This window comes from Acanthochromis polyacanthus, chromosome 6 (genome assembly GCF_021347895.1).
Source record: "Acanthochromis polyacanthus isolate Apoly-LR-REF ecotype Palm Island chromosome 6, KAUST_Apoly_ChrSc, whole genome shotgun sequence".
In the NCBI taxonomy this organism is placed as follows: domain Eukaryota; kingdom Metazoa; phylum Chordata; class Actinopteri; family Pomacentridae; genus Acanthochromis; species Acanthochromis polyacanthus.
Window position 1 is genome coordinate 23,713,278 of NC_067118.1, and position 265,805 is coordinate 23,979,082.

Here is a 265,805-nt window from a genome sequence, read left to right on the forward strand (position 1 = left end):
TCTTTACGAGAGAACAGCAGCAGTACAGCAATGTGTACCTATACCCACAGTAACTGCGTATCGGATTCACAACTGAATACAAAACGTCTCCTTTTAGAAGAGAAGATCTCGAATCACATGGTGACGCACGGGTTTTCAAACCTAAACACACATCCCAAACACAGAAAATCAGTATCAGTTGCGGATGTGGGCAGAAAAAGAGGGTAAGTGCAGTGGGGAGGAAGTCATTTGAGACAGACAGGGTGAGGAAAAGAGTGGTGAAGGAGAGAAAAACCCTGAATGGATGCTTCAGTGGCCAATCAGAGCATCCGCCTCCTCTCCTCCTGCATCCGGGCTCTGTGATTGGCCGGCAGAAGCAGAGATGCAGGAGAGAGAGAGAAAGAGAGAGAGAGAGAGAGAGAGAGAGAGAGAGAGAGAGAGAGAGAGACAAACAGGGAGGCTAAAGAAAGAAGAAGAAACTGCCAGATGAGGACGGCTCTGCTCCTCACACCTTCATCTCTCTCTCTCTCGTTTTCTCTCAGTGGCTGGCCTGCCTCGCTCGCCCCTCTCTGTGCCGCTGCTGCTGTAATTCACTCGTCTGTGTTGTTTTCTGATTTCGAAGAGAGAGGGGTTTAATGCGATGGACCTGCAGCCAGCAACTACTGCTGCTGCTGTTTACACCTGAGCATCATGGGAGCTGTAGTTTCCTCGGCAGTGCAGGATGACAGCTGATTAACTGGGTTATCAGAGTTTGGAGATGTGAGCTGGTGGACAGATGAGCCTCAACAAACTCTATTCTCTCACTCTCTTTTTCTCCTTCTTTTAAATCCTTGTTTTCCTTCCTCTCCTCTGCAGTTTTCTTTCGTTTAATCTCTCCACCCTGCTTTCTCACCTATTTTCCTTCTTCCCACCTTCACTCTTCTCCATCTTTCTCTCCTGACTTGTCAAAGGAAAAGGCAGAATGGGTTGTCGTCTCACTCGAACCAAGGTGAGTAAGCCTCTGGTGGTGCAGTGTGTTTGTGGGGTGAGGGAAACAAGGAGGTAGGATGGAACTATGAGATGTGATAGTGGCTGTGATGATGCGGCTCTCTGCTAGATCGCTGTAGACATGCCGACACACACACCATACACACTCATCTGTAACCCATATAGTACCAGTGAGCCCAGACAATGGCAGAGGCAAAGGCTCTGATGACTGAAGGCTGAAGGCTATTATCTGTGTGTGTGTGTGTGTGTGTGTGGTGTGTGTTGTGTGTGTGTGTTGTTGTGGTGTGTGTGTGTGTGTGTGTGTGTGCAAAGAGTCAAAGAAAGCAGAAAAAAAGGCAGCAAAAAAGCATAAAAGCTGCATGCAGAAGGTCAGAACTCCTCACTTTATTGTGCTGCAGATTCACTTTTTCCAGCCAGCTAACACTAGATAATTCAAAATCAGTGAAGTGAAAACCTATTTCAAAAGTCAAAAACTGAAAAAATGAAGTATTCAGACCTATAATGGAGGGAGTTGTAGAAGCTACTTTGGCAGCAGCTTCCAGTCTCTAATTTAATCTCTACAGGTGGCACACACAGGCTCAGGCTTCGTAAAAGTCGGCCTCGAACTGTAGAACTTTAGCCATATATATATTCCTGTTTCTTCCTCCCGACAATATGATGAGAAATCAGGCCTGAGATTTTTGTCTGAACTGATGTTCTGCTGGGTTGACTAAGCCTTCCTAACCACTTTCCTACCAGACTCATTTGCCTCCTGCTTTAAGTTTTTTTCACATTGCAAAGTTTATAGCGTTACAGCAAGTTGTTGAAACACCGTCTCCATTTAGGGATACTAGTTTGTTCAGTAGCATTTTCGCGGTCTAAAAAACTAGCATCACAAGGCTAGTCTGTAACATCTCTAAGGCCAGCAACAAGACCGCTAGGGTCTTCTATAGATTCAAAAGTCTCGTTACAAGGATACTTTAATCATCGTGAACATCCAAAGGTTAGCGCCTATCATCCTAGGTTAGTTTGAAGCAGCCATTTTTTGACTAGTCATTAGTATCCCTTGGCTACCAACAAGTCTGGCAACCATTGTGCCTAGGCTAGTCTGTAGCACACATAATATAGTCACTATTATTCTTTTACTAGTCATAAGCATCCCTTGGCTGGCACCTACTATCTCTAGACTAGTCTGTTGCATCCAAAGGGTCGCAACTAGCAATACTTGACCAGTCACTAGCATTCCTAGGCTAGCAACGATTATTCCTATCCTTCTGAGGCTAAGGCAAGGTCTGTTGCATCCTTAGGCTGGTCACTAGCATTCCACAACTAGGCCATAGCATCAATAGTCTTTGCACAGCATCCCCAGGTTCACCAGAAGCATTTCAAGTAATGCTAAAGAACATTAAGAACATTTAAATATACACTATTTATAATGTGCAAGTAAGGGGCTAGTCCATTGCATCACTAGGCGAATCACTAAACAATGAGTTTTGAGCGCAGTTCTACAACTTGGGCTGTTGGAGAACACAGTGATGAGCTGTTCTTCCATTTTAGTGGTTGAAGTGGGAAGAACCAAAAGACATGGATGAGGTTTTCTTGTGTTTGTGAATTCAGTGACAGTGTAATATATTCCTTCATTCTCCTTGGTAGTTGCCTCAGTTTTGTCGACATGAATTTAGCTCAGCACCTGCCCACTTCACATTGCCAAACGTTTTGCTTATCAGTGCTATATGTTGCTAAATTTCATATGTTTCATGTGTTTTTTTTATGTGACAACAAGAGGACTTGAACTTGTGGAAAAAATGTCAAGGATTGGACTGAAAACCCTTTGAGCTCCAAGCAGTTTTCTGGGTGATTTTTCTCCCATGACATTTTACTCACTGCGGGCTCATTTTTCATTGCAATATTAAGTCCTGCCTCTCTACGGAAAATGAAGAACCATGGCTAGAAGAAATGCAAAATGTCTTTGGTGCAGAATGACACGGTTGTAATACCATAAAAATGAAGGAAAAAAAAGTATATTTCTTTGAAAAAGTGGAATCAGCATATAAAAGATTGTTTTTATTGCCCACAGGTGCTACTAATAATGGAAAATATAATAGGGTCTCCATATACTAGTTATTTTACAGATATTTTACAGTGTACATTTTTAAAACCTCTCCAAACTCTGTTTTCCAAACGACTCTGGACATCAACTCTAGAAAGATATTTTACCATGCTGAATGTGTCTACCGACAACTTGCTGACTCATTCAGTTGTATACTCTTTGCTGTTCTGCTTTATTGTTTTGTTCTAGTGTTTTATGTTCCTTTCGGTCTACAAAGTCATGTCCTCTCTTCACCGAGTAGTGCAGAAGTTTTTTACAATTTTTTTTAACCAACTCCAGTACAAATGGCCTATTATTGTTTTTTGTTTTCTTAAAATTAGACATGTAGGAAAAGTGACTTTGGTGACATCACAATTGTAAGAACAGGTTAAATATTTTTTCAACATGTCACTGAGAAGTAGTTTATTGACCAGAAGAAAGTTAAGAATTGGATAATTTCCCCCCCAGATTTGTCTGTTTGTGTCATTTTGGTAATTTTTAAAATCATGTCTTTCAACCTCACCAACAGATTTTAGGATTCAGACGTAATAATATATAATCAGAGGCTTTGATGAGTCATGCAATAAATTTTCACCTCTGACTTTTGCAAAAACATTTTCAAAACACACTGCATATTACAGATACATAATATATAGGCACGCACGCACGCTCACACACACACACACACACACACACACACACACACACACACACACACACACACACACACACACACACACACACACACACACACACACACACACACACACACACACGTATATTCTTATATTTGACAGTTTAGTTTGCTGTTCATCTAGAGCAGACACTTATTATCTTATAATTAACCTAATTATACTCCCCTTTATTGGGGAGTTTGTTGCCAACAATGTTTTGTAAGTGTCTTGGTTAAAAATATAGGTCGATGTATTCGCCCCTATGTGGCTTGTCTACAGATCTGATTCTGCAATGAAAACCTGCAAACAAGACGTGTGTGTGTGTCACAGAGAGAAAGAGAGAGAGAGAGAGAAAAGAAAGAAGGCCGTTGTTTTAAAACTCCATTATTGTATCTGTACAAAGCCGAACAAGAATGTGCACCAGCTTCACTTCTACAGATGCATCCATCATTGGAAGTTTTTCTTGGAAAGTGTTTGTTTGTGTCGCTGACTGAGTGCTCCTCCGTGCTTCTCTCTGCTTGTTGCAGTGCAAAGCCACATCTCAGTAATTGCTGTCAGTGCCGAGCTTTTAGCTTAGCCACGTTTTCATTCAGCGTCTCCTGGCTAAACGCCTCGACGATCAAAAGGCTCAACTTGGACGTGCTTTTCAGTGGTGCAGAGCCGAACAATCTGTGACAGGGTGAATGTTTTCTGGCACGTGTTCATCTCCAGAACATACGATTATCTCCCACGTCTGAGGTGGTTTCATCTCTGATGCACTGTAAACACACACACCTTAATAGATGACTGCATGAAGTGCACGTACACACACACACACACACACACACACACACACACACACACACACACACACACACACACACACACACACACACACACACACACACACACACACACACACACACACACACACACACACACACAAAAAAAACAGTGGACTCTGAGTGGAAACAGGCAGCGACAGAGATGGGAGGTCATAACTGGATGTGATGGCTGCTGAGGTGACCCGATCTCTGCATAAACACACGAGACATGAATTGCAGCATGGTCACAGGCAGTCAGTACATATTTCAATCTACACACAACATAGAGGAGAGAGCGGAAAACAAATAGGCACTGGCTGAGAGAAACTGATGATGATGGGCTATAACTGGACACACAAGTAAGACTGAATGTACTAATGCAAAAAATAAAACAACAAAACCAGACTGCAGCAATAAATATCTACAAACAGTCTCATAAATAGAGACTTGTTGTAGCGGCAAAGCCAAACCATAATATTTTGCTCACGTATGCAGAATTTACTGAGTGGAGAGGATTCATAAAGAGAGTAACACAATTTCCTTTCATTTTTACTGTTTTAATACCTCAAGGTTCTGTGCTAATAATAATTACGTCACTGCACAACGTCACCTCTTCATTGTTATGCTGATGACACTGTTTCATGCAGAGCATTTTCCAGATATATTCAATAAACTACCCTCAGCTCAGGGTGGGTGATCTGACCAAAAGATCATATGAACATCTTTTAAGGTGGAATCTGAATACAAAGCCTGTCATCTCAACTCAAGGCTTTTCTCACAATTCACAAACTTCTGACAAGAGATGGTGATTTGCATCTCTGCATACTTCATTATGGGGTTTCAAGGGAACATTAACATGATTCCAGATGGTTGTTTGCTAGGCAGATAGACAATAGTGGTAGTTTTGACATTAAAACCCTCAGAAAAATGAGATTTGTCTCCTGTTATGTTACGACATTTATGGATAGGCACAATAACTGACTCGAAGCAATACTGAGTCGGTCCCGGCCATGAAGTGGTGGACCAGCTTGTCTGCTTTTTGCAGATGATACAGTTCTGTTGCTTCGTCAGATCATGACCTTCAGTATTTGGTTTGCAGCCATGTGTGAAACAGCTGGGACAAGCGCCTCAAAAATTGGTGAATTGCTCCCTGTGGGTTGAGGGTAAGTTGCTGCCCAGGGCAAAGGAGTTTAATGTATCTTGGAATCTTGCTCAGGAGTGATGTTCAAATGAAGTGTGAGATGGACAGATTGAATGGTGCAACATCAGAGTTAATGCAGATGTCATACTGGACCGCTATGGGAAAGAGGGAGCTGAGTCGGACGGCAAAACTCTCTTCTGACCCTCATGAACTCTAGCAGTGATAGGGAGGAATGGGATACAAAGGGGGGAAAATGAGATTCTGGATTCAGCCTTAGAGATCAGTAGCTTGGACATATGGAGTTTGGAGTGTAGTCGTTGCCTCTGCTGTGTTCTAAGGAGCCAGCTGAGGTTATTTGGACATTTCATTAGGTGCCTCGCTTGGAGGTACCCCCTGAAGAGCTGGAGGAAGTGGAGGCTAAGATGGAGGCCTTGGCAGCTCTGCTTAAGATTATGCCCCTGCAACTCAGACCCACATAAGTGGTTAGAAAATTGATGCATGGATGAACTTTTATTCATTTTACCATTTTTTTTGGTTAATTTGTGTGACTGATATTGTGCTGTCCTTTCTGAAACTTTAACGCCGCTATCCTGCAGGTGTCCCTTCAAAACGAGGTTGCTAATCTGAGTGTGACATGCCTGGTTTCATAAATATTTATAAAAATTTAAATAAAAATTCATTCCGTAGCTGTAACTTTAGATGCAAGTCTACAACAAACTAATCCGTGAGTGAGCTATCAATCAGATCATACTAGCTGGAGCTGACTACCAAGAAGTGATCATTTGGTATTTTTCATTATTTGTACTTAATTTCCACTTTAAAAAACACCTGTTTGAATCCAGCATCAGCTTGTACGTGATTTCCAACTGGATCAGTATATCTGTGGTTTCTTCCACTAATTTCATGCATTACTTCTTCTCTAGCGTGATTGCAGCTTATTCCCACCTGATTCATCAGTTTAAAGCTCAATAATTCAACCTGGTAACCACAGCAAATGCTTCAACTAAAGAACACACTTGTAGATGTTCAAACATAAAGTACTTAAACTGGCGAACGCTGAAGTTTGGTCTCAGAGAGGATCAACAGGGATCTTCTTTCATGGTGGCTAAAGCTTCATGTAAATGTTTGTGCTGACAGCGCTGCAACGAGAAAGAGAGCGGACAACCACACTTGTACGATTAGTGTCTGATGTGAGGACGGCAGAATGTGAGGCAGCAGAGCAGGACGCTTCATGTGACTGTATGGAGATTGACAGTTTGACATAAATGGGTGGTGGTGCACGCAGGGCGAATGGCTCTGCTGCCTGTGGTTGTTGTACAGTACATTTTATATGTTCAGGACTGGAAAATCTCAATTGGTGAACGCAGCTAAGACCAGTCTGCACAACAAAAAAGAAAAAAAAATTCATTCATTCAAATCACTGACCAAATATGGATTAATAATTATAGCCAGCAGAAATCGGAGGATAAAGCAGCCATTTCCACAGCAGAATATCTCAGTTTGTTCCAATCATTTCATAAAAAAACTGACACTCTTTGTGTTATACAAAAGAAAATGTGACTCACTTTCCACTTTGCACAAATCACACAGCTCACAGTCTATTTTCTTCCTGAATATTTCTGAATCTGTCAGTACGAATAGTCTATAAAAAAAACACCACTTCAAGTAAAGATCTCTGACTTAAAGAAGATGCATTAATGAAAGAACCTAGTCAATATGGCCTTCATTTTAGGGTCGACAAGATATTCTCTAACCCTTTCAAACCAACCTGAAGATGATTTTTTCATGATGTGAACATTACATCATGTTATTTATGCAGCACAACGGCCCATCAAACCAGCCTTCTTAAAATCTGAGTAGAGCTTGATAATATTATAATGCTACAGAAACAATTCTGATTTGGTCAGATGGCGACTGTCTATAAAACTGGGGCATTTACAAACTTGTAGAGACACTATTAAAAATAGTTACTGATGCTTGAAGATGTTGTTCATAATGTGAAGTGAGCTCAGATTAAAATGCATATATCAGCCAACAGCTTGTGGTAAAACAGAATATAAACAATCACTGCTCCAAAGAGAAGTTCTATATGTGTGAAAGAAAACAGAATCAGCTTTCTGAACAGAGGATCCAGCCGGTTAACCTGAACCAGAGCCACCACCACCACAACTGTTGGTACAATATTCAACCCTCTGTAACCTAAAACCCGTGGGCGAGTTAAAATTTATAAAATAAAAAAAAGAAAGAACTGTCAGATTTTCAACTTTGTGACATTCCTTGAGCTAAAATGTCAAAAAAATGTAACTAAATCTAAGCTTACAATTGTGACATTTCAGCAAAACTGCTTTATTCTACATGCCACGTTTTTCAAAATAGGCCAAAAATAAAACTTTTGTCCCAGATTGTATACATTTTTTTTTTTTTTTAAATCTGAGTTTTCTCCTGAACTGCAGATTGCAGCATGGTAGAAAACATGGAATAGAAAGGAACAAGTTGTTAGAAGATACATTCTGAATGGTGAAACCCCTTTCAAAAGTTGACATTAAGAGTCGTGTGAAAAAAGCAGGGTTTGTTGAGGTTGTAAAAAAAAGTCAAAAAGATTGTGAATAGTTTAACAAGTTGTTAAACTATTACTTTTTCCATATACTATATACTGTTTCCATAGGGGGCAGGACTTTACATGCAGTGAAAAATGAGCAGTGAGTAAAAATGTGACACGAGAAAAGAAAATGTCCAGAAACTGAGTACAGAGGGCTTTCTGTGTCTCTTCCATTCATCATGCACACTTCATTGAATGCAGATCCAGGGTCAGGAGTCTTTATTTTTAAAGTGGAATCTGATATTTTGAATTGCAGCAACTGAAATCCAGTATTCTGCTGCAGGTTTTTTTTTAAATTTCCTTTTTGCCCGTTAAATGATTTTGTGCTGAGACTGAGAAGTGTCGCATTCTGCAGAGTTTTGCACTTTGAGACTTGCTGAAAATTGAGTCAAAGCATCACAAACAAGCGCGAGAGAGCGACGGCTGGATGAAGAGGGGGAGAGAGAGAGATCAGTCCGTGTTACTGTCAGAGTGCAGTGGAGCGCAACACACTTCTCCAGGGTACAGCACATCACTCTCTGACTGCTCTGTGTGTCACTGTGTGCATGTTGCTGCATGTGTGAAGCCAGTTTCCACATGTATGAACCTGCGTGTATCTGTGCTTGTGTGCCCCTTTTGCATTGTTGTGTGTGTCAGACTGCATGTGTGGTGGCCCCGGGACTCGCACTGAGAGACTCCAGTGCTGGTCCGGGGGCTTCCAGAGGCCTGGATCCTGACCTACATCGTGCTGCGTCTCTTTAACTTGGCTGCATCTCAACTTTCACATGTGATGTTATAACACAAGCCTCCACCATTACACTGTAGTTCTGTCATCACTTGACTCAGCAGCCCTAAATGACTGACTGTCCTTCAGGGCGCGAGCTGTCCTTTCTTATTCCCGATGACAGAATGGTGACATGCTCACATTTTGAACTTGCGTCCCTAGTTTGTCTCAGCTCTTCTGGCTTAATGGAGACGATGATCCACTGTTGCCAATGTGCTGCTCAGTGAGAATTTTGGCTTTGCTGGGTTTTTGTTGGATTTTCCAAGCATTATATCACAGGGTATTAGCCATAATTTTTAAATTAGTCAGATACATTTATATAATGAATACCATATGTTCTTAACCTTTAAATTAAATTTGCAATGTAAACTTGGAACATTATTCTTCCTTCTCTGTTAGACCGCACTTTGGCTCAATGTCGTTTGCTCTAAATGTACTATATATACCGATCAGGCGTGACATTATGACCACCTGCCTAATATTGAGTTGGTCTCCTTTATGCTGCTAAAACTCCTCTGACCCAGTGGGGCATGGAGACAGGACCTCTGGGGAAATCCTGTGGCACTAGGATGGTGGCAGTGAATTCTGTGGGTCCTGTGGGGTCATATATAATTGCAGGACTTTTTGTAACATAGTTGACAGGTGTTATAGTTGATGTTTTTGCTGCTTCGATCGGTGATCAGCATATGTAGTATATAAATTACAGTGACTTGACTTGATCAGTTAAAATGTGATTTTTTTGGTGGAACTTCATTGCCAACAACTGCAAAATCACAGGCAATTAACATAAGTGTTGAGATGGGGCTCAGATAAAAAAATAAAAAATAAAAAATAAATAAATAATTTTTTTTTAAAAAAAGGTGCAGAAAGTTACAAAGAGTCACCTACATACAGAGGGAGGAACACAAATTGACTTTAAGACTACGAACTGAAAAATGTGGAGATATGTGAGCGTCTTCTTAAAAGAAATCCATTTTGAGTTGTAGTTGGGCTGTTAAACACTCCATCAGGTAGACATGTTGCAGTTTTTGTTTCTATTGGGCAACAGTGGGTGGGTAGGGCTTAAGCCAGTTCATGGTGATCGTTTTTTTTTTCGCCACCATCAACAGAATATGTATAAAATGTGATTTTAATTTAGTAAAAACACAAATAATACTGGCAACCACAAAACAAAAAAGGCTGATAACACGGGACTATTCTACCTACAACATGAAGCAGGTAATTATTAATTATGCATACCTGGTTGCTTTGCTTTGTTTTGTGCACATTAGGACACATACACTCAAAAATAGCTGTACTTTCAACAGTTTGTGACAGTATTTTTTGGACAGTTTTTTTTCCTATTTTACAGATTTCCCTGTTTAGTTGAATTACACATACGAACTAGTAAAAATCACACAAAAAATCTATTAATTTAATTTAAAAAATTATAAAAATCATGCCAAACCTACACCTAATGGACACAGCAAATGTATTTCCCGAATTGTAATTTGTTCTTCTATGTCTGATACTATAATTACACTGTTTTACTGTAACTAAATCTGCTAAAAAAATAACATTAGTTGACAGACATTCGCCATCATTTTCACCACTTCTACAGTTTTTGAATGATATAGTATTTCAAAATTTTTTATGTATTATTTGTTTGTTTGTTTTTTGCTGCCAGGTTTTACAGCGTTTTTAGAGATTTTTTTTTTTTTTTTTTTTTTTACAGTGCCCATTCTCATCAGCAGGTTGTGGTCATGGGATGCAGAGGTCTGAGAGCACATCAAATTCTCAGTTTTCATGTAAACCTGGAAATAATCAGTCATTGTAAAACACAAGTTCCAACATGTACACTGAAGAAGAAACATTTCAGAGTCTGCTCTGTTGTTTTTTTTTTAACTTTATTTTTCCATTTTTTCTCTGTTTTTTGATCATCAGTCAGACTTATCGGATTTGTGGCAATGTCCACTCCTTTGTGGGAAACTCAGACTTCAGCAGCATTCAGATGACTCTCAGCTGAAACTGATCGAGTCACCAGAGGCTTGCTGAAATAAGGAGCATTAGGTGGCTTTCGCATTTATGGGAATGTTTTTTTTTTTGGAAGAAAATAAATGTGGTGAATTTTACATTGTTGATAGCATTGTGAGAGAGCAGAAGACAGCTGCTGGACAAGGATATGAAGGGCTAGAGAATATGGTGCTCATTGTCCTTTTTCAAGTTTGAGAAATCGCCAGTGAGACTTGCACAGCAGTTTTTGAGGCCACTCAGAAGCACCTACCCTTGATTAGGAACTGTTTTGTTCCCCAGCACAGCCCTGAATAGCAGTTCTTGCAGTGAAAATGGCTTAACTGTGCCTCACAGCTTGTTTGTTTTTGGGATCTGAAAGAGTGTTTGGATCCAGAAATGGCAACTACTGTACATCAGATTTAACAAGCAGATAAAGGAGGCTCTCACTGCCTTTCACTCTATGACGTGTTTGTTTTTTTCTAATTTTAGGTGATTCATTTAGTGATTTAATTGATTCTGTAGACTTTTTATGTTTTATACTGTGTAATGATATACATTGCAAATATGCACTGTCGTTTTTTTGCTTCTTCTCACAGCTACAATGTTGTCATAACTAGCATTACATTTAAAATTTTGAAATAAATGTAAAAATTACGACTAAAGGACAAATAGATCTGATTAAAAACTATGTTTTATTCTCTGAATCAAAATGTTTCGTATATGAAATTAAAATATTGAGATTAAAAGTCAAAATTTTGAGATTAAAAAGTCATTCATGTGTTCATAGAAAACACATCCGCACTCTTACACTCTTGTCACAGATTCCAGTTCAACACTACAGCAGCTGTTCCCACTAATTAACACACCTTCAGCCAGAGGAAATAATGATGCGAGGAAATAATCACTGAAATCAGCTGGAAGAGAAACCTACATGCTCTTCTCTCCTGGTATTATGCAAAGAGGCTCAATTTTTATCTTTTTATATAAAGACAGAGTGAATCATATGCCACATTATGTAACACAATTGTAGTCAGGCACGCCAAAAAAGTTAGATCAAAAGAACAGACTGACCTTGTGTTGGAGGCCAAACTCCCACTTTTCCACTGTGCACTCATCCTGCTTCTATCCTTTATCAATACTGCAGAAAATACTGCAAAGTTTTACAGCAGAGGCACGATCATATTGAACACCTCAGATCTTCAAATCATCCTGCACTGACCTTTTCTTAAAAGCTAAATCTTTGAGGATACATGAAATAAAGTCTCACAGGTGGAGCCAAATGGCTTCAGTGAAAATACACCTACAAACTACTTCAGTGTGACATGTGCTTTTGAAACTGCAGAAAAGCATTACCTCAGCTTTTCTTGTACCCTTTCCACAGGCTAAGACTCATGAACCTTCCCATCACCGACACAGGGAGGAGCTGCACTTTGTGGATGAGTATGGCCAACCAATCACTATGCAGGTGGAGGGGAAAAGGGGGCGGGGTCACAGGAGGCGACGGTCCCACTGTGCGATCGAGTGCAGCGTCCCGACAGAAAGACACTGGGAGGCCCTGAGAGCCATGGGACTGATGGAGGGCGAGGAAGGTCAGGGAGACGGCTACGGAGCAGGGTAGGTACCGCTGGGGCAAAGAGTTGTGTTGAGAGTGTCAGCTGATGACACGCAACTCTGGTGCACCAAGGCAGGCCCAGTCTGAATCCCACTTCAGACATGCGATATGTCACGTTGCTGTTTCATTAATTTGATCATTTTGTCATTCAGACTTAAATGTGTTCCTTGTGGCTTCATTCAGACATACTCAAGGCAGTGGCGGAATGAGCCAAGGTACCGTATTTGTTCTACAGATTGGACAGAACATCCAGTGATATAGAGCACACAATAGTGTACTAATAAACAAAAGACTTAATCAGAACTAACAGCAACTTATGAAATTGTCCAAATAACTAAGAACCTTGTGAATTTATGATTCATAACACTGAAAAGTTTGTCCACGTGTGATAATTTATCGATAACAACCTATGATACAATAAAAAGCACTGTCATTATTAAAATTATATGTTGCTATGAGAAGCATCCACACGTACAATAATGCCACTGGTGCAAATATTGCAGGAAAATTTTCATAATAAAAAAAAATAACTCGATGTGAACCTATGATGGAGTAAGATGGCTGCTACGCAACAAGTGAATTGAGTACAGTTGTGACTTTGCCTGAAGAAAAGTACACTGTGATTTACTATTACGTCCTGGCCAATCTTGTCTCCATATCGGGAAATATTCATTGGATAAATAATTAATGAAATTACTTCTGATGTTCCACATGTGCAGGGTTAGGGTTACAGCTGCAACTTTTTGCTTCGGAGATTCTCATATTGATCCTGCTGCTGTCTGATCATGTAGCTATTTAATAAACTCAGAGCAAAGACTCCTACAAACAGCTAGAAACTACATTCAGCTCAGCTTAATCAAAACCTGGATTACATCCATCACTTGGCCTGTGGGATATTAATGGACCGATATTGGTTGTTGAAATGTGGATAAAACCTTTTCCCAAGTTCTGATCTAAAGAGTAAAATTGCCTCACCAAGGTGCTCATTCAGACAAGAAACAATGGATTCATTTGATGCTGACAGACTGATGAAAAGGAGAGGATGTCTAAAGGGGCTTTAGATTAAGACGAAGCTTTGAAAAGGCTGGAGACTGAAGAATGGGGTTTAGCACTGGAATGAACTGCTGGCTTCAAATAAAGTTGTGCACTTCATAAAGGCTTGTAAATTGTTTACACAGCTAACAGATGTATAAAAGAGTGGAATTAGATTCTACTTCCACAAAATGGTTTGTTCACAGCAAGGTAGTATCAGGGTAGAAATACAGAAAAGGGAAAAAAGGCTGAGATTAAAAAAATAATGTTTGGAGTAGCTTACAGGTCCAGGGCAAAGTCTTCTGACCTGGTAAATCATTGGATAACAGATAAAAGGCTTGTAAGTGGAAAAAGAAAACTTCAGCAAAAGATGCAGACTACCTGTGGTAAGACATAAGGTATAGGATATAGGATAGGAATGAAATCAGCAAATTAAATTTTGGTAAAATTGTGAACTGAATAAGTTCAAACAGGAGTAAACATTTGATGATGGTGCAAAATGTGGATTTAATGGTATAAATATGAGAATTTGGGAAATAAAGGGAAAATTTTTCAAATGATATCAAATGTTGGAAGACTGACTGGAAGTTAAGACAGAGGTTAACAAACTGGGTAAAGACTTGTATTTTTGTAAACTGGACAGGACTATAGTCAGAGTTTATGCTCAGCTGACTGAAGTCCTTATTATGGCTTAGGAGAGGCAAAAAGTTGGGACAAGGGTAATATCTTAGACTGCAATGCAAAAGAATAAAAGTTTGATAAAAAATTGTGTCAGGTTCAAATATGGTAGAAGTCCAGGATCAGGGTAAGACTTTTGGAATGGGAGAAGATGGAGCTAAACAACTAATCGATTTAATCGATTAAAATCAATTATTAAAATAGTTGTCAACTATTTTGTTCATCGATTAGTTGGTTAATAAGTCTATTTTTACCGTAAGCGGCATGATTCGCGCATATTTAAGCCAGCCTGTAATCGCGGTGACCAGGTGTGGCAGTAATGAGCTAGTGTGGGTTTTACGCAAACAGAACTGCAGGAGAAGAAGCAACAACCAATAGGTTCCCTTGCTTTAGGTCGCGTGATGTTCACTCAGCGTCATAGACTTACGCTCAGCGGCTGTGTACTCACTGGAAAAGTCCGACAGGAGGTCCTCACATACTTTGGTATGTGAAACCAAAGGAGAAAATCCGTTACAGTGGTGAATATGGTTGCCACCCGTCCCTTAAAATACGGACTCGTCCTTAATTTGACAATTAATTGTAGCGTCCCGTATTAATTCAATATGGGACGCAAATTGTTCCGTATTTTCATAAATGTCCCATACACGTCTGTCACACACGCATCAAAACTGCATAATAAACAAAATAAAACACAGGAAATATTAAGGGCAGCCAGTTTCATCTTCCTTAGACCTATGTAGCGAGGACCCGACACTTCTCTGTTTGCCGGTCCTGTTTCTTCAAACAGACTGAGCAGGTTCTTTGGTTCAAAGCTGGGTCGGGGCAAAACATCCTCGGTTCCGACCCGTTTGCGACCAGATCGCTGTGAGGACCTGGTGACTGAAGAATTTAAGCTCTGCAAGGAAGCTGTGTTGTTTCCTGGTTACAGACGCTGCCTGCTCCCGCGTGTTTAAAAATGTCTACACCCAAAACTCCACCACATCCAAAGAAGCAAAAACGTTTTCAAAAGCACAGGCTGGAAGACTGGAACCCCTGGCAATAGGTACAGGACAAACTGTGTTTTCTGTTGCTCATAGACTAGCAGAAGTAAGGCAGCATCAGGAGATCAACATGTAAGAAACATGAGAACAGAGAGAACCCAACCAGCAGGTCACAGTTTATCATCATCTAATCATCTCCTGAAGTCCCTTTGGTAAGGGTAAAGGTACATGGTTGTGAATTTACCAGAGGATGATTATAGTCAGACTAATGTGGCCGTAGACTCTACAGTATTTTAGTGACTCAATAAATGCATAAGTGGTTTAATAGTATTTTAAATGCTTTTATTTTTTAAATATCATTTATTTAATAGCCTATATGTGATCAATAAATGACCTTTGCCTATCTAAAGAAAAACTCACTCAGATATGTTAACGGTACTAAATAAATAAGTCAGTAAATACATTCATATACACACATAAATAAGTTAATACATTCGTGTTAAGAAAAGATTTAGATGGGAAAAATATCTGTAGAGAATTTCTTTGTACAGTATTCTGCATTCAGTTGTTTATGTTTTTGCAGAATCCAGTATTACACACTGGTTGGCCATTACATTTTATTAGTATGGTTTCACTGTTTAAAATGATGCCACATCTTTTCAGACAGAACCTGTGATCATAAAACAATACAAAATTCTTAGTTTTGTGTTAATAAAGCAATTAAAGCTTTAAGTATGGCTAAATGCTCTTTTCAAAATTAAATATACCACTCCTTGGGTGGTTGTGGCCCCAAGTTTGATAAAGTTGGAAAGATATTCACAGATTCAGACTTCCAGCAACAAATAACTCATTAGATATAGGTTGTCAAAACATAAAAGATGTAGACCTGCCAACCTTGGCGAAATATTTTGAGTACCACTTGTGTCGCGCGGCTTTTTTTGCAGATAATCTCACACATGCACGCGCAAACACGCACGCACACGCAATGACAATATGGAAGTTTTTTTCTTAAGGGTTTGGACTGAAGTTCAGTTTGCAAGGTCAGCCTCATGTTGTAGTGAGTCTCATAAATATTTGTGAGCTGAAGCTTTTTTTTTGTCTGCTGAGTCAGTGGTCAGTGCACTCCATGGTACGATTATGCACATGACAAAGACTACAAATATTCATAACAGAATTTACATTTGTACAGTCATGGGTTAATCATACCATTTTCCATTTCCGCACAATAAACAACTCAACATGATTTTTGACATCACCTTCATACAAAACATGATCTCTTCCACTACACAGGCCTTACTATGGTCACATGACTGTGTCGCCTGACCTATACCCTGCCAATAGCCACATGATGATGTCCCCTGATGTCTATCCACCCAATGGCTACCTGCCCAGACCATCAGATGAGCAGCACCCAGGTAACAACTACCTGCCCAGCGTCTCCTACAGCCTAGACCACCTGGACAGGCTGGACTACCAGGTGAGATATTCTATTCTTGATGATACTCCTCTACTATTATTATTCTGTGGGTTAGTGGATGACTTGCAGCAAGTGAAGGAATTTAAGTACCTTGGGGTCTAATTCACGAATGGAAAGAACATGGAGTGTGAGCCGGACAGGCAGATGTTGGACTGTACCTTAGGGGTGTCAAAGGGAACCTGATCCAGAAACAAAAGTTCTCGATTTACCACTTAGTATTTGTTCTACTCCTCACCTATGGTCACGAGCTCCGGGTAGTGACTGACAGAATGGGACTGTGGATACATGCAGCTGAAATAAGTTTCTTCCCTAGAGTTGCTAGATTCAGCCTCGAGATAGGCTAGGAGCTCGGACCTCCGGATGGAGCTCAAAGTGGAGCCGCAACACCTTTGTGTGGAAAGAAGCCAGCTAAGTTGGTTTGGGCATCTGATTTGGATGGTTCCCGGATGTTTTACTTTGGAGGTTTTCTGGGAAACTGGGAAGAGACCTCAAGGTAGAACACATACCCCATCGGGGCTTGGAATGCCTCAAGGAGGAACTGGAAATTGTTGCCTCAGAGAGAGTTGTCTAGTTTAATCTGCTGCCCCTAAAATCGACTGGATACGCTAAAGATGAGGATGGATGAATGGATGGTGGATGAACAGATGGATGGACATCTATACAGTGCAAAAGTAACTGATTTACACTCTTTCTCTTCTGATCTTTGTTTCTATTGTAGGGTCCAGAAATGTTGCCATACCAGCCAAACTCAGAGAGCTGTCTTATTGGCTGCTACAGCGCAGAAGAGGTGACGCCTAAGAATTTCCCAAGACAGGTAGTTGGTTTAAGTAATATATTTTCCACTGCAGAAACTTGTGGTCCATTTAAGGGCTCCTCAAACCGTTTTTCATGTTCCAAGAATTGCCTCTGTAAACCTTCTTTTATATAAGGCTGTTTTAAGGGGAGAAATATGCCTACTTTATGGTAGGAACTTCTAACCATCCCTGAAAAACTGCTCTGTGGGGCTTGACACCGACTGGTGAAACTTAGAGAGAAGAACAGGCAGCATTTGGTTCTGCAGTATCGATATCTGCATCCAGTAGCAGGACAACATAAAATGAGTCATTCAAGCTAACATACTGTAAGAAAGCATCATTATTGTAATTCCTACATGCTTACCTAACTGGAGTTATATCCTTAATAAGCTGTCAGATTTTACAATGGAAATAGGAAGACTGATGTGGCCAATTATTAAGCTGTTCCTGTAAACATTTACATCACCTTACACCTGCACCAAGTTCCTACAGCGGAAAACTGCCTAGTGTTTTCTATCCCTTATGTGCCCTCTTTCTACCCTTCAAAATCTCCCTATTTTTATCTTTCCTTTCTCTTTAGTCTGACTATCGTCCTTCCTGGAGGTCTGATCGTCATCTTGGCTATCTTCCCCTCAGCGAGCTCGACAGTGGTTTAGGCTGTGGTCCTGACAGCCCACACCACAGGGTGGCGTTCTCCGAAGCCGAGACAGATGCCATGTCATCACTCCCAGGCCACACCGCTTCTTCCCAAGGCTCCTCCTCTTCCTCTGAGTCCCTGATCTCCTCTGAACCCAGTGACTCGGGTTTCCACAGTGTCAGCACTGGGGAACACCGGAGGTTGCACAAGATTCATGGCAACCACGCTCACCGACAGGCTCACCACCTCCGCTCAGGCCACTCCCCTCGAGAGCAGAGAGGGCGCTGGGATTTGGAGTCCATCCCTGAGACTACTCCAATGACCCACCCAGGAAGGCCGCAGGCATCCCGCTGCACTGTGGGCAACAGCACGACCACAACGGTTCACTTCCACAGAGCTGAGAGGAGTCCAACTTTACCTCGTCACTGTTCACCTCCCTCACCTTCCATCGGTGAGAAAAAACTCTATAAAAGAATAAACCATCTATTCAAGGCCACTGACTCTAGATTCTCGACAAAGTCAGCGAGAATAGACTTTTACTCGATATAGTCCAGTTATCAGTCTTTACACTTGAAGTAGATACTGAGGGATAGACTTTTAGGTATTATCTTGGTATACACTTCCTACAGTTTTACAATACACTTTTGTGTATCTGTAAATTCCCCCTGTCCAAAAATAAAATACCACATGATGAAGCAAACTACAGAAATTCAGCAAAGAACAAATAGTATACAAGTGCAGTTCCTGTGCCACTGGCTGCCATCTGAAAGGCATTATTTATTGCAAGTAGATTACAACAGCTTCAGTTAGAGTTATTGCTTAAGTACAGAACAATGATTTTATGTGCATGAAGTCTATGGACTTATATGGAAACATGGTGCTTTACCATTTCTGGTTTAGTTAAAAAAAACAATGAAATGCTGCGTTACTGCCGCCAACAGGTTCAGCACCTATAGCATTTTGCAAAGTTCATTTTTCCGCCAACACACTTTAACACAAAACTGCAATTTTCAGATATACAACCTCCAGAACCCCTTAAAAACTTTTAAAGCCTGATAATGTCTCTCTGTCTGTAGGTTGTCGCACTGAGCCTTGCCAGCGGAGGGCGCTGTGGTTGGAACAGCAGCAGCAGGGAGGAAGTGGGACAACAGAGGCTCCAGGAAGGAGTCGGACCATAACAGATCTGAGTGAAGGACAGCGGCGTCGCAGGGCCAGTCACCCCAACATGACGGATCCAAACACTCTGAGAAACCCTCTCCAGAACAGCCAAACAGGTAACAGCAGTAACACACTGGGGCCAAGGAGCAGGGCCAGCTACCCCAGTAACTGTCACCCCACTGCTCAACTCAGCATAGACAGAACCAGTCTGACCAATCATCAAAACACACTGAGAAGCAACCAGAGATCAAGCCGAAGCCGGGAGGAGGACTCCCTCTCTAAGAGTCCTGGATCTGGCTCCAGTGGAGCATCAGACTGGCGTGGCTTTCAGACTCTTGGGAATCACACCAGCAAATCTAAAGGTTCCTGTGGTCCTCTCTACAGTACGCTTGGAGCCCCGCAGCATAGCTCTCGTTCACCACCATCACCACGCTCCAGACTGTCGAATCAGAAGTCGGTTAGGAATCAGCTACTCAGAGCCCGAGCTTACCGACTGGCCAGGGAACGCAGTGAAGTCACAACAGATGAGGAGGTGCGAAGAGATGGGGGGAGAGAAGGAGAGGAGGAAGGGGAGGATGGTCGATGGGCTGGACGATACTGGAGCCGGACGGAGAGGAGGCGTCACCTGGCGTTGTCACGGCAACACCGAGAGAGGCGAGGAGGAGGAGGGGAGGACCCAGTTGGGGGAATTCAAGGGTCACTGTCATCTCAGACAGTGCTGGAGTTGAGCCACATGAAGCAGAACCGACTGAGGAACAGCAAGCTGCTTGATGATTGGACGACGGTGGAGGAGCTGCTGACTCACGGGACACGAGTGGAGAGTGACAGTCAGCTCTGTCCCAGCCCTCTGCTATCAGTTACTACTGTCTGATGGAAATACAGGTGACTGAAACCTCCAATCTATATGCCGCTTTGCACTGCAGGAACTTTTAGGGTGGCTTTAACCTTTACATGTTCCAACCTCATTGTTTTGGTGTTAACTTGTGGTCAAAGTTGCAAAATCCTACATCGCAATGGCAACAGAAAGGCCTTGAAAGGTCAGTTACAGGGTTGTTTCCATTACTGTAACCATTTGCCCCAAGTTCCTGCAGGGGAAAGCTAACTTATCACTCAGGTCCAGATTCATTAAATGTTTGTGTGGTGAAAACAGTGGACTGCAATACTAAAACGACCAACTAAGAAAGATGAGACCAATTAAGGCACCAATTATGACCATGCATCTCTCAGTCATACAGTGGAAATTGCATTATCATGGAACCAATCTGCAACACTTAGCAAGACAACTGCTGGTGAATATTGTAGTAGATCAGAGATCTCTTAAAGACAACAGATGCTATAGTTCCAGCTTTAAGTGGTTGCATGGCTGAAGTTATCTAATCTCATGACAGCATTCTAGACTTCTGACAGCAATGTACATCAAACCTCCCAACTGCACTTTACAGATGTCATGAAACAAACATAATATGAAAAGCATTCAAGCAGGGGTCATGTCATGTGGGAAGGAAGGTGGTGATTCAAAAGGATGCCTTTGGACAATTCAAGATGGCCACTGTCAGTCCTCTTGAGCTGCTGCTTCTCATTCACTACAGCAGATTCCAGCTGTGTCAATCAATACACACCAACTAAACAAATCAAAGACAGAATGATTGCTGCATTCCTCCAAAGAGCCTTGTACTAACTAGAAGGCAAATGGTTTCCTAAGAACACTATTAACAGTGACAGTACAGGTGCAATATTTTAGTGTTTGTTTAATCTAGCATTATATCTATTTCAGTGTTAAATCACTTATTGCAAAAGGTTGGCAGGCACTCACCAAAAATTGTTTTTTGATAGTTGGACATGCTATTTACAAAAAGGAAACTGATAATGGCAGCAGCCAACAAGATGTACATGCAGCATGAGCTCCCAAGCTAATTATCTTATTTTCTTGCAGGACTTCTGTTTTCTGACTAATTTGCAAACCACGATAGTTATGTAACCTAATTAATTTAATCAGGTAGTCTCATTGTAGGTCAATTATGTTCAGGCTGGCTGGTTGATTGGTTGGTCAACATACTCTCAACCGACCAGATCCTTATTGGTCAGACAGTCGCTGGTGTTACTTTAGAAATAATGGAGACGAGTCTTCCAGGATTCATTCTTCTTTTCTATTTTTTAGCAGCAGGATAATATAGACTACCTATGCTATGGCTTCTGGGACTCTGAGTGAGGCGCATTTTCAAGAACTTTGATCTTGCTTCACACGGTGTTCATCATCGGAGTCTGACAGTATTGGCATAGCATTAGCATGGATATACACATTTTCTGCTTGTTTTTTTCTGTTTACTAACACAGGCAAAGTGAAGCGTCATGTCAGGGTTGGTAGGTCTGCGTGATACAGTGGGGGTGCGAGGTTGTCAAGATCCAAGTATTCGGATGTCAAAATTAATATCTGGATACCATCACAACGACCAAATATTCAGATATTGGGGTCCAGCCCTAATGCTAACACACCTGAAAATAGATGTCACTTAGTCATTCTTGTAAACTGAGAATACACATATCATTGCAAACAAGAGGCAGAGGGTTGTTTGCTTAGTTGTAGAAAATACATCAGAGGAACAACAGTAGCGGGAGATTTCCTTAAGTGATTGGATCAATGACAAGATTAAACTGTTCTCTTCAGGGAAACAGCCATGGGATAGAAGCGTGACAAATTAGGAAGAGACAAATAGTGACTGATTAAACCCAATCAGAAAGTGAAGATGGGTCTCTGCATCAAAGTTTCCAAAAGTCTAGAGTTCTGCCCGTCCAGACAAAAACAGACTTCTAGATATTTTCAACTAAAATGGAGCAGCAGCATTTCCGAAAGTCATCCTTTCTGCTACATTTAGCAGATGTAACACATTCGTTTGAATGTAGCCTAAGAAAGTCAAACTTAGTCTCCATACAAAGCGAAAATAAAAATGGATGAAGACTCTCAGCGGGTTTAGCAATACTAGCGATCCTCCACGTTGCTCTGTATGCAGTCCAAGATGAATAAATTTCCATCACACAGACCAACCAGGTAATCAGAAAGAAAGATCTGAGCTGAACATGAACTGCAAAAATACAATAAATTGGACTCGTACCCCAATCTTAGTGAATCTGGATCTCAGCTGTGAATTTTACTGTCTGAGAGGAAGGTCTAATTTTCTTTTGTTGAAGAGTCAGAGCTCCTAAAATGAATCTGGGGCTCAGAAGGGAAGAAGCTATCTGCAGGAAAGCGTAACAATCTTACCAACCCTAGAGGAACGGATTCAACCTGAGCCCAGTGTAAACCAACACTGCTGTCTCAAAAAAGCCTCTAATCCAACGACATCCTGCTTTCGAGGTGACTTCCTGTGGGTTTGTATGAGTAAAAGGACTTAAAGTGCTGCATGAGCTCCAGACTGTAACAGATTCTATAACTGGATGGAGCGGTCACATTCTTCACACACCAGACCGCCTGTGAGTGGCATCAAATATCACACCAGTGGTTGTGTTGCCTTTGTGGAAAGTGTCTCCATCTCCTTTTCTGGTCAACTGCCTTTGTCTCTGTGCCATCAAATGTCCAGTCTATGACATTATAAAGCTCTGCTCGCTGTTGCTTATTCGGGGTTTTCTGCACTTTTATGATCAAGCAGTCTCTAAATCCAACACATTCGCTGGTTTCTCCTCAGTGGTTTTCAGTTTTAATCTCTGTACACTCACACAGACTTGGAGTGTAAACAAACCAGGCTCTATGGAGAGGTCTGACACGTCTCCATTCAGTACTGTCTGCAGCTGAGTTTCTGTATTGCAATATTTTCATTTGGTTCTAGGGCTGCAAGGATTAATCTACTGATCGATCACTCGATTGAACAAAACTTTATCTTTTACTATTTAAAAATGAACAATCATTTTAAGGATTTTTAAAGTATAAACAAACTTTCCCTGATCAGATGTGAAGATTTACCGTTTTTTCTTCTGAATATTTTGGGTTCAGGACCGTTGGTTGGTTCAAACATGCATTTTAAAAAGATGGCATCCTGGATACTGGAAAATTGTGGGCAATTTGTTTTTGCAGTTTCTTTTACATTTTAGAGCAATTGATCATGAAAAAAAATAAACTGGGGCTCTCAGACACAATGCAACAACAGGACCGCTGAATGAATGTTAATATCCAGGTCATAATCAGCAGGTTATTTTCTTAAGAAAATGATAATACAGTAAAAATATATATATATATATAATATTGCAGAAAAGTCAGAATGTCATCTTCAAAGTGCATGCTTTGACCGGCAACAGTTGCTAAAATATTCACATCATAATCTTTAAATGAGACACAGAAGATCAACAAATTCTGATGATTGAGTAGCTGGAAATTGCAAATTGTTCCTTGAAAAATATTAAATTATTATTTGTTTATCAAAATTTTCATTCAATTAAATAGTCAATTAATTGGCTAAACATTGAAGCTCTATTAGCAAATAAAGACTGGCCTTTGATGCCAGACAAAATAAATTAGAGATATCTTTATTGTACAATATGTACATTGTTCATATTATACTTTAAAGAAATGGTTTGGGAAATATTCACCTATTCTCTTTCTTGTTGAGAGGTATTTAGGCTTAGCTTAGCATAAAGAATGTAAACGAGGAAACTCCTTGCCTGCTGTTGTCCAAATGTAAAGGCATTACGACAAAGGGCCACTAATGAACATCTTGAACAAAAACTGAATTATCAAAAAACTATATCTTACGTGCTGGATAAACTAATCCAGCTGTTTTCCAGTTTCCAGTCTTCGCTAAGCTAACCATCTCATTTAATATACAGACATAACAGTAGTTGTTACTTTTTTTATATAACTCTCGACAAGGATGCAAACAATTTTTTTTTCGTTTGTGAAAATACAACATGGAAATCTGACGAAGTGTGCCCACTGAACAGAAAGACACTTGGTGCATATCATTACACAATGTTAGTTATAAAATGAGATGTCAGCAGCAAGTTTAACCAAACAATGGCAATTTTTAATCTATTAATGACATTTTTATCCAGACTGTCAGATCTTCAGTGGTGGCATTCAGGTCATTTTTCAAATCAGAGAGCATCAGTATCAATATCATGGATCGCATTGATGACAAATACTCATGTTTCTTTTATCTTGTTATCACAAGGGCTGCTGTGAGCCACTATGATTACAGGCAACTTTGAGAGAAGCGGGTGGTCGGTGTAATCAGAGAAACATTAATCAGGGTTTAATGTCATGATGAAATAACTGTTCAATGCAATTTTGTTAAATAGGAGAAAATGTCTGTTTATTTTCATATTTTGCCAGAAGAGTTTGGAGGAATTGAAATCCTGAGGATGGTTTTCATAGTTGGGGTCAAATGAGGATTTCTTTTTCTAAAACATGTGTGTGTGTGTGTGTGTGTGTGTGTGTGTGTGTGTGTGTGTGTGTGTGTGTGTGTGTGTGTGTGTGTGTGTGTGTGTGTGTGTGTGTGTGTGTGTGTGTGTGTCTCTGTGGTCATTGCAAGAAAGAGAAAGTTTGATACTAACATGTCAGTAGTGATTAGCCAAAGATATCGTGTAACTTTGGTTTGTGGACAATCTATAGTATATTTTATAATCATAGTAGTTTTGATATACTTTATCCTTTATTTTTTGCCTTGAGTAGATTATTTCTGCTTTTCACCAACATCCTGCTATGCCTGTGTGTGTGCATAGATGTTATTGTACAATCAACTGTTAGCATACACTACTACTGCAGTCTAAACCTAGCATGCTAACTCCTGATTAGCACAGAACAAGCATTTCCAGGATTGCTTTAAGTGTCATAAGTGCAAACGTTGCCGTCCTGTATCTTTTCACAGTGCAAGCTTTTCTTTTTTACAAACACATCTCAGAGGAAGAGATGCCCTTCAGGTACAGTGTTAAACAGAAGTGAGTACAATCGTGGGCAGAACCACTGAAATGTCAAATGATTAAAATTATATTACCTCCTAATAACTGCATTATTTCTGCTGAACAGTGCGATATTTGCTCTGATGTACAAAAAACTAACTGTATTAAAAATAATGGCTACAAAGCTACAACTCAGTGCAACAAAAATCAGTATACCTTTCAATACTGTGATTAATATTTTTCATGTAGATGTCCACCTTTATTTTAGATGCAAACTCATTCATATCACCCTCCCACCTCTGTGCTTCACTGTCAGGGCTATGCATTCACTGTGGTAGTCCCCACCAGGCTTGTGCCAAAAATACTGGGTCCCGTCTGAGCCGAGCCAATTTATCATGGTCACATCAAAGTTATACAGGAATATTGCAAGGAATATTCACCAGACTTGTCTTTAAACAAATTTTAATCTTGCAGTTTTGTGCCAAAGAGCAAGTAAGCTTTTTTTCCCCAAAATCTTGGATGCCATCCATAGAAGCTGACATTATGAATTGTCCTTCACACAGTGTCTGCCTGATTGCTGCTGCAAATGAGTTTCCACAGATTTTTAGTTTGTCAATGATCATCCTACACCCTTTTCCATTTGTGTTAAGTCTCACAATCAGATTAATCAGTTACATTGTAGTCTTTCTAAAGTATTTAATTTTGATTTTTCATTAACGTAAACACTCTACTGTTGTACTTAGAAATAATACAGTTATTGAGTGGTGTCGCAGTTTGGAAATATTCAACATTTAAGTGGTGTGCTCACTTCTGTTGTATACTGTACAAATATCTGATTTTGCCAAGCTAAACCAGAGTCAGATAACTGGCCGTGTTTGTTCTGGTTACAGGTCATAATAAATAAATAAAAACATAAAAATAATCTGTGAAGCATGCAGCTAGCTAACAATGCATCTTAGCTAGTTTCATCTGTCCATGCTGGTTTGCCAGAACCTCTGAGGCCAGACCTTCCACACCAAAGAGAATTCTGAAAAGGGAAATAAGATTATTAACATATAATCAAACTTTCTTGAGATGTTGCCAACTTTTACTTTATGTTATTTTTTATTAATTTATTTTCCCTTAACACTTGTTCAGCATTGAGGGAAATGCGCTCATTCTCCTATCTTATAAGATTCTTTAAATGTAGATAGTTTCGCTTAACAACAGCAGGTAGACTGTCTCTGTCCAAAAATACATCTTGTAACTCCTCCTACACTGCTGATATCCTATGAACTAGGACGCTTCATGGCTGTCTCTGTGTGCCCTGCAATTTTTAGAGAATAGCATGTGCACAAGCTACCAAATTAATCCTACACATCCACAAGTTGCCATTCAGCATACAACCAGAGCAGAAAGAAGCAGTTGTGGGTTGTCTGGCTCACAACCCATTGACCTGTTGCTGCCATGGACTGTACTTTAAAGATGCACGTGGCCTTCAGGTCTGAAAGTGCCTTAAGACTGCATTCTTAATAACAGCCAAAAGGGGGCGACGCCTCTAATCACAAATAGAATTATATAAAAGTCTATGAGGAAATGACCCTAATTCTCATTTGATTTATTACCTCAGTGAACATTTTCCTAATGAGTTTATGGTCTTAGTTGCTAGTTTCAAGTCTCCTACTATACAGCATGGGGTTTATTTTGCAGGGTATGGTCCCATTTAGTGTAAAGTAGATGAAAAAGTATAGAATTCTTTAGTGTGTGGCTACCTTGTACATACCATACCACATAGGTGTGTATAGTACCACACCTTGCCCATCTTGTCAAGTTGCAGAAACAGACATGGTGATGGGCAAAATCCAAAAAGTGTCTACAAACTAATGGGTGACATCACTGGTAGCTACGACCATCTTTTATGTCCAGTCTATCGTAGATGGTACAGGTTTTACTGTAACTTCCTGGAGTGTTTACATTGCACAAAATCAAAAGTTTACAAGGAAGATATTTTGTTTCTGGTTAGAAATGATCAGGCCCTAATCTGCCCCCTAGTGGTTTTACTTTTCAATCGTCCAGATGCGCAGTCACTAAACAAGAAATAGTTTCAGCAACAAGCTAGTATGAATTAAAAGGACGGCATACAATGTGACAATAATAGAGAGTTTACAGGTGTGATAAGTGGAGTGAATGAGCACATTTCCCAAAGTGTTCCATAATTCATTTACAGAGTTGACCTTAGAAGCAGTAACTAACTTTACTTTTATTAAGATTACTGTTAGAAAGTAACAGAAACTTCATGATCTTCAGGTTGTGTGAATCTGGTCCTGGATTTTCATTTGTGACTGTTTTGATTTCCTGTCAGGGCTGTGTGCAATAATCAGAGGTTTATGTGCCAAACTGCTGGCCGACTCTGAACCGCTTCGTGCTCAGGTCGAGTCCGTGTGACGTCAGCAGGGGAGTTTATGAGTGTGATGAGACGGGACTGGTCTGACCTTACAGTATGGGTTTTTCTATTCCAGTTTGTGTTTCCATGAACCCTGTGACCTCACAAATGTAACTGAAAATCTGAATTATGATGTCTGTGAAACTGTCGGCCCTGAGCGGCTGTGGGAGAGATTTTTGATGGATCTCATCACCCAGAACTTGTGTAAAGCAATGTCAGTAAACTGTGCAGATTTAAATATACTTGTTGTGACTGTGGTTTTCTGTGGAAAAAAAGCATTGCATCTGAACAGCTGTGGGACTGATCTTTACTCCCTAGCCATAAAGAACGGTGATGCTTCACCATTTCCTCTAGCCATGCAAAAGACAAAGACAAAATACGGTTGAAATGGGTATTACCATCTTGCCATTGGGACGTTCTCACCACACGGTCACTACTGTGCAGACTGTGGTTGAAAATGAAGTCATCACCTGTTTCTATGACATTTTGGCATTATTTCTGTGGCGGTATCATGATGTCCATGTTTATATACAGTCTAGTGCTGTATTCAGGGTACCTGATCTCTAAATTCCATCAGTTTCAACATCTGTGCTGTCTAAAGTTTTAGACATTAAGGCGTTAAACAAATTTAAATTAGGAAAGATGTTTTAATGTACAGTTGAATCTGCTGCTATTTTAGAGAATTACACAAAATTCAGACTTCAAGGTTTAGAAACAAAAATCCAATTTCCTTGCAACTTTCCTAGTTGGGTGTGGTAATTTTGAGTTCCAAGTTGCTGTCAAACTAGGCATATGGTCACAGTCGAGGTTGACAAACTATTTATGTTAGTAAGTAGAAAATTTCAAATTCTGGTGGAGTTTTCTTAGATTTTTCTTCGTTGGATATTGGAAATTTCAAGTTCCCATTTATGAACGTTTATGTCATGTTTGTATCAGACTTGACAAAGTCCACTTTTGCTGTACCTTCATATCCAGCAAAACTGAACTTCATCTGATAAATACATGCTGATAAACCACTATTGAAGTAATTATGCCATCTGTTTACATCTGGCAGAAAGCAGACAAATAATACTTGAATTGTCAATTTCTTTTTCAAACTCTACAGCAACAGTAAATATAGCAAATTCAGGCTCATCATTTTCTGCCAAATAATCATTTCATAACCTACCATAAACTTGTCACTTTTTACTAGAAAAACAACATGTGCATTAAAACAAACTAAAAACAAACTCAAATGAAATGAAATACTCACAGATATCTGCATTTACCACATCAACTCTCAGCTGAACAGTGGTGGAAAAACTGCCTCATGGTTAAAGATTCTGGAAACAGGGCAGCATGTATCACAGATCGAAGGTCTTTGGTCGAATCTTGGCCTTTCTGTGTTCTGTGTTCTCCCTGTAGTGAGCTGGGTGGTTCAAAAATTTCGATGATTCTGATGAGAAAATTGTGAGCCTGCTTGGTTGTCTGTCCCTATGATGGACTAGCGACACATCCAGTGCCTAAAACAGCTGGTAGAGGTTCCAGCCTACAAATGTCCTTGTATGAAAAGCTCATTCATGTGGGTTTATTTATATAACACGTCTGCATTTTCCGCTGGCTTTCTGTGCACACCAGCAATTAACTGTAGTTTGTCAAATGTAAATGAACTTTAAAAAATATATAACTAGTACGACTAAACTATAAAACCCTAATTAAAAGGACAATAAGTATCAATAAGATTTATTTTTGTTTGCACCGATTGTGGCGAAGCAGTCTTACATCATCGCGTCACCATGACAACAGTGACTGACAGCACCGTGTCTGGACTATCCACTGACAGCCATGTTGACGCCTTAGTCCTGCTCCGTGACCGTTGCTATAGCAACTGGTGTTTCTACAGCAGCTAATCTCTCAGCTCTTGGCCTTGTCACCATGGTGATGTTTTGTGTGGAGGACTTATTTACAGCTAACACTCCTGCTCAGCTGCGCAAAGAAGAGCAGCAGTAACATTAAAACCACCTGGACTGAGTCTGAGTGCAGAGCTGTTCCCGGCACCAGCTGTCCGGCTGCGTTCAGCCCCGTGCAGCTCCCACTGTGACCCTAAAACTATGAGTGTTACAGTAATAACGCAATGAGGTCCTTAGACTCACCTGCGTCATCACACCAAGATGAGCTGAAGCACAGCGACCTCTGCTGCTCAGAAAGTGGCACTGCTAAAAGAAACAAAAAAAGATGCATTTAAAATAACCATTGTGTTTGACAGTAAATTGGCAGCTAATATATTTTAGTTATTGTTAGGAATGACATAATTATGTTTAATAATGGCTGCTAATCCTAGAATTTGTCATTAATTTATGTATATGTTGGATCATAGCTGCTAAGAGACATTCTATTCTGATGACATTAGAAAAAAACAATTCACAATAACTGAAAACGCAGCAGGAGTAGAAATGGTTTGCAGCATCACTATAGATAGACACTTTGTTAATGCTAAATAACAGACTAATAAAGCATTACAAATATTGTTTGGATGGCCTTTATAAAGTTACAACTCATGCTTTTGATAATTAGTTTCATTTATAAAGCATGATGTTAATTTGGCCCTATTAGATTGTATCAGTGACCTATAAAGAGCGAGTATTTCTAGTCACTTCTGACCAGAAAGTCTGTTATCGTGCATCACTGTTTTCTCATGCCGCTAGTTAATGATGTCACAAAAAGAAAGAAAGCCAAATCCATCATCAGTAACAGTCAATGTGTTGTGCAGCATGACAGCTCCGGGTGTGACAGTACAGTCACTGCACAAATCAGTGAGAAGACGGGATAAGAACCACCATGTTGTAGCAAAGTTTGAATTAAAACCAGCTGGAACTGAATTGTTGTTTGACTTGACAGAAATAAGGACAATGCTACGATAAACTGGTGCAGAAACGGCATCAATTGGAGCATAGAAATATAAAGTGTTTGATGCTGAATGTTTCTAGGGGCCCTTTTTTTTTTTAAATGTGTTCCAACCCAATGTTCAAATTAAATCTACAGCCAAGCTCGAAACTTACTGTGAAGCTCAGTGAAGATGATGGAAAAAATCTGTAGTTATGACATATAAATTAACAAAAATATTTCAGATCAGACTGCAGCAGTGACCACCGTTTGTACAAAGGTAAGATTTCGTTGAGCTGTATCCTTTCATTAATGCCAGAGACACTTAAGTGGATCTGATCCGCTGGGATTACTGTAGTTTGACATGTGCTAAGAATCTACTCCACCCTGACTAAGGAGAGGTTCATCCTTCAGAGACATGCTCCACCCTCTGGTTCGCTTTGTTGTAGAGAAGGATTCATACAGCAGCCATATAATGTGGCCAAACACAAAGATCAGAGGAGCAAAGAAGACCAAGGAGTGCTGGCTCTCATGGATTTTACTTCACCTGACCCCAAAGATTCCAATTTTTTTCTTTAAAGATTAGCCAATGTAAATGTAAAAAATGGAAAATTTGAATTTTATTAGGTATCACAATGGCAGGAAATTCCTGTTGTTATCTGCAGTGAAATATTGTAGGAAAGTTGCAGTTTAACCCTCTGAACTCAAAGCAGTTTTTGGTTTCCTGTAGCATTTTTGCTTACTGTTTTTAACCCCAGTATGAAGTCTTGCACTCTTTGGAATCAGCACAGCTTTGGCTAAAAGTACAGATCAGAAACTTCTACATGTCCAACATTTTTGTAAATTCCTCAGATGTTACAAATTGTGGGGAAACAATAGGGGCTAGAAATATAGCTACATATATAACTACTTCCATTTTAAATTTGTTTCCACACTGCCCCTTTCTGCTCTGCGTAAACACAACCTGCAGTTCAGCTGAAAAATGAAAATTTTTGTCATGTGACTGTTGGTTACAGATGAGTCAGTCATGACACATTTTTTTTGTAAGAAGAATTTAAATGAGACATGTAGAATAAAGAGATTTTTGGTGAATTTTCCCAATAGAATCACACACACAACCTCACACATTATTACTTCAATCACTGTTGACTCGTTGAAAATGCAGCAATTCTTTCTTGTTTTTCAGTTTCTGCCACATCAAACGTCTTTTTTTTTTAACTAGATGACATGTTCAAACCCAATGGTATGTTTTGTGGATACAATTTTTCAAAAGTCTAAAACTTACCTGATAAAACTCCTTCAAGACAATATCAATCAAAATTATCAAGTAGACATGTCAGTAATTCAATATATGATAATAAACTTTCAAACATCGTTTAATTGATTAGTATCATCAGCTGTAATCTCAGCTGATTCTGGGTCGCTGTAAAGGTTCAAATATGAAGAAATTAGACAAAAAAAATTACTTGAATTTGTAAGAAATTTATTCCATAAAATATACTCGTACATAGCTATATAAAGCAGTGCCACTACAATTGTCAAATGACACATTTGAAAATATTCCACACAGGACCAACAGGCTGCATTTCATCAGAAGAAAGTGAAATCTGAAGAGGAAATCAGAGCAGAGTAAATGTATTGTGGTTAAACGTCAGTTTAAAGTCTAAAGTTTGTTGGGTATGATACTGAAGGGGAGGGAAAGCAAAGAATTGACAGTGAAAATAGGCCCATGATAACAATAATAATAATAATAATTATTATTATTATTTTTGAATGGAAATGCAGCCAAATAAAGAAACCTCTAAGACCGATATGCAAACACAAATCAGCTCTAACACAACAAAAACCACAGGCTGTAAATAAAGATGACCAACATGACAGAATATCTTCATTACCCTCTGCAGGCTGGTTGCAGTACGGTCATAAGGCCCACCATCTACATGTTAGTAGATGGGATGTAAGCCACCAGACTATAGGTTTGAAGCCTCAAGTTTAGAATCTGGCTGTTGTCATCTTGACATTTTGAAACTGGACATAAGTGAGGTGTGGATCTGACTGAAAACTCTATGACACTATGCGCTATTTTCTTCTCAAGAGAATCATAATGTACTGAATAAACATTGTGTTGTATTGAAGGAGACTTGAAACTAGAGATTGAGACCATCAACTAATGAGGAAAATATTTACTAAGGTAGCAGATCAAGTGAAAACGGATTTTAGAATTCTTTAAAATAAAGACTTGATTTTGGAACCACATGAGTCGCCCTCTACTGGCTGTTAGAAAGAACGCAGTTTAAGGCACTTAGACCTTCCCTGGTGAATATTGCACTGGCTTTGGTTTTAAATCACCAACTCAACACAGCAGCGCCCATTAATGCCATATTTTGACTTCACTTTTGTACAAAGCCAGAACGTAGTGATGCACTGGCCTCCTTATATACAATCTGTGATGAAAACATCACATGTGAAAGAGTTAAAAATGGAGCTCACATTAGGACCTGATGTTTATAACTGAAATTAGCTCATTTTGAGATGAACAGTTTATTTTTCAATGTGACTGACCCCAAAATGCATTTTCAAACTATTTCCAAAAACAAATAAAAAACTATAAATAAAAATTCTTAAGTGAATGATAAAACCCAAACACCAACACAAAATCCGAGTTACATTAAAATGACAGCACTCTTCCAAACAGTTCCACATTTGAGACAAAGAGGCCAGAAGTCTCGATACAAGAAAATTGTAAAACCTGCAAGATAATTAACTGAATTTTTCACATTCCATGTAATCATTTAACACAAATGGTGGGAAAACTTTGCCCAGCAGCTTGGAAATGTAAAATATTCCATATATTATAAACTGACTGTTTGCTTGAAAATATAATCAGTGTTGACTTCTGTGTCTGGAGCTGAGATGCTGCTGGGATCATTGCAGGGCTACAACTTGATAAATGTTTGAGTTCAGCACTGAAATTTCCTGTTTTAATGTATGCTGGCTTTGAGCCATGAAGGTCTGTAAGATTATCAACAATTACATTATTCTCACTGATATTTCCAGGCAGCTGGTAGTGAATTTAAGCTCTATGGGTACAACGTGAGGAAGTGCAGAGGCTCAGAGTGGCCACAAGAGAGGAAAATATCTACCATTCCATTATTTATACACCACTTAATCCTATCCTTATCTTTCCTGTAGTACACTAAGGTGCAAGCAATCATTGACTGGATTACATACTGGGCAAAAGTTCTGTTACACTTGTTGAGACATTCACGAAAATGAACACAAAGATTTTTTGGTGCAATAAGATAAAAGTTTTGGGTCGCCACATTTCTGATTAATATTATCATTAACACATATATTGAAATATTTTCAAAATAAAAATGTATCTTATTGCACCAAAAAATCTTTGTGTTCATTTTGCAAGTGTAACAGAACTTTTGCAAAGCCCAGTAGTTGCTTTTTAAAAAATAAATAAATAAATGAATGGTACATTTATACAGCTACAAAAGCACTAAAAACTTTTCAGGAAAGATGGTGGCCTCGAATAAATGTTCATAAAAACGTTATCTTTGAAGTCACTGTGAACTGTTTCTTTATTAAGCAAATCACTATTTTAATCTAGCCCTGAACAGAATATAAGACAGAATTACGCGTGTTGGAATTTATGTTGTGAAAATTTATATAGAAAAAGATTGCATGTTAAATTATAATATTTTGCTTCAATCGTGAGCTTTGGCTCTTCGTCATATTGTGTCATTGGGTTGGTTAGGCTCAAAGTCTGTTCGGGAAGACTTATTTCAAATTAAATATGGTAAAGGACAAAACTACCTCTCAGTTACTTCTTTGCTAGTAGACTAACGTGGATGGTGTTTACATCCAACCTTATAAAGGAAACTCAACAGACTTTCAACTTTTTGGTCACATGAACCACCTGTACGCCCTCAAAAACCACATAGTCTGTTTACAAAGCGTCCACTACAAACCCTAGAATTACAACTAACTGCAAGATTCTCTTGTTTCTAACCAATGATGAAAAACCATTTGCAGCTTAAGAAGCAAAACTTGAAAGTGGACAATCTTTTCTTGGTTTTTGACTCAATGAAATGTTATTGCTGCATCCACTATAACACATAAGGGACTCTCCCTTGCATCACTCTTTAGCTTGGGGTCAATGACTGTGAATGCTGTCGGTAGATAACTAATGTCAGTAAGCGTAGGAATTCCAACCCAACAATGTCACATCCTATGTTAGGGATTTTTACTGGGAACCCATCTTGTAAATTATGCTGACTACATGTTGAGTGTCATGTCCAATTTAACCCAGAACCTGAATGCAATCATAAAACGTTTGTTAATACTACATTTACTACCAGCAGATGTTCTGGCTGAACAAATAATTGCTTCCAATAGGTTCTGTATTAACATATTTGAATGTCAAATTAACATTTTTTTCCTCAGCGTGTTAAAAGAAAATGGACGTGGGCTGCTCCAACTAAATGTATTAGTTGATATAATTCAGTCAGCTGCATAATTTCCAGGAGACAGGGCTGAACCGTTCATTATGAAAGAGGGTTGAGATGAGTGTAAAGAAAATTATTCGAAGTCTGAATTTTAAGATTTTTTAAAAGCTTCATATATAGATTCTAGAAAATATATATATTTGTCCTCCCTGGTGGCCTCTCACAGTCTCTGCATGCATCTAAAGCAAACCAAGAAGGTAGAGTGGCTCATCCTTGAATCTCAGAGTTCGACTCCCTTATCCGTGAGTGTAAACAGGTGAAGAAAGGCATAAAGTGCTACACAGATACATTTACCAGAAAACAAAGCTGAAAGCACTGCAGGGCGACTGCAAATAGAAAACTAACAAGAAGCAAGAAATGAAAAGACATCACAGTAAGGCTGAATATACCATGACTACTGCTTTGCGTAATATTGTCCTTATATGGTGCGTTTGATTACTCATGCATCTCCACAGTCCGAACCAGAGTAACGATGTGAACAATCAGCAGCTCGTCTACTAGGATTAGTGCATAAATCTATACATGTGCCTGGCATTTAAATCTTTTACCACTTTCCCTGTTAAAAGCCATCAATGTGCTGATGACTTTGTTTCGTCCCTTATTCATCACTTGTTTTCACACATAAAACCTCGTTGTGGTTCTGATTATTTCCTCTAAAAACTCTCCACCAATCACATGGAGTCCACGCTTTTCCTGCTGATGTAAATCTCATCTATTTATATCTTGTATCTAATCGTGCACATTAGGTCACCAGAATCACTAACACCACAGGTCTCCATAGTAACGATATGTACGTAAAAACACTGATCACTAAAAGAAGCAGCAAATTTTACCTTGAACCTGACGAATGTGTGCTGATGTGGTGAGTGAATGCCTCTTTAACTGCTGTATCTTACATGCTGGCAACAGGCAAAGCTTTCCTTTAAAAGATCCACTGCATGTAAAAACTGCCAGCACACTGATTCATGTCCTAAAATAGTACAACAAAATTGTTTTGCTCTTAAAATCTAAACTGAAAGTGAGAATCCAGCGGTTCAGCCGAGGATGCTTATTTCATTTACTTTCTCACACAGAGTTGATTGTCTCACTGCTGAATTATTGCTGTGCAACCTGCAGCTGAGGTAATTGTCTTTAACTGTTTTAAAGGTGCTCTGTGGAGATCTTGACCTGCAGCATCACTATGGAGCACTTAATGCACTGATCTGCAGGTGGCAGCAGTACCACAAGAGGCAGCGACAAAGAAGCAAACATCAATGTAAACTATGCAGAATTTTTTTTTAAAAAAGTACATAGATGTAAATATTCAAAATATGAGCTTTGCAAGTGTTGTTGGAGAAAGGAAATGTATCCTGCTAACAATGTAATGTTCGACAAAATTCTACATCATGGATTTTAGCAACCAAAAATGTACTGCACTGAAAAAAGGGCAACGTTTTAACCCTCATACATCAGCCATAGCCACTTACCCTTTAACCCTCTGAACTCAAAAACCTCACTTCGAAAGAGATGCTATCTTTAAAAAAAATAAAGAAGCCAAAATCACTTCATTTATCCAGCAGAAAGTGCGCTAAACAGACTCTGTAAAGAGCGTTTCCCAGAGAAACTGAGAGGCCATGTATGACTCAGCTGTGATTCTTTCAGATTTGAGGTGAACTGCATTCTAGGAGATGACAAGACAGACTGAGAGGAAAATAAAACTGAAAAAGAAATGCAGCATGGCTCATACACTGTATACAGAGGAGCAAACTGTCAGCAAATTGTTGGAAGACACATTCAGCAGAGTTCAGAGTCTGTAGAGGCTGTAAAATGTATGTAGATCAATATCCATAGCATGAGGAGCCTCCATTTTTCCAGCATTTGTAACAATTGTAGGCACTTGAAAAATGTTGAACATGTTGATTCCGGGTTATTTTCATTTTTTATATAATTTATAGCATTGTAACTGCGTCATACTGCACAGAAAACATTTCTCTCTACTTCTAGAGGTGCAGGACTATATATTGCAGTGAAAAATGAGCCCACAGCTCAGAAACTGCTTGGAGTTCAGACTTTATACATGCATTTGCATATTATGCGTATTTACAAAAGTCTGGGGATTAAAACTTTTAAAAATAAAAAAACTGAAGAATAAACATTTAAATGTGTGTTTTGAATTTTTTTCCATGGTAAGAAGATAAATACAAAAACTGATCAACATATGAAAAAAGAAAACACGACGTTCCCTGTAGAGTCTTGCTTTAACGTTGCCCTTTTCAGTCCACAGGAAACATTTACTGGCACCCCTTGACAAACACAGTGTATTTTGGTGATTAAAACTGAAAGTTCAGAATTAAAATTTTCAGCTCAGATCTACTATGAGATTTTGTAAGGGCAGTGTGCAAAACGTTTTCAGTTTAAATGCTTCTTAAGATATTTCCAACTTAAAAATAGAAGATAACTGGGTCTTTGTTCGACTGGCTTCATGCTAACGTCATTTTTAACAACCTCTGCTGCTCTCTTATTGACATTGTCACTATTTAACACTGTAAATCTGTAGTAGGAACTTAGAGGAATTGAAAAACTGCTCGAAAATGTGCTTTGCTATGACCACAGAGTGAAACTGACTAAAGGAAACGAGTCTGACAGCCTAACTGTTCGGAGAAATCCAGTTACTTGAAACCCATGCTTGTAATTTCTAATTTTAGCTCTGTACTTGTAATCTTGTGTTTTCTAAAACAGACGTCTTTGCATTTTCTGTACTAAAATATTTTTCTTTACTTGGATTTAGTCTTGTTTGTAAGGGATAAATTACATTTATGTATATAAAAAAAAAGACAAATGCTTGTTGAACCGCTCTGAAAAGTCGAGCAAAACAGTGAAAATGGTTAAATTATCATCTTATGAGAAATATTATGAAGGGCGGTACAATTTGCACTTTGGAATAAAAAAGAAAACCCTCTGATCTGAAGCATTACACCTACAAACAACCCTGAACTGTTTAAGGCTTGAAAAGTAAGACTGAATGCCTCACTAGGTACACAGAGTGTTACCGGCCACTGCAAAGAATGAAATCTGTGATTATAAAAGAAAATAAGCAACTGTTAATGTTACCATTAACATAATAAGTGTGCAGTTTATAAGAACTGTCAGGGTTTGTGAAAACATACAACCAGAATGCAATCCACCAGGCAACACGTTCTTCATGCTGCTGTGCCGTTATTCTTGAAAACATATTAATCAACCTGTCATATTATTTGTTCTTGTAATACTGTGACCTTTAACTGCAATAATATGATTTGTACTTGTAATCATGATGTTTGTTTGGTATATAAGAGCTGTTTTAATAATGCTAGTTATCTCTGAAAATAATATAAGTGCATTTCGGAAATATGACCACTACTGTAGAAACTACATTTATATCTTGAATTAAATCCATTCACTAAATTTATCATGTTTGTCACATTTCTAAGTTTTCCAAGAATAATTTCACTTCATTCTTTAAATGTTTCAACTTTTTTTCTCATAATATTTTGAGTTTTCTTGAAATATACATCATTTTTGAATTATGCAAACTAGCATTAACGGATAAATACTATGATACTTGCATCAGGTAGTTGTTAGTAGTTTATCTATGTATACTGTGTCTTTCCCTTTCAAATAAAACATAAATATTCACATTTCATTGTAATATAATATTATGACTACTTCAACAACGTGACCACTTTGCCTTTTCAAAATATCTGGACTTTTTTGAAAATCTCCGATGTGTTTTTCCTGTAGTTGACCCCAATTCCTGTCACACTGTGGTGATTGTACTGTGCAATGTGTGCGTTGCTCTAGGTTTCACCCTCACTCTCCTGCAGGTTGTGTTTGACCAGAAACTCTTTGATGGTTGGGAGATTGTCTAGCCCCGCCCTCTGCTCCTCCAGGTGCTGCAGAAGCTCCTCCCACTGGCGCTTGTCTTTTCCTGTCTGCCACGACAGCCGAACCACCGAACGCAGCAATGGCAGCAGCAGTGGGTGAGGCTGGTCGATATGCAGATGCACAGGTGAGGGGTCAGTCTGTGGGAGGGGGTTATTGTCAGGTGCGAGAGGCTTATCCTCAGTCTCAACGGGGGTCAGAACACGGAGGGCGTGGTCACAGTGATCCCTTGCTTCTTCCAGCTGGTCCACCTCCTGGAAGCAGCATGACAGTCCCACCAGAGTGAAGAACCAATGGGAGGAGGCTGGTGGAGGGGTCTGGTTGTCATAGTAACATGCCCAGCCCAGTTTTTGCTGCAGTCTCTTGGCGTTGAGCAGCGGACCCAAGGCCTCCTGGTAACGTCCCACCCTCAATGAAACAAGACAACTCTGAAACACCCAAACTAGCAGAGCTGAAGCTGTGAGGCTTTTGTATTTTATAAAACCGGAGAAGTTATTTATGCACAGAAATGGAGGAACAAATAGCAGAGAAGAAAAATGAAACTGAACCCTTAAGTATTCTTATCAAAAACGACCAGCAGTTTTAGTTTAGTGTTCTGTCCTGTCCTACCAAGAGTGTTACTAGTGTGATGTGATTTCAAGATTTAGTTTTTTTCCATTACTTTCCTTTGCAATACGGCACAATTGTCCAGTGGATTATTTACGCTATTTTTGGAGGGTTACCGTGCATGATAATGAAGAAATTAAAGAAAGAAAAGGTGACAGAATTCATTCAATAGCAGGTATCAAAGTCTACAAAACCTTGCTTATGTGGCCTAACATTTACGTACAGTTGGTTAGCAACAAACGGAGGGAACATATGTCAGAGACACATGGTAGACCCAGTTGCGCTTGTGGCAATAAACACTGTTTTGGGCAAATTAAAGGTTCCACATTGTGTCCATTCTCTTTTTGGCAAATTAATAAAAGTTTTACTTATGCCCAGAAGGGGATTTTAGTCAGCTCAAAATGTCACAAACACATTTATTTTACATGACTATCCCGCCTGGTTTTAGTCGTCTCTTAAATCTACTGTTTCAGTGTCTGCAGCTTTAATTGCTGATCTGCTGCTATCCACACCCTCTTTAGGAAGGAGACTCGTTCTCCATCTTTGATTGACAGTGTGGAGAAAAACAGTCGACAACACAGTAGCTAAAGAACTTTCTATCTGAGCCATCATTTTACATGCAAATATCTTTGAATTCACAGCATAGTCATTTTTAACTCATGTATATAGTAATTTTACCGGATAATGTTGCAGTTAGAAAATCTGTAGTTCAGCACTGAATAGCAGCAGCACAGAAGGGGCTGCTGGAAAACACAGAGTCTTAATGGGCAGCATTTTAGTCACCTATTTCATACTAGTTATTACTCGTTGTATATACTCAGCATATATGAGCACAGCCAGCAGTAGAGACACAAACAGTTATAAATACCAGCTGAGTTTTAGGTGCACTGAAGCACAACATGTGAACACAGTAAGTCACGCAGTCAGTGTTTATCAGTTTCAAATCACTTTTTAAGTTCCCATCATTTCTGATCCTCAAAAACTAGTGGTTTCTCAATTTATATGTGGAAACTAGATAAACTTCTGATTGTCTTGTAAAGCTAGGAGATTGCCTAGATGATTGAGGGCTACAGGAATGGCTCCAGTCAGCATCATTATATTTTCCGAGTGTTAAGACACACAAACCACAGTAAAATAGATTTTCTCGATATGGCATCTTTAAGCAAAACATAACCACATTATATACTTTGATACCCTCTACTAACCTATTAGATTAGTGATATAAACAGCTACTGAGATAATAAGAGTAGAGAAAACAAGAGGAAATGTTTTTTTGCACTGGTAAACTCCCTCCCTGGCTTCCTCGGTGACTCTGGGTTTTTACTGATTTACCACCTGAACCTATCAAAGGCAGGTCCTGGGGAACATCCACTTCAAAGAACAACAGTTACTGAATGGCCATCCATTGTCTCATATTCAGTAGTTTGTCTTCTTTTACTTATTTTAGCTACTCTACAGTGTTCTTTCCTGGAAGTGATTCTGTCATTTCTGTTAACTTTACGTTGCAACTGAAACTGTCTCAGCTTGATTTCTGGGTACAGATCTAGATGTCTGTCTTTGAGTTGCTTAGATCAGTTTAAGGTGTTTGCATTCTGACCCTCAGTCATCTATAACTTGTCCTACATCATTCTGTTTTTTGTTGCTGCTGCAGCTTTACATGTTGTGGTTTTTATTCAGAATCTCCAGAACCTGCAGCCTCCACACTACCATCACTAGCTGTATAACTATAGTTTGACTTTGACTTCTTATCAAACCACTGGTTCTTGTGAGAGTTAACGTAGGTGTTCTAATAAAGACATGATCTACTTAAACATTAACTTTGTATGAACTTTAGGTTATACACGTCTAAAGGAATCCAATACATAATGTTATAAATGCGAGTAAAGTGTGGAATTTCTATTCATTTAAGAACCTAAACAGCATTTTAATTAGCTCAGATTCATTTTCCTACATGTTGCTCAGATGAGTTTGAGGGATAGGTAGCAGTTTTGGAGTTACCTGATGAGCAGCTGTCCAGTCTGCAGGTCAGCTTGGAAGAAGAACTGGCGGACACACAGTGCACCCGTCAGGGCAGACAGGGAACACAGGTGAGACAGGTACTGTTCAAATGCCCGGCTACGCTTAGCGATCGTCTCTGCTGTGAAGTTCCTGCGCAGCTTTTTCCCTACAAAGATCACAACCATACATTGTTGTGTTCCAGGGAACTAAGCAGTGACATTTTTCCTGAGGTTTCCCAACAGAGTGCATGGTCTCTACTCACGTGGGAAACAGACACGCTCCATCTGGTCTCCATGGTTACGGCGCAAAGTGGCATGGAGTCGCTGGAAGTCTGAGTACCGTCGGGTGATGATCGCAGGAGTTTTATCGCTACCACCTGACTGGATCACGTGGATGGTGTACAGCTGCAGAAACAGAAAGCTGTCTTTAAATGACTGTATTTTAGGCCTTGAGACTTTCTGCGTTTAAACCTATATAGATGAATGCAAATTTTCTAAACGTCTCCTTATGTAGAATGGATTTATGCATCCGCCCATCAAAAAGTCAGCCTGGAAATTATGTCTGTTAAAGTATGAAGTTCAACAATGTTGCTGTTATGCTAGTTTAAACAGGCTTTACATACCCTAAAGAAGATAACTTCAGACTAAAGACAATGACATCAACCTTAAGTTAGGTTAAACAAGCTTTCCTTGGCCTGAACAAGGAATCCTTAGCTTAAAAAAGATATCCTTAGCCTAAACAAGATAAAATTCCACATACACTAGTTTAAAAACCATAATATTAGCTAAAAAAGATACTGTAAGTGTTAGTTTGAATGAGCTAATAAAGCCAGTACATTAACACAAAAGAGGAAATGTATTAGTTAAATTTGCTTAAGTAAGATTTCATTAGGCTAAACAAATATTTTTAACAAAATAACATTAACTTTAACAAGGCAATGTAGTCACCACAAGATACTGTTAGTCTAGACAAGATAATGCAGCTACTAAGTTAGTCTAAAAATATATCATTAGCCTAAACAAGATGACATGAACCTAAAAACAATAATGTCGCCACTATGTAAGCCTAAATCAGAGAACATTAGTCTTGGCAAGACAGCCTAAACAAAGTACTGTCAGCCTAAACATGTTAATGTTGGCCACTGCGTTAGAGTAAACAAGATATGGTTCACCTAAACTTTATAACATTAGCCTAATTATTATAATGTGTTCACTATGTTAGCCTAAACAAGATAATGTAGCTACTGCATTAGCCTAATGTTATTTTGCATATTTTGTTTGTTTATATTGTTTTTATTACTCTTATTGAACATCGGTCTTTTTCTGCTGTTTTAGTTCATTTTAGCAATTCTATCAAATTTGTGAGCACTTTACTGAATCTGTTGTTTACAAAACTTGATTTTATTTATTTCATTCAATTTTATCTTGCTGCATTTTGCATTTTAACATTGCGTGTTTAGAACATTTAATAACTTCTGTATATGATCAGATGCCATATAAGCAAGATATAGTTTGCCTAAACATGTTAGTATCTATGTTTTCCTAAACAAGACATCATTAGCCTAAACCACATAACAACAACCTAATGGAGACAGTCTGAAAGTCAATTGATCCTCACCACGTATTTTGAGGAGCCATCCTGCACCACGCTAGCATCGGTCACCTCAAACAGCAAGTTGTCCGTCTGCCGTCCTACAGAGGGGACGGGACTCCCTCCTCCTCCGAGTCCACGTAGGGTCCTCCAGCTTTCCTGAAGCTGACGAGTAAACAGCGAGGAAGGGGAGGGACCCAGTGGAGACACGCCCACCGGACTGGTGTCTACATAGGACAGGTGAGAGAAGGGGTCAGATGAGCCCATAATGCGTTTTAATTTGTGTCCAAATTAAAGTGAAATTAATGTTACGATTGAATATTCTCTATAATAAATACTAATAGAATCATCAATGTTCTAATCTGTGCTCTATCAGCTGCAGTACCAGCAGTGGAAACGAACTTAACGGCAAATCATGGTCAAAGTTAAAATATTTATATGATTTCTGCATCACCAACTACTGTCAGTCATGAAGTTAACGTGCAATTTACAACTGCGGAGTTAAGATCGTTTGCCAAATCTGACTTAAACACTTGCACAAGCGAACCTGTGGAAGCAGATCAGAGAAGTTCAGGATGAGAGTGTGAACATACGTGAGGCCTTCAGAATTAAACGTGCGGATCACCTGTGCTGCTGATGCCCTCCTCCATCGATTCTCCCAGGAAGTCAGAGTCGCTGTCTAGTCCTGAACCCTCGCCCTCTGCTCCATCCTCCAGCCCTCCTCCTCCGCTGTCAAAGCACAGCGTCCCTCCGAGCCGATCGGTCACGCACTCCTCCTCCTCCTCCAGCTCTGCCTCCCAGTGGTCCTCCTTAAGCCCCTCCTCTTCCTGTCCACCACCTTCCTCCTGCTCAGGTCCCGTCCCCTGGCCGTCTTTAAACAGCGAGCGCTTCAGACGGTCCAGCAGCCGGGATGCCATGACGCCGTCTGGCCACCGCAGGCACGGAAGGGGCTAAGGAAAAAAAACAAGAGGTTATTACTCGGTTTATAATTAATTATATTTACAATGTTATGTAATCTGTAAATACTTGTAGAGTGCCTTTTTTTTTTGCAGTTGACATGGTTTTCACTGCTGTGCCAGTTAGCTACAAAAGTGTACAAAATTCTAAATACCTAAGCATTTGGATGATTTGCAAAGACACTGCAGATACACCTTGCCTCTTTGTAGACACAAAATTCTCTAACTAGCATGCAGCAGATCAGGATCATCAAGTTTCTTACTATAAAAGCACAAGTGACACTCCCTTTATAGCCATTAAAGGACATTTATCATTTACCACACATATGTAACCACTGCTAATTGGCATGATATTTACACTTTTTTCATAATTTAATTATTATATTATAATAAAGGGACCATGAGTTCCTTAAACATCAGTAGTTTTGGAATGAGCTGCACAATATTTTGCTTCAGCATCGAATTTGCTAAGTGAGGCAACAGTCACATTGCAGGAAGTGAAGGAATGCAAATTAACTCAAACACGTCATGCTACAACGTTTTGCTACTTGACACAAAAAAAACTTGCATGGTTCTTGTTTTCCATGACTAATCTAAAAGAGTCTTTCTGATGGAACATAGTTTATTGTCCTTTAAGGGTTCTTGGATATACTTGAGTTTTTAAACTGTATTTACAAAGCATAGTGTCTCGACAAGCAGCCTTCATGTGCACGGCAAAGTGAGCAAAGAACAGGAGCGGTACACTGAAGATCTGAAAAGCAGGTTTGATTTCAGTGTCTGTTGTAGGGTTATACATTCACTGGAACATTGATCACGATTTAGTTTCTCACAATCCAATCAGCTGTGACACTGACCATTAAAATGCTCTGCTCATATAAAACAACTTATGAAGACGCAATCACGTGGTTGAAGTTAAATCTGGCATTAAGCCACCTTATTTCACTTCTTTCAAATAAATTTTTGGTCACTGAGGGGACTATAGATGATTCTCTCTGCACAGCCACTAGGCTAGCTTGTACTGTAGTCTTCATGTGAGGCGTTTAGGGAACATCGGTAAATTGTATCGATAAGCAGATGTTCAGCAAGAGAGGTGGTCGGGTAAATGTATATTTATATTTACCTTCTATGCTCTGGAAACTGGTGAAGATTATTTCAGGTCATATTTCAAAGCAGATTTGTACATCAGGAGGAATGTAGCACAACTAAAGACGATGCACAGTACTAGCACCTATGAGTTTGTCTCTAGACACAATAAAAAGGTCATGGTATATAATTATGAGCTCAACCATGATAAAAATAATGGGGACGATCATTTTGTCCATAATCATGCAGCTGTATGCAAAAACATATTTACTTGTTTAAGCAGTGTTTTGCTATTGCCGTCACTGAACGAAGCAACAAATGAATGCCATCCAAAGCAATGAACTGTTGTAGATGCCTTTGTCAATATTAGACCAAAGTTTTTGCACTAGAAAAAAGTTTTGACAGCAAAATCTAAATGATTTTTTTTTATGCCGATGGACTCACTCACAAAATAAATTCAATCATTCTATATAAATAAATTCATTACAAACAGCGTTTTTCAAGTCATCTCATGAAAATTCCTATATTTTTTCAATGTATATCATAAAAAAAATCAAAACTTCTCAATGTCAGTTTTTTCCAGTTTTGTGCATCCTTATTTTGGCCACTGCTGCCAGTTGATTGCTGGTTGACTTTACGGACAAACCCTCTATACTGAGTCCACAGTAAAGATCAGTTCATCTGCTGATAGAATCCAGGTCAGTGACAAACTGTTTGCTCACATTAGAGCTCTGCAGACACACTGATCCACATCGGAAACAAACTGGTAAGAGGCAGCAGGCTGAGTTGGCTCCAGTTACAGAGCTGGCGGCTTCTCTGAATGGAAATCATGTCACACATTAATAATGCAGCGGCTTGCTAAGTCAGCCTGCAGCCAGGAAAACACACAGAGAAGCTTGGGCCTGCACAACTTCCTGAGGACCCTTCAGTCAGAGATTCAGCACTTTTAAGAGGTCAGTTCAGAAACATCAGGAAGTCATCAGCGGAGTCGATCTCAGAGCTGCACCGCTACAGCTCTAAGATAACGCTCTTCTTTTTTGCCAAGTATAAAAACAGGTTTTCTCATTCCTGTTTCTATAGTGTGTCCTGCACTCCACCTCTTGTGAAATCAGTCATGGGCAAAACTGTAACAGAAACTTATTTGCGCAATCTCTCTGAAGAGACATGATTGGACTATCCATGGCAGCAACAGCCGCCAAAAGATGACTGTCTATTGCATTAACACAGAAAACTGAGTTCAAACATTTGTAGACTAGGGTGTAACCACATGTGAGTATACTGTAGAAAAAATGTTAAAGATGGCCTCCTTCTGTGAATCCCGTTAATGGATCTGCCTGTTGTTATTTTCTAATTATTTTTCCTCTCAGTTACACACTTTCAGGTCTATCCTGTCAGTCTCGCGCCCACCAATGAATACTAGCGTAGCCTTTCTGGTCTTCAAAACTAAAGCACCAGAGTGAAATTTAATGTGGAAAGTCAGGGTTTGTTCATGGGTCTCTCACAGCCTGATTTATAGAACTGTTCCAAGAAACATAACAAAAATGGATTTGTTCTGGCTGTTGACAGTGTTTCCAGATTTATAGAGAAATAAATAGAGTAATCCAAAATCCTATCAGTAAAAACCTTTGGGTCTAATACGACAACTAAATTAAACAAGAATTATGAAGCTGGCTTTATCCAACCGTTGAATTTCTGTTCTGGAAATTTAGGGAAATTAGGGATTTTTTTTAGATATATGTTATTTTATTTGCATATTTAAACAAAACATTTCCGAAAACTAACTGTTACTATATTATCCAAACGGGTAAAGAGGAGGAAATTGTGTCAGTGAAAGCAGTACACTGAGCTGATAATTATTAACTTGTTAACACTGAAGCTTTAAACACGAACATTTTAAATAAATTAGTGTGCATCAGGTGTTGCTTTCAAACTTAAATTGTTCTGTTTGATTTTTACCATTATTTTTAGCTGTGTGGCTTGCATGAAAATGGTACACAAACAAATCTATTGTTATTATTAACTGCTGTGTAAACAAGGTAAAAAAATAAACAAAAAAAGGAAAGAAAGTTTATGAGGCACGGAGTGAAAGCATCTTACTAATCTGACAATTATTAGTTCACTAAGACCCAAATAATAAATTATATATGTTTAAATGTGACAGTAGGTCATAACCAATGTTCTCAAACTTCACTGAAATGCATTATTATAGTTAGTTTTTTACTTTTAGTTTATTCTGGGCTACATCTCTTAGAAGGATTATAAATTTGCATAGCCTGGCGTAAAAGCAGAGCACCAATCAGAAAATTATTTGCTAACTAACACCGAAATTATATACTCAAACTGTATTCTTGATATCATGTTTTCTAATTATTTTGGACTGCTTTTTTTCGCGAAATAAATAAAACTAAAAATTCCGCTAAATAGAAAGCTTACTGATCTGATCATTCTTAGCGATTTAACACCCAAATTATTCAATAAATAAAAAATATAAACAATTTGTGAAATAAATACCTTAATAAATGGCTATTAATACGTCAATATTTGACAAACAATAGACTCATCATGAATGTGGTTGTCAGAGCACTCTGGAAACCCATGTGCTGTACAAATGAAGTCATTATTATTATTATTTTATTCAAAGCTAATGCTGTCAGCTCAACACGCAGCAGTTAGCAAATAAGCTAACAACTTCTCAATGTTTTAAAGTTAACTTTAGTTTAGTTTAGCACTCCGGAGGTTTTGACAACTCACCCTGTGAACTCTGCCCACTTCTGTTAATCATCTCAGTATTGTAAATTCAACTTTAAATCTCCTCTTTTCACTTTAAAGTTGTTTCTGCCTGAATGGAGGGAGCTAACGGCTAACTAGCTAATAGCTCCTTAAGTTAGCACACAAGCTGTGTTTACACTCCGTGTTGTTGCTCGTCGCTGCTTCACTTAACGTTCCGGGGGATTGAGATAACTCACCCTGGGCTTGAAACTGACTTCCTCCGCTCCTGTTAATCCATGTCAGCTGGGTGGATGTAAAGTTAGGAGCTTCACCGGGCAGAATCGTGGGGCTGGACCGTCCTGTCGGGGTTTGTGAGATCCACACTCAGCTGACGAACCGCATCCCAATTCCTCCAACTGTCCCAGGATCCATAAAAGGCGATGCACCGCTCCGCTCCGGCCAGCAGGGGGCGGCAATAGTAACGGAATGATACCAAGCATGGTGGCTTATAAACTGTACAAAAATATAGTATTAAAATATACTACACAAAATTCATATACAGTCTATGCCCACATTCTGGTCAAATTGCACATATGGATTCACCAGCCACATCTGATAATCAAAAGTTTTTTGTGACTTTATTGAGGCTTTTTTGTGTCGATGTGACATGGGAGTCTGCTGGGATACATACAAGACTAGATAATAGATGATGCCCACTTAGCTGAATGAAAGCTGCTCTCTTGGGGCAGGGGCAAAAAAAAAAAGGTTTGCTGCTTCTGACTCTGCTTCTATGTTCTGTGGCCCACTATATCAGCCTGTCATGCATGTGTATTTGTTCTCACCCAACAGACTTTTGGATATATATATATATATATATATATATATATAATTTTTTTTTAAATATCAGAGTCAATGGACTAAACATTAGAAAAGGCATTTTCCTTTTAATAGACAGTGCGCAATAGAAATAGGTTGGAAAAGTGAGGAGAGAAACTGGGTAAATGATAGACATTAGATGTGTGGCCTGTCGGGAGTCAACCCAACCCTTACAGTCTTTAAAGCCACAGAATTTTCACCTCTGTACATCGATAGTGGCTTGCTCTGTAGGAAGTCATTTCGGAAGCTCATTTTATTTCACTATTTTGTTACTGATTGTCGCCTCTGTCATTCTGCCTGTGACCTGTAAATCAGTCTTCATCATTCATCTTGAGGACCCAGGAGACAAGAACCAGGGTGGGGACAGGTCTATGTAAAGGGCACAAGGGATCTACAGAGTGTTGGCTACAAATCTGAATCGTTAAACGTGGACCAAGGAGTCTAACATGCATGTTGGTGAAAGGGTGAAGCATACTTTAAGGCACAATGCAAGTGCAAAGGGAGACTCTGGGCTTCCCCCTTGATGTGCCACCAGCCCATCTCACCCACAGCATCAGGGAGGTAGAGCTTGAGCGTGTGTGATAGCAGCAGAAACATGAAGTATGCCCACTGGATGGGGTACCCAGGGCACAAAAGCCTGGCTGGCGAGGCCTTGGATGTACAGCCTGAAAAGATGTGCTCAGAGGGCAAAATTAAACCTTCTGCATCCTATTCACGACCAGTGCAGGCTTCCAAATCAGACTGAGGATGTCACACAGGATTTTTGGAGATTTCAGAACTTCCTACTTTGTTTGGGCTCCTTTGATGGAAATGTGTAGCTCCTGCAAAGTCCTCATTCAATTACAACTCTGTCTATGATGAACTAGAAAGGTGTGGATGACTGAGGGTTTCCTTGTAAAGTCTCCCCTCTACATAAGAATTTGTTTTGAGCACTATTTATTTTCCTTACACATGTACAGCCAGTGTGTTTGTAGTGTGGACAGTCCATGCACACGAACGCCTGCAAGTTTGTCCAGACCCTCACAGACCCTTGTAGATTTGGATGAATAATGAAGACATGGAAGGCACAAATTGGCCTTTTGTTACACAGGTTCAGGTGGTAGGGCTGAACCTCTGTAACAAAAGGCAAACTCTACTGGTTTGCACTGAAAAGGGTAGGGTGGCCTGCAACAGATATTTGAGGAGAGTAACAAAGTCGACATGATTTCATACTGTTGTATGGCAACTTTTATATTGCCAAGTGGGTGAAGGAGTTCTGAATAAGTGCCAGTAAAACAAATAACATTTTTATCTCAGATTTTTTGGATGAAATTATTGGACTGTGGCTATATAGAGTAGAAAAATTACAGAAATGTATTAAAATGCTAAACAGTTAAATTAAAAGTTAAATAGAATTTGGACCCTTGTGAGGGTGATTTTTAAGACACAACTCCACTCTTTTTGATGTCTCAGGCAGAGGGGATTCTCTGGATACTTATTCACATCCATTAAACACAGCACATAATGCAACTTTAACACGACAGTGGTGCCACCAAAGAGACAGAACTGTCAGTCCAGACATGTTAGTTCATTTCGTCCCAATGTATTAAAAATTTACATATTTAGAAATTGATTTTAATTTAAAATCAATTTCTAAATCTGTAGAACCATGTTAAACTTTATTTTAGAATCACAACAAACTAAGTAAACACAAAACATCTTAGCACTTAAACTTTAAGTAAAAAGAAGCCTTGGTTAGGGCCACGTTTTATAAACTATGGAAGAGAGGGGGATAGTCACTGGGTTTTTCAGACTATGACATTTCTGTTTGATCCACATGGGGGCGCTGCTACCCCAATAATTTCAAGTTTTTTCCTCCAAGCCAGGTTGGTGTATGGCATTGTTTGTCAGACCGGTTACCTGCTGTTTGTGACAGAGACAGAGGAGATGCTGCTGACCAGACCAAAGGACAGAGTATCCACCACACTAGCTCAGCATTTTCAAAGTAAATTTCTCCTCCTCTTATGTCCTTCTACTCCTGTGTCATAGCTGTCATCCACCTTCCAACAATGTTTGGTGTCCTCAGTACTTATATGACATGAGGTAATGTGAAATTTGATTAGTACATTTCAAACCTTTGTAATGTCAGACTAAAAAATACAATCTCTTCCTGCATTTCTTCTCTTGAAGGGTTCTTCAAAGGAAATGGTTCTTTTGAACAAACTTAATATTCAGATGGTATGAATAGAACCTTAGTTTTAATGTATTGTGATAGGATTTATTGTGTGACTGTGATGCAACGCAATAGTGTATCTGTTATTATAATTTGTGTAGTTAATGCAAACATGTTAAAGTGTTCTCTTGTTATATGTGAACCAGACATTTTGAGTTGAAGAACCTCAACTTCTAAAGGACACACAAAACAGGGATCTGTTCGAGAAAGCACTCTGTTGGTAAAATGAAAAATGGAGTTTTGAGTTCCAGAACTGCTTATCAGAGCTGATTCAACAATGTGTGTTTACTCTGTACATCATCTGTGAAGCTGGAGAGGGGAGAAGAGTCTTTAAGTTCACGCTGTTGCAGATAAAAAAGTTTGAATTGACACAAAACTCAACACTGTTTGATGACTATAGTTCAACGTGTTACTATTTCAAAAACTCCCTTTTCAACTACTTTAAGAATTTTAAAATTGCTTCAGCTGCACCACAGTCATTCTCACTCAGAAATCTTCACATAATCTCCAACATGACGTGTTAACTATGATAGGAATGTTCCGTCAGCGCCACCAGTCACAACATGACACAAGACTGTTTATCAATCAGTGTCTTTCATACGTCTAAAACTCCATGCTGAGTACTTTTATTTAAGTTATCATCACGCCACTATAGTAATGTAGTCAGGAAAACTGGCTAACAAGCTGACATCTGCCTTAATGTCCACAGTTTTCAAAAGAATGACAAAACAGAAATTTTGTTCTGTGTCTGAGTTGAATCCACAATGTCCAGAGATCCCTGTTTCTGTCCTCACAATGTTAAAAGGTTGATCACAGAAGTGGTCCTGTTAAAGACTTTGGTAACAATCTAATATCACATGTCTGTGTAGGTTCTCATTCATCCAGGTCACGGTTATCCAAAGTTGTTTAAATCAATCCACTGGACTTTAAGAAAGTTCCTTGAAGACGTTTCACCTCTCATCCAAGAAGTGCAAAACTTTCGCAGTTTTTTGTGCTCTGACAGGTGTTTCTATATTGACTGTATGACTCAGAAAAACTGACTTAGATTTACCTCTTATTTCTCAACAGAAAACCCAGAGCTTTCCACACCAAACTCTCTAAATCTGCTTTCTGGAACAAGACTTAGACATGAAAACCCCATCATTAATTTCAGAATATTGTGTCACAAGTATCCTCAGTAAAATTGGATGTTATCTTTGTTTTTGCTTGCAAACCGAGTAGTATTAGTCTAGTAGTAGTCTAGTGCATAGTAGAACAAGTCTTGCATATTCAGAGTTATTTTCATCGTGTTGGAGATGGTCTGATTGCAACTTCTAATCATCATGCTATGAGGGGAAAAACGCTTTGGCTTGTTTGTTTTGCTTGAAACCAATCAAAATTGTCTAAAAGGCGCTAAGGATGCAACAATGGTGCCTCCGCAAAATAATGAGTGGAATAATTATTCTCTTTTTTGAAATATTAACACATTTTTTCATAAGTCCACATTTGATCCTGTTACAAACTGTGCATATAGATAAAGGTGTTATAGTTGTACAACACCACAAGGAAATTAGGCTTCTCAATCATTTATTCAACAAAAATATCCAAAGACATCACAGTAATGGGCCTGAAAAGCAGTTATTGACCCTTTTAGCAGAAACATCTTCTGGTAGATTTTTTTTTTTTGGCATAGTTGTTCAAAAGTCAATGATATCAGCTTATATAAACCTTTTGACCGCTCTTCATGTAAAATACCTTGTCCAGTCCCTGAGGCTGTGAAGCCACCCAGGCCATAACATTTCCATGCTTCATAGTTGGTCTATGGGTCTTCTGAAAAACATGCCGACTGATACTATCTCCAAACAGCTTTATCTTTGATTCATCTGCTGGACATTTTTCCAAAATGCCAGCTCTCTGCTCTATGCTCACTGCACAACTGTAGTTTGGCTCTGATGTCCTTTTTGGACAGCAAAGCCTTTTTCCTGGCAGGCATGCAGGTCAGATTAGTACAATCTCTTAGTGATTGTAGATGCAGCACTTTGACGCCAACAGCTGCAGAGTTACCTGCAGATCCTGCGATTAAATTGTGGGCTCGAGGAGATTTCTCTTTGCTCTTGGGACGTGAGGTTAACAGATAGAAGACCGAACAGAAGACAAACCAGGAAAACAGGGTTCCAAACAGAAAACTAATCAGGACAAACTGGCAGAGAACAAAGAAGTACACAGGACTATACTATTATATAAACAGGGAATTACTGACGAGACAAGACACAGGCGATTTACAAGACACAGTTGAGTCTAATAAGGGCACTAAAAAAAAAGAGAAACAGGGACAAAGAAAAGAAACAAACACACAAGTGACACACAAGGAACAATGTTCTCAAAATAAAAAGGTAAGTAAACAGAAGACATGACCAAAACTCAGAGACTCACTGTCACATGGTCCACCTTTCATTCCATCAGAAACTTCTAGTAATTGTCACCTATTCTGGAATCCTCAATTTTCAATGACAAAATAACTAGAACATGATACATTTCTGTATCATCTATTTGAGTACATCATCTTAATTGAGTAGCACCTTTATGCCAATGATACTTACTTTTTCCCATGATGGCAGACCCAACACCCCTCAGGTCTGCAGGAGTCCAGCAGAGGGCGCTCATCTTATGAACAACCACTCCCAGTGGGAAATAAATAATAATACATTATGCACAAGGCAATAATTTCATAGAATGCCAAGAAATGACCAGTGGAATCATTAACTCTGCTAAACAGACTAGCATTCTCCAGGGCACTGATCTCAGAGCTGAAATTGGTTCCAAAGTCCTCTTTGGGTTGGTCAAATTCATTTGCCATCCAGATTTGTAAGCTGTACATTAACTCCTTACTGTAATGTACTTTCCCTGTAACTTTGTAATAATCCTTTATAGTTTACATTAGTTTTGTTTTTTGTTTTTTTTTACAAACAGCTTATTTCTACTTACATTTTATATATATATTGTGAAATAATAACAATGTGATGCTTATACTGGTATTTAATAACAATGGTAAGGCTGCATGACGCTCAGTAGTAGTAGATACTATCAGGAAACAGACAATTTTAAAAAATGAAATGTAGAACCTATTACACATTCTTTTACGCCGTTTTAAACCATCTCAATGTCAATATCTCCTTGTACGTCTGGCTGTATTACTGTATCACCCGGCTGCACTCGCTATTTATTTTTTTGCCGTGACGCATTAATTATACATATTCACATTTTTCAATACTATGTTCACTAAACTGACCCAAAACAGACCTGACAGTTTGGTGATGTGGCCTGTAAATGATCGCTGAATTGAGTATGAAACTACCACGACACAAAATGTAAGTACACAAATGTAAGTGAGCGCACTTTTTCATGAGTTCACAATGCAGAACAGGAAAGATCATCACAATAAATCATGAAGTCAAAGTTACCCAATATGAACAAAGTGTTGAGTGAAAAAGTAGAAATAAACCACCAGTGCATTCTAACTATATGATCTACTGATAATGAAGATGTTATTTGTGACTTCTTGACAGTTTTTCACTCAAAAAGCTTGATAAAGTGAAGGCAAAAAAGCGGATGTGCAGTGACAACTCAGACAGCACATCGTCCTGTGCCTCAAAGCACTTCGAGCAGAACCTGTACTTAGAAAAAAGGAAACAGGTACAGTTTGAGCTGGAAGTTCAGAATGTTATGAGCACAGTTCTCTGAACAGCAGCCAGACCCACATCGTGTTGTCGCTGATATAAGATGCATTAAGCTCAGTCCTGAATTGCTGCTATCAGAATATTGCATTAATTTTTATCTTACCTACAGAAAAAGTATTTTATTAAGTCTTACAACATTAGTAAACACTGACATTGGGATGAAGAGAATATAGAAAAATCTTAAATGTGTTGACAGTTATTACTATTTTGAGGGTGGACAAGTTGTGTTGTTAATATTGCAGAGTGAACTATTCCTTTTTAATACAAAAACAAAAGAAAGTCGGACTTGGTGAAAATATCCATCTGGAAACTGAACTGTACTGAAACTATACTGTACATGTAGTTAGTTACATTAGCAGCTTTCAGTTCCACACTAAACCTATGCAGAAACCCCAAAGTTTCATTTCAATAAGACAACTGCAAGCAAGTAATATGAGTATATTTCCCTATAGTTCCACATTTTAATATTGTAATTGACAACTATTATGATCATTTTTGCAATTTTTAGGCACAATCAATGCATGCATTTTCTAAAACATAAACTTGATAGTAAACTGTAAAGCTTTTGGACTGTTGGTCAAAACTACAAAACCTCTTGTGCAGCACCAAATATTTCCAGCATATAATTTGCAGATCTCACGTTAGCGACTTGAAGGTGTAATTTGTGCTCTCTGAGAGGAACTACCTGCTTGAGAAGAACCGAAGCCTAATCCTGGCCTGGTTTAAAATAGGGTGTGGTATTCAGTGTGGCCCATGGGAGGGATAGATGGTGTCTCATGCTGGCAGACAGGTGGTGTTTAAAAATACTTAGTTGTGCTGTTGCTGGACTGGATTTCTTCTGGATAATGAGTGATATGGTGTGAAAATAATAGGATACGTTTAGAAACTTGTAAAGCCAAAATTAGGAAATGAAACATAATATGGGGAGATATCGATCTCACCAAATCATAACACGTTCACGAGTGTTGTAAAAGTTTTTTTTATTTAATTTCAGCTGTGTTATTTTGACCATGTTTGGCTACACAAATGCTTTTCTTCAAATTCAGCCATGTTAAATGTACTAAAAGAGGCAAAACAAAATGGCTTCCACATTACACTGACCTGTATGAATTCAAGTTCCCTTGCACTTACCACAGAGTTCAGCCACCAGTTTAATTAATGCATTAACAAATATAGAATCATAGGTTTCATTAAAACTAGTTCTTTTTGTTTTTACCCAGTGGTCTGTGTGTTCATTTGCAAACTCAAAGACAAAACAATTTCAGCTAAAATCCTCTTCTTTTTTTTTTAAAGCCCATAAATTAGAAGCTCTCTTTTCAACATAAGACATGGAGTTGAGAATCATTCTGTATTTTCTCCATCTCACAATCATGAGGTAATCTGACCGACTCCTTTGGGAAATAAACTAATTTAGGGTTGCATATTTCTTCTGACAAAAAAAAAAAAATAGAAAAAAAATCCTACAACAGAATATTGTGAATGCTGAAAAGATGTGCACTTCAAAAAAGTACAAAAAATACAGACACACGCACACACACAAGGTGCCCTCATGCGTACAAAAGTTATATTTGGCTCTGAAGCGCAACAGGCCCTGAATGTTGCATCGTGTGGACTGTTTTCTAGACATACATGAAACCGTACAGAGAAAAGCATCATCCTAACCCACCTCCTGCTGTATGAACACAATCTGTGGATTCACTACAACATACAGTGGCTACTTTAAATAAGATACATTACAGCTGTTATTTACCTGCTTGCTAATCCTGTTGCAAAACATACACGGCTCTCATTTAAAACCTCCTGGGTGCCAAGCAGCATCGCACAACATACAGCACATACACATTAGCACAAGCTTCTTATTTCCTTTCTCTACTAGGTCTATCAGCTTCCCAACCCAAAGCAGTAGAATGACAATAAATGCATATAAATCCCAGTGAAAAGAAGAAAATTTCACAGTGTTGTACACCACAGTCTCAAATACAGATTTTGCAGAATACAGTTAGCAGAAATGCAACTCATGACGTCTTTCTTAAGAGAGTGAAGAGCGACAAATGAAAACGATAACCTGCCTTTACAGTAGCACACTTAGCGCATCTTTTTCAGCTTTTTAACACCAGACATTGAAGTTAATTAAAACAAATCATCACTCCCAAATCCTTCACACGTCAGCTGCAGCTTTCTGGTGGCTAAAAATTCAAGTTCAAGGCATCGTGGAGAGAGTCGTCAGTCTGTATATGTCACTAACATACCTTCAGCTGGAGATTATGCAGTACAAACAAACATATCTTGTGACAAAACTTGACTATCTGAGTTTGTCTTATCTGCTTGATTTAGTGTTGTGAGAGCCAGCCAGTGTGCACCAATTAAGGATTTAGTTAAAAACCATATTGCAAAATGTCGACACACACTTGTGACACACTGTGACAAAGTTGAATTCTTGAGTGCCAACATGTTTCTCCAGTGTCAGCACCAGGACATACTCTACCAGCCAACCCCCCCAACTTTAACATACAAATCATATTCAGATGTACTGAAAAGTTTCAGTCGTTCGTGTCCTTCAGTTTCTCTAACCTCTGGAAAGAGAGGAGCTTCATAGAGCCTCACACAGTCACAGCAACAAAAACCTTTAGAAGAGCTGCAGACGTCTGCATGAGGCTTCCTCCTCTCAGCAGAGTCTTCGGTCTCTGGTCCTTACTGAGGAGGAGGAAAGCCATCTCTCTCCAGCGCTGCTGGTGACCTGAAGCAAAGCACTATCATTGAACTTATTTATTATATATTCACTGCATCATCCCAAAGTTTTGCTGTCAGATTTATTACCTGACGAGGTGGAAAATCTCTCATGACAAAATGTGAACGAAGAGAATAGCCAGGCCGATGTTGAGCAGGATTACCATGCAGATCATTATGGTGTTTGGGCCCTAGAAAAGAAAGGAACAGATGTGGTACTGACCAAAACAGACTCAGCAGGAGGAATATATTCTTACTCTAAGTTTCACCTCTTGTGAATACGTAGAATAACTGGAGGATTGTTCAAATTATTACTTAATGGAGTAGTTTGAAATGCGGGGGAATATTTCCTCAGTGTTGTAGCCGCGGCAAAGAAAGAAAAGAGCCAAACCTCTCTCAGATCTGTCCATTTGATTTAAAGATACAAATAATAAGACTGGAAACACAATGAAACACCGACTGTTGCTGTTCGATGGTAAAATAAACAAGATGACATGGTCGTCAATATCATCCGCCACATGTGATGTCTATGAGTCTATATCCAAAATAGTGATCAAGGGCCATAACTCTGTTAAATATTATCGCACAGGTCACATTTTCGAACTTGATCAAGGTGTCCATGGTGTGAAGCTACACACTAAATTTCGTAATCCTAGCTGTAACAGTTTCCGAGAAAAGCTGTCCCCTTCATCTTGGACGGACGGACGGAAGCATGGACGGACGGACGGACGGAGGCCAAATCTATATCCCTCTTTTCCACTTTGTGGAGGCGGGGGATAATAAATAAATAAATAAGACTATTACTGCAACAAAAAAAAAAAAAAAAACCTGGATATTAATAAACAAATCTGCAAAAAAAAATACTGATAATACAGACAAAAATATTAGTGGCTGGAAGAGGCTCAATCAGGGGCGGACCTACAATACTGAAAGTGTGTATTATCTTGCAAAATGGTATCAGGTATTGTCGGATACTAAATATTGAATGACTTGGATCAGATCAGGGTTAAACATCCTCATTTTTTGTAGTGCTATATGATAAGTTTGTGGTAATCTGTCTTACTTCATATTGGTGATGATAATATTTAGCGCTAGTTTGTGGGAGGGGAGGAATTAATCTTGCAGGTTTTTGGTCTGAAGACAAAGTACTTGACACATTTTGACCTGATCATGGTTCTAGAGGGACAATTAAGGGTTTACCAAAGTTATTAGAGTTCATTCCGATGGGGATATGAATGTAAACCTTCAAAATGTACAAAATTTCATACCAATCCATTCAATAGTTGTTGACACAGTTGGCCATTATGTGCTACTGGTATAACAAAAGGCAGGGGATGACCGTCACAATTCATCCTCTGAGGACTATGAATACAGCATTTCAAGGTAATCCTTCCAATGGTAAAGCATTCGACTGACACTGCTCTCCATATGGCCATCTGGCTAAAAATAATGAAATGTGACTCACTGTGTATATTTGCTGCCTTACCTCCAGCTCCAAAGACTCTGCAGTCACCTCATGACTTGGGCTGGACAACATGGCCTTCACTCTGGCTTCTGCTTTGGGTTCCACCTTCAGTACCGGTTTGGCTGGTGTTGCTTTGGCTTCCACTTGCTTTGGTAGTGTTTTAGGTTCCAGACTGAGAGCAGGTTTTGGGGTTAGAGCCGGACTGGGTTGGCGTTTCGGTAATGGTTTTGTCTCTGCTTTGCTGGACGGCCTGCTCACCTCCCTGGACTCTACTTTGTTCTCGGAGACGGATGGTACTCGTTCATGGACTGATGGAGCTCTTTCAGTTTTGACCTCTATAGCTTTAGGCTCGGGGGTTACAGCTTTGGACGCGGGGCGCGGTGCTTCTTCTTCATCTGGTGAGATGAGGCTGTTTCTTACAGGGACTGCAGCGGCAGGAGTGACGTTTGGAGCTTTTGCCTCAGAGTCAAACTTCTGCAGTGGTTTAATCTCCAGGTCAGAGCCCTGCTCATTCTTGTTGCTTTGATGGCTTGGGGTGCGAGAGGGGCCACGACTGCTAGGCGCCCCCCCTGTTTCAGCTGTAGCTGGGGCAGGAGCAGAAACAGAGGTTGAAGGGGTAGTGGGGCGACTACCAGGCCTGCTGTTGGGTTTACTGCCACCCTTACTACCACCACCTTTAACTGTTTTGTCTTCATTCCAGCTGCCTGGACTGAGGAGTTTAGGCTCTTCCTTGCTGATGATGCCTGGACTGGGGGAGGGGGTGCGGCCTGGAGACGAGCCAGGCATGAGGCTGTCCAGTTCATTCATGAGTGGACTTTCAGGCGGCGTGGGCAGGGGCTCCTCTTCAGCCAGCAGCGGTTCATGCATGACAGTGTCAGTGTTCTCACTGCCCTCCACGACCTCCTGTAACACTCTCTTCTTCAGATACTCAGGACCTGAAAGACCAGTTCAGTCAGAATATTAACCTGTGGCTCTTATAAATATTTGATAAGTCAAGAGTTAGCCAACGTTTTGACCTTTTAACTTTACCAATATCCACTCATTGATGGTATTATTAACAGGAACACTGGTTGTGTGAGCTGTGTGATATATCTAGGGGATGTGGAAAGAGAGTGTCATAAAGGGAGTGTCTGATGATTTAAGAGAATTAATTTTCCAAGAAATAAGTTGACAACATACTAAAACATTCTGGTGAACAGATGATTAACAACTTCGGTGATAATGTCTCGAAAGTCTGGAAAAGAAGGTAAGATGGACAATTAAATGTACTGTGTTTTCTCCACATGTTATACCTTTTTCCACTGGTCATTAATGAAATATGTTGTAGACAATTTAATCAGGTATTGTACATGATACAAGACAAGCAACAGCTAAGATATGGGTAAAAAAAAAAGCAAGACAGAAGATTTAAAAAAAACTTCTCATCAATTTGTCTTGACATTTTTCTACACAGTTTTACTGATCAGCAGGATATGTGTCACAACAGAACAGAGTGTGTATGAATACAGCAATGTCTCATTGATACGTTTTAAATATTATTTAACAGCAGTGAAGTACAAAGGCTTTAGTCATGTTAAAAATACAGAATACATCATTAGAAACATCCTGACAATTGAGGGGTTTAAATATCGGTTTCCCAGTGAAAATGAGAAGAGGAAGAGAGAGGTAAGAGAATGTACACAACTTTGTTCTTTGCATTGTCCATTTGTAGTATTAGTCAGAGAGCTGGACCACTTTCTGTTTGACTTTCTCTTTCTGTGTTATTTCTCACCATCTGAGGGAGAGAAGTGCCAGAGGCTTCTAAATGGCAGCTTTCCTTTTGTGTCAATTTGCAAGTGTGTGTCAACAGATTCGCAATGAAACTGATATGATCCCTTCGACCCAATAAGATGTTCCTTTTTTAGACAGTCAAATGCGACTAGCCTTGTGGTGAGCCTCAGCAGAAGGATCGACTAGCACAAGCTGTATGCACAGCGACACAGTATGAAGTTCAATATGTTGTTGGTCATTTATATCTGCTGTTTCCTTTAAAATGTCACACAGAAACCAAGCAAAAATGGTAATGGTGTGACATCACAGCTTCAGCTGAACAAAATAATGATTTGTGTTTGTATCCAAACTAAAGAGAGGGTTTCATAGTGTGCATATTAGGTTATATTCATGTCTCTTGGGAAAAATGATAAATATGAGCCTCCTATTCAATCAGACAAACAAAAATAGCATGACATCAATCATAGGTAAACACAGTGCTGCAAAAGCTTTAGCTAACATTTGTTCTTCTTTTACTCCACATAAGAAGCTGATGTTCACTGACCTGGCTGGTAGAAGGAAGGGGAGAGCTCTTTGGCCACCAGTCTGGCAATGCTGGACTCACTGTTGGAGGCCTGAGCTGCCTGTTCAGCTCCATCTGATTTGGCTTTCGCATGCGTTGTCCTGCAGGAGACACATGCAACACAAAATTGACAAATCATTGGCAACAAGAATTTTTCACGTGTCTTTACGTGACAGCAGGTGACATGAACTGTGATCTAAATTAAGTTATTTTCATTTGCTGGTAATCGATGTATGCTTTGAAACTAGAATTTGTATCAGTACCAAACAATGAGCATAGATTGCCAAAATGAATCTGCTCAGCTAAAGCCAGAGGATGGCTAGCTTAACTCAGCTTAGCACAATGGTGGAGGCCTGTCTGAGTGAAACAAAATCTGCCCTCAGATGAGACAAATTGGTTGGATTAAACAAACAAAATACAACATGCTCATTAGTGTGTCCTGGAGGTGCTAGTAGGTGTTTTGTTACCTTTGGACAGAGCCAGGCTCACTGCTTCAATAAGAAAGGCCAAGCAGCTGCCTGCTGCATCTTATACTGTTATTACCGACATGAAGCTCAATTATTCCTCTAAATATAAAGCTGCAGCCTGTAAACAAAGGAGGAAAAAGATAGCTAGGCTCAGCATTGGGATGTGGAGTACGTCGAGGTGTAGCGTACCTCGGGGTCTGACACAAAACTGAAGGTGTGGAGACGTAGCTGACCTATATCAAGGATTATAGCACCAAGTTTTTTAGCAACAGTATGTGCAAACATGGAGCGGGTTTTCCAAGTTCCAATGTGCTTCATAAGGAGGCAAAATGAAACAAACAAGTTTTAGAAAAAGAGACAATAAAGCTAAATTGGTATTTAAAAAGAGGATAAAATAGATTAAAGGCAGTGTAAATATGCTGAAACATACTGGGAGACAGTTTAAATAGGCTACATCATAGTGTGAGCCAATATAAAGACAATATATCAAACATAGTAGGAGGCAGTATATAGACACTAAAATATACTGGGAGGAAGTGTAGAGAGGTTGTAAGATACTAGGAGTGAAGATAAAAAGGCAGAAATAAATGAAAGCCAGTATAAAGACCATGAAAGAATAATGAACATGAATATTGGCAACTGATGAAGAATAGTACATCAAAGTGTAAAACATGTCATCTCATGTTTCCATCAGGTGGCCCTATGACTGTGGATGTATATTTTGATACGGATGTAATCAGGGCAGGACTCGGATCAATCATATAAAGTTTGAGGCAGATTGCAGCATGTACAGGGGATTTGCACAGCACCTCCTCTTTCACGGCGAAGCATCAAAGTTCAGGGGGCCGCCATGGAGTTTTGCAAATGATTTTGATAACTTTTCATCCTTAAGGTGAGTTGTATATACACACGTGGACAAAATTGTTGGTACCCCTCAGTTAAAGAAGGAAAAACCCACAATTCTCACTGAAATCACTTGAAACTCACAAAAGTAACAATAAATAAAAATTTATTGAAAATTAAATAATCAAAAACAGCCATTACTTTTGAATTGTTGATTAACATAATTATTTAAAAAAAACAAACTAATGAAACAGGCCTGGACAAAAATGATGGTACCTCTATAAAAGATTGAAAACTATTTGACCAGAGTGACATGATTAACTCAGGTGTGTCATTTAATTGACATCACAGGTGTTTCCAAACTCATAATCAGTCAGTCTGCCTATTTAAAGGGAGACAAGTAGTCACCCTGCTGTTTGGTGAAAAGGTGTGTACCACACTGAACATGGACAACAGAAAGCGAAGGAGAGAATTGTCCCAGGACATCCGAAAAAAAATTATAGACAAACATCTTAAAGGTAAAGGCTATAAGACCATCTCTAAACAGCTTGAAGTTCCTGTGACAACAGTGGCTCATATTATTCAGAAGTTCAAGACCCACGGGACAGTAGCCAACCTCCCTGGACGTGGCCGCAAGAGGAAAATTGATGACAAATTGAAGAGACGGATCGTTCGAATTGTATCCAAAGAGCCCAGAGCAACCTCCAAAGAAATTAAAGGTGAACTCCAAGGCCAAGGTACATCAGTGTCAGATCGCACCATTCGTCGTTGTTTGAGCCAAAGTGGACTTCATGGGAGACGACCAAGGAGGACACCACTGCTGAAAAAAACTCATAAAAAAGCCAGACTGGAATTTGCAAAAATGCATGTTGACAAGCCACAAAGCTTCTGGGAGAATGTCCTTTGGACAGATGAGACCAAACTGGAGCAAAGAGACAAAGAGAAAAGCGTTGGACTATTCTAAAGTGGCCTTCTATGAGCCCAGATCTGAATCCCATTGAACATATGTGGAAGGAGCTGAAACATGCCATTTGGAGAAGACACCCATCAAACCTGAGACAACTGGAGCTGTTTGCTCATGAGGAGTGGGCCAAAATACCTGTTGACAGCTGCAGAACGCTCATTGACAAATACAGAAATCGTTTAACTGCAGTGATTGCCTCAAAAGGTTGTGCAACAAAATATTAAGTTATGGGTACCATCATTTTTGTCCAGCCCTATTTCATTAGTTTGTTTTTTTTAAATAATTATGTTAATCAACAATTCAAAAGTGATGGCTGATTTTGATTATTTAATTTTCAATAAATTTTTATTTATTGTTACTTTTGTGAGTTTCAAGTGATTTCAGTGAGAATTGTGGGTTTTTCCTTCTTTAACTGAGGGGTACCAACAATTTTGTCCACGTGTGTACTGCCCAAATTTGAGGTCCTTTGGAGTTGCTCCCTGTGAGAAATTAACCTTTGAAAATGACCAAGAACACCAGAAATCTGACACTTAATTCAAAATGGTGGACTTCCTGTTGGGTTTAGGGTATGGGTCCAAGAGACTTTTTGTTTGCCCTGATGTGCTACATTTGCCTCCCAAATTTTGTGGACATACGTTAAATTTGTTCAGGGGGCTTTTTTTTTTTTTTTTTTTTTTTTTTTTTTTTTTTTGCTAAAATGCTGCAGGGGCACATGCTATGAAGGTATTTAGGCATATGGATGTCATCCAAGCAGGACTCGGCAGATTGGAGCATGAACAGGGCATTTACACAGCAGTTGATGTTTCACTGCGAAGCATCAAAATTCTGGAGGCCGCCATGGCCACGCTCTCAGACTTTTATGGAACATTTACATAACTTTTGATTACTCATGCCTGCTGTATTTACTGGCAAAATTTATTTGAGGTCTCTTGGAGTTACTCCCTAAGAGGAGTTCGTTCTTGAATATGACAAAAATCACCAAGAATTGTACAATTAATTCAAAATGCCAGGCTTCCTGTTGGGTTTAAGGCTACGGCTCCAAGAGATTTTTTTTCAGAGCACTTCCTTTTTCATGACGAAGCATCAAACTTTCCTGGCCACGCCCTTAGATTTTTACAGAACATTTTGATAACTTTTCACCACTAAGGCCTGTTGTATGTGCTGGCAAAGTCTGAGGTGATTTGGAGTTACGACCTGAGTTTATAGCTTCTGAAAATGAGCAAAAATCATAAAATTTCCCGCAGTTAATGCAAAATAGCGGACTTCCTATTGGGTTTAGGATATGGGCACCCCAGACTTTTTTGTTCAGCCTAATGTGTTGCATATGCCTACCATGTTTGGTACAGGTGGGTGAAATGACCTGCCCATAGTAGATGTTACAAATTTTGCAGGGGGCGCTGTGGAACAATTTCATCACACACATGTGCAATTCCCATAAAATACGAAAGTTCCGATGTGTGTGTGAATTTTCGTGAGTTTTTGGGCATGTTTAGGCCCTCAACAATGTCCTTGTTCAGGCAGAAAAAAAAGACAAGGAACCTTAAGGCTCTCAAAGGGTATTCACACATTTCAGTGCCCTAATAAATATATCAGCTTTAAACCAACATAACCAGCTTGTTTCAAATGTACTAGCCCTTCAAGGAAACAAAGAATGCTGAATTGAATGGTTTTTGTGCCAGAGGCATGCAATTAATATAATTCCTTTCTGTCATTTCAAGGATACAGACCTTGGTGAAAGTAGAGATATGGAGAAAATAGTTTTGGGACTCTACGCTGTCCGACATAAGGGAGCAGACTCAACAGATCTACTGGAGAATGTTGGTGTCATCACTGAAGGATGCAGAGTGCTGCAAAATCTGAAAGATGTGGCAAGTGGCTGTGCACTCTTACTTGACTGATACACTGGCTGAACCTGAGCTATCCCAAGGACCTATCCCAAGGACTTGTCCTGAAAAACAAACTGTGCTGCCCATAAAAATTCATTCCTGCTTCACTCTTCTTGGTGCTGTTTTCAGCGCTGAGGATGTCTGAGATTATTATTTTGTGCACAGAGCTTTTTGTTCTATGAAACAGGCTTTAATTTCAGACCGATTATTAGAGATAAGACGTCATTTCTATATTTCTTGTTCCACTGTTAATGTCCACTATAAACGTCTTCTTCATGTTTGTTTTCAGAAAAAAATATTTTCATGTCATGTCATGTGCTCCACTTTTGCCTTTTCCTTAGACAATTAGTAACCAGAAATAAAAGCAAACATGGACATTTTTTCAGTAACTATGTTGAAAACATCCTTTTACAGACTAATATTTCATTACTAATGCTAGCTTAAAATTGATGGTACAGTAAAAAAAAAAAAAGAAGAAGAAGCATCTGAAATGGAGTACAAAAACATAACAAAATCAAAAAAACGAGGCAAATGTGAGTGGCTGATGTACTGATGAATTAGTGGTAGGACAGTGAACATTGTATTGAATACAGATTGTAAACTGCTGGAGTAAGCTGTACTGTAGGTCACTGCCTAAATGTTAATTTGTTCATGCAGGGACATAAGTAGTGACTGACATATTGTTAATTTTTAAGCATCTTGAACAGAGTTTAATGTATTGCTGACAACCAAGACTGCAGGTAATATGTTTTTGGGTCACATCCCTTTGTACATGATAGCTAGAGGGAATATCTTTGGATTTAAATTTTAGCTTTGGTGGTCATAGGTCAAGGTCACTGGACTGTGAAAGTTTAATGAAGTCAGCTGACCTGAAATGACTGAAGTTTTATTTATTTAACCTACACACTTAAAAAGAACAAGTAGGGATAGGTTTTGTTAAAGACAATCAGAAAAATCCTGCAATGTAAATGCAGCTCATTTGAGTTTAGTAAATCAAATTTGATAATGTCAAGTTAATTTAACACATTGCTAGTGAATTTATCATAATAATGACTGAGACTTTATTGTTCCCATGAGGAAATTCTTTTTCTTTTTCAACCCCATTCTGCTTGATTTACACTGACAGGACACTCTACAAAAACTTTGTTCAACGTATAAGTGTAGTTTTCACTCTGGCCAGATAACCTTGGCCTTTTGTTAAGGGTTGCTATAATAGATGAAATCAGGCTTTTGGCTCGTCATGCTCGTCTGCATCATAGTGTTCTGTATCTAAGTCCTGAGGGGAGGGGGGTGAGGTATGTGCTCAGTGGGTGTGTTATGTCCCGTTCTATTATGTTTGTAATTCATGTAATGGCCCTGTTGTTTAATTCTGTGAGGTTTGGTGTGGAAGGACCGATTATTCTGAAGGCTGTGATGGTTTTGCACATGAGTTTGGTTTGTTTGTAACAGTGAGCATGTTTTAGAAGCAGGTGGAGCAGTACAGCAGGATAGACTAGATAATGCTTTGATACAACAACAGAAGGAGATGGGGGGCAATACAAAGTCCTTCTAGTTTACAGACGGCTGAGAGTCTCTGGTGGCTAATGCTGAGTTAATTTAACATACCTCTATGATGTAGTATTTAATCTGCACAATTTAGCTGGATTTACTTAAAACACATTGTTACAATTACTTATACATTATCTGTTACAAAGCTGAGTTTCATGGGACTGTTTGACATAACTCGATAAAGTAAATACAGCATTTCATTTCTTAGAGTGTGACAAAGGTGAAGTGGACGAAATAGCCTCATACATTTTATACTTCAACAAGTTTTTTCTTCATGATAAAAAGACATTTCAAGTTGTACAAGCCTAAATCCTACCCGAAGCTACCTTAAATTATCAGACATTAAACATCTATTGATGTCTTCAGCTACAAAAACACAAAAATAAACATTGTTGATGAAGCAATTTGTAATATTTTGTTGGGCCAACATGATTATAAAAGCTAGCTCAGCCAAGCATCTTGCAAGCAGTTGTTTTGAAATGTTAAATTAATTAAAAACTGTGCTCATTTCCTGCATGTAAGCGCTGGCTACAGGCTATTAACTACTACAGAAGTCTGTGTCATGGTGGCCCAGTTCTACCTAAAACCACACAACACTCTTGACCACACTATCACCAAAAACCACCTGACCCAGCCACAACAATCAAAATTCAAACACTACACAACTGAAATAAAAATCACAAAACTACTCATTTCAAAAAGTTAGGTTTTCAACATTAACGTTTTCATTCCTTGTGCTGATTTATATAGTTTTAATTGGTTAAACTATTAACTACAATTAACGGATTAATAATCAGTTCCCTAGTATTAACTATAACAGTTCTACAAGAAAATAACAGAAATACATATGATGGTTCCTGCATGTTTTCAGAAGCAATCCGTTGTTTTGAGGGTCGCCATATCAATGTATGTTTTATCACATTTTGACCTTGATCTCGACCTTTCCAATCAAACACACACTTCTACGACCCCTTAGAGATGGCAGCTTAAAACAGTCTAGGAGTGATCAAAAATACCGCAGTGCAGGGATTGTTTATAGTATTCAATCATGTCAAAATGAAGGCCAGGGGTGGGTGGCTGCTGGTCATATGGCTCATTAGTATTATTAGCTATCGAGAGAGGAGGTGTCCTTTTCGGCTGTTGGGCTGGGACAGAAATAAATAATGCTTTCATCGCCCTCAGTGAGACAATGAGTTATTGCAGCCAAGTTACTAAAGGCTCCATCATTACACATTTGTTTGTGTGGGAGTACAGCAGCAGCACATTTGTATGTTTGGAGTTGTTTTTGCTTCGCATTGGAAAGTTTTACTCATAATGCAACACAGTTTCTTTTCGTTTCTCAAGCTGAGCTGCAAATGAAAAATTAGAGCTGAGACCAAATCTGGAGACATAAGACAAACTAACATGCAGAGTGAATGCTAATCTCTTCTCATAAGTTAAAAAAACTAAAAGTCTACAGGCACTCAAGCGGCTCTGTAAAGTGAGTGCTAATGTAAGCATGCTAAAGTGCTGCTGTTCAGTAGGTAGAATGTTTACAGTGCTCACTGTTTTAGTTGGGCTTGGCGTGTAGCTACAGAAACAGTCAGCTCTCATCAATTTTCTCATAACTTATATGACAAATTGAAACTTTTGATGATAATGCTGCATGAAAAGTCACAAGATCAACAATGTTACTACAGTTCAAACTGAAGAGAACACAGATCTCTGCACTATTTTTTTTATGGCAATCTACTGACTCTGGGAAAGAGTCAAGAAATCACCATAGTCATCAGGATACATGATTATCTGTTTGAAAGATTAGGCCAGTCTGCCCAATATTTGCTGATATTTCAGTCTGGACCAGTTTTAAAAAAACTTGCCAGCTGAATGCTGAGAGTTCAATGTTGCTGTTTGTTCCACAGTAACTGTGAGAATTACTGATTGGGATTAGTCTTTTTTTTCTTTTTTGCTTTGCATACTGTAATGTTACACTGAGCTGAAAATAGCTCCACAGTCCACTGTAAGACTCAGTGGTGATGGTGCTTCCCACTGGAACAACTAGAGACTCCTGAGGTTCTCTGATTGATGTATATGAGCTCCACCTGTCAGTACAGAGGCAGCATCTCCTCTGCAGAAATCACATGTTTATCATTACACCAAAGTATCCTTTAAATGTAGCGTGAATGCAACAGCTGCTGTATTGGTGCAACAGCCAGATCAATGGTAAAACCCACAAACACAACAGAAGGCCAACATCATTCTACATGCCGCTCAATGTCAACGAATACCATGAAAACCCCAAACTGTATGAAAATATTTATTTATGTTTATGTTTCGTGTTATGTCTTAAATACTTGGCTCCATTGAATCCTCCTACTTGAGGCATAAATCTTTACACATCTGTCCAAATAAATGATTCAAAATGTTTGTTTAAGGTCAGAGATGACTTGATGCAGCTGGGCGCTGTAGTTTTTAGTTTATGAATACAGGAGGACGTTGTTTATTTGTTGGGGACTATTTTCAGTAGCGGATTTAAACAGATTTTGAGCAGCAGAATGGTGTATGAGGCAAAATAAACTACATTATGGGACTCAACACTGCTAAAAAATCATGACTCGTAACAAGCAGATGTGTCTGACTTGGTCCCTGTCTGCCTCCAAATAGAATGATGTGTTTACTAGCTGAAAACATGGCAGCCAGTCAGTCCTGCTGGGTAAACTGTCGGTTGGTGAGTGGAGGAGAAAGATGTCGACAGATGGCTTCTTCGTGCAGACGGCCTCTCCCTTCTTTCTCACTACAGCGCCTCTGAGTCTTTAGTGATATGAATAGAGTCTCTGCTATGTGCTTCTTACTATGTTGGAGGCAGCAGTGTGAGCTGTATTACTTTCTGACACATTTCTTTTATTTTATCCACTCCACTCTGCTTTCTGTATAATGTAGTTCAACAGCTGCACAAAAACTTTCAACCAACACGGCTAAAATACTACATAGCAGAACTGGGGGCGGCATGGCTCAGTGGGTAGAGTGGCCGTCTTGTAACTGGAAGGTTGCCGGTCACCTCAGCCCGTCGAGCTCATGTCGAGGTGTCCCTAAGCAAGACACCTAACCCCTAATTGCTCCTGGTGGGTCGTGATTAGCGCCTTGCAAGGCAGCTTCCACCATCAGTGTGTGAATGGGTAAATGTGACATATCATGTAAAGCGCTATATAAATACTACCATTTAACTGAACCTAGAAATAAAATGCAAAAAGTAGCAGTAGGATGCAAAGCCACCACCGTATCTGCCTGTCACACATCCTTTCACAACCCACTGGGTGTGCCTCCAGTATCAGCACCTTATAGCTCACAATCTGTACAGCTCTTTAAAACACCTGCAAAGAAAACAACCATTGTTTAGCTGCCATGTACATCTACACATCTGATCCTTATGGAAATGTTACATCACAGGAGCTGTTTTTCTTGTATATGCTACTATGGATATGCTGCTACTATTGATCTGTTTCCACTATTGAAGAACTGTGGCAGGTTTCAGTCCAGCAGCTAAATACCAGAAATCATCATACATAAATTACCTTTCTGGTCATTTAGGTAAGTGGAAACAAGCACAATACTGACGTATTATCATCAAACATCTGCCTTCTCGTGCTGCCGAAAACAGACTCCTGCTGCAGGGATCTATAATGCTTCTCCTTATTTTCTGTGATATATGTAATATTACAAAGTCATATATTTATATTTAGAGTGGTCACAGTTTCAAACAATGAGGTAAAAGTATGTAAATTGGCCAATCATAAGAAAGAGGGCATTTAGAGGGCGCCTTAAAGAGACGGGAGCTAAAACAGCTTCAGACCCTGAACTGGATATAGAAGATAGACATAATCTGAAATTGTGAAACCAATGTATAGGTGACGCACACCTGCATTCTTTCAAAGAAGCAGCAGGGGGAGACTCCTTTGCTTGCAAAAAGAAATCTAATTGTATAGAAGTCTATGAGAAAATGATCCTACTTTATCCTTTATCTGTTATAGGTCTATGTTCTCAATCGCTAGCTTTAAGTCTCCTTCAATAAAGCTTCATGTTTGTTTTGCAAATTATGGCCCCATTTGCAGGAAAGTGGGCATTAAAGCAGGATTTACTTTGGGGCTTGTGTAATTGACATGTTGCCACATGCTACTGCTAGTGTCATCAGGTTTTCAGCCCGATCCACCCTTTGCTCATCACATCTGGTTTCAAAAGACCAAGGTCAAGATGACCAAATGTCAAGCTTAAGTCTCCAAAACAGGAGTCCACAAACCAAAATGTGACATCACAGTGGCTATATCCATCTTTATGTGCTATTTAGGTCTCAGACAAAGGAGGAGCCACATACAAGGTTCACAATAAGGTGAATAGGGATTTTTTGAAACTGGGTATCATGCAAAGCTACTCTTGTTCTCCCACATGTGATCCAAATCTGAATGATAATTGCAGTCTGCCATACAATGACTTCCATGTAATGGTAATGTTTCCCTTTGTGCAGTACAAAGACAGTTTGCTGCTGTACCATGCATAGTGCACTCAGCACATGACGTCGACCTGCACAGCCAGTAGAAACGAAGCATCTTGTTGAGGTGTTTGCTATAAAATGTGAGCTTCCCAATTTAAAAGATAAGCTGATGTAGCCCCACTGGAAGGTTTGGAAACACATGAGTTTTGCGACTCCCCCATGCAGTGCGCTGAACCTAGCGGCCTGCGCAGTGCAAACCATATTCTGTCTGAAGGGGCCTCAACATGATAGATGGGTTGTAAAGATGTCTCCCTTCATAACAGAGCAAAAGTATCCTGTTGTGAGTCTGCCTGGTTGGCCCTTTAGGTTGTAGAACCACTGCAGTCTGTGTGTTGGTCTTCCAGTGTTTCTGACATTTGACTCTGTGACCTAAATACTCTTTATGCTTTTAGAGCTGCCTTGAGGAAACGTCTGTGCACTCTGAGGAATGATGAGACGTCAGCTGTAGGAACAGACCCCAAAGCTGTGAGATCACAGAGTAATTTGTAACTTAAAGCATGGCCTCTGAAAACGTAGAAGCCTTTCTTCAAGTCCTGTGGTGCTGCTCTGTTACCATTTGTTCTTTGTCTCGCTGCAGTCGTCCTGGAGCCGGCTGACGGCTAGAGATATTCTGGCATTCTGGCATGTGCCACTGGATCTTTGTGGATGGTCCTATTCAACTTTGTGTGCATGCATGAGGGAGAGTGAAAGAGCGATTTTGTGTCTATAAAAACATTAAACATAATTAAATCAATTTGCCAAAATATACGCACATTAAGAGGTAACTGAAGTCTATTGTAATATTGCTCAGAGGTCACATCACAAGGAACAGCTAAGATCTCATCAGATTCTTTGATTAATAAGTCATTTTTTCCTCTTTTTCATGACTTCTCATTAAGTAAGTAACTTCAGAAAACAATCGGCAAAGAGTCCTGAGCTGAGGTCACACTGAACTTTGTTTACAAATGTTACGATTGCTCACCGATGCAAAATGCTCGTCTCAGCAGTACAGTATGAAATCCAAGCTCCACAACTAAAGCTAGGTGTGGTACATATATACGCGAACCCTTTATACCCAAGCACTTGCTTATGAGCTGTGTCATATTTATATCCATGGAACCATTTGACACCACTGCTGACGCAAGATGGACCGAGATCTGTGATCTCTAACTGGTGCAGTGGAGCTGAAGCTCGCAGCAGCTAACAGGCAGAAACCAAATCAGCAAGCAGACTGCTGTTTTGAAGTTGAGTTGTGTACCGTGTAGACGGGGATTTGATCTGCTAAAACATTACAGGAGTGAGTGAAGTAACAGCCGGCAGTGCAGTAGGTGTGCAGACAGAAGGAAAGAGTTGTTACACTTCAGCTTGAGAGAACAGTCTGTGACGAGGCAGGAAAGATGGGGTCTGAACACAGGGGGAGGGGGGATAATCAGCTGTTGCATTCCCCTGTGATTGTGATACAGCAAGAGTGTGCCTGTCCATATTTAGTCAGGGCTCCTCTGTGACCACAAGGGCCCTGTGTGTGCGTCATTTACACCCTGTCCTGCCGCACAGGTCCTCCTCCAGACGTCCAGCTGCCAGCCCACGCAGCAGAACAATGTCCACAGAGCATCTGAATGCGACTGAACACTTTGCCTAACTGGACCTGAAGAGGCCAAGTCTGGCCTCCCATGCAGCGCGTTGGCTGTACGTGTATTTTTAACCCTCGACTTCATCGCCAAAGGATCATAGCAGGAGCCAACCGCTGCCAGGAACAGATGTGTCATGTCTCCTCTGCTTATATAATAATGGATTTCAGTTTCATGTTCAGGACCACTGGAGAAGGACTGTTTAGTTGGTGTAGTGGCAGAAGTTTTCAAATAATCTGGTTCATGGAAAGAACAATACGACATGAAATACTCCAATAAAAGTAAATAAGAAAGGAGGTACTTCAAAAACATTTTTATAGTGTTAGTCAGTGCAGTGCAGTAGTTTCTTGAACATTTGAAACTAATATTTGGGTTAGGCTCCCGTAAAGTGCAACAAGATAAATTTGACTGGTTGAAAGATGATTATAGGAAAACTACAAAAAAGTAACAAAAATTTTGCAGCAAGAGGTAAAGAAAAGAATATATTACAAAAGAACTGACTACTGTAAAATTCAAAAACCGTTAAAACCCTGAAAATCCCAGGAAACTTTTCTAAATGATTTTTAGCAAAGCAATAATACAATGAAATAACGCAATTTTATGCTCTCATATCGTAAAAGAACAAATTACTTGACTTATTTTTATCACTACTTTTTCTCTGTGATTTTACTAGATATTACTTGACATTTAACAAAACAGGGAAAATCTGTAAAATAATAGTGAATGAAAAGTTTTATCATTTTCGACCCCTAATATACAGACTTTATTTCACATAATAATAAATATCTGTAAAATAACAATATATTTGCTGATTTAAATAAAGTAAAACAGTGTAATTTCATGGTCAAACATCTGGAATTATCTGTAATTAAACAAAACAGGAAATCTGCAAAATAATGCATTGTTACAAAAAAAAATAAAAACTCTGTCAAAAATTATTATTATTTGTTTTTACAGTGTAGGGTCCTCTAAAGCCATGCTTACTACACAAAGCAGGACATTTACAGTCTAGCATTAAAAAGTTTGAATACTAAAAGGGGCAACAGCTGAAAGGATAATCAATAAATGACAAAGATGCGTTGATTAAAAATGTAAGATATGTCACAAACAAACATGATATAAAAATGTTTCCCTCAAAACGTAAATGAGAATACACCAGGCAGGGTTCCATATTTTCTTCTTAAAATCTTGATCATAAAGCAGTTGTTAGATAAATATATATATATACACACATATATATATATATATATATATATATATATATATATATATATATATATATATATATATATTTAACTTTATTAGCACCATCTGTGGAATCTAGTTGGTGGAGAGAATCAGCCATGTTTAGCTGCTGGGTACATCTACACATGTGATTCCAGAGGTAATGTTACATCATTGTGTTCATCCACATGCTCCGCTGTGTCACTCAGTCAGAGTCTTAAGTGTAGGAGGGTGCCAGCTGGAAAGAAAGACTGTATAAATGTAGCCTCTGCATTAAAAAAATCCCACAATGGAGTAAAAATATCAATGCCCATAACATTTATCTCTCACCTTTGAGTGTCTTTAATAGGGAGTAGTGAATGGGCGACACAGAATCCTGTTCGGTGAAAGCTCTCAGCAGCTCTGAGTATAGGTCAGCCTGGCAGGTTTCCTATTCCTGTGGCTCTATTGGTCATTGTAACTTTACTGTAGAGATTCAGGGAAACGATAAGTCACAGAAAATAGCTCAACATAAGCACCGTGAGCCCCCTGTGGCTTCTTTCAAAACATCACTTTTTCTAGAATAATTTTCATTTCAGGTGCCATTTTACTAACTATATCATGGATCTGCATCAGGAACAACTTGCATATCCATCCACGCTGGCTGTTTGTTTACATGAGGGTAGTTTAATGACTTGCACGTGTTCATCCTGGAGACCTAGAAGCAAACAAGACACTCGGAACATAAATTTAGCATAAATCAGCTTTTTCATCTCTTTTGCATGAGAATTGAAAGAAATACATCAAGATTTTTGTTAAGCTTCTATGAACTTGCGCTGTTTCCAAGTAATATGCTGCTTTGTGCCTCTCCTCACTCCACAGAAAGTCAGAATCACTCACAGAGTCACCATTGCCACAACAGTAGGAAACGTAAACTTGAAAAAAAAATGGAATTACCATTTAACAGGAAATGCTTACTGCCATTTAGAAGGACTCCTACAGATGAGATGAGATTCTTTGTGTCCTTGATGTTGTATTAGACAGTTCAAACCATCATTTAAATGAAGCCACGCAAGAAATATTGTTAGTGAAAATGATAATAAAAAAAAACAACTCTCAAACTAGGGGTTCAAATGTACTTGGTTACACTCCACTACAGCCCTTAGCAGTTTGGAGTTTGCTATAGTTTGGTTTGTAAAGGTCACTGAGTTGTTTCTGAAGACAGTTCTACATAAATACTGAGTGTTTGCTTCCATCCTCAGTTCTGTGCAGACACTCTGTAGGTGAGTTTAAAGCAAAGACACAAAGAATAGCTCTTATATGCTGCGCTGCTTATCCGCGCAGAACAATATTTAGATTTCAATCTGCTGGGACGGGGGTCTGCAGTCCATCAGGGCAAGTCTAACTGCTGTAAACACTGAGCTTATTTCAGGTCCTGAAGACGGCAGTGGACAAAAACACCACGGCCTTGTACGGTCACAGACAAACTGAAGGTGGACGCGTACATGTACAAACATACTACATGCAAAAAATCCGGACTCCCTACAGTCTGACTGAGTTGATTTTATAGAGCACTGGGATCTTAGAGGTTTAAATACATTTGTCAGATGGACACTGGTAGCTGTTAATTGTGATATTAAGTATGTCACATTGATACATGAGCTCATATAACAGGTTTGATACTAAGGCAATGGTATCGTCCAGCACTTTAATAAATAGGCTTGGTACAGTTAGCGACTGGTTAGCTTAGCTTAGTCCAAAACAGCTAGCCTGCAGTCTGGAAAGTAACTCATGTGACCTATTCACGCCATCTTGATTGATCTAGATTTAGATATTTATGTTGCAAACATTATTTTGATAAGCAGCATAATTACACCTGTAATTGCATCAACTTAATATTATGTGTGATTTTGACTCTATTTTCTTGCATCTATTTGAAATCATGTTGAGATTAATGGTTTATAGTTCATTAAGTTAATAAGCACGACAGTGACCTCCTGGAGTACATAACACCACACATAGTCATTGTTATACTTTTTTTTGTACTGATGGAAGTAAAAAGATAAAATGTGCCAATTAGTGAAGTGCTGGTAGGAGGACTGATTATCTTTAGATTGATCTAGGCTCACTATTTTCCCCATTTCTGGTCTTTATCAACAGCTTCTGAAGTCATACCCTTATATGTAAGCCTTACACAAAAACACTTTTTTTTTAAACATAAATGAAAAACACAAAGGTGAAATTATTTCAATGAAATAAATTTGAAGTTGCATAACTTTCAGGAACATGTAGTCCAAATTGATTATTATGATCAATCTGGTCAAAATCCTTCGGACACTCAGGCAGTGAAGAGTTAAAATATGAAATGTCAGCAAGTAAATCTTCTAGAAGAGTCTTCTGAAAAAGTCTGATGTTGACTTTTCAGAACTTGCAATAGGAGAGACAAATTTCTATAATTTTTTTTTTTTTTTTTAAATAAAAAACAAAACATAACGCTGACCCTCTGTAGGGGAGTCTATCAGAGCTGACTTAGGGTGAAGGTAAGCTTCAGCTGGACAGGTCACCAGTCTATCACATTGCTACACATAGAGACAGTCAACAAGCACGCTCACATCCACACTTACGGACAATTTAGAATCATCAGTCAACCTCATTCCATTAGATTAGCAGATGATAGTCAAATTACATTACCATGCCCAAAATCCAGTGCTTTCAAATAGGCAGCTATCTATGGTGACATCAAACTTTGGAATAGCTGCTCCCTCCATATACGACAATCTAACAGCAAGGTCTCTTTCAAATACCATCTTAGAATGCAATACTTAACGGCTGAGCAATAATCCAGTCCAACAAGTATGATGTCTTATTTCTGCTTTGTTTCTTCCTGTTGATTGAATTATTGCTCTGGAGACTAATATCAACTTGTTTAAATGCAATAAAATGTAAGATTACAGAGCACTAATGTGCTGTTGTTAGTATTACCATAAACATGATGTACATTAAGATGTCTATTTTGATTGAAGTGATCAGGAAATAGGATCTTTTTGATCTAAGGTTGTTTTCTTTTTTCAGACCCCAGGAAGACTAGCTGGTGAAATTGGCATCAGCTAATGGGGATCCTTTTAAATAAATAAAATCAACCTCAGCATGTCTTTGGACTGTGCGAGGAAGCAGGACTTCACGCAGGGACAGGGGAAACATGCAAACTCCACACAGAAGCTTCAAACCTCGGACCTTTCAGCTGTGAGGCGGCAGAGCTAACTACTACCCCGCTACAGTGGGGTTTGTTTTATTTTATTTTTATCAGCCGAGGCCCAGTTCCAGAACGAAATGACTTAGGCCACATCTGAATGTACTGGGGATTAACAAGTGCAGACATCTCATAGAGACTGTTGTCCACCACAGAGTTTATACATGTCCACAGCTGCTTGACTCTAGATCCAACAGTCATAATGTGTAAACACATGACTTTATGTCTGTCTGTAGTAAAAGTAAAGCTATGCTATGTGGAACTAATGTTTCTGTAAAGAAGCATTCGCAAATGTTTTTGCGTTTGGTATATACAGAAACTAGACAGTAATTAACATGACTGACAGACGTGTTATATATAAAACACCATCAGCGACAGCTATGACACGCTAAAAATACTGTGCTATGGTTTCCCAGCACGGTGCTCAATTAACAGAATTTTCCAGAACAGAGTTACAAGAGCTCAAAATGATTAGGGGTCGGTCAAAGTTCGCAATTTGTAATGCGCATTACTTTTTCCTGTAATTTTTCAGTCCTAAGTCATATGTACAGAAGATGGACATAATCAATTTTCATGGACAGAAAACACATTTGCTCTCTGTTAAAAACTGCAACTAAATGAAGTATATATACACGCCAAGTGTCACAATCTAAAGAAAAAAATCTGTGTCTTAAACAAATTCTCATGTAGATACACACAGATATAATCTAGGTGAGAACTTTGTTCAGATTTGGTGGATTTTAAATGCAATGACCCTACAGAGAGTTGAAATGTCACAAACCTAGCAAAATATGGCATTGTTTTTGCAAAACTATTCTTGGCATTCTTAGAAAGTTAGAAGAACCCAAGTGCAGCTGTGTAGAGCCCCACAATGCAGCAGATCTGCAGATTTCTTTACACTACTTTACTGAGAACTGCATGATGGTGCACTCAGTAAGAGTTTAAACTCACAGCTAAATGATGACACATTTATTACTCAAATTACAAATGAAGGTGCAAAATATTAACCTGACGATGCAATGCGGGGTTTGCACACCTTTGGCTACTATCAGTTGTTCAAAGTTGTTGCTCTTCAGTGATTTACTTGCAGCTGAGACTTCCATCTGCTGCACGAAGCGTTGTTTGACCGTTTGTTTTTGCCAAAGTTATGTCTCTGGTGAACAATACGATAAGAGTGTGTTTTCCTTGTCAAAGACAGGAACACAGATTTTATTTTAGCTTTGTTGGGATGTCTTATGTGCTGATAGACTGTCCTCAAGACATTTGTGAAATAAAGGTTTGAAATCTGCTTATTTCTTTCACTAGGATTTCTCTGCTCCAAACACTGATGAAGACAGAATCAGCGATGTGGATTTCAAACTGTCACTGCTGCAACAAAGGGCAGTAGAATTGTAAAAGTTGAGTGCCTGAAAATGTTGCTCACAGTCCCAGTTTGGGCAGACAGAGTGAGCAACAGACACACTGAAGGAGAAAAGCTATGAGTGGGAGCCGGTAGATTCTTTTCTAACTGAGCAATCGCTACAAAAACTAAGTGGAAAACCAGGAGCAGAAGTAAGAATTTGGATTGTTCAGTGCATGATATGAAACCCTGTGTGATACAAAATATTCAGTTTAGCAGCTGAATATTTTATTTATAATATATAATAAAGTGCTAACATAATCTGTCTTTGGTTGTGTTTTTCAATACTGGGAACAGCAGTCTCATGCGCCTTCATGCACAGACCTCTGAGTAAACCTATTCCCAGTTCGTGCCTCTCATGCATTTAAGTCACAGAACTAAAAGTGTTGTGACCTCAAATGTCTTATAACAACACCTACTGCTATTCAGAGGGTATTTCTAGAGTCCTCAAAGACTCATTTAACCTCTGCATGAATGAATATCTCATTTCAGTTATATTTTTGCTCCCTTTAGCTGAAAATGGTAGAACACATGCTCTTGCTTATGTGTAATTTTGAGTAAAAGTATAAAAAAATGCAATGCAATATTAATTTATTTAGACAAAGGCAAAAGAGGACAAGAAAAAGAGCAACTACCTAAGAGACAAGTTATATGTATTGTATTTTTTTTATCCAGTTGATTAGAAAAGTCTTTGAGGATTCAGGAAAACACCGTCAGAACATCAGTAAGCGGTGTTAAACGACTTTCAGGATTAATACAGGTAAGATAGAAATGAGAGATCACATTAAAAGAAACAAAATGAAAGTCATAAGGAGAATCTCTGCGTTTGTCTCCTTACCTGGAAGCAGCAATCTCTGCCTTCTGCTTGGCGATGGCTGCGGCCCTCTGAGCGCCCTCCACCGCCCGCTCCACCTTCTGCTTGATCTTGGTTCCCTTCAGCTGGATCACCCTCTTCTTCATGGCCTTCACCAGCATGTTGTTCATGTACTTGCCCTCCTCCTTCCCTCCCTCGGCAAATGTGGTGCAGCCGTACCCATGTCTCTGGTTGTTGAGCCACTCGCCCTCGTACTTCAGCCCGCTGGACCTTTCGCTTATTCCATATCCTGAGCGCTTGTCATTCTTCCACTCGCCCATGTAGACCTCAGTGGTGGTGGCGTCAATGTCGGCCTCCACAGGGGGGAAATCCTCGGCTCCGGCCAGGCTCTCATCCATGCTGATGGTGGAGTTGGTGTCGCTGGCGTTGGAGCTGAGAGCTGATTCTGTCCTCAGGAAGCTGATCTTGCTCTTCTGGCTGGACAGAGATGTGCTCGAGTCAGACTTCTTCAGTTTACCCAGCAGGGAGCCCCGGCGGAACAGGCCCTTCTTCTTGGGTTTCACGGCCTCAGGGTCCACCTGGAGCGTGAGGGCAAAGCCTCCGCGAGACGGTCCCAGCTGGGTAGGGGTGGCGATAGGTGTCTCCTCACCTGAGGCATTGGTGGTGGTGATGATGGGGATGTCTTGCTGCAGAACAGTGCCGTTGCTGTGCTCACTGCGAAGGGAGGTCAAGGAGGTGCGAAGAGGGGAGCGGACAACTGCTGCCATCCCATAGGGGACACTCTGGCGGACACCGTAGCCATGACGCATCCCGCCAGTGAACTGTCCCTGGAAAGTACCTGGAGATATCAGAAAACAGTGAGTATGTCTCTTCTACCTTCACAGATCACAGATCATAGATCAAATCCCATCGTATAAGCTATTCTTAGCCAGCAGCATGGCCCTACTCATGACAGGTTCCAGCACTTTGCTCCTGACTGAAATATATCAACAACTATTGGGTGGAATGCAATGGAAATTGGATTACTGTGTATGCAGTACTTTTGTCTTGTAACTGGTAGAGGTAAAGTTACTATTTTAAATCAATTAGAAACGTTTTATATATTTTAAGTCCCTTAGAATTGGTATTAAGAGGATGAATACTACTAACTCAAGTCCTGATCAAAGTGAGGACACTACTCAAAGCTTCTCCTAAATGAAGTATTTCATTGACATTCAAGATTTCCGGATAGAATTTGTAGATTTTCGTGACTTGGGTTATTTCAACATTTTTCATCTTTGACCAACAATAGGTTCAGGGTTGAATTCATCAAATACTTAGATTTGTGACCAAATATTTGGGATCTTTGACTTGTACTTTTTGGGGACAAATGGATTTTTAAAGCAGTATGGTTGAGCTCCTAATGACTAAAACATTCAACAGTTATGTCCAGGCCTTGTCTTTTTTCTGCTATAAAAGATGTTTCTCTTTTATTCCAGCGCCTACAAACAACATTTCATGGATTTGTAATGTCTTTCTTTCAATGCCAATAACATTTTTATCTCAATTGTCTTTTGTGCTAATTAGCAAATTTTAGCATGCTAACATGATAAAAAGAGTGGCCAAAATGAACAATAAACATTTCATGAGCAAAATTATCATGTAAGAGTTGTCATGCTGGGCCTGTTAGCCTGCTGATGTTAGCATTTACATCAAACCACCGCTAACAGCAGACTGTCATGGCTGCTAGCATGGCTGTTAAGACTGTTGTTAAAAAGACCCGCACTTTAATTTCTCTCAGAATGTCACGGATATCTTTAGTGTGAGAAGTCTCATTCATTAATACTCCCACTGACAAGTCATCTCAGGGTCTGTTCTCATGCTAAAATTGACTTGTGTGGATTACGGTGACAGCAAGGTCCTCAGCCCGTGAGGCCAAGAGGGCACGAAGCTTGTGGACTATTATTACATCCTGACATCTGGTGCTATCACACCCTCCACCACAGCCCCCACCACAGCTTTCAGCAGACTGAGCTTAGAGCTGATGAGTCAGCTGTTAAGGAGGGAAACCGCATATATCACATGAGCACAATCAATTTGATTTGTCTAACTAATTTAGTTTCCTCTGCACAGTCGAAGAGGTGAGCTGCAGGGAAAACCACCATGAGCCTCCAGAGAGGATGTCAGGGTGAAAAACATCAATGGAAATGTTCTTAGTAACCTTGTTGAGGTAACATCTCACTTGGTGTTAAGGAATATGGAATACGAGCGACAAAATCTTGATGATCAGAGCAGTAAATGAGTTTTACTCAAGCACTGCTTTAAAGTTCAACTCTTCGGTACGTTACGAAAACAGAAGTAAAGATTGAAAGTAGTTAATAGTAACTTAAACTTAACCAGTCAAATGCTACATGAACAGTGATCCGTCAGTAATATTAGAAAAATGAAACACAAGATACAACACTGACAGGAATCATTGTTTTGCATACTTTTCACACTTTAACTGTTTCTTTTTCTTGTATGAAAGACTTTTGTGAGTAATTTCTAAAGAGGGACACTTTTTGTACTTGTAGAAATAAAAGCCCTGAAATTTTCTCCCCCTCTGTGGATGATAGTGTAGTTGAATAAAATGGAATCATTCCTGTGGGGGTTGATTTCCAACAAGCTCTGAGCACCTCTTGACTGACAGCAGCAGGGTGCTGTTTTTTACTAGTTACATAGACATCATAAAAGACCCGACCAGCATCAGGCTGTTCTGCTTTTTGTCCCCTGCAATGTTTCTGGTGCCACACTTGGTTGCTAGATGTTTGGTGTTGTAACAGGAGCCACAGTGTTGTGTGGTCCAGCAATGGAAAGCAATCAAGTAAAGCATTTCAGGGAAAGTTTGAGATCCATTTAGTGCCAGTTTACTTGACTCCACAACACCTGTTTGATAGCTATACTTACAAGTCATGAAATATGTTAAATAAATCCACCAACCTTTTTTCATTTAGCAGATAAAACTTTCAAAAGCAGATAAATAATATGAATTAGCTCAACCTCAAACTGCAAAATCATTTTTGCATTAAAACTACTTGATCTGTGAAGCAGATTTTGCTGGCATTTCTCCAGAGTAAAACTTTGGATGCAGAACCAACACAAACTTTGAGATGCTACACACTGTGAGTAAAAGATCTGAGTACTTCTTCCACAGTGACAGGATCACTGTGCTCAGGTCTACTGGTGAAGTATTTCACATAAGTAGAAATGGGGGACACATTTACTTCCACTATACTTAACCTGACAGCAGGATTTCTTACCATTTTTAGAATATATGATGTGTGTGATGGATTAAATCACCCAACAATGTACCAAATAGTTCAGATCAGCTCCAACTCAACCAACTAAAGCAGTATTACATTAATGTAGGACTAATAAAAGCAACCACAAGTACATTTCACTGATTGCTGTTCATTAATTGGCTTTTTAATGCAGAACTTTTTCTTGCAGTTGAGTGTTTCAATATTTAGGTAATATTAGTTTTGCTTAACTAAAGGAACTAACACTCCCTCTACTTCTTCGACTGTAGTTTTAATGTGCAAACACATTACTTCTCTGCAGAGGTAACTAAGTACATTTACTCAAGTATTTCACTTTTCTACAGTTTTAAGGTAATTCCATTTTCTGATTCTTCATATTTCTGTTTTTTCCAACAGATCACAGTGAAAATATTGTACTTTTCAAGCCATGATGGGCGACTCTTCTGTTATTTAGATTATTAATAGAAAAAATATAGGAAAATGACCTTGAGTTATGATAAATTAAGAGGATTGATTGACCGCCAAATCGGTGCAGATTCTTTTCTTGCATGACACATTTCTCTACTTGAGTATTAGTAGTTTTACTTAACTAAAGGATCTACCACTCCCTCGACCTCTGCAGCTGTAGTTTCAATGTGCATTCACATATATTTTCCTCAGTGGAACCCAAGTATATTTACTCAAGTATTTCACTTTGTACAGCTTTAAAATATTTTACATTTATCAATTTTATACGTTTCAGACGCAATCATTATACTTTTCACACAACTATTTATTTGATCACTTATTTTAATTACTTTTAAAATTATAAAAATGGAAAGAAATGTTAACTAAAGTTTTATTGATCCCCACAGATAGTAATTAGGTACAAAATATGATAATCCAATAAAATATTATACCTATTTATAATTCAAACTTTCTAACAGCATATTGGTGTAATCTAAAAAGATTGACACAAACTCCTGAGGTTGTTGAGCACAAACATAATTTTTTGTGACAATACTAAATAAGATTGTGTTCAGCCAACAAAGTAGATTGGGTTAGAGGAATTAACTTTTCCTCTAGAGTTAAAAGTATTTTTAAAATCATGTATTTAATGACTGGTAGCACAAACACAAGTCGTTAAGTTGATTGCATATTTAAATGAAGTTGTTCCACTCAATTTGAAAGGATTTTAGTGTTTTGTCCAAAAAAGTTTTAAGTGGGAAACATTTTTGAACATGAACTGGCTCCAATTAGATTTTCCTCTGTAGTTTTAGACTTTTCATCTTTTCCTTCATGTATTAGAAACTAATTCATTCAACAGAATTGTTGGTAACAAACTTTTTTATTAGTTCTTTTTGAATTGCAGCCGTGTAAATTCATGTGACTCTCACCTCCATCTGCGTAAGTTTCTGTTCCATATCCATCCTGAAGTCCATTATTCCACGTTCCTTCATACTTTGCACCGCTGCCAACACTGATCCGGATCCCATATCTCCCTTTGAAGCCATGAGTCCATTCCCCTTTGTAAATCCAGTGTCCTTTGGTTTCTACTCCCAGACCGTGACGCTTCCCCTGCGACCAGTAGCCCTCGTAGGTGTTCCCGCTGGGCCAGGTGTAGACTCCCACCACCTCGAAGCCGTAGTTCCAGGAGCCGGAGAACTCTCCCTGGCCCTTGGGTCCGGTGCAGATGCCATGGCCGTGCGCTTTGCCCCCCTCCCAGCCTCCGCAGTACGCGCCGCCGTCGTCGAACTCAAAGCGCCCTCCGCTCATGCCTCTCCAAATACGCACCGATCAGAAAGTAACTGAGTGTTTGTCGAAAGATAAAAGCTCCGTCAGTCTCCCTTCACCTTCCCCTGACATCAAAACTGACTGCAGATATCCTCGGTGCTCAACTTGTGTGGGTTTCTTCTCTTGCAGTTGGTTCGGGGATTTCTGAGCGTGTCCATGAAGCTCCAGTGCGCACTGACTTTACTGAGTTTTTTTCTTCAGATTACTCCACACCGTCGTCTTAGATTTGTCTGCTCTTTACTTTCTCCCCACAGATTAACTAATGCTGAGTTACAAATTCGGAGCCAATTACCTATTGAGTTATTGAATCAAATTGTCTCTGTCTTGACAAGCCAGGGATCTTACATGGCTTTACCAGGTGGCCACAGAGAAAAGCCCCTCTCCCCCTGTCCCTGCCACCCAGCTATCTCCTGACAGTCGCTGCTGTTGGAAATATTTTAGCAGACCTAACAAGGCGACCGATGCACACACACACACCCTTCCAAAAATACAACCCAATCCTTACTCTGCTGCCTGCAAGGAGCCATGCCAGAGTCTTGCCACTTCGGGACTGAAGTACATGCCATTCAGGACTCTGCGCTCTGGGGGTTTCAGGACGCACACATGCACAGCACGCAGCTAATGCAGTTTGAGCACAATTATGCTGTAATAGGCCGTTAAGCTTGAGGGAAGAGATATCAGAGAGCAGATAAATCACAGTAATATCCCATTCATGCTCCTGTAGGGCCTGTGGTTGGAGTCAAATGGAATCAGGATAACATTTAGAAATTTACAACCGTGGTTGAGGCTACAATAGCTTTAATTAACAGTACATGTGGCCTGTATGCACACTTCTCCCATTATAGTGTTATAGTGTAAGTATTGCAGTTTATTTTTGGATATATGTACAGTTCTGCTTCAAAAATTAATTAGAAATCTTCAGAATATGTTGTAATTTTCATAAATGATAGCTCAAGTTATGGTTTGCTGGATCACTACAGGAGTCTAGTTAGGGGGGAAATACAATTTAATGCTAATATAGCCCCTTATCACTTTAAAACAACATTGCAACTAGTTAAATGCATAAACTGTGGGAGTGTTACACCACTCACTTCAGCCCTCTGCTGGACATTTATAGTAACTACAACATACAGATTATTTTTTTTACCTTATATTCCACCACTTCTTGGTGTACAAGCGGTGAAAAAAGTACACATTAGAAGTAAAATTAATGCATTAAAAGTCTGTCAAAGGTTAAACATGTCCCTATAAAGTATTAAAATTACTCTGTTTGCAGAAGAATGTCCCCCTGTGTCAGATATATTGTCTTACATCTTGTGAAATTGTTGATGAATCAATGCCAAGATGTAGCTGTTTTAAATCAGTTTTTAATTACTATTCCAGTGATTCCACGCAAATCTGAAAACCATTAGACGATTACTCTGCTGAATTAGTCTGAAGTGTGTTCAGGTCTTGAGGTTTACTGCTGCTACTGTGTCACCAGAGGGAGCTGTGTGAAATGGGATCAATGTCTTCACAGTATGTCACTTGAGGTTGCATCAGTGGAGCTTTACTTATTACTGATCTAAGAGTCTGGAGTTGAACAGAGTTGAACTGACCACTCCTCTGTCGCTGCTCCTTGTTTCTGCTGCCGGCTAAAGCATTTCACTGACAGACAACCAAAATGAAATGCACAATTATAAAAATCATGGATCTCTCTGGTTTGAACATTGTTGGAAACAGGGCCGGCCGCTGGCATTAACACTCTATGCCGTTGTTTATAGCCACATCCACTAGAGGGGGGCACACCACAATAAGTGTGTGATTCACATTTTGTCCCTGTCTTTATTCCAATAAAATATAAATCTGTTAATGCTGTTAATCATGTACATGTGTGTTTTAACCCAATTACAAGCTGTGCACGTGATTTGGTAGTTGCCCTGTGCATGTTTTGGGGACACAAAAAAAAAATCTTGCTTAGGGCCACCAAAGTCCTAGGGCCGGCCCTGGTTGGAAACATTATGGATGATGTGCCTACACAAATATAAACTGGATATAGAAACATTAGTTGTCTAGATTCATATCCATCACTCAGTGTCACCAGGAATGCATCTGATGGTTCAGAATGTATTCTGGAACAGGACAACGAGACCATACAGTTACATCTTTAGCCATTAGAAGGTCAACAGATGTTCTGACCCCCGACAGAGACCAGATCTGAACATCATACAGTCAGTCTGGAATTACCCAAAGAGACAGAAAACTGTGAGATGGTCTCCTAGATGCTGGAACATCTGACAAAAGTGCACAGGAGATCTGGGAGGAGAATTGCTTAACGGTCACACTGCATGGACTTGATGTAGTTTTTCCCACTTGCTACACTGTGTAGAAGCTATTTGATAAATAAATCCTTTTCTAGCATTGCTTTGAAAGCATCCTAGCTTTCTATTTAGCACTTATTACTTTGCTCTGTACTTGTGTAGCTTTAAAGGGCTATCAAGGATCAGCTGATTGTAGTATAAGTGATCTGAATGGGCTGTCTAAAAACAGAAGTGTACTTTTTAATCAGTCTATCAAACCTAATTTGTATAATCCTCCAGTTCAAAGTGTCGTGAAAATGACTGATAAGCTGATAATAAGACAGAGGGAGTCAAATAAAGATACATTACAAAGGAAGAGAGCAAAGTCATACTGATATACTTAGTTCTAAAGAAGCTTGCAGTGGATACATTTAGTAATCTATAAGAGGTGTTATCTTTGCTCTAAAATGTGTTGCATGTCGGTGTCCTACTAAACCTGAAAAGCCTCAATGAGTGAAAAATACAGCAGCACGCCTTGTTGGCTCTGAGGGTCTCTAACTTTCATTACATAAGCAATTCTCTTTACACCTTGAGCTTGTTAAGGGTTGTAGCAGTTCACTAAAATACAGCTGATCTGAGTGAATGTACTGAAGAGGGCTGAGTCTTTCCATGAAATATCAGTCAGTGCCTCCAGTCTGATCCCCACAGAATCAGCTAATTCTTTTATGTTCACCATCTTTAGCATATTTAAAGAAGTCATGCAAAATTCTACCTACATAGCATCAATATTTTACTAGTTACAGGCCCTTGAAGTAGACAGTCGTGAATGTGTTTTTCAGTTCCAGTGATTTTTAAAATTTCTTATATTTTTGATTCTCGTAACTTCATAAGCAAATCAGAGCTACACACATGAAAACTTCAGTCTTTAAAACCACACTGAAGTTCTGTTAAAAACTGAAGCCAAATTAATTTTAAAACCACTGTTTAACACTGAAGGAATCATGACTGGAAGATGAGCCTGGTATCCAAATATAAGCAAAAATGAGACCTTTCATTCACTAGAACTGGTTTTGGTCAACCACCCATCCTTGTACACTTTTAAAAGTTTTTTTTAATTATTATTATCAGAAAACAGAAACCCATCCAGGGTACCAGTGTTTGTTTCTGTTATTCTTCATCACAGACATTAAATGGCTGCAGATTTGCGTTTGAGATTATATTTTAAAATATACTTTTCTTGCATCCCTGCTGCCAGATTGTCAGTCCGTTTTTTACAGAACATTTTTACAGTCTGAGCTGGAGGTGGGACATTGTAGTTTTCATAATATCTTTTAATTTATCTTGTCCAGTTTGTGTTAAGTTTCATAAATACAGTATAATAATAGAATATTTTAAATATTGAGGTGCACTGCAAAAAATACCAAACTAATAAAATAAGCTGGCAGATTTTTTTTTTAAATTTTTGTTAATAGTGAAGTACTACAAAGGGCAGTCCGACAACTAAAAAATCAACAAATTCCACTCAAATTTAACTGACAGATATATATATACATACATACACACACACACACACACACACACACATATATATATATATATCTGAAAATAATACTATAAAATCATTTATCATTTTTAATATATATGAGCTTTCTATAAATAGCAGGAAAAATCTGTAAAATAGCATCATTTTTGCTAATTTAAATATTGTAAAAATAATATAATGTTTCAATCAAATGTAAAAGAATAAATTGCTATTTTAAAAAATGCACATTTCTGTTTTTTGTTTTTGATTTTGTTTTCTTTCGCTTTTGCTTTTTACAGCTAATGCACAAAATCGGGGGAGATCTGTAAAATAACAGCAAATTCTTTTTTTAAAAAATCAGAAAGAAAGAAAGAAATAAAGAAAGAAAGTTAAAATGGTACAATTGTTAAAAAAATGTGTACTTTTACAGTCAAATGTTCAGTAAAAGAATGAATTACTATTCTATTACTGTCTGTAAAAATACAGATTGTTTATGTGGACATTACAACTTAGTTTTTTTGTCAACATGTAAAACAATATAATTTTCTGGGATTTTAGTAATTATTGTCTGTTATTTCACAAAACAGAAAAATATGTGAAAAAACAGTAAATTGTTAGGAAAAACATACATTAAAAACATTTTAAAAATTTGTTTTATTTTCCCTGGTTGTGAAAAGTGCATTGCAAAAAAAAAAAAATGACGTGAATATCTGGACAAAAATTACAAGAAAAAGAATAATATTTGAGCTGATTTAATTGCAATAAAAATGTACGGTCACACAGTGTAGGAGAAGAACTTCCTAGGTGTAAAAGTCCACCTCTTGTGAACGCATCCTGCGCTCTGCTACTGAGCCTCATCGTCCTTACTGGAGCCGCTTGACCTTCCAGTGGATCTCTCCCTTCCCTCCGCGGGCTTCCACCGCGCATGTTTGTGCGTGGCTTCATCATGTGATGCTCTCACGGTCACACATCGATGTAAGTGTCGGTGCAGCAGCATGCTGGAGTAAGCAGCTGTTTGCAGAGCCATCAGGAGGAGAGATACTGTCCTGGATGAAGCTCGTTTCAGCACCGGAGCTGCTTCCGAACTGATGCTGTGAAGCGGTGATGCTGCGCCCGAGCTGCTGCTGCTGATCCCCCTCCTCCCCTCCTCTCTCTCTCGCTCGCTCTCTCTCTCTCTCTCTCTCTCTCTCTCTCTCTCTCTCTCTCTCTCCTCTTCTCTCCCTCCTCGCTCCTCTCCTCCACACGCACAAAACGCTCTGTCATGGCGTCTTCCAACCATGTTACCCCCACCAACTGTAGCTGGTGGCCCATCTCAGCCATGGATGAAGACGGTAAAATCACAGACGGGGAGGAGTGCGAGGAACCGACGGCAGAGCCCAAACCCTTCAATAAAGACAGGCTCGTTTTGTACCACTGGACGCAGTCTTTCGCCTCCCAGAAGGTAAAAACACAGGAGAGAGGAGGGGGAAAAGAGAAAGAGCAGAGCCTGAAAATGGAGGTGGCTCTCTTTGCATGACATGATGCTACAGCGTGGAGCTCCCTGCGTTTGTTTGTTATGACCGAAGCATGTGTGCGTGTGCTTGTGTGTGTGTGTGTTTGTGGTCATCTTCCTCCGGAGTGTGTGAATATGATCCTGCAGCTGGGCAGATCTCCCATTTTAGAAAAGCGCTGCAGCATGGGGGCTCGTTTCCTCGACATATAGCAGAGTTGGTGGTCAATATTCTGTCATCAGCCACCGCAGAGATCAGCCTTCACATCTCACCTGCTGCCATCCTTCACTTAGCACCCCAGATGTAGTTTTGTGTCCTCATTGCAGCTGGATGTGGCTCCAACCTATGTGCTCTGACACATGACATCTTAAATAATTGATCAAAATGATGTGCAAAACAAACCAAAGGCCATCTCTCCCCCCCCCACCTTCTGCAGCTGAATCTCACCACGGGTTGGCATTCTGATGCTGAATCCGTCTGATTTTTAGCAAATAGAATAACCTGGATGCTCCTGATGAATGAGCATGCGGGATTAAAACGTTGCATTTGTCCATTTCATCTATTTAAAATCCTGCAAACGTACAGGAAGCTGTAAAATTAAAGGGGCATTTCATCAAAAACAGCTGCAGCTTCTTGTTTTATTTTATTTTATTTTTTTTGGAGGGTCTTTTATTTGGTCTCAGGAAAATACCCCTGCTGATGTCACAGTGATGTCATTGGGGTTATCTGATTCTGCAATAGCCATCTATTGGCAGCTGCACTTTAAGGAATAGCGTTTAGGTTCAAAAATAAGCTAACACAGCAGCTCGCGTCTCTGTTTTTGAGTTAAGACAACTTCTAATGGAATTATGTTCAACCAACAAGCTGCACTGAGTTCAGGGAATTAGCTTTTCCTTTACATTCAAATGTATTTTTAAGTTTTAAGTGTCAGAAATTGTCCAGGCATGTTATGATTGTGGAAGTAATAAGGTCAAGATGGAGAAAAATGATCAAGCAATTTAGCATTTCATGAACTAGAGGTGGAAATATGTGCCTTAAATTACACATTCAAAGGGGAACTTCAGTTTTTTTCAACCTGGGGTCTGTTTCCATATGTAATTTCATACATGTGAGTGATGGAGAAATGAATTTTCTACATAGCTCCAGTATTTAGCCAGGCAGGCAGCTTCGCAGCTCAGCTAGCGAAAAGTATGGGACAACTGCCCCCCCCCGCGTCAAAGTCCGCTCTAACGTGCTTTTTTCCCCACACTGACCGGCTCGGATAGTCTCAACGAGTGTCCCACAACATACTGGAGATGAGAAGTGAACGAAAACCTCCACATTACTTGGCGATCGCTATTTGTTGTGGTCTGTATCCAAATCTCGGGACGCTAGAAAGCAAATCTCGTTCCGAAATCGCGCGATAACTCGCGCCAAAACACCGGTGGGGAAAACAGCTGTTTGCCTCAGGTGAAGAGAGACGGGTGGAGCGATTTTGTGTCGGATTACAGAATAGTTAGTTTTTTCTAAACCTGGTAAAACTAATTGGTCGTCAGTGCGCATTTCTGAGTTGTGGCAACAGAATGGTGCGCTACACTTCGCGCAGCTTTCACAGACTACCGTACTCGGAGAAGGAAACGCTAAAGTTGTGGCTAAATGTTTTACAAATGGACCCTGAAACTCCAGTTGATGCACTTCGACGTAAAAACTTCGGTAATTCATTTCTCCATCACTCACATGTATGAAATGACATATGAAAACAGACCCCAGGTTGAAAAAAAAAATGAAGTTCCCCTTTAAGGTTGAATTTGCAACTTAAAAGGTTTGCCTAAGTCAGGGAATTCAAACTTTTATGTTGCAGCCACACGTTTAATTGAGTGGTGGGTATAGGTTCCTTGCATTGCTTTCCTTCATTTTCAAAAACAGTCAAAGAAATTGCCACCAGATCTCCTATTAATTCTCTTAACAGTTCTCCTTCTTGACTTTTGCATTTTACGTTGATCCCCACAATAGCAGCCCACATAGTCAGTCGGTTACAGATACAACGTCTTTACTTTTAATGCGTTCAACATCTAAATGTCTACTTATCCGTTAGTGCACTTTTGCTGCCCTTTTCCCCTCTCTGTGTTCTCCAGCCAACTACTACTTAACTCTGCATTCTGTGTTGTTCATAGAGAAGCAACCAAGTGAACCTGGAGGCAGCCATGTTTTTTTTCTCCCACTTTGTCCATCAAATGCACAGAGGTTGACAATGATATACCAAAGTCCGATTTCACACTTCTGAGGTGCATCTAATTCAGCCTGATCTTGAGCCTGGAGGCCCTTTAAAAAGATGCCAACGCTCTTATGGCCCTTCTAGATAACATAGTTTGTGCTGTGCTGCTGTTTGGAGAGAGTCTTAGGGCACAGAGCGAAATATGAATTTTCAAAACTTCAACATCAACTCATCCTTTTAAGCCTCACCTGTGAATATGTCACATTTCTATTGGCTGTGAAGACATACATCATAGTGTTGCAACAGACGCATGCCATTAAACTGACAGTGAAAGGATCATTTTGTTGCACAAGTTGCACATCTGTTACTTGGATAAGCTTGGAAATCTCTTTGACTCACCTCTCATCTCACCCTCTGCTGTTCTGAGTTTGTCCTCCGTGACTCCCCCAAATTTATATAAATGCTACGCTAAATTGCTAAACTGCTGCTTTAAAAATGCGCAATGCATTTCAGTTATGAAATCACAATTGGGATTTCATCTTCTTTTTTTTTTTGCTCAGTGGCCTCCATCTGTGTCTAATGTGTGCACATGGATTACATGCTTATGACTGGAGTATTTATCTGTTTTATGAGAGTTTTAGAATCGAGAAGATCCAAATAAAACGGCTTTGCCACTGTTATGATCATCAATCAATCGGCAACATTTTCTGGTGCCGGCAGAAGTTTGGGGTCACTGAGAAATATCCTTATTTTTGAAAGGAAAGCAATTTTTTCAATGAAGATACCATTAAATTAATTGGAAATACAGTCTAGACATTGCTAACATGGTAAATGACTATTCTATCTGGAAACGTCTGATTTTTAATGGAATATCTCCATAGGGGTACAGAGGAACATTTCCAGCAACCATCACTCCTGTGTTCTAATGCTACATTATGTTAGCTAATGGTGTTGAAAGGCTCATTGATGATTAGAAAACACTTGTGCAATTGTGTTAGCACATGAATAAAAGTGTGAGGTTTCACGGAAAACACAGAATTGCCTGGGTGACCCCAAACTATTGAATGGTAGTGTATGTGATAATAAACTTGGGCTGAACAGTAGCTTGGTGGTTAGCACCATCACCCTGCAGCTAAAAGATCCCCGGTTTGTGTCATGGCCTGTGACCTTGCACTCTGCAATCGAGTTTGCATGTTCTCCATGTGTGGGTTTTCTCTGGGTACCCCAACTTCCTCCCACAGACCAAAAACATGCTGAGGTTAAATGATAATTCTAAATTGTCCATAGGTGTGAATGTGAGCATGCTGTTTTTCTCTCTGTGTGTAGCTCTGTGACAGACTGGTGACCTTTCCAGGGTGTCCCCTGCCTTCACCCTAAGTCACCTGGGATTGGCTCCAGCCCACCCTGACCCTAATAAGGATTAAGCAGAACATAGAAAATGGATGGATGATAATAAAGTTGCATTTTTGATATATAACCTGTTGAAAATCTACAATTAACTGAAAAATACATGGCACATCGACTGTAAAGAAAATAATAGCGAAATCTGTAGTGAGCTTCACTTTGCTCGAGGTTTGATGTTTAATTTTGCATCAAACTGTGGTTAAATGTTCTTGTCATCAGGAGCGGCTCATATAGCTGGGATGTACTCACACTGCTGCAGCACAGTGTTCACACAGTGATACCTGGTGTTACAGTATTATTCATGTAGCCCATCAACCTTGAGCTGCTGCTCCGTCTCAGGTTGGTACGTCAGTTATGAGGCTGCATTGCTGGCTCACAGCCACTCAAGTCTGAGCCGCTGATTGTGCCGGTTGTCACTCAGCAGAGGGTAAACACCGGGCTCACTGTCGTGATTATCACTTCAATCCTGGAGCTGGAAGAGCTGGAGTGACTCTATGATCACGTGTGACTGCTGTCAATAAGCTCACCTCTGGGCACGACTCTTTGAGCAACACACAGGATGTTTTCAGCTCAATGGCTGCTCTGAATTTGCAGAACAATGCTGTTTGTGTTTATTTGTACTATGTTACATCACGTTTGTTGTTCTGTGAGCTGACGCATGCTGAAATGGCATTTTGGGAGGGCTTTTATGGGATAAAGAGGTCAGGCACCAGGTTGTTCACTCCACCAGAGCTGTACCAAATATTTTGTGCCTTAATATAACTCGGATGTTTGCAGCACGATTGGTCCAAATCTCTCTGCAGCACCTTGAAAGATGTGATATATTTAGTCAGTCTTTCGTGACTTGCAAAACATTATTTTCCGCTCTCCAAAAAGACTCCCACTGTAAATACTTTGGCAATGACACACAAGGAGTCACTTTACCAACAGATCAACAGTTTCTCTGTGGAGACACTGTCATCATCAGATGTTCAGGGGATTATTTACAAGTCTGAATACACCTCAGCAACTTCCTGAGGAAAGAGGGAAGCTGTGCTGTTGAATTTCTCCTGCGTGACACTTTTAACCTCTCCACTCTGTTTTATAACGCTTCACGACTAACTGCTACTGTAACTACGGTCCCAAAGTGGACCGTTCAGTACATTCATCCAGCTCACACCTGCGACGCATCATGAGCACAATAGATATGATAACGGTAGAGATAGATTTAGCTCGATACTTCGGAGTAACGGCACATTCAGGGACCGGCTTCACAGATCAATACAGATCTGGCAAGCTCGGTGCTGCAGGTCAGAGCTTCACACCCTCAGTAGAGACTGGAGACTCTGCTGTTGTCTGTCTGTGAGGAGGCGACGCAGTCAAATATTAACATTTATTTAATCACTTTCAACTGTTAATTTCCATCCATCCATCCATCCATCCATCCATCCATCCATCCATCCATCCATCCATTCTCTATACACCGCTTTATCCTCACTAGGGTCGCGGGGAACTGTTAATTTAACTGGGTATAATATTAAAGTGCTTGTACTTTACCTAAATATTTCTGTTGAATACTACTTAATACTTATACTCCACTACATTTCAGAGGAAAGTATTACACTTTCTACTCCACTATATTTGTTTGACAGCTCAAGTTACCTTTAAGAAGACGATTTCACACATAATGGGCAATATAGCAAACTAATATACAACACACTGTAGGAGGTCAAACCAGTGGTCTCCAACGTTTTTGCCTCCTCACAAACAGCAGCATGTAATCTGGGTCATATTTCAAATGTCTACGACATAGACCTGTCTATGTCTAGTGATTTTTTTCCCCTCTAAACTTCTCACATGGTTTCACTTTAATTAAATTTGAGATGATCCAATATCTCATCAAGAATCAAAGCTTAGACAAAAAGTTTTTTCTTCTTTCCTTTCAAATTAATCATGTTTGGAGCGATCAGATTTATCTGCTATTCCTGTATATAAAACTGGATCTAAAGTAGCTTAACCCTCAAGCAACCGAGTGGGGTCATTTATGACCCCAGCCATATAATTATATTTGCTGTTTTTATATCTTTTATCTGAAAAATGTTTCCTACCATGAACTTGTCAATCTACTTGTCCTACAGCTGCTCATAGTTTTTTGTAGAGATCGGCCAACTGGTGTGACAAGGATAATGGAAACTTGTCTGGGGTCACTTATGACCCCAGAAAGATGTATAGGTTTTTCACTATTCTAGGCCTTAGTTTTATTTATTTATTTTACCTCTAATCGCTATATTTCAGTGTTTTGCAGTGCACTATAGCTGATAGACCTACATTTTTAGCCACAGCTGCCCTGGGGCAGACTGACTGGCTGCCAATCCACTCCTACAACCCCTCTGACCACCACCAACATTACACAGCATACACATTCGTGGCAGCACTGGAGCTAAGGTGGGTAAAGTGTCTTGCATTGGACGAGCGGCTCTGCCACCTGAGCCACGGCCGCCCCTAATCTAAATACTTCTCTGCATGTTACATTGCACACATACACACAAGATGTTTGTGTAGATTTTGTTTTTATGTACTTTTGATTTACTATTGAGGAAACAAAAGGAATAAAGTTTTAAAAGAAGTGGCAGACAAAGCGTGTCTAAATAAATGTTATTGCGTTCTTACAATGCATCATATTGTTCATATGGTTTGACTTTAGCTCTGAGTCAAAAATGATTAAAATCCATGAATAATAAAAGAAGGTTATTTTAGAATATTCATCTTAAAATGCAGTGGAGTGGAATAGGTAAGAAAGCACAAAAAGAGGCACTAAAGTAGACATTCCTGTGTAAAATATAGTGGGGTTATAAATGACCCCAGTCGGTCATTTTAGTCGCTAGCTTGGTCGCTTGAGGGTTAAACCTGCAGCAGCTCCAACAGTAACCTGCTGCTGACGCACTGTTTGTGTATGAATGATCTATTGATGCCATATTATAAGAATATATCAGTCAGAGGGATCAAACCAGTACTTTTACTGTCATACTTTACTTTTGCTGCTAATGCTAATGTACTCTAATGACTTTTACTTGTAATGGATGGTAATACATTCTGTTTTATAAGCTTATCATGTGTTCTTTGTGCAAAATCTGAAAATAGCCCGCAACCAACAGTCAAATACATGTAGTAGAGTAGAAGTATGAGTAGCATCAAGTGCAAATACTGAATCAAAATTCTGCTTAAGTGCAATACCTGCTTAAATGTCATTACTACATTGTATAATAAGTAAAATGCAGATGTGACTCTACTCACTGTCAGCATTTATTCTGTGCTTCTCAAACAGCTGAACCACTTGGTATCATCAAGAACTGACTAATATTATTACATAATTAACTTTTGTTGCAACAGCGGCAGTTATCGTGTGTTTTATCGAGGGACACCTCAGCAGTAAAACACTGGGTCCTGGAGTATTTGTCACTTTCATATGTATAAAAATAGTCGATTTAGTGCCACACTGATGGAGACGTAAAAAGCTTTTTTTTTTCTTCTTTGACTTTGCAACTGCATCCATAGATTTGTTCCTGCTGTGCGAAGCAGCTGTAATTACTGCGTTTGTGTCACTAAATCATTCAGTTTTATTTCATTACACCATGTCTAGCCATGTTCAGCAAAACTCCCATTTTGTCGTTTCTTCGAGGCGGCCAAATGTAGCACTTTATACCCCAAGTGTCATCTCCTTTCATTAATCTTCTTCCCACTAATAGCTCTCCGTGGACTTTGGCTTATCCTTCATCCTGCTAGTAATGGATCTTGACTGTCCTGCATGTTTTTTGCTCAAACTTTAGCACACTGTAAAATATCTTGTTAATATCTGTTTATTTTCTACAGTAAAAAACTCCTTAAGGTCATAAACTGTGAGCTGCAGCTTTTAGCCACTCTCATTTCTTGTGTAATATTTTTGCTTCACTTTCTGAATAATGGTGTCACAGTGACGAGTCGACCCCACGTCTATAATTTCACCCATATATTGTGATTTTGTCCTTGCAATTGCAGGTACGTCTAGTCATTAATGAGAAGGGCCTGGTGTGCGAGGAGAGGGATGTGAGCTTGCCGCTGCAGGAGCACAAGGAGCCCTGGTTCATGAGGCTGAACCTGGGCGAGGAGGTGCCCGTCTTCCTCCACGGAGACACCATCATCAGTGACTACAACCAGATTATAGACTACCTGGAGAAAAACTTTGTGGGAGGTATGGTGCTGCTGCATGACAGTATGTCTGTTGTCTTCTCGTTAAACTTGGATTATCAAAGCAGAGACAAATTAACCTGCGATGTGGCAATAAACATGGACTGTTTGCTAGAACTGAACATCCAATCATCCCTCAGGAAACTTACAGAAAACCCCTGGTGAAAATCCAGATTTTCGCCTTGTTAACTTGCCCTTAACCCTTGTGTTGCCCTGCGGGTCAAAATTGACCCGTTTATTTCCAAGTCTTCCTCATGGATCAGCCAGTGGTTTTTATGCTGATTTCTATCTGGACATGTAGATGTAGCCTCTCTCTATCAGCAAGATCAATGCGTTTAGCCATAAAGTGCACGTTTAAGCTCCTTTTACAACATTCTCCCCTTTAAAAAGTCTTCTGCAGGTTGGGTTTATTAGTTAGCTACAGATTAGCCTGACAAAATCAACATTTGCTAGCTGCTGAATCATTTATCTTGCAGCATCAACATTATATATCACCTAATGACAGTTAAAATCAATAATGGAGCTTCGTACTTGTCTAAGCAGGCACAGAGTAAATGTCATGTCCATCCCATCCAATTAGACTTTCCTTATAACCAAGGTGCTGTTCATTCATTCTGCTTGGACTAATGTGCACCACAGTCCTGCATTAAACTACCTGCTGACTTCAATTCATCTCCCTCCACTTCCCCAGTCTCCTGCTGCAGCAGCATCCAGCTTCATAGAATCCTGTTGTGTAATTTGTTTATATCTATGAATTTATTTCAGTTGTTGTGGAAAAGCAGTATGAATAACAAACAAAAACACACAGACAATACACATAATAAATAAAATAATAAATTTTGGTCATGGAAGATTCAGGGAATCTGTGGTTTTGTTGGGTTTTCATGTACATTTTTCTAGCATCAGAACTTAACAGTATACGGTCTTATCTTTAAATTAGTTAGGTTATGTTGCATAAGTAATAACACCAAAGGTCTTAGCTATAGTATTAAATGAGTCAGGCTAATCTCTGTAATTAACAACAATGTGGGGTCTCAGCATAAATGTATTATAGCCCTTAAAGGTAGTATTTTATATGCTTTTTGCAGGTTAAATCCTTAATATGTAAATTGTTCAAGCAAAATCACATCCTAAATAACACTATGGGGTCTTTACGCCAATATTGAAACTTCTTGAGTTAGTGTGTGTAGATAGATAGATAGATAGATAGATACAATCAATTGTTGTTCTAAAATTAATGACTCATTTCTACATATTGTAAGTGTCCTGCCTGAGCTGGGAGTGATGTAGGTGTAAAAATGTAATTCTATTCAGGTGCCATCCACTATCTAGGCACACTACCAACAACAACAAACAGTTCTAGATTTAGACTCGGCACCTCTCTCTCTTTGTGATGCAGACACTCTGGTGATGTTTGTTTTATTGGTGGAGTTCCCAAAATTTGGAAACATAGTTAAATAATTCACTGCAGATCAGCTGTAGACAGTAGGGTCTTGGTGCAGCTGCTTGGTTCGCCCCGTCACTAATCCAGTGCTACAGAAAATGTCAGGCCATGCTCTCCCAGTTTGAGAAGCTGGAGTAACAAAGACAATTGGAAGCTATTTGTGATCTGTTGCCCTTGTGTAGAGTGTGTCAGTGTGTTCGGTACTGTGAAACTTTGGAAGTCCTTGCAACAACGTCTTTGGACCAATGTCACAGAGATGAACCTCCCTGATTAGATTAGGCAAAATTGGACTGATCTCTTGGGGGTGAAATTTGTTGCGGTCACAAATGAGACACAGATACAAACACAAGAGAGCTAATTTAATGACTGAGCTCGTAACTGTCGCTAAAACATTGAGCTGAACACATACAGAACCGAAGCAGGTCGGAGAAATATGCATAAGGTGTGTCAAGATGTGCGTTGTGATTCAGATTCATGCATAACAGGCATGAGTAAGCGAATGTTAAGATGCACACAGTGAATCCTGTTATCTGTGTGTTGTACTGTAGTATCAGTGGGTGCCTATATGATCATCGCTGAGACATTATATAACAAGCTGGGAGCCTCGAATGAGGATCAGCCTGAGGGAAGCCAGCCAGTACTGGAAAACTCTCACTGTAGTTTAGTTAGTGATCACATGTTCAGAACGGTGATGCTTGAAAGCTTAGCAGAAGATCTGGTTCACTGCTTGCTCAGTAAAAAAAATATGTCTCTTCTTCATTTAGGCCCATTTTAGTCGTTTCACAGTGTGCAGGTATCTTCTTTTAGAACATGTCGGCACTACAGATGATGCAGGGGTGTAACTGTCTGTCTTCTCGTCTGTTAAATGTTTAACAAATCCACCATATGTTTGAAAATCAGGTCTCAAGTTAGACATGTGTTTATCCAGAAGTCGACCAGAGGGATAAAACCGGCAGACATGTTTTTTTCTCTGCATTTTAATTCCTAATTGATGTGGGCTGTGGCTGTTCTGGACAGCGTCTCAGAAAACAGACATACCAGTACAAAGCAGTTCAGACAACTTCACAGCGTCCTCCGTCCTCCAACACGGTCACCAAGTTGCTCGCTGCTGAGTTGCTGACGTAATATTTCCACCCCAGTGCTGCAGCAGACCACCTGGAGGACCACTGCATGGCATGCCCAGTCCGGCATCCTGGGACTGATTACTCAGCTTTCTGGAGCTCAGCCAGGTGCATCTCCACCCTCCGCGAGCTTCTCCATTGGCCCGTACATCCTCAAGCGGCCATCTGACTATCTGTGTTTTGTCAGCGATGCCCTCCCTGCATGTGGCTGGCTGTGACCCTGCAGACCGATAAAAGCTCTCTCTGTTCAGCTAGCCTGCCTCACTTTCAATACTGAATCTCAGCAGCAGGTCATTATGTTGAACACTCTCCCTTCCAGCCAGGCGGCGTCGAGCCAGCCACGAGAATTGGGACAGCAAAATAAAAGTCTCCTTCCCTTAGTATTGTAAAACATTTTAACGGGGTAGTGATATGTGTAGCTGAAACCAGCTTCTTGTGAGATTAGCTTTACATAAAGATTGGAACCTAGGGAAACAGATAACAAAATCTATCAGTAATTAGCTTTAAAAGTCTTTAATTAACTGTTCTCCATTCAAATATTACTTGAGTGGAAATCTAAAAGCGCAAACAGCAAAATGCACTCAAGGTACCAACAATAAAAGTAGTCAGAATCACACTTTTTAAAACGGTGAGGCTAAATTAATTAGTTCTAATTAATACACTGCTGGTGCCTTGGTGTACAGTAACCCACCAGAATTTCTTTGCAGATCATTTTTTAGTGCATTACAATTTTTAACCGGTAGCTATTAAATGTGTCAAATGATGGAATAAAGTTAAAAGAACATTTAAAAGAAAGATTAGCATATGCTGAGCTAAGTTAAGCTAGTTGCTGCTATACCTTACTGACTAGTATTAGTTTGTGGAAAGTGATTACTTTTTACAAGCGTATTACTTGAATGCTACGACTGCGTTGACAGTAGTTTTTCAGCTGTTGGTGAGCTGTAGCCAGCAAGGAATGATGAGCAGAGAAAAAGGCAGGGACTATGTAGATCCACAGATTGTAGATGAAGCAAGTTACATCGCAACCATTTTAAAGCAGAGATACACAGAGATAACAATCTTCCATTGTGTGTCGTAAAGCAGTTTTACGTTGTTTGAGCAGAATTATAAGTGAGCTGCAAGTCGGGGAAGAAGCTATGTTTAAACCATTTAGAGACAGGAAGGTCTTATTTTCATGTAAAATTGTCGACATATCTAAATTTAATACGCCAAGATCAGTTTTGAGGGGTTAAATTTGTGACTGGAAAATGACTTTGACTAAACGCAACTGAAAATAAAATATGACCAAAAAAAGCTGACTGCAAAGTGAATAGAAACACACACACGCACACACACGTGAACACTTCTTTCTTGCATGACAGTCTTGTGTCAGACTAATGCCACCACCACCTCCTACAAGGACTCTCTCTACACTAACTGACCAGCCAACACTGAAAAATGACACTAACATCACACCCAGTACATCTAAAATTGGTGCCAAGGGGTTTTGAACAACCATCCATATGTGACAGAATAGCACCCAAATGCACACACAATGAAAATGGGCAGTGAACTTTGGGCTTCATTAAACTTAATTTAAAGGTGAAGCACAGGCTTGCAGAGTCACAAACAAAAGACAGCTGGAAATCCAGTGTTAGAGGAAACAAGAAAAGCACTCGGAGAGCACAGTTCTCTTTAATAAAAATTTCCTTGCGCTGAGCACAGGTGTGTTATGCATGTGTACGTTATGTACGTATGCAAAATGGTGTGACCTAAGTATGAAGCAGGCACTGGGAACTGATCGGACTCAGAAACATCCTCACAGTTTAATCAATTTTTCTTTGTATCATTTCCGACAAATAAGTCCTGATAAGTCCGTAATGGTGGATTTGTAGTAGGATCACAATCATGTGATCATCAGCAGGCAGCTAACATAGTGTTCACTTGTTGTCATAGTTACAGTGATGCCGTGCCGCTATCTCACAATGATACAGAAATCTTTAACAAATCCGTGGATCCAGGTTATAAGCTGCATCACTGCCAAAATCTGATCACATGGTCCTTGCATCATTTCTGACCTTCCCTCAAAATTTCATCCAACTCCGCTAATCTGTTTTTGAGTAATGTTGCTAACAGACAGACAGACAGACAGATGGACAAATGTATGTCAGTCGTCACATAACTCCACCACATTCCTTGGCAGAGTAACTAAACCCAAAGAATCCAAGGAAGTTGAACAATGCAGGAAACACTTCATTTTACTAGCCAGAAGTCCAGGATGTAGAAACCTTTTTTCCTGAAGAGTAGCACAGAGAAGTAGTGAACGCAAGGATCCTAGAGTTAGCTAGCAATCTGGTGAGGAGTAGCTGGAGAAGTGGAGTCTTTGTCCTGTGGAGAGCGATTTAGGTGATTGCTGAATGGAGTGCAGGTTAGGAGGAGGCTAGTGAGAGTGAATAACAAACCTACAGCTGAGACAGAGCAGAGGAAAGAGGTGCAAACACACCAAAATACAGCTAAGAATGGCAGCTGCTATAACAACAAGTTGGAAGCAAGAATGGGATCCAACTGAAATTTTAAAATGGTATTTTAAATTACAGATTTTGTATAAGAGTGTCACTTATACTCTTAACTATTTGTAAGACAGCAGCTAAGCGCATTTCCCAAACTATCCAGTTATTCCTTCATTCTGAGCAGCAGCAGCAGATAAATAGAACAGAGCAGGCCAGCAGGGGATTGGTGCATCGAGCTTACAGTGTAGCCTCATTAACCTGTGTGTTTTATAAAAGTGTGGCCTCTTGCTATTGTTCATGTTGTATTTTTGTTCATCTAAAGCGTCCTTGAATTTGATCTCTAGCGGTGTGTTTTTCTACTCACTGTAAATCCTAAGAGGCTTGTTAGTCTCCAGGAGATTTTTCTTTCCCAGACTGTTTCAGTATTGTTTAAATGTCAGGCTTTCTGAGACGTGACCAACGGTGTGCTACAGAGAGCGAGGAGTGTCATCTGTTACCAGGTTACCACGCTGTGTATTTGGCAGCTGAAGCAGTTATTTTGGGGTTGTGTAGCTTGATGGCGGTTGCTTAGAGACTTCAGGTATTCTGGGAAGTTTATGAAAATATCCCGAGAACAGCCACACCAATGTGCAACTGTGCTTTTTTATTGTTCGGTGTCTACACATTGTGTTGAATCTGCATCACTGTAAAAATGTTCTCTCTTGTTTCATGTCACGCAGACACGGTGGCTCAGCTGATTCCTGACGCGGACTCGCCTCTCCATGAGCGAGTGCAGCAGTACCGTCACCTACTGGACGGGCTGCCCATGGACGCTTACACACACGGCTGCATCCTCCATCCAGAGCTCACCACCGACTCTATGATCCCAAAGTACGCCACCGCAGAAATACGTAGTAAGTGACGCCAGCTCACTGCACTGTGTAGGCACGAATGGTTACATCTCTGTAGCAATTACAAGACAAGAAAAGCACTCAGAGAGCACAGCACTCCGCCAAGGCTGCTCAGTCACTGTATCATGTCTGACAGCGAAAATCTTGAAAAAAATTGGGGCAAAAATCACGGCAACATAGAATGTGGCCATTTAATATAGATGTACCCACAAACAACATGACCTTGCGGTGAGCACAGTCTTGTGTTATGCATGTGTATGTTATGTACGGATACCGAATCATGCAACTTAAATATGTAGCGGGCAGTGGGAATTGATGGAACTCGGAAACACCCCCACAATTTAATTCCTTATTCCTTGTGTGATTTCCAGCAGATAAGTCTCGATAAGTCTGCAGCAGTGGATTGGTAGTAGGATCGCAATCATGTGATCATCAGCAGGTAGCTGATCTTGCGTTCACTTGTTGTCATAGTTACAGTTACACCGTACCGCAATCTAGCAATGATACAGAAATCTTTAACAAATCTGTGGATCCAGACTACAAACCGCATCACTGTTAAAATCTAATCCGTTGGTCCTTGTGTCATTTCTGACCTTTCCTGAAAATTTCATCCTAATCTGTTAGTCCGGTTGTGAGTGATGTTGCTAACAGACAAACAGACAAATGTGCGCCGATCATCACATAATTCCGCAGAGGATTTGCCTCCTTGGCGGAGTAAAGAAGAGTGGATGCCATGTCGAGTATTACTGATTTTTCTATGGACTGTAAATAGCACCTAAAAACTCAAATTATGAAAAGAAAGAAACTACAACGTACATTAAAATAATCCTTTTTCATTCTAATTACAGTGCACTGTAAAACATCCAGAAGTAGTTTAATCAAATCAAATTATCCTTTCTAGTGTACCTAAGGTAAATATTGAAACTTTGTTCATTGTAGTTTAATAAATGTCTTTATAATGTCACATTTTTATTTTCAGACCCAATTTTTGTGTATTTGCAGTATATTTCTAGGACCTTTGTTGCAGCAGCACCATCTACCAAATTGGTTGATCACTAAAGTGCACAACTCATGGCTTTAAAGTTTTATTTTACCCACATTACTACTTTCTGTCCAAGTACTTATAGTTTTAAAGGTTTCTTAGACCCAAATACCATGTGGTAATGTACAAATTATGGTACATAGTTGTTTTCTTTTTGTTCTGTTTTGCTTTACCTGTGTCTGTCGGCTAGAAAATCTAGCTTCCCTTAACAAGTGATCATCATATGTGGCCCAAAAAAAGGGGTTATTGAAAAGCAAGGGTCCTGCGAAGTGGCCTCCTCTGCTGCAGACAGTTGCTAATTTTCAGACCACTGTAGAACTTAAAAACATGAGTTATTCTAACTTGAGGCATGACCTAAAATGATGTGTTGAATAAATGAACCGCTGAGAGTTCACTCAATTCTTTAAATCAAGTTTATAAGAAAGAAAACTAATGTATAAGCAGACTTCCCAGGATGATTTGTTAGACAAGTAAACACCACAGAGACTCTTGTTTTCTGTAGTTTGAGAAAACAGACATGGTGGAAACTTGCTTTTGAGTCTTTAATAGAAGTTAAGTTATGGTTATTTCTTTTGATAATACTCAAAACATTTGCTACTGTGACAAAGGTTAGACTCATATTATATCTCACTGTAATCATACGCAGCCTCACAGAATGTCTTTGTACTGACTCTGGTCAAAAACAGCATCAACAGCTGAGGCTGTAGATTTATTCCCTGTATTTAATCCTCCCTACGTATTACTATTACTGGGCAGCCACTGTGCTACACACCAAGACCAAATCCGGCTAAGCCAGAGTTTTGGCCAAGGGCACCTTTGAGAATAAACTTTACTGGATTTCTTTTGTTGTAGTTTTAATATTGGGAGAAGCAGACAGAGCTTTCGAAAACTGTAGGAAACTTGCATTTTAACCTATTAGCGTAGTACTGTTTAAGCAAATATCTTTTAAAAAGTGCCCCCCTGTTTACAGTTCTCATGCTAAGCTAAGCTAGCCTGCTGCTGCTTTCTGTAGCTTCATTTTTAACAGATAGGCAGCCTGAACTTTTCAGTCCCAAAGTACCAGAAACAGACTGTTTCCAGCAACTGAATCCATTCAAGTGAGTCTAATTCTAGCAGGCACACAGTGTTCAGAGTCCATCGATGCAGCTTAATGTAATGTGACAAGGTTCTGCTGCAGTTCACAATGCATGCTCACACACATTTAATATATGAATACATGCAAGTGGGCCCACAGGTGTGTATGTGGAAATAACGTAATCTTTTACCTGTTAGCACTTCCAAAATTGTATTCTTTTGATTTAACAGGGGACATGGAAGCACTGGTACACAGGTGAACATCAAAACATAAGGTTCTACGATTATACATGCAATAAGAGTCAGTAATTAATATCGAACAGAAATGTTCTAACCCAACAGGTGTATATTATTAAATGAGCTAATGTGGTTTTGTTAGGTGTCACCTAGTACTGGAAAAGAGGTGAAATGTTCTCACAAATAAAACATTCACAAAATATAACAGCCTCAGCCATGCCTGTAAATCTATGTTGACCCTTCATTGAACAATACTGAAAAAGTGGGCTGTGGTCAAAATAAAGATGTCCTGAACTAATCTCAAAGTTTGGGATTGTGTAGATGAAGGCGTTTTAAAATATTTATTATGTGCAGAGACCTAAGGTTACTATTTTATTTATGTCTGCTGTCACACAAGTGTTTTAAAGGAAGAGCACAGGAATTTAGGAATGCAAATTTTAAATAATTTTCTTAATCAGGAATCATACCACTCAACAATGATTAACTGATAGCACAAATTGAGCCCAGCGTACATTGTTTCTGTGCTGATATTGCTGTTTTCGTCAACGGATGCATGATTTAGGCCTGAAAGGCAGCTTTGTTACGTATGCCACTAGGATATAGGAATGCGATCCGAATGAGTTCTGGCTTGTCTTAAACATTTGAGCCATTAAGCATCACAGAAGACTTTGTCATGGAGGTCGTTGCTAGCTAAACTCATGCAATGCTCTCTACTTGCTAATATGAACTGCCCGTAATCTTCTTGGGTCTCTATAATATTGAACAGTTAGGGGGTAAAATTACAACCAGCTACTACGGCTACATCTACATTAAGGAAGAGCTTGGGTGCAGAAATGCACAATTGTTTTTCTTGTCGAAATGAATCAGATCCTTCCTGTTATTGTCTTGGCTTTTCCTTGGACTTTCTTGGCTTGGATGTCTGGAGGAAAGCTTTGTTTTAAAAATCTCTTCCAGTGTGTTGTTTCGGTGCAGCCTTTGCCTGAATTCCCTGAGTAAACTCTGTGTTCAGGTGAGTGTGAACTTTTTAGGTGCCAGAACAAACAGGTCGTATTAAAAGCAGTTCTCTTTATGCTGCTTCCTCATATAGTTGCACTGCAGATATTACAAGTAGGTGTTGGCTTACTTACATATTTCAATGTATTATAATTCTACATTGCAGTCAGTTTCACTGTGTCCTGCAACAAAATGAATACTCCTGTATGACAGCAGATGTAATCAAAAGTTCAGGCTTTAGTTTGTGCTTAATCAAACCGATGCTGATGAGTTAAAAAAAATAATGCTTTTATTGGTCCTGATCCTGATCATTGAAGTTTGACCAGGACATCCATGTGTTACTTTGTACCTTTAGATCACCCGCAGTAAAGTTTGTTGATAACACAGTTTTACATTTATGCATGTAGGAGCCACTGACTGTGAGTCTGTTTATGTTAGCCTATATGTTTATGTAGCCTATATGAACTTTAGCGTGCGAGGCACTGTAGATTAATGAGGCAGGGGGAATATGTACGGGGCACAGGTGCAACAGAATGTCATGCGTGTTGTCTGTATACTCAAGGGCTGCCACGCCAGAACTGAATTCTTCTTTAGACATTTAATACTACCCAGACATGCACTCATTGAAGCATGTCAGCAGCAAAAACACTCGGCTAATTGCTGGGCGGGACAGTTTCTGCAATGTGTCAAAACTGTAGATTGACAAGATTAAAGACTAATTTTCGTGAGCAGTTCATTTTTCAAACATGATGAAAATACATTTCAGTGCTTTTACCTCATTAGTCTGAATATTTACACAGACTTGAAGTGAATGAGCTTCAACTTCAGAGCCAGCTGGTCTCCTCGAACCAAAACAACAGACATTAGACATTATCAATGCAAAGTTATTCATCTTACTCATAGCATTTTCCACATCATCGGCAAACAAATCCCTGTTTTTATGTGCACAGCGTGATTAGCATACTGTGTAATTTGATGCTACTCAATACCAGAAACCCTTAACACAGCACTTTGTAGTGATGCCAGGTTTATAACAGCATACATAAGGCCTCCCAGGCTGAACTCTTTCCACAAGGTAATGGCCTCGGCCTGTAAATCAAAGCAACAGGCTGGACAAGATGACGTTCTGCAGCAGAATTAATTATCCAGTGAAACCCTGGTCAGTAGGTGTTACACCCATAAAATCAGCCCAACTGGTTTGTGTGATTACGCTGCAGACTGGAGACACAATTTACGCTAAAATATTGTAATATATCTGGGTTCATCCTGAAGTTTTATTCTTGAAAATGTGAAAATCGACGTAGTAGCATATTTGTAATGAAGCTACAATCAACAGTGACCACATTATATTAATACTCAATAAGACTGAAAGAAGTGTTTGATACAGAGCACGTTCTACATTTATGTTGTCATCAACGATTACCATGAAAAGACCAACTTCATCAATGTATCCAACTGTAAAAGCAGATTTATGCTTCCTTTTTAGACTTTCATCTCATAAAAGGACTACTGACTAGCATATGATAGAGAAAGCTAACATTTCCCATCATCCTATCTGTTTCCCGAGCAAAAACACAACTTTATTGAAGTCGATTTTACAGCTGAGCGCCAGACGTTCCCTGCAGCAGGTGCAGTTTGAGGAAATCTGTCTGCTGCATTTGTGACCATCTCCTTCAAAGTGACTGACAGACTACATTCCCAATACAGTCTGATACTTCACTCAAGTTGAGTCACTGTCATTTACACAGGACATTAAAGCAACAGCCGCTGCGTCAAAGTTCCTTTTTCACTAGGAAAACAAGACTAGCGTCATGATTCACCACAACAAGCCTGAATACTAATGCCAGGATGTTACCATGTTACTTATTATGTGAATTTATCTGAGTAATTTAAATATTCAGGATTAAAACCCCACCAAAATTGTGTAAATATCCAACTTTATCTGACTATAGTAATAGGTGTAAACGCTACAGTCACACAGTATTATTGCTCATGTAGATTAGCCATGTTAGCCACAAGAGTGTACAGTAATATTAGTTACTGGTGTGGCCACAACAGCTGTGATGATGATCCCTTTGAATTACACTTAAATTTTCTTTTAAAAATTTAAAAATTTTTATGTGAAAATATGGCAGCAAGTGTGCCAAAAAGACAAACTTAAACATGATGGAGAGAGGAAATATCTGTAAAAATAACGATGTTCAGCTAGTGCATTAGAACAATTTTAAATTCATGCATTGTGAAAGAAAAAAGTTTGTAAAAAACAGATTTAATAGTATTATTTTTATTTTTGTTTTATTTGCACATATTATATTTTATTATGTATGTTTAATATGCATAATTTCCAATATTTTCTTTTTAATAAAGGAAAATATCAGCAAAATTCTATTTTTTCCTGACGTAAATACACAAAAAATAGAAAATTAAATTAAATCTTTTTTGTGTGATTACACTAGCTATTTTTGTATTTTAACAAAACAGGTAAAATCTGTAAAATAATTGCAAATTGTTAAAAAAAAACATGAACTCAACAAACAGTTGCATCTATTACATTTGTACAGGCAGAATTGGACACTTTAGACTGGGATTCTCAAGTGTTTCTACAAAGTAAAATGAAAAGAGAAAGAAAACAATGATATGTAGTCACAAGGACCTGACTGAGTGACAAAGTCATGAGAAATTGGAATGATGGAATAAAGTACCTTCGAAATGCAATTAAAAAATAGATCTCTGGAGTCTACAGGTGAACATCCAGCAGTGGAGCTCTATGGAGCAGAGGAAGTAGGTGCATGTAGCTTCATATATACTTGTTAGAAAGATGTTTTTGGTCTGTCATATTGCTGACAAAATGAAAAATGGAGAACATCACCAGAACTGCCCTGTGGGCTCGGTGACGTAATTAAACAATGTGTGCCGCAGCTGACAACTTGAGTTTCCTCCTCTGTCCTCGAGGGACGATGAAGGGAGCTCAGATGGAAATAATCTCACCAGACAGTCAGATAACGCCACAGAGGATTAAACACGTTGGTCTCTAGAGTATCTGCTCTTTGGTCAGAAAACATAACATCTGCTTTCCCATCCTAAACAATAGAAGACACAGTTTAACTGTATGCACTCTGTGTCTGTGTTTGTGTGTAACTTCAGGACACCTGGCCAACGCTGCGACGGAGCTGATGAAGTTGGACCATGACGAGCCTCAGCTGAAAGAACCGTACCTGTCCAAGCAGAAGAAGCTAATGGTGAGTTTACTTTGACTTGACCTCGAACATGCCGAAACCAAATCTCCATTTCTTTTTCCAACCTGAAAATTCTAATAACTTCCATATCAATAATGAAGAAATAAATGGATTCAGTCTGATTTGAAGGGTATAGCTAATGGATTGCAATATATTAGGATATTAAATGGCTCATTTGCAAGCGTTTGGGGCTTTAAATCCCTTAATTGACTCATTAGCAGGGCTTTAATGTTTCAGTTAATGCAAAAACTGAAGAATAGTTAGCTGTTGAGTGCTTTTTAAGGGGTTTTCATTCGGAAAAAAAAAGCTTAATGTAAGCAGAATGCCCATTAAGAACTCAAAATATATCACCAATTCAGCCCAAATTGGAGTTGAACACCTACACTAGAATCTTAATTGATAATTCAAAGATAATTTTAAGTACGACTTCAGGGATACTGCACACACATTAGCCCATGTTTGGAGTGAACCTCTAAAAAAACCCAGAAGATTGAATAAAAACATTGCAAAATATTAATTTTGAACTGAAATACTGAGGAGTTTTGTGATGTCCTGTGCTTAGGTCTTTGCCATGTGTGTGATGGCCTTACAGTGGAGTGTGTTGGGGGTTGCAGGTGAATCAGTAGAGCTGGATGAGTTGAGCAATGCTTTTGTACAATAGTAGGAATGGATTGGGGGTGACAGAGCCCTTTGAGATTGAGGGTGGATTATTCTGTGAAAAATCAATGTGTGCCTCCAGCCTGACCCCTGAAATATGAATACAGTACCTGTAGTATATTTAATGAAGCCATACAATGTTTGACCTTCATGCTGTGAATGTTACCAGCCCTCAAAGTGCACAGGGGTGAGTGGAATTTTCAGCTTTTAATTCACATTCTGTGTTATAAATAATTTTGACACAGATGGTTTGAAGATGAGCCTGGTATCAAAATACTGGTAAAAAATAGACTTTTCTTAAATTTTAATTTGCTTTGACCAACCACTTGTCCACCTAAAGTTGATCCAAAATGAGCCTTTAAATGTTTTTTTGGGTGAATTATCAGAAATGAGAAAACACATCAAGGACACCAATGCTTATTTCTATTACTCTGTGTCACAGATATTAAAGCAGTGCCATTTTGCTGTTAAAATTATGATATATCCAAAAATTTCAATGCTCAAAGTTAACAAGATTTTGGCTTTATTGTGACACCTGGAGGGGAGGTGAAATTAATTTGGCTGCAGTTATTACCAGAGCTCAAATGTGTTTTTCGACCCTGAAAACATTATGTAGTTAACTTCTCTACATGTAAAGTCACGAGGCTTAGAAATGCTGGAAAAAAAATAACGCAAATTCTAAAGTGGGAAATTTCGACACACTGCTATGTACTTTGTAATATTCATAGAATGACAGGAAAATTTTGCATTGCCAACAGCTGAGTCTGAGTGGGTCCGGTGTGTAATGTTGACCCAGATAGTCTTTGACAACACCTATTTGAATGTCCCCTGGATGTTGGTTGAAGCCGAGTGTGTTGTCCAGTGTAAGTCCAAGGTATTAAAAGCTATAAACCTTTTATAGCTGTTTTGATGAGGAGCAGATGACAAGGAGCTGTTACCATTTGTTTTGTTTGAGATAAAGTCGATTGCACTTACACTACTCGGTGAGATGTTCAGCGGTGCTGTGATAGTCCAGAACAGAAAGATTCTGTGACGGAGGCAAGAATCGCTGCATCAGAGTGTTTGAGGTAAACAGTGTTGGGCTGGTGCTGTCATTGAGAACACCAGGGTTGGCGGTGAGGGTAGACGAAGTTGGTCTGGCTTTTGAAAAGCTTCCTGTCTGTCACTGAGGAAATTTTGAAGTAGATGGATCAGAAGGGTGAAATCTTCAGAGGGTGCAGCCTCTGAAGGCCATGAAGAGCATCCTGGCAAGGTTTCACCTCAGGAATCCAGGTGCAGGAGGAGGAGATGCAGCAGGCAGGCCACAAGATTCTCTGTGCTTCTCTCAGCTTCATAGGAAAATTGGAGGAGATCCAGTTGTTGGTTCATAATTGGCAAGATGGCACGTAGTAGTCTTCATCATTTTATTATTTGATACAAATTCATTACAAGTCAGACTTGTCTTTATGAGGCTTTAACACCCTGACCGATTTCGTTTCATCTTCCAAATTGCCTTGGATCTGACGAGTGAATTTCGAGGTTTGCAGATGAGAGAAAATTCATCATTAACAGCCTTTAGCAGTTTCCTCTCATTACGCTGCCAAACAGCTGAAACAGCAACACTCTGCAGAATGTAAATCCTGTAACACTGTACCTTTGACCTAAATACTAAATATCCAGCTGCACTTGCAATCCTTGCATTTTTTTTAAAAGAATTATTCATTGTTTTAAAAACAAGAGAGAGAGAGAGAGAGTAGTAAAAACAGTAGCAGACAGTAACTGCAGCGTTAACAAAAGCTGGGTTTAGGGCTGGGGTGGGGATGAGCCATGCTGGCATGTGTTTTTGAAACACCAGCAGCACGTCTCCGGGGACAGCAGGGTCAGTAGGTCATTCTGTAGGGCTGCTACTTTTGCTCCAGACAGAAATATGCCATGAAATATTAGACAGACATTCATGGTGACTTTTCTGTCACTGCCACCACAAGATCACCGTTTGTGACTTTGACTGAAATGTCTTCACATCCATGAAAAAAGCTGCACATATTCACATTCCCATCTGAATGAACACTAACAAGTTAGGCACATCTCTGACTTTGCGCCACCATCAAGTCAAAACACACACTTTGCACAGCGCTTTGGTTTGTGACTACATACCTACAAATAATGACCTCCTCATAACTATAATTTGTACTTTATGTTTACTGTTGATTAGTGACCATTAGCAGGCTACTAAACTAGATTGAGAGGGGATTATTGTGAACAGCACATTAGCAAACTGACATTAGCATTCAAGTACAGGCCTTGTTTCTGAGTGGCTGCAACACTTCAATTATTTTAACCATTTGCAAATTTAATACAATATATGATGTAAATCACCTTGTACAAATACTACACATATACCATGATTAGCTACAACATTTACAACATCTGCCTAACATTGTGTAGCTAAAATAATTTACACTCCATCTGGCAATTTTCGGACTTGTCTTGTCTTCTATGCCTTATCGTTAGCCTAATAGCATAATTCCCTAAGTCATGTTTTGGCCTTCATGACTTAGTTAACTATGCTATTAGGCTAACGTTATGTAGATTAGGATGTTGTTGTCTCTTTTTTTCTCTTATGTTGATAGTATTTCACATCTTAGGGTTATAGAGAGAAATGCAGTTTCAGTTCTCTGTATGTGTACACATGTAGCAGAACCGACAACAAAGGAGACTTTGACTTAGACTAAAACAGCTCTGACCTGCTAAACCTCGGCTCCACAGTTCTTTGAAGGTGTTCTGTGGTTTCCATCACCAAGACGTTCACAGTAATTTGTTGAAGTCCTCGAGGTTGTGAGGTGGGACCAGAGGCCAAGTCAACCTTGAACTCTTTTTCCTCCAAGCATTCTTGAACCATGTTTGCAGGGAGCATTATGTTGATGAAAGGGGCCATCAGAGAATACAGACTCCTTAAAGGGTTGTCCTGGCTTGACACAAATAAAATGTCAAGTCAACCACGTTAAAAATGATTACTCTTTTTAAAAAATTACATATATTAATGCCAACAAAAATTATATTTTAAAAGACCTATTCAGCACAAACTCCACACACCTGTGTGAGCCACACAGTGTTGTTAAAAAATATCCAAACAGCACTTTTGCTAAGTCTGGAATCGAATCCAGAACCTCCTACATCCTAAAATGGCTCGTGAGTAGCAGTTCTGTATCCACTGAACTATAACCATAAACCAGGAGTAAAGGTTTCCCAGCAGAACATTATCTTGAAGCCTTTATCTGCTTGCCTAATCCCATCTCTTCTCCAGATAAATGACAACACTTCTTTCCACTGATCTGATGCTTACGTGTCCATTGTAGGTGCTTTTGGTGGCAGACAGGAGTCTGCATGGACACTCTGACTGATCTGCAATGCTCTGTGTCCTGAGATCTTTCTATCATAGCAGCATAAAGGTTTTCAGTAATCAGTGCTAGTTTGTGTGCAGTAGCTCGTCTTTGGAATCACACTGTATAGGTTAGCTTTTGCACCTCATCAGCATCAACGAGTCTTGGGTGCCTATGATCCTATTGCCCCTTCACTTGTTTTTCATTAGATACAGAGCCTAACAGCCCACATGACCTGCTGTTCTGAGGAAGCTCTGACTTTACGATGCCAACACATCACCTTTAAGAATTTACTTCACCTGAATGTGTTTTTGATGCTTGTCACTTTCTGTTTGGTTTGTAACATTTTAACAGACATCTATAAATCTCATGTCACTTATCTTAAAGCAAAGTGTTGTTCATATTTAAAGTCAAAACATTTAGATTATAATGATATCATTTTATTATCCCTGCCTGCTGGTTAGCCTCTTTAAACCAGATTTTTGTCTTACGATTGACAGGCGAAAATCTTGGACCATGATAATGTGAACTACCTGAAGAAAATTCTGGGCGAGCTAGCCATGGTTCTAGATCAAGTGGAGGCTGAACTGGAGAAAAGGAAACTAGAGTATCAAGGTATGTTCAAGTGGAAACTATCAAAGCATATTCCCAACATTTCCAGCAGTGGTGTTATTGAATATTTCTTTGCCTTGCAGGTCAAAAGTGTGAGTTGTGGCTTTGTGGACCTGAATTTACACTAGCTGATATCTGCCTCGGAGCCTTGTTGCACAGGCTCAAGTTCTTGGGACTTTCTAAGAAATACTGGGAGGACGGCAGCCGACCCAACCTGCAGTCCTTTTTTGTGCGAGTGCAAAAACGCTTCGCTTTTCGCAAGGTCTTGGGCGACATCCACACGACCCTCCTGTCGGCGGTCCTACCCAACGCCTTCCGGATGGTAAAAAAGAAGCCGCCATCCTTCTTTGGGGCCTCTTTTCTCATGGGCTCGCTGGGCGGGATGGGCTACTTTGCCTACTGGTATTTAAAAAAGAAATACATGTAGTGAATGCCCTGTTGTTGTGTTAAATGTCTGTGTATTTGTGTGATGTTTCAACTTTTCTGTAATGTTTTATGACTGCAGGAAAACATAATGAATCTATATAGAGAACACTATTACTTACCTGGGTGAACAAAGAAATATTAAAACATTCCGTAATAAGAAATTCTTGACAGCACATTTTCTGGTTATCAAGGCCTTCATGGAATTTAATTTCTGGAAACTTGCAGCTCTTGTGCATGCAAGTCCTCATTTAACTTTTGTTGGAGGCATGCATCAGGTCCGCTTACACTGAAATCTTAAAGTAGAAACCCAGATAAAACATTGAACACAATAACACCAACAGGGGTTAACTGACCTTCGCATGCCACTATTATAATCATTATTCATATCTGCTCTTCACTCCTCCATCTGCCTGAGGTTTAACCAATAAAACCACAGGAATATGTACAAATATTTTCTGATAAGTGCTGTGCTGCCAGAAACTGCCAGATGAAATGATGAAAGGATGGAGGCAAACTTTAAAGGAATGGTTTGACATTTTGGGAAATTTGCTGACTAGCTTTTTGCTGAGGTGTAGATGCAAAGATTAACACATTCTTGTGTGCGGATGCTAAATATGAACCCGGGAGAGGGCTAGCTTAGCATAACATAAAGACTGGAAACGAGGGGAAAACAGTCAGCCCGGCTCTGTCCAAAACTAAGACAATCCTGCACCTCTGAAGCAAACTAATTAATGCAAAAACCAAAGAGGTGCAGGATTTAGTCAGTTTTGGATCCCGAACCAGGTTAGCTGTTAGCTGCAGGTTGCACCTCACATACATCACCATCACTAAAAATGAGATTTTCCACGACAACTAAATATCCAGCCTCAGAGTTTAGTTTAACAGCACCTAATGTTGGCATGAAGGTGCCAGACCTGTCCACTACATAGGAAGCTCTGGCTAGCAGTCAGTTAGCTTAGCATTAAGACGAGACACTACGTTAATCATGTCAGACAACTATAACATCTACTGTATCATAAAAAAAGCTACTTTTAACTCATTTCAAAAGCTGTAGATGCATTTTCTAATCCACATAGCTAGAATTTACATTTGTCCTTGCTCTTTATATATATATAAATACGTAAAATACTAAATATACTCATAAAACTGTGGTTTGTCTTCTACTAACTCAGCAAGGAGATATGTCATTTCCAGCTACCTTCATTGATTAGGAAACAGATACAGTATGGAAAATGGGCTACGTATCTTCTTCATTGTTCACCAGAAGAGTATTTTTATCATCCAAACCTACAAAAAAAAAATCAATAGTTCATGAAACATGTGGTCCAAACATTTTGAAATTTCAAGTGTTTATAGGTGTTTTGAATAACTGATTGGTCATTCTGACTGGTGATTAATAGTCACCCAGTAGGGAATGGAAACATGACAATGCTTAAATAATTGTAATAATAATATTAATAATAATACAGTCTCATGAAGGACAATCATAGTGTTGCATTTGATTCTACAAACAGAATTAGAGTTTAAGAGAGAAGCTGAAATCGTCTTTTCCCACCTAAATACAACTGAAACTGTTCAGCTCTGTTTAGGTTGGAAAGTGATGCTTTACAAAAATAGTTGGGCTCAGCATCCCTGGAGTATACTGACTGCTTAAATCTTCTTTTTAAAAAAAAAAAGACTTTTCTGGGCTGGCTGGGTACATATATTTGGGAAAACGTCTGCCTAGCACCGTGACCTGAATGTAATCCATAATAATACACGAGCATAACTGGATTGACCTCTTTAGTCACACCTACAGCTGATTATGAACCCTGCTGCTACCGAGCTCCTCACAAGTCCTGCAGTCAAACCTCCTGTTCTAAAACTGTACTAAATACGGTGAAGTGGAAAAATATGTAGAATGGAATTGCACTTTACTTCATAGTACAACATGCATTCAAGTGCTACTTAAATATAAGTAACACTGAATAAAGAATAAAGTCATCTATTTTTCTCATTGCTGTGTTTTGATCTAAAGTTTAAATCCCTGAAATAGCACAAACACCTATTTCACTCTACTGTTAACATACATTTGGACGGCACTGGATGCCTCACAAATTTTAGAATATGCTCCACACAAGACCTATACAACAAAAGTAATAATGTCTTACAACTACATCTTGACACAATGTCCCTCCACTAATCTGTAGATAATGAGCTAATAATACAAGAACCACTTCACATAACACATTTGTAAGTAATCCATTTACCAAAACCACTGGATGAACCCGGAGCTTTGGAACAACTCAGCAGTTTGTCTGGTTGGTCAATCCTGTCTGCAGTCTTTATGGTAAAGTGTGGTGAAGAAATCACGTCATCATTATGAATCAAATGACAAATGGGATTAAAACTTCCATTATTCACTCTTTTCCCTCAGTTACTTCACAAATAGATCATCATCTCTCAGTTCAGTTTTGAACGGTTCATGGTTCGGTTTTTGCTTTAGAATGTGATTTTTGAACAAAAACTGTTAAAAAAGACGAAGATTCTAATTGAACAGCTATTTTGGCAACTTTGGAGATATCTATGTGAAGTATGCATAGACAGAAGCCACAGGCCGATGTATTGATGTGGATGTTCAGCATCAAGAGCAGTTTTTAAACTGAATACAGACAATATGTTGTCTATGACATTTTGCTTAAAGGTAATGTGTAGCGTAGCTGATAAACTATTGCGCCGTCTGATGTACTAAAAATAATGTGACTGAACTGTAATAGTGATTATAATCATTAAACAGACTTACAAGGTGCTTTAGAAAACATTAAAACATACAAAACTTTAGAGAGCAACAACAGTTTAAAAAAAAAAAGGCAATAAAACATTAGTAAAAACAAGAAAAGCACTCAGACAACACAGTGACGCTATGATACGGAAATCTTTAACAAATCCGTGGATCCAGATTATAAACTGCAACACTGCTGAAATCTAATGACCTTGTGTCATTTCTGACCTTCCCTGAAAACTTCATCCAAATCCATTATTCCGTTTTTGAGTAATGTCGCTAAGAGACTGACAAACGTACGCCGATTGTCACACAACTCCACCATGTTCATTGGCAGAGTAACAACGAATTATTAAAAACAGTGATGACAAAGCATTAGGAAAGGGATACAATGTTATATCAATTGTGTATCCAGGTGAGTTTTTTTTAAAGATTTTTGAACTAACAGATTAATTGAGCTGTTCTGACAGTCAGGGGGAGCATTATGGGGCTAAAATAGGAAAACGATTACCCTGTATTTAAAACCTGCACTGTGGGACTTCCAGCAGTAACAGAGTCTCTGTTTGAGGGGTCGAGGTGCAGAATAAGGTGTGAAGAGTTCAGAAATGTAGAGTGGAGTCAGACAACGTAGTGATTTAAAAGTAATCAGCAGAATCTGAAATTGAATTCTCTACATAACAAGGAGCCAATTCAGCCAGGACTGGAGTTATATGTTCTCTGGGTCAGTGACCACCCACATGTGCAGAATACAGAAATGAAAAACGAGAAAGTTTGAGTCATATTTTATTGTAATTCTAAAGCAAAAACCCAAACATGAAAAATGAAAGAGACAATTTCAAACCCACTTTTCATCTGATTCATTCTGGTGGTGCAAATCAAACAAGTAACTGAAGTGTCGCACAGATCAGCAGCCATCTTTTCATTTACCTCTCACATATAAAGCGAATAGACGTTATTTCCCCAAAGTGTCAAACCGTTCCTTTAACTAACACCCAACACACAATAACACACAGAGACACGTGTGCGCTCAGAGTCGGTTTATTTAGAGCACCACGGATTGCACAGCACACGGTGGTCCACTGTCACTCTGTTTGTCGCTCAGCAGGAGTTCAGGAAAAGTGGGTGTTTAAAAAGTTACACTTAGTAGTAAAATGATAAATTCTGCATCTATGGCGCGATAGTGTTGCGTTAGCCTTAGGGTGTATATTTCATTGCATGGGTACTTTCTTATTGTGTACGCGTTTTTGTGACAGGTGGACACTGAGGGTTTTGTGTTGCCCAGAGGCAGAATTTATGATGAAATGAAACCCCAGATTTCTAAATATCACGTTGCTAATTGTAACCTTTGAAGCACCTGCACTGCACAGCGTGTTGGAGTTGGTCCCTCAGCAATACTCAGCAAGAAAAATCACTGGAATTTACTGCTGTTTGTTTGTCGCCGACTCCTCCTGACAGATGCAAGATTGTTTTTACAGATAGATATTTTTAATTCTCGGTTATTTTACCATGCTGATTTTTAAATGAGCTCAGAGGTTAAACAAGGGGAAGGAGGGAGGGGAACGAGCTGAAGGCTGCAAGACGCGGAGGGGAGAATCAAGCTTTCTCCTCTCGGCTAGCCGTGCCAGCTGTCTCGTTTGTTGATGCAGTGTACTTTTCTTGCTCCACATTCTGTTCACCCTCAACGGGAGCCTTCCTGCTTCTTCTTAGTCCAATTTTCAGGCTTTTAACATGTCATAAGTCTGCTCCTGAACTGTGCACTCTTTAGGTTTAACTCATTATTGTGAGGTACTGGCTGGAGTTGTAAGCTGCTTTTGGTTTTATGGCTGGTTATGCAGACATTCTTGAAGCGCACGCTCGCAGTAAAGCATTTCTTTCGGGCTGGTTTGTCAGGATGCTGCCACAGAAAGCGTCTCTACAGGTGGTGACTAGCAGCACACTGCAAAAAATGTTGAACCAAAGACGATGATCAGTGCGCCTTTAGTAGAAGCACCTCCTTTTTGTGTCATACCTGATCTGATTTTCATTAAGAAAGAAAAGTCATTGTATCCAAATTCATGTTTGGCACGTAGAGTGCAGGACAGATTCAACTGTTTAGATATGCAGTTAAGAAACAGGGAGGTTATTTGGTTTCAGACTGCTCCTGCTTGAGCAGCAGTGATGTAAATGGCACAAAAGAAGATTAAAAAGTAAATATATATGTAAAATGTTCCTAGTTTGGAAGTAAGAAAAAGGACGCGTATGTGTAAAGTAAGACTTCCAATCGCAAATTAAGCATACAATTCACTAAATTGTGTAGCGACATTTTGTTATTTCTGTTGACTTTTCGATGTTCAAATTCATTTTGACACTGTGGGAGCAAACGTCAAGAACCGTCATAACCAGCCAATCATTGTGAACGCTTGGCATTCTTTGATTACTGCAAGCACAGCTGGTACGACTCCACTTCCTCCTCCGGCTGAAATCGTGCTACCTGAGGGGTTGGATCTGTACTTCTTGGATCACACAAAGAGTTCAAGTCGAGAAATCCTAGTTGTGATTTGTGGCCATTCTATTTCACTATAGTATTTTTTTATTTTTTACTTTTTATTTTTTATATTTCTATATATATATATATATGCATTTATTTATGGTGCTTTTTATGATGTTTGTTCATAAGCCTTAATTTATTCAGTTGCCATCAATGACAAATAAATAATGAAAATGGAATCTACAGAAACAGTTTATTATTATTATTACTAGTTTGGCAAAACCCATTGAGGTCCCTGCACTGTACAGTTTGCAATTTTGTATTTGACATATGAAAATACACACACCAACACACGCAAATCAAACACACTACTGTATACCTAAATTTACCAAAATTCTCCTCAACAAGATTCCTTATTGTCCTCAAATGCTAAGAAAAGACCAAACCCATCAATGTGTTGGTCCACCTCTCAATACTGCACTACTTTTTACACCTCTTGTTCTCAACACTGGCTTCTACAGAAGACATGAAGTTGTAACAATTGTTTGTAGCTGTTAAAATAGAAATGACAGTGTAGTGTTCACCACAGGTACTGTCACACATAAATTAATACACACATGGTGTACTGGTGAGTATTTACGACAGCAGGATGGTGTATGTGGAAATGACAATAAAATGCACTGGTAAATTGCGTGTTTTTTGGGTAGCAATAGAACTTAATGGCACAGACAAAGAAAATTAGAGTTGAAACAATCATCATCAGAAAAACTAATTTGCACAAAACTACTTGAACAGTTGAAAAAAGCCGAACATTTTCTGTTTCTAGCTGTTGTGTTTTGTAAACTGTATCTCTTTGGGGTGTGTTTGCACATCACCTTGTACTATTGCTAGGATATTTTTGACCAACCAATTAACTGAGAGAAATATTTGGCAGATAAATGGATAATAAAATAATTGTTAAATGCAAAGAAAGAAAATTTGCTGACCTATAACTAACATATATATATATTAAAATCCTCTTGGTATCTGATATTCTAAATCAATAACATCTACTGTACATTGGTCTGCAAAAGTACACATCGTCAGCGTTTTACAACTGGGGCTGTAAACATTCTCAAGTGTTCCCATTCATATCTAAAAATCTGCGATTACTCAGTCTTGAGTAAAGCATCATAAGGCAGACAAACAACGGTGTAGCACACGAGCCACAGAGGCTGAAGGTGAGAGGCTGAAGCTGAACAGCAGAGCAGCTTCTTGGTTTTATCTCAGATTACCAAGAGTCATTTTGGGATGCGCAGCTGCCAAACATAGCGGAGGAACTGCCCTGCAAGTCGGTCATCTTGTACAAAGCGACCTTTCTGTGAAGAGGGAATAACTTAAAATAGCTTAAAGTGGCCAGCTTGGACCCGGACAAATAACGCCAACTGTAGTGTGTTGTTTTGACGATTGCTGTAACAATGGCAACAATTTTGTACAGGATGGTCGGAGCTCAGCTCAGGCATGTTGTTACTCTTCTTTTGGGAGACACGGAGGAGGGAGTCCTGGTGACAAACGCTTTAGATACCACACCCGATATGTCAGATACCACCCCATCAGGGCGCATAGGGTCCCTAGCAATTTGTGCAATGGCTCATGGAAATAAACCGAGGTGCAAGCAAACATCCACACCCACATGATCATGATCAAATTCAAGGCCACGTACAGCAGGTTGAGGACCATCCTGGGTAGTGCAGACAGACTGGCTGTTTTTAGGGAGGCCATCGGGGCCGTTTCCTCCATGATGAAGAGAGAAGAGTAGGCCAGGATGAACGAGTGTCCCGAGATGTCGTGGCCGGACCAGTGGAAGCCGGCCCGCCTGCAGGCAACTTTGGATGTAAACTCCAAGTTGACTACAGTCAGGTTGTCAGTTTCAAAACAGGAGCCAGTCACATCCTCGATGTAGAAGAAGGTCTCTGTGCAGACGTACCAGACAGCTGTTGCCACTGCCAATGACAGCAGCCGCCGGCCGAGGAAGGAGACATTCCTGCTGAAGGCGGAGTTGGAAAGGAGGAGGAAGGGTGTCAGCAGCAGCAGCGTCCACCCCCAGGACACTTTGACAAAATACCTACGAGAGCAACAGGGCAGTGACATGAATAAAGTATTCATGATTCCAGCTCATATGTACCTTCATTCCTTCAATTATCAGACCTGAAGCAACTCTGCATGGAAGGCATCTCCTCTGATTTGTCACTCTTCATGACAGCATCTATATTAACTTTGAGGTATACTTATATAATCAGTGAGAGAATTCATTTAGTAAAATCATCATTTTCTTGATGAATACTCCCATGTTTACCAGAAATTACACACAGTGTCAGGGTTCAGCACTAACCTTACTTTGTCTACTCATTCAAACCTGAAGAAAATCTGTTCTACAGTAGTACAGTGGGCGACAATGCAGGGCAACAACTGTGTATGCCATTTAATAAAATATTGTTTATTTAGTCAATTAAAATAAACGAGGGAAAATTCCTGTTACAATTTCCAAGGTGACTTCTTTGAATGTCTTGTTTTGTCTGACCAACAGTCAAAGCCCCCAAAGTATGCAGTTTACTTTCTTGTGGGTTAAAAGTAAACATCAAATCCTTATATTTGAAATGCTGGAAGCGGTAAGTTGCTATTTAGAAATGTGTTGTCATAATCACTTCCAAGACAACATGCTTAGAAGAAATATTTAGAAACAAGAACAAAGAAACATTATTTGCCTTTTCTAATTGTACCTAATCCAACTAGAGTAAACTTCTACATCATCCATCCAGAGAATTCTTTCATGTAATTGTAAATGGGATAGTAACCGAAGTGGTTCGTGTGAAAAGATTCTCAAACATATTTTCTTCCAGTGTGAACACAGGAAATCTTCATAAAACTGTCTCCACTTCATAAGACACTTCCTAGCAAATGTGAAGCATTCAAATATTGAATGTTACTTATAAATGAACATTTTACTCATAAATGTAGGTTAAACAAGACTGTGTAACCATTGCTGAATCAGGCAATTGCATGTAAACTTCTAAGTTTAGGTGCATATAGAAGCACACATGAAGAAGAGTCAGTCAACTACCCAGTGATTAGACTTCAACAATCATTTATCTTTACTGCGTAGCATTAGCCACCACAAACTATTAGCCAATCAAGATCCAGTCAAACAGAGCAAAAATTGACAAAATACAGTTTACTTAACTATTAATTATTTGCATTTCTTCTGTAAAATGTCATATAGTCTCGCTTTCAGTAAACGGGAAAAATAAACGAGTAGCTTTACTACTATGAAGGCAAAACGACCAAATATTTAAAGATTTGGTTGGTTGATTGAGAAGGACTTCTATCCTTCGTTTATAGTGTTTTCATGAAAATAGCTTCTTTTAGTTCAGACTTTTGTCTAGTTTTAAACGTGACCTGTGCACAACAAAAGAGACGTCATCGGCAGCTATCGGTCATTCAGGTTACCTTTGACCTACATCTGCCTCTCTGTCTGTTTCTGAATTAAATGACAGACGGAATTAATTTTGTCTGTCATCAGCAGGTTAGCTGTGAGTGAGCCACAGGTGCAGCTTAACTCAACTACCTGTACGTCTGCTAGCTAACCTGCTCTAGCTTCTGATGACACACAACACTGAGCTCTACTCACACGTTCAGGGCGTTTCTGCTGCTGCTGAAATACGTCTGCGGGACGAGCTCCAGCTCTTTCAGAACTGAGCCCACGCCTGAAATGAGTAAAAATATCCAGTGGAAGTGGTGTCGGACGGCCGGTATCCTCCACAGTGCCACCAAGTTGTTCACAATGACATCCACCGCCGCCATGTTGACGCCAATGACCAACGGCTGAACCGGTGTGGGCGGGGCAAGAGCAGGAGAGTCTCCGACGTCACTGGGACGCAACCAATGAGGCTTTTACTTCTTCTTCTTCTCTTTGTTTTTACTGACAGAGTGCAAGCCTTAAATGCATTCCGCAACCTACTGTCCAGAATGATAGAGCACTTTCTAATAACCTTAAGACTTAGGTTTGTTTGTGTATATAAACACACACCAGTCAAAAGTTTGGACACACCTTCACATTCAGTGGTTTTTATTTAATTATTTTCTACATTGTAGATTAATACTGAATACATCAAAACTACTGATGATTAATCTTCAGTATTAATCTACATTGTAGAAAATAATGCAAAAAAACATTGAATGAGATGGTTTGAACTTTTGACTGGAAGTGTATATCTACATATTTAAATATTAAGGTTAAGATCCTACAAAATTATATGCAATACAAATTAACCCAAGCAACGTAAATGTTAAGGGTTTATAAGATACAATGTTATATACACTAATATTCAAAAGTTTGGGGTCACTTAGAAATGTCCTTATTTCTTAAATAAAAGCCTTTTTTTCCAATGAAGATAACATTAAATTTGTCAGAAATACAGTCCAGATATTCATACTGTGGTAAATGACTATTCTAGCTGTAAACGGCTGATTTTTAATGGAATATTTACACAGGGGTACGGAAGAACATTTCCAGCAACCATCACTCCTGTGTTCTAATGAAAAATTGTGTTAGTTAATCATGTTGAAAAGCTAACTGATGACTAGAAAACCTTGTGCAATTATGTTAGCTCCTGAATAAAGTGTGAGTTTTCATGGAAAACATGAAATTGTTTTGATGGTAGCGTGGTAAAACAGATTACCTGACGAATATAAGAATCAAAGTTAAGATCCCACAAAGTTATTCATGGAAAATCCAAATAATACAAATATTCTCTTTTAGTAGACATATTGATGAGACCGGAACAGAAAAACTCCCTTTTAATAGGAAGAGACATCCAGTAGTACCAGGTTCAGGAAGGTCAGATGTCTGCTTTGACAGGTTTGGTTGAGGGGTAAGGAGAAGGAAGAACAAACACCAGTGCAAGTTAAAAAGCTGGCAGCTGCATTCTAAGCTAACTGTAGTATGGTACAATTAGACTGTATCAACTTTGTATTAATACATTGATATAAGCACAAATTGAAAGTTTTTTCTGCTTTATTTGTGTAGTTATATTGCAACACCTCTATGATTCAAAGTGAACTATCATGCTTTTCATTTTACATTTCAACAGCTTTTTACAGTTATTTCACCAGTTAAGAATTTTAGCAAGAAACATTTTTAAAATATGTTGTATTCTAATGTATTATACTTGCAGAATAAAATTAGCTGCGTTGAGACCAAGTGCACTAGGAAAATGCCTCTTACAAATTGCTTAATCTGTAATAATCACAATCTAATGATAATACACCACATTGCACATTTTCATACTTTGAATACATGTTGCTAATAACACTCAACTGTTTTTTTCTTGAATTTCAATTATTTTCAACAATCATTTTACTAGCACTTGGTGCCACTCTTACTTTTTAAGTGAAGGATCTCAATATTTATCAACACATATCATATGACAAAAAATTTTAAAAAAAAATCACTACTCTGCACACATATTACTCCAAAAAGTGAAACATAAATCAAGTCAGTTTCCCACAGTTTAGTAGCTGGTTTACAAAAAAATGGGTTTTAAAAATGGACATAGCAGTTTCTGTCTAATGTATGACATCATTCAGCATCCGTGTTTGAAGCCTTTTAAAGTCTCAGAGACTCACAGACAGACACAGTGGTTTCATGCTCTGAGTCAGGTTTGCTCAGATGAAGTTTAGCATGTGGATGTAAGTCAAAGGGTCAAGATGTCAGGTTTTGTGCTGCCAGCAGACCACAATACATAAAGCTAAACCCGACCACAATAACAGACACAACTTAGTCTGAGACTGTCGAATGTAGCTGCCTCCCTTTAAATGCATTAACATGTGTTTACTGACCTCAGGGAATGTTACTGCAAATATGAAAAAAGCCTTTTGTGTCTCCAGAGGAGCTGTGTGAAGTCAAGGATACTTACTGATGCTGGTCACACAGGAAACCTGAATCTCCCACCAAACTGAAGGGCTCTGTGGGTAATACAAGCTGCATGTTTTCACAAATAATAAAAAATACATGGAATTGAAAAGACACCGACTCTTGTTCAACTGCATTGATTTTGGTCCACCTTAAAAATAAACACTATAAGCTGAACAGCTAAACAGGACTGCAATGATAAATCATTTGTGATAAGTAATTTCTGTTTGTGGAAGAGCTTTATTAAGTTTGAAAGAATAATCCCTCCCAACAAACTACGTGTAAATTTTATAGTTTTAAAAGGTAATAAATATGTCTAACATCTGGGAAATTGATACACTTCTCTCCAGAGAAGGATTTTCTCTAATCCCTCTCTGGAGCGTCTCACAACTGCACTCAGAACTCATTACAAATCTAACAACAACCAGGTCCCAGTCTAAATTTGTCACATGCAGATGCTCTGTCTTGATCTTTATGGTGCCAGTTTTAGCACACACGGTCACTTTTTAACATTTAGGAATGTTTTTGTAGGATTAGAACCTTTGGTCTATATTAGTCAGGTTAATTCTTGGTATTTATAATTATGCAGGGTCTTACTTTTAATTTTATGTATAATTAATAATACTGCAAGGTCTCAGCCTTAATATGTTTTATAGTCAGGTAAAATAGTATTGGATATAACTTTTGTAGGATTGCTGGGAGACACATAGTGACCAGAAAAAGTGATCTCAAGTATTATTTTCCTGGGAAAAAAAACATCGAAATATGTAAAATTTTATGCACAGAGATGAGCTTTTTGGAGGGACTGTAAGGTGTATGTTTAACACTATACTAAGAAACCAAAGGCCAGATCTTTCTTTTCTGCTGGTCAGATGATCATAGTAATCTCTCATAGTGTCTTCGCTTAGTAATGGTGATGTTGTGTATATACACGTCTGTGCCTCAAAATTTAAACTTTTTGACTGATTTGAGCAAGTTTCCACTTATGTCCAAGCAACCACATGCAGCTCTCATTGCATCAGGTTACAGGACATTTGAGGAAATACTGCATGCTGAGACTACAAACTAAATGTGCGCCTTATAAATTAAATGAGATAGATCACTGATGTCTTGGAATCCTTTGTAGTATTTCTTTGTGTTTTGACAGACTGTACACACACTACATTTATCCTGTGGACGTCTTTTTAGAATATGGGAATTTAATAATAAATTCAAGAATAAATAAAAGCATAAAAAACAAATGAGGTGTTTAAATTTTTACTGGCTGTGTGTAAAATGTAAGGGAATCATCATTGCTGATGATGGCAGAATCACTGCTGATGATGGTAAAGTTGAGTCCAGCTCTTGCAGAGACATTTAAATTGAACTGGAGGATCATAAATTTTCCTTTACAGCATCTGAATGCAGAACAAAGTTTGTCCCTGATGCACTCTGACTTGGCAAACAAGCCTCTCCTGGAAATGTAATTTTCCTGGCATGTCTGCCATTTGGCTGATTGTTCTTTCACTACTTCTGCCAGACTTCAAATTCCGTCACAAGGCAAAATGAATCTAAATCTATACTAAAAGGTTTCAGGTTACAGTTCAGGCATCTCACCATAAGGTCTCAGGTTTCTGTGGTAATAGTTTTAAAAAGTCTTTGAGACAAAACAAGAAAAGGGTTCATACTTTGCCTCCATTGCTTCCACACAGCGGATATCTCTGTGGGAACATGCTAAAGGCAAACACTGAAGGGATCCTGGTTGAGTCAGAAAATCTCAAGCAAATATAATAAATCAGATGAAACATTCAGAACTCTCCTGCAGACATCTTGGCTGGTTGATCAGAAGGCGCAGTCTTTTCTGTGATGAGTGGAAAATGCAGCTGTGAATAATTACAACAAGCTCTTCCTGCTGCTGCTCATTGACCTTTACTGTCCATGTGCATGCTTACACTGCAGAAAGAAAACCACTTATTGTAATACACAGTTTTGCTTTGATACATTGTAGCAAATCATTGCTAAAATACCACAGCAGTGTGCTGTTTTTATATGGTCAAAATGATCAAATGGGATGCTTTTTTGGAGCCAAAACAAGAATAATTGTTAACAGCAGGCTACTTGAAAAGCTGACTGTGTGAACTGAACAAACATGATGAGGAAGCGCTGTCAGATGAGGAAATTAACTTTACAATAATGCAGTTAGACAGGCCATTTTTCACAATGCATTATATTTGTGCATGTATTTTAATGAATCTAAATTTGATAATTATTCTCAGTTAGAGACTTTTAAATTAATAATTTAAATTAATATTACACTAGGCATGTAAGTTCTAATCTGTTTCTTTTTTTTCTCAGCATTTCAGAAAATACAGATAAATGGATGGTGCATTTCAAATATAAAGGAAACATCTGTAAAAGAAATAGGGAAAAATCTATTTAAATTACTTTATTTTTTACAGTGTAGCAAGTATGTGAACATGGAAGCAGTAAACAGTAATGCTGTCTGTAATTGAGTTTTCACTCTGTCATTGGCCTCAATTAGGAAAGATGCTGAAATGCTCTGTAGAGCTGAAGGGAACTTCAACAGGATGATATTTCTCTGTGGATCATCACTATTTTCTACACATACCTACAGGAATTTTAAAGAGTGTTTGATTTAAGCAACATCTGTATTTACAGACACTTAAAGCACCTGCATGATTCCTGGGGGCAGTAATTCAGATGTAAGCACTGCTGTGAAACTGCTGCAGATTTAGATATTCAGGAGTCTTTTGCTGAGCCGCCAGCTGCTGTGCAGATAATCAGACTGAGATGAAACGCCTGGATGACACCTGGAAACCTGTGGCTCTGGAGCCTCAGATACAGTTGGTGCAAGATTTGTTTTATGTTCCCTCTCAGGTAAACACTGGAGGCCATCAGACACGACAAGGTCACAGTGAGATTCTGTATGTAAAAGCCCTGCAGTGCCTCGACCCAGACAGACGATATCATGCTGCGGGAGGGGGGGTGTCTAGTCTGGCTAGATAGTCGTCCTCTCCCTGGTTTGACCCACTTCTGAGCACCTGCAGGAGGCTCACTGCTCAGATTTCATGAATTGTTAAGACTGAGACCTGACACCACCCGGAGACTGCTTTGTGATTGGGGGTTTTCACTATGACTGAGTGCCGGTTAAACTATTGGAGTTCTTCTGAGTGTGTGTTTGAGAAAAAGGAACTAAAGCTGCAACACATACTGTATATCTCAGTGGTGATTTTAATAATGACATATTGCAGACTCACCATGTGATGCCTTTACAAATATCTGACTGATATTTTATGAATGATTGCTTGTTTGAAACTTGAATGCTCTTTTCAGGCTGGTGAATTCTGTATGGGAAGCATCCAAACCACTGAATAAATTTACTCTCTGGCTGCACTGCTTGAACTTTTGCTTCCCTTCAAATTTTTGTAACAGTCCTCAGTCAAATTTCCTGCACTTGCTCTGCAGTCTATCAGTCTGTCTGCACAGCAGTTTGATGGATATGTTGCAGCTCAACGTTTCTCTACTCTTTGATGTGTGATGATAGAAATATTAACTACATGTCAAAGCTGACATGTATGTGGGCTTTGCTAAATTTAAACACTGGATGCTAGAAATGCACGACCTTGCTCTCAGCAGGTTAGATGATGCTCAAACTCCTTGATCCATTCAACTACACTGATATGATTCCACAGAGAAGTGACGGACAGGATCAACGTATTAAACTTTGATGTAAAATAATAACAAGCAGAATATGAAGTATAGTTCAAAGGGTAGAAATACAACCAAAGATTAAATAAATATGTAGTTCATGTTGTTGACAAGCAAGTGAAAAGTCGGATGTTGATCTTCTGTACACCAAAGTTCATCTTTGCCTCTCTGTGCATTTTACACACAAAATGTCACAAACTCTGACTGCACCCTGCTGAGCCTGTGTGGAAGTTTGCCTCAAGCCTTTGAAGGTAGACTTCAGAGAGAATACCTGACTAACCAAGTGACACACAAGATGCTTCAGAATGACACTGTGTACATTCAGGTTGATTCCAGGTCTTCTGAAGAAGATAAATATAGGGCTGGATGATGTAGACCAAGTAGGTAATGTGTGAATCCACATAACGAAAGGATTAACCAACATACTGTAAAGTGTCTCAGTCAGGTGTTGGATCACCACGTGCTACCAGAACAGCTTTAATACTGCTTGTTCTTTTCTAAGTAGCTGAACTCTACTGGAGGAATGAAGGCCATATCTCCAAAAGATGTTCCTTTATTTTGGTGGTTTGATGATGGTGACGGAGAGCATTGTCTAACACGGTGATCCCTCATATCAGGTGGGTTGATATTTTTGAACTTTGAAGACCACAACATATGATTCACATCATTTTCATCCTCATCAAGCCATCCAGTGACCCCTCCTGCTCTACAGATCAAGAATTTGTCTTCCTGGAAGAGAACGCTGTCATCAGCATCAAAAAGTTTCATAATAGGCTCAAAGTGATTACTTACAACAGTTTTATATTATTTATTTATTGGTAAGGGGAGCAAGTAGACCCAAACCATGTTGGCAAAACTCCCCCCAGAGCATGACAGAACCATCAGATGGCCTCACATGAAGGGTTCAGATTTTTCCTTTAGTGTGTCACCTATAAGTCGCTCTGACTGCTGAAGTCTTACAATAATAAATACTGCTTTACAATTTACATTTAAATTTTGCATGTCTTGTGTTTCATGTTTCACACAGAATTGCAGGACTGTATTTCTTCATTCATACATTTCAAAGTGAGGAGATGAGGATTGCAGAATCAGTGTCTTCTTTTTCGTCATCTCTTTAAATCCTTTTTATAGATTTGTCTTAATGTAAAGGTGTCTCTTTTGCTGTGCAATGGCATTTTTGGTGCTTCTACTGTTTTACGTTAATTTATTTATATATGTTGAAATCCCATATGTTGCATTTTCTATCTTCAACTATGTTTTTCAGTTCTCCATTTCTACTTTTTAGGCCTCAGTTGGAAAAGTGTCTACCTGAATCTGCTCTTCTTGTGGTTGGTCTGTCAAAGCACCTTGTTAACTCTGTTCTATATAAATAAAGTCATTGTTAACTGGACCTCATTGGAGGGCTGAAGATAAATAGTTCTCACCCTTTGTGACATTTCCAGCTATCTTGCACATACTCTTAAAGATTGGCTGACCACTGGTCAGTTTAGATGACATAATCCAGCAGTTTTAGATTGCTTCCAAAATGTGTCAGCACTACATTTTCAGAATGGCATCATTCTTATATTCCTGTTTTCATTTCATGTTCCTTTTGTGTCTCTGCATCTGAAACAGGTGCAGGCAGTGCAACCTGGCAGTCAGTCTTTTGTTACAGTAGATTACACATGGTAGAGAATCTTCCTGGAACCAGCAACCTTTGGAGATGCACACTGACTCTGCAGCCACTTCTCTCCCTTTTGTTGAATGTGCATTCTTCACTAGTCTGCTCAATCAATCCTCAAGGACTTCCTCTAAAGACATTTTATTGTATTGTATTGAAACAACCCTGGGAGGTCTGGAAGCAGCCAAAACATGTCCCTTTGTAAAGTAGCTTGAAGCTCTAAAATAAAGGCCTCAAATAAACCCTGTAAATTAATGTTTGGGCTGAACAAAGAAAAAAAATCATGCAACATTTTCATTCAGCCTTTTTGTCATGGAGCCCCATTCCTGGCTTAAACCCCAAAGCACTCCTATCTCGCCAACATGTGGCTGTCCCCTTCCTCTGGTAGCTGTAGTATGAAACAATAAGAAAAGTATAGTAGAGAGCGCAGAACTCCAACAAGGCTGCAAAGTCGATGAATAATTCTGACAGATAAATCCCGATAAGACTGCAGTGGTGGATTTGTAGTAGGATCACAATCATATGATTGTCAGCAGGCAGCTGATGTAGTGTTCACTTGTTGTCATAGTTACAGTGATGCCGTGCTAAAAATCTCGCAGGAACACAGAAATCTTTAACAAATCCATGGATCCAGACTATAAGCTGTGTCACTGCCAACATCTATTCAGGTGGTCCTTGTGTCGTTTCTGACCTTCCCTGAAAATTTCATCCAAATCCATTATTCCATTTTTGAGTAATGTAGCACACAGAAAGACAGACAAACGTACGCCGATCATCACATAACTCTGCCTCCTTGTCGGAGCACAAAAAAGTGGATGTTATATAGAGTATTACTGATTTGTCTATTGACCGTAAATAACCCTTTAACCAACCCAAATTCTGAAAAGAAAGAAACTACAATGTACATTAAAATAGTAATTTTTCGTTCTTATAATTACAGTGCACTGCAAAACATCCTGAACAACTCCTTGGCAGAGTAGTGGGGGGCAACACCTGGTGGTGCAACCAGGTACTACAGCCAATCTCCAATGCTTGACGTGGATATTATGTTGGAAAATGATATTGGACTAAGAGTCTTTTCAGCAGATAGTAAATTTAAAAAATAAATACTCAGATCAGATTGGGATCAAAACAGCTTGATTGGAACATCCCTCTTTTGCAGAATGCACTAATCTAACTTTACAGAATTTAAAACAAAGACATTTGTAATTGGTTCCAATGATGGTTCCTTTAATTAAATATTTCACTTCTCTTTTCAGATTTTAACAGCAACAACTTTAACTCCTTAACTACAAAGCCTGATGATGAATAAAAATAGAACACAGCTCTGATTACACATATAAATACTGTACATTAATACACACTGAAATTTCACCATATTTCCTTACAGTACTTTAAAATACTATAAATAATTATTACACAATGTGGTATGAATGATCATTGAGGGAGTCATGTAAATTGTTACAAATTTCTTTTCACAAAACAATTCAGAAGCAGTGCTGATGCTGTTAAAAATGATGTTGGCCTGAAAAATATTTTATGATTAAGATTTATGTCCTGAGAGGTAATTTCCTGTGTTTGTGACTTTGTTTGAGGCAGAGAGAGAGAAAGACAGAGTTGGTAAGTTTTGGAAGAAGCATACAGGAGGGTTTTGTGTGTCAGAAACCCTCTTGGCCCAGTTAAAACTCGCTGCCACTTATGACAAACGGACTTGTTTGCAACGGCTCATACTGAAGTGAGGATCTCCTCTGTTTCTCTGCTGCTCGTCTGGTTTCGTCTGCTCTGTGAAAGGATCCACCGATGAAGGTATGAGCTGCAAATCTGTCTGTTTTTTATAAGGCGTATATGATGGCTGATGGATGTAATAGTATTCTAATAATTTACTGTGAATATACAGCCTATTTCTAAGAGTGAATTACTGTTTTTTATTTCCAAAATATGGCTGAATACTTTAAAATCTGATGCTTTTTGGAGCTAAAAACAAGAATGACTGTTAACTCAAAGCAGTGACTTGATATAGGCACCTTAAATCTTATTAACTTTAACCTGATGCTCTGAGATCGGTTAGTTTTACTTTTGTTTTTTTAATGCTTAGCTAAATTATTTTCTTGGTTTTTAAAGGATACATTGCTGCATTTGCATATATGTTCCCAAACCATAAAAATGATAGTCTGTCATCCTCTGTTCTAAATTAATTTATTTGTTTTGGTGTTGTATGCAGTTTAAATGTTAAACAGAGTCGGTAGATCTCAGTTTTGGATCATAAAGATTAAAGACACGTCCCAGCAACTGTCCTGGAATGTTCAGGGAACGCTGTGTTTGCTGAAGCTTCCTGCTTTCTAGGATTGTTATTTATGGCCTCTGTCTGCAATTCACACTAGCGTTTATACACTTCACAACAGAAAAATGTTGTCATTTACAAGCAACTACACTAAAAGTTAATGTTGATGAGAGAGGCAACACGGTTTATTGCTATATATCCCTGCAAGGTCTAATTAGATGATAAACTTGATACTCTGCTGAAGAATACAGAAATCTGTTACACAGTAGATTCACTTGTTAAGTAAGTAACAATAGCAACATTGATAAAATACCAACAGGATTTTATAGGATTGCTGTTATGGTGGCTGGTGTGAAAGGAAAATGAACACATTATTGCTAATTATTTAAAAAAAAATAAACACTTTAAGTCAATTGTGACTGTATGTTGCATAATTTATCATGTTTTCTTATTATTATATGAAGGGAAATTTGCAGGATTACACTTCTTCTGTGTTATATGCTCACTGAGATTTTTTTTTATTAGCAGATCAAAAACAATAATTAAACAAAAAACAAAAATTGCTAACTGACAAAATGAGCTTTCAACTCCTCATAAAATCTGATTTATGGACACTGCTCATGAAAAAACCGAGGAACTGCTTGTTATGAGGTTAAACAAGCTGAAATCTGCACTGAATTGGTCATTTACATGGAGCTTCCTTCACTAATGGCCCTCACTGCCTCCTCCACAGGGCTCAGATGGCTGCTGCTGCTGTTCAGCTCCTGTTGGCTGCCACCCTGTGGACGATGCCTCACATGGGAGCTGCTGCTGCTGTGCTGTTGAACTCCACAGAGCTGCTCAACACGACCAGCGCTGCAGCTGAGATACAGTCTGACACGAGGATGCTCAGTGGAGCTGAGGGTGTGTCTCGCAGCAGACGTAGGCGAGCCATTTCAGCCAGAGACATGAACGCCCTGCTGGATTACCACAACCGAATCCGCTCTCAGGTCTCCCCGCCTGCTGCTGACATGGAGTACATGGTGAGATGCTGGAAGGTGCATCAGAACAGACACATGATACTCTCCAGAAGGGGATTTTTTATTTATTTTTTTTTGGTCTACAGTTGTACATGGTGCAGGTGAGGCAAGATCCCACAGAAAAAGAATGCAAATGATATGGCTGCTATGAAGAATAACACAAAATTGCATTAAGGAGCAACACACCTAAACAACAAGAAAACAGTACAAAAAACATGCAACCACACTGACACCCATTCAATTAGGAAGATTTCAAGAAAATTACAGTCATAATTTTAAGCTTTCTTAGCATAAAACCACATTTTAAATCAGGCTAAGTCCAATTTCGAGATATCTTGTGTTGCTTTGAACATCTATTTCACCCCATTTCAGAGGGAAATGTTATATTTGACTCCACTACAATAACTGAACATCTACTTTTATTTTTAAATTTTTGCTTCAGTTCGCTGTTCACCAAACAGTTAAAACCAAACAATACAAAACAGATAAGATAAGATAAGATATATTTTATTGTCCAGTGGGATGATAATCAAACAAAGAGTACACAATGAGACATAGAATCAGCTAAATAAATCTGAAACCATACATGAACTCATTAACATGAAAAACATACATCCACACTTTTGTAAAAACAAGTTGTTCTTGCATTTGCCGCCTCTGTAGTATCTAGTTATTGGTAGTTATCTATAGTCTGAAGATGAAATATGTGAAAGATCTTTCAGGTGAAAATAGCACCACCAGTTACAACAATAAAATGTTGTTTACATGTGAGGCCATCAGTAACAATAACCCACAAGAATAAAATATAGTAACTGGGGCAGTTTTACCCCAATAGTTTGCTTTGACTGCAGAGTTTTTCTTTCTTAGAAATGATGGTGTTTTTATTATTTTTTCTCTCTTCTTTTTCTTCTTACTGAACATAGTGAAATTAGCATCCCCTCTCTTATCCTCTCTCTGTTTTTCATACAGCTGTGGGATGAGGGACTTGCTAAGTCAGCTGACTCTTGGGCTTCACGATGCGTTTGGGATCACGGGCCGACACAAGCCATGAAATATATGGGCCAGAACCTGTCGATCACTTCAGGAAGGTATTGCAGAGCTATCAGATTTACAGTCTGCACTGAATACAGATTAAAATGATGGACCTCGTGTGAAAAGAAACAACAGAGAGCTGTTTTGTACTGCATGTACTATATGCTAATGAATGGTTTAATGCGGCAGGTACCAGTCCATCACAGATATGATCAGGTCCTGGCACAATGAGAGGCATCATTTCTCCTACCCCAACAGATGCGCTGGATCTGTGTGCTCTCACTACACTCAGGTACATTTACTGCTTCACGGCTTGGATCAAATTAAACATGATGTATGATGATAAGGAGATGTCTCCTAAAATGCAGAAAATGTGAAAAAAATACTAACATGGATGGTTAAATTTATCATACTAAGGCTCGAAAACAGGAGAAACCTAAATGGAATCAATATTTTTCAGCTTTCCTACTTTACCACACAGTTTTACTTGGCAGGCAGGTTGACGCAGCATCTTGGAGAACTTTAAACAGTTTTTCTGTGGATTCAGACAGTCTCACCACCTTCTGTCTGTGTGTTTAATCCCAGAATCTATGTGGAGGGTGGAGGTGGTTATAGAGCATTTTTGAGAGAGCAGGGAACTTTGGCTCTTCTGAGATTTACGTTTAATTTAATTTAATTCTCCCCTTAAGAAATTTAATGCCCAAAGTAAAAACAAATGCATAAAAGTGATGGATTTTGCATGGGATGCCAATGACAGTCATAATATCTCTCCGTCCAGGCTTTGTTTTCCTCATCAAAGTCCACCGCCTAGCAGGACCAACACATCAGTTTTGATGAACAGAATAGTGGTGGGTTTTAGGGTGAGCCTTAAGCCTAATAACATTCAATTAATTTTTATTGTTTGGAATCTGATGGTGACTAATAAAATAATGATGAGGTTTATTTGGAGCCGACAATCTGCTGTCTGAGCTAAGTTCACTCATTCAGTGACTCTATATCTGTTTATACAGCAACTCTTTATACGAAAACAGAAAGTGGCTGAAATATTCATCAGTTTTATGATTGCTGTAAATGATTGGTGCCGTTTTCAAAGTCAAACGGGTTAAATAAAATGTGATTATTGTTGTGGACATTTCTGCATAATAAGTTTTCAGGAGCTCAGTGGTTAGCACTTTGGCCTTGCAGTTAGAAGATCCCCGGTTGACGTCCTGGCCTTCTGGGATCTTTCTGCATGGAGTTTGCATGTTCTCTGTGTGCATGTGTGTGTTTTCTCTGAGTACTCTGGCTTGCTCCCACAGTCCAAAAACGTGCTGAGGTTAATTGGTAATTAGAAACTGTCTGTAGGTGTGAATGTGAGAGTGATTGTTTGTCTCTATATGTAGCCCTGTGACAGACTGGTGACCTGTCCATTGTGTCAGCTGGGATAGACTCCAACCCTCTCGTGACCCTAATGAGGATTAAGTGTAGTATAGATAATGGAGTTTTCAGATGAGTTTATCTCTTGTAAATGTATGGTTTCACTTTATTCATATGAGCACCAAAACATGTGTGCTGGTTTCTCTTAGATGGTCTGGGCGGGCACCAGCAGAGTGGGATGTGCTGTCAGGAAGTGCTCCAACATGCATGTGTTTGGCAGCATCTGGAGAGAAGCAACACTGCTGGTCTGCAACTACTCTATAAAGTAAGAACATAATGGAATACATTGGTAAAATATTCTTATTCACTTTCTTGCCAAAAACAAAAACTCATGGCTGTAACAAAGGAAGCCTGGCAGTAAAATCTACTGTTTAATAAGTGAAAACAACTCAAAGCACAATCCTTGGACAGATAGTTTACAGGTGTAGTTGTGCTTTTCACCATGCGTCACCATTATCAACAGGAAATCTAAGAGGTATTGTTGAGGTTCTTAAAAGACAAGTCAGGTGAAATTCAGTATTTTTTAATGGAAACAGATCCCACTAAAAGACTGAGACCAACAATAAATGCCTCTTCCTGTTTGTGTCTCTCAATATATTTTTGTCTTCTGTGACATAAAACTTCACTGGGTCCCAAACCTATTAAAAACACATCAGTGAGGCACACTGTTTCATTGCAGGACATGTTTCATTATGAACTGGACCTTACTTTGAGTCAGTCCTGTCCTGCCACTCACAAGAACACCAAATATGAATAAATCTGCAGCTGGCAATAGTCAAAAACAAGCACACTTTTAACAATAATTTCGGGTAACAACTGTCCAGTTGTTTTAAGAACAATTGAGCTATTTTAGGAAAAACATGCACTTGTTTTAAAGATTTATATCCTCAGTAGTAACCGGCTGAGTAGGGAAATGTACTGAAAGACAAACTGGTGGTTTGGGTCTTTTTATTGATGTTTTAACTTGAGCAAACACAGAATAATGTCTGCCTTACATCCTTAAATGTATTCTGAACTATAACGTGCATCATAACTGACTTATTTTTGTTCATCATTGTGTGTTTCAGGGGAAACTGGGTGGGAGAGGCTCCCTATAAGACTGGGAGGCCTTGTTCTGTCTGTCCGTCCAGCTATGGAGGCTCCTGCTGGAGGAACCAGTGCTCACTGAACACAAAACCCAGAAAACTCTAACAAAAGACAGAAGACATTAACACAGCAAGATGTTTTACATAAAATTTTATTGAAGAAGGAAAAATAATTAGCTTTATCTGACATAACAGTCGCATATCAGGACAAGTTTGATGAACATAAAATGACACAGCTGTCCAGTTTCACTATTACCATGTTTTTTTGTAAATAGCTACTTATGACAGACAGTTTATCCTCATTGCTGTTGTTTATCCACATCAATAAAGAAATAATATTGAAAACAAAAATATTCTTGTAATATATGAAATTGTTTTTTTGTTGTTATTTTTGCACTGTTACTGATGGATTTGAGATCTTCAATGACTTCTGAGAGGCATTAACATAAAAAATAAGCACTTTTACTGCACAGATTTCTTATTCTAACCTTGGATTGTTATCTTTTTAACCTGATAAATAAAATATTTTTCTTTATTCAGCATGAATGTCAAGTTATTTCTACAGTAAAGTGAGAATGTGTTTAATCCAAGGTTGTCTGTCTCCTTGCTTCACTGAACATTAATTAAGTCATAAATAACTCATGTCGCCGTGCAGACGTATAAATAATCTGCTGTTCACGACCCGTGTTTATTCACTGCTGCTGCAGGAAATTTTCTGTCCTTCATTTCACCTCATTACAGGTCACCATTTACCCATCAGAGACTTTCCCTGCCATAAAACTGGTGACTAATGCAGCTTTTATGGTCTAAACTATGAGGGAATCAGCTGCTCCTCCCAACTCATTTGTGGATACACACACACACAAACACACACACACATGTCTGGTTCTTATATCCCCGTGGGGACTTACCATTGACTCCCATTCATATCTAACCCCTAACCCTTACCCTAACCCTATCCTTAACCCAGACCAAAACAATGCCTAACCCTAAAGAAACTTTTTTGCACTTTTACTTTTTTCAGTAACAACAACATGGCCAAGAAAACACTGTTTCCCCCCTTGGGGACCTCATTTTTGGTCCCCACCGTGACGAGAGTCCCCACCGAGATAGCGTGGAGTAAGGTCAAAGTCCCCACCAAGTCCCCACCGGTATAGATAAACATGCACACACACACACACAAACACACACACACACGTAAAATATATAAAAACCAACAAACAAGAAAAGTTGCTCACAAACGTGTAAAAAGCAGCTTAGGTCAGCACCTTAGTAACTGTTTATTTAACACCTCTTTGTTCAGAAATGGAGCTCGGCTGTAAATTTCCTGCAATGGGGATAAATTAAATGGTCCTACACTTTTGTCTCTCATAACACTTTATAAATTTACTGACAGTTGCTGTGTGGCCAAGTAGGTGAGTGTATTTTCTTAAAAAGACTAGAAACAGTGGAAAATGGTAACAAACTCATCCCAGCACCACGTCTCAAGCTCTTAAATTAACAGGTTGTCATTTCATTTCATTTGTCTCATTTCATTTTCTGCAGTATTTAGAAACTAAGATAGAATGTGGTAATTAATGAGCATTAGATGTGTTTTGGAAGATCTCACTTTTCTCATGTTTTCATGGCCAGCAGCATCAGATACAACATTTATAAAGCTCTTAAATCAACTTTTATGTGCCATTATTCTGATCAGAAATTACTCTGAGAGTTTTTTTCCTGAAGTTCATGATATGCACTGTCATGCTTAGATGGTGATGCAATAAAGCACGCATGGTTTATCAAAGTAAATTACTAATGATTGCCTTCGTGCATTAATCATTCATCAATAATACAGTGTCCTAATTCTCGGAGATGCTACGCCCCATCTAGTGATGGCAAAGATATAACATGAACCAGACACACCTTCCTCAGGTCCCAAACAGCCACAGGAGCAATTTGTGAAGCTCTTCATTTAGAATTTTTACAATATTACACATTTTATCTTCGAGTTGGCAAAAGCCAAAATGTCAACCAAACAAATGAAACCAACAAGATAAACTAACCAGAAGTAACAAACCAATACTCAGTGCTTTATCTTCTTAACTAACATATATGGGAGAATATAAAAAAAAAAAATAGATGGATTTCCACCTCTAAAAGCTTCAACAGATTAGAAGAGTCCACAGTATATCAAGTGCTACAGCTACAGAGCCTGGATGGAAGCATGGCTGGTTGGGAGGTGATGTGCTCAAGCAGCACTATGTTGACTCCTCTTATTAATTATTAATTAATTATTGTCTGCTGCCATTAGTCAGGAGGCGATCACCCACACTTATACCTGGGGAACATCAGCTGTTTTACACCATGAAAAAATGTAACTGCAGTTTTAACAGCATGATTCATGTTTTCCGGGGAGCTCATGCAAAGTTCCCCCTGGCTCTGATTCACTGGATATAGACTCTGTATCAGCCATATTTATTTGGATTTCTCCTTCCTTCCACTATCTGTGTTTTACCGTTTTTAAAATTTATCTCTGACAAGCAACCAACATGTTGAAAAAGCCTGACTGAAGCTTTGGATCATTCAACAAGACAGGCCTGCTGCTGGATTCTGGTTGGGGGGGGGGGATTCTAGAGATTACTAGAAAATCACTAGTGTGCTTATTTAGACATGTAGTCACATTCAGTTGCTGTCAGATTAATTAATTAATTAATTAATTAATTAATTAGTCCCCGACAGAGGCTTATTTTGCTATGTTAGCTTGCTGTAGCACTAGCTAGCAGGGGTGTAACAAAATGGTCAACTCACGAAACAATATGAAATACGAAACAGGGCTCACGATACGAAATACTCACGATATGAAATAAAGATTAAAGAAAATCCCCAACAGTAGGATGTTATGCAAAAATCTAATTTTCTTTATTTTCTACCTTAGGCAGACATACAAAAATAATGCTGCATCAGTACAAAATAAATGCTCTTTGAAAAAAAAATGTAGTTTTTTCCCCTCATTTAGACTACAGTGCAAATACAAATATAAAATCTCAATAAAAAAGTGCTTTGTTGTTGTAACAGTCAGGATAACTACATTCTTGAATGAAAAGGAAAACAAATAGCAGTCCTAGGAGCTGCAGTCTAGACCTATAAATGTCTGAACAGTGAACTAGTTGTACGACGAACTGTAGCGGCATATTTTGCACACGGTTTTTGTTTTACTCGCAATCTTGTCACCGTTCTCTCGTCGTTTACATAGGAAGCTACAACCACTTTATTTGACGAAGGAGCATCAGCTAATTCCTCAACCTCATCTTCCTCCGTTTCGAAGTGAGTGTTTTGCTACGGTAGGCGAGGAGGGTCAAAAATCATCAGTCTCAGTGGTGCGCGGCGCCCCTTCGTGTTTTTTATTTCGTGTTTTTATTTCGTGCCTCTTTGAATTTTATTCCGTCATTTTTTATTTCGAAAGAAACATTCAAACATCAATGGTAAGGCACCTTGTGATAAAGTAAATAGAATATCTGTTAAAGTGGTTGTGCCAACACTAGCTAGCTACTGTAGCTTGAAGTTCTTGCTACAGTCAGCTAACCGTCCCTGGTGGTTGGTGATTTGGCTTTTTTGTTTTTATCAGGAATAACAGTGACAAAAAAGGCACAGTGAAGGTATCACTCTTGTTCTGGACCCAGATATTGTAAACAAATTGGCAATAGTCAAACTGTTAAAAAACTAATTTCTGAAAATGTTAGCTAACATTTCTGAGCAAACATTTTAGCTAACATTTTGCAGCTAACATCAGAGCAACATCACATTCTGAAAATGCATTTATTTTCATGCATAAGCAACAAGTCTGTACTGATCAAAATTACTTGTGAAGGAAGATTCCCCCTGGATGATTTTTCTCCTAAAAGGGAGGAGCTTCATTGTGAGATTTTATGAATTTAAAGATGTTCTATTAAGCTTAATAATAGCAAAGCTGTAGTTGTGATTTAATTACCCTCCAGATTTGTTCATTTAGGCGCACTTCTTGTCTACATGCATTGTTAAAGAAATTCTCTTTAAAAACTGTGAAAATCTGTCAGCAATTATTCCACCACACATGGTGGAGCACTGTAACATTCAAAACATGGAAAATAATGGCAAATATCTGTAAAATACTATTTAAACTGATTTAAATACAGTAAACAGTGTAATTCTAAGGACATATGCTGGAAAAGAATAAATTACTAATACTATAAAAATTACTACAGATTTTTAATGCGGACGTTATCTAGTGCTGTGTTTTGTTTATTTATGGTTAACATGTTAATAAATGTTGTTTTTCCATGATTTAAGAGTTATTAAGTTAACAAAACAGGAAAATCTGTAAGAAAAAAGTCATTTTTTTAAAAAACAAAGCAAAACAAATATTATTCACTTTTACAGTGTATTATATTAAAATTTGGTATATATCTATTTTCAAAGGCCATAAACACTGTTTGTAAGGTGGGCGTATTACCCCAGTTTGCCCTACCTTTCAGCCCGCACTGTACGATGTAAAACTATAAAGAATGTGGGAGTTTCCTTTCTGCTGGGAGACTATGGAAACAACATTTTGAAGTGGATATCATTGGCCCAAATCTGTAACAACAGTGAGTAGTGAGAAACTTTTCCCCTCAGTCAAAACAAAAATGGTGACATCATTAATCATACAGAGTTTGCTCGCTGCCACCTTCAGTACATTCTCCACTCCTCTCTGTCCTTTATGTCCCTCCCCACCCTCCTGCTTTCTCTCTCCTTTTTCTATAAACTCTTATTCAACGCTCTAACTCCCTACTCCCACTGTGTATCTGGAGAAATGGCTGTTTGGTGATGAGAAAGAGGGAAAAGCACATAATAACTTTATGTCTATTTGAGTTTCTATCATCATGTTGCCATAGTTACTGCTGCTATATAGATTGGTGTCCATACGAGCCTAGTTACTGTTTAACCTCCCCACCCACATTTGCCCAGATTAGGAAAATCAATAAGATAACAGCAGCAACACCGGCCTTACCTTGCACCAACAACTCCCTTCTCACACTACAGCACCCTGCGCCAAACTTCCACATTTTACACCTTATGGTGAGGGAGGAAAAAGTGGATTTAAAACGTACGCTCGAGAGGACGCAGAGGACGACATGGTCAATGTAAACACACAAGTCAGCTCAAGTATGGAACCTCCATTTGGTGAGTACACAGTTTTGTTTTTATCAAGTTGGCTCGATGGTTTCAGATTAAAAAGAAAACGGTCCACTGTGGCAGCTGCTCGCCTTTTCTGTGTTTCACGGTGATTTTCTGCAGCAGCTCCAGAGCTCTGCTGGATCACAGCTGATTCAGGGTGGAAATATCATCGCCATATGTGTCTGGCTTTTTCACAAGGCTGTAATCCAGGAGGTGTGGCAGAGATATGGAGGTTGTTAGGAGGGCCATGGGAGCTGGGCCTGATTGTGATGATGGTTCAGAGGTGTTGAGTTGTCAGAGTAGAGCACAAAGAGTCAGAGGGGGCTTAGAGGATGAGCTGAATATGCTGTGTTCAGGATGTTGTGTTGAGGTGCTGTTTGAAAAGACTGAAATAGTAAACCCAGATGAAACGTTGATAAAATCTTTTTTTTATTTTTTTTGTCACATTTTATGATTCTGTACAAGCATCAACACAGTAGAAGGTTTGGATTTCTTTAAGATCAATCTCCATCGTTCACTCTCCCCTAAGACTAAAGACCTTTCCCATGTGATGTCTTCTTTCACTGATCTCAATGAAAGCAAAGGCCTCGCTGCATCACGTCTCTCCCCCTAGCTTTCAGAATGGAGTTTTGTTTTTACTCCTGTGGTCATCCATTGAGTGATTTGCATGTAACAGTGGGATGTGGAGATGCAAATCCATTTTCACAGTAAGAAGGAAAAAAATCCACAAACAGGTGATGTGTTCCTAAGCATATGCTGCTGTACAATCCATAATGCAAAAAATAATAATTATATGGCTTTTAACGGTATTTTTTGAACAATTTACTACTCTTTTACAGATTTTCCCTGTTTTGTTAAATTGCTGAGAACAACTAGCAAAATCACTAAAAAAAAACTCATTTGCATGTCAACAGCCAAAAAAAAGAACAAAACTGTAACTAACGTCCACATCAAACGTCAGCATTTTCACAAATCGTAATTCTTTACAATGTGTTACCCGCTAAATTTATTGTGATGTTTCAAATATTTGCAGTATTTTCCAAAGTTTTGTCAGTTTTCAATGGTGTATTCCATCTTTACTTAACACATACTTTTGGCACCCTCTATGCCATATTTTTTTTACACATGTTTTTTACAGTGTACCTCAGCTGCACTGAGCGTAGAGGTCCCAAACAATTACATCTTTCACTTCATTATCTGATAACCAGCATTTACAAGCTGGTTTATTTGTCCTCCTGCTTTCCCCATTTCTTTTCATGCCACTGTATCTGTCCATTATAACAGTTCTACTAAAGCAGCAGCTACACAACAAGAGGCACAGTGATCAAGTTATGTGAATGTGTTCAAAATATATAATTGGTTTTATTGGCTTGGTGATGTAGTGAATACTCAAAACGCAAATTGATTAATGGCAACCACTCATACTCAACTGGGAATATGCCAATGTAAATCATTTATTGGCTGTTTTACTCCCACTGGAATTTCATTTTCACTTTCTTGAAATTGTTTGGTTAAGCGTAATTGGAGTAGATAAACTCTCCAGGATAACCGGCATGCTAACATGGCTGTTTGGCTGATAACATGAAGTTACTGAAATTGTGTTTTTAATGGTATTTTCTATGAAAACAACAACAAGAACAAAGCTATTCCTGTAGCACCATTGATTCCTTATTTGTGGAGCAGTTTACTTGAAGAGGTTTCAGTAGAAACAGACGGTGACACCAAGCTATTAAGCTGCAACAGTACTCTTCATTTTGGAGTCTCCGACTTCCTGTTTGGTCAAAATTCAACTCTGCTCGCACAATTTGGTCAAAGATGTAAATATGTGGATCAAAGTTTGCTAAATTTGAAGTTAACACATACTTTTTTGGATGACTGAATATAAAACAAATCACACAAAGACAAAGTGAAATGTTTTTTTTCAAAGTATTTACTTTGCCATAAACACATTATTATGATGCATCAAATGCACACAAAAAGACAGACATCACAACCATGTATAGCATAGTTCTTTTTCATTTTAAGCCTTTGGTTTGTTTTCACTTGGCCAGTTTAAAATATCTCCATTGAACTACCATCCCTGCTAATAATTACATTCAACATAGTTTCTTTCCACAGGGATTCTGAGTCTCAAAACAAAAATAACAAGATAATAGTGACCACACAAAGATCTGATGACTTCAGTAATAATATAAACATATCATTAGTCTTATAGAAAGCTACTGAATACCTCATTATCCATCCCACCAGTACTCTAAATAGTAACCATGAGTTTTGTGGTTTATTTTGTCAGTGTTGGAAAATCCCATGAAGAGCAAATCAAAAGTATTGTGTGCATAACCAAAGGCTGATACATTTTATTCCTCTGTGCCACAGAGTTTCCTTGTAACTATCAAAACAAATGTTAAATCATTACGGTGAATACAGACTCTTTTTTTGGAAAAAGAAACAAAGTAAAAACAATCCTACACACAATACTCACCACATTTTAAAGAAAATAGTCCCTAGTAAATTCCCCCATTTGAGTAAAGTTTGCTGTTTTAATTGATTGACCTTTATTTAAATAGTACATATTGGTGACCTGTTGCTAAAGTTTTGCTGCACATATTCAGTAAGAATCAATTATCTCAAGACTGAGAACCACAGACAGGCTGCTGAAGGGGGAAGAACTGAGAGATGGACCACATTTTGTTGACTGTAGGTTGCAGTTAAACAGTCTGACACTTTTCCTAAACACTTTACCTTGATCTCTGTGAAACAGTTCAGGAAGTTAAAGAAAGAATACCGGGCAAATCCATGTGGTGCTAAGAGAATCTGACTGCAGTTACATATCTATGTAATCATGCAGCAGTTGTTGTGGATGGGTCTGCTATGGATGGTAAATCTCTTTAGTCTGACTAGATGTAGATACATGCCTGTCATTGGCTTGTTTCAAGCGCAGCTTTTTCATCTCCTTCTGCTGTTTATGTGCTACCATTTTCAAACTTTTCATCACTTCAAGAAACAACAACAGCAAGTTTTGCTGAAGATCTGGATCATGCAATTAGGCAGGGCTGCGTGATTCTTTTGGTAAATGGTTGTCATGCATGTTTTTATGTGTTTGCCTACGAGTTATATGAAAAGTTTCATTTTCTTAATTTGGTTTTTGTCTGCAGTGCCCTAGCGAAGGTAGACAAAGACAAAAAAGGTGTAAAAAAGCAATGCTTTTGGTTGTGTCTCCGTTAGCTGTGACAACAAGGAACCAGGTAAAAACAGTCAAGGGGGGCAGCTACAGTGTATGTTAGGAAAGATCCAGACATGGATCAGACAATAGCTGCCGGTCTGTTTTCTACTGTGTACAGAACTCCCGAAATATTTGTTGATTACTATAGAGTGCCATCCTGCTAACATTCATGTTTTGGGGATCACTGTGGAGAAAGTGTATGGTGATATGGGTTTCATGAAGTTTCTGCAAGAGCATTAGCCTAGCCGCGCTAGACCCAGGTCTGAAGACACAAGGGTCTAGGAACTCTCAACAGGGAGGGAGGCGGGCTAAAAGGTTGTCTTTCAAATCACTCTGCAGCAATTGGGTAGGTATACAACCAATCAGCTCAACGATTAGGCTGACGTAGTTCCTAGAGCGCCAGAAATCAGAGGATGAGGGAGTTCGGTGAAGCCTTATTCATACAGTCTATGGGTGAAGCTCAAGTATATTACAGACATGTTAACAGAAAGATTATTCAGAGTCGGTGCTAATGGAGCTCAACGACTGTCGTTTTTGTTGTCGACCCTGGCAGAGAATTAAATTTGTTGCCGTGGGTTGTCTAGTGCGGCTAGGTTAGTTGTTTCCGGTTGTTTCTGTCAGAATCGTTGCGCCTCTGTCGTCACTTAGTTACGCCCGCCTTCTGACTCTACACTTCATGGTGATTCGTCGGCCAGTTTTAGGAGCATCCAACCTCGAGGCTTACCGAGGGTAACTAGACCCACGGTCCGTGTACTTTACGGCCATCCGTTTTGCGGATTGATATGGGTAAACGAAAAACGGGAAACCATCTGATTTTCGATTTCCGTTTGGATGAAGGTAAACGAAAAACAGGAAACGAGCCGTGTCCCGTTTTTTGTTTGGAAATCGAAAATCAAAAAACGGAAAACGAGCCTATATCAGATTTTCTACTGTGGGTTTATTTCACACAAGTCGGGAAATAAAATACAAACGTCATTCCCTTTCGTGTGTCTCGCTTTACCTTGGACAGGTGTCGTGCCAAAGTAGTTACCCCCGATAGAAATTGTATCCCCTGCCGCAGGAGCACGCATGCATTCGGAAGGGTGGAGTTATAATCCTGTGTTTAGATATCAGCGTAGTTTATTAATAAAACAAAGCGTGGATTATTACGATCATGCTTTGATTGTCAAACATGTTTGGTAATGCAGCATGTGACATTTCTGTCTGAATAAATGCTTTTGCTATACATGGTGTGTTGCTCAGTTAATAGTATTCATCGCGCTGCCTAACAATGTCTTTTCCTTCTCCTTTTTGTAATAAAGTGTGATGTTGCTAGGCGATCACCCTGCTAACTAAACGTAGGCTCAATACCCTCTGGGTGGGAACTAGACTCAAACGCGCTGTAATTCAATCTTTAGAGCAATCTGTCCAAATTCTGATACAGTAAAATCAACACCACTGTGAGCATTTTATCACACTGCCAGACTCAATTCCACCAGGGTATCTTATCTTCAAATATTGGCGTTTTTGTTTTGTTTGTTTTTGGTTAAATCCCCCCTCTGTTCATCATCAGAATTTCATAGCATTTATTCAGAAATTCTCAACACAGACAAATGACGACACAGGAGGATCTACCAGAACATGTTATGAGGGGAATACACATTATTTCAGCCTCATTGTCTGCACTGTCCAAAGCAAAGCGAGACACATGAAAGGGAATGACGTTTGTATTTTATTTCCCGACTTGTGTAAAATAAACCCACAGTAGAAAATCTGATATAGGCTTTTTTCCGTTTTTTGATTTTCGATTTCCAAACGAAAAACGGGACACGGCCCGTTTTTCGTTTACCTTCATCCAAACGGAAATCGAAAATCGGATGGTTTCCCGTTTTTCGTTTACCCATATCAATCCAGAAAACGGATGGCCGTAAAGTACACGGATCTCCCACCCTGGCAGAGAATAAAATTTGTTGCCGTGGGTTGTCTAGCGCGGCTTGGCTACAAGAGCATAGCATTGCTAGTAAATCATCTGTAGTTTTCATGAGTTCAGTGAATATGTCGGCTGGCTTCACCTTTTGAGCACCGATTGTCAAATGATGGTTGTGGATTCATTGGTAAAAGTCTTCTCATGAAGTTGTCTTTTATTGGTTTTTATAGTGTTTTCAGAGATGCAGCATCTTTGGCTTAGCCCTGGTCAAGATAGCTGTGATTGCTTTAAAGTCACACAAACAAGCCACAGCTTGTTTTCCCCTATGAAAGAGAGGTGCAGTCAGACCATTCTGCATAGCTAAGTGAGACTATTTGGATGTTGTTGGTTAAGGAGTAGTGGAACAGGGTTATCTGCTCTCCTTTTGTAAGGGATGGTCCAGTGTATCCTAAGGAGTTTAAAAAAAATAAAAATTAAGCACTCATCTAACTGGTTTTATTGAATCTGATCAGCTGTCATCATGACTCCACGTCAGCCACTCTGTAAAGAAGCGTCCTAAGCAGAAAACACCGTTCTACCTTAATCTGTAACCCATTAGATTTGTTGACAATAGACAAGGCTGTAAACTATAATAGAAGTGAAGACTATTGTAGAGGATTTTGGTCCTTTATTTACAAAACCAACAAACATTGCATTGATCGGAAGATTTTTGTTGTTTTCAGCTGGATTACTGAGCTGCACTGTTTTTGAGCACAATAGCAACATTTTCTGAAAGGATTTGTTTACTGTATACACTTGACAAATCTTCCAAAACCAAGACATTTATGTTCGAAATACATTCTTGGGCAGCAGCCTGCTCTAAGCTTCTTTTTGGCCTAGATCGGGTTATACTATGCTTCTTTGTCCACACAAGCCACACAGCACTGTTCAGGTCGCTTCCAAGTGGAATGACTTACCCCTCTATACTCAGCTGCTAACTTGTAGCTCATAGAATACACACAGTTTGTGTCAAACACATGGGATTAATTGCTTAACGGTCATAGCCTGGACAAACTCCTGAGCTCTGCTGTTGGCGGAATCACTTGGTGAATGCAAACAGGACAACAGCCGCTGAATAGACCCTCAGCAGATATCTGTTTGCCTACAAAGCTGAATGACTTGACACTGAGAGGCCTGGGGTTCTTAATATATACCGTCCATCCAAACAAAGCACACACACAGAACATTATCTAATCTGAAGGTCACACAGCAGGGAAACTGATGGAAAATGATGTTTGTGGTCTTTATGTTAATGGTAGCTGTGTTGCTTAAAGTGATGAGTATTCATGTTCAGGGTCACATGGATTAAAAATCTGTTCAAACTGAAGGCACAAGATGAAAAACTACACAATGGAAATAATCCATCTCCAGTAGAAGGGTTACGGTCTTCATCATATTCATTTTTGTTAAAGAAGCAACAATTATTATTCAAATGAATAAAACATTTTCATTAGATTACAGAGTGGCTTTCTTAGGTGCTTTCATATTATTGTGTTATATTACAGATGCAATTACGGTTAGTTTTAAGCAGTTTTACAAAAATATGTTCATAAACAATCTCATCTCATGTTCATTTTTAGTTGTTCTGGAGCTTTTTATTAATTGATCATCCTGAGCAGGAGAACATGCTCCAGTATGAAGTTTTTCGTTCGTCGTGTTCATGTGGTGGAGCTGTTTTTTTTTCAACTACTCATGAATGAATGACCAGTGTGCTATTTATTTATTTACTGCTATCAGTTGATATCAAAATTTGAATTGATAAGATGTGCTGAGTGTAAAATTTCCTAAACTGCATCATAAGTAATAAATTACAGCACTCAGACACTCCGATCAGGCATAACATTATGAGCAACTGCCAAATATTGTGCTGGTCACACTTTTGCTGCCAAAATAACCCTGACCCATCGAGGCATGGACTCCTCTAGACTCCTGAAGATGTGCTGTGATATCTGGCACCAAGATGTTAGCAGCAGATCCTTTAAGTCCTGGAAGTTGCGAGGTAGGACCTTCATGGATCGGATTTGTTTGTCCAGCTCATCAGACAGATCCTTGATTGGATTGAGATCTGGGCGATTTGGAGGCCAAGTCAACACCTCAAACCCGTTGTTGTGCTCCTCAAACCATTCTTGAACCATTTTTGCATTTGTGGCATGGCACATTATTCTGCTGAAAGAGGCCACAGCCATCAGGGAGTACTGTTTCCATGAAAGGGTGCACATGGTCTGCAACAATGCTTAGGTAGGTGGTACGTGTCAAAGTAACATCCACATTGATGGCAGGACCAAAGGTTTCCCAGCAGAACATTTACCAAAGCATCACACTGCCTCTGTTGGCTTGTTTTCTTCCCATAATGCATCCTGTTGCCATGTGTTCCCCAGGCAATCAACGTGATGTAAAAGAAAACATGATTCAGACCAGGCCACCTTCTTCCATTGCTCCATGGTCCAGTTCTGATGTTCTCGTGTCCATTATTGGCACTTTCAGCAGTACACAGGGGTTAGCATGGACACCTGACTGGTGTGCAGCTATGCAGTGCCATATACAACAAACTGTGATGCACTGTGTATTCTGACACCTTTCTATCAGAACCAGCATTAATTTCTTCAGCAATTTGAGTGACAGTAGCTCGTCTGTTGGATTGGACCACATGGGCCAGCCTTCACTCCACACGTCCATCATTGAGCCTTGGCCGCCCATGACCCTGTTGGCACTTCACCACTGTTTCTTCCTTGGATCACTGCAGACTGGGAATATCCCACAAGAGCTGCAGTTTTGGAGATGCTCTGACCCAGTCGTCTGGCCTTCACAATTTGGCCCCTGTCACTCAAATTCTTCTGCTTGCCCAGTTTTCCTGCTTCAAACGCATCAACTTTGAGGACAAACTGTTCCCTTGCTGGCTATTATATCCAGTACACTAGCAGGTGCCATGATGAAGAGATAATCAGTGTTATTCACTTTACCTGTCAGTGCTCATAATGTTATGCAGCGGAGTAAAAGTACAGTATATGGACAATATTAAAGAAAAATACAAAGTGGTAAAAGTTAAATTTTAGGAGTGTATTTTCATTGGATGGTCACTGTACCTGCTGACTACTGTTAGCACAACAGGAAACAGTTCTACAGTTTTTCATAAAACTATATATATATATATGTATATATATAAACTTGCAGTTAAATTCTGAACTTCAGCTATGTTGTTAAGTCATTTTAACAGTTTACATCTGTAGAACTGCTTTGCTTTGGTCTCTATAGATATGCATCGCTTAGTACTGCATTAGCTATGGGCAGTTGGATTTATAAGTAACCTGATTTTCACTCAACAATGTACTTAATTGGCTGCTGCACAAATCACATATGCAATTTTATCATTATAAACATTTTACTTTATATAGGAAAATGTAGATGCTCCCACATGTATACTGAGTGCTTTTATGCACACTTTTAACAATTTATTAATCAAAAACCATGCCCACTTTTCCTGTGCACAGTCTTTATTCGGAAGAAAAAGATTAAAACCACAGACACTGATTATGTCATTATAATGCAATATTCTGCTAAGCCTCTGGTCCTGGCATTCATGGTTCTGTTATTTTGTACCACCCACCAAACATCTTAACTGACCTGACTGTTTTCGTAGCACAAGGGACAAGGGGGACCGACACAGTATTAGCTAGTTGTAATGTTGTGGCATTGTCTGTGCATACACAGTATAATCAGTGGAGAGATCCTCATTAGGCAGCATATCTAAATATTTTCAGAGTTGTTTCACTTTACTCTACTTACTATAGCGTCCTAAGATTACAAGCCAGCAAGAATTTTATCCAGTTTCTACATAAAAAAGGTAGCCAATAGTCATTGTAAAACTTTGTATGCATAAGAATCTTAATGCACTCCCAGCATCTGAAGAACTGAAGATCCAGTGGATTGCTGTTATTAATGATGGCAATGTCACCACAACAACAGGACAATCCTTATTGTCAGCACATTACATGACTAATGTGGCTAATGTTATTAGCTTTGATCATATTCCTGCATCAGAGCTCTGTGAAACTGGGACATTGAGAGATGGTGGAAACTGTAAGTGCGATTTGAAACAGATAAACGAAGACTGGGTGGGTTACCGTGTTTTAATGTCACCTATTGTACCTCAGTGCAACCTAAACTCAGCTGGTGTTTACATCTATTTTCTTCTCTCCTGCTCTCTGTGCTCACATGTACTTTCTTAATATAGCTGAATTCTCAATGAAGCTGTTCTCATTTACATTTTTTTCCCATTGTCAGACTACAGAATGAGTATTAAACAGTGAGAAGCACAGTCTATTAAAACTAAATGTTAGCTGTCAGCCATGTCCAAACTGTTACTCTGCACCGCTAAAGTATTGATGTTATTATCGCAATGTTGTGTGACAAACTCACCACGCACGTGAGTTAAAGACAACGGTTGTGTGACATTCACATGTAAAATGGTCTCTGAAGAGAAAGTTAGGAGTGATAAAAAGCCCTGGATAAGAAGCCAAACCGTTTATAACAGGGCTAAAACCAGGGCTTATACAGTTATAGTAAAATGAACCATCTTTGCAACATTTTGAACTGAAAATTTCGAAATATTGCAAAAATATTAAAAGGCACATTCAGGGGATGTCTGAGTGTGTCATGAATTTGTTCAATATAGTCCTTTAGAACTCTGTGACTCTGACTGAGATTGTAACAGTTTTCTCCTTTATCCAAGTGTCACTATCCAACCAGGCATTAGCAGTAACTCTTGGTGAGAATTTGCATGTTGAAAAAAATTCAAGAACATACATAACTGCAACTCCATTTAAAGGATTAGGCTTGTGTCAGAGAAAGCAAAAAAAAAAAAAAAATTCCGTTAATGAAATGTAATCCGTACTGACGTTAAACATGATTTTTAGCAAGTCTAGTTGTCTGTGCCTGGTGTTTAACAGAGACAGAAAGCCCAATTAGCTGCCTGTTTGGAGAGTAGGTATTACACACTGTTCACTTGACACTATTAATCCGGGTGTTCAAGTCTCCAATCAAATCTCATTGTGACAGGCATTAGGAGATTATCCCCGAGTGCCTTGGGCCCTTACAGTCGGCCCGGTGGCCCCGGCAAACAGCACTATCCAGTAACAGTGGCACTCAGTCCTCCTCACAGCCTTTCTCAGCCTGGCCGGGCCTGAGAGAGCCGCCGAGGCTCATGGGCCTTCGTTCAGCTGGCCGGCTCACTGTCAGAGCTCGGCCTTCACAGGGATGTATGGCCAGGATGGGTCGCTGGACTTCACCAATCCAGGTAAAGGAAAAGGCCTCACAGAGGGCGCTGAGAAGTAGTCGGAGTATGTAGATTTTTTCCTTGCTGTGTGAGCGTTAAAGTCATGAAGCTGAGGAAAGTAAAGCTGCTGGAAGCAGAGAGTGGGAACGTAGCAGTGATGTGAAAATTTGAAAACAACAGGATTACGTGTTTCTGGTTTACTGCTGCAGGAAGCTTTCAAACGTGTGCTGTTTTGAGAAAGAAATGCTTGGAATGTTTACAAGAGCTGCTCCGGTGTAAGTAGATGTAGTTTTAGGTTACTTTATTTTGACTTGTCAAATTATTTTATTTTGCACAATGGATGTTTCGGACAATCAGTATAATTCAACAGTTTGTGAATCAAACATCTCCTGTAGTGTAAACCTGGACAACTAAACAGTGACCAGAGGGTAGACTGATTCTGTTTGTCCACATGATGGCAGCAGACATCATGTTACCTGACAGCTGGATGGAAACTTAGGTACATTCATTCCAGTACAGTGTTGAGTTACAGTTACTTCGTGGCAGAAAATAGAAAATCCTGTTCTACCGAACTTAATTATAGCAGAAATCCACTTAATTATTACACTGTATTCTACCGATGCACTGTCCTACATTTCATAAAGTAATACTTTACTGTCTACTTCAAATAATTTATTTCCCATTTGCTAGGTTTAGCCCTAGCATTAGGATTTCATTTGCAAAAACTGTGATGAGGTTATATTGTTACTGAACTACCCACCAGCATATAGCTTAGTAAGTAGTATGGATTACTAGTCAGTTGGTTAATTTAGTAGCCAATAACGTTGAAATACATCAGTTACTGCACAATTAACTATTCAAATATAATACACACAGTCACATGAGTCAGTATGCTCCATTGTCAGTACTTTCACTTTCATTTGTTAAAGAAATATATGAATTTAGTGTTTTTCTTAGCGACAGAATGTAACACATGAAATGTTCTCAGGTGCAGTTTTTGATTCCAGTTTATGCACTGAATTTCATTTTGTGCTACTTCATCTCTGCTCCACCACATTTCAGTCAAATATTGTGTAAAGAACTATTGTATTTAAATCACCACTTTATCTGATAGCTGCATTTACTTTTATCAGATTATTAAATCAAGTTGATACATTATGAGATGCAAATATATGATGCTGCTAATACTTTTACTTAAGTTACTTTGAAAGGAGAGCTTTAAGTTTTAGCAGACTATTTCTTCTTTGTGGTTTGGCTACTTTTGCTTAAGTAAGCGATCCAAGTACTTTCTGCATCACCAATTTTACTTGTAATGGAGTATTTTTTCCTATGATTTAAAGCACAGAATTCAAACTCTCCTTCCTCCACTGCTGACAGGCCTGAAACAGTGCTGTAAAAAAAAAAAAAATCAGACCAGGAGAGAGCAGCATGTGACCTGACAGGTAGAAAGAGCACAGCGAATGAACAGCAGGGAAAATGAGCTGACTGAAACAATCCAACCAAAATTTAAAGACAAATCTCAGCTCAGTTGCAGTGAACAGGTCACGCATTAAGTGAATGGTAGCATCTGAGTGAATTAAGCAAAAAAGATGACAACTCAAATTCTTTAGATTTCAATTTTAAATGTCCTGTTTGATTTAATCTCTGCGCTGACAGGATCCAGCTGAATCCCAGAAGAATTTGCATCTTGTTATTCAAGCTGTGGAGGTTAAGTGTCTATTGATCGTCTGGTGACTGAGGGACCTATAGAGAACCACCGAGATAAAAGTGCTCAGGGCAGAGCTGCTGACAGAGAGGATTGGGACAGCAGTCAAAATGAATTCTCAGCAAAAACAGAGTTAATGATTGCAGAACCTTATCACACACTGTGATTGATTTACGTTGCGCATAGGTCTTCATGTTTATTGATGCAATTGTTTACTTATTTGGTGCACAGAGGCTACTCGAGTTTTTCAGTCTGACTGGATATGTAACAAGATGTTTTTTTGTAGATTTTATCTCCAAGGAATACTGCCTTCAGTCTGAAACATTGCAAAGATGTGTTCAAGGCTTGAGACCTGCCTTTAAAAGAAATATGACTGGCTTACTGTGCAGGAGGCCCGTAAAAAACTTTAGAAAAGAGTGAGTTTGTTGTTTTAAAGAATTGAACTCTAAGAAACACAAAGACACATCAGGATGATAGTTGGGTAGAAGTCACTGAAGGGAAACCCTCAGTTATCTACGTATATTTTTAACCTCTCGCAATATTCTGAGATAGCAGACAGAGAACAGGCACAAGTGGTTTATCATTACCCTGGAACCAAACAGGAATCACAGACATGACAATCTGTCTGCTGTTTCAGAGAAAATGTCTGATCCCAATGCTTTCTTTCTCTTCACATTTTTAGTTCATTTAAATGATCTTTACATAGGCAAAATCTGACCATAATCAAACATTTAAGAGTAGTTTTTATCTTTTTAATTAATATGAAAATGCCTCTTCAAGGCTGGTTTGTAATCTGCTTATATCCACGATTATATCTGACATTTTAGCACCAAACTTTAAAACTATGTGGTAATGAAATGGATTTGGGTGAAGCCAGGTTTGTAGGCCTCTGAGGACACATAAGCTGCCCTGCGCCAATGAGGGCTTTTAATTTGCAGAAAAAAAGCAAAAAATAAGTCATTTTTATGATCACTGTAGAAAAAGAAGGTAGTTTTAACTGTTAAGACTGGAGACAATACAACACAGTTTTACAGACTAAACAGACCAACAAAACCCAATCAGGAAACAATCAAAAACACAATTTGATCTTCATAAATAATAAATCTGTTTCATTATAGGAGAGTAAGTGAGAATATTCCATTGACACAGAAAATAGGATATTCCCCCACTCAGCCGCAGGCGCTTGCATAAGCTGTGTTATTTGCAGATAGCTATCTGTTGACAAGGTCTTTGCCATGACACTCTACTCACCTATCTCCTCCATCTACTGCAGCAGCCTTTTTCTGCTGGCCTCAAATCTGCTGCAGGCAGCACATTGTCTCCTTCTGTTTTTGCTCTTATCAACATCAACACGCTCCTGGATGTGCCTCACATTTCCACTGTGCTGAAGCTCTCTCAGAAAGAAACAAAATAAGTCCCCGGAGAGTTTATATTCCGCATCTTATGAACTCTTCCAGCCCACCATGATCGTCTTTTTTTTCCTCCCAGCTTCTGGCTCCTGAGTTTTATTTTACTGTGTTGCCTTCCTGGCACTTGCCTTTGAGATCGGACTTGGGGAAATGAAATGTAGTCATTGAGGAGAAGGTACAAATAGGCAGCGGTTACAAATGGAGTTTGGTCAGTGGTCGGAGATTCCTATTCAGAAGATAGACAGGACTTTGTTCACAAACTGGAGTTTGAAGTTTCAAAGGGGAGAATCACACAAGTGTTACATCAGGTCTCGGTGTTCCTTTGACTTTTAGCCCCGGGGCAGGAGTTTGGGTGACTGATTATAAGACAGCTCTGTCTGTCCCATCACATTGCAGCATGGCAGCCTCCCACTGGATTTAGTATGTATTTAGCAGCTGCGTGTCAGCTGCTAATTACAGCTTAAATTGCTGCTTGTCAACCATTTATTTTGTGCTCGAGAACAATACAAGAGGACAGGAGTGAGGAATTCTGTTATTCTGTTATCATCCTAGTCCAGGTATTTACTAGAACAGGCAAACACAGAAGAAGGAAAAGAAACCAAAACAAAAGGCACAATGAAATATATTATAAATAACATTCAACGCAAATTGTGTATTGTACTTTTTTTGCAAGTGAATAGATTTAACAACTCAAAATAATGGCATCATTGTGTGTCTGCTGTGGTACACTCTTTAATGACAATTCACTCATGCAAATTCTCATAATATGAACAAACAGCACAGTTTAAGTCTTGATTTTACCACACGTGATAAAAACCAGTGTATCTCCTCAAATCGGTGCCTTAGTATTGTTGTGTCCTGCCAGACATTTCTACACGTCCTGCTGCTAAATGTTGAACTGTCCTAACAATGTTTAACTATTTTAAGGCTTTGAAACTCCTAACTCGGCCCCTGTGTAGTAATAAAAAAAATCCAATGCATCATCACATTTATGAGAAGGGACAGTTTGTGATTGGACCACAGAGCATACTTAAATAACATGTTCTTGTCTCTCACTTTAAGATGCTATTTTTCCTCTTTAGCCTGACTGAGAGTCTACATACATGATAGCAGCTAAATGCTACCATACTCGATGACATTGTGCTGGTGTTTGCCAAGTTTACCATGTTCACCAACTTCCTTAGCATGCTAGAATTTGATCATTTGCACCAAACATGAAGGAAAGCTGAGAGCGCAGGCAGTGTGGTAAGATTTGTGTAGTTCTTGCCACAAACTAAACAACTGGACAAATCCTCCATCCATCCATTCTCTATACACCGCTTTATCCTCACTAGGGTCGCGGGGGGGCTGGAGCCTATCCCAGCTGACTCGGGCGAAGGCAGGGGACACCCTGGACAGGTCGCCAGTCTGTCACAGGGCTACATATACAGACACACAATCACACTTACATTTACACCTATGGGCAATTTAGAGTGATCAATTAACCTCAGCATATTTTTTACTGTGGGAGGAAGCCGGAGTGCCCGGAGAAAACCCACGCATGCACATGCAGAAAGATCCCAGGCTCAGGCCGGGACGCGAACCAGGGATCTTCTTGCTACAAGGCGAAAGTGCTAACCACTGTGCAGCCCCTGGACAAATCAAGATTTTCATATTCATGTTCATCCACTGGAGACTATGAATAAAAATTCATAGCAACCCATTCAGCAGTTGAAACCTTGACTCAGGGAGGTTATCACTGCAATGCTTAGACTGATAGTGCTAGCAGGGCTAGAAATGACATAATTCTTCACTATCATGGCCATATGTAACATTTTCTTGCCACAGTCACTGAGAGAATAATTTGCTTTCTTTACTAGAGTCTGATTAAGGATGCTATTAAATTACAGTTAGCAGCTAGTTAGCAAGGCTGACTAGGAGTTCAAAGATTACCAGCCTAGCTGACTATTGAACCTGATATTGAGCATTTTTCCGATTATCAACATTACAACCATTCAATTAGTTATTTTTTCTTAAATTAATTATTTTAAATTTTACCTTTTAGCTCTAAAGCAGTCACCTGGAGCCTATCCCAGCTGACTTGGGACGAAGGCAGGGGACACCCTGAACAGGTCGCCAGTCTGTCACAGAGCTACATATATGGACTATCAATCGCACTTGCATTCACACTTACAGACAATTTAGAATAATTGTTTAACCTCGGCATGTTTTTAGACTGTGGGAGGAAGCCGGAGTGCCCGGAGAAAACCCAGCACAGGGAGAACATGCAAACTCCATGCAGAAAGATGGAAAGCCGGGACACGAACCGGGGATCTTCACGCTGCAAGACGAAAGTGCTAACCACCACAAAAGTTAACAAGTTCTCTCTTATTTCAACATAGTTCTAAATTTTGATCAGTTTCTGTGATTGCTAACAATCAGTAAAAGAAAAAAATCACAATAAAGTAACAAACAGCAACAAAAAACAACAACATATCACTCAACCCAAACAGCTGACACCGATTTTGTACTTGCAGGACTGAGGTAGGTTCACTGCTTTCAGCCTTTATAAGCTAAGCTAAGCTAACCCGTAGCTTGCTGCAGCTTTGAATTTACTCTGCAGAAATGAGAAAGCCATAGATGTTATCATTTAACTTTACTTTTAAATATCAGCTAAACCTTAAAGATTTTTGCAAGTAAACATTTTTGACAAGAGACAAACCTTCTGGACTGATTTTTGCAACATAGTCTCCAAACAACAACGCAAAGTGAAAGTTTCATCTTAAACTAAACTTTACAATCCGTACTCTTTAATTATTATACAATTGGTCACCAGAATGTACATGTGCTGTGGAGGGTCTATTCTCTATTTTTTTATAGCCTGCACGTGTCACCAAGCCTGTGGGATTGTGGATCCAGTACGCCAAGACAAACTCCCCCTACCTCCAGATGCAGATAAGTTCAGGGCGAATTTCGAACTGCCCTTTCTAACACATCAGAACAGTTTGTCAGTTCATGATTAAGAAAGCTATAACCATGCAGATTACACTTTATAGTCCTGTATATGACTGTTCCTTGAGGAGTTCACAGAAATTTAAGATGGGAGCAGCGATAAAAGCACTTTAATGACGGGGAAGATAAGATTTGCAGAGTGACTCATTCATAGCTCCACACTGATTCTCCCATCCTCACCCCCTCTCACCCCCCGACTCCCCCCGCTCACTGCTTTGAAATAATCAGCACACTTCTTGAGCAAATATGGTCATTGCAGAAGAGCAGCACCGATCGAACATGAAGAGATGTTGTAATGGACGACCTCTGTACACACAAGCGAAACAACTAATCAAGCTGATGCAGTGATCGTCTGTGAGCACTGCAGGAGTGTAAAAAAAAAACAGCTACTCATCGTTTACTGATCAGTTTCTACTGAGTTAATCAAGATCTTTACAGTATCTACTGACTATCAGCGCTAAAGATCAGTGAATCTGAATCTGTGACAGTCCGAGCCAGTCACATCTATTTTCATTTGTGATTGGATTATGTGAAAGAGGGCGTTTGTCAATATTTAATCGTGCACAGAAGCTTCCAGGAATGTAATTGTGTTTGTCTGCTGAAAGAAGAATAATTTTATGAGTCCCCACTATAATTTGAGTGCATGCTTTTACAAGTTCACCTACATGGGGTTTACTGCTTTGCTTGAACTTGGGATCGTTGACCTATTGCTAAGTACTGGCACTTTCTCTTCAAATACAAGACTACTGTTTGCTGTGTGACATGTAAGGGGCGGCTGTTTTCGCAAGCACAGAATTTATTTTTGTAAATGACCAGATTTTGGACAAAGTGTTGCAAAAGTCACATGTGAAATCTGTCCAAGAAATGAGGGCATGTGTGCTTTTTTTTTTTTTACCAACGTTCCATCATTTTCAGTTCAAATGCGGCACATTTGACTTCACATGTGAAATTTTCAATTCTGCATCTTACATACAAAATATTCATGGCTACCTTTTTGACCTTCTCCTTTCACCTGCCTCTGCTACAAATTAAATAATGAGTACAAGCTTCATCATGCAAAAAAAAAAAAAAAAAAAAAACAATTCTAGCACCATCACCAACAGAACATCACTATCCCCAACTACTTTTCATCATAAAACATTGACACAACCTGTTTAGAACTGTGGCTTACTATTGATTGATAAAATTGTCACTATGTGATTATGTTAGTGATACTATTGTGATAACTGTTTAGAAAATAAAACATCAGCTAATCACTCTGCATGCATTCTTGCCTGAGTTGGCCTGTTATCACCCATTAAGGATATCGCTGAATAGTAAATACAAACTCCAGTTTATTTACCCCTAGCACAGCTTTGCTACTCCGGCAAGGAACACGGCGGAGTTATGCCACGATTGACATACGTTTGTCTGTCTGTTAGCACATTGCTCAAAAACGGAATAATGATTTTGGATGAAATTTTCTGGAAGATCAGAAATGACACAAAGACCCCGTCGCTAGATGTTGGCAGTGATGCGGCTTATAGTCTGGATCCACGGATTTGTTAAAGATTTTCATATCATTGCGAGATAGCAGCACAGCGTCACTGTAACCATGACAACAAGTGAACACCACATTAGCTGCCTGCTCACGATCACGTGACTGCAATCCCACTACAAACTGACGGACTTATTGGGACGTATCCGTCGGAAATGATACAAGGAACAATTGATTAAACTGTAGGGGCGTTTCTGAGTCCCATTATTTCTCCCAGCCCGCTACATATTTAGGTCATGCTATTTGGCATGCGTACATAACGTACACTTCTTTTTACCTACTTGCATATTTATTCAATACAGATATCAATTAATATCTCAACTAATACTAAATATTTAAATTTACATACTGAGACTACCAAAACACCACCCATCTATCTGACAGATAAAATTACTCTTAAGAAATTACAGAAAAAAAAAACAGCAACATTAGTTTGTATTATGCTGCGCTGACATGGACTAAACATCATAGTAAATAATCCACTAATGTTTAAATATACCTATGGAATTTTTAGACCTTATAATTTCCTTTATATAGTTTTATAGCACATTCAGCTGCTTAAAATGTTATCCATCCATCCATCCTCTATACACCGCTTTATCCTCACTAGGGTCGTGGGGGGTGCTGGAGCCTATCCCAGCTGACTCGGGCGAAGGCAGGGGACACCCTGGACAGGTCGCCAGTCTGTTGCAGGGCTCCATATACAGACACACAATCACACTCACATTCACACCTACAGGCAATTTAGAGTAACCAATTAACCTCAGCATGTTTTTGGACTGTGGGAGGAAGCCGGAGTTTAAAATGTTATGTTATGTTATATGTAATTACATTTTATGCCCTGAAGTAAAATATCTCAGCATGCCCTAATAATTGTAGAAAATCCAAATCAAATGTAGTGACTCTTAACATGACAAAATATACATGAAGTGGGTATCAGAGCTACAAATTTTCTTCAATTCAGTATCTCTTAACAGTTAATTTTCCCTTAAAGAGTGCTTTTAAAATGAGAAACATACAGTTTGTACAATTTTGTTTTTGACTGATTCTCATTTGGGTTTATTTAGAAGGCTTCATCCTGATTTTGTCCTCTGAGACTACAGAAATTAATCTGAGTTTAGATGTCTACAACAAATGTCTCTTCCATTCCAACTGCAGTACTCGTCCGTTCCATTTGTTTTCCTAAAAGGATTCTTAAATCGGAGCCACTGAGGCTGTCTCTCTGAGGAGCAGCTGAATTTTCAGCAACAAGCGTTGAGCTTTGGGATCAGCCTCACGTGCACCTTGCATTTTCACAAACAATGAAGGCTTTTACGTAAATGCATCACTTTGCTTCAGCAGCAGTTATTTCCTCAGTTAATTATGGCAGAATTAACTCAGATTTACCGGCTATGTATTACACATGGAAGTAGGGCTGACTATTGCAGACTGATGTGATCTGACTTGTGGGTCTCCTGTGGTGGAAGAAGTATCCAAATCCTATACTTTAGTACATTTCAAAAGCTTGACTTTTGCTTTTACATTTTTACACAGGGATAGTTTCTTAATTTGACACTTTTCCTCAGGTACACGTACCAAAAAACGTATAAACCTGTATACAGAATCAACTGCCAAAGCACTTTTTTCTACACTAGGAACCCTTTCACAGTGTTGTCTTATCATTAGTAATGAATTACTGTATAAGAATCATTTTAATATGGCAGCAACTCAAGGTGCAGGTCATATAAAATTCATTTATATACTGTTAGATAGTTTAATCTGCAATCATAGATGATATGTTATAAATCAATCGCATTTTCTGTGTGAAATCTGAACTTGTAAAGCAGATTGGAAATAAAGCTGTTGGTTTAGATGAACTGCTAAACAAGAATTAGTCTTTTCATATGTCCGCCAAACAAATCCAACGTAATATTTTAGTATTTTGCATTTTATCTGCGCAGAGGACCGTCAGTATTGGATGGAAGCTTATCACATCCAGTCACACTGCCTTTCTTCAAGGATGTGATCTAAATATCGAAGCTAAGGTGTAGTTTTGGAAACAAGCAGCAGCCCTGGAGAGTTTTGGTTGAAAATGTTTAAATTGAAGTAGTGAGGTAAATCTACTACTGTGGGTCTCCCCTAAGCTGCACTTTCAGTTGCTTTTTAACATAATATGGATGCTGTCATTGCAGTGCATGCGGTATCAGCATGCGATAGCAGAGCTGCATGCTGATGTCACATGCACATTATAAAATGATCTGGTTTAAAGAGGTGGAGCAGTGATTTAGCAAAGGGTTGACCTGATATAGCTGTTGTTGACGAGTTGTTTGTCCATTCCTGACAGAGAACCACCGTGCAGAGACGGCAGATATCGAAGCTGTGCTATCTGTTCTAAAAAGAAAAAAAAAACACAACCCTGTGATTCACCACTGAAGGGGCTAGTTAACCATCAACCAGGCAGACACTCCACCTCTCCTCTGGTTAGCAGTATGAGGGAAGGAGGAGAAGGAGGCGAGCTCTGCTGTCAGTCACTGCTCTCCTCTCTGGCACCAGTAGGTCCCCATCACACTCAACTGGGCCAAGGAGCCGTCCTGTTGCTGGGCGGAGCTAGGCCCAAAACCAGGGAAGGGGGGTTTGTAGAGGTGTGTGAGGGTGTGAGAAAGGAAGGAGGAGGAGGAGGGGGGCACATTAGCTTCTTGGACAAGTCTTTCTGCCCCACTGTCAGGTAGTTGAGAATTTATTTGCCCAAAGCGCTGGCAGACATGGACATGGCAGACTACAGCGAGGCTCTGGACCCAGCCTATACCACACTGGAGTTTGAAAACATGCAAGTGCTCCCTTTGGGCGCAGGTGAGTCACATATATGCAAGTCTGGCATTGAACTTTGAAACTTTTACTGATTTAAAACTTTGGTCAGGAGAGGACAGAGGGAGTTCTGGGATTAGGTGATAAAAAAACGGGTCATTTGTCCATCTGCTCCTGTTCGCAGAAGAATGATTGCAGTGGTCTTCTTTTTTTTTATCACCTCAGGGTGCGATAGTAAAATGTTAAGAGATTTTGCTGTATTCTCAATGCTCTCAGGTCATTTGGGCCAAGCAGTTTGAACCTGTCTCAGCTTGTACAGTGATGTGGTGTCAGACCGATTCCACTCAATCGATATTCATTCTGTGATGAAGCAGTAGTTTGAGTATCACGATCACCCTTCTCTTGTTACAAACGGCCTGTTCCCACCAAGTCTGCACTGTTAGAAAATGAATGCAGTTTTTTGATACGTGCTTTGCAATGACACCAACTTATTTGCACAGGCAGTCTCCCATGACGTCTGGCTGGGATCCTGATTCTAAAATTTCCAGCGTACAAAGAAAGGAAGAGCGTTTTTAATCACTTACTTCCACATTACAACATGTACAACAACGAATCCTATTGAGTCAGTCATTTCTCTGCAGCATATATGTCTAAAGCATGTGTCATGACATACTCTCTGATTGATGGACCCAATCTGGTGACTGTGAGGGGGGCTAAAAAGAAAACTGTCTCCATTGATTGCTTTGTCAGAGGCAATCAAACCTACATCAATTCTGCTCTGTTGACTCTGTCTGAGCTACTCAGGCAGCAACAGCTTCTCATGAAGGCCGGTTTTGATCAGCCGACAATAGGACCAATCTCTATATTCATTAGAGCCGTTCACACCTTCTCAAATAAAACCAGCTTGACAATGCATCAAGTAGAAATACTATTTTACCAACACTGAATTAGTATTTCTACATGCTGCCATCTGATTAATCTTTTACAAGAACACATGCGCTCTAGCTTCAGGTCACCTCGTTATATGTATAAAACTAATAACCTACAAGCATGCTGACCTGATGGAACGCTTTATTCTCTCTCTCTGCTTGTGTCAGACTCCTCACCGGCTGAAAGCACCAACATGAACGCCACCGGCCACCTGGCAACAGGCGGCTTGTGTGCCATTTGTGGAGACAGAGCTACTGGCAAACACTACGGGGCCTCCAGCTGCGACGGCTGCAAGGGCTTCTTCAGACGCAGCGTTCGCAAAAACCACATGTATTCGTGCAGGTGAGGACAGTAGCTGTGACCGAAGAGAGAGAAACAATCAGAAATGTGTTTGTTTTCCGCCCCTGAAGCCTTGCACGTCCGGTTACCGGATCTAATCCCAAACTGTACGTGTTTGTGATTCCTATCATTGCAGCTCAGCATTTTCTCAATGAATCAGTCTGTAAAGTGTCTGTGGATAATCATCAACATCACAACAGCTAATTATTTGCTTCAAAAATGATTTCATTATAATCGACCAATCGGTCATTTAACCGGTTGTTTCAGCTCTTATTGCCTTGCTGACAGCACTAACAAACTTATCCACTTCTCCAGGTTCAACAGACAGTGTATTGTGGACAAAGACAAGCGGAACCAGTGCAGATACTGCCGACTGAAGAAATGCTTCAGAGCTGGCATGAAGAAAGAAGGTGGGAGTTTTATCTTTTCAAAGAGAACTGATGAATCATCTGTATTCCTCAATCTATATGCTTTTTTCTTCTTTTTTTAAAACAATAAATTCTCTTGCGTGAAAAAAGCAAAACTGAATTGCCCATTTAATCAGCAAATCACTGTCACAGGCTGAGCTGTCCCCTCTGAATTGATATGACTCGTCTAAGTGTGTTGCAATGCCCTGGAGAGTACTACTTTGTTAATGTTCACTCAATGGAGCGCTGAAGTCTCTGACCAGCTTATGCTGAGCAAACATTTCCGAGCAATAATAGGCATATACTGATAAACATGACAACCTTGGAGGGCTTGTTTTTCTTTCAAATGACTTCGTGTTCGGCCTTTTGTGCAACAAATGACTTTAGAAAATGTGTTGCTTTTCATTGTTTTCTTGTATTTTCAGCTTGTTTAGCTGCATTGAAATTGCACGTTTTTTTTCCTCTGCTGGCACCAACTGCATACTGCTGCAACACTGATAATATAAATGTGTGTGTGTTTGTAGCTGTACAGAATGAAAGAGACAGAATCAGCACCAGGAGATCCAGCTATGAAGACAGCAGTTTACCCTCCATCAATGCACTCATCCAGGCAGACGTACTGTCGAGACAGGTAATTATCTTTGGGGCTCGCATCTGACTGCTATTACTCATCTGTAACGAGGCATCAAATGACCTCACCTCCACATTTCTTTGTGTAGATCACATCTCCTGCTCCTATACTAAACGGCGACATCAGGACCAAAAAGATCGCCACCATCACAGATGTGTGTGAGTCCATGAAACAGCAGCTGTTGGTCTTAGTGGAGTGGGCCAAGTACATCCCGGCCTTCTGTGACCTGCCCCTGGATGACCAGGTAAGACTCATACACAGACACAGTGTACATAGTGGTATAGACACTCTGGTCACTCATCAACTAGTAGACTCAAAAACACAAAGTGGGCTGTAGCAGCAGGTAGCTGAAGACTTGTCACTGAATGTTTCCTTCCCCTATAAGATAAAACTGGAGCTGAAAAAAAGGAGACAAATGAGACAAACCTTTAAGCACAGCAACAGTTTTCATGACTCCAAGCCTTAAACGTTTCAACCGGAATGGTTAATGTATTTTAATCCTGAGTTAGAATATGATGAGCTGGTTTTAATGTTCCTGAAAAAAATGCAGAATCATTAACAGTGTCATCACCAGGCCTTAGTAACTGATTTGCTGATGCAGTGAGAGAGCCTGAGTCTTCTGCTCTGTCTTCAATTTAAACAGGAAGCTTTAGAAAGACACAGACAGATCTATACAATATCAAAACACGTGGTTACATGCAGCTATTTGTCTTTTGATTCACTCTGTTTCAGGTGGCATTGCTGCGAGCTCATGCAGGAGAACATCTCCTGCTCGGTGCTGCCAAGAGGTCCATGCTATACAAAGATATTCTTTTATTAGGTACGGCTGGCACATGAATGTCACTACACTCATTTAGCAAATTATTCCGTCATCATTTCTTTCTTATTCAACCAAGTATTGCGTCATTTTGGAATACATCGTACTGCAGAATTTTAGATGTAACCTTAACACGCGCTTCTCGTGCAGGAAACGACCACATCGTTCCCAGAAACTGCCCGGAGCTGGAGGTGGGCAGGGTAGCAGTGAGAATCCTGGATGAGCTGGTGCTTCCCTTCCAGGAGCTGCAGATAGATGACAATGAATATGCCTGCTTGAAGGCCATAGTTTTCTTTGACCCAGGTACAATTACTGATTAACCTTTTGGATTGTTTAAGCTTCTTTTCAAGCCACATCCATGAACACAGTCAAAAGCTGAGGTGTCTGAAGTGAGCGTTCTACTTCCTTTTGTCAACATCCCTCCTGTTTTCTGTTTGCCCACAGATGCTAAAGGTCTGAGTGACCCCGTGAAGATCAAGCGAATGCGGTATCAGGTCCAGGTCAGCCTGGAGGACTACATAAACGACAGGCAGTATGACTCTCGAGGCCGCTTCGGAGAGCTGCTCCTGCTGCTGCCAACGCTACAGAGCATCACCTGGCAAATGATCGAACAGATCCAGTTTGTAAAGCTCTTCGGCATGGCCAAGATAGACAACCTGCTCCAAGAAATGCTTCTTGGAGGTGAGCTCTTTTCAGATAACTTATCTTGATACTGAGCCATGTAACAAAACTTACTAGAACATGGCTTCTGGACCTAAAACTAAAGGGTCAGAATGCATATTAAGTGTTGTGTCCTAGTTCAGATGGTTATGCTGTAGTAAATTAAGACTGACAGTATATTTGTGGATTTTGTCTCTCAGGTTCAGCTAATGAAGCTCCACATGCACCTCACTCTCTGCACCCTCATTTGGTTCAGGAGCACCTCAGCAGCAATGTTATAGTAGCCAGTAGCATGCCAACGCCCATCCATAATGGTCAAATCTGTAAGTACTAAAGACTGTAGACCAAAATGTGTCAACTGCTGTGGCGTCTAAGATTCATAATCTGTCTTTGGCGTAAACACTGATTTCTTTTTTGTTTTTTGTTTTTTTTTTTGCTACATACAGATAAAAAAATATTAAGTGTTTGTTCATCCAAGTCTGATCAAGGCTGTCTGAAAGCAAACTAAAATCACTTAAATGAGGGGAGACCGTCAGCTCTCGCTCACCCAGCTCCATGTGCAGCCCAGTCAGGTAGCTGGAAGGACAAACAGGCTTGGCGGAATAATCCCTTTAAGTTCTTCACGCAAACTAATCTGGCTTATTTTGTCAAAGAAAACTTCTGTTATTCTTTCTTAGCATGTTTAATGCGCTGAGAAATTTCACAAAAGTGCTTATACCTTATCTGAAAATTGTGTTGCCCCGAGAAATGTTATACTGCAGAATGGTAAATATACTCCTGCTTATGCTGCAGTTTCTCCCTCTAACTTGTCCCTCTCTTTTCGTGCTCTACTTTTCAGCCACTCCTGAAACCCCAATCCCGTCTCCACCTACTGCCTCCAGCTCAGAACATTACAAAATGGCTCAGGGGGTCATAGCCACGGTGCCCAAGCAGCCGACCTCCATCCCTCAGCCTACCATTACAAAGCAAGAGGCCATCTAACAACCCTTCTACTCATTATTTCTTCAGTTTTGTATTGTGTTAAAGTTTGTACATTATCGGCATTGAAGCTGTTAACTTGACTGAAAAATTACCACAGCGAAATACATAGAATGTAATTGCAAGTCTGTCCCTTACAGAATGTAGCCAGAGTCTTCAGGGATCTATTTGTACATATAAGCAGCTGCATTTGAGCTCTGTGGCTCAATGAATGCCAGATAAAACTATCTAAAAGTATAACTTTCCAGGCATACTTCTGTTCTGTGAGAATGACACTTAGAAGTACACTGTTGTATATATGGTTCATTACTGGGTGACATCACTTCCTTTAGCATCGGCGTGTGCAGTAAGGCTTATGTTCGACATGGTGACGTGATCATGTCAGTATTTTGTGAATGTTACAACAGGCCTTACGATGTCTCATATTTAGTGTTGCACAGGTTTTTATTTCATGTTTATTGGTGATAAAAATGAGCTCAGAAAAAAAAAAAAAGCTAAAGGAAGTCCCTTGAATTGAGTTCAGCTTCTATTTTTTTAGGTTTCTTTGTGATAAAACGAAAATATCTGTGGTCTGTTTTACACACTGGAATATTGATATTTACAGGAGTAAAATTTAACATTTAAAAAATGTACAGCAAAACAGCTAAGCTCGGTACGCATGCAGATCGCTGTCGTGCCACTTTTCAAAAGTCACAAGCAAACATGCTGAGGAAGTTTCCCAATAATGTGTTGTGTTGGTTTTAAAAACTATATATTGTATTTTTTTTTTTTTGTTTAGTACTTTGTCATGGTTTGACTGATGGAATAAATCGTGCCTTGTAACCTGTACTGCCTTACAAAGCCAGGCAACGTTTCGCATAACAATGTGAAGATCAGTTAATAAATCTTAAGGTCTATTTTTACATTTTCTGAAGAGTGTATTTAATACTATAATCATGAGAGGGGAGTTCACCGAGGAATAAATTAGATTGCGTGTTCTCTAAATGATAAATCGAAAGTCTCTGGAGGAAAAATAGTGGGTCCAACGTGGCAGTGCTGTTTGGTCACTGATACACTGATAAACTGTCATAAAATCATTATAGATAGCACACGTTCAACACAGAGAGAGGAGGAGCTCTTCAAACATGAATTTCTACAGTCCGAATGGAAAAAAACAGTTTATGTCAGGTGCTGTATTTAGACTTTACTATATTTTTATAAATGAGGTCAAGAACCCGAAACCACATTGAAAATCTATAATATTTTCATTTAAACCTGGAAATAATTCAAAAGCTTGAGAATTCTGAAACATTTAAAAACACAGGATATGAAAAATGACAAGGAACTATTTTAGATTCTGTCCTATTTTTAGGTCAGCAATCAAACTGCAGTAGATTTATGACAGTGACCATGTGTACTGGTCAGAGATCCTTGAGCTGTACCGTTCTACTGAAGCAGCATTCAGGTGACGCTCAGGTTTATTTGATCGACTCTTCAGAGGCTTGTTCAACTAAATCAGGCTCCAGTCGTTGTTCCCCTGTTAGAATTATGGCCATGCTATAAGGTTCCAGCAAAGCTTTGATCAATAAGAAACCTTGCGATAGTGGAAAACATCAGAATTAGGCTACAGTGTCAGAAGTCAGATTGCTATTCTGAGCAAAGAAGGACTTTCTTTGCATCGGTTTTTAAGGGGACAACACACAGCTCTCTGAAACACTGGATCACTTATACCCAAAGCACGGTCAGGCAAGACCAAAACTGAGCACACCTTGAGAAGATCAATACATCAAGCTTTGTTCCCTGAGGGATTAAAAACAACTTCATTACTGATACAAAGTCACTAAATAAAAGAACACAAGACTCCGAACAGCAAAAGTCCTGTCAAAGAAAAGATGTCTATTCAAGGCCTCAGACGATGAAGAGTGTCTCTAAACCACTGTCAAGGGAGCCAACCTGGTCAAACATAGCGGTTAAAAAGTTCTATTTACTGATCAGTTCCATTTAGAGAATTAAACTTCATTCTTCAGAAACATGCTTCAGTCTTTGTTTTGCATCTTTATGAAGAAGGATTGTTACTGCAACGGGACAATGAGTCCAGACGCATCTCAAAGCTTTGACTTGAAGATCAAGAAGTCACGTCATGTTTTTTTGAACTCATGATTTTCCTTCACAGTCACCAGACCTCAACCCCACTAAACATTTCCAGTATGGGGCCACTTAAAAACTGAGAAAAGCAAACATTCCTGACATGACAAGACGCCCTTTGGGTATCCCAACATCAGGCATCATATCAGGTTTGAACAAACTTGTGGAGTCCATGCAGCGTCCATGCGCCAGATATTCTGAAATGTATGTACAGTTTCCTGTCATTCAACTTTCCTTCAAATTGCTCAACTGATATCATAATTTATAGTGAACAGCACTGTATTAAATGTAGAACAAAATCAAAATGATATTGGCCTATTTATCTAGTATTCTCAGACATTTGGACCTCATTGCTTGTAACTATTGATCATCTCATTGAGGCGACTGGCCCCCAGATTAAATGTTTCATTTAATTTCATTGTTTATTTTTGCAGGGACAGCACATTTAAAAGTAATGACACCACTATTTGCTGTTAGCTAGTTTACTTCTGTTATCCCTGGGCAGGTAGACAAAAAAACAAAACAACAGGAAGTACACAACATAAAACAAAGTGAAAACTAAACCTGCACATGTGAGAGACAAAAAATACGATCAGTAAGAGAGAACAATAATAATAAATAAGATAATAAATAACAGATAATCATTGGTGACGATTTTGTGGGGACTTTAGCCAAACTTTGACAGTGATTTTAAACACTGCAAAGAATCTAAATGTTTGTGGGGATGGAATTCAACTTCCTCACAGCTTTAACAGAGAAAGCAGAATTCATCAAAACAGAAAATCAAACCTGAAGAAATTATTTTTTAGGATATTGTAGTGATGATAAACAACTGTTTTTTTTAAAAATCTAATACTTAAAGGATTTGCTTATACAATAGGTACACGGTATACCGAATACTCCACTAAAGTTCTTATTTTTCTTAACCAAAACACAAACCACTTGTATAAATCTTACATCAGATATACTAAATTTGAAGTAAATAATAAACAAAACTTGGGTGACAGATGTTGACACGTGTACTCCAGGAGGAACAGGGATGTAGTCTCAGAAACATGTATGCAAATTCTGCCACCTACCGCTCTTGCCTGTAATTGATCCCACGAGCAGTCGCAACACATACAGTCACATTTCAAGTACATAAGCAAAAATAGGTCGACAGAGAAATTTATAAAACGACGAATAGTCAATAACCTGTTCAGCAAACAAAGACGCAGAAATATCTGTTTAATCTTTATACAGCATACACTGTCGTGAATATAAACTTTTAAGTAGTTTTAGCAGCAATTTCTGTAGTTTTGAGTGATGTGAGATTCAGGTGCACTGACATCGTGAGAAAAACAAAAATCAAGATATGGAATTCACGTTTGTGTCCGTGAAAATCTTACTTGCAACGACAGTTAGAGAACTGTGAAAGCAATGATTTTAAATACATATTTCTGTTGCATCTAAAGAAAAGGTCTTGACAGATAAGGCCCCAAAACTACATTTCTTACATAAGATGTTGAAATATCAATGTGTAACACATTAGATTGGCTAGTTTCCCAGGTACACTTAAAGGCAGCATACCCATCAAAACAACAGACGCGCTTTTCGACGACTCTGAGCGTCAATGCGCATCACGTGCTACAAGTGGACCAATGAGGTAGCGCCGTGTCCAAACCCGGAAAAAGGATTTCCCTGGCAGGTCGGTTGTGATTTTTAACAGAGGTTTTGTTGTTTGGAGTCGTTGCGGCTATTTTTTAAAAGCCATTTATAACGTGGCAATGGATGCCCATTAAAGTCATCTATGTCTACCGTAGAGGGTTCGTGTTAAACGCATTTTCGGGTTAGTATTCATTCATATGTCTGACTTCTGTCGCATTGGTTCAGTTTCAGGGTCAGCTTGTATTAGCCGCTCAGCCTCTGATTCATCACTGAAAAAAAAAATGCAGTGTTTGCTCTGCTGCAGTGTTCTACAGAAACCTTCATACCCTTCTCTTATAAAAGGAAACATGCTATTTTTGGTATTTACTGTTTTTTTTATGTTAGGCATGGCGAAGCACTACAAGGAAAACACTGTTTTTAATGCACTGATCAATTCTCAGATTTTGCGATGATTTGCTTCCTTAGCATGTCTACTTTTAGCCCAGTTAAAAGGCTGTCGAAAATAAATGTTAAGGTGTGTTAAGGTTTTACTACACTTTGAATCTGTGGACTTCAATTACAATATACGTTTTTAAAGGGCCGTTTCTCAAAATTATTTTTTCTTTTTTCCTAACCCTTGCCAGAAATCTTTACTTTAGTAGCACTTACATCCGTCAGACTTGTATTTTGAAGGTTTTTACAGAGTGGTTTAATTACATACTACTTACAGACGGATGTATTCTTAAAAACATTGTAAATTATTTATTTTTCTGACGATGTCATCTAATTTATGGAGCAATACGCAGAAATAACCAAATCTCCTCTGTAAAAAAAAAATCATTAAATATGTCAGCAAATGTTTTGTCATATTCTCTTTTTTAAATAAAAAACTTTTTTAAATAAAGACATTTGTTTTTGATATATATAGCACATTTTTTGCATAACACGTGCAATGTCTTGTAAAGACACTTATAAAAATTATCATTTTTTAAGTAATCAGCTGAGTATGTTTCATGTTGATATTAATTTGTTGAAGAATGTATCCTATTCTCCTTTTACCGATTTAAACTATGCAGTGGAGTGTAACTAGCACTAGTACAGTTACTCAGGTAGTCTATTTTGGTTCTGTTTTGATGTGCTTTACTGGAAAACATCTTGCAGAATACATTACTCCACAATGTTTATTTTACAGCTTTAGGATTTAATTATAACTTTTTTGCAGAATCAGATTATAAATGTAAAAAATATCATAAAATAATTCATTTATGATGTATTATTCAGAAAGCTGCCTTAGTATAATTTGAATGCATGATGATAAAATGTGTTGTTACATTGAAGCAATGCTACTTTTGCTTTAAGTTAAAGGTCCAAATACATCTTCTACCACTTAAACTAACCGTATAAGCTCAGAAGGAACCTAATCTGCTCAAGATTTTTCACAGACCCTCTGGTGTCTGTTTTGTGTTGCTTTCTAAGCAGCTTCACCCAGCCAGTCCATGGCCGATCAGCATGAGACCATCAACCTCAACAGTCCTCCAGCGGACCCCTCAGCAGCTGCAGCACACAGCTGGTTCCCTGGGCCTCCTCCACCCATCTATTCCTGTACCCTGACCCCTGAACTGGTGGCCAAGGCACGAGAGGAGCTTCAGGAAAAGCCAGAGTGGCGTCTCCGGGATGTCCAAGCACTGAGAGACATGATACTGAAGGTTTTGCTTTGTGCTTTTGACATCCATTTAAGCAAGAACAGCTGCTTTCCTGTTTATAGGACAGAATATTCAAGTAGTACAGGGTAACTTTGCAGAAAATGTGCCAAAAATGAGAAGATTTTACCCCTATATTGCGTGAAAACATTTAAGTAATAGGTATTCGTGCCCAGCTGTGTGATTGGAAAGTTTGACTGAGAGGAAAGAGGTGGGCTGATATGAAAAATATCACCATGAAAAATATTTCTAAAGCATACAATAAGAGAAAGATAAATTTATACGACTGGTGTATTTCTAAAAAATGTGGACACTGTAGGGTTGACTAGAAATATACTAAAGTACTTGTGCTTGTGTTATCATTACAATAGAATAGAAGAGAATAGAATAGCTTTATTGTCATCATACATGAGGGCCATGACAAAAATATATGTAGCAACATATCACAGTGGCTCACTGATATTGGTTTTTAATAGACATTGGACAAGAATGATACAGTACCTGGTAGTAGAAGCACTTTGTTGTTGGTTTTGGTCCTTTAACGTGACTTGCTGAGAAAAAGAACAATATAAAACATCACCAGACTTTTCCTTTTAAAGTAGACTGACCCTGTATTGATACAGAAGCACTAAAATCATTTAACTTTCTTATCTTAATCAAAACACCAGCAGCTCAAACACTGAATAATGAAATGATTTCAGATCTCCGTAATCATTTTGCAGGATTTTCATTGTCTGTCATTTTCTTTTGTAACCAGCCACATTTTGTTCCTAGTTTCTGTCTTCATTTAAAAACTCTTCGTTTAGTGAACTCTCATTTCCACACCTGTCTCTGCAGGAGCAGCCCAACCTCAGGACCCGACTGGACGACAGCTTCCTCCTGCGCTTCCTGCGGGCCAGAAAGTTCGACTATGACCGAGCCCTGCAGCTGCTACTCAATTACCACGGAGGCCGTAAAGCTTGGCCCGAGGTGTTCCAGGACCTGAAGCCATCCACAGTGAAACATGTCCTGGACCTGGGCTTTCTCACGGTCCTGCCACAGCCGGACCCCAATGGAAGATACATCCTCTGTCTCCGGCCAGGTGGGAGCCTGCTTCGTCCTTATTGCAGAATTCGGTAGTTTTCTAATGAATTAACGATTCTGTAATTACTGTTCTCCATTTACCTGTCAGATTATTTAGTAGAGGTTATACTCAGTGTTTTATAAGCACGTCGTGAATCTTTATTAGCCAGTTATTGATATTTCGTCAAGGACAAGCTTTGCTCAAGATGTACAATTACTCATCTCCTCAAACTCCGTTTACAGGAAAATGGAAACCAAATGATTATCCATTTGTTGACAATGTAAGAGCCATTTATCTGACTCTGGAGAAGCTGATCCAGCCAGAGGAAACGCAGGTTAACGGTATTGTCATCTTAGCTGACTACACTGGAGTGGGCATGTCACAAGCGTCCAATCCGGGCCCGTTCCTTGCCAAAAAAGTTGTGAGCATCCTCCAGGTGAGACATCTAAAGTCTAATGATAGAAGTGATGTGTAGTGTGTAACTCACATGAGAAAAAAAAACAACCCAATTCATAATAGTAGCTGTGGAGCACTGCCTGTTGAGTTTAGTCGTGACAGCAGTGTGTGTAATATTTACATTAGTACACCAGTCATGTGAGACGTTTGACAAGGTCCTGCTGTATTTTGAGTGCAGTTTCTCTTCTAATTCACAGGATGGGTTTCCAATCAGAATCAAGGCCGTTAACATAATTAACGAGCCCAGGATTTTCAAAGGCATCTTTGCTATAATTAAGCCGTTTCTGAAGGAGAAGATGGCAGAGAGGGTAACTATTGTCCTTGAATTGTCTCTGACTCCTTTGTTTTGAACAAAGACCTATTTTGTGCGCCTCTCTTTTTTTACTGCAGCCCGTGTTCCAGAAAGGCAGTCTATTTTCATCTGTGAAAATGGAAGGCTAAGCACTTTCTTTTTCGGAGGAATGAATTTATACTACCAGTAACTAATCTGATTTTCATTTAATTTGGGGGAGCTGAAAGGAGGCGTAAACACAGCACCGAAATGTATGCACCTTTTAAGTTAAAATGGAAAACTTTAAAACAAACAATCAGCAAACAAAATTAACATTCATTAAGAGTGGGGCCACCAGTCCGGGTCCAGTACACGTCTGTTATTTCTCACAGCTCCAAACTGCACAGGTCTTGAATACTAAATGCACATTTAAGTTTAACAGCAAGATGCTACTTTGCTAACAGCTAGCTTTGTGTGTGTGGAGGCGTTTGGTGCTGGAAAAGGCAAAAAGTGCTTTCTTCATAGCTTTTTGATGAAAATATGCTTCTTCGCTAACTGTAGTAATAAGAATAAGAACAAGAATTTCGTGATTTGTGGAGTTCTTTTTAAAATCCAAGTTACAAAGTGTTTCACAAAGCAGAACGACAAACAAGAAACGTCATAAAATAATCACAATTTAAAAAGTAGACCGCATAAAACCAAGACCACGTTAGAAAAAGTAGAAAGGCTCTCCGATGAAAATATGATTTAAGAAGTCGCTTAAAAGAGGTCACTATCTCAGCCGACCTGATTTCCTCGGACAGATGGCCCTGACTGCAAATGTTCAGTCTGCTTTACTTTCTAGTATGAAAGCTGAGAGGGTGAAGTAGTAACATTTTAAAAAACAATGAGCTGAAAATAGCTCTGGGGCTCTGCAGAACTGAGGGGCACTGCAGAGCGATAATTCGTTGTGGGTTCATTACTGGGAGTGACACCTTTCACAGTCCATGAAACATTGATTAAAGCCACTTTAATGAACGAGGCTGCTGACGTCACTGACACGTCTGTCGTTTTCTTGGACAGTACATCCTCCACGGCTCAGACCTTCGCTCTCTGCACCGGAACATCCCGCGGTCGGTTCTGCCGGAGGAATACGGCGGCACTGCAGGCCAGCTGGACATGAGTGCGTGGTCGAGACTGCTGCTGGACTGTGAGGAGGAGTTTATAGTAGAGTTCTGCCAGCCGGATCCACTAGAGGGCGTGGTGCTCCCAGACTCCATGATGTTTGAAGGCGAGCAGGCCAGCGGGCAGGATGACGACACCTTCAGAGGGCTGCGCTCTCAACTGTACTACTGTTACTGATGCACGCTGTAGATGCGTACACTCCCATCACTGACAGGACATTTTCTGTTTCATTTGAAACATTTGTGTAGACTTTTACAGGGCAAGTTGCCAATATTACACATGACTTATTTTACTAAGCAGCACTACTATAGGTGGAAAGTCTTCTCTAGTTTTTACATAGCCCAGCATTCACTATTGGTCAAAGGCAGATCCAGGATCTAGAAGAGAGGCTTTTGACATGAGCTAATGCATGTTTACCTTTTACTGGTGTCCTGTATGAATTCATTGTTACTGATGTTTAAAGGAGAGGTTTTTCAATAAGTGGGCATGCATGTGTACATTGGAACAGGTTTTTCTTGCTATTCCTCTGAAAATACTCAAGGATGGCTTCCTGTTGCACATCCAAAGTAAGATTGGGGACAGAATCTACAGTCCCAGTTACACAAATCTAGTGAATTTCTTCAAGTTCTTGTCTTTACAGAAAAATCCCGTCTTTCTTCAGCAGCTTAGCACGCTACCATAGTCAAAGGAACCACTAACTTTTGAAGTTACCTTCTTAGTTTGAATGCTCAAGACTCTCATTAGATTAGCTAAACTTTGAAATACATCTCTGCATCGTATATGGACTGCAAATCGGAAGCAGCCTCTCTAATATGATTGGAGGAATGATTACAGCAAGGTAAAGCTGTTTCAGTATATATAAAGCTACTTGAGTAGTTTAAAGACAGACGGGGACATCTGTCTTTTAACATCTTCAGATGAATTCTGCAAGCTCACACTTGTTCAGTTAGTCTAGTATCTTCACAGTGGCTGTCAGTGCTACATTGGACATTAGCGTTGAGTCTGCATGGTTGCATTGCTCCACAATTCAGCTGAAAACAAATGGAGACAGTTTCTGTGTGCGCAACCATCCAATATGTTGCCTTAAATTGTTGCTAAAATCATGTTGGATCCGTGTGCACCACAGCAATCTTCAAGTGCATTCTCATCAGGGCTCATGTTACATAAGAGGGGATCTACTTTATTGTTAGAGAGTGGACATAGATGTCTGCTGTGACTGAGAGGAAGAGTAATTTCGTAGATTTGCTGATAAATGTTTTAGCCGAACATGTAACTCATATTTCTGAGCCTTTGTTTAGTTGATGCTTTATAGTTTTCTGGCTTGGATCTTCTGAGAGGATTATTTTTCTAAGTTCAGATTATCTGCCTTATGTTATTTTTTGGTAACCTTTTTTGACCCGTTTGTCTGTGTTTCATCACGCAGTCTTAACACATGGCCATTACAGATCACAGGAGTCACATGTGAGATAGAACATTCAGTGCTGATTCCTTTTAAACATGTGGTATGCCAAATTGTGCACAAGGCCATGTACAGAAATGTGCAATAATATTTCATCTGTTTTCTCACAGTAGCCCAAAGCTATCTTAAGCATTTTAGTTCAGTATTTTGCATTTTTTGTTTGAAGCATGTCTGTGACTACAAACTGTGTATTGTGTTGCAGGATATTTATTGTTGGTAGTGAAGACACTAAAGTAAAAATCTATTAGAGAGAAGTGCCATTTTGGTCCTGTTTGTGCTGGATGCTGTTGTTGGCAGAGGATGGGGAACGCTGCAGGCTCTGGGGAGGTTATGGGTATTTTCACAACATAATTGTATCAATCTTGAGCTGAGTTTCCCAAACTGGGTTCATGGGTCCCCAAAGAAATCACAACTACAGCGGGGGAAGAAGTATTCAGATCTTTTACTTGCGCAAAAGTAGTCACATCACTGTGTAAAAATAGACCAGTGCAAGGAATTAAAAATAAAAAAAAACTCATTGTGCAGAATAATTATTTTTTCATTGCTGTGTCATGATATATGCTATATTATATTGTGTTATTATTAGACACATTAACATTTAAGAAGTGTTTAAAGGTTGTAGCTGCTGGAGATGGTTTATTTATTATTGATGTTATCTGTACATTAACATTGTCAGCAGTACTGCACTTAAGTACACTTGTAAGTATAATTTATCAGAGTATTTTCATTTTATTGCTACTCTCTATTACATATTGAACTTTTTACTCCACTACATTTATCTGGCAGCTGTAGTTACGAGTTACATTACAGCAGATTAAAAGGTAAAATGAATCATACAGAGTACATTAAGCCTCCTGTCAGCCTGCAGTATGAGTTAAATGAGTTCGAGCAGCTCAGTCAGTTTTCAAATGCTGCTAACAGTTCAGTACTGTGAGTATAAAATCAGAACACAGTGTTGGTCCATTTTGGAGTGTAATGAACACTTTTATATGAAGGTTTGGAACGTAATACGTTTACTTGTATCAGAGTGTTTTTACATGGTGGTATTTCTGCTTTTACTCAAGTAAAAGATCTAAATACTTCTTTCATCAGTGAACACTCTTGTTGTGCAGTTAAATTTACAAAAATGTACCATATTTTGTAAAACAATTGTATAGTTTAAGTGTAAAAACTTCACTTGCAAAGTAGCTGTCAGATGATGGTACAGAAATAGAAAGGTACAATATTTAATTATGAAGCGTCGTAAAGTATACAGTTGCCTAAAATGGTACCTTAAAATTACAGTACAGTCCATGAGAAAATTTACTTTAAGTGTTATGTCTCTGAATTTTTGCACTGTAAAAAAGTCGTTTTGTATTTGTAGAACCTATTTACTCAGAGCAGAGAGAAACGCACATTGTTTTTAAGTGCTACAGAGGATAAAAATAGCATTTATATACTCTCCTGTAAGCCTTTCTGATTAGATGTGTCCCTTAATGTCAAACTGTTATCTTAATATGGATATCGTGGATCAGGTGCTCTGTCAGAAACTATGCGTACCGTAAACAGTGAGCTGTGTGTTACAGTCAAGATTAGAATAAGTTGAGCTTGTGAGCCGGCTGCTTTCATATTGGACCGCTGCCATTTGGAGCACCCACACAGAACTCATTAATTTGTTCTGTCTCTTTCGTGACTTTATATTAACTCCACACAGCCCTCATTGCTGTTGTTGCTCTGCTGTTTCCATGACATTAATTTAGTGAACAAGACTGCAGTGTGCTGTGCACTCGTGCTATAGTAGGCTCAGTTAAAAGGGCACGCCGCTGACTTTACTACGTAGTTCAGTTTATTTGTGAAGTGGAGCCTGTTCAGCTGTAAATAGAGCTGCATTTTGTCTTCTGTAGCTCCAAATGGAAACTTTCACAAGTTAATAAATTGATTCTGGTAATGTTATTGGATTGTAGTCTGAGTTATCATAGCTCAGGCTGGAGTCTATTTCTATTTTTAACAGCAGTCATTACAAACTGGTGTGTGGTCTAAAAATATAGGAATTTAGCAACACTTAAGCATCACTTTAAAGCATTTTCTAAACACCTTTAACCACCTCGGTTAAAAAATGTACTTTTCTGCTCTCCAAAAAATGATTTTTAATCCATTTCCCAAGCTGCTACACCTAACATTAATAATTAATGTTTGCAACCTGTAAGATGAATCTAAATAGATCAAGTGTCCAATTTGATTACTATAGCTTTCACTAATGCAGTATCACAAACTGTCCTCCTCCATATAAATCAATACCTCATCAACAAATCCTGGAAGCTTCAGTGATGGTGGGATTTGCTGCAGGACTATTGGGGATGGGGTGTGCATAACAATCAGGAGTGTAACACATCCTGATCATTCCTGATTGTGCAGAACAAACATCTGGGGATCCCTGCGTGGAAACCTCGTCTCTCTGGCTGGCTGCTGGTTTGATGTGCGCCTAAATCAAGCTGCAGCGACATGAAAGCACACAAAGACTGAGCTCGTTTGAGGAAAATCTCAGCCTGAACCTGAGCGTGTTTTTATCTCTGGAGCAGTGTGCTTGTGGTTCCAGCCCACGGGAGGAGTGGGAGCCTCCACAGCCGCGCTCTGATTGGCTCACACGCGGATAACTCCATTTTGGAAAACAGCTGTTTGAAGACACAACCTTTTGTCGTTGTTTGCCGACGGTTCCCTGAGAAAAAACACCCACAGCCAGTTTTTTTTTTTTTAAACACACACTCTCTTCTCCACCGCAGCCTCGGTCCTCCTGAGTGTGATCGCGGCTACGGATTCGGCTCAGTTCGGCGCGCTTCGTTTTTGTCCGTCTGCCAGGAAACTTAACTGGGGATCCATGGTGTTAAATTTCCATTGTAACAAGTGGATAACGAGAGGCGACCCGACCAAGGTTAGTGCCGCTATTTCTACCTATCGTTAGCGGGTTTTAGACGGCGTGTGAGTTAATGTGTGGAGTAACCAGCCGCAGGGAGCCGCAGAGTCACGAAGCGAGCGGGTTTTGGATTTTAGGAAAGGCATTTTTCCAGGCAGCCCAGCTAGCAGCGTTTAGACAATACATCTTTCTTAGCAGTGTCCACTGTTCAAACACTGCGTCCAGACGGCTTCAGTGGACGTCTGTGGGTCATTTTGTGTTGAATAGCGACGTGAATGTTGATGATATTCACATTATGTCCTCGACTGTGTTCTGCATCCATGTGTGTCCATTATTGTGTGTGTATGTGCAGTTTAAAGGCTCGTCCATGCTCGTCCCTCCCACACATTTGCTGCTGCATTCAGTGGAGCTAATGATTGCTTCTGAAAGCCCTCATCTCCTCTCTCATCATCTGTGGTTTTTTTCACATCCTCCTCTGTCAATGCACCCAAATACAACCCTCCCTCCCCCTCCTTCTCCCCAATTAACTTCTATTTCCCAACTCAATCAAATAACATGGCAGTGATGACAGCAGGTTGCATGCAATAAGCTGGCTGCTGAGTGAAGGAGAAGCATACAAGTCCAGTTTGATGCTGGTGTATTGTGTTCAAATAATAAAAGAAGAAGGCAGGGCTGGATGGAGATGGAGCTCAGCAGCAGCAGCAGCCTGGTGGGGAGCAGCTTGGGACCCCCCACTTTGCATGAGTGTTGCTGGACAAGTGCCAGCGTCTACTGGGCATGGGCATTGGTGAAAATAAATACTGGCTTCATGCCCGCCTGTGGTGCTTTGCCTCGGCTGCCTGGAACCGAAAAACTGCCCGTTGAGCCGGGTGCACAGTAATCTACACATTTTAAAAAAAACGTGGCAACAACTGTGATCAAGTTACAATGGCACAGCTTTGCACAATTGCAATATCTCAGCCAGTCTTTTTCAGAGTGGCATGTCATGACAGGGATGAACTTAAACTGTACAAAAAAAACACAAAAACCGATGTAGATGTGTGCTGATTTTGCTCAGAAGAACTGTTGCACATCAGTTTTATTAAAATACAGCACAAAGTAGTATAGCTAAAGTTGTAAACAGGACTGCAACAAATTATTATTGTGACCTCTCTGTGGTGTAAATTGTGACAAAAATTTGCCTCAAAATGTGATGATATTTATTTTACTACCCTATAAGACAAAAAAGGGGACAGATTACCAGACTTTTGAGGGAAAGCAAGTGTTTTTGTTTGAGACGTGACTAATAATAGTTTTTTTCTTGAGAAACATGCCATGCTACAACAAATGTGCCTTATATTAGCATATTTTTTGCACAAGGAAGCATCAGTCCAGGCAAAACTTTTTCCACATTTAAGAGCATTTATTGCTTTTCTTTTCATGGAAAAGTCACATGTCACAGGGGATTAGGCCACCTGATGATATTAAGCTTAAAATTGTGTGCAGTCTGTACCGTCTAATGTCAGATGTGGCTTTCTTTGCTCTGTGCATCCTCATCTCCTCTCTTTGTACCAACTAACCAAACATGGTCTGTTCACTGTCAAAATGGCCAAGGTGGTTGGAGAGCAGCCAGAACAGAGAGCAGAGGGGTGCTAGAAACCCCCTCCTGCTACTAGAGAGACACATGCCCTGCTGACCTTGGGCTGAGCCCTGCAGCGACCTTCTCGCTGCATTTCAATCATATTTACCGACTCAAATCAAGGCAAGCAGAAGGAAATTGACACGCGAAAATGACACGCGATTTGGCTGTAACGAAGGCTGGTCCTCGGAGGCCTTTTGCGCATCTTCAAATCTGTGACACCGGTTATTCAGAAAGCAGTTAGATCATGAGTAATCAGGTCATGCTAGTGCAGCTATGATTATCTGCAGTGCTGCATGACCAGCACTCTTACCAACACGGTTCTCCTCCTCCTCCAACTCCTTCAGTAAATAGAAGTCCTATCTGCTTCTGCTGAGCGCTGCCAACAATAACATGATTACCCAGAGAGCATTTGGGCCCTTATATCTGTGCGTTGAGAGCCTGCATTAAGCGCACACAGCGGGGGTGGGACGGTGACTATGTGGTTGTTTCTGTCAGTTATTTTTCCGTAAGTGGTCATCAGATTTCTCTTTTTTCCTGCCGCGCAGCTTTGTCTGTATTCCTCTTACCGTCCCACTGAAGGTTAAACCAGTTTTCCCTCCATATCTTGTAGTGCATATACATCAAGTCATTCATAGCTGGAGTGTACTATCCTTTTAATGGGAATCTGAAGCGGCAACATTCAAGGCCTTTTTGCAGTAGGGACAGGACATTACATGCTACTAAATATAGCAATCTATTCTCAGAAGTGGTTCATATGCCTTTTAGATTTCTATGAGATTGTGTCCACAATCAGTCGCCTGCTCAGAGACCTTTAAGATAGCAAGAATCAGAAAACAACAGTCCAAGCTTTTAACAGTGAGGCAGCGTTTTAATACTGGATGAACACACTGTTCATGGTCTGTTTTTGAGCGCCTCCTTCAGTGTAATCATGGGTTCGATGTGTACATATTTGGTAGAGAAGGATTTGTCCGTTCAACTGCGCTGACCTCCAACCGCATTCTTTGCCCGGCGCACAGCGGCCTTAAGCGCCTCTGTTTTTAGCTTTCTGACTTCCCCATGAGGAAAAAATGAGTGGCATCACCCCTGCCTTTAGTGTCTCGTGTGACAGATCCTTCTGGTATACTGCATATCACTGGGAGACTCTGCCGTTAAGAAGCAAACTTCTCTTTACCGTGAAATTTCTTGCACAGTTTCTTTAAAAATTGAATTTCATATGAACAACTATTTGTATGCGTAAAAATCCCAGAATTCTCAAGACCAACATGCGTACTGTTTGTTTGAGGTCATTTACTGCCCTTTTCATGTCATGTTTCTGTCGAGTCCTATTTTGCCAGCAGACTAAACCATTGATTATCTTTCTGTTTAATAACGGTGATGGAGACCTCGCTGGTGATGGCTTACAGGTACATGTGTGACTCAACAACAGAGGTACTAAAAATAGCCACAGAGTGTGTAATGGTTGCACGTACTAATAGCTGCTCCAGCCAATGTGGTACAACTTGTATCCTGTTGTTATTTTCACTGACAGGCCCAAAAGGCAGAGAGAGAGATACTGATGAATATTTAATCTTATACCTAACGTCATCTTAAACCAAATTGTGAGCTTATGTCATAATTTTTTTTAAGCTGATATGGCAAACTTGTTAGCAAGTGCTGTCTTAGTTTGGTGTCTGGCAGTTGGAGAACATCATAATAACTTATTCGGGAATTTGTTTCTTGACACCTGATGAATGTAAAGGCTCCGGTGTGCTCTGCTGGTGCGATGCTACCACAGACTGTGCTACGCAGAGCTTTGTAGACCTGTTGTGGCTGTCTGCTGCTACTTATAGGCAGTCTTAATATATAATAATAAAGACACATGTGGAACACCCACTCATGTAGCTTACTTGCTAGTGTTTGTGCCGTTGTTCCTCCTTTTGCTTTTGGGTGATTCCATGTCACATAGACAAAACATGATTGCACCACCATCTCAGATTGTCTTCATTTTTGTTATTCTGCAGAAGGGTAAAAATGATTGAGAAACCCAAAGTTACAGCCTCACAGGCCCATTGGTTTTCATTTTACAGCCTGTTGAAAGGAGGGGGTCCTTAATTTTTAAAATCCGTCTGTCATTTTTTGATGATTTCAAACCCTAATAACTCAGGAAGTACTCAATGTATCTTCTTCAAATTTTCAAGTTCTTTTAAATGTATACAGATGCATAAAATAAAGTGGTCAGACAAGTGTTATGATGAAAATCTGTTGAGGCACAACCATTTAAAAAGTGCATAAGATTACAATAAGCTCCAAAATGAAATGCATTTATTAGGTACTTAACATTACTCTGCTGGGTCAGGATAGGTCAGATTTTGTTGTCTGGGTCATAAGCAATTTTTTGATACATTTATGGGACACTCAATGTGCCTAGGGAGGGCTAGGGAAGCTGTCAATCACAGGTCGTTTGTCAAAATTCGCCATATTTAGGCTGAAATTACTCCATGTGGACAAGGTCGCACATTTTTGAAATTTTGTAGGTTTGAAGATACACATGAAACCTTGTAGAAAAACTTAAAATGATATTTGTTTCTTGCTGTATTCATTCTCCACAGCTTACACCAATAAGGACGTTTTTCTCTTTCAGGTGGTGCTGGAAACATAGTGAACGAATCATATATGTTCTTATGTTTTGCTTATATCCCATCAGATTTTGAAATGTTTAAAATTCTCTTTTTTTTTCAGGTGGTGGTTGTGCATGTGCTAGAAGACTAGTTTGCTTTGCATGCTAACTTCAGAGACAGCCGGTGCTTTAGCTGAAACTAGTGGTGGTTGGGTAGAGCATGTAGAGTAGTTGGTGGTGGTAGAGCATTACAAACAATAAAGATGTCATCTATATGTCAGATAGGGAAGCTACATAAAACAGCCATTTGTTGGTAAGGCGTGTTTCAGAAGATGATGCCGTGTTCTCAGTACAGGTAAAACAGCCAGGTGGAGACTGTGAACATTCCACCACAGTTAGTGAACCAGGTGACACTACAGAATCCACAGCTGAGTCAGAAGACATATCCCCTGGGCAGTACGTAGCAGTGGTGGCTTGGCAATGTCAAGTCACATTCCTCAGAGCATGATGATTTTGAAGTACAATTTATGCACCCGCATGGACCAACCAAGTCCTTTTACTGGCCAAAACATACAGATGAGTGCTGGGTGCCCAAAGAACATATCCTGTGTGTTGTCCCAGCGCCTGATGCAGTTGGTTTAGGGAGGCGTTGTAGGTTTCCTGATGCAAGCATTTTGAAGAGAGTTGAGGACTTGTGGAGATCAAAGTCAAAAAATGTTGTCTAAATAACTTCCATGTCTCTAATATGTTTAATTTAGTGACATTTGATTGTCTAGTTTGTGTTTAGGTTGTAATTTGTAAGAAACCACCAGCTAGTCAAAAATGTCTACCCCTGTACACTTTGTGCCTCATTTTCAAGATGTTGACAAGCAGAACCAAAGTTCTTTTGTAGTTTTTTTTAAAAGTTAAGATAAAGATTAAAAATTTTGCTAAGTATGAAACTTGTACAACCTTGTCCACATTCTGAAATTTTAATTGAAAAATAGTCATTTTCTGCTAACGACCAATGTTTGGGACATTATTGCAAGGTTGTGAATAACATTTTCAGAACTAGCCATGCTTTGATACTTACTTTATGTTGTATCTTACCAAACTGAACCATTTTTGAGGACCAAATGATCTCTCTTGACCAGGAAATGCCTATATGAAAAGCTCGTCTGAAGAATTTTTCCACATATTGAGAGGTCTGGTATACAAAATATATGAGACATATACCTTGCTTGAAGCTCAAAATATTATGTACTATATACATATTTTTAGTACTGAAGATTTCAAGCAGATATCTTCAGAGGTTCCTGAGATATAAAGTTGTGAAAACTGAAAACAATTACAGACGGAAACTTAAAAACATGACCCTTGCCCCTTTGTGGGCCTGTAGAACCATGAGGATTGTGTTTAGGACCTCAAAATTTTGTCTTTCCCAGTGAAATGTACCAAAGAATGGTACAAAAAAATATGAAGCAATTTTGAAGTGGTGGGTGCAACTACTTTTCTGGATTTTTGTCTATTTGGTATGGAATGACCCTTTTTCCTCTGATGTGGAAAAGACAGAGGTCAGCGTGGAGTTGAGTGATTAAATGTGATGGATGGACTTCAGAGAGCGTTACTGGTAGGCCTGTTGTATCGCCACTCCCAAGCAGTGCTTATAGATGCATGCATTTTTCATTACAGCAAAAGGCCCCTTTACACATTCCTGTTCGAATCGATCTTTTTGATCTATGCACAGCGTCATCGGTGAGGGATGGCACGCTAATGTCTAGTTGTAGGATTGTGCACAGCTTCTGTTTTGGTAGAATTCCTGTAGTCTTCACTTTGCGTACATAGAAAGCTACACAAACAGGGTGTAACGGGACACAAAAATCACGGTTTGATATGTGGCTGCCTTTTGTTTTAAAACGGTCTATTGATAACGCTGTGATTGGCTGCAACCTACTAATAAAGAAGTAAAATTAACTAAAAAAGACCAATCAAAATCTCAAATAATTAAATAATAATCTATTTAGTTTAATTGTTTATAAAATGAGCTGTGCGTAAACTGTATTGCAGCTTTTAGCTTCCGATTAGAAAGAAGTTTCTTAGGTGACACAGAGAGCTGGGTTTTCACAACGCCTGCTTTTGTTTTTTTGTCCCAATGATGTTGAAATTGTGATGCCATCTCAAATGAATGAGCAAGTTCAACATGCAACCACAGTCAGATTACATGCTGGCGTATAGCTTTAATCTGATCCACCGTCATTGTGGTTACCTAAGAAACTGTAGCATTCCCAAACAGCAGACTAAAATGATAGTGGCGGGTCTGTGCGCTCCGTTTGATCTGGTTGCCATAACTATGAGGGGGACATGCGGAAATACAAATTGAGACCTGCGAATATAAGAAGATAAGCACACTCAGCAGTTATATACATTCGGCACACACATGCGAAACTGAAACACCTGTACTGAAAATTATCGATACAAATTAGCGTACAGCAAGCAGACACAGACAAAGAATCACAATTCCACCTGTAGTCCGATATTCACACTCTCTTTTTTCTGAACTTGTTTTCTCCCAACTACTGTCGCTGATTACCTGATTGACATTTTGTCAGTTATTAGTATTGCTGTTTTTAAGATTCCTCATGAAAATGCGCTACTTTGCAACACAAAACTAGTACAGACAGTAAATCAGTGTAGTTTTCTGGTCGCACAAAAATATTAACAATAAATGAAATCTGTTTGTAAAAATACAGAGTTTTGAAGTGAGCATTGTGCATAGTTTTCTCCCATTGCTATTACAGTCATGTAAATTTATGTTTTTTTTTCTTGCTTTAACTATATAATATCTAAATTCTGACACCAAGATTTTAATTTGTACCGCGAATGTTATAATATTTGTTATTGGTTTCCTTAATTACCAATAAGCATTATCAGTATCTGGTCTGAAAAAAACCTCTTGGTTAACCTTCTACTATTCACCAGCTAGCTTGTCTCTAACTACTTCTGTCTGCTGTTTGGAGATGAGCAGGTCATGTACAGTGAATTCATAGAGGTTTTTCACAGAAAACGGCTGCAGCTGCCAAAAACGATGCAGTCGGATTGAACCAGAACAGTCGAGGTGCAGCAACACAGCTGAGAAGAAGCTCATTTTTAAGCTCCATAAAGCGGAGCAGAGCTGCTGATTCTGGGTGATAACTCTTGGTGGATTATTTATTACAAATGACCCTCTCACTGTCACATTGTTGTTTGGCACTTGATAGGAAAATATAAATTCTATCCACTCCAAAGATTCCATTCAAAGATCATTTTAAAAGTCACACTACACTATTTTTGTAAAACTCTTGCTCCCTATAGAGTCAAAAAAGTAGATTGCTTCTTTACGGAAAGCAGCTTCCATTTTACAGAAGCAGCCGAGCTAAGAAACAGACTAGATCTGAGTAATGTAAGAGCAGGAGGCGGATGCTTCAGCAACCACAGCTACAAATAAACATCTTCTTGCAGGGTCACCGGGGTCGTATGTAAGGACTGAGACGGAGGCAGCATCCTTAACCATATGTGGGCAAAACTATGGGGACACACTGAGCATACTAACCATTCTGCAGGCACAGTCTAAGGCGGTTCTTTGGATCTTTTATGTTAAACTGGGTCAGTGCTGAAATATATAGTAACCACTATGAAAGCAAGCTGACCTCAACCTTCATTCTCTGCAGAGAATCACACTGCAAATTCTTGTGCTCAAAAGGAACAAGTGTGTCACACTCAGAGGGTAGAGTTTGGGTGGAGTGTCACTTAAAATTTTGGTGGTTTGCCTTCTTGCTAAAAATTGCCAGAAGAAACAGTGTATCGACCCAGTAAAACGCAGAACTTTCACGGAAGGGACTGAGGTTTGTGTCCCATGTCGGATCATTATATTTTAGTTTAGTTTTATTCTTTGATTTAGTCACGGTTTTGGTTAAAATACACCCTTTCACAGCGTAAGGGTCAGGGCAAACGTTTTGTTGCCTGAAAAGCAGTGATGGTGATCCCATGGCGTCTATTTCTGATGTTCACAGAATTGTAAAGGTTGGAAAAAAGACACTAAAGCGTACACAGTGTGTCTAAAAGGGTCCTGATAAAGCAGCAAACAGGTTCATTGTGCTGGAAACAGCCACAAGTGTCTGCCACCCTGCATTCGGTACACACCAATGGGAAAATGGGTGCTTAGTGCATGGATACTGCACTCATGAGACGCAAAATCTATTTCTGTGTGTTCTGTCCTCCTGATGAATGGCACAGTGCGGTGAGGCTGCTCTTTAAAGTAGCAGTACATCTGTTTTTCAGCATTAACTTGATTTGATGTAGCAAAGCTCAGTTACACCCTCTTACTTCAGCAGACCCACAGCATCATTATACATTTCACAGCGAGGACTGAGGTGTTGAGTAAACACCATTTGGGATCTGTTTGAGAGGGGAATTTTTAATCGAGCCTTATTTTGTAAATGGTTTCTCATCCATGTGAACTGCTTTGGAAGCAAAGTAGACAAGTCCTTTTTTTTTTTTTTTTTTTTTTTTTTGGCCCAGCAGGTCGGTGAAAGATGATTTGATGAGAATCTCGCTTCATGAAAAAATGAAAAAGAGCTTTAATTATTCTTGATGGAGCGGCCTATTTCAAATTCCATGTGATGTGAATAAAGTGCTAAAACCACTGAACTGTTAAAGCGATGAGACAGAAAAATCCTCGAGGGTAAAAGGAACAACTTCGCTGTTTGACAGGGAATCCGAGCCTCGTGATCTTGCTTTATGCTTTTCATGTCATCCACTTTGATAATTCTCAGGCTCAGTTTGCTATAAAATACTTTGTTTCTGAAAAGGTTTTTTTCATCCGAATCCTTAAAGAGAGGAACCCATGAGTTATGTTGAAAAGAGGCCACTCACCGGAACTAGAAAGGAAGATACCAACAGTGTTTAAAATTCCATTGACAGTGATGTATTAAGAGTTTATCCTTTTTGTCATTCTGTTGCTCAAGAAGCAGATAATTCTTCAAATCATAGGTAAATTACTGCAGTTAATTACTGCTGTAAAGTAAAGCACAACATGATGACTGAATAGTGCTTTTACTCATGCAGTTTATACGTTTACTCTGCTACATTTCAGAGTCTTTTTATCCATTCTGACAGCTCAAGTCTGTAGCTTCTCTTCAGATTTTATTAAACCAGGAAAAGGCTCACTGAGATTTGGAATCTCTGCCAAGAAAGGAAGCAACACAAGATCACATACAAAACATCTCACCACCTTAGAAAATACAGTGCTTTCTTAAGATTAAACCCCCAACTTTTTGGGCTTGTGACCCTTTACAAAGACAGTTTATACTTGGGGCACCTTGTCACATCAAATTAATATAACTTTGCAAGGCAGAACATTGCTTCGATGTATGCTGTGACCTTGTGTAGAGGCTAAACTACTGGATTAATCCATCTAGCAGTACAGCCTGAAATTATTCACACTCATGCCAAATTTTAATTTACAGTGAATTTATATTAGCCAGGGGGTTCCTTCTGGCTGGAAATGACATCTGTATTTGACGAAGACTCTTAAGACACTGAATTAGACATCTATTGATCTATTTCTGTGTTTTTTCCCCCTGCATTATTTTTCTAAAAGCCTAATGTCCAGAATTATCTCTGTATTTTATGTACAGTAGTGGCAACACTCTTATTTGCCTCCAGTGGGATTTTTCTTCCACTCCTTTTTGTGAGTTGTGTGTTAAGTTGAGGACTTCCTTGCCGCCACTCTGGTCTTCAGTTCCTCCACAGAGTCTTTATAGGATTCAGTTCTGGACTCGAGTGTATTCATATTGTTCACCGTTTCGTAATCACTTCGGCTGCATGTGTCAGGATTTTGTGGTGTTAGAATTTTTTCTACGAGCTGCCTGAATCTCTTTCTTCATAGTGGTGTTTGCTTTGACAAGGTTGGATCATCGATTTAGAAACACTCAAAGAATTACATTCCCACCACCATGTTTGACCGTGGATGGACTCTTGAGGTTGAGTGCTTTTTCTTTGTGTCCAAGCACCTCAATTCTCATCCTGCCACAGAACTGATAACCAGAACCTTTCCTCTTTGTCCAGGTGAGCTTTTGTGTGTCATCCTTGATCTGTGTCCATGGAGACCAGCCAGTTCAGTGTCTGCTGGAGGGTCTGCTTAAAATGTTGCTCCCAAAACTGCTCCAATTTGCCAGAATGGTGACCCTTCTTGACCTCTACCGTTCTTGCCAGTGTTGGGGTCGGTTTTGTCTTCCTACCATGCTGTTGAGATTTTTCACACAGTGGAACTCCATGTACTTTCTGATGATGCTTTGCACTGTGGTCACAAGCACTTGGATATTGCTTTATAGCAAAATTTCATCTTGTGAGCAGCCACAAAGCTCAGCTCTCTCTGGGATGGAACTAAATAGCAGCACATAAAGCTCTTTGGTTTTAGCTGTGGTTTAGAATTACTAGTAGCTGACTAGATAACTACTGCTTCAACTGTTGCGAGTAAATGGTGTATTAGAATGCTGTAAAACATTTGGAATAGTTGTAAAGGTGTATTTTCTGAAAACTCTGAGAAAAAATCTGGACATGAAAATCAAAACAGTTAAATTGTATCATTAACGTTGCCAGCACAATGCCACAATATAGCTTTGTGGAATTTCTAGTTGGAAGAAACCCGAAGAAAAAAATCTACTGTGAATCAAAACTTGGTATGAATCATTTTGGGCTCAACCTCAAGCAGCTACAACAGTAAAACAAGAAAAGCACTAAGAGCGCAGTGTTCCGCCAAGGCAGCTCAGTCACTGTAGGCTGTCCGACAGCTGAAATTTTGACAGAAATCACGGCACTATAGAATGTGGCCATTCAGTATAGATGTATCCACAAACAAAATGACCTTGCGGTGAGCACAGGCGTGTGTTATGCATGTGTATGTTATATAAGGATACCAAATCACGTGACCTAAATATGTCGCGGGCAGCGGAATTAATGGACCTCAGAAACACCCCCACAATTTAATCAGTTGTGCCTTGTATCCTTTCCGATAAGTCGGAAATGATATAATGATGGATAAGTCACAGTAAGGTCCCAAGCAGTCAATTTTAGTAGGATTGCAATCATGTGATCGTCAACAGACATCTGACAGTGTTCACTTGTTGTCATAGTTACAGTGACGCCATGTCGCTATCTGGCAATGATACAGAAATCTATAACAAATCCATGGATCCAGACTATAAACTGCACCACTGGCAAAATCTAATCAGTTGGTCATTGTGTCATTTCCGACCTTCCCTAAAAATTTCATCCAAATCCATAAGTCTGTTTTTGAGTAATGTTGCTAACAGACAGACAGACAAACCAACGCTGATCGTCGTGTAACTCCGCTGACTCTCCGCCTCCTCGGTGGAGTAATGAGACATATGCATCAATAGATTTCAGTTAAAACTAAAATGGTAATCTCATACAACTCCAACCGGGGCCAGTTTTAGACAAAATATATACTTTTACTTTTGATACTACAAATATTTAGCTGACAGTCTTTCTGTATTATTACCTGAGGATTTTTCAACAGCCTCTACTTGCTGTTGAGCAGATAAGTTTCACAGAAGATTTGGTATCCTGCACAATGGAGAAACTGAAGCCGTTTTTCCCGTATGCCAACATGAATGGCAGTTATATTATCAGATCTCGAGGAAAACTGCAATGGTTGCTGCTGCTCTTTCATTGTGTGTGCGTTTGCTCACAGGGAGGGTTACATATGCGCTTTTGTATCCCCGTCAACTCAGCAAATCGAATCACATGACGCCCACATCCTCCCAGACTTGCGGGAGAAAAGTGTGATGATGCAGCTGAGTGGAATTACTCGGCAAAGCTCGGACACACCGCGGCCGTCAGCACAGGTGAGAGGAGCGACTCGTTTTCTTGAAATTATTTGAAATGCAACTCAAAGAGCGGCCGCGGTTAGCCTAATGACATTTCCTGTATTATGAGTGAGGCTCAGTGTGGTTTCTGTTTTGTGATTTTGTTAGAATAGAAGGTGGCTTGTGGGTGAAATCCCTCTAACAGGTGGTGCAGAGAAGTAGCCGGCAATCAAATCCTATATTCTGCTACATGTCGGCTAAATGGTTGTGCGCTGCAGCACAGCTGACGAGGATGTATTGCCTTTCTCAAGTTCTCAAAATAAAAGTAAACACTGGAGCCTGTGAGGGATTAATTCTTTATTTAGAAAGCACAATAAACATGCATTCCTTCTCTGCAGCTCTCATCCTCCCTCTTTTTCCTTTCGTCACGTTTTTTCCAATCCTTCCCTTGTCCTCATCTGCCTTTCATCCTGTCCTCATCTTCACACTTACCGTTTTCTTCTCATTTCCCCTCCGTACCTCTCCTCTCCTGTCCCCTCACCTCCCACTTGTCCTTGCTTCGTCCTCCTCCTCCTCCGCTGCCGCCGCCGCCTCCTCCTCCTCCTCCTCGTCTGCTCAAGGGTCTTGTTCAGCCTCCAGTGTGTGCGCAGAGAGCCTGGGAAAAGAGAGGGCATAAACAACACAGGCAAACAAACCACCTGCTTCCTGCCGAGGTCTCGTGTTGTTAAATGTGTGGACGGAAATAGAAACGGGCAACCTTTGCAGTAGAATTAGAATAGATAGAATGGGCAGTGGGAGGAAAATCACAGAGCAGTTACCCACCACACATCACATCACTGTGTTACAGAAATAGAACGCACGCTCAATGACACCTGAGGAATTATGAGAATGGGGCAAAGAGACCTAGTCTGAGCTGAAAAGTAATTGAATATTCGTCCTACTGATGGATCCGTCTGCACCTAAAATGCCATTAAAATTCCCGTTTTACAGCTTCTCAGTTGGCAAGATTTGCAAATTTGTCTTTATCTTTTCCACTTGGAAAATGTAAATAGGAAATCTGATTTGAATTTTCATCACACAATGCTGGAAAATTGCAATGCAGCTGCTAATAGCATTTACTTAACAGTCAAATTAAATTTGACCAAGGATTTAAATGAGAGAAAATAAATAAGCAGCTGTAATGATTCAGTTGTTGCCTATTATTTTTTGGTAACGGACCATTCACTTAAAGTACTGGGATTTTTTTTTTTCCAGAATTTTCTGTGTTTATAGGCCAAACTATTAATCAGTTAATGACAAAAATAATCAACAAATTAACTCAGAATGAGATATCAATAATGGATTATTCCCAGCTCTAATCTAAGCTCCCAGAGGGTAAAGTGACATCTGCTGTCATGGTTTCCTCAACAAAACTGCACCAAACCCAAAGATGTTCAGTTAACATTCACATCAACCAGAGAAAATGAGCAAATCCACAACTGTAGGAGGCTGAAACCAGGAAGCCGTTTGTGTTTTTGCTCAGATCAACTGTTGTGATCAAAATTATAATTGTTGCCAGTTCATTTTTCTGTTGCTTGACTAAATGATTAGTTAACTCATATCATTACAGTAATCATCAATACATCATCATTATAATGAATTATTCTTAGTTTTAATATTTAGAAAAGCAATATGATCCTGTATGTAGGTTTTTATGCCAAATGTATGGCATTTGTGATTAATTTTACCAGAAAGTCTGTTAAAATGAATTCAGCATCTCTACAGTACTTTGCTCATTGATTCTTTGCAGATTACTTTGTCAGGTATCAGATTATCCTTTGGCTGATAGTAATTAAAAGAAGAGCAACATGACATCTTCAGCATCCAAATAATAATCCAAAACCCAATGATATTTCACTATAAAATGATATAAAAACAGCCTTGAACAATAAAACCACACACAAGTGAGTAGCACTGACTTATCCTGTTACAGTGGCACCTGTCAGTGGGAGGGATGTAAGAGACGGCAAGTGAAGAGTCAGCGGTTGTAGTTGATGTGCTGGAAGCGGTAAAAAAGAGCAGTGTGAGGATCTGAGAGACTTTGACACAGGCCACATCGTGATGACTAGACCACTGCATTCAAATATCTTATGGGGTGTTCCTGGTATGCAGCAGTAACTAAAAGATGTTCATGAAATGACAACCAGGGAGCCCGTGTCAGTGTGACAGTTCCGGATCTATGTGGAGGAGTGAAGGCTGGCCTGTGTGCTCCGATCCCACAGAAGAGCTAGTGTTGAACAAACTGCTAAAAACCTAAATGCTGCATTTATAGAAAGGTGTCAGAATACACTGAACACCGCAGCTGTGCACCTGAAGATCAGTTAGTGTCCATGCCAACTCTTCTGAATCACAGAAAGAAACTACAGTGGGCATGTGAGCATCAGAACTGAACCATGGAAAGAGTTGGCAGTCATGCTTTCTTTTACATCACATGTACAGCCAGGTGCGTCATTCACCTGAGGACGAGATGGCAGCAGGATGGACTATGAGTCGAAGGCAAGGAAGTGTGATTCTTTACACAATATTTTGCTTTACATTGTTATTTTGACACCTCCCTAAACTGTGGCTGCATTAAAAATCGCATAATTTTCCTTTTTTAAGTGTGTGCTACTACAGGCTTCACAAAATACGTGCCGTTTCATGCAGTTTGCGTACAATTTGGACACATTGCTTTGGCATAATAATGCGCTTCAAACTTTCTTAGTCCCAGCTTCTTGTGTAAAATAAACTGCCATATGTGTGCTCTCAGTGGCTCAAACTTATTTATTCGCAGAGGATTGTGGGTCAGAATGGCCAGAAAAGGATGCTGGCCTTCAAAATCCAACTGCATGTAGGTGGACATCCTGGTAATTTTGGCATACTACATTTGACGTGTTATGTACTAGGACATCTAAATCTTTTTCTTGCATACTATATAGTATGTATTTTGAACTCATTCATAGTTGCAGACCACCTGCATGGCAGCAGTATTACTTCATGACCTCTCTCAGCAGGATAAAGCTCCCTGCCACACTGCAAACATTTTTCAGAAATGATTTGAGGGACATGACAGAGTTCAAGGTCTTGATTTGGCTTCCAAATTCCCCCGATCTTAATCTGATCGAGCATCTGTGGGATGTGCTGTGTAAACAAGTCAAATCCGTTGAGGCCCACCTCTCAACTTCCAAACCACAGAACACCTTCTGAGGTCTGGTTCATCCAGGCCTCGATGGGTCGGAGCTCTTTTGGTATCACGAGAAGGAGCTACACGATATTAAGCATCTGGATTTAATGTGACTATTTGATTTTTACACAACCTTCATAACAATATTTTTAAAATACTGATTTTTTTGCATGTTTTTTAAAGTCTCCCAGTATCCACACACGCACCAGAATCAGCCACATATATTTTCAACTGAGGTACAGCAGCAGTTTGTTTTTAACCTGCTGTATTCCTTAGAACTGCTTTATTAAGTCAAACATGATTTGCTCTTGTTAAGTAAACTAGAGTAACAGTTCGGAGATGTCTGTCTGAAGGAGCATTAATCTCCTTTTACTTGCTTTCATGGTGAGATGCGAGTGCCGTCTGTGCTCGTTTGTGACGCTCGCTCATTACAAAATCTGTTTCTTCTGACACATTTGTTTTTGTAACAACACTGCCTGCGAAGAGTCTCGAGAATGAAGTGAACAGTTGCAGCGCCATTTGGAAATTGAGATGTGAGAATGGCTTTTCTTTTTTTCTCTGAGGGGGCTGTAATCATGGCCTCATTTTTGGAGTCCGGTTGAAGCACCTGCTCCTGACTCAGCCGTGAATCATGGGTGGTTGATGAGAATCAGTCACACCCATCCTTCACACACATACAAACACAAACCCGGGGAATCCCTATAGCCTGAGGCCGGGTGTGCAGCCGCAGCAGACTCAGGCTCATATGTCTGGCTGTCTTGCCACTTTCTCTCTGCCGCCTGTGAATCATTGATTGATCACAGTTTTTGGGCCACAGGGACGTGCACACATGCAGGACACCGTACATTTAATACCTCTGGTAACATTGACTTTACTTACCTCCAGAGATGGAGATTTGATCCTGGATTGTATATGTGATCCTGTTGTTTTTGCTGTGGTTCTGTATTGTGTGAAGGCATAGCAATACTATGATGCTCTCGCGCCTCAAGAATGGGTATCGATCGGCCCAGCTGTTGCTAAGTGAGCTGTGCTAACACAAAGAGAACAAGGCCTGTAGTAGAGGCATTGTCTGTCTCCTCAGGGTTTATTACACAATCCTGCCATCTGTTTAACAGATCAAAAGACTTGGTAGATTAACAAATTCAGTTCAAGAGTGCTCCTGTGTGCTGACATTTTGGGTTCCTAGTTTGTGCTCAGTTGGAGGAGATCTGTCTCCTTTAATTATACATATCCAGAGGAAAAAAAAACTCTTATATAAATGATTTTTTTCAGCATTTGTTACTTCTGCTTTTTAGCTTTAGTATCCAGTGAGGCTTGTGTTTGATGACATAACCGGAGTAATGAAAGGACTGGGTGATATTATTCAATTTATTTTTTTAAAGGAGTACTTCCACATGTTTGGGAAATGTTGCTGGTGAGAGTTAAATAGGAGGTATCTGTCCTGTGTGAAGCTGCAGTCAGGAGTCGCTGAGCTTCCTGGAGTCCTGTCGTCACTGTGAGGTATCCAGGCAACCACTGGTGATTCCAGGAAGTTACTGCACCAATCAAGACAGAGTCCAGTGTAACATGATGTAACCGGCTCAGCGACACAGCACTGAAGCTGGCTAATTAAAGGGAAACGCCGCTGACATTCCACATCTCCTAGGGAAGTATAGCTAAGTTGAATTAAGCGTTTTGTGGCTCCAGAGAGTTGTGCGAAGAAATACTGACCCTGAATCAGCATCAGCTGGGGCTGAAATCAAGTTAGAAAATGAAAAAATCTGAACGTGTGAAGTTGGAACAAAGTGAGCTTACCAGACTTTTGTTTGAGGCTAACAGCTCAAAGCTGCATTAGCCGTTGCTGTGGGGCTATTTCGCAGTCTTTAAGAGTGTGGTCTTTCAATTTGAGTACATGGTTGTTTGTGTTCGGATCCAGATATTCTAATGTCAACCTTCAAAGATCTTTTGATCTTGCTCAAGGCTGCACTCAGACTACTGCTTGCGCAAATTTCCTGTGCAACCCATCCTCCTGAGCTGAAGTTGCTTCTGTTCCCCTTATGAAACTTCTGCTCTTCAGTCTCTGCTCCTGCTCCTGGCGTTTGGGGCACCGGGCAGATGGGTACAGTTCCTAAGGAGCAAGTTTCTGGTTTGATTCCCAGGTGACTGGACCTTTACCATATGTCATACCACGCTCTGGCATTTACCCAAATTGCACAGCCATCGGGTCATAAGCTGCTGCACTAAAATCAAAGAGGAGAAGTTTTGTATATGGATGTAAGGAAGAGTTTCATCTGTGCAAACAGCAGCATATGTGAGCTATATAGCACTGTTTGAGCCGCAAGGATTACAATATTTGAACATGAAAGCAGGAAATAATGCTCTCATACGGGAGAACCACGAGCTTGAATGACAGAAATATACTCTCATCCATTACTAGCATAACATACCTGAATGTATGATCAAACTGTTGGCAGCCAAGTTGCATTGTGGGTAATGAGTGCCAGCTTTTGACAAGAGAGATGATGCTGCTGCATCAATTTTGATCTTGTGTTTTTTTTTATATGAGATATTTTAAGTGAAATGTTCCGTTGTGAGTCTGACAGTGTTGTAATGGGGCAGCTACTCTTTTAAGCAACACAATGTTGTGTTAGGATTAAATGTTTCTGTGCTGCTGCTAGAATAGGAACAGAATAAACACTCCCTGGAAACTTTATCCAATACACACCTATGCAATTTAAATACAACGGCACTGCCAAAAATTCTGTGTGAAGCTCTAATGTGGTTATAACTAAGGTTTGTGTTGTACAAAGCTATTTTCTTCACCTACAACCTCCAAAAGAAAACCCTCATTCTTCTTTAATCCGAAAAGCTGTCTGCAACAACGGGTTTTAAATAAATCCAGTGTGCAATGACATTAGCCTTGGTTTTTTTTTAGGTTTTTTCCTCAGTGACTGTGAGGTTTGTCTTGCAGTAGTTAGCCAGCTAACATTAACTATTTTCTGTGCGGAGAAGACAAAATCTCATGACCTGAGCAGCTGATGCCGACGTTCACGTTCAGAGAACAGATGGTGAATCACTATTTAATAGCAGCCCACCTGCCACACTGATCCTGGTAACCTGCAGAACAAAGTCAAAAAGACCTTCTGCACAGAGACACTTGACCACACGGGTTGTCTTTTAAGTTCATAATTGATTTTTTTGTGACCACTAAGACTCGTGCTGCTTTAGTACCTCGCTGCATCTCTGACCTTTTAACTTCCTATGATCCAGAGCAGCCTGGAGGTTTTCAGACAGTCGATCCCTGCTCCCGATGAAAGGAAGAATAATTAGGCCCATTTAGGGGGGAAACCATCAACAGTTTATCTTAAGTTTTATACCAATGATTTTTACTTGGACGGATTACTGGGTCATCCCATGAGGTCAGTCAGTACCCTCTCAGATGGCCTCAGTATCGGCTGAGTTTTTTTTCTTCGATAACTTTACTATATTTAATGAAGCCATGCACAATGTGTGATATTTTTCCAGCATTTTCGAGCCCTCACAACGTCATTCATACAGAAGATAAACACACAAAGTTTTCAGAAATTGAAATCACATTTAAGTGCGAAACTACTGGAAAAAGCACCACAAACTTTCAAGAGTGAAATTTCGGCCCAGGTCTACGTAACTTTAAAAATACTCTATTTACTCCTATAAAATTTTGAAGTTATAGTACATGAAAAAACAGCTGATCCTGAGGTGGTCAGGTCTGAACCGATTTCAAATTTGTCTGATTTTGATTTCATGGACTGACCCTCTTGGCTTACTGATCTGTCCTTTTCTGTATCGGTTTATGTCCTGCATGTGTTTCGTAAGTTGACAGAAAACTGCAGCTATTTTAGTAACTGAATATTCATTCATGGAGTCTTTTAAACAAATGTGAATATTTTCTGGTTTTTCTATGATGGTAAACTAAAAAGGACAGAAAAGAAGACCTTTTGTGAAGTAGAACTGAGTGCGATAAATTGTGAGGGACATTTTCTAATGGCTGTACTAATTGATATTTGAAAAAAAAATCTGTACTTGCAAACCAGCAGGGAATATGGGGAGGGGCAGTAGGGGGAGGACATGCAGCAGGTGGTCCCCAACTGGGAATCCAACCAGCTTGGGGAAATGTGCCCCCATGTGGTCTGCACCCTAACCACTTGCCTATTTGGTTTCCTCAAGTTTATACTCAAATGTCTTCAGATGACTTTGGAAAATCAATTAACATCCACTGTGAGAATTGAAGAACTGCTTTGCTCCTTTTCCAAGAAAAAAAGGCAAAAAATAATAATACTCAGTGCAGCTTTTTAAATGTGAAGATTTGCTGCTTTTCTCTGCTTTATATCATTGTAATAGAAAACCAATGGACTTTTAGGCTTTGCGAAATCACTTTTCCTTTATTACTTACTTTAACAGACAGAAATGCATTGAATAATTAACTGAGAAAATGGTCCATATATTAGTTGAAAGTAATGGTCTGTAGCTCTACCGGGCTGAACTTGCCAGCTGTCAGTGTGGGAGGGGATGTAGTTCGGTTTCTTAATGTCTTGAAGCAGTTCATATGTGTGTTTCTCTCCAGCACTGATTTCTCCTGAGAGGCAAAAGCTGAGAATTGATCTCTGAAGTGCTCAGAGCTGTGAAGTGAGGAACCACAACTTAGCTGCTCGTCTGTACGCCTGCCGAGATAATCTGTCCAAGGTAGATTGATTTTTGATTTGGCTGGAGCTTTCTGAAGAAGCAGCCTTGCCTGGCTCCTTTTGTTTTATTCATTAGTTCACTCAAGACTTTTTCCACAGTAGCTGATGCTAATAGCGTTGGTCAGGCTTCTTATCTCCTGTTCCTCGGCTGATTCATAATGCCTTCAGGCGCAGGAGCTCAGCACGTTCATTTAGGATGGCAATTATGTGAGAGTGGCAGTGATCATTCTCGGTATCTCAGCTTGGCGAAAAGGAGATGGAAAATTGCATTGAGTATCCAGTGTTATCGGTAATAATTCCGCGTGTCTGACAGAGAAGACGGAGACTTCTACTGTGACTTAATAGTAAGCATGACACTTTAAAGTGCCAGTGAGAGAGAGAGGAAAGAAGCAGGGCTGCTGGAAACCTCTTTTGAGTTGTGGAGATTTGTGTCTGCTTGTCTTCCCAGCAGGGTAAAGTTTTCACACTGCTTCCGTAAATGGCTGACTGCTGAAGAGCAGAAGCAAGCCATTTGCCAAGTTGCAATCTTCACTTCGCCAGGGGAAATTAGGCCTTCACACCCAGCCCGGGTCCCAAAAGAAGAGGAAGGATATGGGGGGCAAATGTATACACCAGAAGTGAATGGACAGGGCTTTTTATTTATTTATGAGAGGAAGACCGGGGAAGAACAACAATGCTGATCCCGACGAGGAAATACAGCTCCCTTGTGTTTGAAATGGGCTCGCTGTCAAGCAAGCAGCTGCTGACATCATGTGAACAGACAGTGCCCAGACCACATTTGACTGTGGCTGAGAGGCAGCGAGCAGGAGGGCAAAGAGCTGAGGCGCACCACTGTTATGGTGCTCTTAATGTGTAACACTTAGTACTGGAGGCTGAATGGATAAGGATGAATTTGTCTGAAGCAGTTTGTGTCTGCTTGTAGGCACCCGAGAGCAGATGAAGCAACTCTGAATACTTTGGTAAGATAGTTTGTTGTTAACTTCTGCTTTATTTTTGATGCACCGCTTGACCGCGAGAGCTGTAATGTCTGTAAGAGTTGCTGTGTTTCGTACTGAAAGCTGATAGAAATGTGTAGCACTTTCGTTTAAAGATGAGGAGCGTGTCTGTAATTTTTTTATTAAAGCTAAAAAGTTCTAATAAGTGACGGCAGAAAATGAATTGCCATATCCAAACGGTTCTAGATTCTCTGATGGAATGATTTACTTTTTTTCTGCTTTATATCATTGTAAGCTGAATATCTTTTAGTTTTGGGTTGTTAGTCAGACAAAAGAAGACATTGAAGACCCAGACTGTAGGGAAACTAATGAGTTCTTATCCGTTCTGTTATTGTCTAACGATTGCTTTCCAGATTAGTCCTGCTTTCTGTTAAAATTAAAGGTTTAGTAAAAAGAAAAATGCCTGCACATGACCAACCAACAGTACAAAACCCAACGTACCCAGCAAATGCTTGCTATTGTTGCGTTAAAAATAAGAATTACAAACAGCTACTATTGATTTTTCGACAAACTGAAATATAAAGCAGTTCCACATTGTTAAAAATTTGGTACATGTTACAGACCAATGTATGAAAGACCAGTGGAAAATCTGAGTTGCTATTAGAGGTATATGACCCCCATTCACATGGAGAGTTTTGGCCTCGTCAATAAACGCTGCAAAATTAGTTGACAGACTTGAAACTGGTCGGGTAGACGGCGCTAATGGACGTCAAAATCGGCAAAGAAGCCAGTCTTTGTGCGCTTTATTGCAGATAATGCGAGTTTATTACACACAAATCAGGCTTAAAAGGCTCCGGTGGGAAAGTAGTGAGCCTGCCTCTCTAATGGGCCCGGTGTAAGTAGCTATGCTGACTCATATTCCCTCAGTGATCTCAAAGGCTTTTGTTCCTAATATCTCCATGCCAAAACCTCTCCTGTTACATGTCACCTCGCCCAGTGTGGACGCTGTTCATGTTCGAGCCTGCCATGAGCCGAACCTCGCTGCACTTTTGCTGAGCTTCCATTCACGCTGACTTGTAGTGCTGCTTGTGTGTCCAAAGTAGAGGAATTGCCAGAATTTGAAGAAGGACGTTTTCCTGAAGTAACCCTTCACAGAGATTCCTCACATTGGAAACAGTTGACACATAAAGCGCAGAGCAGGAAGGGAAGGAGGCTAAGCTGAGTTCAGCTCATGAGCTGAGCGGCAGCGGTTTCCCTTTTGAGGATTGAGTTGTTATTGTCTGGAGTGAAAATGCACACCTGTGACATTTGTATGGTGGCAGTGTTTCCAGCTGCAGCTGTGTCAAGTTTCCCTCTGCATGCACTCTCTGGCTCTTCACATAAAGGCGCCTTTTTATTTAACTAGGACGTGCACTTTTAGAGCTGTTATAAGTCAAAATTTCTGAAATGTGGTTCTGTTGACATTTCAGGGTGAAAATCTGTGTAAGAGGTCAACTTATTAAATGTACTGTGGAGTGTGTCTTTAAAAGGACATGCATGTGCTCTGTTAGCATGCAGGGCTAGCTTAGACGACTGACTGATCAGTGAAATGATAGGAAATTAAGGTGTATGTTTGCTAATTTATGAAACCTTTTAATCATTCACCAAGTAAAAATGCCAAATGGTTGCTTTTTGCAGCTTTAAACGTGAAGATTTGCTTCTTTTTGCTGTTTCATATCTTTGTAGGATGAGTCTGCTTTAGTAGGTTAGGCAGAACAAGCAAATTAAAGCTACACATTGGCTTTGGTTAATCGTAACAGATGTTTTGTTTTTTTTCTTCTGAGATTTTCTCACAAACTAAGCAACTTATTTCAAAAGTAACTGAAAAACTAATAGAAAATGGATGTACCTGCTAGTGGCAGACCTAAATAAAGAGCATGATTATTCTCTTACTCCACACAATCAGCAAAAACCTGTAGTTGTGTTGTTGTTTTTTTTGTACACAAGGTTGCAGGTATCTTTAACAGATTCCCTGTGTCTTTAAGACTTTACATATGAATTTGCATTACACAAATCACCAGCAGGTGAATAATCACAACAGCAGCAGCAGCAGTCTCCACTGCTTCAGTCAGTCGAGGCAGCGCTACAAAAACAAGTTCATCATCCCAGTGAGCTGTGTGGATATCAGAGATAAAGTGATTTCAGAATGCAGCGCCATTAAACTGCTTTGAGCACAGCTGAGACCAGGCGGGCAGACGGGGAGGAGAGAAAACACGTGGCCAAGAGCAGAAGGCAGAACATCATCATCATCCTCCCTCCATGGAAACCTGCTAATGATCTCATGGTAGGGTTTGATCCACATGTGCAGGCAAGCCGACTAATTAAACAAACAAATGGCAATTAGATGAGACTCCCATAAGTAACAACTGGGCCGGTGGTGAAGAAAAGGCAAACAGAGGAAAGCGCATGAAGTCAGTCATTGCTGCACTGCAGATGCATTCAGTACTTTTTGTTTGTTTGATAGAACCTCTAGTAAAATCAACAAGTATAACGAGTACGATGAGTTTTTTGTTTTGTTTTGTTTTTTAGCAGATATGCGTCTTTGAGTTTTCAGAAGAGAATTAGGTGACAACATTGATGCCTTATTTGGTTTAGTGCAAAGAATAGAAACTGAGGGGAATTAACGTGGCTCTGTTCAAAGGTCAACATCTGCCACACAGATCCTCAAAAGCTCATTACTTGAAACGTTATACTTTATTTTTTTCTTCCCTACAGACTCCAAAGTGTAAAATCAACTCTTAGCAATTGATGGGGAGGTTGTGAGCCAAGCTGCTTCTTGGCTTCTTGCTTTTGAACGGAGCCATGCAGGCTGCTTTGCCCTGCATTTACGCTAAACTAAACTAGCCAGCTGCTTTCCTGGCAGGAAAGTAAATAAGTATATTTCCGATAATTCACACACTGTGTGCAGTGTCTTCCATAGCAGTGATAAGTGGAAGTTCACAGTGAATTGGCGACTTTTGATTTCATCAGCTGTAATTGCTGATAGACGCATTAGTCTGTCGCCTGATTAATCGCCTTTTTGAGATAATCCGCATCGTCTCATTACCAGTAGAACGGCTAGCAGGAGGCTCCGTTTGCTCCATTGCAGCTACCGGGGCCTGACTAACTACCGCAGCTGATGGATCATCTTCTTTGGTGCCCATGAGCTAAGATGCATCCATAAACGGCAGCGCAGCATGGAAGTGACCCTACACTTACCACCATATCAGACATCAATGCATTTGCACGACCATTTATCTGTAGATAAATCTTAAGTACTTTGTAAGTGCTGCCATTTTGCGTCTCATTTTTTCTCATTAGCCAATAGTTGTATTTTATTTGAAGCAATAACACAAACAAAACGCCAACAAGTAATAGACAGCTGCTGTTTTCTTTCTATACAACAAACCTTCAACATTGATCATTTTGTTTGAATTTTACAATAGTAAATTCCATACATTCTGTTTAAAAATATGTGTTGAAACTGTGAAAATTTCACAATTGACACCAGTTAGCCAATAACAACTTTTTAGTCACTTATGTTGTAGAATAACTATGTAAAGTCAAGAGATAATCTAAGCTGAATTATCAATTAGAAATGCATAAGAGAATTGCGAGCTGATGAGCATGACCCAGCCGTCTTTGTGCTTAAAAGGAGGGATGCAGAAAACGAATGACTGACTTGGAATGAGGTAAACAGCTGTGCATTACAACCCTCAGTAGAAAACATGGTAAAGCTTCACCAAGAACCTCAAAGAAAGAGAAAGAATGCGGTGCTCACAGTGGTCTAATAACTATATCAAAGTTGTACGTTGAGTAGAATAGAATATCCTTTTTTAGTCCCACAAGGGGAAATTTACAAGTGCTCACCAATCGTCTCTCTCAATATTGGCATCTGCTGTTGACTAACCCATATCAGTCGATCCTAGCTGTTGTTGCTGTAAGTGTTGCTCTTAAATTTGTTGCTGCTGTCGCCAGTAATTTGTCATTTGGTCTTGTTAATATGCTCTCTGCATGTCGCTGCCTCTTGGTTGACGATTGTGGGGGAAAAATAAACTCCATTCTCCACAGCTGTTACTGCTTCTCAAAACTCAAAATTCTCCGAATTGAGACGTTCGAGACTCAGTCGTGACGAAGCTCTTTGATTCAGCCTGAGAAGCTGAGGTTGCCTGAAGCAGCTACGCAGCTGTCAACAGTATTAGAGCAGGAAATGAAATCATCGCTTGTCACTTTATTGAAATGGATCGTTTCTTCATCCTGCAACATGTCTTGTATTTTCTAACCAAATCATATTCAGTTCACACTCTATTAAACCGAGAAGCTGGAATTTAGAGAATTGTCATTTTTGCTTCATTTAAAACTTGACTGCTTATTAAAATACTTGATTATTTTCCTATCATCCAAACTGAGCCACTAATTATTTCACTTCTAAACAGAACCAATAAATGTAGCGTACAACCAATGGCCTACTATGCAGCTTTGTCAAATTTAATTTAAATTTTACCTAGAAATGTCAAATTTAGCACTAATGTACACTGATCAGACGCAATATTCGAACCACCTGCCCAACATTGTGTGGGTTCCCCTGAGCCACCAAAACACTGCTGAGCTGTTGGGTTCCAACAGAATATTATAACGTAATGACACGATCAATGTTATTCACCTCACCTGTCAGATACGTGTAATGCCACAATAAACCTTACCTACAATTATATAAATATATCTGTTAAAGAAAAAGGGGAAAATTGGGCAGCAAGGATCCGCCGTAAAATAGTGAAATTTTGTGAAGTTAAACATCTATAAAACAATTTGATTTTATGGTCACACTGTAAAAGAACAAATTACTGTTTGTAACTATATTTTTTTTAAGGGGACATTCTTCACAGTTTTGTCCTGTTTGTTTTTTTTAACTGTCAATATGTAAATTATTACTTTATTCAGTGATTTTATTAGATACTACCAGTAATTTAACAAAACAGGGGAAATCTGTAAAATAATAGCTTAAAAATTATTCATCATTTTAAAATCCTTAATATACATAAATTGTCTTTCAAGTAATGGGAAATATGTGTAAAGTAATATTTTTGCTGATTTAAATCAATAAAAGCACTGTAATTTTGTGGTCAAACTTTTTTTTTTAATCTGATATTGCCAATTATTAAAGTACAGATTTTGGGTGTGGACTTCTTTTTTTTTTCTTCTTCTTCTTTTGTACCAATTTATTCCAAATTTGTATGGTTAAAACATAAAATTAACATTTTTTTCCTTATGGTTTTATTAACTATTACCTGTAATTTAATGCAACAGGGAAAATCTGTGTAATAGCTTTAAAAATTATTCAGTGTTTTATCATCCTTAATATACACAAATTGCCTTTCAAGTAATGGAAAATATCTGTGAAGTAGTATTGTTTTTTGCTGACTTAAGTCATTAAAAACTCAAATTTTATGGTCAAACATTATTTAAAAAAATCTAACATTTATTAAAATACAGATTTTGGATGCTTACTTTTTTCTCTTTTACTAGTTTAGCTTAAATTTGTATGATTACAATGTTGATGGTTTTAGAAAATATTTGTAATTTAACAACTATGAAACTCTGTAAAACAGCACTAATTTGGTTAAAATATTACAGCTAAAAACTGTTTAAACACGTATATTTTACAGTGTACATGTTTGGTGCACTCACATCTACCTCCTACATAAACCACCAATACAGAACTTACAGAAAAACAAATTTAAATCACAATTGCAGCGTTGATCAGAATGTTTCCTCGAGCCTTCAGCACTAATTGGTGATTGGTGAAAGACTGAGTCGTTTGGGCTCCAGGTTGTGGGAAAAGGTAGCACTTTAGGTGTAATTATGAACCTGTGAGACGGCCGCCTCCCACGGTCACTTGGCTCGCTGACGACTGAGCAGCCTGGCTATCTAGACGACGATCTATCAGAGGATCACACCACCATCTGCAGTCGGGAATACAGAGTGGCTCTTGTGTTTGTTCGGAGCACTCAGGGAAATGCCAGCAGTCCAGAACTCGGTGACATTTCCTGAAGTACCACTGTTACCTACAGGGGCTCACAGTCTGCCCTTCACTGCTGCTTTCACATTCCCGAACAGCATCGCCTACGTCTGCGGTGGCCGCTGACCTCTCAGGGAATGACCCGCGGTGCTTCCTTTATGGCGTACTGTACACAACAGAAAGAAAACAATTGTGGGAGCAAATGAATGATGCTAAAAGAATGTGAGGGAGAGAGTTTGGGAACAGACTGGCCCCAGGTCAGCGCGTTGTAGCCGTGTCTGCCAGCTCGTTTTAATTCCTCTCTCATACTTTTACTTGTTTCCCCTTCAGGACTCCAACTGTCCCTTGTGTTTCTTAAAGATTCATAGCTTAGCCGCTCAGCTTTTCAGGCATGGCTGAAGTGTTGCATGCTTTAGTAGAGAACAGGTCTGTAGCTGTGAAGCAGTGAGTTGTGTTGCAGCAGCGAGGTCTGTGCCATCAGCGAGAGTCTGCGTCGGGACCTTCAGGGAATAAAGCTACAGGAGAGGAGCAGCTGTGACGACATTTCTAGTCTGACAAAGTGTCTCTGGGTTTCCATCTCCTCTCCTTTGCATCAGACGACTACTTTCTGTTACTACTTCCTTATCTTTTGATTCTTTTCTTTTCTGGAGCACTATTTTTTGTCGTGCTCTCTCTGAGGAGTTACCAACTCTGTAGTGTTTTAGTGGTTGGCAGGATCCATGACCTAGTTAAATATGGACTGAGAACAGGAAACAGAAAAGGAATGACTAGCTAATGGGAGCTCCAGTTGCTTTTTATTTTTTTTCTTTTTCAGTTTGTTTTTGCTGGGGGTTTTTGTGGCCCTGCCTCTGCTTGTTTTTTTTGAATGGTTTCAACCTCTTTTATTGATCAGCGCTCTCTCCAGCCTGACTCTTTTGATCAACCCTTGCTGTGTAAGTACCTTTAAGTCGGATGAGTGGACTCTAGGAGAGACGTATGACTATGCAAGTGAGAGCCCTTTTTTCTGATGTAATGAGGACGACCAATTAGCACAGATGTCAGTAGTGCCATTAATCGCTGTACAAAAATAGAAATGGCAATTATTATCACCTTCATTCTTCTTTTTAATAATACTCTCAGCTGTTGGCATTTCAGTTGTGGAAATGGTTTTAAAGTGAACCCTTCTCTTCTTTGCTGATCCTCTTAAATAAAGCTTCATTGTGTCATTTCTAAGAGTCCAGGCAGTATTTCGGTGTCTCCTATTCAGTTCTACTGAGGTAGAAATGCACAGGACCCAGTGGAACCCCCACCCCCACCCCCCACCTCCACTGAAAGAAGACAGCAGGGTGATTTATTTGCTTCTTGCAACACCTCCACAGCTGTCTGACATCCCCTCCTCCCTCTGGCAGGTGTAATGAGAGCGCTGGTCATGGACAGATGATGGACGTGGAGACGTCGTACTCAGACTTCATCAACTGTGATCGCACAGGCCGCAGGAACGCAGTGCCCGACATCTCAGGGGAGGGGACAGAAGGGGCCAGCACCAGTGAACTCACCAAAGACCTGGCAGAGATGGACCTGAAGGCTGCAGGTCAGTAAAGACACGTCAGATTACAGGTGCTCTGCAGTGTAAAAACACGGAAGATACATATGCGTTTGTGCATACTGTAAACTAAACAATGGCCAGTTTCATAAGAAGATTTTGGACGTGACAGTAGTGATAGACCACATTTTAAAATTTTGGTGGTCCTCTAAAATGTCCCTCCAACCTGCCCCCCTCAGAATCAGCAATAGCCTAAGTTTTTTTTTTTAATGAAGCCATGTAAGAATTTACCTTGATATTATTAATATTATTCGAGCTACAGACACTTGAAATAAACTTATAGTCAAAAGTTTTAGAACACCCCAATTTTTTCCATTTTTTAATTGAATTTCAAGTAGTACAAGTCCAATGAATAGCTTGAAATGGTACAAAAGTAAGTGGTGAACTTACCTACTGCCAGCGGTTTAAATAAAAGGTAAGGTTACCAAAAACTGAAAAATAATGTACATTTCAGACATTTTACATTTATACAAAAAGGCCTTTTTCAGGGAACAGGAAATGGGAAATGGGTAAGCTGTTCTGCAGCAATGGTGGTTGATAAAGCCTTCAAAGTTGGTGCTACCAAATCCTACAGGTGTCCCAACTTTTCTTGAGTACTGACAACCTCCTCTGTCTGTCAGAAAGTAGTGTGTTGCTGTAAAAATGGTGAAGAAAAGGCAATTAATGATAGAAGAGAGGAAGCCCATCATAACACTTACAAATTTAGGTCTTTCCTATGGAGAAATTGTGAAGAAAATCAAGGTGTCAGTGAGTACATTTTTCTTCTTTTCTTAAGGGCCTGAAACTCTGAAAATATACATAGTATGAAAGTAAAACTTTGCATCGCCCTGTTAAATGTACTGAAATTATTGTACAATCTGCTGATCCTGAAGGGATCAAAGGAGATGTGCTGATGGATTTTTCATTAAAATACTCCAAAATTTCACACATCATATTTTTAGGGAAGCTTGCAAATTTGGTTGATTTCACAGAATAATTTATTGAGAATATGTTAGTTTTTCTGGATCTTCATCATCTTGGGTCATTTGTACGGCATGCAGTAGCAGCTACTCCTTATTTGTTGTCTTACTAATAGGAAAAATAAAAAATTAAAGATAAATCAAGTGTTCATGAATGTATATGTTGTTTCAAAGTAAGTAGAAATAAGTAATGAGCTCCCTTTATAGCCACAGTGTGGTTCACACTATATACCTATGATAAGCACCACTAACATTCACATGGCTGGTTAAAATATTACAAAATGTCAAAATGCTTAGTTAAAAGAAATGCATTAAAAACTAAAGTCTTAAACATTAGCCACCCTACCCCCAGACAAACACAGACCATTCTCCACAGTCAGTGTTAAGTGCCGGAGAATGGTCTGACTGAACCTGATTATCTTTCTGCTGGAGAGGGATAAAGCTGGATTGTTTGCATTTCTGTAAATCCATCACAGTCGTCTTGAGTGGTACTAAGCCCAGGATGCAGTGATGGTGCCCCTGCAAAATAGTGATGGGAGAACTGTTTTGGTGGGACACATGTGAAACAACTGAACCAAGCAGACCTGCCCTTTTGCAAGACGTGATACTTTGAGAAAACTAGCCATTTCCAGCCTTTAGTAAAGGGGGGATTTTTAAAAGAATAACACAGAAGTGTAACGGAAGAGAGAAGAGAAATTGATGTAAAATGTGCGGCATCCAGTGGCTCAGACCTAAGACTTGTGTTACCATGGTTGCAATCAGTGACAAGTGGCACCAAATGGCATAAAAAGAGGAAAACATGGCTCACAATTTGTGATTTACAAACAATGTTGCAGAGCTGGTAATGAGAAGGAAAAGCATTTTTAAAGGCTTCTTCAGTGACCTGTTGCAAATGTACAGCAGTGAGCATGTCATACAGGTCTATGTGTGCGCACACCGAGACTTCATGCCTCTGCAAGCCTTCTGTATTATTCTTCTTCACAGAATTTTTTTCAGTCAGATGTATTTTTAAAACCGTCAGTTTCTTCCAAAACTAGTCCGTCATGTTTTCTAGTGTGAAATAAGGTCATAATTCATCCTCTTCAGCTGTAGTAAACGTCTGCTTTTGAGAAGATGACCCTGGATCTAGCAAAAATATCAATATCCCAAACACATGGTTTTGCTCAGCCTTTGGTCTCAGTGAGGTTCGATTGTTGTTGTCTCAGTGTTAAATGAGTCATAACGGCGGCACAATGACACAGAGTCACCGCTTCCTCCTCTCTCAGCAGTGTTGAGTTGTTGAGCCCGAATAGAAGACAAACGTCCTCAGTCGGACCATTGTGTGTGACATGGTTGTTCTTGCCGACTTCCTTTTCAGTCGCAGACAGATCTCTCATGCCACGACAAGCAGTTTGACCACAGTAAGTCAAACCACTAACGCCGGTCTGGGGAGAAGCGTCCTTTTCGGAAATAATTTCATAATGCTGACATTGTTGCTGTGGGAAGTTGTTTCCTTCCTCAGGATTCTCATGATATTTTCTGACAGCAGATGTATGCCCTGCTGTTAAGGAAGCCAGTTCTCGTTTGATCTTGATTATAAATATTTGACTGATTCCCATGTTTTCCTGCAGAAGGAGACCCGGGGGCCTCCCCAGCCCCTGAGGCCGAGGGCTCCACCAGCCAAGACGCCCAGGGAGGCGGAGGTCCATCCTAAAGTCAGCCGCAGACTGAAGGGGGGCACAGAAATGTAGAGAGGAAGCAGGTGAAAGTGGAGTGACATGGAGAAAGGAAAGAGAGGGTGTATATTGGTTGTCCTAAATGGACATGAGGACACTTTCGCTCACTGCCGGCCTGTTTGGAGCTTCAGCGGCCCCAAATGCACGCCTTTTTTTTGGAAGAGATTGTAACATGGGGAGCAGAGCAGAGTAGAACTGACAATTGAGATGCTGCTCTTTTGCTTCATAGTCTGTTTGTCATTTATATTTCAGACGAGACAAGAAAGCACAGGAACTTTGGATTTGAAAATGGACTGAGCTAAACAGAATTCATTTATAACACTCGAAACATTGCTCCAACCTAAAACGGAACTGTGTCACGGAGGGCATATTCATAATCATCTGTTTGTCATTTTCTTTCTACGTGTGTGTGTGTGTGTGTGTTTGTGACCCTCTTGTTCAGTTTCATCGTCAAGTCTTTTCTTTTTATAGTAACCAACATAGTCTCCATCTTACTGTTGTGTACGGACTTCATATTTATTGCTAAATGTTCAGTGATAACTTTGTGATAGCAATTTTCTTTGTGTAATAAAATACTTATGAATTACTGTAACATTTGTGTTTTCTGTTCTCAAGGATGACGAACTTTCCGCACAAGGCATTTTGCAGGTTGAACCTTCGATCCACAGCAGCAGTAGGATCTGTGAATCCCAGCCAACCAGGATTAATGAGTCAAGCGATGAGTTTCTCCAGAACCATAAATATTAGTGAATGCGGCTTTTGTGTACATTAGGACGGCCACAGGAACCAGTGTTTACATCTCTACCTAGCATGGCCCGTGCTCCCATTTATCTGTTTAGACGACAAAGAAACATCCGTTTATCTGCAAAGCTGTGTAGCGTCTTGGCAATCTTTTTAAGCGCAAGGCTTAAGCTCGTTTTCTCTTCATAAGTAATTGCACAAAAAGCTGGTTGACCGACTATACAGAGCCTATTTTATTGTAATGAAGGGCCTGCCTTGGAATATCTATTTTTAGAGGTAAAGGAAGAGTCCAACATGCAGAAACATTGAAACATTTCATTATAGCCTTTATTATAGTCAGAGGTTTTTAAAAGTGTCAAATGTTACAAATGGAAGTGCTTTTTTAAAATTTGTGAAATGAAAATAACACTTTAAATAAATATATACATCAAAAGAACAGAGTATTTATCAAATGCAAAACCACATCGGGTGATTTATCCATCTAGGTGAGAGTAGTGCGCCACCTAGTGTTCAAATGTAATACTAAAATTTTGGTATTGAGCTGTTTTCACCTGATGTATCCTGCAGTTTTAGATGTGGAAGGCAAAGAGTACATACCGTATTTTCCGCACTATAAGGTGCACTTAAAAGCCTTTCATTTTCTCAAAAATCGATGGTGCGCCTTTTAACCCGGTGCGTCTTATGTGTGCACTGAGTTCCAAAATCTGACTGTCGGACCATTTCCTGCCGACATAGGGACGTAATGCGTACACTACACACACTGGCAGCGACAAACCTATTAGAGAACATTACCTAAAGCTACGTACAGTACTGACTATTGTCCGAGCTTTCGCGAAAGCCGGCACCATTGCTGATGATGACCGTGTTGTCCGGAGAGTCGACCGCTGCCTGAGCGGGAAGCGGTCGCCGGCAATGAGACTGACTCCGAACCCGGCATGTTTGATGTCGAAATTGCCCAGCTGTTCAATTCAGACACAGAAGACGAGGACTTTGATGGATTTGTGAGGAAAGATTGATCAAAAATGAGTGTATTTTTAAATACGTAGTAGAATAAAGTTCAACCAAACTCACTGTTATGCTTCCGTTTCCTTGTTTTAGCATGCGCCCAATAATACGGTGCGCCTTCTATATGGCTTAAATACAGAAACAAACCCCGTAATCAAGACTGCGCCTTACAATCCGATTTGCCTTATGGTGCGGAAAATACGGTATGTTTGTGACAGTGGATCACCTTACTTCACCCTTCGAATGAACAACAGATATCATAGTAAACTATATTTTCCCAAAGGGAGAAAGTTTTTAGCCTGTACACCGTTCAGCCATCATTCACTGCATGTTTTCATCCAAACACACCACTGTAATGTTTTAGCAAAGACAGAAGTGAACAACAAATAACCTCATTTCTCCTTTCTTTTCAGGCTGACAAAATGTTGAGTAATTGTGCATTTACAGCTTCCCTGATTCCCTGTATTCGAAAAGGATGTAAACACAAGAAAAACACCGTGTCCAGAGTTTTGATGGAGACAGAATCTGCAATATAAAAGACTGTCATCCCTCTGTGTTTTTGCACCTTGCAGAGGGCCATGACTTCCTCTGAAACAGCACCTTAAACTAACACATGAAAACTGTGTAAGTGCTTAGATGACATGTAGACAAAACACAAGCTGATGATGTACGGGTACATGAGGAGAAGCCATATACTAGTAGCCAAACACCTGATATATTATTCTGTAGGCCTTATGTTGGGTTAAAATGAAGTAAAAACACATTCCATTGTGTCAGGTGAGGAGATTAAGGGACCAGAGTGATTTGTTCCTGGGTTAAGTCACTTTGGCTACGTTCACACTGCAGGCTCAAGTGACCCAAATCTGATTTTTTTATTTTTTTGCCCCTATGCGACCTGTATCTGATCTTTTCATGACAGTCTGTACGACACCGACACGATTTTTTTCAAATGCGACCCAGGCCACTTGGCTATGTGGTCCTAATTCCGATACGTATCGGATCTTTTGCCATGCGACTTCGGTCTGAATGCCCAGGTCACATTTGTCCGACCTATACGCGATTGGTACACGACAAACGTCACTATTCTGTGTTCAAGTAAAACACGTCTTCGGGCTGCCGAAGATGTGTGTCTTGCCGTGACAGTGTTAAAAAGAGGCACTCACATATGTAGGTAAAGGTCGCCCTTGTCATTCGAAAATTCTGAACGAAGTCCGCATCTGTGAAGCCTCTCATATCACTATCCCACCACTCCTGGCTGCGACTCGGCACCCACACAGTTCTCTGGACAGACATTGCTGCTACTGCCCCGCAAAATGCCAGGGCCAAAATCCTGAGTCTCTTCCTTCTTGGCCTCCTCCTTAAAACGATTAAGTTACAAATATGCTGTTAGCGTCCATGTTTACGTCCGTAAACACTGAACACGCTCTCTGCATGTATCGTCGTTTCTTTTGGGTCGTGTGAGGTTCACACAGGAGATCACATACAAGTCGCATTTAATTGGAAATGTGAACGAACTCGCAAAAAAATTGGATTTCACAAAAAAATCGGAATTGAGCATTAAGCCCTGCAGTGTGAACGTAGCCTTTTTCTCCTCTGGTGTTCTGCTCTGTCTTAAAAGGCGGTGCTCTGTAACATCCCGTAGGCTTTGTACAGTCTGCAGAGGAGCTCTTCCTTCTCGTCGTCGGGTAGGAAGCACGACTTAGCAGAATTGATGTTCTGTGAGACAAAAGAAGTCAACAAAGATCACATTCCCAAATTGAGTTCACTTTGAAAGACTAGTTCAGTAATTTGGGGGCATTTCCACTTTGTAGCCAAGACTTAGTTGAAAATGGACAGTGAAGACCGTCTACATTCAGTGACTAATGCTGCTAAGGTATTACCGTCGTATACAGAGTGTGTTTTTCCTCGTTTTAAACCAAGCAGCAATAGATCAAACATAATAACAAACTGAAGACAGAAACAGCGCTGAATGCTGCTGTTGAACAAACGGCAGTGCCACGGTCAGACTTTGAACTCAAGTGAACAAAAGGCTTCAAATCAGAAAAAAAGATTCATAATTTCGACCTCTGCGCTAGATGTGAACTTAGGTTAAAATCAAGCCTGGAAACGGGAGAAAAAAAGAGCTTGACACTGCTGCTCCCCTGTCAGCCTCACTCTTAAAAAGTCACAGTTTCTAGTTAGGGAACAATCTGGCAAATGACATCTCACAAAACCAGAATGTGCCTTTTTTACTGTTTGGTTAAACAAACAGGATATATGTAGTAATTCCTAAGCTTTATAGGTGACATTTGTTGCCTTTGCACAGAGCCAGACTAGCTGTTTCCTGGCTGTAGCTCCATATTTACAGCACAGAGTAAAGGAGTATCGATCTTTTTGTCTAACTTGTGGCGAAAAGCAAATCAAAATGTCCAATCATTCCTTTAATGACCTTTGGCAAACTCATTCCATATGCAAACCTGATGGAACTTGGATGTGAATTCATACACGGTTTAAAGTGCATTAAGAGCTGTAATTAAATGAGGCTGAGTCTCCAGTGTGCAGAGGGATATTTCTTCATGTGAGCTATTGTTCCTGCTTTAATTAGTGACTGGGAAAGATAATGCAATGCACAAGGCATCCACACCCCATGCTATCCTTTCCAACCATATGCAAATGGTTCCTCCTGTGAACTACCGTTACAGTTATTCATGCGTTTGATCTCACCAGTCGTTTGAATTCCTCCTCAGTGAAGCCCATGTATTTGTGCGCGGCGCTGTAGTCGAGGTGGATGGATGAGTTGAAGATCAGAGGGTCATCTGTATTCAGGGAGTAGTTGGCCTTGTCCCTCCTGAACCTTCACAAAGGAAACCGTAAAACAAAAATGAATACAATCTAGTCTGATGAAACGCGATTACTGGACTAGCATGTAAAGTAAGAGATGCTCACGTGATGACAGGGTGTTTGGTGAAGTCTGGGTCGCAGGCACCTGTCAGCTTACTGGAAATGGGACACACCTGCAAACAGGACAGCAAAGGCGGCACTGAGTAATCTCATTACTGCAGCCTTCCTTCTTCCAGTACTGGTATTAAAGTCTCCACAAGGGGTCAGTGTAGTACTGTTCCTTGAGTGGGTGTTTATTTTTTACTGAGTCACTACGGCTGACTAACAGAGCAATCCCATTTCCTATTTATGATGATTATTAGCAGTGTGTCAAGCTGAGCAGGGCAAAGCACACATAACAATTGAGAAAACAGGCACATTACTGCAAATTTGCACTTAAAATACAACAGCAAACTAATAATCTTGATGATTTAGCTTTCTGATGAAAATAAAGTTAACTTTGGAAGGTTCGTTACCTCAAAGTGCATGTTTTGATCCAGCAGTTTCCTGTACAGGCCTTGGTCTTCTAGGGTTCTGTAACCGTGTCCAACACGTTCTGCTTTCAGCACTTCTACCGCCTAAAATATCAGACAGGGGTCATGACGTAGATGCAAGAGGTTACAATTTACTAAAAAAATCTCCACTCTTCCATATGTCAGCAGAGTCTGCGGGCTATTTCTAGAGACACATTCAACTGTTGTTGCATAGCTGAACTGTCACTTTGAAGGATGGGTTGCTTAGAGAGTGGCCACAGCATTTTGGCAGGCACTGTGCAGTGAAACATACCGAGGTTTCAGAATAAAGAGGTCCGAGACAGCAGTTGAGACGGACAGCAAAATATAGTCACTATGAATGCACATGTATTTGTGTTTGTGTACTTCGTTGTGTGTCGATAATTACCCTGTGTTGAAATAATTAGTTTTGAGGGACTCCCAATTTGTTCTTTCACCAACCGTCAACTGGAGAACAACATACATAAAACTGTGTTCTTGTTGTTGTTGGATCTCTGTCCTCATTCCTATCATCAGTACACAGCTTCATTGCTTTGTTTACACACATTAAAGAACCATTAAGCGCTCACATGTTTCCATCGCCCTGTTCAGAAATGTCTCATGTCATTGTTGAGCAGCTCACCTCCTTCACCACCGACGGCGGGCCCACCTCTCCTGCATGAACTGTCCTGTGGACTCCACAACGCACTGCTTCCTGTCAACAAAATCCATCATGGAACACATCAGTAAACAGAACAGCACAGCCAAACATCTGGCTTTCACATCTGCAATACTGCAGCATCTACTGAGGCGCCATTTATCATGTAGACAGGATTATGCACACAACTTGCTTTCTTTCAGTGGGAAAAAGTTTTGTTTTGGCAGTTTGACTGTATAAATATTTAAATAATAAATGTTTACGCTGTCGCAGATCAAAAACTAAACCCAGAAAAGACGTCCCCCTGGTCTGATCATGTTTTTATTTTACCATTCTCAACCTTGGACACACAAAGTGTGTCTTGCATAATGGCCATGCATGTATCTTGAGATCACATCGTTATGAGGATAACCTTCAATATTAATGTGAACTCTGCTCTGTCAGTTCTGCTTCTTGTTAATAATTAAAGGACATTTCCATTTTGTCCATCAATATAGATTCACCTCGACAGGATTTCAGACTCTGGAGTGCTGTGGAACAGAGCTGTATGTTTATTATGCTGCTGCTCACTAATAATCAAACAATCAATCACCAGGACTGATTAACAACAATATTCATAAAGCTGGCTCATTAAAAACAAAAAAACACCAGAATAGAAACACATACAAAGTCACATAGTGTATGTATGCATGTTCTCCTTGTGCCTGCGTGGGTTTTTACGGTGTCTTAAAGGCCTTCTCACACAGTCCATTGAGGCTAACTGGTGATTCTAAATTTTCCGTAGGTGTGAATGTGAGCGTGCATGTTTGTCTCTGTCTGTGGCCCTGTGACAGACTGGTGACCTATACAGGGTGTCAGCTGGGATAGACTCCAGCTCCGCAACCATACAGAGGATTAAGTGGTCTATAGAAAATGAATGAAATGTATATATCGCAACATTCATGTTTTAAGAACAAGTAGGTAGTCAATAAAATATCTGCAACATCTGCAAACGCAACACTGTGAACCATCACGTTGATTTTATGGCCCACCTATGAATTATTAACCGATTGTTTGGCTCAAACGACTGCTGACTCATATTGTAACTTCATGAACACACGCTGAGGCACAAGGGTATGATAGGAATTTTTAGATCACACCTTTGAACCAACGCGCTCTACGAAAAGCCAGACGTTCTGTACATAAATCCTGATTACCGTCCAGCTTTACAGCAGCTCTTTATGTGGTTCTAACAACCAGGAGGAGGAAGCTGTAGGCCGAGAGTCACAACAGACTGCAATGTTAAACTACAAGTGATTAAAATGCACTTATAATATACATGTAATAACATATTACCAGAACAAATGACCAGCATCAGATCTCTTCAGGAGTAATTAAATACCACCTCTATTCATTTCCATATTAGACTAAGAAAATGTATGAAACACACAGCTGAAAATGATGATATCTCCCCATGCAGTCAACCTGAACCTTTTCTCTGTTCGTGCAAGCAATTAATTTCAGGTAAAACGTCCAGAACGGCCGTGTATTAAGTGATTAATCTACTTCATTCATTAATGTCCGACAGGCAAAACTGATTACTTGCAGCAGTATTCTCAGAATTAATCAATAAATGCTGGCTGAAAAGTAAATTGGATTTCTCTGAGAAGCTTCAGCCCTTAATAGGAAATTGGTTTGGGTGTAATAGGTTTTACAGCCTCACTGTGTTGGTTACAGATAAAGACACTGTCTGTTGTGAATAAAAATCTATTTCGAAGTCTGTCAGCCGTGACATCAGAGCAGACAACCTGCTGCTCCACAGTAAAGGTTCACAATAAAGACTGCAGTAGGTTTCACTTGAATATGAGGGAGGACAAAGCGAGAGGTCTTCTCCAGGGAACTTGGAGCATCAGACACTTCAACTCCAGCATTCTGGTGAATTTTTATGCACACATTTGTGCATTTGTTTTGGAAATGTCTGTATTCATGTCAAGGAAAATACAAAATCTAGGCAAAGAGGGGAAAAGGGTGAAATAATATGGACCATACATGGATCTAATTATCTTTTTCACATTAGCTTTACTGGTTGTATGAGCTGCTAATTCATATTTTAAGAGGAAAGTCCAAATGCATATCAAAATCTAAAACCGTGCCTGAGGTATTATTGTGTCTATTTGTAACATTATAGCCGTTGTTCAAAACAAAAGTCTTCTGCTTCTTTCATATGTTTTTTGTTGGAGGGGACAAATACACATGCTGTAAACACTGAGGAGATGACAGATCTACACCTGTAACTGTGACCTGAAAACAAAAGCATTGGTTAAATTGTGTGATGTTCACATTAGGTATTTACCAAAACGTTATATGGTAAATAAACTGTGTTGACTGTAACTAAGTACATTTACTATGTACTTAAGTACAAATTTGAGGTACCTATACTTTACTTTTGTAGGGTACTTTATTATTTCCACTTTATGCAACTTTATACTTCTACACTACTACATCTCCAAAGCAAATATTAAGTACTTTTAACTCCTTTACATTTGTCTTACAGTGTAGCTAGTTGTCACCTTTCTGCAGTTCCTGTCAAGTAAAAACCATCTTTCTTATACTATGTTAAATTTAAACCCTGGTGATGACTGTAGATGTTTTTATAGGTTGAGAATACCTTCCTATTTTATAATCTAAATAAACTATTTAGAAGCCTCTTAGATTATCTAGAAGATGCATTTTCACAAAACTGAAAAGTTCATTAAAACCTGATGTTGTAGTTAAGTCATGAATTAAACTCAAAACTTCTTCCACCACAAAACATAACCAATGTTTCTTTGCTGTTTTTTGCCATATTTCGCTCTAACAGAGACATGCTAGCCTAAGTTAACATCATTGTGGGATTCCTCAGTAGGATTCATTATCTGGGGACCACGAATTTTCACATAAAATGTTATAATATTTTGTGCCTAGAGCTGGAAAACAAAGCATCTGTGTCTTGTAGCACAGATGAAACAGAGCTTCAGTACTCTGAGGATTTCAGAAAGTTGTTGATGTGATAAACTGCAGCCACATTCATCAGCCTGCAGACTGTGGGACCACAATGTGGACTTTGTGGCTAAAAAAATATTTTAATGACTTAGAAGTTACACTGGCAGCTGATCTTAATAATGTCTTGTGAGACTCTGATAATTAAAATACACAGAAACAGACCAACTGAAGACCGCACGGCACATTTTAGCTGTCACATGTTGATGTGCCTCAGGCTCACCTCGTAGGCTTCCCTGTGGCCTGCATTGGTTTCACAGTTGAGTGATTCATCACCTGCCAGATCGATGGCAACCACTCCCTCATGCCGATACTTCTTGCACAGCTCCACAACATCCATGGACCAGTCTGGAGAATTTAAAACATATTAAAACACAGCTTGGACCTGTCAGCTCAAACACACACATGCAGGTGACGAAATGTGATAGTAAAGTCTGAGCATCATGCTACATCTAACTGCATGAATCTGCAGCTATGACAAGTCCAAGACAGCACGAATAAACATGCAGTATATTATAAAGGCTGGTTGTAATGGATGAGTTTGACACTGTGTGAATTAGCTATCTTTACTGGAATTAGATAAGAAGATTAATACTACTCTTAAGTCCGTACACTAAATCTGAAACCACAGTAAACTTTATAACCTTTGGAGAATTTGCTGTTGTAACTCTGCTGTCAGTAGTTTCATATTTACTGTGCAAGCATGAGTGGTATTAGTGCTCCTACGTAACGCTCTGCAATAAAGTGTTTCCCCAGATGTGAAGCGTTTCCTTTCATTTATTGTCACATCCTGACATTTTTCAATGTATGATTACACAACCTATTTTTACGAGCAGCTCCACGCATGCTCAATACAGTTTCACCCAGATTAAAGTTTATGAAAGTGTATATTTGAGACTGTATTGAAATATATGGTTGCAGAGAAAGTATAAAAATAGACATATCTATCTGCTGCAGCTGGTATAATCTGTTGTTTTCCTAAAACAAGGCAAAATCAGGTGCCCTGCATACATTCACAAAGTCTCCCACAGGGCCCATATTTATATTCACCAGGGACATTCCAGCTTGCTTTGTGAGAGATGTAGTGGAAAATAGAAAATGACATTTGTGAATTGAACATGGCTGTTGGGTTACACAGGAAACAGCTGCATGAATGGAGCACAACAGCACTCAACTGTCACTGCTGCTACTAACAGCATCTGCTCACTTCACTACAGTTATTAGCACAGTACAAAATGTACACCACAGCTGTAAGTGGTATTAAAACTAGTCCTCCATAGTGGACCACCACAGGACCTTATTTTGGGAAAAAACACACAAACAGTAGTCAACCATGAAAGACAAATAATTTGATATATGACATACATGATGTTTGTCCATTCAAATGATAATTTTGCAGGTTAAGAAAGTTGCAATGCACTGGAAAACTGTTGAAGTGTTGGAAAATGTGTCATTAGAAAGAGGACACACTCAAAAGCCATGTCAGTGACGTCACTGTGACTTCACAACTACTCAAAGCTGCTGAGGTTAGCTGCTCAGCCTGTGGACTGTGGGAACATGAAGTGGACTCTGTGGCTATAAAAACGTTTCAAGATATCGCACGTTATCAGTAACATTTGTACCAACCGACTCATGTATGAACATTGACAGCAATCACATTTCTCGCCAAACTGTGTGAGAAATCACCGGCTTTTTTAAATGCCAATTCAGCCACGCTAAATTTTCAGCTGCTGTTGAACAAGCTGCTGTTGAGCTAATTATTTCTGTCCCCGTAATACAAGTTCTGCCAGACACTGAGACAATGGTCCTTAAACTACATGGAAACACACAAACTAACAGCTGCACCTTTTCAGTCAGGGAGGTTATGTCTGTAATTTTCTCACCTCCTGTGTTTTGGATTGGCTTCACAGTTAAGTACTTCATCACCTATCAACGGCAACCACTTCCTCATGCCAATGCTTTGACCATGCACTTAGATATGAGCCAACTCATTTTTTACGCAACGGTGGCTCTAAACATGTTCAGACTTGCCGGTTTCAGGGACGTACATTGCGCAAGATGAGAGATGTAGCTTCCTGTGCAGTTTCTCTCAACACTCAGTGATGCCATGCTGTAGTTTTGACAAACTGCCACCTTCTTGACTTGAAAAAAATTCTTTTAAATTGACAAACCTTATATGTGTGATTCAAGGCACAATTCAAACTGGACACCTTGTTCTTTGCTGGTGACTATTGTATGCCTTTTGTCCAAAATAAGGTCACATTGGGGCACAGCAGAATCAGTGGGACTTCTATAGTACGAATAAAGTGCATAATAGTACTGTTTTATGAAAACTATGGATCTCTAAAATATCAGCCGCTTGTGAGATAAGAAAAACAGTGTCCGTTCAGCTTTGAAACATGGCATTTGCCAGGTAATGCAACATGTTTTTCATGGCCCTAGTGATGGTCAAATGGTTGTTTGTCCACCAATTTATCCCAGACTGAAATATGTCTGCAAGTATTGGATTGATAGCAATGAAATCTAATGCGGGTATTCATATCATTGTCAGGATGAATCCTATTAACTTCAGTGATCCCTTAGTTTCCATCTGGCACCATGAACAGGTCAGTAAATAAACTGACTGCACAGTCCGTATGAGACATTCAGGTGCAGGCGTTCATGATATGAAGAAACATTTTAAACTGAAACAGCACCTGAGAAATAGACATCAGAGGCAGAATCAGTAACAGATGATATTTCTTCTGTCCCAAATTAGATGCCCTGACAAACGTGGGACGAGACGAAGTTCTGTTTTGCAACTTCTTGGCACAACAACTGAGCCTGGAGCAGACGACTGTATACAGAAATATGTGTCAAACTGACGCCATGTCCTCACAAAAATGGAAAAAAAAAACCTTTGGAAACTTCAGGTTTTTGTGCACAGCTTTGCTTCACGTGTGACTATGTCTACATGCATCTCATGAAAAAGCTCCTAATCATCTCTGGAAAAAAACATGAAAATCAACACATCTGGAGAAACATGGTTTTCCTTGGATAGAGACAATATGTGGCAAAGATGATACTAAAACGGTAAGTGTTGCAGAAAATCAATCATTGCAGTGTATCTAATAAAGCCATGCACAATTTTACAATCATACTATGAATATTTACTGAGTTAAAGGAAGTATATGCAGGTGGCAAAATGTTGCTTTTCCATTTTCACTGATCAATTCAACTTTACATCCGCTCCTCTGAAGACAATATCAGGTTTTGTTCCACATTACATTTTTCTTAATATCAGGAGGTGTATGACAGCTTCAGTAGCAAAAATGCACCAGTGTAATATCGCTGGGAGACACTAATTTGTTTGTTATTTCACAGCAATAAGTTACATTTGCAAGTGTTAAAATATGCCCATAATGGAAAAGTATTTTTGACACAGATGGAATCATGGCATGAAGATGAACCTTGTCTTAAAATGCAGATAAAAATGACACATTTCATTTGCTATTTTTGTTTTGACCAACCACCTATCACATATGGTGATATGACCCTGAAAGTTTGCCCAGAATGCACTTTCTAAAATTTAGAAAACAGATAAAACACCTATGCTCGTCTATATTACTTTATGCTGTCACGGCCCCTCCCTTTCTGCTCATGCTGGTGATCAGCTCCTGCAGGAGCTGGCAGAAAGGGAGGGTCATTAGACTAATATGTGGCACCTGGTAGAGCTTTAGGTGGCTTTGGTGGAGGAGAGATGCCTAGTCTTGCTTTTATGGTGACTGAATTTGGCTTGGGCAATGGTAGACCTTATCCTAAGCCGTCTGATATTCGTCCGAGCAGGAGTTCCTTCTCCCCTGTTAGGCTTGGCAGCGGGTTCCTCCAGGGTACTCGTGGTGATTGTTCTTAGGTGGCGGTGAAGGTGGGTAAAGCTTTCAGCTTGGGAGCATCTCTGTGGTTGTGAGGGGGTCGCCAGCTCTCTGGTTGCCTTTTTCACACCACTGGGTTAGCGTGCATAATTACCCCCCACCATTAACTGCACGAAGACTAGGGATGAGTTACTTAGTTAGCTTTTAATGTTTATAGTTAGGATGGGGATGAGGCTCCTGTCCACTGTTACCTTGGGGTTTGGCCTGCCATGTGTCTCAGTTAAAAGGTAAGGAGTTTTAGTAGCATGAGTCTGGTTTCCCATGAGTTAATGCATTGGTCATCTTGGTCAGTCATCACAACAACCTGATTAAGCTTTGGATTTAAGGTGGTTGTTTCAACATTTGAGTCACTTGTTGGTTGCTCCTCAGGTATGAGGGGTCAACATTTGTGTGTAGCGGTTGGCAACAGTGTGACATTTTGGATTGTGTGTGGTTGTTTCAGCCCATTTTTGTGTGCTGTCTTGGCTGATGCTGTGTTGGAATGAATGTGGTGCTAGTTTCCTAATCATTACAGTAACTGGGTTTGCTGAAGGCCATGTAGTGTCCTTTTGGTTCTGTGGTGGTGGCAGGTCACTTTTGGTTGGGTCTTTGATTGTTGCTGTTAGTGAACTTTGTAGTTGGACTACTTCTTGCGACCCGTTTGGTGTGACTGTCGACCCCACATTGTGTTGGACACTTGTTACTGTTAGAGAGCCAGTAACTTTGTTTTGTCATTCCCTCAGGGTGGTAGCGCTTTTAGTGGGAGTGGCACCCACTAATTTTGGTGTTGGGCACCCCTGGCCTCAATCGCCTTTTCTGTGTTTACCTTCATGGTACTTGGATTATGAGTAATGTATGTATTTTAACTGAATGGGATAACAACATTGTAAAATTGTTCTTATGGAGGGGGGGGTGTTACGACCCCTCCCTTTCTGCTCATGCAGGTGATCAGCTCCTACAGGAGCTGGTAGAAGGGGAGGGTCGTTAGACTAATATGTGGCACCTGGTAGAGCTTTAGGTGGCTACAAAAGCTCACCTGGTCTCTCTCACTCTCTCTCTCCTCGGCTCCACAGCTTGGTTTGGTTTTGGTTCGTTTGGTGATTCCTTTTGCACTCAACACCAACACACACATCTTCACTCACTACAGCACTCTACTCATTACTGATGTAAACATTTGTCACACATCATTCCTTTTCTTTTTAATTATTGAAGATATATTATATTGGTGCAGCTTCACTACTGAAACTGTAATATATCCCATAATACTGATACTCAAAGATATAGTAAAAATGGTGCTGAACAAAATCTTTGGATTGTCACCTGGAGTGGACGTAAAGTTGATCTGGTTTTGCAGAAGTTATGAGGGCTTAAAAACATGAAATAAAAGTGCAAACATTTCAGCCCACCTCTTTATACTCCAAGAGCCTTCATAGCATGAATGTAAAATCTCACATGGCTTCATTAAATATATTAAAGTTAATAAATCAGTTGATTCTGAGGGGGTCAGCTTTTTCAGATATGACTGATTTCATATGGAATGATCCTTATTGTATTTTTCTGTGGTGCTCCTGCTTATTATCTCATGAGAACAACAGAGACACAGACAGGACAGTACAGTAAGGAACCTTATCTCACAAGGTTGTTTTGGCAGACAGGAGCATGAACAGTTCATTACTTGGCTTGTGGCGCATGCAGCATAGAATGGACCTGGCTTTGATATTGAAGGCCCTCTCCCCCTCGCGGAGGCCCTCGTTAACCAGGTGAACCACCTCATCTGGGCTCAAGTCACCCCTGAGCAAAGACAACACAGTGGACAAGAAAACGTGCTGTGAGCCAAACCGGACATATTTCAGCTCTGCAGACGTTCTACTAAATGCTGCAGCTATTCAAAACAATCACTTACTCGGTCTGATCCCATGGAATAGGGTCCACTTTAGTGTTGGCTAGGAAATGCGGGCTGTATCTGACCTCGACATAAATCACTCCCTCCTTGGCTTTGTCCTCTACGAACTCGTAGGCTATCCTCTTAATTGCTTCTCTGTCCCCACTGGAAAAGAAACAAAGAAAAACACAGCATGAATACCATGGCCTCTGATAAACTTATCTCAGTGACTAAAAATGCAACCAAGAGCCACTGCTAATCGATCATCGGAACGAGAATGTCTTCAAAATGAGCAATAGAAACATTTACTGCTGATAGGGAATATATGTAGTTTGGTGCTTTGTACAATAAACCTCAAAGTGCTCTGCAAAAACATAAGGTGCACAATATGTGTTGTGGAAATAAGATTAAAACAGAACGATTATGATTAACAGACTTAGCATTTGATACTATTACTAAATATTAGGATATGTAAAAAAACAAAAAATTCAAACATTTTTCCAGTAACATATATTTATTTCCCCTTATATTTAAATAAAAAAATAGCTGTAAGGGACCGTATGAAAATTATTAGCAGGCTATGCATAGGTGTATAAAAAGGAAGGAAAGGAGACACTGTTTTGTTTTTGCTTTTTGTTTTTTTGCTTAAGGAAAGGCAGACTAATTCCAAAATTGTTTGGGACATAACGGTTCAGCCACTATAGTTACTAATGGATGAACATATTTTGTGGGTATTTATTTTACTGTTGACTAAGTAGTGTTATATTTATTAAGGTAGTCTTTCCAACATTTTCTACTAATTTGAATCAGACATGACATTTTATCGACCAAAGAACTAACTCCTTAAACAAAACAATCAGTAATGCTGGGCAGGGCTTTGCTTTTTCTGCACAATGACAGTACAAACTTGTACCAATAAAATATTGGAAGAATGATGATGGAGACAATGATGGATTATGAATAAATTTTCAGGATGTCTGTGATATCTTGCTGTCACCATGGTAGCCGTGCATCATCATAAACTTCACTCGGTTTAACTCAAAAATTTAAAAAAAAAAGAAGAAAAGAAATAAAGCTTTATTGATTCGAACTGCCGTAAAACTAAATAGAACAAATTTCCCACTCATCCACTGCCAAATTGCCATTATTCATCCGTCTGTTTTGTTGTCAGCATGCACATATATCAAAAGAAGACAAAGCAGCTTATTTGCCAAATTTAAGTTTAACACAAAAAAAATCTAAGGCAGTCAGTGCTGAGGAGCAACCAGAGACATCTTTTACTGTAAATGTCTGCACTGGTAAATAACAATAATTTGAATGCACTGCTTTATAAATATTGTAGGTCTATCTGTCATTCCAGATTTTAAAAAAAAGTGGACAAAAAAGTTCCCCAAATCCATGGTGTAGTTCACACACTGTTCAGCAGCAAACTTTCAGTCACATGACGGAGGGAAAACAACGCTGTTTCTAGCATTTACAATGAAAGTGAATGCTCATGGCACAGGCCAGAATGCCTGTTGTTCTCCAATGTCCTCTCATTAACCCCACCAACCTCACACAGTCGCATCACTGGCTAGCTCATACAACAATCCTGCATGAGCTACAGTCAGCTAGCAGGTTCCCTGTGCTGTCGAAGCCACTCTGCATACAAGCCTTTCAAGAGCCTTGGTGCAGAAGGGCCCATTCAGCAGCGCTGTGTGCTGCAGTCCAGCCACTACAGACCAGCATTGTTGAAACCTTTCACGGCCATTGAGAATCTGAAAGACTGTATTTGGTCTTTTCTACTCAGTTCAGCCCTTCACTGGAGGACTAAATATAAGACAGTGTGACACCGGAAAGGATCCTCGAACAACCTTACACTCCTCTTAGTTTGGTTGCCAGGGGGACACTTGATCTCAGTCATGATGTGTTCCTGTTCTGCATGTCTGGCATTTCAAATCGAGCCCCTGCCGTGGAGCAGGACTAGGTTGCATAATGCCATTGCATCCTGCAGCCCAGTGTCATTAGTCGCATTCCACACACACTGCTTTTACAAGGGGCATCAGAACTGTAGTAGCCACACGTGCATGATAACAGACTGTAAGACTGCACTTTGACCCTCATTATGAACACTCCTGTGACACTAATGTGATGGACCCTGACTCCTAATAACTCAGACCTCTCTCTTTCAAGAAAACACCTTTGGTAATTATGCAACTGAATCATTACAGGCGACATGTCCGCACTTACGCAACCACGTGCATGTACTCGGTGAACTTGCTCAAGAAGAAGGTGAGGCTGGCAGGCTCTTGAAGAATTATCCTTTCCTTCATTCCCTCTACGGTGTTAGCCGGCAGATCGATGCCGCGTCTTCTACAAGGGGAAGAGCAGCAAAAGAAACAACTCGATTTCAAAATTAAAAGCAGTACTTTCCTTCATTAATCATTGTTTCATTTATTTTTCTGACAATGCGCATTCCATTGTATTTAGTGCCCCATCAATTCTGACTTTATTAGGTCGAAACCAACATCTAAGAGTTAAAGCTTCTTTAAACTGTAGCTCTGACATTACCAGTGAGTTAAATGACTGTTGATACTCAATATTCATAGGGGCAAGCAGCTTCATGTAGCATTTTAGCAAGTTTCAAACCCTTGTTTTGGTTATATAGCCACAAAATTAAAGAGCCCATATTCTGCTTTTGGGGTTTTGCCCTTCAGTGTGCTAAATAGCTGCTTTTTTTAAGTCTTGGTGTATCTACATCATCATGTCACACATTTACATAAATATTGCCTCCCTAGCGGCTAGTTTTAACAGCTTGCTTGTTGCTTGCAGCTTGCATGCTTAGCTAAACGGACCATTTCAGTCAAATGACGAGAGGCAGCACTACAACAATGTATAGTATTTTTTTAAAGTGTTTTTTAACATTGATCATGTTAGCATATTTTAGTAGACCACAAAAACTAAATTATAAATCTTTAAATGTGCATAATGTGGGCTCTTTAATGTTTAAGTTCACTCTCACTGCTCTGATCTGTGTCATTTATAGATGGCGTAGGTTGCTGCTTTGCTAAAACAAGCTCTTGCTAAACCTGAATAGGACCACATGGAGCAGACAGGGAAAGTTAGCAGCTCGGTGGTCATCATAGTGAAGCTTAAACAGGCACTAAACAAAACACGGCTTAAAATCAATATTGGGCTTATCAGACAGTCACAACAAACACCATTTTAAATGAATGCTTGTGTCACTCCGTATCGGATGTGTAAATGAGCAACTGTTTGCTAACATTTATTGAGCTACAATAAATCAATAAGGTCAGAATCAATTGTGCTTTTTATGCTGCCTCCAAGTGCCCAAAAATTTTTATAGAAGTAGCTTTTAGAAAATCTGATAATTTGTATTTCGACTGATGCTGCAGTAAGCAAATCCGCCAACTCTGGTAATGCTGTGCCACACAAAGGACCAATCACATGACTGAATCGGACTGTACAAAGCAGTCCAACAATCTAATACTGGCATTACTTGCTAGCACTTACTTGGCAACATCAAGAATGGTTTGCACCCTGATGGCTCCATCGAGGTGCACATGCAGCTCAACCTGTGAAAGAGAGCGATGATTAATAAGCAATTAGTCGATCAATAGCAGTTATTTTCTTACTGTTGTTTGCTGAAACACATCTGAGCCTGACTGGACAGTTTTAGAGAACAGAACCATGAGAGATAGAAAAAAAAAAAATGGAGCAGCAAGAGTGAGCAGTGGCGCTGCAGCTCAGTGTTTTGGCTGCAGCCTATCATGAATGCAGCACGCATGACTGGGCAACCAGCGGTGAAAAGGCCAGGAGTGCCAGAGAAGGGTCTCCTTCCAAGAGCTGCGATTTATCCTGGCAGATGACACAGATAAATCTCTGCCTGCCCCTCCTTCAACAGCTGAGGCCTTGGTAGTCACAATGAGGTTCAAACAAGATTTTCCCATCATCGACATTTAATTCTAATCTCTGTCTACCGTAAAAAGGAAAGTCAGCCAGTTATGGAAATCAGCCTTAAATAGAGACTTCTAATGTGCACCCAAAACAAGCAGCTCAGGTTTCCATAGCATTTTCAAAGTTCAATCTTATTCTACATTATTTGTCTTAATGATTTATATGTTCTTTAATAATCGCCACCTGTGTGAATAGTGAAAACGTACAGAAAGTACCCAGTTAGAAAAAGTAATGCAGTGTGACCTCCATCCTCCAATAAAGAATTCAGAATACTTAAATCAAATTCTGACAGCTGGAGGGATGTTTGGTCGCTGTCAAGCAAATCTGATCATTTCTATTTCATTTATTTAATTAGGAAGTCTCACTGAGATTCAGATCAGTGAGTCAGTCTCTCCTGTGATTTGGTGTCAAGAACTCTGAAATCAACTACTGATGCTCAGTGTCTTGGCAGTATAGCAAACAAGACCTCACAGATGAAGTCTGCTGAAGCCTTGACTTAGGGTGAAGGTCGGGGACACCCTGGACAGGTCACCAGTCTATTGCACGGCTACACAGAGAGATAAACAATCACACTCATATTCATGCCTATGGACAATTTAGAATCATCAGTTAACCTCAGCATGTTTTTGAACAGTGGGAGGAAGCCAGAGTACCTGGACAAAACCCACACATGCACAGGGAGAACATGCAAACTCCATGCAGAAAGATCCCAGGAAGGCCAAGACGTAAACCAGGGATCTTCTAGCTGCAAGGTGTGCAGCGCTAACGTTTAACAAGAAATAGAAAAACTTCAGATTTGACAAGCTTTACAGAAGTTTGTTAAACTCTGGGCTGTTGGATCATAGACGTTGAAGGAAGTAGCCAATGAGCCTGCTGATGTCCACAATCAAGTTTCATCCAAATCCTGCAGTTGCTCTGGTAAATTATATAAATATATATATTTCAACTTCTCAACTTCACCCTTGGAAAACCTGGCTTCATCTCACAGTAAAGCAGAAAGCTTTAAACCACTTTGAGGGTATAAAAGTAAACTCAAGGGTGATATCTGTCAACGCATGGATTTGGAAATATGGTGATGGTCTGTTGGATTTTGAGGAGATACTTGTAACCAAAAAAAAGGCTAAAAATCATTTCACATGATGTGTCAGAGTGCAGATATGCAGCATTCTATATATCAGAATAAATCGTGCACAGCTGCCATTTCTGGCCACAAAGCTGCACTAAACTTAACTGATGTTTAAAGTGTTTCTCTGAACAGACAGAAGTAAAGCTGCTGTCTGTGTTTATTAATGGATGTCAGTGAGGTGGAGAAGGATCTGGTTTTCCTGCTGGTTGTAAATAAAAAAAGGAGCTCAGCCCTTTTATTTATGTTCATCCAAGAAAAGCCTGAGCACTGAGTAATGTTCCACAACAGCCCACTGATATTTCAACATTTTTTGGACCAAAATAATCAAATGTACTGCAGTGTTTCCATGTGGAGTTAGTTACTCAGCAATGTTGGATGGAAAAAGTTGAAGCCGAAGGAATTCACATTTTAATTGATTACACAAAAAAATCTGCAACTATTTGGACACATTTTCAAGCGACAACTCCAGACATTCACAGCTTCCAGCACTACAAGTGTGAGGTTTTGGTGTTGTTTTTCTCTGCAGCTGTGGTCATCTGGTGTGACAAAGAGCAACCAAGGTTACATGTTTCTACCCAAATGTTTATGCCAAAAATGAATGTCTCTGACTTAGTGCTGCAAAAATTAGTGGATTAATCAACTTACTGATGGTTAATTTGCAGCTATTTTGATAATCAAGTAATTGAGTTATATTTGTAGTGAAATTCTGTGTTCACAGATTCTTAAATGTAAATATTTACTGGTTTTTGTAGTCCTCCTTGACAATAAAGAGTATCATTTTTGACTGTGGGCTGTTGACTGGGACGAAATAAGATATTTTAGGAAACATTAACATTTTTCACCGTTCAAGACCAAAAACAATTTCTCCTGAAAATCATCAATAAATGAATTTATAATGAAGACAATCAATATTTGCAGCATTCAGATTGTTGAGGTTGTTTTCCTGATGTGTCAGTGATCCTGAAGTGTGTACAGACAGGCAGCAGCTGGTTCAGAAAGCTTGAAGTTCAAGAAACCCTGCGGCAGATCCATTAGTATACGCTGCAGTCCTTAGAGTACGCTGTGGGCACTTACGTAATTTAGTGACGCTCACAATCTGTTACTGTTTTGCAAGAAAATGACAAGTGATAAACCCTGAAGTTGTTGCGCAATATTGTCAAGGAAGCACATTTCAAGTGAACACAAAGCTGAAGACTGGATTCAGGTTGTGACACATTTGAAGCAAGACTTTTCCTTCTGTCAGCACACAAACTGTGTATTTATGGCTTTATTTGTCATTTATGCTATTAATACGATCCAGCTGAACCAGAGTGTAGGGTTAAGTAGGAGGAGGGTCTGGCCAATCTCACAAAACATCTAAATATCTTTGGTTTTGGGTTATTGGTCACATAAAACAAGACATTTAAAGCTATTACCTTGAAAGAAATTTGTTTAAAAAACATAATAGTAAATGAAAAATACACTTAATGATTAATTGAGAAATAAATCAGGGATCAAAATCACTGTCAGAGTAGCTGTACTTCTGCTTCTAAAAGATTTAGCTCTTGATTCTGTTCATATTTGTCTTTTGTTTATTATTTCCAGTCATATCAGAGTGCAAACCAAACCCATAACAGAAACTCCCTAAACTCTGGCCAAACCTGTTGGCTTTAGTCACCAGGGAATAAAGCAGCTGAACATATCCCTGTCTGATCCCAGATATTAGGATTGTTTATGTCACTGTCACAAAGGTTCTGTAGAGGTAGAACACCATTTGTGGGAACTGTGCAAATTTTGACTAGATTTCTAAATCAATAATTGGCAACATTACTAATCAATAGTGGATCTGTCAGAACAGAAAGCCTGCACAGTAGAAGTGTATCTTGTGCTGATGTTCCTGGTTTAGTCTATAGGCACATGATATGAGGCAGTTCTGTTTACTGAAATACTTGATCCCAGCTTGTCTTGAACACATGAGCTCTGGCTGGAGGCCATTAAGCATCACAAATGGCTTTGTCATGATGCCTGTTGCTCGCTAAACTCTTGCAATGCTCATAGTCCAGGTGACCAACTTAATAACAAGCTCGACCTGGAGGTGCAACCAGCTACTTCAGCTGATCCACAATATGACATGAAGAGAATACTGATGATCACTGTCTTTTGGAGCCAGATAAAGTCTGTCCTCTCAACAATACATTTCAGACAGTGACCTACTGGAGCTTCAAAACAAGATTCATGCCAGCTGACATAACACGAAAGAGCAGCTTGAATGCAGAAATGCAATATTTAGAATGTTTGAAGAGCCTTTTAGTTGCAAGCATTTACATCGGATTGGAATTTATTAGCTCTAATGTACCTGAAGTGTGTATTATGTTGAAAAATGATAATGGGATTGGGAATATCAGCAGATACTATATAGTAAATATTAAATGACTCCCATCAAATCAGACCACGGCCAGGAAAACAAGAAAAAAAAATGTGTGGGGGTCATCCCTATCAGCAGCTCTTATGACATTTCAGTAGAAAAATTTAAAGTCTGCAGCTTCTCAGTTGTGAGGAGTTGCTACATTTCTGTTTGACATAACTATAAAACCTGATATTTAAAGATGTCAAATGTGAAGGTTATACGATTTATGACGCGTTAAAGACCGACGAACTCATCAGCTAAGTGAAATGATCAGCAGATTTATCAATAATGAAAATACTGTTAGTTGCAGGATGACTTATCACCTCCACTTATCAGTCACCACATTGTGTAATAATCCTGCAGCTACTGTGCAGTGATGCAATGTCAGCATTTGAAGTGTGGATGGTGAACCAGTGCAGGTTGGTGCAGCAGGCAATGACCCATCAGTGGGATCAGTTCTACGACAGCACATTAATATCTAATGAGGTTGTCTCTGTGGTAACACATGGTAACTGTACTGTGTGTGTCTTTCCATTTCTCTCTCACTGGGCCAGTCATTTGCTGACTTCTTATCAGCTGCAGGGCAGAACAGACACGTTAGTCAGCAGCAAGATTAAAAAGGCATGAGTGAGTGTACAGTTGTGCTCATAAGTGTACATACCCTGGCCAAATTTTTAAAATATTGTTCTTTATTTTTTAGCAAATATGTTTGTTAATGGAAACATTTTCTTTCATTTAGGGCTGGTGTTTAGACAAAGCTATTTATTGTCATGCAGTTGTATTTGCTCTGATCATTCATGTTTTCATTAAAGAATGGAGTACATTTTACAAATTCTGCCAGGGTATGTAAACTTATCAGCACAACAGTATGTTTCCTGCCTGTGAGCCTCATGTTTACGTCAAACCACCTGAAAAGAGGAACCAAAAAAAGTGCATCACCTCGGAATGAGCATTTGCAACTCTTACGCAACTCGATCTTGAAATGCTATCAGAAACCCCCCAGTTACTTCAGTTTGTCTTTTTTAATGAAAAACAAAAAGAAACAAGTCAGCATCTTCCCACAAGCAAAAACTGATAGACAGCTGGAAGCAACAACGGATGCTGTATTATATAATCACCTGTCTTATCTGTAAGAAATGCCGCCTTGTACTCTGGTTATTGGGACCACAGTAAGGCGTGATGTACTTTCTTCAAACACTCAGTTCTTTGTTGTACTAACCAGCTGACTTTGCCACCCTTTAAAAATAATGAAAGAAACAGCTGTTTGTTTGGTTTCTATTGCAATAAAAGTAATTCAAGTGTGTAATTCAAACTCAAATTTCTGCTTTAGCTGATTTAAAGCTAATTTCAAGTTGAGGTAATTTAACAGGCGTGATAACTTCAGACCTCCCCCCTTACTACATAACTTTGTTTTTTAATTTTGCCATTGTAAAATGTATGTTTGTCATCATGGTTAATAAGTACATAACAGCTAAACATTTCTTTTAAATAACACAGAAATGCTAGTTGAAACAACTTAACTGTTTAGCGTTATTACCTTGAAAACTTCTGTTTATGCTACCAGACATTACATAAGTTATAATAAACATCACCATAAGCATCTGTCAGTCATGTACTCCATTAATCTGATGCTAACTGAATATGGCAGCTTCACATTCCTAAAAAGCAAAGACAGTTTTACTCACACTGTATCTTGTCACATTTCCATATCACTTTCAACACAGCACAACTCTGAACTGCACCCAGTCCCACTAACGGATAGACAGCAATTATAAATTATCTGAGACATTGTGACAGGATCAGTCTGGGTCAGCATCCAACAGCAAGTCACACGGTGTACTTTTCTTCATATCAGATGGGTCAACTGTCAGTCTTTCTTCTCACTTTATTACATTCCTGCACCGCCTTCAGTGACTAGTTATAACTATACATTGTCCCTGACATGGAGATATGATGGATCAGGATCTAACAGCAGGTCACACTGTTCTGTTACTGTCAGTTATTTGGACACTTTAATAAGCTGTTATTAGATTAGATTTTGTATTTTGCTTGTTACTGCATTGAATGAAAAGCACCATGTGCATAGCACGGCTCTTTCCAGCGCTGTGAGGTCGTTTGTCTGAATGAAGCCGTGTGGGACAACTATGGAAAAGAGACTGAACAACAGTCACTTTACCAGACTGATGAAGCCAGCAGTGTTACATATCCAGTGTCTGAAAAGGGCTTTTACTTGCAGAGAAAATCCTCCAACTCAGTGTAGTTTCTTAGAACTTGTCACAACTCAAACAAACTGATTCAAACTGTTGCTTTTTTTTTTTTTTTTTTTTACTTCTGTTGAACCCAAACACTATTTGTTAGTGTAGCCTCGGTCACATGAAGATGCTCTTCATCCACATGCAGGCATGAAGTGACTACAGAACAAGCCAGTCCAGAGAGTAGCCTCATTTCTTTGTTCTCCATCACTGTGCAATACATGTTCATTGAAAAGGCTGGCACAGCAGAAACCTGCATAAAGCTGTTTCCTTTGAGGGCTGGCTGATCATGATGTGGTCACATGTGAAAGCGCAAGCAGTGGAAATGTTCTTCCTTGTTTGAGGTTTTATAACAAGGAAGCTGTTCATTTTTAAAAAATAAGAAAAAAAATCTTAAAGTCTAGCACTTCAGTTGGTTCGTTTTTTTTTTCTCATTCTGTTTGTCGCGGAGCCTCCAGGTACACTCAGTGGTTCAACGGTCGGATCGTGCGTAAAAAGCGCGTAAAGGCGTCAATAACTGGAGAGCTTTTCATTTCAATTATGAACACTCAGCACGGCCGATCACATACCTTAGGCTTGTTGAAAACCACTTCTGAGGAGGAGAACTTATCCATCTTGGAGAGGCTGCGGCTGCCGGGGAGCCTGCTGCTGCACAGAGAGCTGAGGAGTGGAGAGCAGAAGCCTATCGCAGCTCGTCTGCCTATTATATGCATGACTCAGGGACACGCCTTTGTTGGACCCGAGGCAGAAAGCAACGCCAAGTGCTGCCACTTGACAACGAGGCTTGAACAATGATCAGAGAAGCGCCTCACTGTACATGAAGTCCTACAGTACAAAATAGTACGTGAAAGGATTAACGGCCCGGTGTGGCAGCAGCTTTGCGCCCATGTGATGAGAGCTTTACAGACGCCTAATTAATAGTGTCAAAGCGCTTACTAAACACAGCAAATGTCTCAAGCAGGTATGGATTCCTAAACCAAGCAGCCTGATGATTGTGTTGACCTGCTGCAGTTTGAAGACAACATTCTCCTCATGGTCAGTCAAGTTCCAGATCTCTACTCTAAGCACAGGTCCTCCTCATCCGAGTGGAGGACAGATATTCAGATTCTTTGTCAAGTAGAACAACCCGAACCACAATAAGGAACACTGCATTACAAGTATAAGTCCTGCAGGAAAATCTGCTACTTACGATGACTTGGACGACTGAGAACCTTCACAGACAATGTATAAGAAATTGTGGTCTATTAAATATATTTTTTACAAAGGAAGGAAAGTATTTGAATTTCATGTAAAGAAAAAGAAAGCAATGTAATAAATGGCCCATCTCAGACCAACAGTGTAAAGTTTGCAATAGTCTTTCTAGCAGCCTAAATCAAGTCAATACTCTAAACAGTACTTTGTGAACTGTGGTGTGAAAGCATTTTAGTAAATTCACACCATCAGTTTGACAGTAATCTACAGTAAATGTCCATTCCTCGTTTTGCTCCAAAAACACATCCATTTTTTTTAATTGCATTTTTTTTAAAAACAGGCCACTACTGTTATATTTAGCTGTATTTTTACAGTAACTTATTAGTGCTGGTTTGGTCCTTCTGATTCATATTTAATATTATATATGATATCATTGCAAACAGTGAAGCATTGTTTTTTACGCAGGGACAGCAGATAAATCGGAGGGCTCCAGACACGACTAATGGGAAAGGATCCACGAATCTGTGTTCAGTTTTTGGACTTTTTCTCTTTTAATAAGAAGCCAGGACAGTCAGAAATCACTGGTTGTTTCTATTAAAATCTTGCTTTACTGCCCACTGTGTCAAAGATTCACCTTAAAAGTAACTAAAGCTGTCAAATAAAAGTAGTGGAGTAGAAAGTACAAAATAAGAATGAACTGAATAGACAGAATAGGCAGCGGGCTGCACAGTGGTGTAGTGGTTAGCTCTTTCACCTTGCAGTTAGAAGATCCCTGGTGCGCGTCTCGGCCTGGGATCTTTCTGCATGGAGTTTGCATGTCCTCCCTGTACATGTGTGGGTTTTCTCTGGGTACTCGGCTTCCTCCCACAGTCCAAAAATATGCTGAGGTTAACTGATGATTCTAAATTGTTCATAGGTGTGAATGTGAGAGTGATTGTTTGTCTGTATATGTAGCTCTATGATAGAGTGGTGACCTGTCCAGGGTGTCTCCCCTGCCTTCGCCTTAAGTCGGCTGGAATACACTCCAGTGCCCTGTGACTCTAACGAGGATTGTACGGTGTACAGATAATGGACGAAATAGATATAAACATTCAAGAAAAGTTAAAATATCACAAAATTGTTAAAATGAAAAAGCAGTGCCACACTAATATTCGAGTAAATGTACTTGATTTCTTTCCTCCACAGCTGAGAAAGGGCTATTTTTATGATTTTATGTGTAACTTTAAAATATTTTGTCTGAGATCCAGATTTCTTGAAACTGATTTGAAAACATGATTTGGAATTGATGAAATATTCTATTTTCAGAAGTCAGACACAACAGTATGCATTAGGCTACATTGTCTTGGGTTGTCAGAGACTGCAGATGTCAAATATGGATTTTAAAATGCTGTGTACTCATGTCTGAAGTCATGCCTCTCCAGGGCCTACATGACCTCAGACATGAGTCATGTTCCTCCATCACACTGTACAATTCTTTCCTTGTGCATGTTTTTATATAGTCAAAAGGAATATTTAATTCTTCATGCATATACACACGTGGACAAAATTGTTGGTACCCCTCAGTTAAAGAAGGAAAAACCCACAATTCTCACTGAAATCACTTGAAACTCACAAAAGTAACAATAAATAAAAATTTATTGAAAATTAAATAATCAAAATCAGCCATCACTTTTGAATTGTTGATTAACATAATTATTTAAAAAAACAAACTAATGAAATAGGGCTGGACAAAAATGATGGTACCCATAACTTAATATTTTGTTGCACAACCTTTTGAGGCAATCACTGCAATTAAACGATTTCTGTATTTGTCAATGAGCGTTCTGCAGCTGTCAACAGGTATTTTGGCCCACTCCTCATGAGCAAACAGCTCCAGTTGTCTCAGGTTTGATGGGTGTCTTCTCCAAATGGCATGTTTCAGCTCCTTCCACATATGTTCAATGGGATTCAGATCTGGGCTCATAGAAGGCCACTTTAGAATAGTCCAACGCTTTTCTCTCAGCCATTCTTGGGTGTTTTTGGCTGTGTGTTTTGGATCGTTGTCCTGTTGGAAGACCCATGACCTGCGACTGAGACCAAGCTTTCTGACACTAGGCAGCACATTTCTCTCCAGAATGCCTTGATAGTCTTCAGATTTCATCGTACCTTGCACACTTTCAAGACACCCTGTGCCAGATGCAGCAAAGCAGCCCCAAAACATTACTGAGCCTCCTCCATGTTTCACCGTAGGGACAGTGTTCTTTTCTTCGTATGCTTGGTTTTTGAGTCTATGAACATAGAGTTGATGTGCCTTACCAAAAAGCTCCAGTTTGGTCTCATCTGTCCAAAGGACATTCTCCCAGAAGCTTTGTGGCTTGTCAACATGCATTTTTGCAAATTCCAGTCTCGCTTTTTTATGAGTTTTTTTCAGCAGTGGTGTCCTCCTTGGTCGTCTCCCATGAAGTCCACTTTGGCTCAAACAACGACGAATGGTGCGATCTGACACTGATGTACCTTGGCCTTGGAGTTCACCTTTAATTTCTTTGGAGGTTGCTCTGGGCTCTTTGGATACAATTCCAACGATCCGTCTCTTCAATTTGTCATCAATTTTCCTCTTGCGGCCACGTCCAGGGAGGTTGGCTACTGTCCCGTGGGTCTTGAACTTCTGAATAATATGAGCCACTGTTGTCACAGGAACTTCAAGCTGTTTAGAGATGGTCTTATAGCCTTTACCTTTAAGATGTTTGTCTATAATTTTTTTTCGGATGTCCTGGGACAATTCTCTCCTTCGCTTTCTGTTGTCCATGTTCAGTGTGGTACACACCTTTTCACCAAACAGCAGGGTGACTACTTGTCTCCCTTTAAATAGGCAGACTGACTGATTATGAGTTTGGAAACACCTGTGATGTCAATTAAATGACACACCTGAGTTAATCATGTCACTCTGGTCAAATAGTTTTCAATCTTTTATAGAGGTACCATCATTTTTGTCCAGGCCTGTTTCATTAGTTTGTTTTTTTAAATAATTATGTTAATCAACAATTCAAAAATAATGGCTGTTTTTGATTATTTAATTTTCAATAAATTTTTATTTATTGTTACTTTTGTGAGTTTCAAGTGATTTCAGTGAGAATTGTGGGTTTTTCCTTCTTTAACTGAGGGGTACCAACAATTTTGTCCACGTGTGTATGTCTACAACAAAAACATGAACAGTTGGCTTATCGAGTCTGCATACATTTGGAATAGAAATGTTAGTGCTTCATTGAATATATTGTTTTTCACTTATTTATAGAAAAAACTGGCACAAGAGAATCAAAATGCAGTTACTGTAAAGTTTACAGCAACCTGCGTAAAATTGAGAAGCGGGACTGAGGAAACTGCAAGTCAGTTTGTATTTTAAAGAAGATGGCAGGCTTTGTCAGTGATCCAAATTATTGAAGTAGAAAATGAAACAAATATACGGATGTTTGAAGGATGTATGAATTTCGACAAGTTTCTCTGAAATCAAGACTTCTGTTATGGATATTAAGAACTTAAAAAATAACCTTAACAAAATGTGAAGAGTAGATTGTTTTTAAACTAAGCTAGTATCTCCGTCTTGATGAAATAAGACTCCAAACAGCTGTTTCCAGTTAAAATGTCAAACTTGTGCTATGTTTAAAGTCTGCTTTGGCAGCAGATTGTGCATGTCTTCTGCTGAAACTGACCCATCAGCATCTCTGCCTGTCACGGGTGGTGACTTTTTTTTCTTTGTCTACGCTTTCATTTCCCAGATATATGCTGGTTGCTGACAAAGAAAACCAAAATGATTTTTAAAAGTGCATTCTGCATTTTTAGCAGGCATCCTTTTGGTGACATATGTGAGGGCTTCTCGTGAGCTTTGAAGATATTTTCAACCCTTTATAGTGTCTTGATGACTTCAAATGTCCTTTACACCTGAAAGAAAAAGTCACAAAAACACGTTTTATTTTGTACCTCACATTGGGGGACATCCATTCAGTTTCTTCTGTTGAGGTTTTGAGTTTAATGCTTCCAGCCATATATACCTGGGCAGTCGAAGAACTTTTTTTTGTGATGTTCAAAGCTGGAAAATGTAATTATTAAATTAAATATGATCAGCTACAGTGTCCTGTTGCAGTCGGATAATCTGTTGGTCCTGCTGTTGCATGTTTCTGTTCACTGAGGACTCCAGATGCAGTGAAAACTTCTTCTTCAAGATCTGAACATGGGTGGGTTTTTTTTTCAGCTGAACGGTCATTTTGTGTCTTTGCTAATCAGCACCACCCACTGGTCATAGATCAGACACAGTATTCAAGGTTTTATCAGCAAGAATTTGATTCTTGATTTAGAAAAAATACTCAGTGGGAAGGAGTCTGTTTCTCTTTTCCTCTGTGGCTGCTTCCCTTGTCTTTCATCCTCTGCACATCACTTGCTTATTAGCCCTGCCTTTTCATAAAGATAAGGAGGATTGTGTAAGGAATGACTCCTGACATGCATTTGTTGTCTTATCTGATAGGCATTGATTTTACTTGTGCTTGCAGTTTTTGCACAGCGATGAAATTGAGACTTTGGCATCATGTTTGAAAAAACTGCACTAGACTGTGAATTAGAATGAGCCGCAGTGGAGTTAGTGCTGCAGTTACAGTATAAGGAAGTCCTCCCAGCACTCAAATGTGTGGTACTGCATTCACATATGAAAAACAACACAACAAATAAATCATAATAGCAATTTATGTGCTGTGAAGCTCTTACAAATATTCCGATTTATCTCTGGCTTCATTAAAAAGGAAGCTAATTCAATCCCTGGGTATTATGTGTGTCTTTGTTTTAAGGAAGACCATAGCTGCATAAAGGAAATAACACATAATATTTGACCAGAGAGCTTCAGAGGTGCTGGACATTCTTTCTTTTTTAGACTGACCCACACCAGCTTTTCCACCATTCCCAGTCTCTCTGTTAAGCTAAGCTAACCGCCATCTGACTTTGCATTGATCTTCTCATCAAACATGAAGCAAGAGAGCATACTGTCTTTTCAGACATGATCCAATCAGGCTCTTCTGTGTTCTGTTGTGGCATTCAGACCACAACAATACACCCATTTGTGATCGTGAACATCTCATGTGAGAACTGTGGTCATTAATGTGCTGCTGTGGCTGCCTCTTCTGCCAGATTCTGGATGCTGGCTGAAAGGATTTGAACCCATTCAGCAACAAAAGCTTTTCTGGAGTCCAACTCTGATGTTGGCCAAGTAGGCCCTGGCCTCAAGTTGGTGTTCCAGTTTATCTGAAGGTGTTGGATATAATTGAGGTCAGGCTCTGTGCAGACCAGTAGAGCCATTTCTTTATTGAATTCAAACACAAACACTTTTGTAAAGTTGTCAACAGGAAACAGTTTTCTCCAGACTGTTGCCACAATATTGCTTCCATCATAAATACTTTATACTGTCACATTAAAAGTCCCATATGGTGTAGATCCACCTTTTACTGTGTTAATCTAAGCTTGGAAGTGTAAAATAAAAGATGTTAAGTTATGAAAAACAGCCTCCCAGCTTTACAGGCCTGCAAGTATTCAGCCCAGGTGTTATGTAACATCTAACTGTCCCATAGTCATCCAGCTCAACCTGACTGTCACAGACCGCATGTTCTTCCTTCTTCCTTCAGGAACAGCAGCAGCTCACTGAATTCAAAGCAAAACAGCCCTGAATCAGGAGTCATACAGTCAAGATGACATGAATTATTTTTCTAGTGTTTGTAGCTGAAAAACTAAAGGTCACACTGTGTATATGCATGAGACTTTGTTTAATTTGTTGAAAAGGTGAACAATACGAGACCTTTGAAAGAAGAGTTCAACAGGAATGTTTCTTTACCAGGTGCAGCTACTTCTCTGGAACTAGAGTGCCTGTATAACCAGAGTGGCGACAACTGGGGATTTGACGCCATTTTGTTTCCATTCACTCAATATGGGACACGCAGCGCGAGGTGCACATTCACGAAAACTAGCTATTTGTGGATTGCATACTGATTTCAAGACATGTTTTGGACAAAATATTTTACTGGCTTGTTTTGTCTGGATGTCCAAGGTTGGATTATGACCGTTTTTTGTGGAATATTTTCATCTGTGAAAGTTTTGAGCCTTCATATGTGAGTTGTGCTGTTTATGTTATTTGCTGTTTGTTGGACAAATGTGTTTATATTACCCGCTGTGGTAATCACATCTGAAAGTGGTTTATACCGGCGGATTCATGAGAATCTAAACTTTCCATGGGTGTATAATGTTTCTATCATCGAGTTTGCAACTTCGGTCAATTTAGTAAAATACGTTTGCACATACGGGCCACTGAAGTTTAACGGGGTAACCCGTTAACCTTCAGCGGCTCGTATTTCATGCATCTCCATGCATGAAAATGGTCAAAGTCAAAATAACCACAACTGCCTAAAATCACATAAAACTTTACTATCTGTCATTCACCCATACATCATAACATGAAAGTACATACATGGGACTAACCTGGCACAAAAACGATGATGAAGTCGGTTTCCATCCCACTCTCCGGACTTTATTTTCTCACAGTTTCCTTCTTTCACTGTTACTGGGAAATCTAAACATGTGGAATCCCTTCTCCGATCGATTTGTGCACCCAAAGGCACAACAGCCCGTCATTCTTCAGGTATTTAAGAAGCGAAAAAGGACCTAGAATTACTCTCTGCAGTGTAAACAACGTTAACAGGAAAACCCGGCGTTCATGAATTGGAAACAAAATGGCGCCATAGATCACGTGACCAAAATTTTTTGGACCCGTCATGTCGCCATTCTGGTTATACAGGCACTCTATCTGGAACCATATCTTTAGAGAAACTGCATGACAGATTGTGTTACCTTTACACAGAAACCAGATGAACTTTTCTCTCAGTCTATATCCTGAACCAAAAATGCACCTGTGTTTCCAGAATTTACTTACTATTGCTTCAGAGCTTTTCTTCAGAAAATTGTAGAGGAACAACAATGCTCAATTCTAGCAATCTTTTCTGCTTGTACAGGCAAGCTTAGTTTTGAACTAATCAGTTTAATTTTATTTTTTGTCAGTCATCTGTTCAGAATGCGTCACTCACATGTGTATGTGGTCACTGTCATACTATAAATAAGCTGCCACTCTTGTATTTGTCTGAGTGAGATGCTGGGAAAAATCAGTTTTCTCCATTCGCCAACAACTACTTAAGTGTTCTTTGTATTTTCTAAGGTCATGAGAGTCATTGCGGTTCATCCTTAACAAACCCACTCAGCCTTCAAACTCGTCACAAGTGTCATGAAAGTGCCGAAGCTGACAGTGTATAGACAGTGTGTGATTGTCTATCAGAGCTGTCATGGTTTGATATGGTGACAGAGTCTGTGCAGCAGAGAGTCTTTTTCTGCTGGTCAACTACCTGCCTTCCAGCATGATGGAAGGACTCCAAGCTGGTCTGATTAGTGACAAATCTGTCTGGACAGATTTTAGGACAGCAGATTTAAAAAAAAAAATGCTGACTTGTATGTAATAAAAATGTCCAGCAGGTGGCACTGAAATATAATCTTTAAAAAAAATGCAAACCATAAAATTGGTAAATAGTTTAAAAAAATCTATAATTAATGCGAAGACATAAAATAAAACAAAATGAAAATAGAATCTCAAACCACTTTATTTTCAGTCATATGATGTTATGCTCCTGAAAATATTCATAATATCCTTCATCTGTGGCTTCAAATGTACCGGTTGAGTTGTTGATTTCTACAGCAGAAACAAGAAAAAGAAAACTGACAGAATAACTCTTTTATCTACCTGAGCAGAAAAGGTCAAATCGAACACACATATGAGCTGAGATCTGCTAACAAAGGCAACATGGACAGTTGGAGAAAGAAGGCTTCAGGAATGCCAATCTAGCTTCTGATCATCTTTGCTTAAAGTCATAGCATGTTAAAGTCATCAAAGTGGTTCTAAAAGCAGCTGTATGCGCATAAATTTCCTGCACCATAAAAAAAAAAACAACTGCTGACTATCATAGAAATAGGACTGGATATACAGTGGGTACGGAAAGTATTCAGACCCCTTGGAATTTTTCACTCTCTGTCATTGCAGCCATTTGCCAAAAATCAAAAAAGTTCATTTTATTTCTCATTAATGGACACTCAGCACCCCATCTTGACAGAAAAAAACAGAAATGTAGAATTTTTTTTCAAAAGAAAATCTGAAATATCACATGGTCAGAAGTATTCAGACCCTGTGCTCAGTACTGAGTAGAAGCACCCTTTTCAGCTAGTACAGCCATGAGTCTTCTTGGGAATGACTCAACAAGTTTTTCACACCTGGATTTGGGGATCCTCTGCCATTCTTCCTTGCAGATCCTCTCCAGTTCTGTCAGGTTGGATGGTGAATGTTGGTGGACAGCCATTTTGAGGTCTCTCCAGAGATGCTCAATTGGGTTTAGGTCAGGGCTATGGCTGGGCCAGTCAAGAACGGTCACAGAGTTGTTCTGAAGCCACTCCTTTGTTATTTTAGCTGTGTGCTTAGGGTCATTGTCCTGTTGAAAGGTGAACCTTCGGCCCAGTCTGAGGTCCTGAGCACTCTGGAAGAGGTTTTCCTCCAGGATATCTCTGTACTTGGCCGCATTCATCCTTCCTTCAATTGCAACCAGTCGTACTGTCCCTGCAGCTGAAAAACACCCCCACAACATGATGCTCCCACCACCATGTTTCACTGTAGGGATTGTATTGGGCAGGTGATGAGCAGTGCCTGCTTTTCTCCACACATAGCGCTTAGAATTAACACCAAAAAGTTCAATCTTGGTCTCATCAGACCAGAGAATCTTATTTCTCATACTCTGGGCGTCCTTCATGTGTTTTTTGGCAAACTCTATGGGGGCTTTCATGCGTCTTGCACTGAGGAGAGGCTTCCGTCGGGCCACTCTGCCATAAAGCCCCGACTGGTGGAGGGCTGCAGTGATAGTTGACTTTGTGGAACTTTCTCCTGTCTCCCGACTGCATCTCTGGAGCTCAGCCACAGTGATCTTTGGGTTCTTCTTTACCTCTCTCACCAAGGCTCCTCTCCCACCATTGCTCAGTTTGGCTGGACGGCCAGGTCTAGGAAGAGTTGTGGTCATCCCAAACTTCTTCCATTTCAGGATTATGGAGGCTACTGTGCTCTTAGGAACCTTGAGTGCTGCAGAAATTCTTTTGTAACCTTGGCCAGATCTGTGCCTTGCCACAATTCTGTCGCTGAGCTCCTTGGGCAGTTCCTTCCACCTCATGATTCTCATTTGCTCTGACATGCACTGTGAGCTGTAAGGTCTTATATAGACAGGTGTGTGCCTTTCCTAATCAAGTCCAATCAGTTTAATTAAACACAGCTGGACTCCAATAAAGAAGCAGAACCATCTTGAGGAGGATCAGAAGAAATGGACAGCATGTGAGTTAAATATGAATGTCGCTGCAAAGTGTCTGAATACTTATGACCATGTGATATTTCAGTTTTTCTTTTTTAATAAATTTGCAAAAATGTCTACATTTCTGTTTTTTTCTGTCAAGATGGGGTGCTGAGTGTACATTAATGAGAAATAAAATGAACTTTTTTGATTTTGGCAAATGACTGCAATGACACAGAGTGAAAAATTTCAAGGGGTCTGAATACTTTCCATACCCACAGTATATCATACTGACACCCTTTTGACTGCTCAGACACTGTTTGGGTATCTGACTTTGTCTGACCGTGGTTGAGATCCGTCTCCTTTTTGTTTCTCCAAATCATCTACTGTTTCTTCTCTTTTCTCCGCCTCAGTTTAGGGTGAATTCTCTCTCATGCTAGTATTTGTCGTTTGATAGTAATGTAAAGCAAATTACTTTTTCCAGGTTAAATAACTATAGTCTGCACTGTTTTCTTTTCTCGCTGAAAATATTTGACACTTTAAAGTCGCACATTTAAAGTAAGGACACCTGCTGCCGATCGAGGATTTAAAGCACGACCGTCTCATCTCTTTCAATTGAAACTGAATAATGTTAGGAACTATATCAAGAAATATTCAGAAATATTAGAAATTCTGAAAAAAAATATTGATTGCTGAGCTTTAAATTGTCATTTATTCAGTTTATAGTTAAAATCAGTTTGTGTATTTGCATTACATTTATTCAGAAATGTAAATTTTTTTCAAATATAAAAACATTATGGAATAGTAAATAACACACATTGCTTGAGTGAAGTGACCAAACTGTATTGAAATAAACTCTTCAGATTGTTTTTGGAGTGAAATGATGAAAGTGTTTAATTTACTTTATTGCAAGTCCAGTGACTTAGTATCAAAACAAAGTACTTTTGTTCATTTAAAGTAAATAGCTTGTGTTGATTTAACAAAATTCTGTGGCTTTCTGCCAATGTAAACAACTTGTGTGCATCCAGCGTCTGGCACTGAACTGAATAAACAAATGAGTCATTTTTTATAGTGTTCCCAAACTTCACATCAACTCAGCCACACCTCAGAACTGAGCTAAAATGTAGTAAGACTGCAACTGAAGTGGGGCTAAAATGATCATTTCTAGAACTAACATTATTTGGGATATTTTTCATATTGATGGAGTTTTGATTTTCCTTATCAGTATGCTGTAATTGTATCATGTTTTCCTGTTTCTGATTCTGAATTTCTATTGAGATGTGATTGGGTTATCTGTAACCTGTCTTTTTTATTTACTTGTGTGGTTTTCTAGGGAGGGAGATAATCTGTCCAAGCAATGCTTCTAACTAGCTTAAGAAAAGAGTGACAGGTGAAGAGTCGCTTTTATTAAAAAAGGAAACCAACCAATTTCACACTTTTGTATAAACCACATTAGCAGATAGCATCTTGTCACCTGAGTGAATATTTCTTTGGTGAAACAAAAGCATTACTCACCCATATTTACACAGCGTACATATCAAACGCAGCACATGGGGGAAATGCAGAATGTGTTCGTCATAATTCTGCTTATCTCACATGTGTGACAGATCACATTTTAGTATATAAACCGGCCCATTACCACCTCTATAAGTTATATGCAACATGAGAACGTGCTGAACCTGGAGCATTCCATTTTTATTCCAGTCTTGGTTGGAAATAGAATCTCTGAATTGATTCAAGTAAGAACTGAACTTCACAGCATGTAGGAGCAAAACAACCAGATGAGAAGTGTGATGGTGTTGGATTGTCAGACCGTAATGTTGCAGCTGAAAGCAGCTTTTCTATCTCAGTTCATTCTGACATTCAGCTCTGAATCAACAGCAGATCCAGTTGATGGAGATCCATGCTGTGGAAGTCTCACATCTCCTCATTTAATGGAGCTGCTTTGCACTTTCTTCAGTTTATTCACCCACACTTTATTTAATAAAGGTCCCATCTAGTTTTTATGAGGAATGTGATGTTTTAATTTCTGTCAATAACTGCAGCCTAATGGAACAGCTGGAGTTGTAACATCTGTCCTGATATTGATCATGAAGTACTGATCAGAATATTTATGGTCAGCAGTCATCCCTGAAGTTTTACATTAAAATCTTTACGTTTGTTGTGGACTTTGGTAAGAAGCGGAAACTTTAGCGTTGCCATGGATACATGAGTGTTAAATTCTCTCCATGTTTCCATTCTGGGATGCAGTCCAGCAGAGGAGTTTTTTTACTGACAGCTAGCATTCAGTCTGAGATATAAAGAATAAATGAATGTGCATAATGTGGAAATGAACACATTTCCTAACCCTAACCCTTCAAAGACACACTGAATTACAAGGCTTTACAGAGCAGTGCGGTATTGTAGACTGAACATGCAAGGCTAGACTTGCATGATTTTAGTAGTAATCGGTCATGATCTAAAGTGGGTCGGTCTGAGGCACGAAAGTCCAGGGCTGAAATGAGTCCCACTCCGGCCCTGTTTTCAATATTAGAGATGCTCCTATGCTATGACATCAGGCCTTGGTCCAACACTTTCTTTTCATCCTCCGTCATATCAAAGCAGAATTATTCTGTCCTTTGATCTGTAACACAGCCTTGATTGTCGAGCCGTACAACCTATCTGCCATATCGGTGGTCCTGTTTTTACTCTACACTTGTTTTTTTTAGCATCTGCCACATCAGCACAGTGTAATGATGATACTGACATTAAATATATAAATTCACATTTCACCTCCACATCGTCTGCTGTGCTTTTTCAAAGGTCAGAGCACCTGTTTAATATGACTCCACTACAATGGCTGTATTCTATCTGTATAGAATAGTCAGGATTTTATACATACAGGGACCAAGTAACCCACACACAGAATTATTCACAAGACACAGAAATGACAGATGACAAACTGTTCAAATCCTTTATATTTTCACATTTTATTCATTTATATTTTGTGTAAATGTCCCTGCATACAATTTAGACACCCAGCAGACATAGAGCAACATGTCAAGGGCTGCTAAGGTTCAAAATTCACTCCCCTTTAGGAATTTAGTTTAATTTATGGCCTGCTGACTTTCCTTCATTCCAACAAAATAAAAGTTTGAAAAGTTACTCACAGTTATTCGTCATTTATCTCGATTAGAGAAGCTTTGGATATATATTTATTAACATGTGTAATTTTCTGAATAATTAAGTCCTAAACAGTTGAATAAATGAGGACATGATGCCAGTATAAACTATAACCCCAGAACGAACAACTGAGAATGGATGGAAAACCTGAATGGAATGCAGTTATGTTATAGTCACTCATAGCTGTTATTTACTCTTGTTATGTACTGTCTGCAAATACTTTTGTTTGATTTTCTCTATGATATTGTATAATCTTGACTTTACTCTGTAAAGTCTGCATTTTACATTACAGGGGAAAATGGTAAAATTAAAAGAAAAAATCCCTCAAAATTACAGATCATCAGTCTTATTGTTACTTTTTATTTTTATTTTATTTTTTTATTTTTCTGAAGTTCCTCTTACAGCGATGAGAAAATGCAAATTTATCATGTATATATTTTTAATATCTTAATTTGGCCACTAGATGTCTCTTTGTCCTAATTTTTCAATCATCTGTGTGCACGGTCTGCTACAAGAGTAATGCAAAATCTATGGACGTTAAAGCCCTTCACACTGTCTTGCAGGACTCGGGGGTGGGGCGGGCGTATTAGTCTAATAAAAACATTATGTTATATTTTTGAATGTTGAACATTTATTTATAATAGAGGTTTCTACAGCTGGTGCAGCATAACGTTGAGGACAGTCTGAGTGGAGTAGAGAGGATGTTTCAGGGTCAGAACTACACTGAAAAAAAGAGACAGGCAATCTCATGGATTTATGTAAGAATATTGTGTGTGTTTAACACAATCACCTCATGTTCTAAAGTTAAATGTAACTGCATAGTGTAGGAACTACTTGATATGGAGAGAGAGTACAAGAACTTGTTCAGATCACATTGGAGTAAAGTGAGTCAATAACGTAGCGATGCTAATTATCGCGGTACCGCACGCGACTTCGTTTTTCCCGCTTTGCATTGTTGGTAGAAGGAGCAACCATCTCATTTGAATCCAACGGCGCGCTGGATGATGCGCCACTATTTCGGTCGGTAAGTCTTGATTTTCATGTTAAATATTGTTGAAATATCAGCCAAATGTAGTTGAATGTCTTGAGAGTCACCATGTAACATTAACATTTATTGCCGAGAGGTTATTTGCTCGCTCTATTTTATCTTCGTGTGTCACTTGATTTTTTTTTTTTTTTGCTTGAGCGGGAGACGTTAATGTCACATTAAACTGAACTCTGCGGTGCTCCGAACATTCTTTGGTCTTCTGTCTGAATTGGTTTGCTAACTGACGGTTTAGTTACGTAGTGAGTTAACTGCACCGCAGCGTTAGCAAGATGTGGCCGTCAACAGCCTCTGCTAATGTCATGAGCGCCGTTAACTTCACCACTCCCTCTCCCCCTCTCTCCTCTCCCCCTTTCTCTAAAAGGGGTGAGGTGGATTACTGCCCCTCTTTTCCACTTGGAGAAAGTGAACAGTCCCTTGAGAAGATGAGGGTCGAACTCCTTTCAGATGTCAAAAAGCGCAACAACAGAGAGACAGTTCGGGCTAAGATGGACAAAACATTTGCATTAAGAAGACAAGAAGTCATCTGTGATGCTCCCAAGATCAGCAATGTACAGGAGAGATGGCCTGCTCTTTTTGATGCAGCTGAGGTAATTAAAAAAAATGATACCCTTGTATAAAAGTAAAGCTTGACTTCATTAGGATGTGTTTCCAAATGTGCATAGAAGAGCCCAGATGACTAACCATGTACAAATCATGTCATGATATGATGGGTGGGTGTGATTTTAGAAATGTCTTCCAAAATCTGTGAGCTGTGCTGTCATTTAAAAATAATTTCATGTCGTTTCAGATAAACGCAGAGTTCAAGCGTATCACAACCATGCCTCTGCAGTCAAGGTTTCTGTCCTCCTCTCTGAAAGTCTGCTGAGAGTGTTTGCAAAGCGATCAGGGGAGCAGGGCAAAAAGCTGAAAGACACAACTGCCATGGCGACAGTAAGAGCTTTTAAATTATTTAACTATAAAGTGTGTACGCATTACATTAGGTCAATAAAGGGTTTGCATGCATCCATTGCAAAGTTCAACCTCCTTTACCTGTGAGTATTGATTCCACTTAAAGGACCAGTTTTAGCTTTCACTGTCCCACTGAGAAATGTATCTTTTTCATATCATCTTTGGAAATGATATAAAGTCCAGTTCATAATGGTCAGGTCCAAACGGGTAGTTTTAGTGTTATTTTGTAGATGCTATTTTGTGAAAGAGTTTTTTTGTCTTTGATCACTTTCTTCTGTGCTAATGAAAATGTGAGATCAAATATCTGCTTTCTTTCTCATATTTCTTAAGGATGACATCGATGCTGGAAGGGAGTCCCTCATCAAAGGACTCTGCATCTATCTGAATGAGAATCCTGATGTCTTGGTGCAGGAGTACATGGTGAGTATTTTATTGGTAAATTGTGAATTGTGGCTTTGCTACATTCCAAAATGTCTTCAGTTAACCCTGTAATCCTTCTTTGATTGTTTCTGTCTATTTAATTTCTTAATTAATTTGGCAAAGTGAGTCCAGTGCTAAGACTTGAACTGTTTCTTCATAGCTGCCTATTATGAAAGTTAAAAAAAACCCAAAACCAAATATTTTGACCCCTCCTCCACAGAGCAAAAAAATATGTTTTTCTTACATTATGGGTCACACCAGTGGGGAAAACACTTTAAATTTGTGATTCTGGTGAAAGAAGGAAAATTTAACCATCTTTTCACATTGTGCTGACCCTCATCTGACAAGGGCAGAACTGAGACAGGGATGCAGCACTGGCAAGTCCTAGGTAATGAAAAAAAAAATTCCAGAAACTTTAAAACAACTTCCATAAAAATGAGGAGAATTTGATCTTTACATTAGTTTTTGTTGGAAAGAAATTGGCCCAACAGAGGGAAGTTGAGCTTGTTTCATCCTAATGGTGAAGCTGAAAGAGGCTGCCTGGGGCCATCTGGTGACTCCAGATTCAGCATGCTTTTTCCAGTTCATCTTTTGAGTGCATAACCTGGCTTCTGGTGGGACAATGTCTTTCAAGCATAAAATAATGTAAAGCTTAAAGGCCCTTCTTCATTTTACCTGGAAGTTGTTTTGTCTATGTTGTATTCTCTCAGAAATGGACCATAAATCGCAGCATGGTGGGGCATTCTTTTGGCTTCAGAAATCTACTACTACTACTACTTACATGGATTTAAATAAGCTATAACAGAATTGCTGAATGAAAAAGACATCCTTTAATAAAACAAAATTTTAAAAAACGAAGGAAATCTTAAAGACATGTTTTATCTTAAACCAGGACATGACTGAAGCCACTGCACTGAGAGCCATTGAGAAAACGACAGTGGGACTCTACGTCACCAGAGAGACGCCTGATGTTGGCATCATCATCGAGGGTGTGGTGGTTCTTCAGGATCTGGATAATGTGGCCCTTGCAACAGCCATGCTGTTTGGACTTTTTTACTGCTTGAACATGAGTTACCCATCACAGCTCCGCTACACTTTTGAGGTGATTCAAAAGGTGGTAATGGAGTTGGATGTGACTCAACTCTCAAGAAAAGCTCAAAACTTGAAGACTAAACTGCTCCAGCTCTCTGTTGTGCTTGTGGGGTAGTTTGCTCCAGGTAAGAGGACATGTAAAGTTGTTAAGTTCACACTTGTTCCTACGTTTTGGAGATTTTCTGGTGAGCCATCAGTAACCCACAAAAAATCACAGCATTCATTGTTGACCGTTTATTCTGTGACTGTTCTGTAATTGCCATGTGAACAGGGCCAGTTTGTTTCCCCTCTTCCTCTCTGCTTGAAGTTTTCTGAATGGCAGCATTAAGTTTAAATAGTTCCACCCGGGCCATGTGAAATGGGATGTTTTGTGTACGTCAGTTTGAAATATGAATTTAATACTTTTTCTAAGAAACTAATTTGAAACAAGATGTCACAGTAAGGTCAGTGTTGGGATTTTTGACACTCACTGTATCGCTCTTTATCCTGTTACTATTGAATAAATGTTTTGTTATGCAAGTATTGATTTGTATTTTTAATTGGGGTAAAAATGGGTAATGTTAATGAATAAGAGAGTCAATAGAAAGGTATTCTAGCAATAATTAATTTCAATGTCTGTGGTAAAAAACGTTTTGCATTGCAAATTAGTTCATATGTTACATTGAATTGTTTTCAATTGTATTTGTTCAGTTTAATCTGACAACAGAGGCCTTAAACAGAATGTTTGTATTGTTTTCTTCAAAGATGGCTGCTTGTACCCTTTTTCAAAAGAAAGAGTGTAATTTCTATGCTGTGATTAAATTACTATGACACTGAAAAATTGACATTTCTTAATCTGCTAATTTGTTTTTCAGTAGCAGTAATGTCAGTTCAATTCTTTACCTGCTGTCACAGCAGTGAAATTAGACAATTTTTTTTAAAAGGTTATAAGTGGTAACAGGCAACCATCCTGGAACAGAACAATACAAACAATCTGTTTTAAGGCCTCCATTGGAATATAATACTAATGTACAATATGAAAGTAACAGTGTAGTATTTAAGTGACCAAATAGTATTGGAGTTAAGTTAATGAATAGTGTTCGAATAAAGTGATTTAAGTATTCCAAGAGCTTAAATCACTTTATCAAAACATGTTTCAATCACATTGAATCAACACAAGATACATAGGTTTAATACGAATACATTTCGTTAATGCAACTCAATTGTTTAAGTTGCAGTTAAAGCAAAATATATGTGTGCAACCAATGTCCACTATTGAATTAAGTAAACCCAACATGTTCTTTTTTTCAGTGTAGAGTTTAGGTCAAGTTATTGTCACCTCTCTGCATTTTGGAGGCAGCAAAAACAGACGATTTAAGACTTTAAAACTTTCAGTCTGTCAGTATTAGAGCCCCTATTACACATTCCCTTTTTTAACGCAAATCAAACATCTTTACCAGAAACTGAACCCAACGATTTCTCCGAACATTGTAAAAACATAGATGCACTCTTTCAGTCTGTTTCAAAATGACGAGTGGGAAAACAGCAGCACATCCTGACTACTCCCACTCATTGGCAGCTGCAGCTTCATGCCATAACTGAACCGTTTCACCTATAATTCAGTTCTTGAGAACTGTGGCATGTTTCCCTGTTTATCTCTCATCTGTGGTGAGACCATTAAAACGCAGCTCTCTGTACTCAAAATATTATTGATGTTGTTACTGGAAATTAGTTGAAATCTTTCACTTTGGGGTGTCAGGTTTTTGATGCTCTCTGGTTTCCAAGAAGCAGATAAAACTAATGATCGTGTAAATGCGATTCATTATTTCTAAACCGGATTAAATGTTCTTCCTCACTGGTGTTTGATGTGCTTTTATTCTCAGTATCAGATGAATCTACGCCTCTAAATTCTTCTTCACATTTAGCTGGAGCCGGCATGATGAAAAGCCTCCATGTGTTTCAGATGTCTGGTGGCTGTATCTTTCCAAAGCCTGAATTTAGCAACAATCTTATCTAAAAATATTGACACTGCGTACCTTACCAGGAAGTGGTTGCCCTCATGAACTGAGGCCTTGTTTCGTATTTATTTGTTCTGATTTATTTTTAGTAACTGAAGCTAGAATTGGATGTGTTGTTGGTTTAGGTGTGTCAACAAATGCAGGAGGATATTTTTTACTGTGTGTTGCTGCAATCGTCTCTCCGCAAACACCCTCCTGAACTCAGGGTCGGGCAAAAAGCGACCAAAATTAAGGATGACGAGATGGCAATATATGCCAGTGAGGTTTATTTGTTTAGCTCAGTATTATACCCAGTGTGTCACTTGGCTTTACAGAGGAAAAACTCCCTGCAAAAAAAATAATTAAAAAAAACAATTAAAAAGGACACAAGACAAAAAGTCTACAGAAGCACAGCGAGGCTGAAGTTAAGCACAGTGGTATTTAGAAGTAAATGCTAACATCAGCATGATAATGTTCACAATGACACTACAGATGTGCTGAAGTCAACTGAATAAGGTCACAGTTACCTATACAGTACATTTATAACAACAGTTGTTTGAATCAATAATAATAATAAAATTACCCTAAGAATTAAAACTAATAAAAATTGTTCTCTGTGATATTTTACACACTAAAATTAAAGCCTACAAATTATGTAAAATGCAACTCTATCTGACTATAATATATATTAAATCTAAGACCTTGCAGTGTTATTAATCATGATCATGTAAAATATGACCTATAAATTTACAACACTATACTGCTACAACAACTCCAAGGATTCCCAGCATCCCCTGTGAGTAAACTTTGCTTTAAATTTGTTCTTTAATAGTGTTTGTATTGGAGTGTTTTTGGTTGCTTTTTGTTTTTTTGTGGCCTGTTTGTTTTATTTTTTATTTTATTTTATTTTATTCTATTTTATTTTACTTTCATAGTTTTGTTCATGCTGATGTTAGCATTTAGCTCTAAATACCACCGTGCTTCACTTTAGCCTCACTGTGCTTCTGTAGACTTTTAGTCTTGTTTCCTTTTTAACATTTTTTTTTTTTTGCGGGGAGTTTTTCCTCCATAAAGCCGACTGACACACTGGATATAATACTTAAGGATGCTGAGGTTCTTATCCATTCATTTCTAGAATGGATTATTGTAGTGCTCTCCTGTCTGGCTTGCCTAAGAGGAGCTTTCATAGTCTACAGATGGTTCAGAATGCGGCAGCCCACATTCTGACTGGAACAAAAAAATATGACCACATTTCACCAGTGTTAGTCTCAGTTCATGTTAGAGCTGATTTTAAGATACTTCTTTTAACGCATAAAGCTGTAAATGGCACTGGGCCATCATATTTAAAGGAGCTGGTAGTACCATATGAACGAGCAAGCTCCTTGTACTCCCAGGGGACGGGTCTGCTGTCTCTCCTTGGAGTTAAAAAGAAGACAGTCAGTGTTTTGTTGCTGTGCATCGTCTTTATGGAACGCTCTTCTGTCTGACATTTGGCAAGCTTTGTCGGTAGAGGTGTTCAAAGCAGAGCTAAAGACCAACTTATTCTCTGCTGTATATGAATCCTAACTGTGTCTTCTTAGATATCAGTTTTATCGTTGTTGTTGTTGTTGTTATTGTGTCTTCTTAGCCATTGTTTTTTATCCGTTATCATTTTATTGTATTTTATCTGTTGCTTGTGAGACAATGTGAGCAAACTGTTCTTTGGTTGATGAATTTGTTTCAAGTCATTTATGAGTTCTGAAAGTGTCCTTGACCAAGCAAATTCAATAAACTTAAGTTATAAGAGTTAAATAAAAATGAACCATTGTAAATTCAGTTAAGTATAAATCAGCAAAAAAAATTCATATTTTTATTTTCAGTAAACTAGGAACCATTAGTTGATTGACAAAATTTTTCAGTGTTTTACAGTGCGACTAAAGCACACAAAAATTCCTCAAAGCAGGATAAACCCTGATTAAATGTACTGGGATTCATCTTCTGGTGATCAAGAATGTTGTAAAACTTCAAGGCAATGCATTGAACAGCAACATTCTCACTCTCGACTAAAACTGTGAATTTACAGACTGTCAGATTATTCCTATAGCCATCTAAACAACAAGAGAATAGATTTAAAGCTGTCACTCATTTAATTCACATTTTACTATTACCAAGCTCATTTTCATCATCATAACGTCGGGTCGAAGCAAACTGACACATGAAGCTGTGCAGATTTAGTAACCATAAGTCATTAGGCCATGTGATGTACAGACAGTTGTTTCTACCTCTGCTTATACATCTGTCAGTGCAGCTGTCATGATGAGTGGGTGTGAATGAGTGTCTGGATGAGCCATGCTTTCCATTTTTTGCTGTAGACATAGTCATGACCTCGGTCCCATCTACGTCAGGAGGTGACCTTTGGTCAGGACGACATTCCTATTTCCCGCTCAGGGTGTTCCTGTGGCAACACTGTGGGACTTTCGCACATCCAGCCAGAATGCCTGGAATCTAGGTGTAATTCTAGGGAAAAAAATTTTGGCTGCAGCTTGAGAAATCCATGTTGGACGAGGCCTTGCTTTGTGTGTGTGTCTGCCTCCCAGTGTAGCTGCTTACATCTGGACCACATCTTGACACACTGATCATATCACATCAAATCATGTATCAAAATTCCTTCTCGCTGGTTTCCATTTTGTGGTTCTTGTTTCTGTTCTGGGACATTTTTAGAGTTTCGGTGTTTGGAATTTTGGTAATTACTGTATTTATTCTCTGGCTGAGCAGGCAGGAGGACTTAAATCATGTCTCATTTCCTTGTTTTGGATATTTTTAGAGTACTTATTACAATTAAATTGTATATTACATCCTGTAATAGCTGTGCACCTGTAGTGGTTCCTCTGCAGTTTCACAAGAACTATTCCAGAGGAAACACCTGGAATTTAGTGGTGAAAGTATGTTTGCTGCGGTTCGTTATGCTGTATAAATGTTAGGAACATTTTTCATCTGCTTGGATATTCTCCCCTTCATCTCGTCTTTTTCCTTCCTTTAAAAGAATTTTATGACTAAGTTGTTTAAATGTGCACTTTCAGCTGCCGTCCACATTCATGCAAGCATTTTGGATGAAAACAAGTGAATCTCATTTGCTCTATGTCCTTGGCTGGTCATTTAATAAATTAAAAATCTGTCCATTTAGCACTGCTGTGTTATTTAAAGTCAGCATAATGACAGACTACGGTTTATCTACAGTGAAGTCCTTTAGAGAGAACTGACATCAATGTTGATATGAAAGGAAACTTTTGGAGCTGAGATGAAAACCAGACAGAAGAGAAAAGGGCAGTTTGAGTGTTTGTTGTGTTTTGAATGGAAGCCTGCTCAGTCTGTGACCTGCACAGGGTGTGGTGGTGATCCAGTGATGTCCAACATGAAATTTTTATAATGAGTCAGTATAAGTCAGAACAATCAACACCATGAGTCGACTACACCTCGCCTGTTTTTTGCTATTTTTGTCTGTTCCAGCAGTCACAACTAATCTGAGCACCGCCCTGAAAGGATACCTGCAGCTCTGGCAGACTCAACCTGCCAGTGACGGGAAAACTCTCAGCAACACATGGTGCCAAAACCTCAGACACCAGTTACCAAGTGCACTTGGAGCTGTTTTGCATTTTATGTGCCTGACATTGTCCTAGGAGAAGATTGGAGTATTATATGTGGCTGTTATAGCCCACAGATGGTTTATTCTGAGTCATACTCAAATCACAAGTCACAGCTAGTTGGCACCATCCAAACCCACAAACGGGCAGACTTGAATATTGTCTGGGTTTGCTGAGGTCACGAATGTTGATGGTGTGAAAAAAGAGATTTTAATTGGAGTTGTTGTTTAAAAAAGCTGCATTGTTACTGGTTTCTATGATCAGATGTTCATTTCAAGATATTAATTGCATCATTAATGTAGATTTTACCAGGGGAGTTTGTTTACTTATTCCAAACAGCCAATATATCACTTGCATGTCAGCTGTAATCAAGTAATCACACTTAATTTGGCTGACATTACATACAAATAGAATGTAACATGAAGTTCTTTCCCTGTTGAAAACAATTTTGTATTTTATAAATGAAGGACAAGGACTGAGGAAGGCAAACTATTAGACAGTGAAAGTCTGGTATGCCACTGTTACCTCACTAGTGTCGGTCAGTATAGCCTTCTTTAACCCTTTCCTCAGGTTAATTCAGGACCAGCTCTCCGTTTAAAGGGTTAGATTCTATCTGCCTATTAGTATTCCACCTAACAGGTTTCAGCAGAATAATTAAGCTGGTGTCGAGGAATACTCACCTAGGTCCTAACTGTCTTCTTCCAAACGTCTTACCCCTCTTACTTCAATAAATACTCTCTCACTAAGCAGCCCTCCTAAGTAGTAGAATTGATTCATTGAACACGTTTGTTATCGACAGCTTTCCTCTTAAAACTGTGGCACTTGTTGATATTCCTTGGTTCGTTTTAGAGGTTTGGAAAACTAACCCCAGGGGTAATGTTTAAATAACTAGTTGGATTAAAGTAACCTTTAAGAACCATTAGATTTAATGCACACAATCAACTTAACTTTTTACCACTATGCAGAATAGGTGAATCATAATCATCTCATAAGACTTCTCTTTAAATGCAATATAGCGTTTTATTAAGCAATTATTAGCAGGGGCACAGCATTAATTCATGATTAAACAATTTCATTATTTCAGATTATTTCAAACTAAACTAAACTAAGCTGAGCGTACCTAAGAATCTTCTCTAATTAGTAAATTTAGGAGAGAGAGCGGACAGCGCGGCCACCGCTGTTTCACCCAGTCTTGACCTGCATCTGGTTGAACTCCTCTGTAGACCAGCAGACTCGGTACGAAGTCTTCTTTGTGGGCAGAGGGTGTTCTTCCTAGGCAGGGGGAGTGGAGAGGTCCCGATAGCCAATCGTTGGTCTGGCAGTTATCTTTAGTAGCAGCTGGAACACAAGTGCGGCGTCTCAGCTGTCTTCTCAGTTGGATGGTGGTGGTGGAAAGCTCCCGTCTCATCAGGCTGCGGTGGGTCACTGGGTCCTCCAGCCCCTGGAGTGGAGCAGCCCTCTGCTGCTGCCTCCTGTGCCTCTCTGGATGCCATGGGTGCTTGCCTCTCTTCATCTCTTTGGATAACTGCAGACCTCTCAGGACTCTCCGTCTGGCAGAGTGTGGTCCTCGCTTGTTGAACAAAGTCACAAAAAGACTTTGCCTCCAACGATGTTCTCAGCGAACTCTGGAGCCTAAGTCCCGCGTTGTCTTCACGTCTCTTGGGCAAAAGGGTCCGGTGAAGATTCTTCAGAACTCTGGCGATGCTCCCCGGCAGCTCCGGCAAGCAGCATCTCTCCCCTCCGGGGGAGAACTCCGAATTCAGTGTCTTTGACTCTCTCTTTTTATAGTGTCATCCTCTAATACACACATCTCTGGCTAGGTACGCCCCTGACACCGTCTAACTCATGCAATCAACTTGTTATCACATACAGTGCCTTGTGAAAGTATTCGGCCCCCTTGAACTTTTCAACCTTTCGCCACATTTCAGGCTTCAAACATAAAGATATAAAATTTTAATTTTTTGTCAAGAATCAACAACAAGTGGGACACAATCGTGAAGTGGAACGAAATTTATTGGATATTTTAAACTTTTTTAACAAATAAAAACCTGAAAAGTGGGGCGTGCAATATTATTCGGCCCCCTTGCATTAACACTTTGTAGCGCCACCTTTTGCTGCAGTTACAGCTGCAAGTCGCTTGGGGTATGTCTATCAGTTTTGCACATCGAGAGACTGAAATTCTTGCCCATTCTTCCTCGCAAAACAGCTCGAGCTCAGTGAGGTTGGATGGAGAGCGTTTGTGAACAGCAGTCTTCAGCTCTGCCCACAGATTCTCCATTGGATTCAGGTCTGGACTTTGACTTGGCCATTCTAACACCTGGATACGTTTATTTGTGAACCATTCCATTGTAGATTTGACTTTATGTTTTGGAACATTGTCCTGTTGGAAAATAAATCTCCATCCCAGTCTCAGGTCTTTTGCAGACTCCAACAGGTTTTCTTCCAGAATGGTCCTGTATTTGGCTCCATTCATCTTCCCATCAATTTTAACCATCTTCCCTGTCCTTGCTGAAGAAAAGCAGGCCCAAACCATGAGGCTGCCACCACCATGTTTGACAGTGGGGATGGTGTGTTCCGGGTGATGAGCTGTGTTGCTTTTACGCCAAACATATCATTTTGCATTGTGGCCAAAAAGTTGGATTTTGGTTTCATCTGACCAGAGCACCTTCTTCCACATGTTTGGTGTGTCTCCCAGGTGGCTTGTGGCAAACTTCAAATGAGACTTTTTATGGATATCTTTGAGAAATGGCTTTCTTCTTGCCACTCTTCCATAAAGGCCAGATTTGTGCAGTGTACGACTGATTGTTGTCCTATGGACAGACTCTCCCACCTCAGCTGTAGATCTCTGCAGTTCATCCAGAGTGATCATGGGCCTCTTGGCTGCATCTCTGATCAGTCTTCTCCTTGTTCGAGGTGAAAGTTTAGAGGGACGGCCGGGTCTTGGTAGATTTGCAGTGGTCTGATACTCCTTCCATTTCAATATGATTGCTTGCACAGTGCTCCTTGAGATGTTTAAAGCTTGGGAAATCTTTTTGTATCCAAATCCAGCTTTAAACTTCTCCACAACAGTATCTCAGACCTGCCTGGTGTGTTCCTTGGTCTTCATGATGCTCTCTGCACTTTAAACAGAACCCTGAGACTATCACAGAGCAGGTGCATTTATACGGAGACTTGATTACACACAGGTGGATTCTATTTATCATCATCAGTCATTTAGGACAACATTGGATCATTCAGAGATCCTCACTGAACTTCTGGAGTGAGTTTGCTGCACTGAAAGTAAAGGGGCCGAATAATATTGCACTCCCCACTTTTTAGTTTTTTATTTGTTAAAAAGTATAAAATATCCAATAAATTTCATTCCACTTCACGATTGTGTCCCAATTGTTGTTGATTCTTGACAAAAAATTAAAATTTTATATCTTTATGTTTGAAGCCTGAAATGTGGCGAAAGGTTGAAAAGTTCAAGGGGGCCGAATACTTTCACAAGGCACTGTACATCAGTAATACAGAAGTCATGGTTTTACAGCAAATACACAGCATCCACCTTCCGTTGTTAACACACACACACATTGCTTGAGACATGTTGCCAAGACCATATTTGGCCACAGAACTTCCTCAATGTCCTCCTTTCTGCAGTGTCATGGTGACTTCTGCTTTTTGCCCTGCACACAGCTCAGAACAGCACAGATTACTTCCATTCAAAACTCATTTAGTTACACTGAATCACTTTTTAAATCATTTTTCTTAGCATGATCAAATAACTCATTTTAAATCATTCTCTTCTATAGCAATCATCATTTTCAGAATATATATCAGCCTATTAAAATCATTCTTGCATCAAGCATAAGCATAATCATATGGTTAACTTATATAGTTTCTCATTTTAACTTTTCATTGGTTTGCTTAAAGCTTTTATTTAGGTGGTGGTTGCTCCTGGGATCTCAAATAACTAGGCCCCACTTGACACTAGTCATTCAATCATTCACTGTAGCTGCTTGCACTTGCCAGCGTTTCCCTGCAGTAACCTCATACCTCATGTAATATGATTCTTCACACCCACTTGCTATCCTGTTCCTAGTTCCTGCATGAGCTTCTTAATATTCTGAACACAGCAGGAGCAATCCCTGTGCAATGTAAAATGATTCATGACTGTATCCTAACAATTCAATAATTTCTAATTTGACAAGTGAAGTGTTTCCTCTATAAACAAATAAAAACAAACACTTTTGAAATATTAAGAAATCCAAACCTCAGACTAGAAACTCAATGCAGTTAAGGTGAATACACCTGTGGTCACCGACAGAAAATGGAAAATGTGAGATCACTGAAACCAAATTGAGAACACCTGTGATTTCCAATTAGCCTAAATGCTTGAGCATGGTTAAAAAATGACATGTGAACACCAGAACTTTATTTGTTTCAAGCTATGATCCGTGTCTGTCTGCATGTCTGCATCGTGGTTCAGCATGGAATACTATTGTCAGAGAAACTGACAAAATCTGTTTTGTGAGACTTCACAGAAGGCTGCCTGGTACCGATCTCTGCCAGCCCTCTGACTTTGCCCTTTACCTAAGCACCAACCTTCCTCTCAGCTAAATTGCCTTTAATAGAAGACAAACATAACTTTTAGTTGGTGTTTCAATGTCATGTACTTAAATCCTTTGTTTTTCTGGACTGTGACAAGGAATCAACAGTTATTACACCCAAAGGGGAACATAAGGGTCTGTACTAAGTTGCATGGCAGTCCGTCCAGTAATTGTTGTGCCATACAGCACTAAAATCAATGGATGTCAGTCTAATTATGGAGCGAGAAGAAAAGGATTTATCATACGCGAACTGATGGAAGCTTTATTGGCAATCCAGCTTCAGTTCTGATATTTCAGTCTGGACAATAGTGGTGGACAATCCCTCGAGATATCACAAAAAGGCAAAGCACGTTAAATTGGTCACGTTTGTAATCCTTAATGAGCACATGTTACTGTCTGATTTCACCACGAAACTTCTTTACAAATTAGAAACCAACAATTCATACCAGCAGGGTTTTACATCTGTGAAAACGCTTGAAGAATTGCATAACTTTAGCAGAGTGTGATCTCAGAGAACCATTACAGCAGCTTTGT

General features: G+C 39.5%; 10 protein-coding genes and 1 long non-coding RNA gene across 17 annotated transcripts; 7 read left to right on the forward strand and 4 right to left on the reverse strand.

Moving 5' to 3' along the window:
• Nucleotides 1–414: 414 nt before the first annotated feature.
• LOC110961900 (uncharacterized) lies at nt 415–27,924 on the forward strand. Its single transcript, XM_022209695.2, has 6 exons — nt 415–967; nt 12,388–12,620; nt 16,599–16,785; nt 17,504–17,599; nt 18,160–18,667; nt 19,293–27,924. The coding sequence occupies exons 1-6, from the start codon at nt 941–943 to the stop codon at nt 20,243–20,245; spliced, it is 2,004 nt and encodes a 667-aa protein (XP_022065387.1). The 5' UTR covers nt 415–940; the 3' UTR covers nt 20,246–27,924.
• Nucleotides 27,925–32,010: 4,086 nt separating this feature from the next.
• On the reverse strand, nt 32,011–48,322 carry snx21 (sorting nexin family member 21). Its single transcript, XM_022209696.2, has 6 exons — nt 48,161–48,322; nt 43,781–44,105; nt 43,183–43,382; nt 41,828–41,969; nt 41,566–41,731; nt 32,011–39,369 (listed from the first exon to the last, which is right to left on the reverse strand). Exons 2-6 carry the CDS (start codon nt 44,070–44,072, stop codon nt 38,877–38,879), a joined length of 1,293 nt encoding a protein of 430 aa, XP_022065388.1. The 5' UTR covers nt 44,073–44,105; nt 48,161–48,322; the 3' UTR covers nt 32,011–38,876.
• A 7,348-nt stretch (nt 48,323–55,670) lies between these two features.
• Nucleotides 55,671–85,945, reverse strand: jph2 (junctophilin 2). Its single transcript, XM_022209686.2, has 6 exons — nt 84,392–85,945; nt 79,762–80,575; nt 61,214–61,332; nt 58,921–59,834; nt 57,525–57,625; nt 55,671–57,444 (listed from the first exon to the last, which is right to left on the reverse strand). Exons 1-5 carry the CDS (start codon nt 84,768–84,770, stop codon nt 57,545–57,547), a joined length of 2,307 nt encoding a protein of 768 aa, XP_022065378.1. The 5' UTR covers nt 84,771–85,945; the 3' UTR covers nt 55,671–57,444; nt 57,525–57,544.
• Nucleotides 85,946–89,493: 3,548 nt separating this feature from the next.
• On the forward strand, nt 89,494–120,927 carry gdap1l1 (ganglioside induced differentiation associated protein 1-like 1). Its single transcript, XM_022209693.2, has 6 exons — nt 89,494–90,030; nt 97,692–97,884; nt 103,654–103,827; nt 110,315–110,409; nt 114,923–115,037; nt 115,118–120,927. Exons 1-6 carry the CDS (start codon nt 89,851–89,853, stop codon nt 115,459–115,461), a joined length of 1,101 nt encoding a protein of 366 aa, XP_022065385.1. The 5' UTR covers nt 89,494–89,850; the 3' UTR covers nt 115,462–120,927.
• fitm2 (fat storage inducing transmembrane protein 2) lies at nt 120,928–124,569 on the reverse strand. The gene is made up of 2 exons (XM_022209694.2): nt 124,356–124,569; nt 120,928–122,792 (listed from the first exon to the last, which is right to left on the reverse strand). Exons 1-2 carry the CDS (start codon nt 124,526–124,528, stop codon nt 122,195–122,197), a joined length of 771 nt encoding a protein of 256 aa, XP_022065386.1. The 5' UTR covers nt 124,529–124,569; the 3' UTR covers nt 120,928–122,194.
• A 9,140-nt stretch (nt 124,570–133,709) lies between these two features.
• On the forward strand, nt 133,710–139,370 carry r3hdml (R3H domain containing-like). Its single transcript, XM_022209692.2, has 6 exons — nt 133,710–133,812; nt 135,021–135,309; nt 136,276–136,394; nt 136,528–136,630; nt 137,904–138,019; nt 138,822–139,370. Exons 2-6 carry the CDS (start codon nt 135,028–135,030, stop codon nt 138,943–138,945), a joined length of 744 nt encoding a protein of 247 aa, XP_022065384.1. The 5' UTR covers nt 133,710–133,812; nt 135,021–135,027; the 3' UTR covers nt 138,946–139,370.
• A 4,512-nt stretch (nt 139,371–143,882) lies between these two features.
• hnf4a (hepatocyte nuclear factor 4, alpha) lies at nt 143,883–170,544 on the forward strand. 2 transcript variants are annotated; one of them, XM_051949805.1, is made up of 10 exons: nt 143,883–144,020; nt 165,978–166,152; nt 166,465–166,559; nt 167,081–167,187; nt 167,276–167,431; nt 167,920–168,007; nt 168,155–168,307; nt 168,449–168,685; nt 168,865–168,987; nt 169,503–170,544. In XM_051949805.1, exons 1-10 carry the CDS (start codon nt 143,972–143,974, stop codon nt 169,643–169,645), a joined length of 1,326 nt encoding a protein of 441 aa, XP_051805765.1. In that variant the 5' UTR covers nt 143,883–143,971; the 3' UTR covers nt 169,646–170,544. The 2 variants fall into 2 exon arrangements, with proteins under 2 accessions (XP_051805765.1, XP_022065383.1); XM_022209691.2 differs by lacking the exon at nt 143,883–144,020 and adding an exon at nt 164,483–164,925.
• A 2,803-nt stretch (nt 170,545–173,347) lies between these two features.
• ttpal (tocopherol (alpha) transfer protein-like) lies at nt 173,348–179,759 on the forward strand. 4 transcript variants are annotated; one of them, XM_022209690.2, is made up of 6 exons: nt 173,348–173,453; nt 174,872–175,098; nt 175,930–176,173; nt 176,398–176,591; nt 176,809–176,919; nt 177,945–179,759. In XM_022209690.2, exons 2-6 carry the CDS (start codon nt 174,889–174,891, stop codon nt 178,221–178,223), a joined length of 1,038 nt encoding a protein of 345 aa, XP_022065382.1. In that variant the 5' UTR covers nt 173,348–173,453; nt 174,872–174,888; the 3' UTR covers nt 178,224–179,759. The 4 variants fall into 4 exon arrangements, with proteins under 4 accessions (XP_022065382.1, XP_022065379.1, XP_022065380.1 ...); XM_022209687.2 differs by having other exon boundaries at nt 173,416–173,594; nt 174,869–175,098; XM_022209688.2 differs by having other exon boundaries at nt 173,416–173,594.
• A 2,320-nt stretch (nt 179,760–182,079) lies between these two features.
• pkig (protein kinase (cAMP-dependent, catalytic) inhibitor gamma) lies at nt 182,080–214,181 on the forward strand. Of its 3 annotated transcripts, none has more exons than XM_022209698.2 (3): nt 182,080–182,413; nt 210,722–210,903; nt 213,485–214,181. In XM_022209698.2, exons 2-3 carry the CDS (start codon nt 210,750–210,752, stop codon nt 213,565–213,567), a joined length of 237 nt encoding a protein of 78 aa, XP_022065390.1. In that variant the 5' UTR covers nt 182,080–182,413; nt 210,722–210,749; the 3' UTR covers nt 213,568–214,181. The 3 variants fall into 3 exon arrangements, with proteins under 3 accessions (XP_022065390.1, XP_022065391.1, XP_022065392.1); XM_022209699.2 differs by lacking the exon at nt 182,080–182,413 and adding an exon at nt 194,382–194,498; XM_022209700.2 differs by lacking the exon at nt 182,080–182,413 and adding an exon at nt 203,160–203,320.
• A 458-nt stretch (nt 214,182–214,639) lies between these two features.
• ada (adenosine deaminase) lies at nt 214,640–238,582 on the reverse strand. The gene is made up of 11 exons (XM_022189828.2): nt 238,424–238,582; nt 231,647–231,708; nt 230,363–230,485; nt 228,155–228,298; nt 227,927–228,042; nt 222,585–222,709; nt 219,329–219,400; nt 218,671–218,772; nt 218,261–218,328; nt 218,039–218,168; nt 214,640–217,051 (listed from the first exon to the last, which is right to left on the reverse strand). Exons 1-11 carry the CDS (start codon nt 238,565–238,567, stop codon nt 216,947–216,949), a joined length of 1,191 nt encoding a protein of 396 aa, XP_022045520.1. The 5' UTR covers nt 238,568–238,582; the 3' UTR covers nt 214,640–216,946.
• A 14,241-nt stretch (nt 238,583–252,823) lies between these two features.
• LOC110948306 (uncharacterized) lies at nt 252,824–255,552 on the forward strand. The gene is made up of 4 exons (XR_007942665.1): nt 252,824–253,213; nt 253,414–253,556; nt 253,905–253,994; nt 254,887–255,552. It is a non-coding gene; the product is annotated as an uncharacterized LOC110948306 (long non-coding RNA).
• The last annotated feature ends 10,253 nt before the right edge of the window (nt 255,553–265,805 follow it).

What these genes read in the sequence shown, in the direction of transcription:
- LOC110961900 (XM_022209695.2), top strand. Translation starts at nt 941, where the DNA reads ATGGGTTGTCGTCTCACTCGAACCAAG. An exon ending in GTCGTCTCACTCGAACCAAG is followed by an intron (nt 968 to 12,387) that starts GTGAGTAAGCCT and finishes CCCTTTCCACAG; the next exon opens with GCTAAGACTCATGAACCTTC. An exon ending in GGAGACGGCTACGGAGCAGG is followed by an intron (nt 12,621 to 16,598) that starts GTAGGTACCGCT and finishes TCCACTACACAG; the next exon opens with GCCTTACTATGGTCACATGA.
- snx21 (XM_022209696.2), bottom strand. Translation starts at nt 44,072, where the DNA reads ATGGCATCCCGGCTGCTGGACCGTCTGAAGCGCTCGCTGTTTAAAGAC. An exon ending in ATGGCTCCTCAAAATACGTG is followed by an intron (nt 41,970 to 43,182) that starts GTGAGGATCAAT and finishes CTGTTTCTGCAG; the next exon opens with CTGTACACCATCCACGTGAT. An exon ending in GGAGCGTGTCTGTTTCCCAC is followed by an intron (nt 41,732 to 41,827) that starts GTGAGTAGAGAC and finishes TGATCTTTGTAG; the next exon opens with GGAAAAAGCTGCGCAGGAAC.
- jph2 (XM_022209686.2), bottom strand. Translation starts at nt 84,770, where the DNA reads ATGAGCGGAGGGCGCTTTGAGTTCGACGACGGCGGCGCGTACTGCGGA. An exon ending in AGAAACTTACGCAGATGGAG is followed by an intron (nt 80,576 to 84,391) that starts GTGAGAGTCACA and finishes TGATATCTCCAG; the next exon opens with GTACTTTCCAGGGACAGTTC. An exon ending in GCAGAGATTGCTGCTTCCAG is followed by an intron (nt 61,333 to 79,761) that starts GTAAGGAGACAA and finishes TGTCTCCTGCAG; the next exon opens with GACAACGCATGCGAAAGCCA.
- gdap1l1 (XM_022209693.2), top strand. Translation starts at nt 89,851, where the DNA reads ATGGCGTCTTCCAACCATGTTACCCCCACCAACTGTAGCTGGTGGCCC. An exon ending in CGCCACCGCAGAAATACGTA is followed by an intron (nt 103,828 to 110,314) that starts GTAAGTGACGCC and finishes GTGTAACTTCAG; the next exon opens with GACACCTGGCCAACGCTGCG. An exon ending in CCAAGCAGAAGAAGCTAATG is followed by an intron (nt 110,410 to 114,922) that starts GTGAGTTTACTT and finishes TACGATTGACAG; the next exon opens with GCGAAAATCTTGGACCATGA.
- fitm2 (XM_022209694.2), bottom strand. Translation starts at nt 124,528, where the DNA reads ATGGCGGCGGTGGATGTCATTGTGAACAACTTGGTGGCACTGTGGAGG. An exon ending in AGCAGAAACGCCCTGAACGT is followed by an intron (nt 122,793 to 124,355) that starts GTGAGTAGAGCT and finishes TTGCTCTCGTAG; the next exon opens with GTATTTTGTCAAAGTGTCCT.
- r3hdml (XM_022209692.2), top strand. Translation starts at nt 135,028, where the DNA reads ATGGCTGCTGCTGCTGTTCAGCTCCTGTTGGCTGCCACCCTGTGGACG. An exon ending in CTGTCGATCACTTCAGGAAG is followed by an intron (nt 136,395 to 136,527) that starts GTATTGCAGAGC and finishes TTAATGCGGCAG; the next exon opens with GTACCAGTCCATCACAGATA. An exon ending in TGTGCTCTCACTACACTCAG is followed by an intron (nt 136,631 to 137,903) that starts GTACATTTACTG and finishes GGTTTCTCTTAG; the next exon opens with ATGGTCTGGGCGGGCACCAG.
- hnf4a (XM_022209691.2), top strand. Translation starts at nt 164,838, where the DNA reads ATGGACATGGCAGACTACAGCGAGGCTCTGGACCCAGCCTATACCACA. An exon ending in AACCACATGTATTCGTGCAG is followed by an intron (nt 166,153 to 166,464) that starts GTGAGGACAGTA and finishes CCACTTCTCCAG; the next exon opens with GTTCAACAGACAGTGTATTG. An exon ending in CCAAGAAATGCTTCTTGGAG is followed by an intron (nt 168,686 to 168,864) that starts GTGAGCTCTTTT and finishes TTTGTCTCTCAG; the next exon opens with GTTCAGCTAATGAAGCTCCA.
- ttpal (XM_022209687.2), top strand. Translation starts at nt 173,537, where the DNA reads ATGCCCATTAAAGTCATCTATGTCTACCGTAGAGGGTTCGTGTTAAAC. An exon ending in CATCCTCTGTCTCCGGCCAG is followed by an intron (nt 176,174 to 176,397) that starts GTGGGAGCCTGC and finishes CTCCGTTTACAG; the next exon opens with GAAAATGGAAACCAAATGAT. An exon ending in AAGTTGTGAGCATCCTCCAG is followed by an intron (nt 176,592 to 176,808) that starts GTGAGACATCTA and finishes TCTAATTCACAG; the next exon opens with GATGGGTTTCCAATCAGAAT.
- pkig (XM_022209698.2), top strand. Translation starts at nt 210,750, where the DNA reads ATGATGGACGTGGAGACGTCGTACTCAGACTTCATCAACTGTGATCGC. An exon ending in GATGGACCTGAAGGCTGCAG is followed by an intron (nt 210,904 to 213,484) that starts GTCAGTAAAGAC and finishes GTTTTCCTGCAG; the next exon opens with AAGGAGACCCGGGGGCCTCC.
- ada (XM_022189828.2), bottom strand. Translation starts at nt 238,567, where the DNA reads ATGCATATAATAGGCAGACGAGCTGCGATAGGCTTCTGCTCTCCACTC. An exon ending in ATTCCATGGGATCAGACCGA is followed by an intron (nt 228,043 to 228,154) that starts GTAAGTGATTGT and finishes GTCTTTGCTCAG; the next exon opens with GGGTGACTTGAGCCCAGATG. An exon ending in CTGCATGCGCCACAAGCCAA is followed by an intron (nt 222,710 to 227,926) that starts GTAATGAACTGT and finishes TAAATTCTCCAG; the next exon opens with ACTGGTCCATGGATGTTGTG.